This window comes from Pan troglodytes, chromosome 6 (genome assembly GCF_028858775.2).
Source record: "Pan troglodytes isolate AG18354 chromosome 6, NHGRI_mPanTro3-v2.0_pri, whole genome shotgun sequence".
NCBI classification, from domain to species: Eukaryota; Metazoa; Chordata; class Mammalia; order Primates; family Hominidae; genus Pan; species Pan troglodytes.
In genome coordinates this window covers 157,881,583-158,119,369 of record NC_072404.2, presented here as the reverse complement: position 1 = coordinate 158,119,369, position 237,787 = coordinate 157,881,583, and the positions used below count along the sequence as shown (strand labels likewise).

The 237,787-nt window shown below is 40.9% G+C and overlaps 1 protein-coding gene, 3 long non-coding RNA genes, 1 other non-coding gene, 2 pseudogenes and 8 gene segments (V, D, J or C); 2 read left to right on the top strand and 13 right to left on the bottom strand.

Moving 5' to 3' along the window:
- Positions 1–5,010: 5,010 nt before the first annotated feature.
- LOC104007460 (T cell receptor beta variable 29-1-like) lies at positions 5,011–5,843 on the bottom strand. The segment is given in 2 exon segments: positions 5,011–5,417; positions 5,705–5,843. Coding segments are annotated over 2 exon segments (435 nt in total).
- Positions 5,844–11,165: 5,322 nt separating this feature from the next.
- On the top strand, positions 11,166–19,352 carry LOC129135451 (uncharacterized). Of its 2 annotated transcripts, none has more exons than XR_008536288.2 (2): positions 11,166–13,243; positions 17,363–19,352. It is a non-coding gene; the product is annotated as an uncharacterized LOC129135451 (long non-coding RNA). The 2 variants fall into 2 exon arrangements; XR_008536287.2 differs by having other exon boundaries at positions 11,166–14,251.
- A 1,585-nt stretch (positions 19,353–20,937) lies between these two features.
- On the bottom strand, positions 20,938–24,487 carry LOC101059366 (T cell receptor beta variable 28-like). The segment is given in 2 exon segments: positions 20,938–24,198; positions 24,336–24,487. Coding segments are annotated over 2 exon segments (480 nt in total).
- A 4,599-nt stretch (positions 24,488–29,086) lies between these two features.
- LOC104007430 (T cell receptor beta variable 27-like) lies at positions 29,087–29,859 on the bottom strand (annotated as a pseudogene).
- A 6,310-nt stretch (positions 29,860–36,169) lies between these two features.
- LOC134810585 (uncharacterized) lies at positions 36,170–39,782 on the bottom strand. The gene is made up of 3 exons (XR_010159028.1): positions 39,573–39,782; positions 38,036–38,121; positions 36,170–36,846 (listed from the first exon to the last, which is right to left on the bottom strand). It is a non-coding gene; the product is annotated as an uncharacterized LOC134810585 (long non-coding RNA).
- A 31,106-nt stretch (positions 39,783–70,888) lies between these two features.
- LOC107966281 (T cell receptor beta variable 25-1-like) lies at positions 70,889–74,268 on the bottom strand. The segment is given in 2 exon segments: positions 70,889–74,076; positions 74,201–74,268. Coding segments are annotated over 2 exon segments (399 nt in total).
- MTRNR2L6 (MTRNR2-like 6) lies at positions 77,209–78,805 on the bottom strand (annotated as a pseudogene).
- LOC104007429 (probable non-functional T cell receptor beta variable 23-1) lies at positions 107,500–108,235 on the bottom strand. The segment is given in 2 exon segments: positions 107,500–107,901; positions 108,015–108,235. Coding segments are annotated over 2 exon segments (504 nt in total).
- Positions 108,236–117,445: 9,210 nt separating this feature from the next.
- Positions 117,446–119,180, bottom strand: LOC134810636 (T cell receptor beta variable 20-1-like). The segment is given in 2 exon segments: positions 117,446–117,870; positions 118,209–119,180. Coding segments are annotated over 2 exon segments (522 nt in total).
- A 6,730-nt stretch (positions 119,181–125,910) lies between these two features.
- Positions 125,911–129,417, bottom strand: LOC104007428 (T cell receptor beta variable 18-like). The segment is given in 3 exon segments: positions 125,911–127,683; positions 128,457–128,861; positions 129,134–129,417. Coding segments are annotated over 2 exon segments (549 nt in total).
- Positions 129,418–136,345: 6,928 nt separating this feature from the next.
- On the top strand, positions 136,346–227,410 carry LOC134810586 (uncharacterized). The gene is made up of 5 exons (XR_010159029.1): positions 136,346–136,619; positions 139,157–139,254; positions 184,522–184,560; positions 216,892–217,166; positions 220,977–227,410. It is a non-coding gene; the product is annotated as an uncharacterized LOC134810586 (long non-coding RNA).
- Positions 151,367–152,167, bottom strand: LOC100615873 (T cell receptor beta variable 7-9-like). The segment is given in 2 exon segments: positions 151,367–151,812; positions 151,938–152,167. Coding segments are annotated over 2 exon segments (495 nt in total).
- Positions 163,202–164,087, bottom strand: LOC104007458 (T cell receptor beta variable 12-5-like). The segment is given in 2 exon segments: positions 163,202–163,746; positions 163,847–164,087. Coding segments are annotated over 2 exon segments (513 nt in total).
- BV7-9 (T cell receptor beta variable 7-9) lies at positions 187,070–187,771 on the bottom strand. The gene is made up of 2 exons (XM_009454509.5): positions 187,637–187,771; positions 187,070–187,512 (listed from the first exon to the last, which is right to left on the bottom strand). The coding sequence occupies exons 1-2, from the start codon at positions 187,683–187,685 to the stop codon at positions 187,094–187,096; spliced, it is 468 nt and encodes a 155-aa protein (XP_009452784.2). The 5' UTR covers positions 187,686–187,771; the 3' UTR covers positions 187,070–187,093.
- Positions 204,744–205,145, bottom strand: BV7-8 (uncharacterized). The gene is made up of 3 exons (XR_010159031.1): positions 205,094–205,145; positions 204,913–204,946; positions 204,744–204,827 (listed from the first exon to the last, which is right to left on the bottom strand). It is a non-coding gene; the product is annotated as an uncharacterized BV7-8 (transcript).
- Positions 227,411–237,787: the final 10,377 nt, after the last annotated feature.

The following is a 237,787-nucleotide window of genomic DNA, read 5'->3' as shown; positions in this document are numbered from 1 at the left end:
TGCCTCCCGCCCCTCCTCTTGACTGCCTCTTGCCCCTCCTTCTGCCTGCCCAGCTGCTCCCCACCTTGAAGCCATGGAAGACATGCAAGTTTTATGCCCAGAGGGAAGTTTATAGTTCTGTTTATTCTTCAGGCTTCCATGTATGGGTAAATGGGGAAGCCTCTAGCACTTGACACTAAACCTACAGTATTTTAAGGATAGATTGATTGCTCTAATATAATGGTGAGTCTTTCTGTTCACATTTTAGCCACTCCTTGACCACTCTCTTGTTTGGCCTATTAGAGCTGCTTAAGTGAGTCCAGGCTCCCTTAGACAAGAAGCAGAAGAAAGCCAGGACAGAGTGCAGGAGAAACACCTGTGTAGGTTCTTATTATTGTAACATCTAGGATCTGTTGCATGATACTCAGAGTTTAATATATGATGTATGCATTTTTTTTTCTAAATTATGCTAGCTCTAGACTGAGGCTCACAAGCTAGGTTTGGTGATAAATCCAGTCAACTGGGTTCCTTCTACTTATGTAGTTTATAAAAGTCTAGATTGTGTCATCCATTTGGAAGGCAGCCAATGGGTCAGTCATTTCCTCAAGATCATCTTGGCCAGGAGGGCCTTCAAAAGGCTCCTAAGGCTCAGAACTGAATGCTCCATCCACACAGGCACCAACACAATTCCAATTGAGAACTTTCCACCCCAGGGCCACTGTGTTTGAGCAGGTTCTGCACTTTGCCTCTCTATAGAACCTATATCATCTGTTCCATTTCCCAGTCTTGGGTAAGGCAGCAGAACGGGGTTGGCACATGACATATGTACCTTTCTATTCAAATACAATGCTTGTTATCTGTAGTCCTCCTACAGTTCTGTAAAACACTGGAACTTATTCCTCCTATCTAGCTGTAATTTTGTGTCCTTTAATCTTTTTGTATCCTCCCCGCAACTAAAACATAAATTTAAAACAAGAATAAAAAATATAAAGTTTGAAGTGCTTATTCCTTTCCTGTTAGAATAATCTAGTTAATTTTCTTATGGGCTTAGATTATCTAAACTCAAATGCCTTTGTAGAGTTTTCCTCCAGGGAAATCCACTGCAGCTGTATAAATTTTCTTCTTATCTTTGAAATATATTTATTTACTCGCAAATATTTATTGAATTCCTGGAGTGATATTCCAAGAGTTCTTCTAGGCTATTTGGAAGCAGCAATGAAGAAGACAGAAAAGGTTCTTGTTTTCAGTGCATTCATGTGTGCATGTGCATGCATTTATGCACATATGAGGAGGTATAGAAATGGGATGCACATACATCACTTTCAGTAAATGATGAGTACATATTACTAAAATAGGATAAAGTGATAATATAATATGGCATGACTGCTGAAGTGCTGTTACGTAGAGTGGTCAGGAAAGGTCTCTTTGGGGAGATGGCATTTAAGTTAACACCTGAATAAAAAAGAACCAGCCATCTGCAGGTAGAGTTAGGGCTTTCATGATTTCCTTCTGAGTCTGCAACAGAAACAATTCAACACACACAAACAATTGCTATTTAAAATTAAATAACCCTGTCATCTAGCCTATGGATATATACCTTGTCATGGGTTTTGATTGTATGAAGGATGGTCATCAGTATATCGAACTATTGTTATTAAAGTTAATGTAAAATATTTTTGACATGAAATGATATTCATGAAATATTGTTGGGTTAAGGGAATAAATTCTAAAACTACATATTGTATGATCTAATTTTATTAAACTGAGTGATTTTGACTTTTTTATTTTGATAATATGCATATTTTATAATACCACAAATTTTTTATTTAATTAAAATAGCTAAAAGAGAAACAATTGTAATGATAAAATTTTCTGAGAGAGGGCCATACTTATTCTTGAGGAAGGAATTGCTAGTGGTAAAATATGTTTTTATAGTGAGAAATACGTTTAGGTAGCAACTACACTAATTGCATATTTTGTCTCTATGTGCTTTTTATACAGATAATTGTATCACTTTCTTATTTAAAAAAACCCTACATTTAAAAAACTCACTATTATTCTTATTTTCTATGGAGAAATTAAGGCATGGAGAAATTGTGTAACTTGTTAAGGTTACACCTAGTGTTAAAGCAGAAGAACCAAGTTTTAAACTTAGGTCTGTCACTTGACAAAGTTCAAGTTCCTAACCACAGTGCTTTACTGCTTTTAAAGAGGCAATTTTGTAATATAGGAAGGTGTTTCATAATCCAAGGCTTCACTGTAGGTAAATTTGTCAACTTCCTATGGTAATGGGAGCATGGGCCAGGAAGGTAAGCTAACAGTGAACCCATGAGATAAAACAGGTATACATGTGCATTCCTGTGACCTGGAGAATTAGTACACATGGAAACTGGAGAAGGCCCATGAGACCTTACATGGACCAAAACTAGACAGGAATCACTGCTTTATAAAGCGAGGTACACAAAGAGATACACAGTTAGTGAAAGGATGAGCTAGAAAACTAATCCTAGAAGCAATTAACAAAGAATATTATTTATCTTGGTCTTGGCTTTGGGTGAAGGATTTTAAAAAATTTCCTCCGAATATTCATGGTCGCTGAACAGTCAGCCCATTGGGGTTTGAGATAGACGTTCTATGACCAAGAAGATATATACTGAGAATTACAAAATAAAATGATATTAGGTCTGTAGTGCCCCAATTTCTTGACAGAGGCAAACATGAATTTTCCTAGAAAACCCACTTTTACTCCAGTATTTAAAGAATTCTGAAAGATGAATTCACATTAACTTACATAATGTACAAGGAAATAGGCTACCCTGAGTGAGAGCCAGCAGACCACTGAAAACCAGATGCAAAAAGGCATCAAATGCTGGCATTGTCAGATAATAATTCCCAGTAGATGCTTAATATACTTCTAAAAAGAAAATAATTTTAAAATACACAAGGAACAAGATGCTTCCAAAAATGTCCACTCATATTTGTAAATGACCCAAGTGGATTTTCTAGAAATAAAAATTAATATAATTTAAATGAACAAAGTCAGTTGAAAGATTAAATTAGAGGCTTACTGGAGCTGAGGTGTGAATTAGTAAACTAAACAGTAGTCTTAAAGAAATTACCCAGATTGTAGCATAGAGAAGCAAAAAGAAGAAAAATATGACTGAATAGGTAAGGAGACTAGATGATAGTATGAAAGAAAATTGAACATAAGATATAGCTATACTTCTGGCCATCTCTTCTTCAATAAAATTTGGACAACAATCAGGTATACCAATTTAAGTTTTGGCCCCGAGAAGATTTCCCTTCACCACTACCTTTCAGAACCATACTTGGTTAGACTGTAATGATCCTTCCAGAATAATGTGAAGACCCATCAGAAAAAATAAGCTCATGTTTCTCAACTGGAAATATGGAATTTCCATGAAACTTGGGTGTGGTTTGAAGGTAAGAGGAGAAAAGTATGAGTGGGTAGCATGAGACTCTGAGATGTGCTCTTGAAATTGAATCGTGCCTTTTTCCAGCTGTGCTTAAGTATGGTCTTGATTATGTATTTTCCATTTAATAACAGAATGCTCTGGGCACAGCCAAATTTACAGTTTTGCAGATCAGATAATACCTTGTTCTGAATGCCATTATGAGGCATCCATTACAGAGCCAGGAGCAACTTTTCAAAAGAAGAAGGGGGATCGTTGGCCGGTAAGAGTATGGCTTTACACCAAAACTCTGCACCTGTCTGCAGGGCAATTCTCCAGGTGGCCTTGGACAAACTCAGTACTCCCCTATTTCTTGCTTGTAGTTCTTAAAAATAACTGTACAATGTTCTGGGAATGTAACATCCTGAGATAAGGAGGAACTGGCCAGAACAGCCAGGGCTCTGTTCCAGTCCCTTCTAGAAATAGAATGTCCTTCAATGCTTTGCCAAGCATGTCAAGTTGCTCTAGGATATAAAACCCAGGGTGGCTGCTCTCTGAGGTCCCTCAGTGGCAGTGCAAGTAGGGAAGGCACAGACAAGATTTCATCCACCCTGGGCAGCTTTCCTGAGCCTAGTGGGACTGGCTTTCCCTGAATCTTAGGCCTCTGTTTTCCCTTGCTGCCTGTATGTAAGTAATAAACACTCCTCATGAAATTTGTGTGTGTGAGCATTCTTTCTCTCTGGGATCTGGAAAGCAACAAAAGTATAGCCCAAGATGCAATGGTCTGAAGTGCAAATCAGGGCACAGCAAACCTGTTCCACACTGCCTTGTGATTCTCATATTGGGGAATGTCAGGAGCTCCACAGAGCATCGGTATCTACCATAGGCTCTTCAAGAACAACTGGGTCTGCTTAGTCCATGGCCCAAGCAGCAGGAAGCTTTCATCATGGGCTTGTTCTGCCACAGAACCCTCTCTTGCACTGGCCCCAGCTTTACAGATTACATAGTAAATGGAATAGAGTAGCACAATCAAATGCAGTATATCCAAAGTTTAATTCAAAGTCCAAAGACTAAGCATTGCACCTCTTTCTCTGTGGTACATGATCTAAGGTGCAGCAGCTTACTTCTTACATCTGGACCATTCCAAAACTCACCAGTATAGAAGGTTCCTGAACTTTGCAGATTTTATATTGGCCTGGGATGCATGTGTCATATTCTCATATTGAAGCATCTAGAGGGCTTTATCATTCCTATTCACTGAGAACAACCAGATGTCATTAATATAATGTACCAGCTTTGTTTCAAGATGACTAAAGTTCTTCCAAAATATATTATGATAGAAAACCAGCTAAAAAGAGCCTTGAGATAAAACAGTTAAAGGCTATTACTGACCTCGCCACTTGAAGGAAACTGTATCTGATTGTTTTTGTTGGGTATTTCTGAGCACCCTTCTAGAAGAAATTTTACCCTCAGCTTTCCAGGAGCCACTCTTCCTGCCTGTGGATAGAACGCTCCAGCTAGTCCTGCAGATGCTCTCCTCATCCCCAGTCTATCCATTCATACCCATGCCCACCCACAAACACAGAAACAGCTGTGTCTGCCCAAAAGCTGCGGTTTCCTCCTTCTATCCCACCTTGGCAGGGCCTTCAGGCTCATGTGAGAGGAGCTGCGTAGGAGAGAGCTGAGGTTCTTGCTCAGATCTTTGATCTGTGCCCCGCACTGTGTCTTCAACGCTGCAGAGGTATATGCTGCTGTCTTCAGGGCTCATGTTGCTCACAGTCAGAGTTGAGAATGTTAGGTTTGGGCGGCTGATGGGAAACTTGTCAATGACAAATCCAGTCTCATATGTGGCCTCAGAGCCCTGATTTGCAGTTGCAATCAGTGTCGGGCTCTGTCCAGGTTGCTGACGGTACCAGAACATCATGGTGACTTGGCTATCGACTTGACACTGGATCGTCAGGGAGGTTCCATGTTGACAGATATCCCTGCTTGGCTTTTGAGAGATGACAGCACTGAACACAGAGCCTAGTTCCAGAGAGATATTCATGAGGACCGACAAGCTTGGGGTCAGACATCTCCCCAGGCAGGAAGATCTCTGCTTTATCTCTCCAATACCACCTCAGCTCCCAAAGGACCCCAGGGAACTGCCTCCTTTTTATTGTGCCAACAATTACTCTGTTATGGTCCTTTAATCTAACATATCCCCTTCATCTTCTGTCTGGTGGCTTCAGACTCTCTGGAGAGAAAGTCTTTCCACCTCTCCACCCAGTGTTAACATTAACCCCAGACTCCTCAAAAGACAAGGCTCATACCTAGTCCCAGGAGAAGGAGCAGAAGACTCAGCATCTTCAAGTGATGGCCTCTCCCCTGAGAAAAGGCACTAAGAAGTGAAACTCAAGTTCATCTTTCCTTCCTACAGCGTAGTTCCTTCCCACTCTGTTTCCCTCCTCTAACAGGTGGTTGAGTTTCTGCATGATATGCAAAAATCAGTCTTCCCCCTGGTGGAACTGTGTGCCTCTTCACTCAGGATGAGTCTTCATGCACAAGTCTCACAGCATGCACCAGCCACTCACCACCATTCTCCCATCACTTTTCCATCTGTCATTACTGAACACCAGTCTGTGCTACTGTCTGGGTGTAGAGCAAAAAGTGGGGTGCAGAATTGACTTCAAAGAACTAAAAGTAATATGTTAGAATATAAGGGAACTTCATTACAGTATTTCAGCTGTCTGCTGGGTCTTCATGGTTGTCCCAAACTGAACTCCTTCCTCCCCCAACACGTACACACACCAATAAATGGGCTCTTATTCCTCAATTCCCCTCTCCCAACAAATGGCATCCCTGCTCTTCTTGCATGTTAGGTTCAAGAATTCCATAAGCCTCTTTTTTCCTCACCTACCTTATTTGTCAATTCACAAATTAAATGCATTGTCTCTTATATCTCTTCCCTTGTTTCAGTTATCACAGTCATAACTATTTTTTTTGTCTTTGCTTAATTCCTGAATACTTGTAATATGGTTTCTTCTATTCTAATTCAACTCAGTCTAGGCCACGAAACAGATCATGTTTGTGTAAAACTTGTCCACAATGGTATGATCTTTTTCCATTATCAAGCTGATTTCTCGTATCATGTAACTGCTTAAAATAGTTCATTTTTACATAAAAGCAGAGCTAAGTTTTTGAGCACTTACTCTACTTTTCATACATTTATTTAAGTCTATTTTTTCAGCTAGGCTAATTATAACAGAGAACAAAAGGTAAGTTCCTTCTCCAGAGACAGTCTTGTAATTATTTTGCCACATGTTCTTAGAAATAATAGTTCTTTCTTGTTCAAGTTTATGTAAATCTGACTCCTCCTTCTTTTACACAGAAACACACAGCCCAAACCTTCCTGTACTTCACTTCTTTAATCAGCAATGTGGTTCTTATCAGCATATTTCAAAGTTGATTTTATTAAAAAATACACAGAATCATGCCATTATTTTCCATTTTATTATGAGAATTTTCAAACATCTATAGAAGCTGAAAGTATTATACAGTGAACATGCATGTACCCACCACCTAGGTTCTGGATAAAACTGTTACTGCTTTACCACATAACTATCCATCTATCCATCCTTCTATTTATCCATCAATCCATCTAATTTTTTAATTCATTGAAAAGTCAGTTGGAGGCATACTTCACTTCTAAGCAGTTCAGCACATGTATAATTAACTGGAGTTCAAGGTGTTTTTCAGGTAAAATTTGCATACAGCACCACACACAAATCTTGAATACCGTTAAACAAGTTTTGACAAATGCATACACTGTGTAACCTACCAAATTGTAGAATATTACCATTATCTCCAAAGTTTTCTCATGCCTTTAGTTTTCCCCACTGCTAACTCCTTAGAGGCAACTAGTGTTCTGATTTTTTCATTATAAATTATTCTTTTCTAGAATTTTATATAAATGGAATAACATCATACACTCTTCTGTGCAAAGTTTCTTTCACCCAGAATAATGGTTTTAAGATTTGTTTATTTCTTTCACCCAGAATAATGTTTTTAAGATTTGTTCAAGTTGTGTGTATTAGTACTTCATTCCTTTTTGTGGCAGTGGAATACGTAACCATATAGATATACTACCGTTTGTTTAGCCAGTCTCCTGTAGATGGACGTTCAAGATATCTCCAGGTTTTGGCAATGATGAATTCACTTTCTGTAAACATTCCAGTTTAAGTCTTTTTTTGTAGATTTATGCTTTTATTTCTCTTAATTAAATACTTAGGAGTATAATTGCTGGCTCATAGGGGTAGATGATCAGAGGGTTTTAGTTTTATAAGAAACTATTAGAACATTTTCCAAATTGGTTGTACTATTATCCACTTTCACCAACAATATATGTGAGTTCTGGGACTCCAAATTTTTGCCAGCATTTGGTGTTGCCAGGTGGTTTAACTTGAGTGGGTATGTGGATGGTTAGAGGTATCTCATTGTGGTTTTAATGTGTATCTTCTATTTGTCTGCCCTTTTGCCAGTACCACATTCCTTTGATTATTGTGGGTTTATAGTAAGTTTTGGTCAGACAGTGAAAGGACTCCAAATGTGTTCTTTCTAAATTTTGTTTTGAATATTCTAGAGTGTCAGGAGCTCAGCATAGCTGAAAAAGAGTGCTGAGGACTTAGGTACTCATTTTAACATATTTATTCTTTTTAAAATTTCAACTTTTATTTAGATACAGGGGGTGCACATGCAGGTTTGTTACATGGGTATATTGCACCCAGGTAGTGAGCCAATTGAAGCAACAAGCCCCAAAGGAAAGAGTTAAATCTTTAATTACCTCCTTCAATAGTGTAAGCAAGAGTCTAAAGCCAGAGAAAGTACTGACTCCCCCTGTTCGTTTTTCCCTGTGGAAATGGCACTGGTCAAGTGTTAGTTGGATTAGCACAGACATGGAGTTGTCTCACTGTTGGGGAGCCCTGCAAGGAGAAAGTGGAAACTCACTGGGTACTCAGAGTGGAGAAAAGTGTCTTTAAGGCTCTCTCTTCCTCTCCTATTAGGAGGCCTTGACAGAGGCACCTGAAGAAGACCTCTACATAGGCCTCAGAAAAAGAGACCTAAGAATGAAGGATCCTGAGCTGGCAATATAAATATGCACAAGGGCGTGACCAGCCAGGGGGTCCTTGACTGCAACTCTCTTCAAAGACTGCAATGCATTGGCTGTGCACCAAGTCTGGGGTGGGCAGAACAGCCTCTCTACACCCTGTAAACCAGCCAGGTAAAGCCTTTGTAATTAATTATCTATGGCCTGAAACATCATACATAGGCTTCTAACTAGGAGCGGGACTTCTCATAAATTCTTTGTGTGTTCATATACCTTCTAGAATCAGCTTCTCAGTTTCTTAGAAAACAAAAACAGTTGAGATAACAATTGAGATTTTAATGACTGTAGATAAAATTTAGAGAGTACTGGTTTTAACATATTTAGTCTTTTTAAAATTCTCACTTTTATTTTAGATACAGGGGGTACATATGAAGGTTTGTTACACGGGTATACTGCACCCAGATAGTGAATATAGTACCCAATAGGTAGTTTTTCAACCCATGTCAACCTCCCTCTCTCTTCCCCTTGAGTAGTGCTCAGTGTCAATCATTCCCATGTTTGTGTTCATGTGCGCTCAATGTTTAGTTCCCACTTGTAAGTGAGAACATGTAGTATTTGGTTTTCTGTTCCTGCATTAATTTACTTAGGACTATGGCCTTCAGCTCTATTTATGTTGCTGCAAACAACTTGATTTCATTCTTTTTTAGGCCTGTGTGGTATTCCATGGTGTATATGTTTTCTTCATCCAATCCGTCATTGATGGGAACCTCGGTTGATTCCATGTCTTTGCTATTGTGAATAGCATGGTGATGAACATATGAGTGCATTTTGGTATAATGATCTAGTTTCCTTTGGATATATCATCAATAATGGGATTGCTAGGTGGAATGGTAGCTCTGTTTTAAATTATTTGAGAAATCTCCAACTGCTTTCCTCAGTGCCTGAACTAATTTACGTTTCCACCAACAGTGTATAAGCATTCCTTTTGGGTGGAGTGTTCTGTATTTGTCTATTAGTTTCAACTGGTTAAATGTTGAGTTTAATCCCAGCATTTCTTTGTTAGTTTTCTGCCTCAATAATCTGTCTAACACTGTCAGTAGGGTGTTGAAGTTTCCTACTATTATTGTTTGGTTGTTTAAATCTTTTCATAGGCCAAGAAGAACTTGTTTTATGGATATGGGTGTTCTAATGTTGGATGCATATATATTTAGGATTGTTGGTTCTTCTTGTTGGATTGTACTCTTTATCATTATAGTAATGCCCTTCATTGTTTAATGTTTGTTTTATCTGATATAAGAATAGCAACTCCTGTCCTTTTTTGTTTTTCATTTGCATGATAGATATTTTCCCCTCTCTTTGTTTTGAGCCTGTGGGTGTTGTTACATGTGAGATGGATCTCTTGAAGGCAATGATGGCTGGCTCTTGTGTTTTTATCTAGTTTGCCACTCAATGTCTTTTAAGCAGGTGTTTAGCCCATTTATATTCAAGATCAGTATTGATGTGTGTGATTTTGATCTCATACCCATGTTGTTAGCTGGTTGTTATGTAAACTTGATAGTGTAGTTGCTTTGTGGTGCCTGTGGGCTATGTGCTCAAGTGTTTTATGGCAGCAGATTCTTTAGATTCCATATTTAGCACTACCTTAAGGACCTTTTGTAAGGATGGTCTACTTAAAACAAATTTCCTCTGATTTGCTTGTCTAAGAAGGATTTTATTTCTCCTTCATTTATGAAGCTTAGTTTGGCAGGATATAACATTTTTAGTTGAATTTTTTTCAGGATGCTGAAAATAGTCTCCCAATCTCTTCTGGCTTATAAGTTTTCTGCTGAGAAGTCTGTGGCTAGCCTGATGGGGTTTCCTCTGTATGTGACTTGACCCTTCACTCTAGCTGCCTTTAGAATTTTTTTTATTTTACCTTGACCTTGGTGAATCTGATGACTATGTGTCTTGGGGATAGTTGTCTCATATAGTAACTAGCCAGGGTTCTCTGTATTTCTTGGAATTGAATTTCAACCTCTCTAGCAAGATTAGGCAATTTTTGGGCATTATTTATATTTATATTAGGCATTATTTATATTTTTGAAAAATATATTTTTCAAATATATTTTTGAAATTGCTTACTCTTTCTCCTATTTTGGGAATGCCGATGAGGCATAGATTTGGTATCTTTACATAACCCTATATTTCTTATTTCCTTATTTTTTTTTTTTGAGATGGAGTCTCGCTCTGTCACCCAGGCTGGAGTGCAGTGGCACTATCTCGGCTCACTGCAAGCTCCGCCTCCCAGGTTCACGCCATTCTCCTGCCTCAGCCTCCTGAGTAGCTGGGACTATAGGCGCCCGCCACCATGCCCAGCTAATTTTTTTATATTCTTAATAGAGACGGGGTTTCACCGTGTTAGCCAGGATGGTCTCGATCTCCCGAACTCGTGATCCACCAGCCTTGGCCTCCCAAAGGGCTGGGATTACAGGTGTGAGCCACCGTGCCTGGCCAGTTTTGTTCATTTTTTAAAATTCTTTTTTCTTTATTTTCATCTAAGTTGATTCAAAGAACTGGTCTTCAAGCTCTGAGATTCTTTCCTCAGCTTGGTGTATTCTGCTGTTAATACTTCTTATTGCATTATTAAATTCTTGTAGTAAATTTTTGAGCTCTAGAAGTTTATTTTGATTCTTTCTCAAAATGGCTATTTCATCTTTCAGTTCTTGGATCATTTTACTGGGTTACTTGGATTCCTTGGATTGAGTTTCAACTTTCTTCTGAATCCCAATGAGCTTCCTTTCTATCCAGATTCTGAATTTTGTGTTTGTCATTTCAGCCATTTCAGACCGGTTAAGAACCATTTCTAGGGAGCTAGTGACCCATTTGGATGTAAGGAGATGCTGTGGTTTTTTTGAATTGCCAGAGATCTTGTGCTGATTCTTTCTCATCTGGTAGGGTTGGTGTTCCCTTAACTGTGGTGTAAGCTGAGTATGGTCAGTTGGCTTCATTTCTGGATGCTTTCGGAGGGCCAGGGCTCTGTACAGAATCCGCATATGTGGGTGAATTCTTGCACCTGGTTTCACATCCTGCATATATTAGCACGGTAATTTTAGTGTTGTAGTTTGTGCTGTGATCCAGTAGAAGGCGCTTAAGAGTAACGGCCGGTAGCTAGGCTAACACCCAGCTTGTGTGGCTCTCGTACTTTCTTGTTCACAGGCATGCTCTGAGGTGGGTCAGGGAGAGAGACGGCCCCCTCACAAGGTTTGCTTCTAGGACTTGTGGGGAGCCAGCTCCAATCCCTGGCACTGCACCTGCATTTCTTTTGTTAGGTGTTCCAAGCTGCAGGGGACTCCTGAGGCAGAGGCTGCAACAGGACATTATTTATATTTCTATATTTTAAAACTGTCTTTCATTTCCTTTAGCAACTGTTTTTAGTTTTCTGTACACAAGTCTTGCATGTCTTTTGCTAAATTTAAATATTTTATGTTTTTTAATATAAATTCAGGTTTTAAAATTCAATTATCCAATTGTTTATCATTAGTATACAAAATATAATTTTTATATGTTGTAATAATAAATTAATGTATGAACTTACTAATTTGAGTAGTTAATATATAGATTTCTTTTAATATTTGCATGTAAGTAGTCCTTTCATCTCTGAAAAAGGTTTTCTTTATCTTTTGATATTTAGCTTTTTAGTATTTTTCTTGTCTTTATGCATCAGTACAATATGGAATAGAAGTGGTAAGGGTGAACATTATTGACTTGTTTATGATCTTGAACATGTTTAATATTTAAGAAATAAAAATGGGAAGACGTTTAATATTTCTGTCATTAAAGTGTGACATAAGCTGTTGGTTTCTTTCAGGTGCCTTTATTAGATTGAAGAAGTCCCTTTTTAATCTAATTTTCTGAGGGTTTTTATTATAAATGAGTTTGGGATTTTACCAATTTTTTTCTGTCTGTACGTATAATCAAATAGATTTTTAAAAATGTGTTAACAAGATGAATTACATTGATTGATTTTTAAATATTATATCAAACTTTCTCCTAGAATAGACTCTATTTAAATATTTGAATAATATTTTTAGATTCTGTTTTGATTTTTATTTGTTGGCTTTTTGCTATACCTCTTTAATATTTTCAGGGCTATTCTGGAAAATAAAGAATGATACATTTAAAACTATTTGTCTACTTACTATATTGTAGAAGTTTACTTAAAATATAAGAAATTTGTATCTAATAGATCTGTTTTTCCTACTTCCATCCTTTAGATTTTAGTGTCATTCTGTATTATATATATTTTATATATCCTATAATACAATGATGAAATTTTTACTTTAGCTAGTCTTACATATGATATAGAATTTTTAAGACTCTTTAATATCTGACTGCATTTCACTACTTCTTGTGCTCTTCATTTCTTCCTCACAATCCAAGCTTCCAACTGGTATTATTTCTTTTTTACCTAAGAGAATTCCATTGCCATTTACTATCATGTAGTTCTACTGTCAATGAATATTTTAATTTTTATTTATATTCAGATAACTTTACTGTGGTATTTTAATTTTTAGCTGAATATTTTATATCAAATTCTGGGTTGACTTTTTGTATTTCTTGTAGCACTTTAAAGCTACAGTTCCCTTCTCTTCTGGTATTCACTTTTTTAAAATGAAAAATTATCATTATTCATGTCATTGTTCCTGGTATGTATGATTTTTCTCTGGCTGTTTGAAGATTTTGTCTTCTTTTCTAGTTTTGGACAATTTGACTGTGATGTGCCTAGGTAGGTGTTCTACAGATTATTTTTCTGAAATTCTTTTTATGTCTTTCAATATACTTTTTAATTAGGCTTTTAAAAAATATATTGTTTTTTATCCATGCTTTTTTATATCTCCTCTTCTTTCACTTTTACTCCAATTTCACACATTTTGTACCTTTTGATATTTTTCTAAAGATCACTGAGGCTATTTTTTCATATTTTTTCTCCTGTTTTCTAGATTTTGTAATTTCTATGGATATAACATCAAGTTTCTGAATCTTTCTTCTGTCATCTCTAATCTGCTAGAGATTTCATTTAGTGAGATTTTATTTAATTTTCAAATATTGCAGTTTAAATTTTAAAGTTTTCATTTATTTTTAATAGTTTTCATTATCGTTATAAACGTTCCTATTTTATTCATTATAAGAACATTTTCTTTTATATCCTTAAACATGATTATAATAGCTACTTTAAATTTCAGTCTAGTAATTCCAGCATCCAGGTAAACTCAAAGTTTGTATCCACTAATGGCCTCTTCATTCAAATTAGGTCATGTAATTTCTTTTCTTCATATGCCTAGTAATTTTTGCATTGTATCTTGGACACTGTCAACAATATATCTAGATTTTGTTTTATCCTTCTAAGGATGGTTGGATTTTTGTTTTAACAGGCATTTAACTTGGTTGTATTTGTACTTCAAATTCTGTTTCCTATAGCCAGCAACAGCTGAAATCTCTATCCAGTTATGTTAGGTTTAACACTGCTGATTCCAGTATTCCTCTCACATGCATAGTTTAGGCATCAACCAGAGATTCAAACAGAGTTTGTATGGAGAACATTGGGTTGTTCTTTTTTGGACTTTCCCTTCTTGGATGTCTTTCCTAACTCTACAGCTGGCTTTTTAATGGGTTTCTATTTGACTGGGAACTACTTTCCAGCAAAAAGCTACAAAAACAGAAAATTTACCTGTCATCCAAGTGTTGACTTCCCTGTAGTTTCTACTGGCTGTTGGTTGCTTTGCTGTCCCTTAAGGTAGGCTTTAAAAATGTTCGTCCTCAGTTTATATTTGTTATTTGTGGGAGCATGGGTCTTATAAGAATTATGATGCCATTACCAGAACTGCATCAATCTTTTTAATGGTTTGAAAAATCAGCAGATTTTTGTCTTTTGGTTTCTACCTATATTTGATATTGCTGAATAATCTGGATTCTTTTTAATGGGATCACCTTCTCCAGGATGGATCTGGATTTTTGACAGGCCATGCAAACTGATACTACAAAATTGTGGATGAGTTACTCAGATATATCATTTAATAGATCCATAGTCTACATTTTGGCACTATTTGAAAATGCAACCCTGGAGTCCCTCTGCTTTAGTCTGGGCTAGTTGCTAATTAGTTCCACTGCCCAGCTTTTATCCTGGCACTTTTCTTTCTTATTATTCTGAATGAGAATTTCTATTTCCTGGACCCCATTTTTTTTTTCTTTTTGGTTTGTTTTCTCAGTTTGCTGAGACATACTAGCCAGTAATTTCCTAAGAAAGCTTGAGATGGAGGTAAATGTTTTGGATCCTAACATAATTAAAAATGTCTTTTTATTTGCATTTTATTGATATATTGGGTTAGTAGAGAAATCTAAGATTAAAATGATTTTCTATCAGAATTTTATTGATATTTCTTGCACCATTTTTTTTGGAATTCAGTGTTGCTGTGTAGAAATGTGATGTCATTCCACTTTTGCATTTATTTATCACTTTTCTCTAAGTATAATTTTGATTTTTAACATTTTCTTTGTCTTTTGTGGTTTAGAATCATTTAATCCCCAGTGTTCTGAAATCATGAAGATATGCCTTCATTTCAGTTGTCTGACATTAATTAGCCAACAGCAGGCATTTTAAAATATGGAGGCTAATTTTTTTTCATTTCTGGGAATTAATTTTTAGGGTATAATTTCTCTGATAATTAAATTTTTTTTTCTTTTTTCTGGAGTTTCTCTTGGACAGTTGACTCTCCTTTGTTCACCCTTCAAGTCACTTATATTTTCTTTCATGTTTTCTGTTATTTAACTTCTTGAACATTTTGTTCTATTTTCTGGGATGTTATATCGAGTTTTCTTTTGACTCTTATTTTAAAAATTTATTTTGACTTTCTTAAAGTTTCTCCCCTTTATCTTATTCTGTTTTAAGGATGATGTGTTTCTTATATCTGTCTGGGATAGAAACAAGAATTTACATGATTACTACTTAGAAGTCCACTTTTTTTCTTTATTTTATATGCTTGAGTCAATTTTCTTTGTTTCCACTATTTAATTTCCTTTCCTTTTTCTATTTCTTGTTTTTTATTTTCTTTTTCTCTTCTTTCTTTTAATGTCTGTATCCTTTTCCTTTCTATCTATGTTAGAAACTTTGTATACTAGTGATCTTTGATTGTATATTGATTTTTAAGAGTAAAGCACTAAAACCTGACTGAAAGCCTGGTAATATGGATGGTACTTGTTTGCTAGGAGATTTACTTGAAGAGATTTGGCGGGGAACTGGTTGTTTCGTAAGGGACACTGAAATATCAGTATTTGTAAGTCTCTTTTCGGGGGCTGCTCAATTTCTTCAAATAAAAATATATTATTATGCTACTGTGGGTATAGTTACCTACTTGTTCTGTGCCAAAGGCAGTGGAGAGGTGTTGAGAGTTAATTCTTCATGGGTCTCTGACATTTCTGCACAACTTATATCAACTTTTCATTTGGACTATCTTGTCAAGAATGTTTATATAGCAATCAACCTGGAAGACAGAGATAACATCTCCCTCTGGATCTGTTTGCTATCCAGGATAATAAACACAATGTACCCCCAAGAGACAAAGATTGATGAGGTTTGGGAAAAGCCACAGCATCCAGAAACTGCTCTGTGTCACTGTTGGGGAACTGGGCAGAGGGGCAGGCACAGGTCACTTATAGACATATGAAGCTCATGCTGCCTGCTGTGTTGAGAGTATTAAAAATGCTTTGTCTGTAATCCAGCAGTCTCTTGTCTTCTGCTAGCATCCATGGAATGCTGTCAAGCTCTTAGCTTGCAAGTATGGTAAAATCTCATATCATTAACAGTTCTCAACAAGAGAAACTGGATAATTGACTATATGAGACTATATATTTATATATCAATTATTCTCTTTGTCTTTAGCCCTGCATCTCATATCACTCTTGATATGCCATGTAATTCCAAGGCTTGAGATCTTCTTATTTAGTTTCTTAGAATAAACTTTTAGTCTCCTGTCAAAAAGAAGAATGTTGGCTACTAGCATTTGATGTATTGCTTAGATGGTCTGTGAAGGGTTAGGGTAAGGGATTTCTGTTTAATTTATAAACTAGTCATCTATAACTTGATTTTCTGCTTTAGGTATCAACTACACACACTCTCTCTGGTCATAATTTTTAATAAATAAAATGGAAGAGACAGTATAATCAAAATTCGAAGAAGGACAAATATAGCTTTAATATTCAGATATGGGCAAGCAATAGTTCTACACCTAGAAATTATAAGTTAGTAAATTTAACATCATCCCTCTTCTTATCCTGCCACCCTACACATGCATAAAATATATTCATAACTGAATATTAAATATGCAGATTTTTGAGCATTTGTAAAGCAGAATGGCAATAATTAAGAAGTAATATGAGTTCATTGAGGGCAAGGTTTCAGAACACTTAGCTACTATTTTTAGACAAGAAAGTGATGTATGAGACCCATCACATGTCAGAGCATCTCAAACCATGGGCTCTGGCATTACCATGTAAGCGTTTGTCTGTCTAATGTTACCATTAATAGACTATAATTATTGGCTTATTTTCTTAGGCAGGTAACTGTATGGTATCTGGCAATGTGTATCTCATCCAAGATACTTGACAATACATTTTCAATATATACTATGTGATATGGTTTAGCTGTGTCCCCATCCAAATCTCTGTTTGAATTGTATCTCCTAGAATTCCCATGCATTGTGGGAGGGACCCACAGGGAGGTAATTGAATCATGGGGGCCGGTCTTTCCTGTGCTATTCCCATGATAGTAAGTCTCATAAGATCCGATGGTTTTATCAGGGGTTTCCACTTTTGCTTCTTTCTCTTTTTTCTCTTGCCGCCACCATGTAAGAAGTGCCTTTTGCCTCCCGCCATGATTCTGAGGCCTCCGCAGCCCTGTGGAACTGTAAGTCCAATTAAACTTTTTCTTCCTAGTCACAGGTATGTCTTTATCAGCAGCATAAAAATGGACTAATACAGAAAATTGTTATCAGTAGAGTGGGGTGTTGCTGAAAAGATACCGGAAAATGTGAAAGCAACTTTGCAAGTGGGTAACAGGCAGAGATTGGAACAGTTTGGAGGACTCAGAAGAAGACAGGAAAATGTGGGAAAGTTTGGAACTTCCTAGAGACTTGTTGAATGCCTTTGACAAAAATGCTGATAGTGATATGAACAATAAGGTCCAGGCTGAGGTGGTTTCAGATGGAGATGAGGAAATTGTTGGGAACTGGAGCAAAGGTGACTCTTGTTATGTTTTAGAAAAGAGACAGATGGCATTTTGTCCCCACCCTAGAGATTTACGGAACTTTGAACTTGAGAGAGATGATTTAGGGTATCTGGCAGAAGAAATTTCTAAGCAGCAAAGTGTTCAAAAGGTGACTAGGGTGCTATTAAAAGCATTCCATTTTAAAAAGGAAACAGAACATAAAAGTTTATAAAATTTGTAGCCTGACAATGCAGTGGAAAAAACCCATTTTCTGAGGAGAAATTCAACACAGCTGTAGAAATTTGCATAAGAAGCCTAATGTTAATCCCCAAAACCATGGGAAAATGTCTCCAGGCCATGTCAGAGACCTTCATGGCAGCCCCTCCCATTACAGGCCTGGAGGTCCAGGATGAAAAACTGGTTTAATGGGCCAGGCCCAGGGTCCCCATGCCATGTGCAGCCTAGGGACTTGGTGTCCTGTGTCCCAGCCACTCCAGCCATAGATGAAAGGGGCCAACATAGAGCTCAGGTTGTGTCTTCAGAGGGTGGAAGCCTTGGCACCTTTCATGTGATGTTGAGCCTGTAGGTGCACAGAAGTCAAGAATTGAGGTTTGGGAACCTCCACCTAGATTTTAGAAGATGTATGGGAAGGCCTGGATGCCCAGGCAAAATTTGCTGCAGGGGTGGGGCTCTCATGGAGAACCTCTGCTAGGGCAGCACAGAAGGGAAATGTGGGGTTGGAGCCCCCACACAAAGTCCCTACTTGGGTACGGCCTAGTGGAGCTGTGAGAAGAGGGCCACCGTCTTCCAGACCCCAGAATGGTAGATCCACCAACAACTTGTGCTGTGTACTTGGAAAAGCCACATGCACTCAATGCCAGCCTGTGAAAGCAGCCGGGAGGGAGACTGTACTCTGCAAAGCCACAGGAGTGGAGCTGCCCAAGACCATGGGAACCCACCGCTTGCCCCAGCGTGACCTGGATGTCAGACCTGGAGTCAAAGGAGATCGTTTTGGAGCTTCAAAATTTGGCTGCCCCACTGGATTTCAGACTTTCATGGGGACTTGTAACCCCTTTGTTTTGGCCAATTTCTCCCATTTGGAATGGCTGTATTTATCTAATCCCTGTACCCCTATTGTGTCTAGGAAGTAACTAGCTTATTTTGCAGGCTCATAGGTGGAAGGCACTTGCCTTGTCTCAGATGAGACTTTGGACTGTGGACTTTTGGGTAATTGCTGAAATGAATTAAGACTTCGGGGGACTGTTGGGAAGGCATGATTGGTTTTGAAATGTGAGGACATCAGATTTGGAGGGGCCTGAGGCAGAAGGATATGGTTTGGCTGTGTATCCACCCAAATCTCTACTTGAATTGTATCTCCCAGAATTCCATGTGTTGTGGGAGGGACCCAGGGGGAGGTAATTGAATCATGGGGGCCAGTCTTTCCTGAGCTATTCTCATGGTAGTGAATAAGTCTCGCGAGATATGATGGGTTTCTCAGGGGTTTCTGCTTTTGCTTCTTTCTGATTTTTCTCTTGCTGCCACCATGTAAGAAGTGCCTTTCACCTCCTGCCATGATTCTGAACCCTCCCCAGCCATGTGGAACTGTTAAGTCCAATTAAACCTCTTTTTCTTCCCAGTCTCGGGTGTGTCTTTATCATCAGTGTGAAAACAGACTGATACACTATGTAATGATTATACATTCTTCATTATGTTTTCTCTTTCTTTAAAATATCTTATGGTCTGCTTTTTAATGTTTTCATTAGTGAATAGTACCCCTTCGGTGTCCCAAGTTAAATAAGACATCATCCATTAGATAGAACAGGTACCAGTTTATTCTACTGAAGGCTTAAGCATAAAGGAAATCTCCCTCAACTTTCTGCCACCGATGTCTGAGTGAACTGAGCCAGTTCTGATGCCCTCAACAGAGGGCAGAAGAGATCTATGTTATATCTAGGTGCTTGTCACTGCCCTTTATAGGGAATGATGGGATGAAGAAACCCCATTGACTCTTAGTTTCTTGCTATTTCTGTTTTAATGAATTGAAATTAATTGAAGAAGATCTAGCACAGATGAGAAGACTTCCCAATTTTTCAAGCCATACAAAATTGGCTAGGTCAGTTAGGAGGATACTGGAAAATTGAGATAATTTAATTTTAGCAGCAAATTTTCAAAGTCATCAATGTTAATCTTATGATATGATGGTGACATGGGAGATAAATGATGATACAGTGTATCTACAGCTGGTTTAATAGTGATTATCAAAGAATGTTGTAAAACACACAATTAATATGACTATGTCCACTTGTCCATCACTAACAAGATCCAGTTTCTGCTCTCAAGCCTTCATCCTTCTACTTCAAAATGGAGGTGTTAGAAGTTTGTGCTAAGACATTAAAAATGTCTTTGGTGCTATGGCTATCTTGCTGTTACAAAGGTAGAAGGTAGAATTCCCTGGCTGTGTGGATTACATCTTTCCCCTAATGGTTGGTCTTGGGACCCATTCAGCTGAGGATGGAAATATACCTATCTTGGATTCAATTATCTTATTATTTAAAAAACAATATAGAAACATGCCTTTTCCACTAACTTTTCAGCTGTGTGGTTATAGGCAAGTCATTTAAATTTAGGTTTAATTACACTTCACTTATTTAAATTTATTTTTAATTAGGAGAAAATAATACCTGTATGTCAGGGCTGCTGTATTTTATATGTATAAACTACCTGTGATATCTCAGTGGACTCTAGAGAAAAAAAAATTGCCTCCTTCTCTAAATTTTCCTTGTTCCCTGCAGGAAGAGGCCAGACATCTTCACGGCCATGTCCCATCAAAAAGCCCTGTTAATACTCCCATTCAACAAAAAATAATTTATTTTATTATATTTTCCCAAATCACATAATTTAAAACATTGCTTAAAAGACATAGAACCAACCCAAATGCCTATCAATGATAGACTGGATGAAGAAAATGTGGCATGTATACCCCATGGAATACTATGCAGCCATAAAAAGGAATGAGATCACGTCCTTTCCAGGGACATGGATGAAGCTGGAAGCCATTATCCTCAGCAAACTAACATGGGAGCAGAAAACCAAATACCGCATGTTGTCACTCATAAATGGGAGTTTAACAGTGATAACATGTGGACACAGGGAGGGAAACAACACACACTAGGGCCTGTTGGGGGTCAGGGGGCGAGGGGAGGGAGAGCATCAGGACAAACAGCTAATGCTTATAGGGCTTAAAACCTAGATGACAGGTTGATAGATGCAGCAAACCACCATGGCACATGTATACCTATGTAACAAACCTGCGCATTCTGCACATCTGTCCCTGAACTTAGAGTAAAACAAAATAAATAAATGAATAAACAAATTTATTTATAGATTTATAGATTTAGAGTATCAATTTTTATGTTCTGTGAATTTGTTGGTCTCCTAATGTGATGTATGTTTATGTATGTTTAGTGAAATAATGGTTTACATTTTCTGAATTATTCTCTGTACCCTCATGGTAAACATCCACGATCTATTATGTGCCTTTAAAAGTCTATTATGTGGGTCAGGCGTGGTGGCTTATACCTGTAATCCCAGCACTTTGTGAGGCCAAGGTGGGCAGATCACGAGGTCAGGCATTCGAGACCGGCCTGACCAACATAATGAAAACTCATTTCTGCTAAAAATAACAAAAATTAGCCAGGCATGGTGGTGTGCGCCTGTAATCCCAGCTACTCGGGAGGCTGAGGCAGGAGAATCACTTGAACCTGGGAGGTGTAGGTTGCAATTAGCCAAGATTGTGCCACTGCACTCCAGCCTCAGCAACAGAGCGAGACTCCATTTCAAAAGAAGAAGAAGAAGAAGAAAAAAGTATATTCTGTAAACTGTGAACTCCCCCGTGAACACTTTTTCATTTTTTTTTCTAAATTCAAACCTCCTATCCCAATCTACAATCCTTTTGACCTCTTTAGATATCTTCTGTTACTCACTTTGATGTTTGATACTCCATCTCTGCCTATTTTCATTTTCATTTTTTTATGTGTTCTTCCTCTCTCCCTGGGCTGCATTTTCTTAGCAAGGCGAGGCTGTGTTGGAGGGAGCAGGTGGTAACCATGCCAGAAGGGAAGCTGAGTCTGGCATAGCACTCTTTCTACCAGGGACTCAATTGAGGTGATGACCCCTGTGTTGGAAATGGTCCCACATAGCCCTGGGAATGGACGCAAAGTGCTGGTACCTGTTCCCATCTCTTGCAATTGATCTTCTGAGTCTGGGCAATACTTGCTATAAGAAATAAATAATCTGTGGGAAAATGTAGGACTCTCAGAAAACCTGAAGTTTCACTGAATATGAAAATCTGTAGATACAGTGTTCTGTTATTTAACCCTTTTCCTGTTTAGTAAAAAAAGTGCAGCTCGCTGCCAGCATTCATTTAATTTGACATAAACATGCTCTTTGAGGCTGAGGCAAATTTGACTGATTATCAACAAGAAAATAAAATATAAAAACTGTTCTTGGAATTATTTCTAAACAGAGCTGGCCTCTAATCCTAACATCACAGAAATGTATATAATAATCACTATTAGATCATTTTTTCGTGTGGGAAAATTTCAAAGCACGGAACAACAGAAAGTGAAACATCACATTCCGCACAAAAATATTGCCGTTCTCTATAGATCTTGCCATCCTCGTCATTGTGTGAGCAGCAAAAGTTGCAGTGACCAGTTGGGTTTTGTTTCTTTGATGTTGGTGGTAATGCTGTTGGGAAAATGTCTTCCAGGTGGGCCAAGAGGTGTGATATCATCAGAGCGTGGACGACCCCAGAGACGTTGCTGCCCTGGCTCACGATGCTTTTTCAGCATCCTTTTAATCAATGTCAGTCTGAAGTTTCTATGGCTAACCGTGTGCTCAGAATTCTCCTTCTTGAACAGGATGTAGGAGTTAAGCACTGTAATGTTTAGAAGGTGGAGAAAGAATTTCTTGTATCAAACCTTGTGTGTTATCTCAGGGGAAACGCTGCAGCCGCAAGCACCGCTAGCATGTATTCTCGGGGCAAAAGGGAAAGGATTTTAATAATATTCTGGGAAGGTGTGCTTTCTCTGTTCTGGATGTTGACCTCAGCCGGGAGAATTGTGATTCCTGTCTTTCCTCAGGGAAAGAATCTTCCTCTTCCTTCTGGTAGACTCTCTCACAGAAACATTTGCAGGGTATTTCTTCCTTTTGATGGTTTCTCTTCCCTCATTTACTTGTATTCAAAATCAGCTCAAGTCCTATCTCACACAAACTTAATCTTGAATATTGTGATACACATTCATTTAATTTTTTTCTCTGACTTCATCCACACAAAAATTTAGCACTGAATCAAAATACGTTTTCAGATGCCTGTTTTGTCTTGCCAATAATAATTGTGCAAGTGCTCTGCAGTTTGGGATTTCTAATACCCTTTACATTTATTTGTATTTCCAAAGCACTGTTAATTTTTACTGACAGAAGAGCATATGTTTTATTCTTAAAGACAGACAAATACACACTTTTTCCAGAAGATTGTGAGTACAGTTATAACCAAATTCCTACCACCTTCTGCAGCATAGTTTACACCTTCTGTGATCAGAATTTTTTCCAGCAAAATATGATTGATCAGAGAACCTGGACGAAGATTTGTTTTAATCAGAGTTTTTCTCTTTCTAAATTGAATGAATAAAATTCAAATTCCACAAACTTTCTCTTGAATCAGCACATGGACAGTAAAAATCATCGAAAGAATTTAGAATATGTTAATGTCCTCTAGTGAAATGTCAACCAAGAGCAAAACACTAAGCAAAGTAGAAAATGCACAGTTAAGAGAGACAAGGATAGAAAAGGGAAGGTAAAATTAATTAACGAAATGGTAGAACAGGGTTACGGTGTGAATATGCGAGAGGACTTTTCCTCCTTGTTGGGACTCGTGAATTTACAACACACTGGATTGGGAGAATTAAATCCAGAACAGTCCCTGACTTGTAAAGGGGTGAAAAATAATACCTCATTCTCTCCTTGCAAAGAAGTGTGCTTATGGAGCTAGTTTCTCCTTAGTGGCCACTTTTTTTCTATTTAGCACGAATATGCCATTGGAGCCAGCACCAGCCCTGAGTTAGGGCCCCTTCTCTCTTACGTCCGCTCTTTTTGTGCAGAGAGGATTTGGCTGTGCTGCGCTGTGGATAAACTGCTGGCACAGAGGTACATAGATGTCTGGTTGGTGCTGGCGGACTCCAGAATCAGGGAGAAGCGCTCCTTCTTCTCTCTAGAGACACTGTACCCCTCAGGAATATCTCCTTTTTCTTTCATTTTAACATCATATGAGAAATAGATCAGCCGTAGCCCCAGACCTGGGTCTTGTCGATACCAGAACATATTTTCATGGTCCATATCCTGGACACATTCCAGAAACACTTTCTCTCCCATCCTTTTGACTAGATATCTCGAGCTCTGGGTTACTTTCACATCTACGAGGCCTGTGAGAGACAGAAAGCAAGGGTGAAAAACAGGCCATCAAGGAGGAGAGGAGAAAAGAGCTTTGTATAAAAGACCTCGAAATAGTAGGACAGGGGTTGCCACCAACTCCCCAGACCCAGGAACTCCCAGGACTCACCTACAGCCAGGAAACAAAAGGCCACACGACAGAGGAGCCTGATTCCCATGGCTGCTTTGAAGAAAGAATAGGTCTTCTCCCAGGACCAGGCTGTGGGTTGATGGTCTGTGATGTCATTGTCCCGGCCCACACTCATAATCCCTCAGCCATTGTCTAGAGGTGCTAGAGAGTGAAGGACATCCCTTGTGCTCATGGAAGTGTCACTGTGTGTATGTGCACGTATAGAAAAGAGTTGACCCAGTGGGCCTGAGACCGCTGGCCTTAGAAGGGCCTGCTTGCATGGTTGGCTCTTGATTGGCATCTGCGAACTTGAATTTTGGGAGTGTTCCCACTATAGTAACTGGTAAGCATGGCTTAGTGTGCCTAGACTGCTTGCACAAACCACGTGGGTTAGGCTGAACACTTGCTTTACGTCAAGTCTGGAATTATGCTGCATGATAGGCAGAGGGTGCCAATGTGATCAGCTGAATTATTTTGCGAGAGCTGCCATAAGTCACCACAGACTAGGTCATTTAAACAGCAGAAATGTATTTTCTCATACTTCTGGAGACTAGACATCCAAGATCGGGGCATCAGCATGGTTGGTTTCTCGTGGAGCCTCGCTCCTTGGCTTGTAGATGGCTTCCCCCGTGTCTGCACATTGTCTTCCCTCTATGCATGTTTGTGTCCTAATTTCCTCTTATAAGGATCCCAGTCATATTAGTGAGGACCTCATTTAACCCTAACCACCTCTTTAAAATCCTTATCTCCAAACATAGTCATATTCTTAAGTACTGGAGGCTGGGATTTCAACATATGAATGTTTAATGACACGATTCAGCACCTAACACCAGCCACTGAAAGTATTGGAGGTCCTGAGTCTCTAATGAGCTTCCCTGGGCAGAAAGGTTGTTCTCACGTTGCTGCATTTTCATTGTTGGGGTGAGAGTGTGCTCTCTCATGGAAGAGAACATAAGGAAGTCTCACATGGATTTCTCCAAAGTCCACCATGTCTTTGTTCCTTGTGATCATAGTATTCTTACTACATATTTGTGATACATCTTTGCTATGAGTCCAAGGACACGCCGAGTCCCATGAGTCCTTCTGGTGAGTCTCAGTCTTTGAAAGTGAAGGTAATTTTTTTCCTGACCAACTGTGATTAGGAAAACCTTACCATTTTCTCTCTCTCTCTCTCTCTCTCTCTCCTCACTCTCAACATATATTTTATTGAGAGCAGTCTTAGTTTCTCATACAATATACTTAATAATTACTACAAGTAGCATATTGGGTAATAGGGCAGGCTTTGGAACTATGCTGCCTGGGTTTGAATCTGGTTCAAATCCACATGTGTAGGTTCATGTGAGTGCTCACATGTGTAGGTTTACCTGATGGGGTTGGGGAGATGGTGGTATATCAATAATGGGGTGGTAGGTGTGTTCAGCCCCAGGTGCAAGCAATAAAGGGTGCAAAGCATTTTAAAACAATCATAAAACCCAAGTGAAATGGTTTTGCTTTTATTATCACCAAGTGCCAGGAATTCTAAATACTTTTGGTGATAAAAGACTCCTTCAATGAAACATTTGTCCTTGTGTGACTGGCTCATTTCACTTAGCATTATGTCAAACACAGAGAAGCAGAGAACAGAATGATAATTGCCAGGAAAATGGGAGAAGGAAGAACTGAGCTGCCATTCAATTGGTGTAAAGTTTCAATTATACAAGATAATTACATTCTAGAAATCTGCTATGCAACATTGTACCTAGAGTTAACAATATCATATTGCACATTAGTTTTGTTTAAAGGTTAGATTTCATGCTAAGTGTTATTCCCACAATAAAAAGAAATCTCACCAAGTAATTTTGGTACACATCGAGAACCACTGATCAAAACAAAAGGGTCAGCTACAACTGTCAGTGTGATGCTTATACTGACAGTTACATTTTCCGGTAACACTTTACTTGTGGTTATTTTGCTAACATTATTCATTAAAACTTTCTAATGGTCTAAACAGGTTTTGAAACTGTATCCATGCATAGTGTGAATCAATCAAGTCACAATAGTTTTTAAGTTGTTTGCAATAATATAAAGTAGTTATCATAATTATTCAGACTATATTCCTTAGTTTTGACATTACTGTGACTATCTAATATCTAATCCAACAGACTTGGCCTTACCATAAATCAAGCATAATGACACAGCTACCCAACACAAACACCTTTGAACTTCAGTTTCACCAGACTATTTGCTTACACAAAAAGCTTTACATCCATAAACAGTGTTATCTTTAGTACAATTTTTTTTTTTATTTTACAAGATGTGAAGTCTCAAAGCTTCTACTGGCAAAATCTGTAAGTGTATAGTGTAGCCTAACCTGCTTAAATGAAAAATATAAGACTAAGATTAAAATTGCCCTGAGACACAGGTAAACAAAAAGGGAAGCACGTGGGGCCCCAGAGAGGATCCCTGAAGACCGTAATGTAGAATGCAGCCTTCCCTAGTAGGTGGTATGAGGGGGGCACTGGATTGATGCAGGTCAATTCTAATAAAGAACCCAGGCTGATGAAGCCCAATTGAAACAGAAAATGAGAAGGAAGGGAAAGAGAACATTGACAGCTCCGTCTCACAGGCGCACCGTGATCTGGGGATAGATTTTTTTTTTTTTTTTTTTGAGACGGAGTCTCATCCTGTCACCCAGGATGCAGTACAATGGTGTGATCTCGGCTCACTGCAACCTCCATCTCCTGGGTTCAAGCAATTCTCCTGCCTCAGCCTCCCAAGTGGCTGGGATTATAGGTGTGCACCATCATGCCTGACTAATTTTTTGTACCTTTAGTAGAGATGGGGTTTCACCATGTTGGCCAGGCTGGTCTCGAACTCCTGACCTCATGATCCACCCACCTCAGCCTCCCAAAGTGCTGGAATTACAGGCGTGAGCAACCGCGCCAGGCCGGGGATGGACTTTTACAGACTAGGGCCCTCAAGAGTTCCATAAGTCTCAGTGCAAGGAGGTGGGAAAGGCTCCTAAGTGCTTCTGCGATGGCAGTGGCTTCCTCTGGTAAGGGCAGGCTCAGGAAGGTAAGACCGTCTCTCCCCTTGTGGCAGTCTTTTCTGTGCAGAGAGGAAGTGGCTGTGCAGGGCTTTGAGTTAACGGCTGGCAGTGTCTACGAAGGGCTGGATGTCTGGAGGTTGCAAGAAATAGAACTTAAAGTATATATATATTAAAAAAAAAAGAAATGCTCAGTCTTATCTCAAGAGACACAGGTCTATTAGAGACTCTCTATTTGTTTGTACTCTAAGCACCAACTGAGAAACAGATTAGTTGGAGCTTCATTCCTGCCTCTTGTCTGGCTCAGCACATATTGGTCATAAAACATATTCTGGTTGTAATATAGAACTTTATTTTCTGACTCTGAAAATTGGTAAACTGAAATTTCAGTGACACCAGCATTCATGGACATTGTGGCTAAAAAGAGAGAACTCAGGAAATATACTGATGTGTAACCACCAGAAAAAGGCTTAATGTAGGGTCTAGCAAACCAAGTTCAAGGACGTCATACCTGCACCCATGACATACCTGTTCCAAAGAGGCGAAAGCTATAGAACAGAGAAGTCAATGGCTGGTGAGTTCATGGTGGTGTCTCGGTGTTGGTGTTAGCTCTGTTCAGGCTGTTAGAAGAACACACAGTGGAGAAATAACCCAGTCAATGATTCAAGGAAATCACCTTGGAGGAAGTGACTTCTAAACTGGTCTATGAAGGAGAATCTCCCCCATTCCTGGAGTCGCCCAGTCCAGACCTCTCTGTACATTTGCACCAGCAGTTTATCCACAGTGCTGCACAGCCAGCTGTAGTCTGCACAAAAAGAGCAGCTGGAAGAACAGATGAATACCAGAGAGAGAAATGGTATTCTGGGTAGACTGACCATTGTAGATAAAGACCCAGGAGTGAGTCAGCAGTGGACATATTTGGGGACGTGCGAGAAGTGGGATGTTTCTGGAGTAGATGCAGGCAGTTGTGGTAATTGAAGGATAGGGGAAGTCAGTGTTAGAAAGGTGGGGGATATGCAAAGGTCACATCATGGAGGGGCTGAGAGACTTGCAAACTAACATAAACTTGAGACTTTAGCTAGTTAATAGAAATAAACCAAAGGGTTTTAAGCTTGAGGGAGTGGTTGTGGGTGGGGGCAGGTGCAGGCTTGCAGGTAGGGTGGCTACTTGGAAGGTGGCTAGAGTGATCCAGGTGAGATCAGTGAAGTTAGAAAAGTTAGTAAAATTTGTAAGGAATTTAGTACTTAGAAAAATGCGGGATAGGGTGGTGGATTCGGTGTGGAAGGAGAAAGTCAGAGAGAGAGTGAAGATCAGTCTTGCATCTCTGGCTTGGGCATTTGGACCATCTGCTGAGAGGAAGAAAATAGGAGGTGCTGGGTTTCATAAATAACTCCAAACATGGTGTTCCTCCAAGTGACAAAACCTCCAGAATAAATAGGACCTGGAATACAGAACCAAATATTGTTGAGACCCATTAGATTGTAAATGGAGGCTTCAGTTTGGGCAACAGTTTAGTTGAATTTAAAGATTTAAGCTCCACAAGAAGAAAGGATGGGAGAGTGTACCCTGGCACTAGACCTAGCTCAGTGAGCTTGTCCTGCCCAACTGTGAAACCTCATTGGTACAGCAGGTAGAGGATGGACCCCTGGTTCCGCAGAGTGGCTGCATTGCCGAGTCCCTGAGGCTGGCGTGTGGGGAAGGGCTTCTGTGGGATGATGGAGGAAGTTTATCCTGTTGGTCGGCGAGAGGTCTCCTGAAGGAGGAGTCTCCTTGTTCTTGCAGCTACCCTCTGTTTTTGTGCAGAGAGCAGCTGGCTGTGCAGCACTGTGGATAAACTGCTGGCACAGAAGTACAGAGAGGTCTGGTTGGGGCTGGGCGACTCCAAGATCAGGGGGAAATTCCTCTTCTCTTTTCGAGAGACGTTGTACCCTTCAGGAACATCTCCCTTATCAATCACCTCAACATTCACTGAATAGTAGATCTGCCTTAAGCCCAGCCCTGGGTCTTGTCAATACCAGGACATATAATCATGGTTCATATTCTGAGAACAAGTCACCGTTAACTTCTTTCCAGTCACTGTGATGAGGTATCTTGGGTTCTGGGTCACTTGGGCTTCCAGGGGGCCTGTAAAGGAAGGGGACAGAGTTAGAGGCAGCGCTGAAGGGGATCTCCAATGCTTAAGCCTTTAGGAGATGCCTTGGGCTGAGGCCTACAAAATAAGGCCAAAAGTTGCCTATGTGTTCTGGGACTCACCTGCTCCTAGAAGGCAAAGGACCACAAAGCCAAGGAGCTGGGGGCCCATGGCAGCATCAGGCAGGTGTCTGCCAGTTCTGGGGGCTCCAGGTGGTTTCTGTAATGTCTCCACCTCTTCAGCTATTTGGGCCTCAGAAACATTTTCAGGAGAGAAACCACTCCCACTTCAGCTCAGAGGGCTGAAGTGTACAAAGGCAACACAGCCAACTCAGGCTGAGGACATTTGTAATCAATGTCATTTTCCTTAATCTGTGTGAGGTTCCTTTCTTTATACATGTGCCACATTTTCTTATTGATACAGTCTTGTACATATTGTCAAATATTTATGTATTTTGGATCTCAGGGTATAAAGTTGTGTAACACATTTGATTATCACTTAGAAGTGTGAGAACATAAAGCTTATAATATTGAAAGCTGCATTATCTTTTTTTTTTTTTTTGAGACAGAGTATCACTCTGTCACCCAGGCTGGAGTGCAGTGGCATGATCTTGGCTCACTGCAACCTCCGCTTCCCGGGTTTAAGCAATACTCCTGCCTCAGCCTCCCCAGTAGCTGGGATTACATGAAAGCTGCATTATCATATATTTTGAAGTCATTTCTACTCTGGCAGAAAAAATTTCAAGTATATCCCTGACTTCATTTATCCACTGGTATATATTTTTAGTCACTACATTTTAAAAGAGTCTAAGGTGTAAAATCTCAGATTCACATCATAGATTATTTTGCTAGTCTATCGCTGTTTAAAATCCAAGACACACAGCTTCTTTGCTCTTTAGCAAAATTGACTTAGTCATCGTTGCTAGAGCTAGCAGCTGTTTCCACCAAAGATGGTATCTGGAGCATCTTTCTTCTTTTCCCCTTCTCTGTTCTTCTCCAGAAGAAGCTGGTGAAAGGCAGAGGCAACACCTGCTTCCTGCAATAACCTCAGAGTCTTACCAGCCAGCTCTGCTTCCTGCCTGCTTTTGGTATGTGCTTTGCTTTCTTGCCACTCCACAGCTTGCTGTACATGGAAGGTATCTGTCCCTGGATATCGTGTTGTAGCCAGGCAGTGTTTGGGGCCAGGAGTGTCAAGCTTCTCTTAGATCTTCCAGCAGCTGCTGGTACTGCTCTCTTTTCTGCCTGAATATGTTCTTCCTACATTGAGGTGACTTTCCTAGGATTCTCCAGAATGCCTTCCTCCTCGAACACCTTTGAACTTTTCTTAATTTTTTAAATTAAGGTATAGTTGATGAATAAAAATTGCATATATTTACAGTGCTCATTGTGATTTTTGACACATGTATACCTTTGAATCCTTCTTGTACTTTGTAGGAACGAATGTATTCCTGGATGGTGGAATAGAAGGAGGCTACCCCACTCTTCCCAAAAGCTTCCTACCACAAGTAGAGCCTCACAGAGCCCGTCATTGTTTTTGCCAAATCATTATCATCTCCAGACAAGAAGGGGCCCCCTTCCCGGTTTTCAGGCCTACTCTCAAACCTCAGAGATGAGTTCCTTGCCCCCAGACCCCTTCATGGTGAGAGGTGCAGCTCTAACAGTTTCCATTCCATGCATTGAGAAAGGAGTGATTGCTATCAGGACCTTAGCTCTGATCTAAGAGGAGTATTCTCTCTTTTTCTATTTCTTCACCACTGCTTTCTGGAAAAAAATGTAGGGAGAGAGCTTGGCTCTACTTCAGCCACAGGTGTTTGCATTTTCCTGGTAAATCCTCCATACCCTAGCTGTGAATTCGGGTGTTCTTAAGAGAGGGAAAACAACTTTCATTCTAAAAACCCACCGCAAGTAAATAATTTCATGTTACTTAGTAAACCTTGATACCCCAAATAGCAAAATCTTTCAGAATTTACTCGCGTCCACATAGCTCACTATTAGTGGATATTGGATTTCCCAACATTCCGTGGTGTTTCAAAGTTGAACAGGTACATAATTACATTTCAGAGTATTCTAATTTTTCCCAATCTCTTTTCATATTACATTAATTCAAGATTAGCTACCAAGGCTAATTCTATATTCTGTCCCTCTACCAGCTAATTCACTCTCCTCAGCAATGTGGTTTCTCCTTCTGTGTTCCTTTGACTATGAGGCTATTCTGCTCTCGTTTCCTTTTCTACCTCAATCAAGGTACTAAAATGATGCTGTTAGCCTGAGGCCCCAGTAGCCTTACAGTAGGAGCCAGTTGTTTGACTTTCCCACCCTTCCTTCCTACAACCTTTCCTCTGATCTTTTCTACCCAATTCCACCATATTTAGGAATTCTGGAAACTTATTCTATTCCATTTCCCTAATGTAGGTCAGACTCCTATGTCCGTAACAGCGGGAATGGAAAGTAAACAGAACCCTCTAGACGGCCGGGCACTCTGAAACATCTCCTTCATCTTTGCATTTTAAGGAAAAAGCATTTCACTCTACGCCATGCCATCCCTTCCTCTCCTTCAAACTTTTTCGGTCTTTGCTCTCTTCCTTCTCTTCTTAGGGACTGTTCATCCACCCAACCGGGGCAACAGTATCCCGATAAAAGTAATTAAGCTAACACCTACTAAACTGATGAACCATTATCCTAAAAACCCCTGTAAGAGAACCTATGCCTTGTCCCTTTAAATATAAAGCAACCTTTTTTTGTTTTTTTCTATGTGATTTTGAGCCCAGGAATAGACTGCAGAATTCTCACCTCACTTCAAATTCTATTTCACTTATGCTCAGGCCATTTTAGTTCTGAGAGTCACTCCAGTTTATGTATTTTCTTGTACTATATGATTAACTTTTGAAAGACCCCAATGAGACATATTTATATATCAAGTTTTTAAAATTGATAATACAGTATTCAATTTTATCAAACTTTCCCTCCCACCGTTATCTGAATTTTAATGTTTATATTACAGGAATATGTTAGTGCCCTCTAGTGGAACATCGGAGTGGTGGGCTGAATGGTTCCTTAAAGATGTCCAGGTGCTAATAATCCCTGCAACCCGTAACAGCTGCGGATGTTCAGTTAGATGGCAAATGGGAATTAAAGCTGCAGGTGCAATTAGGGCTGCTAATCAGCCGACCTTGAGATGGGAAGCAGTTCGTGGATTACCCAGGTGGGTCCAATGTAATCACGCAGGTCCTTAAACGTGGAGAGCCTTTCCCGGCAGTGTTTAGAGGGAGCTGTGAGTATGGAAGTAGGGTCAGAGCAACAGAACGTGCTGCCTTTGAAGATACAGGAAAACAACCCGTAAGGTAAGAAAATCGATTCTCCCCTGGAGCCTTCAGAAAGGAACCCAGATCTGCCGACACCTTGATTTTGGCTGGGTGATACCTATGTTGGTTTCTGAACTACGGAACTGTAAGGTGATACATTTGTATTGTTTTAAGCCACTAAATGGGTGGTAATTTGTATAGTAGCAACAGAAAACTAATACAACCACCAAGACCAAAAATGTGTGGTCAAATGTGTAAGAGGGCAATTAGGATGAAAACAGTAAAGGAACGAGTAAGATCGGAGTGCAGGGTGTCTGGGGCATCTTGAGTGTGTGTGGCGGCTCATAGGTTAGGTCACTTCACCCCTGGGGTTTGTCATATCCGCTCAGAGAGGATGTGGCTGCACTGATAGGCTGCTGCTGCAGAGGGTCTCAGAGTCTGGTTAGTGCTGGACGATTTAAGGGTTGGGAAAGATGATTATTTTTTCCCTTTTTTCTTTTTGGTTGGAATGACTATGCTGACTCAGGGCATCTTTTTCAAAGCTGCCAACTTCAGAAGAATAATTAATAGATTAAATTTATCCCCAGCCCTGGATCTTATGGATTCCAGAACGTTTGGTCTGGTTGATAGTCTGAAAACATTCGGATACAACTTTCCTGCCTCATCTCAGGGTCTGTGTTACTTTGACATTCATGAGCCTTTAAAAGAAGGATGCAGAAAAGTGACTACATAGCCCACCAGGAAACTCATGTGAAAGCCACGAGGAAGAGCCTGTTCCCAGAGCCTGGACACACCAGGACGGTGATTATCCCATGTGCGTTCTGAGAATACCTGCCCCTGTGAGCCACAGGCCACACACAGACGAGTGTCCCAGCAGCTTCTCTCCAGATTAGGTCATTTCCTCACAGAGCCTTACCAAGATATGCACTTTTAGACCAACTCAGTTCTAGAAGAAATGGTTTTTTTCTGTTCTAAATATTTTCTAACAGTTTTGTTCTCCAAAATATATCTTTTAAAATTTGTTGAGTTGGTTTCTTCTGAGGCCTCTCTCCTTGGCTTGTAGATAACAATTTTTTTTTTCTATACCTTCTTTCTGGTCTTCCCTCTTTGCATGTCTGTGTCCTAACCTCCTGATAAGGACACCAGTCATATTGAATTAGGGCCCACCCTAATGACCTAATTTTAACTTAATTATCGATGTAAAGACCCCATCTCCAAATATAGTCAGTCACATTATGGGGCACTGGGACTTAGGACATCAACATATGAAATGAAGAAGGTAGCACGACTCAGTCCATAACAATGGAAATAATAAAAGTACTTACCTTACATATTTGTTGTGGCAATTAAATGAGTTGCCATGAATAAAGAGGTTAAAGGATTGCCATGCATACAGCTATTCAAAATATTTTCTCCACTGCTGCTTTTATCACAATACTTTCTTAAGTCAGTGCCAGTCTCTGTGTTAAACTACTCACATATTGTTTCATTCAACCCTCACCCCACTTCTGAGAGGCTTATATTATTTACTTCATTTTATAGATGTGAAAACTGAGGGCTTAGAGGGCTTAAGTCACTTTCTAAAGCTACTAAGTGCCAGAAACTGTCTGACTGCAAATCCTGCACTCTCAACCATGATGTGTAAATATTTCCATTTCTCTACATGCTTTATGGTAAATGTGATGGTGAACTTACTGCTTGACAATTTGACTTTTCAATTTCTTTTAGGAATTATTTTCCAATCACTCCAGTTTCTACACCTAAAACAGAATTAATACACTTTCCTTTGCCTGTGTTGTCTCTTGGTGTCATCTCCAAGTTACTGGTGGAAGGTATCTTGAGTTATCAGCAGTGAATCCCTGCTGGTCTGCAGCAACCTCAGTTCTTGCCTCCTCAGAAGAAAATTCCACTGAGGGTCATACAGCAGAAAAAGAGACCAAGACAAGTTTTAGAGCAGGAGTGGAAGCTTATTAAAAAGGCTTTAGAACAGGAAAGAAAAGAAAGAACACTTGGAAGAGATCCAAGCAGGTGACTTGAAGAACAAGTGCGGCATTTAACCTTGATCCTGGGACTTCATAGGCGGCCATCTTGTGCCCCTTTCTCATGATTCTCCCCTTAGGATAGGCTGCCCGAATGCACAGTGCCCTCCTTACACTTCGGAAGTGAGCATGCGCAGTGTGTTTAGGAAGTTGTGTGCATGCCCATCTGACGCTTTCTTCCTGTTTCTGTTGGAGTGCTCCTGGAAGGTCGTACTCCACCCTTTTGTCTCTCAGTGCACATACCTGGGTTCACCTGCCCAATACCTGAGATTTTATTGGAAACCTTCTTTGCTTCTCCTTGGTGCCTGCATTCAATTGACACTTTAATGTTAACAGCTGTGGATCAGCAAGAGATTGTACCTCCCTATCTCAGGCTGCTGAATTATGCATTATTTTTAGAGAGGCAATGTTATAATCTCTGAACCAATACCAGATTCTCTGACATTCCCGGTCGGTGGGGGGAAGGGAGCCCTCTCCTGCCCCACTTATGCCTAACTAACTACCTGTAACATCCAGGCGCCCCATGCTGTCTCCCCACATTCCTTGCAGGCTCAGGGTGAACTTCCAAGCAGGATTGGCTTTGTTTACATGCTATGATTTCCATTATCAACGGCAGGAATCTGTTACCTTCCTTTTTCTACCCTTCTTTAGTTTTGCTTTTAGATTATTATTACAGCAATTTTAGTCAAACTGAATGTGTACTTATATCCAGGTTGGCATCTTAAATTGAAACAAATATCATTCTAAATGTGTTCACTTTCTAAACATTCATGTTTTATGTATAGATTTTTGTGAATGGTACATGGTTTTTAACTGTTTAGACACTCCTACAGAAACAAACATAGGATATAATTCTCTTGAGGGGCAACATGCTAATTTCTTGTGCAAAATGGGTTTCCATTTTTATGCTTCCATTGTGTGGGAGGGAAGCTGGACAGTGAGTGAGCTTCCTCTCTGAAATTTCTGATGACAAGAACGGTTTCTGCTCTCCTGCTGTTCAGAGGGTCACGTTCTGTGTTTTTTGTCATAACCTCCTTACCTTCCTCGGTGGCAGCACTTTCATGACTGGGTGCTGCTTAGCAGGGTCCATACACATTATGCTGACAGGACAAAGGAAGGAATTATTCCCCAGATGAGTAGTCTCCCTGAGGATTGAAACAGCTGTAGTGCTCCCTGCTGGAACATTCTGATCCTAAACCTGTAGAGATGAGGAATTTGTAGAAATGGAACCTGCCAAGAACAGAAACTGGCAGAATCTGTCACAAGAAAAAGTCCCAATCAGACTTCAAGAGAGGGTTCTTGGATCTTGTGCAAGAAAGAATTCATGGGGAGTCTGAGTAAAGTGAAAGCAAGTTTATTAAGAAAGGAATAAGAGAATGGCTACTCCAAAGACAGAGCAGCCCTGAGGGCTGCTGGTTGCCTATTTTTATGGTTATTTCTTGATTATATGCTAAGCAAGGGGTGCATTATTTAAGCCTCCCCTTTTTAGGCCATATGGGGTTATATCCTGATGTTACTATGGCATTTGTAAACTATTATGGTGCTGGTGGGAGTGTAGCAGTGAGGACGACCAGCAGTCACTCCCATGGCCATATTGGTTTTGGTGGGTTTTAGCCGGCTTCTTTCTGCAACCTGTTTTATCAGCAAGGTTTTAAGGACCTGTATCTTGTGCTGACCTCCTATCTCATCCTGTGACTTAGAATGCCTTAACTGTCTGAGGATACAGCCCAGTAGGTTTCAGCCCTTATTTTACTCAGCTCCTATTCAGGATGAAGTTGCTCTAGTTCATATGTCTTAGACATTTCCTCCTTCCCTTTTATAAGAGAACCCTTAATCCTAAGGTTGTAGAGGGACAAAGATTCATCTTCTGTAACTTCTTCAGGCTGAATAGGGGCAATGATATTTCTGCCTAACTATTATGGTCTCTTGTGTTCAGGGTAGAGAGGAGCTCAGTCAGAAAGCTTCAGTATGATGAAGGCCATTCAGAACTCTTGAGTCCTGATGAAAGGTGATATCTGAAAGATTAATAAGTATTCAGTTTAAGAAAACATTTAGTAAGCTTAGTCTGCATTCCTACACAAAGAGTAAAACAGCAATATAACAAAATAAGCAAAAGTATCCCAAGTAAACTAAATTAGAAGGCTCTTCATGAACTGGGCAACTACTGGAACCAAGCTGACATGAGGTGGCTAGGCAATTCCAGTACATGCCCAGAATTAGAATGAAATCCAGATTTTTACATTACCAAAATGCCTTGTTTTTTCAGAGTAGCAGGCAAAGATCACTGGTTGGTTCATAGGAATAAGCAGGGTTAGCCTAAACTGCATAAACAAACAACAACTGACGAGACTAGAATTTAATAACAAGTGTAACATAGGTCTTGAAACGTAATATTCTTTCTCCTGTTTTCCATTTTCACTAAAGGTAAGTCATGGTAAGACCAATTTGCTTTATTATACTTGGCCTGATTATTTATATAAAGTACAGCAAGAATAATTATTTTTCACATAGACTTTTAACACTGGTTTTGATGGAACTTTGTTTCTTAGAAGGAATCTTAGATAAGACTCTTTTTGAGCTGAGCCCTACCATGGGTTTGTATCCTCAAACACCTATGAGCTGAGTAAATTCCTCTCCTCTTGGGGTCCCAAGATAACTTGGGGCTCCTGGACCTGTTAGAAGGTGACATTGTTTACTTACCACAGGTCAGAAATCGTGTACATGGACTGTTGTATCAAAGGTCTGAGGTCAGTTCCCCAAGGGGCTTTTATTGACTTGGCAAGTCAAGTTTGATTCCTTAGAGTATACCATTCCATCAAAGTCTTGGTAAAATAACCAGTTTCTCCAATTGTGTCTTGTTACCAATAATAATAATAATAATAATAAAACAAAACAAAACAAAAACCCAACAGATTCTTATTACACTCATGCAAATAACTATATTGCCATAAATTGAGACTATTCACAATGAGTTTCCAAAATCTGGAGAAATCAAGTGAAGAGAAAAAAATATGCTCTCAATTTTGTTCACACAAGTATACTTTACTCAATTGCTAAAATCTGTAATAGCTCAAAAGTTTCCTTGACTCTGAAACACAAAACAAAAGATCAGCAACATTTTACACAAAAAGGTAATAGAGGAAAGCATTGCTTGAGGCAGGGTGGGGAAGGGGAGGCACTCGGAGACACCAGAGAAAGACCCACCCGTTGCAGTGACACTGAACAGTTCAGGTGGCCGCGTGATGTTTGTGAAGGATCTTTTCCAGCGGTCCCATCAGCTCTCAAGTTTTCTGTTTTAGGGAGAAAACATTTTACACGTTAGACTTTTGCTAGTTTAGTCCATGCAGTTAACTTCTGTTCTGCTTGATATTCATGAACATTTCAGCTCTCCCTGAGTCCTGAAAGGTTTTCCTCTGTTCTGATGTCACAATGTCCAAATTTATCAGAAAATCTGCATTTAAAAGCACAGTTTTCTAGAGTCCTACATTTAATTCTAAACCACCTTTTACAGAGAACCAAAATGAGACAATTGTCTGGATGACCAAAAGTCTTAGAACAGCCACAATTAAAGCCAAAATTGACTAGAAAAATGTGGTTGACTCTGTGGCATGCAATGATTTTAATTAACAATTATTAATAGCATACACTAAGTCATATCAGGGTTAAAGAAGTTTTTTTTAAAATAATTTTGGAACATGTACCAATGACACATTTATACAAATACAGCCCAAAAAACCAAATGCCATTTTGTATTTGATAATGCTTCTTGTATGACTGTAATATTAAATAAGCCAAATGTCACTGCTGTATTCATGCATTATTGATGTCAAACCCAATTCTTAGTAAAACCTTATAGACAAATGTATTCAATCTTAATCATGTTGACCATAAGGTAAGGTTTTTATAAACCTTTTATAACCCTTTACAAGTTTTTGTTAAAGAGTAGAATAGTGCTTTTATTCCAATGTTCAGTTTCTAGAATAACTGAATAACACCCCTTTAATTTTAGCCAAAGTTCGCACACAGAATCTCTTTTATGGTTATTTTTTTCATAAGCCTTCCACAGCTTTCTTGAACAGTCAGCTTCATCCTAACTTGAAACGATCCTTTAATGCTTTAATCTAGGCAAAAATCTAAATTCCCATGACTTTATATATATATATATATAATTTTAATGAAAAATGCATTTCACTTTCTTTACACAATTTGCATATAAAACTGTTTCTTCAGTAGTATCAATTACATGTTATAATGTTGACTCTTACCAAGGTTTTTCACCAAAAGTTGCTAAATTCAGGATTTTAATTATGTATTAGGTGTGGAGCCTAGCCTTGGACACACCAGGCAGAAGTGCAGATAAAGGCTGACTCCAGCATAGCTAGGGGGCGTGGCTAACTCCACATGTCCCCAGGTCTTATCTAGAATCTAATGGCTTCAAGGTAGGTTAATTGAAAATTTTTCAAAAGTTAAAGAAGCAGTTTATGACCTTCAAGCATTTAGCAGTCTTAATATGTGTCCTGCCTAATTTAAGCCAAATGTTTACATTTTTGAAGATATTTTTATTTTATCAATAATCTTCAAAACTGTCCTTATTTCTGGAAAATTAAAGTCACATGAACTAAAAGGCACTACACTTTTTACTTTTCTGACAAAATATTTGATTTAAGCTCTCATTAAACCCATTAATCAATGCTCTTTTAGAAATAAACATCACATACACATAATACATGTAAATACATACACAGAAGAATATAAAAAAACTCATCCCCTGAGGCAGGAATAGAACCCTGAACACAGGATGCCATTGTGAAAAGAGAAAACATGGCCACATGGTTACAGCTTCAAGCTCCCAAGGACATGCAAGACAAGAAAAAAATCTCATCCAATTTTTCTCAGGAACCTGCAGCAAAGTTTGTAACTGACCAGTTTGCTGGTCTGTCTTGAAAAGCAGTTTACAAGTGTCCTCAGCCAGTGTTCTATCATAAGGTACCCCTCTTTATGACAGAATAATACAGAAAAACACACAAAGCACATCAGATTTGCTACAGCTTAAGTCTAGCCTCAAAAACCCTTTCTTCCATTAATCAAAACTTTATAGGAGACAGTTACTTTTACCATTAATTCAACCAGTTTGCAAGGAGAAAAAGAGAGAGACAGAGAGAAAGACAGAAAGAAGAAAGCACTGCCTGAGTCAGGGTGGGGAAGGGGAGGCACTCGGAGACACCAGAGAAAGACCCACCCATTGCAGTGACACTGAACAGTTCAGGTGGCCGCATGATGGTTGTGAAGGATCTTTTCCAGCAGTCCCATCAGCTCTCAAGTTTTCTGTTTTAGGGAGAAAATAGTTCCCCATGTCCCATGATCCTGTACATGCCTAATCCTGTTACCCACAGCTGTCAGCAAGGAGTTGAAGGCAGATTAATCCAAAGAGAATAGCAGTTAACATCCTGTAGTGCAAAACCCGTTCTTAGCCCGAAGGGACTTTACCAAGACAGACTTTCTAAGAAGGGCCACTAACCCCCTAAATCTTAGAAAGGGATTCTAATCCTCCTAAATCGGGCCTCTAACCCAAGGTCATTCAAGTGTCCTTGCCTTTTATTAAGAGGGGCCTTTAACCCTCTCTGTCTTAGGAGAGACTCTAACTCCCCTAAGTTGAGCCTCTATCCCAATCCCATTCTTTACCTGGGTAGGTACTCCACCACTTACCCAAAGTTGTCCAATCGGTGCTGCAGTCTATTTCCTTGGGTTGGGGGGAGGTCTTCTTAGTATCATCCCTTCAGGGTTTGCCAGGAAGATGTTACAGGACCCCAACACTTACCCAAAGTTATCCTTTCGTTCCAGGGTTTCCTCACTACAGTCCCTTCATCATCACCAGAAAGCTGTTACAGGAAAGGCTCCTTATCCAGACCCCAAGAGAGGATTCTTGAATCTCAAGCAAGAAAGAATTCAGGGGGAGTCCATAGCATAAAGTGAAAGCAAGTTTATTAGGAAAATAAAGGAATAAAAGAATAGCTTCTCTATAGATACAGTAGCCCTGAGGGCTGCTTGTGGCCTATTTTTAGGGTTATATCCTTTTATATGCTAAACAAGGGATGGATTATTCATGCTTCCCCTTTTTAGAACATACAGGGTAACTTCCTGATGTCATGGCATTTGTGTCATAGCACTGGTGGGAGTGTAGCAGGGAGGACGACCAGAGGTCACTCTTGGGACTATTTTGGTTTCGGTGGGTTTTGGCCAGCTTCTTTACTACAACCTGTGTCATCAGCAAGGTCTTTATGACCTGTATCTTGTGCTGACCTCCTATCTCATCCTGTGACTTAGAATGCCTTAACCATCTGGGAATGCAGCCCAGTAGGTGTCAACCTTATTTTACCCAGCTCCTATTTAAGATGGAGTTGCTGCAGTTCACATGTCTCTGACAAATCCACCCTTAAAAGTGGCATCGTCTGATTCAAACTCCTGCCTTTGTACTTTTGCCTCTTAGGCTACTTCCCGGCACGACTTCTTTCATCAGCTGCCTTTTTTCAGCTGCTTGGAAATAGAGCCTTATAATAGTTTTCTCTTACTGCTGTATCCTATTACTGCAAATTAGTGGCTTAAAACAACACAAACTTATTATCTTATAATTCTTTTGGTTGGAAGTCCAGGGTTGGTCTCATTGGCACTTTGCTCTTTGGAGGCTCTAGGAGAGAATGTTTTCTTTTTTCTCTTCTAGCTTCTAGAGGCCTCCCACATTCCTTGACTTGTGGCCCCTTTCATTATCTTCAGCAGCAACAGCAGGTAAAGTTGTCACATCACTCTCACCATAGTCCATACACTTTTATGTACCTATGTGTTTATACTGAGCCCACCTGCATGAGTCAGGATAATCTCCCTGCCTCAAGGTTAGCTAATTAGCACACTAAACTATCTACAAACTTAATTATCTTTTATTATGTATGGTAACATATTTACAGGTTCTGAGGTTTAGGACATAGACACCTTTCGGAGTCATTATCCTACCTACCAGTAGCCCTTAGACAGAAAAGGAAGGCAAGGGTGGTTAAATTTAAGAAATATACTTTGGAGGAAGAAGGAGAGAAGAGGCAAACCCAGGATCAAATCATTGTAGACATTGCTGATTTTTTTTTTTAACAGCCACATAATGAACACCTGTTAAATATCAGGTGCTGTTTCAGACCCTGAGAATAGAGGCATAAACACAGAAGTCAGCATCCCTGTTCCCATATTAATTGTGTCTGATCATTCATTAAACATGGATGTCATGCATAGGAGAAGATTCTGGGGAAGGAATAATGGAAAGGCGTGGCATTTGACCACATGGATTTTGTAGGCCCATGGTAAGATCACTATACCAATAAACATGATAATTTGGTATTTGCAGAAAGGGAGAATTGTGTAAGCTATGGAGCATACAGGGGAAAGAGTCTACAATCTTCTTGGGAAAATGGCACATTTCATGTAGTGCTATTGTTTTAAGTTATATTTGAAAGGAATTCGCAGGTGTGCTGTGTAAGGGAACTACTAAGCACAGCATGTTTGGAGATAGAGTTCAGTGTGGCTTAGAGCAAAGTAAGTGGGACTGTGAGTGGTAGGTGTGACTGGATTTCATAGTAGGCTTGTAATCATAGAAACCTTTGTATATGTTACACAATTTTTTTCACCCACCCATCTCCTTCCTAGATGGATTTAATCCCTCCCCACTTTCCACTACACCCAGGGCTCTCCTGGCCCACAGCAATGTAGGAAAGTAGAAAATGATTTAGCAGATTGAAGAAGACAGAGTTTGTCAACATGCTATACACAGGTGTACTTGAAGAGTTGGTGAATACATAGAGACAAAGGGGTGACTATATTGTGTGCGTTTCAATCAGGCTGGGTATGATCTGCTCATTTGGTTTTCACCTCCTCCTGGACGTGTCTGGGATTCTGAAGCACTGACCCATTCTTCCTACTCATAAGAAGCAATTGTTTTAGAATATGAGTGCTATTATTATTCAAGTATGGTAGAGCTAATGGATGAGGAGACAGCTGCCACTGAAAATACAGTTTGTTACCTACGATTCCCAAGAAGAAAGGGGCATGACACACTATGCAGGGCAATACAGGCCCAGTTTTTTGTTTGTTTGTTTGTTTTTCTTGAAATGGAGTCTTGCTCTGTCACCCAGGCTGGAGTGTAGTGGCATGATCTTGGGTCACTGCAACCTCTGCCTCCCAGGTTCAAGTGATTGTCCTGCCTTGGCTTCCCAGGTAGTTGGGATTACAGGTGTGCACCACCATGCCTAGCTGATTTTTGTATTTTTAGTAGAGATGGGGTTTTGCCACATTGATCAGGCTGGTCTAGAACTCCTGACCTCAAACTGATCCACCTGCCTCAGCCTCCTAAAGTGCTAGGATTACAGATGTGAGCCACTGTGCCTGGCCCCAATTTTTTTTAAGGCCTGAAATAAATTAAATGAAACCCAGTCATACTCTGTCGTCTTTGCCCCAGTTAAAACTTCTCCCTATGTGGTTGTTGGCTATATGGTCTATTTCTCAGTCCCCTGACCCAAAACCCAGCACACTCCAGAGCTGCTGACCATGATAAAGCCTAATGGCCAATGCTAGAGTCCTGCAAGTAAGTTTTCTTCTTCTGAAATGTTTTCTTTAAAGTAGCTGACTCATAACCCCCATAGGAAAGCCTAAGGAATAGTTCCACTGGCCTCACCCACCCCCTCCTCCTGCCTTTGCCTGTACCCTCCCTTCCCTCCCAAACTGGATGAGCTCCTGCCATCTTCACACTTCTCTTAGGCCTCTCTAACCTCTTTGGGTTCTGTGAGTAATAAATTTCTTCCTTTCATGCATTTTGTTTTCACTTCCTCCACTGTGTCTCACCTGACACTCACACCTGAATTTAACTCCCCCTCCCCTGAGTCAGAGGTCTCCTAGAGAATGGCTATATTGGTTTATGGCTAGTCTAAAAAGAGAGACCTCAAGACCAAGTTAGAAAAAAATCATAGCAATAAGAATCACAACAGTGGGTCAGAAGATAGAAGGAGTGACAGGAAACATTGGCAAGAACCTTTATTGTGGTTTTCACTGAAGGAATGAGGGAGGCAGGGTACACAGGCTAAGTAGGCTTAGCATGGGCTAGTTTAAAAATTTGAGCAGGCTCCAAAGTGTAGGGATTATCTCAAGTTGTTTAGTACCTGGCCCTGTGGTAATTAGGGTAGGAGAATAGGGGCTTAGAGTATGAGAGCCCAATAAAGGAGGTGGTTTGGAGTAGAGGCTTTGGATTGGTTGATTTGGTATGAAAGGCATGCTCTAGGGAAAGTAGTTTGCTATCCCTAGGAATGAGTTAACCCTGAGAGGGTCAGTCCCTCCAAGATCAGCAAGTCCTTAGATGTCAAAACATCAGAAAATATGGATGTCAAAACATTAGAAAATACAGACAATAAGAAGGCATGATTAATACACTATGTCCTCCTCAGTACCCAACTGATATGGTTTGGCTCTGTGTCCCCATCTAAATTTTACCTTGAATTATAATCTCCATAATCCACAGGTGTCAAGTGTGGCACCAGGTGTAGGTAATTAAATCGTGGGACCAGTTTCCTCCATGCTGTTCTCATGATAATGAGTGAGTCTCAGGAGATCTGAAGGTTTTGTAAGCATCTGGCATTTCCCCTGCTGGCACTCACTCCATCCTGCCACCCTGTGAAGAAGGTGCCTGCCTCTTTTGCCCTCCACCATGATTGTAAGTTTTCTGATGCCTCCCCAGCAATGTGGAACTGTGAATCAATTAACCCTCTTTGCTTTATAAATTACACAGTCTTGGGTATTTCTTCATAGCAGTGTGAGAACAGACTAATACACCAATTATAGTGGTCTTACTGTGGGAGGATATCAAAGTGACTCAAGAAGAAAAATATAGAGCTCTTTGATACCATCCTAGACTCTAGTGTGAACTTGACATTATAATACAGTGCTATTTTTTTCTGGTAAAGGACTAATTTTCCTTTTTTTGAAATATTAAAGGGATAGTCATAATTTTTTTCATTTTAATAAACTTAGGTTGTATATATTGTAGACCATGGGGGAGCCACTGAAGGATGCTGCAGAAAGAGTGATAGAAACAGATCTTTGCAATTTGGAAGATTATACTTGGGTATACTAATAATACTAGATTAGATGAAATGAGGATTAATAAGGAACTAGAGAGATTAATGAGACCTTTTATATTTATTTGGTAAGCTAGTAAAATGGGCATAAACATGTCAGTGGTTGCAGTGATTGAGATAGCAAACAAAGAACTAAGATATTTAGGAATTAGAAATGAAAGTGCTTGCATAAAAATTGGATGTCCAGGGCAAAAGAGAAAGAAATGTGGCATGACTCTCAGTGTTCATATATTGTACAAACAAATGACTCTGTCAAGTCAGGAACTCAGAGGAAATGCATCTTGGGAGGGAAATATGATATGAGTTTTACCTTTAGGTAGAAGTGTTCAGTTGGTGTCCTGAATAAATTTAAGTTCAAATTTGGAATCAAAATGGAAAGTATAGATCTTGAATTCATTAATCCATGAGTGGTGATTCTTGTGTTCCCAGTCCCCATCATAAAGTAATGAATAGCAACTACCTCATGGAAAGAGAAAGGAGAAAGGACTGCTACCTTCTCAACAATTCTTCTTCTCTGAAGGTACATTTTCTTTGCTCATTTTCTTATCTTTCTCCATCAATGGAATTTGGTAGCAATTCATTTCTGTGAAGCTCATCAGTATTTGAGGTACCCTGAGTTATCTCTGCTTAATTGTGGAAGGTGAATTAATTCACAAGAGGAGAAACTATTTGCTGTTCCGAGACTTTAGTTGGTTTCTGTATCATCCCACATTTCTTCTTCAGGAAGTTTTCACCAACTTGCTGATAATAGTCACAGTAGGTGTTCTCCTGTTAACTGGATTCTAACAGACATTTCTTTTTCGAGGCTTCATCTTCAGGTCATTGAAATTCCAATAAGTAGTTTTCTACTTATTGGAATTTCAAAGGATTGTGCTACCTCTCCCCAAATTAATTAACTGATAAGAAAAAGTATTTCCATAGTAAGTTACCTCAAAATTTATAAGGACAAAGCTAATTATATATCTCTTTTCATCTGACAACTAAGTTTATTCTCTTCAGAAAAGTGCTCTCCACACTCACTCCATTCTGCTTTTCCACTTCACTGTTCCTTCATTGTCAACTGTTCTGGTTTCATCTTTCTTCTCTTTTGTTAACTCAGGGACTAAAACAATCCTGTTTCTCGTCTTGAATCTCCAGTGTTCTTCCAGTAAGAGCCAAATCTATTCTACCTTCTTGCCTTTCCTTCCTCGACCTGGTCTTTGTTCCATTTTAATAAAGACCAATTCATTCTACTTCTGCACTATGTCCTTGATTAAGCAGTAGTAAGAAAATTTGATGCACTGCATGGCCAAAACTCTGAACCATCTCTTGAATAGTTTTGAATTCTAATTTAATGTATTTGATTGTATGCTCTCTGAATTTCTATTCTTGACTTTCCTTGCATTTGACCTCCATTGATATGATAGGCAGAATTCCAAGAATGACCTCCAATGACTCATGCCCATGTATAATGTCCTTCACTTTGAGCATGAGTGGAACCTAAAAATGAGATATCACTCCAGCGATTATGTTACATTATTTGACAAAATAAATACTATTCAGGTTGACCTAATCTAATCACCAGAGCCCTTTAAATGCAGAGTTTTCTGTCTTGAAGCAGAAGTGGGTATCAGAGGGATTTTAAACATGAGACAGATTTGATGTGCATTTGAAGATCAAGAGGACCAGAAAGAAACTGCAAGGAGCTAATGACCAATCTCATTGGCTGTCTGTGACAGCCAATAAAAAATGAAGACCCTAGAACTGCTGTCACAAGGAACCAAATTCTACCAATACTAGGAATCATCTGGGAGGAGGAGCCAGTCTCCTGATGAGAATGCAGACAGCTGACCCCTTGATTTCCACCTTATGAGACCCTGAGAAAAATCCAGCCACTTTTCTTGGACTTCAGACATACAGGACTGTGAGATAAGACAATTGTTACTTTAACCTGCTGAATTTGCAGTAATTGGAAAACTAGTATAGGTGGTTATCACCCAACATGCATCTTTGGGGAACTACTCAGTAAATCTGTATCTCTAGCCTATCTATTCAAAGACATGGATATTGATCTTAAAAGTTATACCTGCATCTACCCAACTGAGGTTCTGCTCCTCAATAATCCCTGTAAATAAACATAGTTCATTTCTCTTAAACACACACAGTTACACACATACATACAAATAACGTTCTTCTCTGTGGGTGATCCTGAGCCCACACAAAGTCTGCATAATGTTTACTACCCTCTTTTACTGCTGCTGAGGCCATTGTACCACTGAGGAGGTCTTGCTGCCACTGTTCTTATTTTCCTAAACAACACGATTAACCATTGAGATCGCTTTGAAGAATCTTTGAAGGGTATTTGCAAATCTGGGTTATTTGTCTTTACTTGGTAAAATTCAATTTCATTAAAATTTCCCTATATCTGTGTCTGAAAGTTTGTCTAGAAATGTGCTGTGGTTTGAATGTGTTTCTTCTAAAATTCATTTGAAATGTAATCCCCATTGTGGCAGTATTAAGAGGTGAGAAGTGATTAGGTCATGAGGGTTCTGCTTTCATGAATGAATTAGTGACTCATAAAAGGGCTGGGGAACTAGCTTAGGCACTTTTCTCGTGTGATGACATAGCACTCAAGGTGCCGTCTTGGAAGCAGAGACCAAGGCCCTCACCAGACATTGAACTGAGGTGCTTTGTTCTTGGGCTTCCGAGCCTACAGAACTGTGACAAATTTATGTTTATAAATTATCCAATCTCAGTCATTTTGCTATAGTAGCACAAATAAACCAAGATAAGTGTTCATATCGTGTTGATGCCCTGTAGTCTAGTCGGATATTGACAAGAAACGAAGGGTTTAATAACAACCAAAAAGATGTCCTAGAAGGACAAAAATGGAAAGAGGGAAGCAGGGCATATCAAATTTAGGGAAGGGCTTTGGTATAATCTTGTGTAAACCAAAAATAAAATCCTAAGCCCCACAACCAACTGTGTGGACCCCTTCTCTTGGCCAAGAGCATTCCAAAGTTAACCTGAAAAACCAGTTCAGGTCTTAGTGGGAAGTGGGGTCAGACATGCCTCATTATACCCTCTTCACTTTAGAATTCAGGCACAACCAACCAGCGTTAACATTAGAATGGAGACCTTACAAGTGACAAAACAGACCCTTTGTAGCAATAAGACACCAACATGACTCACAGCAGGCCCTGAAAAAAATCAAAATATTTTACCCCAAAGTATATTTTTTGACATATTTTTAAATGGCCCTACAAAGCTGTCTATCATGAGGAAAATCTACATTCTGTAGATAATTCTTTCCTTTTCAGGTTTTCTCCCCTGATCCAGGAGAGAATTATGAGTCTGGCACCTTTTAAAAGTCTGATTAAGAAACACAATCTCTTCTCTCTGAAGCCTGCTCCCTGGAGGCTTCATCTGCATAATAAGAACCTTTGTCCCCACAACTCAGACACTCCTTTATATTGATTTCAAATCTTTAGATGGTAACTTAACTCTTTCAACCAACTGCCAGCCTGAAAAATCTTTGAATCCACCTATGACCTGGAAGCCCCCTCTTTGAGTTGTCCCACCTTTCCAAATTGAAACAATGTACAGCTTACATGTATTGACTGATGTCTGATGTCTCCAAAAAACCAAGCTGTAGCCTGAGCACCTTGGACACATGTTCTTACGCCCTCTTGAGCCTCTGCCTCTGGCCACACTCACTCATGTTTGGCTCAGAATAAATCTCTTCAAATATTTTACAGAGTTTGGCTCTTTTTGTCAATACTTGTGAGGAAACTTCTCTTATTCAGGGTGAGGAATTTTGAGGGCAGGCTTTTCCTCTTTGGTATGCACCTTTTTTTGTGTGGAGAGGATATGGCTATGCAGTGCTATGGATGAACTGCTGGCATAGAGATACACAGATGTCTGGTTGGTGCTGGCAGACTTCAGGGTCAGGGGAAAAGATGCTATAGTATTTCGAGAAACATGATACCCCTCAGAGATATCTCCTTTTTCAGTGCTCCCAGTGCCAGGTGAATAATAGACCAGCTTCAGTCCAAGTCCTGGGTCCTGTCGATACCAGTACATTGCAACATGATTCATATTCTGGGAACACTGTAGAATGAATTCCTTTCCTGTCCCAATGATTCTGTGTCTTGGGAATTGTGTAACTACAGCATCCTTGAGGCCTGTTGGGGGGAAAAATGGATGATCAAATAGAGACAGGGCCTGGGAAAGAGGAGACTAATGTGACTTTTATGAAGAAACATTTTATAGTTAGATCCTGTGAATTCAGTAATAGGGATTCCTTACCTGTGCCCAGGACTCACCTGCTCTTAGGAGACAAATGATCACACAGCAGAGAAGCCTGTTGCTCATGGCAGCACCAAAAGCAGGATGTTGCTTGGTGCTGTGATGAATTTAGTCCCTGATAACCAGCACTTTTCATTTATTTCCTGGCCAGAGAAACAACACTCATCTCCCACACTGCCAACAGCTACATAACTGCAAATCATGTAGCCCAGGCAAGTGCAGTAGTAAAAGCTTTGACCTCTAACAATACCCAGAACCAAAGATTCCTCCCCTTAGAAACAGGAAGACCAAGACATGACTGGAACCTGAAAGCCAGACCTCTTTCAGTAGTGAGCGGTCCACTGGCCCAGAAGATCCCGGGCTAAAATGTTTCTCAACATATCTTGCCATAGATAGTCATATTAGAAGCCTTCTAATCAGACCCTACCATATCAACATTCCTAAATCCTTTCCCTTGCTCTCTGATCCCTTAAAACCTGCCCTAGACCCCAAATCATGGAAACAGATTTGAACCCACTCCTTTCTTTTTGCTGACTGGTGTTTCAATAAAGCCTTTTCTTTTCTCAAAAGCTGGTGCCATAGTTATTGGCTTCTGTGTGCAAACCCGTTTGTTTGATAACAAATATAGGTGCCCAATGTGAGGCCAACACCTGCCAAGGCACTGTAGCCCCTCAGTGGGAATTAAAGTTTCTTCACTGACCCTGAGTGGTGCTACCTAGACCAGTTTATCCAGAGGCTTAGCTGTGAGGTCCTTACTCTCTGTCATGACATTTCAGGCCCTTTGAGTGCTACTTTCTCTTTTGAGGAAAGAAATTGCTTCTGGATAAGGTGTCTTTTGGAGTCAATACCTTGTTAATATGTGCTTACACCTTAAATTGTCTTTGGTCTAGGACTGTAGATTAGAGTCCTATTTTTGTGCAGCTTCATGGGTTTGAATCCTACCCTAGGGAGGTCCTGGTTAGATTATTTCAGTCCTGGCTTTGGGTTAGCATCCAAAAAAATAAGTACAATAGTAAGGTGCTGTAACTTTTTGAGTATTCAATTCGGCTTGGTTTTCCTTTGTGTTTCTGAGTTTTTGGTTTGCATAATTATTCATCCTAACAGAGGTTAAAATTTTTGATGGTTGTGACAAGAACCTCATTAGAAGTTTATTTAAATGAAAGTCCTTGGATTCCAAAGATGAAATACATTGCTTTCTCCTGCCCTTTTAGGGTATTCCTAGGTGACTAAGAGTCTGGCAGAGGTGTTGAGGCAATTGGCTTATGATGTAAAGTGATTTTATAGGCAACCCCACCAGAAAAACATACCCCATTCCTGGGTTATAACTTCAATAGCTCATCCAGGAGGAGCATACAAGGGGCCTTGGTAACCCCAACATCTCAAGCGGCCCAATACCATCTGGTGTTTAGGACCCTCTGAGACACATAAGAGGGAATATCTAGCCCATTGGTGATTCTCTGAAGAGGAATCCCCATAATCACAATACCACAGAACCAGAACACCTCCTTTTTACAGGATCTTATTCCAGTCATTTCAGGTAAAACTCTATACAAAATGGGAAACTTTAATAACATACTCGTCTATAGTCTTTTAAGATAAAACTCCCCACAAATCAACATACCACATGCCACAGCTTACTCATAGCAACCAGTAATGATGAGACCCAGGGACTTCTATACACTCTATTAGCTCTGTCAACATTTCCCACTAAGAAGTGCAGATGACAATTGGTGTGCAAAAGTGATGCATAGATTTTCTAGTTGACCATGGAGCTACATACTCTATCCCAAACACAAGACAAGTCCCTGTCTTCCCAAAGAACACTGCTATTACTGGTGCATCTGGGGAAACATCCTTGCAAACCTTTCTTTCAGCCACTCAAATGCCATAGAGGAAAAGCCTATTAAACCTATTTAAACATAGCTTCCTATATATGCCTGAATGTTCAATACCTTTGTTGGGATAAGACTTGCTAACAAAATTAAATGCACAGTAATTTTTCGCCAGAATGAGTAAACATTAAGGTGTCTCCTAAACAAGACTGCACCCTCCAAGTTGCCTTATTACAGGTAGAAGAAGGACCATTGCCTGAAATCCCTAAAGAGGATCTACAGAAACAGGCTGACTTGACAAATCAGTTTTTGAAATACCCAGGCCTGGGAATGTTTACCAGTGTGAACAGCTTCATGGATCAGGGTCTCTGAAAAGCCAGATATGCAGTAGTGACTTACCAGAGAATGTTAAAAGCTGAGACTTTCCCACCAGTTATCTCTGCCCAAAAGGCAGAACTTATTGCCCTCACACGAGCTTCACACCTCAGGACAAATGAAAAGGTAACCATTTATATAGACTCCAAATATATCTTTTTGGTAGTGCACGCAAATGGAGCCATATAAAAGACAGACTTATTAATCTCATAAAAAATAAAACACACAAGAGAGATATCAGACTTATTAGACTCAATTTTGCTGTTCAAAAAAAATGGCCATAATGCACTGCCCAGGACACCAGGAGACTGATAGCTAGATAACTAAATGCAATAATCTAGCTGATCAGGCAGAAAAACATACAGCCAGGACAAGAGAGCCTAAAACAAAGGCTCTGGTACTTATTCCAAGTATGAATCTGTCCTTATTTAAACCCAGTACTCAAAGGTAAATCTAGAAAGAGCAAACCAGTAGGGATTTCATACTTATACTCAAGACTTGGATAGGGAACAGTATAAAACAAGAAGTCGAGATTTACAATGAGCAAGGAATAGTTCTTGTCCCTGAGCATTGGATAAAGGATTATTTCCCAGTTACATCAAAGAACTCATTACAGAAGAAACACAACCTACCATTAGTTACCAAAGTTTGTTGTCAGGCTGCACGTACAAAAGACTATCCGGAAGGTTGCCCAAAATTGTCTTATTTCTGCTACAGAGAATCCAAAGACAGGACCACCTCCAGCAGGCAAAGGGGTCTAAACCTGAGGAACAGAAACAAGACAAGATTGTCAAATAGACTTTGTAGTTATGCCAGGAGCTGGAGGAAACTATAAATACCTGTTGGTACTTATAGACACCTTCACTAGATGGGTCAAGGTCTTTCCATGTCAAACAAAAAATGCATCTGAGGTAACTGAAGCTTTATTAAAAGACATAATTCCTTTGGATTGTCATTTTCAATTCAAAGTGACAACAGAGATATCAGACTTACCTAAGACATTTATGGAGCTCTTAGGATACAGTGGAAATTAAGCACCTCTTAGAGGCTCCAGTCTATTAGAAAGACTGAAAAGATAAACAATGTCTTAAAAAAATTACTGCCAAAATGTGTCAAAAACCCAATTTAACATAGGATAAGGTCTTGCCACTTGCCCTGCTTAGAGTAAGAATGACCCCTAAAAGTAAGCACCAGTTTAGCCCCTACAAAATTCTATGTGGGACAACACTTCTTAAGACTAAATACTGTTTTAATATTGAAAATGATCATGATGGGTAAATGCATCAGATGCTATAAAATGTGTACCGTCTCTGGGTATAACTTTGTCTGCTATACATAATTACGCTTCTAGATGTTTTAATGTTTCCTATAGATGTTCCTTTACATTGTCTAAGTCTAGGAAACTAAGTACAACTTAAGACCTAGAAAAACCACTACCCTGAAGACCAACTACAGTTCAAACAGATTAGGTCCTTATGAAGTTCCTTTAGTGATCCATTCAGCAATAAAGTTAAAGGGGTTGAGGCCCTAAATTCATCATTCATGAGTAAAAGTTATTCCCATTTTCAGAAGATTCCTCTTGGCCCCTGTAAAATTCCCAAACAGGTCACGCCCTTCACAGATAAGAAAAGCCAAAGGACCAGACTGACCGTATACCAGATGGCTGTGGAGGCCCACAACCAGCTTTTCCACCCAGGAACTCACTTGGAACCCCCTAACTGATCTTAAGTTACTTTTTAAAAAACCCAATAAGGCCAAAAGGGCTCCTAGCTCTCCAGATAAGTGGAAATCCATTTCTGTCTCTAAAACCAGCCTCCATCTGATGGAACTGTGAGGGCAGAAACAGGAGACAATTAAAGGAGACAGCTTGCCCAAGATATTGGGTGAGGCCTGTATTAATGCAACTTAATTTTTGCCTTGTTGTCATATATATTATTCTATGCTATTGAATTAATCATCTCTACCTCCTTGATTTAACCTCAAAAATATTATTTAGGACCTTATAGCCCTTCCTTGGGTAGAGTTTATTTTTTTCTGATCCTTTATTTTCTATCAGCCAAATATCTCCTCTCAGGGAAACAAAATGATTTCATCTGTTAAAAATGCCCACAATTTTCCTCTTTTATATCCTTTTGCTTGCCTTACCTCAACATAAAAGGATAATTTCTTTCCTTCTTTTTTTTTTTTTTTTTTCTTTTTCAGACAGAGTCTCACTCTGTCGTGCAGGCTGCAATGCAATGGCATGATCTCGCTCACTGCAACCTCTGCCTCCTGAGTTCAAGCGAACACACCTGGCTAAATTTTGTATTTTTAGTAGAGACAGGGTTTTACCATGTTGGCCAGGCTGGTCTTAAACTCCTGACCTCAAGTGATCCACCCACCTCAGCCTCCCAAAGTGCTGGGATTACAGGCATGAGCCACCATGACTGGCCAAAAAGATAATTTCTTGATAAAAATGTCCCAATCCCTACCTACCTCGCAAAATCTATCTAAATGTTAGAGATGTCATCAAAAACCCTCCTCTGCACTTGATCACACTGATCTGCTGCTTATCTCTGTGACCAGCTTCTCTAAAGTGCCTAATTTTCTGGTGACCTATGATAAAAAACCCACAGGTATAACCTGTAGGGTCAGATTTGCTGGGGGAGGATCATTAGTTCCCTGTTTTCCATTAACATCCTCTGCAAAGACACTTATGTTAACAGCTTTAAAACTGAGAATAAAGGGGCCCATGCCCACAGAAGCCAGACATTGACTAACGCAGAAACGAAAATCATCTGTTTACTTAACACATCTATTTTCTACTTCCTGTTTTCTATCCTCTGGTCCAGGAGATATACACTGATGTGTCCTCAAACTGTAGATCTATATGATTACATCAAGATTTAAATAAAAAGAACCTAGTATACCTTCAAGGACTGCCCTCTTCCCTACCAATTTGTAAGTTAGATAACTCCTTCTAGACTCCTCTATACTCTGACTCCTACTTTGACCAAGTCCTAAGTAAAATTCCTGAGACTGAGAACTTAGATGTTAACATATCTGGTATTCTTTTTTTTTTTTTTTTTTTTTGAGATGGAGTCTCGCTCTGTCATCCAGGCTGGAGTGCAGTGGCGCGATCTCAGCTTACTGCAAGCTCCATCTCCCGGGTTCACGCCATTCTCCTGCCTCAGCCTCCCGAGTGGCTAGGACTACAGGCGTCCGCCACCATGCCTGGCTAATTCTTTGTATTTTTAGTGGAGATGGGGTTTCACCGTGTTAGCCAGGATGGTCCCAATCTCCTGACCTCGTAATCTGCCCGCCTCGGCCTCCCAAAATGCTGGGATTACAGGCATGAGCCACCGCGCCCGGCAACATATCTGGTATTCTATGCGCCTCCTCAGGATATGTCTTTGTCTATGAAACAAACGACCAGCCCTCGGACTATGAATGCCTTGACAGCTGATGCCCCAAAGACATCTGTTTACTAGGGTACTTAGTCACTCCTTTCTCTGTCTGTGACATTAGTGATGCTGGTCATTAGACTAACACCATAAAACTGTTCACCTTGGCCAAAAGATCTCTGCTAAACCTCCTCCCAGTTAAATATTTACCAGGTGGCCCACCAGATGGTGTAGGATATTTCTTTAGACAAACTCTGTTGCCATGGTGGGGAGTTGCTTCTCATAAACATATGATTAAAAACCTTTCCATTGCCCTGAAAAAGCTTGCCAAGGAGACCACAATGGCCATGGCGGCTCAATAGAGAGAGCCAGGTGCTTTGGCTAAAGTAATACTAGATAATAAAATTACTCTAGATTATATACTGGCTAAACAAAGAGGTGTTTATGCTTTAATATGTCATGCTGTGTTTACATTAATACTTCTAAAAAAGTTGAGACCCACCCAAATAATAGACCAAAAGCCACTCGACGCCATCTAGTGTTCTCTAAAAAACCTGGATATAATATGTAAACAACGTGTTTTCATTAGGAATAAGATCTATTTTTTGAGGGTCTACTTAAACTCAAAATTATATTTCTGTATGTGTTAAGATTTCTCTTCCTTCTCTCAAGGTCTCTACCTGCTGTCTATTTTTTAAATTGATTGTTAAATCAATTCCCCCTGCTCATGAAATAATTATTAAATATCAAATTCCCTGACCCACCTGTTTGACCTCAACTCAGGACCCATGAATATTTGCAATTATTTATGAAACAATTTCATTCCTCAAACCCAGACCTATGTCCCTTGTCAACAAAAAGTAGCTAGAGTGGTAGACACTCAATTTCTTCAAGATTGAGAACTAAAGTAAACAAAAAGGGAGGGATTTGTAACTGCAGGATCAGCCCATACTGGGTCTGTTATGTGGATAACAAAATATGAGTTAGCTTGTAGGTACGACAGAGCCAAAAGCTTTGACCTCAAATAACACCTGGAACGAACGATTCCTCCCTTCGGAACCAAGAAGACAGGAAGATGCTTGGAATCTGGATGCTGAAAGTCTTTCAGAAGCAAGGGGTTCATTGACTGGAAAGATCCAAGCTCAAATCTACCTCAACCTACTTTACCATAAATGGTTAAATCTGAAACCCTCCAATCAGACCCTATCAACCCAGTATCACTAAATCCTTGCTCTCAGTCCCTTAAAACTTGTCCAAGACCCCGAATCAGGAAGACAGATTTGAGCCGGCTTATGTCTCCTTGCTGACCAGTTTTGCAGTAAAACCTTTTCTTTTCTCAAAAGCTGGTGCCATGGTTATTGGCTTCTGAGCATATCAGACAACAAACCCATATACTTGATTGCACTACCACAAGGTTAGTGGCTAATAAAGAAAGCTCTGGAGAGAGAGTGCCTAAGTTTAAATATGGGTTCTGCTACTTAAGCTCATTTTACACAAGTAAGTTAACTGTGAATGCTTCAGTTTTACTCTCTGTAAGTTGTACTAATAAAAGTATGAACCTTGTGGATTTGCTGTGAAGATTAAATGAATTAATGTGTTAAGAAGTTACTGCACAGTGTATAGTTATCACTCCCTCAGGCTCAACTTTCAGAATGGTCAGCTAGTAGTAGCACTCTTACTGCTACCGCCATTAGTTATTATTGAGTCTTATTCTTGTGCTAGGGATTGTGTCAGGCAATTTACATACATTTTCTCAACTAAATAAAACCTCTCAGAGCCAGGTGTGACTATTTCCATTTTATAGGCTAGGAAACTACCTTTAGAGAGGTTAAGTAACGTGGCAAAACTAGACAGTGACCAGATCAGTCCAGTTCTAAAATATGTACTTTCAACTATTCATAAGAAATTTTTCAAATATTCTATACCTTGCATTTTTTTCTTTTTCTTTTTAAAGTTTGGCTGGAGACTTCTTCAGAAATTATTTTCATTTTACTCTAATTCCCAAAACTAAAACCACACTTAGCATGCTACCCTCAATGGCCTGAAATTCAAAATATCTTTTATTACCAGGTATCATTGACTAGCTCTGTTTATTTTTTTCTGAAAACCTTGATCATGCTTATAACAAGTGGCTTACTCAAACCCAGTTCTTTTATCTCAGAATTGGTGGATCTCTTTTCATGAGCAGCTTCTGTAAAATCCTTTCTTTGTCTTCTAGGTTCTATCCTTTGGTTGTCCTACTTCTTATTTCTAACTGACTTCCTTCAGCATTTACTATATCTTGAATGTTTACAAACAGTTCATTATCATGCTGAATCATCCTTGAAACTTCATTGGTATCTTCTTAGAAGAATGATGATATAATCAATGTGCAAAAATCACAAGCATTCTTATACACCAATAATGGACAGAGAGCCAAATCATGAGTGAACTCCCATTCACAATTGCTTCAAAGAGAATAAAACACCTAGGAATCCAACTTACAAGGGACATTGAAGGACCTCTTCAAGGAGAACTACAAAACACTGCTCAATGAAATAAAGGAGGACACAAACAAATGGAAGAACATTCCATGCTCATGGATAGGAAGAATCAATATCGTGAAAATGGCCATACTGCCCAAGGTAATTTATAGATTCAATGCCATCCCTATCAAGCTACCAATGACTTTCTTCACAGAATTGGAAAAAACTACTTTAAAGTTCATATGGAACCAAAAAGAGCCCACATTGCCAAGTCAATCCTAAGCAAAAAGAACAAAGCTGGAGGCATCACACTACCTGACTTCAAACTATACTACAAGGCTACAGTAACCAAAAGAGCAGGTACTGGTACCAAAACAGAGATATAGACCAATGGAACAGAACAGAGCCCTCAGAAATAATACCACACATCTACAACTATCTGATCTTTGATACTGTCAATGGAAGAATGAGGAGGTTCAAATTTGGAAGGGAGAGCTTTATTTCTCATAAAGGGTTGCAGCCTGCAGTGTGGCCATTCTGACGGGCTGGGAAGCACAGCCTCTGGCCAGAAGCCAGAAACACACATCTAGGGAGAGGCAAAGGGAAAAGAAATACATGCTGAGTGGAATGGCCAAATACAGATATTCAATAACCTATAGGAGGAGTCATGAACATTAATAAAGGGAAAAACATGTACATCCACAATTGAGTTTCCTGCCCCTTCATGGGATTCCTGTAAAAAAAAAACTGGTCATGTTAGCATGATCTGGGGGTGGAGTTTTCAGCTCTCTGACATCAATAGGTGAAGCAAAGGACACCAAAAGCCTCACTACACGTCCTCCATAGACTGGCCAGAAACACTGTTTGGTTGGTGGCCTTTTACCAGGCAAAAAGGAGGGGCAGCATCAGACTTTCTGTTGCTTTTAGTGCTGGAGTCTTTTCAAAAGGCTGGTTTGTGTTTAGCCTTTAGGGAAGAAAACCTCATCATGGCTCCAAGGGAGAGGTATAATAAGGTGTGTCTGATCCCTCCATCCTGTCCTGGCCAAGAACTCAACATTCAAGGTTACTCTGGGGAGCCCTTGTCCCAGAGATGGTCCTTTCAGTCAGTTGGTGGGTATAGGATTTTATTTTTAGCTTATAATATAATTCTGAAGAATTATATCTTCATAAATACATTTCTGTTTTAAGTAAATACTTCATCCAACTGAACACATTTTTGTTTTAGCAATTTTTCTTCCTATTGGCTACTAGTCTGCTTCCAATGGAGGGAATAATTTTAGGGGATGTAATTCTTGGAGTGATCCTGTAGTTAAATATGTAATATAATATTCTCCCACCTGCTTCTTTTTGTTGCAGCTGCCTCCTTGCTGGGATGGTGCTGGTGCATATGTTTATGTGTGTGATTCTGGGAGTAAGTTCACTTGAGGTTAGGGTCTGAGATGGGGAAAATATATATGCTCCTCAAGAAATAGAATAAATTCCACATTGAAATTTCCTCAAGGGGTTTACTTCCTATGATCCTCTGTCTTTCCCTTCCTCTCAGGAGCAGGATGTGGTGTATTCCTGTGGCTTAGCAGAGGTGACGGCCCACCCTGATGGCTCATTGAGTGGCAGTGAGGAGATTCACCAAGGGAGTAGCTCCCCACTGAGCCCAGAGATTGTTGTGAAGCCCCTCACAGGAAGTCCCTGAAATTGAGAGGTGTGGCATTCATAGAAATGAGCCAATGTAGGAGTTTAAACCAACTGCATCTGTCCTTATATAAGGCATCATCAGAGTAAAGGTATTTTTATTCCTGTGTTCCTCTTCAGCATTTTCCACAGAGATTTTCTTCATCAGCCTCCTATTTTGACCTGCTTAGCAACAGGGCCCACTCTTAACTAGGGAAGGGAGATGAGACCTAAGACATGAGATAGTTAATAAATAATTCTGGGGTAAGTAGGAGATGGTGAGGCATAAGTGCAGGGTCAATTCCACAAAGGCATATTTGAGTCTTTCATATTATTGAACAAATATACATCTATGTGCACCATAGTACTAGACTCTGGGATACAAGCATGAACAACAAAAAGAAGGTCTCTTCTTCCATAGGGGCTTATGATTCTGTATTCTATATATCATTCCTAGTCCTACTACTGCAGTTACAGAGGTAAACAGATTTACAGTCCCATCTTTCAAAGACCATACTTGCCTAGAAGGACTCAAACATGACCAAAAAGCCATAATATAGTAACAGACTTTAAATTGTTGTAAGCACATAGGGAAAGAAACCTCCATATCTCCGTGGGAAGAAAGGACTTCACAGAGGTAGTGTGGGTTTAAGTAAGATTTGTAGGAAAACAATAATTTCCTGGTAGACCTAGGCTGGGGGACCAGCCTATGCAATATCTAAGAGAATATGGTATTTTTGGAGTTTGCAAAGAGTTCAGTAAAGCTGGAGACTATTGTTAAGAGACGTGAATGGCTGAAGGGGAGCGTAAATTTCCAGATAGGATTAGGATGTGTTCTCTCTCAATGCCTTTCTGAGACAGTATTTCCTACCCATCCCTTTCCCAGTGCTCAGGCCAAACCCATTGACTAATATAATGGATTTTAAGAGTAAGTTTACTAATATTGAAATACCCTTACCATCCTGGAGCAAACACCAATTTGTAGATTATTTTCTAGTGTCATTATTTGATTCTCTGTTATTGAATACTTTTTTATCAATACTAATCAGTGATGTAAGTCTATAGTTTTTTTGTTTTTGTTTTTGTTTTTTTTTGTTTTTGTTTTTAAGATGGAGTCTCGCTCTGTTGCCCAGGCTGGAGTGCAGTGGCATGATCTTGGCTCACTGAAACCTCCACCTCCCAGGTTCAAGCGATTCTCCTGCCTCAGCCTCCCGAGTAGCTGGGACTACAGGCACGTGCTGCCACAACCGGCTAATTTTTTGTATTTTTAGTAGAGACAGGGTTTCACTGTGTTAGCCGGGATGGTATTGATCTCCTGACCTCATGATCCGCCCCCACCCTCAGCCTCCCAAAGTGTTGGGATTACAGGCATGAGCCACCACGCCTGGCCAGTCTATAGATTGGTTTTTTTTTTTAAGGTGCAGTTTTGTTGCACCTTAATATTTAGCTCATGTCATGAAAATAATTTAGAAATTTCCCCTACTGTTCTATACTTTGCAATGTTTTAGGTATTCCCAAAGTCCCTGATTTTAAAAGGTGTGGAAAAATCCCTGTAAGAAACTATATGGGACTGGCACTTTTCTGTGATGAAATTCTATTACAAATTCATTTATTTCTTTCGTAGTCATTATTTTGTTTAGGCTTTTTTCCACATTAGGGTCAGTTTTGCTGAATTTATAATGTGAGCCATTTCATTTAGGCTTTTAGGTTGTTTGCAGAGAATTATACAAAATATTGTTTTTAAAAATAGATTTTATCACGATACTTCCCTTTGTCACTTCTGTTTTAGTATATTTGTCCTCTCTGTCTTTTGGCTGGCCAACAATTATCTCATTTGCTTATTTCTTAGTTCTATCATTAAAAAATTTTCTACCTTATTCACTTCTGCTTTTATGTTGACCGATTCCATTTTTTTGCTTCTGTCCTGTTCAGGATAAATGTCTGAAATGAGTCTTATGGGGCTAAAAATCAAGGTGTTGGCAGGTGGTGTTCCTTTTGTAGGCTTTATGGGGGAATCCATTTCTTTGCCTTTTCCAGCTTCTAGGTGCCATCTGCACTACTGGGCTCAGGGCCCTTCCTCCATCTTCAAAGTGTGTCTGTCATTCCGATCTCTACTTCCATTGTCACATAGCCTTTTTCTGACTTGCATCCTCTTGCCTCACTCTTACTACATGCACCAGACATAGTACTAGATTCTGGGATATAAGCATGAACAACAAATAAAGGTGTCTGCTCCCATCGGGCTTATAATTCTGTATCCAATATATTGTACCAAGTCCTACATACTGGATTTACAAAGGTAAGCGAATATATAGTCCAATCCCTCAAAAACCATACTAGTCTAGGAAGAGTCAGACATGACCATAAATATCATAACATAGTGATAGAAGTTGAAGTTTGTTTAATTTGTTATAAACACATAAAGAAAGAAACCTCCATATCTGTCTGGGAAAAGAAAGAGGGCTTCACAGAGGTGGTTTTAGGTAAGATATTTTAGGAAAGTATGTGATGATATTGAGCCCACTCAGCTAATCAAGGAAAACCTCCCCATTTCAAGATCCTTAACTTAATCACATCTGCAAAATCCTTTCAGCCATGTGAGAGAACATATTCACGATTTTCAAGGATTCAGATCTGAATATTTTGGGAGATTATTATTCAGCCTACCACAATGTGAAAATCTCTAAATAACTGCAGCAATACTTCTGAGAGAGAAATGTTTAGATGACTGAGATCATATCTTAGCTAGGGAAGCAAGAACTGATAAAACCCTGGTTTGTTCAATAAATATTTAAAGAGCACCTACTTTATTCAGAGCCTGTAATACTGTTGAAGATACAAAAATTAAAACCTTGGACATGGTCCTTGGCCTCATTGAGCATGTTTTGTATTAATAATTTTAAAAACTATCATAATAAGTTAAACAATGAAGTGTGTGATACTCTATGATTGTAGAAGCTCTGGGTACCATGGGGTATTTACCACGCATAGTCAGAGACTCAGGCATGATGATTACGCCATTTAAACATGAAGGATTAGGAGTACAGATAAATAGGGAGAGAAAGATTATTCTAGCTAGTGTGAACAGCATGTGTAAAGGCTCAGGAGTGAGTGAGAAAGTACATATGGAGCTTTGGGAGAGCTGAGGGATTATGAATATTATTAGAGCATAAGTATGCAAAAAGTGGGTAAAGAGTAGGGGAATTTCACAAGACTGGATAGGTATGCAAGGGCCAAATCATGGAGGGTTTTAAGAATTTGTAGTTTGGAAGTTTTTTTTTTTTTTTTTTTACAAAAAGAACTTATAGGCCAACATTTAGATATAAAGAAGACTGGTCATAACCCTAAAGTCAATGGAAAGGAAGTGTTTTCAGCTGCAGAGTTAAAACAGAGAGTAAGACATCAGGTAGGTGGATATTTGGTAGGTGTTGAAGTAATTCAGGTCAAAGAAGTAATTCAGGTCAAAGACAGTGGTTGCCTGAGCTAAGGCAGCATTCATTGGGATAGAAAATAGTGGTTGAATTTGAGAGGTTTTAATAAACAGAAATGTTAAAGATGTGTTTATGGACCAATGTGGAAGAAGAATGTGACAGAAGAGGTGAAGATATTCTGGGGACTCTAGCTAAAGCAAATGAGTGAATGCTTGTACCACTTAGGGATCCCAGTGACAGAAGATGCATGTCACAACATACCTTAGGGTGGGTTATTGTCTCAAGAAGCTAGAGAGCCAGGACTGGGACAAGGATGAGGAAAGGCATTGCAATGAATGTGTTTGTGACCTGAAGAGGGGATATCTTGTCTGAGGAGCAATAAACCTGAAAGGGCAGAGTAAGGATCTTAATAAATATAACTTAATCTCAGAAATAGAAAATGAGACTATTTGAACTGGCCATAGACTTAGGAATGTTTTCTCGACTTCTGTACTCACTAGTAGAGCACAAGGAGGTATGGGAAATATTGCCTTTTGAAGTCTGATGCAAGGTTGCTGCTTAGATCAGACTTCCTACACAAAAAAAATCTCATGTTAAAGGTTCTGGAAAGTTCTATTCTCTCCTCCTGTGAAAGAAGTTCTTTCTCAGAATAGGGTGGAGCCTCTTGTGGGTGGGCACTCCTCCCTTTGAGACTGCCAATTTGTGCGGTGAGCACATGCCTGTGCAGTGCTGTGGAGTGACGGCACAAGGACACAGGGACACCTGAAAGGGAGTTGCAGATTTCAGAGCCAAAGAGAACTTCTATTTTTTGCCGGGAAATATTTTCAATAGGGATATGTCTCTAATCAACAATGTCAATGTTAACTGAATAATGAGTCGGCTCTAATTCCAACCCTGATTCTTGTGAAAACCAGTATGAAATCTTGGCAGTTATCTTGAGAACTCCTTTCCTGTCTCTGCAATCAGGTGTCTTGGAGTCTAGGCGGCTTCAGCTTCTACGAGCTGGGGTTTATGAGCTGAGGGGACAGAAGACAGAAAGAGAGCCGAGGAGAGAGCCTGATGCTGCAGACTCCAGGAAGGAACCTGGGCTGTGGCCAGGCAAGCTCAGAATAAGAATTTCCCAAATGTTTCCAAGACTCACTGCCCCCAGGAAACAAAAGTACATGCAAGGGAGGAATATCCAGCTATGGTGGAATGAAGAGGTCAGCAAAGTTCCCCATAAAATAAGTATAAAACTCAAACAATTCTCATCAAAAGGCAGGAATTTTCTTTTTTCCTTAGGAGTAAAAGCTATTTGTTTCTGTACCAAGAGTAAGGCACACATGTTTTCGTGGCTGTGGGCTATGAATAGTAATTTGAATTATATTTTATGCAAACACTTGTTTAATGCACATTTCAGTATAAGCCAAAATTACTATAATTTTGTTACTACAAAAATTTTTATATTATACTGCTATATAAGCTTAGTTGAAAGCTATCTCATTTCTTTATTATTTATTTAAAATTGACAAATAGAAATTATATATATTTATTGTATACAATGTGATATTGTGACATTTTAATATATGTATACATTGTGGAATAATTAAATCAAGCTAACATATGCATAATCTCAATACTTATTTTGTTTTGACTTTTTTTTGGTAGGAACATTTAAAATCTACATTCTTAGCAATTTTCAAGAGTACATATATTATTAACTATAGTAATCATGCTGCATAATAGATCTCTAGAACTTCTTTCTGTCTGATTAAAACATGTACCTTTTGACCAACATTTCCCTATTTCCTATGCCTCCCTTCCTGAAACCCCATCCCAGTGCTTGGCAGTTACCCTTCTACTCTCTGCTTCTGTGGGTTTGACTTTGTTGGATTCCATGAATAAGTGAGACCATGCATTATTTGTCTTTCTGTGCCTGGATTATTTCACTTAGCATAATGTCTCCAGGTCCAAACATGTTGTTGCAAATTATATGATTTCCTTTTTCTGTAGGGTTGAGTATTATTCCATTGTGTGTGTGTGTGTGTGTATGTGTGTATGTATACACATATATGTATAAATAATATATATATTTATATATATATATACAGAATATATATCATATATTCTTCATCTAGCCATCCCTTGGTGGAAACCTAGGTTAATTCTGTATTTTGGCTATGTGAATAATGCTTCAAGGAACATAAGAGTACATATATTTATTCAACATACATATTTCATATCCTTTGGATTTATATCTAGAACTGGAATTGCTAGATTATATGATAGTTCTATTTTTAATTTTCTGAGGAACCTCCATACTGTTTGTCAAAATGGCTGTGCTAATTTACATTCTGTATTAGGTCAGGGTTCTCTAAAGGGGCAGAACTAATAGGATAGATGAAGAGGAGTTTATTAAAGAGTATTTACTCACACAAACATGAGGTAACGTCCCATAATAGGTCTTCTGCCATCCGAGGAGCCAGGAAGCCAGTCTGAGTCCCAAAACATCAAAAGTAGGGAAGTTGAGAGTGTAGCCTTCAGTCTGTGGCCGAAGGCCCAAGAGCCCCTGGCAAATCACTAGTTTAAGTCCAAGAGTCCAAAAACTGAAGAACTTGGAATCCGATGTTTGAGAGCAGGAAGCATCCAGCATGGGAGAAAGATGAAAGCCAGAAGATTTAGACAGTCTAGTCCTTCCACATTCTTCTGTCTGCTTTTATTCTATCCATGCTGGCAGCTGATTAGATTGTACCCACCCATATTGAGGGTGGTCTGCCTTTCCCAGTCCACTGATTCAAATGTTAATCTCCTTTGGCAACACCATCACAGACACACCCAGGAACAATACTTTGCATCCTTAATCCAACCGAGTTGACGCTCAATATTAACCATCACACATTTCTACCAACAATGTACATGATTCCCTTTTCTGCACATCCTTATCAATGCTTGTTATCTTTTGTCTTTGTAGTGTTAGCCAGTGTATCAGTTGTGAAGTGATATCTCATTGTGGCTTTAATTTATATTTCTCTGATAATTAGCAATGGTGAACATTTATTCATTTGTATGCTTTCTCTTGAGAAATGTCTATTCAGGTCATTTGGCCATATATTAATTGGGTTGTTTTCTTGCTAATGAGTGTGAGTTTCTTATATATTTTGGATATTAATCCTTTTTCAGACATGTGGTTTGCAAATATTTTCTCCCATTTTGTAGCTTGTCTTTTTATTCTGTTGATGATTTCCTTTCCTTTCCTTTCCTGTGCAGAAGCTTTTTAGTTTGATGTAATCCCACTTGTCTAATTTGGTTTTTGTTGCCTATGCTTTTGCAGTAATATTTAAAAATTATTTGCCAAGACCAGTATTAAGAAGCTTTCCCCCTATGTTTTCTAATAGTATTTTTGAAATTTCAGGTCTTATGCTTATGTCTTTAATTTATTTTGAGTTGATTTTATGTTGTAAAACAGAAAGACCAAAATCCAACTATTTTCTGACTATGGGAAATCACTTTAGTGTTAAAGACACAAATATATTGAAAGTAAAGTATGGAAAAGCATATGTCATATTAGTAACCATAAAAGCTTGAGTGGCTATATTAATATCAGAGAAATAAATTTTAAAGCAAAAAATATTATTAGAGAAAAACACTTCATAATGATTAAATTTTCAACCTATATATGTATATCAAATGATATAAAAAACATATACAAAATATATATTCCTTCTATGTGTGTTTGTGCATATGTATTTTTTATATTTATTCACACATATATTTATCCTTTAAGGTGCTTTTAATTCCTTACTATGGATTTTAGTTACTAACAATGTCATTTTCTCTCAGCCGGATGACTTCCTTTAATATTTCTTGTAAGACAGGTCTGCTAACCACACAATTCTGTAGCCTTTGTTTATCTGGGAATGTCTTTATTTCATTTTCATTTATAGAGGATAGTTTTGCTGGATATAGAATTTTTGGTGGAATTTTTTTTCTTTCAGTGCCTCTCCATTATCTTCTGATCTCCATTGTTTCTGATTTAAAGTCAGAAACAATGACTTCTGATTTAAAGTCAGATTAATTGTATTGCTCTTCTCTTTCAAATGATGAGTCATTTTTCTCTTGTTGAGAAAATATATTGATTTCAATACATTATTTGTGGATTTTGGCTTTCTGAAGTTTAACTATAATGTATCTAGACATAGATATCTTTGTGTTTACTGTGTTTGAGAGATGTTAAGCTTCTAGATTCTTTTGATTAGTGTTTTTCAACAAATTTGAGAAGTTTGTGGCCATTATTTTTTCTTTGTCCTTTTCTCACTTCTCTCTTTCTGAAACTCCAATTTTACATATATGGGTATGCTTGATGGTACTCACAAATCTCTAAGTTTAGTTACTTTTAGTATAGAAAGCATGTGCCTGTACAGCATTGTGGAGTAACTCCTGGGGCCTAACAACAGAGTCCCAAAGTACATAAAGTAAAAATGACAGAAATGAAACAAAAATAAACATACCAAAATTACAGTTGGTGACTTAAATCCTCCAGTCTGAAAAATTGATCACACCAGCTAGACAGAAAGTAAATAAGGGTAAAAAGACCTGAAAAACACTACTAAACTATTTGACCTAATTGACGATTTTAGAACACACTATTCAGCAACAGCAGAATGTACACTTTTTCAAGTGCTCATAGAGTATTTCCCCATATAGATTATATGTTATATAATAACATACAGATAGGAGGATTAAAATAATTCAAAGTATATTCTCTCATCACAGAGGGATTTAATTAGAAATAAACAACAGAAAGAAGCTGGAAAAATCACAAATATTTGGAAATTAAACATCACACTCCTAAATAACTCATGGGCTTCAAAAGGAATTTCTAGAGAAATTATGCTTTTAACTAAAAAACTAAAAATATATCAATGTACATGGAATGCAGCCATGATTAGAGGGAAATGTATAACTTTAAATAACTGCATTAGGAAAACAACTACAAAAGTTTCCATCATAATCTAAACTTCTACCTGAAGACACTGGAAAAATAAGAGAAAAGTCAACCAAAAGTAAACATAAGGAAGAAATAACAAAGATCAAATTAGGCCGGGCGTGGTGGCTTGTGCCTGTAATCCCAGCACTTTGGGAGGCCGAGGCAGGCGGATCACGAGGTCAGGAGATAGAGACCATCCTGGCTAACAGGGTGAAACCTCGTCTCTATTAAAAAAAAAAAAAAATACAAAAAATTAGCTGGGCGTGGTGGCGGGTGCCTGTAGTCCCAGCTACTCGGGAGGCTGAGGCAAGAGAATGGCGTGAACCTGGGAGACGGAGCTTGCAGTGAGCCGAGATAGCACCACTGCACTCCAGCTTGGGTGAAAGAGTAAGACTCCATCTCAAAAAAAAAAAAAAAAAAAAAAAAAAAAATCAAAAATCAGTTCAATAGATAATAGAAAAATAATAGAGAAAATCAATGGAACTACAACTGGGTACTTGAAATGCTATAAAATTGATAATGCTTTAGTCAGACTGAACAAGATAAAAAGCAAGAAAATACAAATTGCAAAGTCAGGAGTGAAAATGAAGAATACAATTACTAACCCTATAGAAATATATGGAAATGTTATGAACAACACTATGTCAATGAATTTGACAACTTGGGTGAAGCAGACATATTCCTAGAAAGACATAAGAGTAACTCGAGAAAAAAAGAAAGCCACATGTCTGGATAGACATATTACAAGTAAAGAAGTATTTTAGTAAATAACACCATATAGAGCAGAGGTCAGCAAAATTTTTCAGTAAGGAGCTAGATAGTAAATATTTTGGGCCATATGCAACCTCTGTCAGTTCTTTTTCTCCTATTCCTCCTCTTCCGTCTTCTAACACTTTAAAAGTATAAAATTTATTCTTAGTTTATGAGTAATACAAATATAGGCCATAGCTTGACTTCAACATGTGAGCAATAGTTTGTCACTCCATGTCACAGAGAAAAGCTCAGGACTAGCTGACTTTACTGGTAAATTCCATCAAATATTTAAATAATACCACTCCTACAAGAAAAAACTTCCACAAAATAAAGAATAAGAGATTATTCCTAAATTCATCCAAGTTCAGCCACAATTTCCTAATTCAGCCTAACAGGTCAGAATTACTTTGATACTGAATAAAAAGAAATCACAAGAAAACTACAAACTAGTATGTCTATGGTCTCCATAAAATATTAGCAAACCTCATTTAGCCATATATGGAAAGATTATATACCATGACCAAGTGGGATTTATCCCACCAATGCAAGATTGGCTTGACATCCAAAATCAACTAATGTAATATATCATATTAATAGAATAAAAACATACCAGATTATTATCTCAATGTGTGCAATAAAATAAATTTGACAAAATAACCTGTACCCAATCATAATAAAATCTCAACAAATTATGAACAGATTGAACTTTCTCATCCTGACTAACAGCATGAAAGAAATAAACACTCACCTTAAACATGAAAGCTTGAAGAGACTGAATGCTTTGCCTATAATATTGGTAGCAAAGTAACAATGTCTGTTTTCACTACTTTTATTCAACATTGCACTGGAGATGTCAGACAGTACAGTCAGATAAGAAATTGCAATAAAAGGCATCCAGGTTGGAAAGGAAAAAGTAAAATTCTTTTTAATCTCAGACTACATGATCCTGTATGTAAAAAAAAAAAAAAAAAAAAAAAAAAACTCCTATGAAATCTACAAAGAAACTTCTAGAACAAATCCATTTAGCAAGATTTCAGGATACAGTATGTATAGCAAAAATCATATGTGTTCTAATACTAGTAATAATCCAAAACTGAAATTAAGAAAAATAGTTTTATAGTTACATTATAGAAAATAGCACTTTGCAATATATTAAACAACAGAAATGTAAGACCTATACATGGAAAAAATATAAAGTGTTGAGATAAATTTTAAAAGATCTAGAAGAATGGAAAAAGCATTCCGTGATCATGGAGGACTCAGTATTGTTAAGATAGAAATTATCTCCAAATTTATCAATAAGTACACAGCAATCCTTCTCAAAATTCTAGTAGTACGTTTTGTAGAGATTGACTAGCTGATCCTAAACCTATATGGTGATACATAGGACTTGAATAGTCAAGGCAATTTTGAAAAAGAAAAACACAGTTAAAAGACTTACACTAGCCAATTTAAAAACATACGATAAAGCTGTAATAATCAACAGAGTGTGGTATTAACATAAAATCAACAAAGATCAGAAATAAACCCATCCACTATGGTTAACTCATTTTTGAATATGGTGTAAAGTCAGTTTAATGATGAAATAATATTTTCAACAAATAGTACAGAAATTACACTATGCAAAAATACTAATACTATTAATAATGATCTTGGATACCCCAAAATTAACTCAGAACATGGTGTACACCAAATATAAGAGCAAAAACTATGAAACTTCTTTTTTTTTTTTTTTTGAGACAGAGTCTTGCTCTGTCACCCAGGCTGGAGTGCAGTGGCACCATCTGGGCTCACTACAAGCTCCGCCTGCCGGGTTCACACCATTCTCCTGTCTCAGCCTCCCCAGTAGCTGGGACTACAGGCACCCGCCACCACGCCAGGCTAATTTTTGTTGTATCTTTAGTAGAGACAGGGTTTCACCATGTTAGCCAGGATGGTCTCGATCTCCTGACCTCATGATTCACCCTCCTCGGCCTCCCAAAGTGCTGGGATTACAGGCGTGAGCCACCACACCCAGCCAAAAGACTATGAAACTTCTAGAAGAAGACAGAAAAAAAATTATGACTTTGGCTTAGTTATTTCTTAGAAGTAACAGGAAAAGCCTAATTCATAAAAGATAAATTGAAAAATTGGACCTCATCAAAATAAAAAATGGTTTATCTTCAAAGTCACCTGTTAAGAAAATGAGAAGACAAATCATAGAGCAGGAAAAAAAGTTTTGAAAGTCATATGTCTGATAAGGGACAGTTAAAACTCAGTAAATAAAAAGACAAACCATCCAATTAAAATGAGTAAAGGATTTGAATAGGTACGTCATCAGAGGTCATATAGGAATAACCAATAAGCAAACAAAAAGATGCTCAATATCATTAGTTATTAGAGAAACAAAATTTAAAAACCACAGTGAGATGACACTACACATTTTCCAGAATGATGATTATTAAAAAAGACCAAGTGTTGGAGAGGATGTGAAAAAACTGGAACCTCACACATTGATGACAGAAATGTAAAATGAAATAGCCAATTCTGAAAACATTTTACATGTTTTGTTTTTGTTTTTAATTTATTATACCCTTACCCTATGACTCAGTAATTCCACTTCTAGATACTTTGCAAATAAAAGTTTATAACTTCACAAATATGTATTTATTTATTTTTTTATTATACTTTAAGTTCTAGGGTACATATGCACAACATGCAAGTTTATTACATATGTATACATGTGCCATGTTGGTTTGCTGCACCCATTAACTCATCATTTACATTAGGTATTTCTCTTAATGCTATCCCTCCCCACTCCCCCCACCCCATGACAGGCCCCAGTGTGTGATGTTCCCCGCCCTGTGTCCAAGTGTTCTCATTGTTCAGTTCCCACCTATGAGTGAGAACATACGGTGTTTGGTTTTCTGTCGTTGTGATAGTTTGCTCAGAATGATGGTTTCCAGCTACATCCATGTCCCTACAAAGGACATGAACTCATCCTTTTTTATTGCTGCATAGTATTCCATGGTGTATATGTGCCACATTTTCTTAATCCAGTCTATTATTGATGGACATTTGGGTTGGTTCCAAGTCTTTGCTATTGTGAATAGTGCTGCAATAAACATACGTGTGCATGTGTCTTTATAGTAGCATGATTTGTAATCCTTTGGGTATATACCCAGTAATGGGATCACTGGTTCAAATGGTATTTCCAGTTCTAGATCCTTAAGGAATCGCCACGCTGTCTTCCACAATTGTTGAACTAGTTTACATTCCCACCAACAGTGTAAAATTGTTCCTATTTCTCCACATCCTCTCCAACATCTGTTGTTTCCTGACTTTTTAATGATTGCCATTCTAACTGGTGTGAGATGATATCTCATTGTGGTTTTGATTTGCATTTCTCTGATGACCAGTGATGATGAGCATTTTTTCATGTGTCTGTTGGCTGCATAAATGTCTTCTTTTGAGAAGTGTCTGCTTTTCACTTCTTTTGAGAACTGAAGCAGATGAAGACTTCTTGTGTTAGCATAGTGATTAATGAGATGCTGGAGTAGGAGTCAGCCCTGTAGACAAGAAGTGCAGACTTCAGAGATAGAGGGACAGCGGGTACAGGGTCTCAGATGGGTAAGAGAACATGGACTATAGAAAATGGTCAGAAGTTCAGGATTGCCAGGATGAAAAATAGCTAGGATAAGGTGTTCAAGATAAGCTAATTTCTGGAGTCCAGATCACAAAATACCATTAAGCCAGGTGAAGAAATTTAAATTTTATCTTGAATATGAGGGAGAAACATGGAGAAATGATGGAGGGATCCAGTAGCATGATCATATTTGTCTACAGTTATCTCTCAGTGTCTTGGGGAATTGGTTCCAAGACCTCCCAAGGATAACAAAATCTACAAATGCCCAAGTCCCTGATAAAAAATGGTATAGTATTTACATATAATCTATGCATATACTCCCATATACTTTAAGTCATCTGTAAATAATTCATAGTACCAAATACAATGCAATGTTATGTAAATGGTTGTTATAGTGTATTGTTTAGAATGGTGACAATGAAAAAAGTCTGTATGTGTTCAGTATAGACACGATTTTTGAAAAAAATATTTTTGATCTGTGGTTGGTTGAATCCAGGGATGTGGAACTCATGAATACAGAGGGCCAACTCTCTGATGCATATCACTTTTGCAAGAAGGCCAGAAGGGTAAGGCACGAGGCTAAGAGTTCAGTAAGGAAGGGTTTTTAATCTTCTAGGTGTTTGCTAAGGACACCTGACCATTGGAGATGAGCCTCCCAAGATGATGGTGTCTCCAAAAGAGGATATGCTATTGGAAGGATGATTAACTCTGTTGGGGACAAGTTGAGTTGAGGAGCCTATGAAATATAGAGGTGGAAATATCTAGTAGGCAGCTAGAGAATAAGTTTGAAACTAATGAGACATATGCTTCAAGTAATAGATTGGATGATATTGTCTAAGATGTATGTATAGGTTAAGAGGAAAAGAACAAAAAGTCCAGAAATAAGGTCAAAATAAGGAAAATGAGAATAGAAAGAGCCCACAAAGAAGAGTGAGGAATGGCTAGTATTGTAGAAAACAAACAGAAAAGAAGAATGAACAAGAAATGACTTTTACAATAAAATATGTATGATGTTTTCTAGATTCTTTTCTAACATATTAAAGCTACTTTTTAAGGAGGCAAAACCAGGACAGAGACTCTGTGACTTTACTTTTTGGTAACCTCAAAACAGAGATTTCACATCTGAGCTCAGCATCCAGGGCCCCACAGCAGTCTATACTTCTGTGAAAAATAAATCTATTCAGGGTCCCAGGTGTGATCTCATGTGGATAGAGAACACTTCCCTGAGATTCAGCATATCCAAGACAGAAGAATCACCTAGCCGTGGGATAGTCTTCCAATGCTAAGGGTAGTCTCCAAAGAGATTTAGGGCTGAATCCAGGGACATTGTTAAAGACTATTCTTTGCCAAAGTTGGAGCCTTTTCTTTTCCTTAGGCCTCATGCAGATATAGCTAAAATTACATTTATTTAGAGGGATATTAGTGAAAATAATCATTAATCACTTATTTCAAGTGAAAATAAAATTTTATTCTAAGTTCAAAGTCATAGATTGAGGAACTGAAGCCGTCAGGTGCAGGACTGGGGTCAGGAAAGGGCAGGGACTTTGTGTGGCTGTGTATGAAGGAACAAGTTTAACATGAGGAAGGAACCATGAACCAGAGATAAAGACAGCCTGTGCAGAAAGTCAAAGGATCCTTTTCCTGTTTCTTAGCTGACAAAGACTTTCTTCAGCTAGCCATAAGGTAACTGTCAAATATTATCACATTTATCTTGAAGGATAAAATTTGTGCAAGCTCAATTGAACAACAACAACTAGAAGCAAGGAAGAAGTCAGCTAGGATAACTGTGGGGCTGGGTCATTTCTCAGCTTGTTAGAGACTGAGCCAGAGATAGTCTTTAGTCCAGACTGTTACTTAAAGCACACTGGTCCCTCAAGGCTGAGGAGTCTGGGAAGATTTGTAGGGGTTTCTGTAGTTTAAGATGAGGTTTCTGGAGGCAAGATGTCCTCACCTTAGAGGCGACCCTTTCTGTGCGGAGTGTTGGTATCCATGTAGCACTGTGTATTCACTGCTGGCACAGAGGTACTGAGAGGTATGTGAGGGCCTGGCAGACTCCAGGGTCAGGGGAAAATGCTCCGTCCTTATTCTGGAGACTGTTGACTCAGAGGAAAGATCTCCCTTCTCTGTGGAATTAACTCCATAGGAATAGTGGATGAGGTGTAGTTCCATTCCTGGGTCTTGTTGATACCAGTACATTTTGTCATGGCCCATGGTTTGAGAACATTCCAGAGCGATCTTCTTTCCTGTCCCTATAACAAGGTATCTTGGGGTCTGGTAGATGTCAGCTTCCATGAGGCCTACGGGAAGAGACAAAAATTGGTAACAGAGTTCACGATGGACTTTGATGCTGAGCCAGGCACAAACCCAACACAGAGGAAGTATTCCTTCTAGATTTTGGAATGAACTGTGTCTATGACTTACCTGCCCCAAGAAAATAAAAGCCCACGTAGCAGAGGAGCCTGATAGTCATGGCACAGTTGGGGCTAGAGAGGATGTCTCCCAGTAGTGGGGAAGCAGGATGGGCTCTTGATAATGTCACTGTGTGTGTGTGATGACACAGCCCCTGCAAACTTCCTGGGTCCCACAGCCATCCTGTTGAAACAGTTTCATCTATATCCTTTTAACCCATCAAATGAGTAATATTTTTGTTGACTTCCCTCATCCAAAGTAGGCTTGATGCTTTGCTTATCTTAACTCAAGTCTTTAATATTCTTACAAAACATTCCATTGCAACTGTTTTGTAAGCTATGAACATAAAAACTACATAGCTTTGAATGCCTGTAATAGCAAGATTTTACCTAATTAAAAAGGTTGGGAAAGGAAGTGGCATTTGAGTTGAGTTCTGAAGGATGAACAGGAATGAACTCTGCAAACCCAAGAGAGAAGAACATGCAGAAGAGGGAACCAGTGAACAGCGTGGCTTGATCAGACAAGGAGCAGGAGAACTTGTGAGCATTAAACGGGGCAATCTATTTATATAGACACATGTAAAGAGCTTGGAGCAGTAACTGGAATTCACTGAGTCCTCAGCATGGTGTTATTATTGTGTGATAATAACTTTCTCAGTCTCCTTTTTCACTGACTTGGTGTTCAGGCTTTATCAGCTTTATCAACTTAGCCTTTGCCTAGGATGATTTTAGTCCATCTGCCTTTAATTGCACTATCAATCATGACAGAACAGAAAATACAATCCAATACATGCTTTGGTGGGTGCTGCTGCAGTAAACAATGTCTAAACCAAGTGCCATTCTCCCTCCGCCCTTTCCCCCATTTCTTCTTAACAGAAAAGTCTTTGGTTTTGATTGTGAGATACAAAGATTAATCCCAGAATTTCTCCCAGTGTTGTCCACTTCCTTTGCCCTAGTTCACTAAGATCTACAGTTGGTATTTACTAAAATTTTTGTTCACATGATGCTGACATAGGCTTTGGGTTTTTACTATTATATCTCTACTATTTGAACACCATGTCTTCAAGTCTGTATGTATTTACATGTAACACATGTGGGCCCCTGCTTACTCTTCCTCTGTCATGTGTCACGAAGGAATATAACAGTTTTGATTTACCAAACCCTGAAATACTCTTGTCCTATCAGGGGCTCCTTTAAGACAAAAGTAACCATTAAAATCATTAATGAGATTTGGCCTTAGACTTTACTATGAAATCTGGTCTTAATAGTAAGTGCTGAGAACAGAAAAAATAAATCGAATTTTACTGCCCCCTGCTGAAAAAAAGGTGTTAGAGGTTTGGGGAGATTCTGACAAATTTTAAAGAAACAGGAAAACGGGAGGCTCCCAGTTGTTCTCAGTGTGAGATGACTGAAGGATGAGTGATGAGTTGATGAAAGTCTTCAGCAGTGACTGGATGTAAAATCTATACCTTACAGTAGAAGCAAAGAAGGAAAGAAAAGAAGTGCTCAACCTGGGCTTGGAAGTAGATATTAGAGAGTCTCAGGTCCTAGTCAAATGAAGGGGTACTCGAAGGCAGAGGTAACTACCCACTCCTTGCTGCCCAGTGCAGGAATAACTCACACATAGCTTGCCTTTTATTGATGAAAACACTTTCCCCAAAGACTACCTTTCTTGTTTAGTTAGGGAAGTCCTCTGGAGAAGGTGCTGGGAATTGCTAAGTGTGAATAATTACAGAGACAGACATTATTATATATAATTTTTGTATATATCTCTACACATTTTTGTTCTAGTAAAACCCCCTTTCTCAATGGAGGCTTCTTGATTTTCAGGATTTTGTAGTCCTTCCAGTGTCCATGAAGTTTGCATAGGGAAGAGATACCAAGAAAGACAAGAGACAAAATGCAATCTTAGTATTCAGCCAGGAGGGAAAGATATGGAACCAGAATGTGGCAGTGCTAAATTAAGACTTCATATTATGGCAAAGGACTCACCTGTCTTCAGGCGAGGCAGAAGGGAGAAAGGCTGAGGGTTCTGGTTTCCCAAATAGTGATAAACATCTCCTAGCTCAGGGCTCTGCACCACATGGAAGTAGGATTACCTCTGAGGTTTCATTTCCCATTGCCAAGAATAGCCTGTACCATCACGGTTCCTGTTTTCACAGAATAGAGTTTGATTCCAGAGAATCACAGACACTGACTATAGGGCATGTGTGTTGAGCTTTTATGCAGTGTCTTATGTCAGAATCCCACAGCAAGGGCTTTTTATGAGCTTCAGCACCATGTTCTTAACCCAGTGGTCCCTCGGTATTCATGGGGGATTAGTTTAAATCCACTGATGCTTAAATCTCTTATATAAAATGGCATAGTATTTGCATATAACCTAGGCACATCCTCCTGTATACTTTAAATCAACTCTAGATTACTTATAATAGCTAATACAATGTAAATGCCATGTAAATAGTTGGTATACCTCAGTGTTTTAGATTTTGTATTTTTTTGTTGTGTTGTTATTTTGTAATTTTTAAAATATATTTTTCATCTGAGGTTGACTAAATCTGCAAATGAGGACCCCATTGATACAGAGTGCCAACTGTGTACTCTACCAGCATTCGGAAGTTCCAAAGGCCCTCAAATACAGCATGCATAATTCATTCCCCTCCTTCCTTCTAACTCTGCTTCTTTGCCTGTAATACTAAAACTAGGACTCCAGGCATAAACTTAACTTATTAAATATTCTAATTAGACTCACTTAAATATATGAGTATATAAATTTGTGTTAACAATTAAAACAACAAATATTTCATATATTTTCATATATTTGCATCCTCCTTTGCATGTCTTCTTTCTCAGGACTCAGATTCCATGAAGAAAAACAGCTTTGATTTCCCCGAACATTCTCCCGTGTATGTTTGGGATTATGTCACTTCACCCTAGTTCTCAATCAATTATGTATTACCATCAGATATTAATATCAGATAATAATTGTTACATAAGTCTCTATACATTTTTTGTCCAGTAAAACTCCCTCTCTCATTTCCAGCCTTCTCTTAACCAAACATATTTTCTTTGTTTTAAAAAGACTTATAGATGGGAGGTGTGGAGGACTTAAATACACATGTACCAGACCTGGCTTGTTCCGGTCTGAACTCAGATCACGTAGGACTTTAATCATTGAATAAACGAACCCTTGATAGCAGCTACACCATTAGGATGTCCTGATCCAACATCGAGGTCGTAAACCCTATTGTCAATATGGACTCTAGAATAGGATTGCGCTGTTATCCCTAGGGTAACTTGTTCCGTTGATCAAATTATTGGGTCAATATATGTATAGTAATTCGCTTAAACTGGTTTAGTCTTAGCATAGGTTGCTCAGAGGTTGAATTATGCTCCGAGGTCACCCCAACCAAAATATTTAATGCAGGGACAGTAGTTTAAGGCCTGTGGGCTTATCTGAGCTTTGTTTGCATTAATAAATTAAAGCTCCATAGGATCTTCTTGTCTTATTTATTCATGTTCGCCTCTTCACAGGCAGGTCAGTTTCACTGGTGGGAAGTAAGAGACAGCTGAACCCTCATGGGGTCATTCATACAAGTCCCTATTTAAGGAACAAGTGATTATGCTACCTTTGCATAGTCAGGGTACTGTGGCCATTGAACATATGTCACTGGCAGGTGGTGCCTCTAATACTAATAATGCTAGAGGTGATGTTTTTGGTAAACAGGCAGGGTAAAATTTGCCGAGTTCCTTTTAATTTTTTTTAACCTTTCCTTAGAGCATGCCTGTGTTGGATTAACAGTATAGGTAATAATAAATTTGTTGAGTTGTTTATTAATATTAGGCTGTTAATTTGTCAGTGGGTTATTCTGGGCTGATGTAGGCTTAAGCAGTGGAGAATATTTCATGTTACTTATATTAATATTATTGCATCTATAAAGTAATAGATTAGTCCAATGTGGTGTTAGGAGTTCAGTGGTGTGATTAGAATTTAGAGTGGTCGGATGTTGAGCTTGAACGCTTTCTTCATTGACGGCCACTTTCAGGCCAACTGTGGGGATAATGTTTTTTACTCTCTACATGAAGGTTGTTTCCTAATGTCTAAAGAGCTGTCCCTCTTTAGACTAACAGTTAAATTTACAGGGGGATTAAGTGGCTCTGTAGGTAAATTTAAAGTTGAACTAAGATTCTATCTTGGACAACCAGCCATCACTAGGCTCAGTAGGCTTATCACCACTACTCATGAATCTCCCCACTATTTTACTACATAGATGGGTGTGTTCTTTTAGCTGTTCTTGGGTAGCTCGTCTGGTTTCGGGGGCCTTGGCTTTGGTTCTCTATGTAAAGTTATTTCTAGTTAATTCATTATGCAGAAGGTATAAGGGTCTATCCTTGCTATTTTATTCTTGGTTAACTTTTTCATCTTTACCTTGCAGTACTATGTCCACTGTGCCAGGGTAAAATTTCTTTCACCTATACTTTTGTTTGGGTAAATGGTTTGATTAAGGTTATTCAGTAGTACTATTAGTTAAGTTTAGGGCTAGAGTTGGCACAAGGTGGTCAAATTATGGTGAAATCTGGGTGTAAGCCAGGTGCTTTGTGTTAAGCTACACCTTGGTTCATCCAAGTGCACTTTCCAGTACACTTACCATGTTACGACTTGTCTCCTCTATATAAATATGTAGGGGTTTTAGTTAAACTAATCTCTAAAGTGATACTTGAGGAGGGTGATGGGCATTGTGTGCGTGCTTTATGGCCTCATCCAATTAAGCACTCTGCTCTTAGTATACTGCTGAATCCTCCTTGAGCCCTTAGATTTCATAAGGGTTGTGAGATTTTCTGGGTGTAGAAAATGTAGCCCATTTCTTACCACCTCATGGGCTACACCTTGACCTAATGTTTTTATGTAGATACTTGTGCTTACTTTGTGACTTTTACTAGGGTTTGCTGAAGATGATGGTATATAGGCTGAGCAAGAGGTGGTGAGGTAAATTGGGGTTTATCCATTATAGAACAGGCTCCTCTAGAGGGATATAAAGCACTGCCAAGTCCTTTGAGTTTTAAGCTATTGCTTGTAGTGTTCTGGGGAATAGTTTTGTTGATTTAACTATTGGAGTTTAGGGCTAAGCCTAGTGGGGTATCTAATCCCAGTTTGGGTCTTAGCTATTGTGTCTTCAGAAGTATTAAAGCCTCCTTCGTAGTTTGTTTTATTTCAGCTAGGGTTTTATACAACTGAGATGAAGCTTAGCTTTATTAAGGATAGACCTAAAACACTCTTTATGCTGAGTTCTATTAGCTCAGGTTAATTGTATGGCTGCGGTGGCTGGCATGAAATTAACCAACCCTGGATATTAGTATAGTTTAGTTAAACTTTTCTTTATTGCTAAAGGTCTATCACTGTTGTTTCCTGTGGAAGTTTGGCTGAGCAAAGTGTTTTGAGCTGCATTTGTGCGTGCTTGATACTTACTCCTTTTGATCAAGGTGATTTAGATGTACTTTCACTGGGATGGGGATGCTTGTATGTGTAATCTTACTAAGAGTTAATAGAAAGGCCAGGACCAAGCCTGTCTGTTTATGGGGCTGTATAAGCCCATCTAGACATTTTCAATGTCTTGCTTTAAATAATTAAGCTACATTAACTGTATATATGTTAAGTGCAAAATTGGAGTATAGAAGAAGATACAGGCAATATGCACAGTTGTAGGGTTCGGGGATTTAAAGTTGAGTTAGCAGGAATTGGTGGAGTAGATTTTAGTACTGGCGAGTGGTTGGTGTAGTACAAGGTGACAGATGATGCCTTTCGGGGTGTGTAAATTTAGGATATGGGCTTAACAATGGATGGGTGTGCGTATTAGATATAATTGTTGTAAAAAGTAGAATTAGATTGGCGGGGGGTTAGTTTCCTAAAAAAATTTACATTAGTTGAGGGGTAGCTGTTGGGTATACCCAAAGCTAAAATACAAATATTTTGGGCTCTGGCAGAGTTGAATTAAGGCTTACTTGTTTTTGAAGTTTGGCAAGGTGTCTTTTTTCCTGGGTTGATGAAGTCAGAGATTGGGGGGGGGGTTGCAGATTTTCATTTTAAAAGTCCAATAAGGGGAGCGGTTGTATGTGTTTGTCTGTTAATTACTGTTATGTCCTTCAAGCATGAACTAATTAGCACCTTAGGGTAGTTATGCCGTGTCGGAATATTGAATTTAGGCACAATTAATATAGGTGATTGGTAGGAATCAAAGACAGGTCCGGCTGCAGGTGATGGGGAGGGGACCAGGCCTTCTGTGATGTGATAGCATACCCGAAAGTTAAAATACCAAATGCATGGCAGTGCTCCCGTGACTGATTAATAGGGTGATAGTCACTGGTCCATTGAGATGTCTACTCTTAACTAAAGAATATATATAGCCTTGTGAAGAGCCAGTATAAAAAGAAAACCAGCACAAGACAAAGATACCCTCTTTTGCCACTCCTATTCAACATATTACTGGGAGTCCTGGTCAGGGCAATCAGGCAGAAGGAAGAAATAGACATCCAAATAGGAAGAGAGAAAGTCAAACTATCCCTATTTGCAGATGACATGATTCTATATCTAGAGAACCCCATAGTCTCTGCCCAAAAGCTGCTTGATCTGATAAACAACTTCAGCAGTTTTAAAATACAAAATCAGCATTAAAAAAGTGACATTCCAATACACTAAAAACATACAAGCTAAGAGCCAAATCAGGAATGTAATTCCATTCATAATTGCCACACACAACAAATATCTAGGAATACAGCTGACCAGAGAAGTGAAAGATCTCTACAACAGGAATTACAAAACACTGCTCAAAGAAATCAGAGATGACAAAAACAAATAGAAAAGCATTCTATGCACATGGGTAGGAAGAATCAATATCACTAAAATGGCCTTACTGGCCAAAGCAATGTAGATTCGATGGTATTAAGTTGGTGCAAAAGTAATTGCAGTTTTGGTGAATTTTAAATCATAACTAGGCTCAAGCACATCTTTATTAATCAAAATAGGAACCATTACAATCAACACATTTTTGCCAATGAGAAACAAGTTTGTTTATTCTTGTAGCATAAAAATCTATGCTTTGGAATTCAATGAACTCTTGGAAAGCATTTTCTGCATCTTGCTGGCTGTGGAAGCATTTTCCCTGCAAAAAGTTGACAAGATGCTTGAAGAAGTGGTGGTTGGTGAGAGGTCAGGTGAATATGGAAGATGATGCAAAAGTTTGTAGCCCAATTTATTCAACTTTTGAAGCATTGGTTGTGCAACCTGCGGTCAGATGTTGTTGTGGACAAGAATTGGGCCCTTTCTGTTGACCAATGCCAGGTGCAGGCATTGCAGTTTTTGGTGCATCTCATCAATTTGCTGAAGATACTTCTCAGATGTAATGGTTTTGCCAGGATTCAGAAAGCTGTGGTGGATCACACTGGCAGCAGACCACCAGACAGTGACCATGTGTAGGGTCCGGCCCCACAGGGTTGGCGGGTTTTCTCCTCGTGTGCAGAGATGAGAGAGCATAGAAATAAAGACACAACACAAAGAGATAAAAGAAAAGACAGCTGGGCCCGGGGGACCACTACCACCAAGACGCAGAGACCGGTAGTGGCCCCGAATGCCAGGCTGCACTGATATTTATTGGATACAAGACAAAGGGGCAGGATAGGGAGTGTGAGCCATCTCCAATGATAGGTAAGGCCACATGGGTCATATGTCCACTGGACAGGGGGCCCTTTCCTGCCTGGCAGCCGAGGCAGAGAGAGAGAGGAGAAAGAGAAACAGCTTACACTATTATTCTGCTTATCAGAGACTTTTAGTACTTTCACTAATTTGCTACTGCTAACTAAACGGCAGAGCCAGGTGTACAAGATGGAACATGAAGGTGGACTAGGAGCGTGACCACTGAAGCACAGCATCACAGGGAGACGGTTAGGCCTCCGGATAACCGCGGGCGGGCCTGAATGATGTCAGGCCTTCCGCAAGAGGTGGAGGAGTAGAGTCTTCTCTAAACTCCCCCAGGGAAAGGGAGACTCCCTTTCCTGGTCTGCTAAGTAGCGGGTGTTTTTCCTTGATGCTAACACTACCACTAGACCAAGGATCCCTGTGATGGCCCTGTCCGGGCATAACAGAAGGCTCGCACTCTCTTCTGGTCGCTTCTCACTATGTCTCCTCAGCTCCTATCTCTGTATAGCCTGGTTTTTCCTAGGTTATGATTATAGAGCGAGGATTATTATAATATGGGAATAAAGAATAATTGCTACAAACTAATGATTAATAATATTCATATATAATCATATCTAAGATCCATATCTGATATAACTATTCTTATTTTATATTTTATTATACTGGAGCAGCTCGTGTCCTCGGTCTCTTGCCTCGGCACCTGGGAGGCTTGCCGCCCACAACCATGACCTTTTTTTGGTGCGAGTTTGGCTTTGGAAAGTGCTTTGGAGTTTCTTGGGCCAACCATTGAGATGATTGTCGGCAGTTGTCATATAAAATCCACTTTCATTCCATGTCACAATCTGATCAAGAAATGGTTCGTTGTTATTGCATAGAATAAGAGATGACACTTTACAATGACAATTTAAAAAAAGTTTTGCTCACTTCATGAGGCACCCACTTATCGAGCTTTTTCACCGTTCCAATTTGTTTCAAATGCTGAACAACTGTAGAATGGTCAACCTTGAGTTCTTTGACAACTTCTCGCCTAGTTGTAAGAGGATCAGTTTCGATGATTGCTCTCAACTGGTGATTGTCAACTTCTGATCACCTGCCACTATACTCTGCATCTTCAGGGCTCTCGTCTCCTTTGAAAAACTTCTGGAACCAACACTGCACTGTATGTTCATTAGCAGTTCCTGGGCCAGATGCGTTGCTGATGTTGTGAGTTATCTCTGCCACTTCATAACTCAGTTTGAACTTGAATAAGAAAATCACTCAAATCTGCTTTTTGTCTGACACCATGTGGATAGTCTAAAATAAATACCAAATAAGTAGCAAGTAATAAGTAATTAGCAAAAAACATAAAGTGAAAATGTGCATTAAAACGATGTATAACATAACCACATTTACTTAAGGATGTATTGCAATACCAAGTGGCAAATTTCAACAATGCAAAAACTGCAAATACATTTGCACCAACCTAATATTCCTATCAAACTACTAATGATGTTTTTCACAGAATTAGAAAAAACAGTATTTTAAAATTCATGTGGAACCAAAAAGCCCGAATAGCCAAGGCAATCCTAAGCAAAAAGAACAAAGCTAGAGGCATCATGTTACCCAACTTTACCCTACACTGCAAGGGTACAGTAACTAAAACAGCATGGTGTACTGTACAAAAACAGATATAGACCAATGGGATAGAATAGACAGCCAGGAAATAATGCCACATACCTACAGCCATCTGGTCTTTGACAAAGCTGACAAGAACAAGCAATGGGGAAAGAAATCCTTATTCAACACATGGTGCTGGGGATAACTGGCTAGCCATATGCAAAAGATTGAACTAGATCCCTTCCTTATACCATATACAAAAATGAACCCAAGATGGATTAAAGACTTAAATATAAACCTAAAGCTATAAAGCCCCTGGAAGATAACCTAGGAAATATTATACCATCCTAATCATATGACTTGGCAAAGATTTCATGATGAAGATACCAAAAGCAATTTCAACAAAATCAAAAATTGACAAATGAGACCTAATTAAAGAGCTTCTGCACAGCAAATGAAACTATCAACAGAGTAAATAGACAAACTACAGAATGGGAGAAAATATTTGCAGACTATATATGCATCAAAGGTCTAATATCCAGAATCTATAAGGAACTTAAACTTACAAGCAGAAAACAGATAACCCCATTAAAAAGTGGGCAAAGGGCATGAACAGACACTTTTCAGCAAAAGGTATACATGTGATCAACACGCATATGAAAAAATGCTCAACATCACTAATCATTAGAGAAATGCAAATCAAAACTACAATGAGATACCATCTCACACCAGGCAGAATGGTTATTATCAGAAGTCAAAAAATAACAGATCCTTACAAGGCTGCTGAGAAAAGGGATTGCTTATATGCTGCTGGTGAGAGTGTAAATTAGTTCAGCCATCATGGAAAGCAGTATGGTGATTCCTCAAAGAACTGAAAACAGAACTTCCATTTGACCCAGCAATCCCATTATTGTGCATATACCCAAAAGAATAGAAATCATTCTATCATAAAGACACATGCACACAGATGTTCATTGCAGCACTATTCACAATAGCAAACACATGGAATCAACCTAAAAGGCTGCCAACAGTAAGCTGGATGAAGAAAATATAGTACATATACATCACGGAATACTATGCAGCCGTAAAAAGAATGAGATCAGCATCACAGTTTTGCATATAACTGTTTATTATAACAAACCTGTACATGTCCCCATGAACCCAAAATAAAGTTAAAGAAAAGAAATATGAAGGGACATAACAACTATGATAACTTTGAAATGCATAAACTATCACACACAAGAGAAAAGCTGAATCTTTGTCTACAGACGTTGGAAAAACTGTTATAGATAAGCTCATCTTTGATCTGAGAATTAAAGGATATGTGAGGATTAGCCAGGCACTCAAGATTTATTTCAAACAATAGATGTTGGTGAGGCTGCAGAAGAAAAGGAACACTTATACACTGTTAGTGGGAATGCAAACCAGTTCAGCCACTGTGTAAAGCAGTTTGGAGATTTCTCAAAGAACTTAAAATGGAGCTACCATTTGACCCAGCAATCCCACTACTGGATATATACCCAAAGGGAAATAATTTATTCTGTCATAAAGACACATGTACCCATTATGTTCATTGCAGCACTATACACAATAGCAAGGACATTGAATCAACGTAAGCACCCATTAACAGTGAACTGGATAAAGAAAATGTGGTACATATACACCATGGAATACCATGCAGCCATAAAAGAACAAAATCATTCCCTTTATGCAACATGGATGGAGCTGGAGGACATTATCTTAAGCAATTAATGCAAGAACAGAAAATCAAATACTGTATGTTCTTTTAAGTGGGAGCTAAACATTGAATACACATGATTGTAAAGATAGAAACCATAGACACTGGGGCTCACTAGATGGGGGAAGGAGGGAGCAGGGCATGGGCTGAACAATCACCTGTTGGATTCTATGCTTATGGCCTGGGTGATGGGTTTGTTGGGACCTGAAGTCTCAGCATCACGCAATTTACCCATGTAACAAACCTGCACAACATGTGCCCACTAATCTGTAATAAAAGTTGAAATAAAAAATTTAGTTTTGACAAAAAAGGAATAAAGAAGCTCATTTCAGATGAAGGAAAGAGCTCTGGCAAAGGTACACCTATGCAATTCAGCCTGGTATATTCAGGGAAATATAAAAAGTTCAGTTCAGCTACAGTCTAAAGTGCTGGAGTGAATTCGGCCAATTTGGCCAGATGTTTAGTTGGAGAACCGTTTCCGAAGGGCTTTGTGTGTTGTGTGAGGAATGTCATATGTGGTCATGCTGGTGGCAATGTGAGAAATAGGGTAAGGGAAAGGGGTAAGAAGCTAGTAAGCCAGGGAGAGGGCATTGCATTTATTTCTAGGCAATGAATGATGAGGGTCTGCACTGAGGTAGAAGCAATGAGGAGGGAGAGGGGTAACTGAATCAGATAAATATGTGTATATTAGAAACTGTGATGCCGACATCTCTCTGTGAATGGCCTTGTTCTAAACAGACACTTCCTCCCCATCAAATTCATGAGTGCTTCTCAGAGCAACTCACATATAATGACATGGTTACAAGGAAAGTGGGAATAAGACCTGCCATCTCACCTTGGGATGGCACTAAAGGACCATCCAGACTCAGAGCTCCCTGTGGGGTGAGTGAAGGACTTTGTTGAGGATACAGCAAAGCCCAACTTCTCCCTCTGCCCCATTTCCCTCTGCCCACGTGGACTGCAAGGGCAGTTTCCACAAACCTTCCCGCACACTAATTTCCCTCTCAAAATCTGCTTTTGGAGAACACAAACTATGACAATGTGTGATATACAAGTAATAGATTTAGAAACTGATTTAATATGAGGCATAGCAAAAATGAGGAACCTAGAATGGCTGTTCCAATCACTGAGATAGAAATACAGTGTGTGGCCAAAATGGGCAAGTGCAAGGATGGAGAGACAGTTCATTTCAGGGATAAACTGAGTTTGAATTGCCTAGGGAGCATCCAGCTTCAAGTGTCCAGTAGATAGTTGAATTTGCCAGGCAGGAACCTATGAAAGAAGTTGTCATGACAATGAATGGGAAGGTTGAGGAAAGACATGTGTACTGAGGAAAAAGGAGGGCAGAAGGAAAAATCCTGGGGAAATCTATCAGAAATGTCCAGGAGACAATTAACTGGGACAGTTAATAACTTGTAAGGGAAGAATTATTATTGCTGATAAGACTTGATGAGGTGTGCCTAGAAAGCAGGAAACAAAACTCTGGAGAAATCTGTTTTTTAAATGGAAAGCAAATGAGAAAGAATCCCTAAAAGTAACATGCTTTACACATGAGAACAGGTAGAAAAGGGAACAAGTTGGATTCTTCATTTCTGAACAGTCACCAAGTCCCGTGGATTCATTTGCTGAAATAATTGAGGCTTATGGGACAAGAAGACAAAATCCATGAGGAAGACATGAACTTGATTCTCAGGAAGACTTTTACATCAAGCTCTGGCAGTCCTAGATCAATTATTTTTGTGCCTGGGCCTCACTGGCTCCTAAAAGAATCCCCACAGCAGGGGAACCAGGGAATTGTTCTAGTGCCTGGAAACAAGGGGCACTTCCAAGCTCCTAGCTTTGACCTCATACTGGGGACAGGGAATTTTATTTTTTGAAATTCAGTACATCCAGATAATAATGCAAGTCTATCTGCACCTGCAGGTTAAAATGAATCTCAGCAGAGATCAAAGTGTGGGGTAGTAGATGAAAAATTACTTTTGTAAATCACAGTCTCTGTTACTTGAACTTTAACTTCTGAGTCAGATTTAATGACAATTAAATTTACTTACAGTGAAGTTTTAGAAAACAAGCTAGTTATTTTGTTTTTAGTAGAAAGGCAATCAATTATAGAGCTAAATGGTGGAGCTGAGCTTGGAAGAACTGGGGCAGAGAAAGGTTAGTCTCAGGATAAAGGAGCTGTCAGTGGGAACAGAACAAAGTGTGGGTTGTTGCAAAGTGGGTGGAGATAATGGCAAAAGGACTATAAAAACTGCATTGTATTCAGCTCATAAGAAATGCTCTTGTTGAAAATCATGAGCTTCTGTCAAATGCTCAAGTTCCTTCTCTTGAAAGGTCACCATTCGTCTAGCTCCCTAGGAAAAATAAATAGACAGGGGAGATTGATTCAGTGTAGCCTGTGCTTTCAGAGTCATCACATGGCTTGGGGACATTGATCCAAAGTGGCCCTTAGCTCACACTACCTAAGACCACTGAAAGCTCTAAACACCCCACATCCCACAACCCACATCCAGGTACCCTTCAGAGCAAACAACTCACCCATGTGTCTGTCTTTCTGTGTAGAGAGCAGGTGGCCAAGAAGCACTGTGCAAATCACTGGTGGCACAGAAGTAAAGAGCTGTCTGGTTGGGGATGGCAGACTCTAGGGACAGGGAGAATTTAGCCTGTGCCTGTCGAGAGACACTGTATCCATCAGAGATCTCTCCTTTGTTTATATCTTTGACATCAAAGGAGTAATAGATCAACCGTAGGCCCAGTCCTGGGTCTTGTCGATACCAGTACATTCTATCATGACCCTTAGTCTGAGAACATTCCAGCATAATCCTCTTTCCTGTCTTTGTGATCCTATTCCTTGGGGTCTGGGTAACATCAGCATCCATGGACCCTGTGGGAAATAAGACAGAAATTGAAGACAGAGACTGGTAAATATCCTCGTGCTGCAATCTGTGAGGATAGGCTTAATTCAGAACCTGGAAAATTTAAGGCAGTGATTTCCCCATCTGTGTTCCAAACTCACCTGTTCCCAGGAGACAAAAGGCCCCACAGAAGAAGAGCAGGGAGGCCATGGCATGAAGAGGCAGGATGGAGGTGTTTCCAGCTCTGGATGTTGAGGGAAGCAGGGCATGGAAATAGAAAACTGGGAGGATTCAGGAAGTGATGTCATTGTCCCTCCCAAGGTACTGGGTCTTAAAGAAAGATGCCATGTTGGCTTATGTATTATATGTTCTTAGCAGATGCTGAAATTCTTCTACTTGCTTCTGTTCTGTTTTTCTGGCGCTTTACTGACAGCCACCAGACAGTTGTATCTCTCCCCTTTCTCAGGGCATATCCATTCCAGTTGTTCAAGGAGACATCATCCTCCTGATAAAGCAGGCTGGAGAAAATTCAAAACCAAATTGAATTTCGAATAAAGGAAGTCTAGTCTCACTTGAATGACAGGACATTATAATTCTTCTCCTTTTTTTCTGCATTTAATCATTTATTCTAACTCAGTTCTTGGTAAACTATGCAACTTGAATACATTCTCTGTAAAGTTTGAGACCTTTTTGTTTTAAGAAGGACAGGATTCCTAACTTTGTTTCAAATTGCTCCTATTTTTTAGTGGCTCCTGCTTTTCTGGTCAATGTTTTCTGGGCACAGAGCTTTATCAAAAATATTGGTTTATTGTAGAAAGATGTTAGTTTAATGTGGGTATGTGCTTCAAAGAAGTACTTAACGCCTTCATTCCTATTTTGAATTAGCTGAAAATACAGTTGTTCATTAAAGAATTCATTTTATTCTAACACAAATTATTCCTGACTTTAGGAGGAAAGAGCTAATATTTAATGCAGCAGATTGCAAGTACAGAACAGTTATAGTGATAGTGTGAAACATTGTTCAATGTAATAAACAACTGGCTCTTTGCTGCTTCAGATCTGTGCTCGTCCTGGTGAAAAAGGAGAGTTCCCTGACCCCCCTGGAAGGACGTGCGACAGCAGTGTTGCTCACCTTTTCAGTTGCTGCAACTGCTCAAACCCCTGAGGGGAAAGGGAACACACAGAGGGACAGATGCAGGAGCCCAAGTGGGCAGATAGTTCTGCCATCTGCACACGGCTTGAGTGTTAACCAGCTCAGTGGACCCTCTGCCTTTCTGCAAGGGCAGAGGGCCAGTGTGACAGCTTTCTGTATCCCGAGCTCTTGCCCAGCGTCCTGGAAGAATTGGGTCACACATGGGCTTGAAGGATGAATGTGGGGTTTTATTGAGTGGTGGCAGTGGCTCTCAGTGGGATGGATGGGGAGCTGGAAGGGGGGATGAAGTGAGAAGATGATCTTCCCCTTGGAGTTTGGCCATCCAGGGACTGAACTCTTCTCTGACCACCTCCAGCTGAACTCCTCTCGGGGTTCACACGTTCCTCCTCTTTTTCTCTGCCATGTCGTTCTGCCCTCCCTCTGCTTGTCTCCTAGCCTGCTTGTCTGCCTCTGAAGCCTGGGGTTTGGGGTTTATATGGGTACAAGAAAGGGGGCATGGTGGGTCAAAAGACAACTTTTTGGGAATGAAAACAGGAATGCTTGTCCCCATTTACAGCTGCAGGTCTCCAGGCTTGAGGGTGGGGCCTTGCTGGGAAACCACCCTCTTCTACCCAGTATTTCCGTCTCCTGTCCATATCACTGACCCTCCCTCATGCATGGGTACACCATGGCATCCTACCCTAATCATTCCTGCTGCATGTCAAATTGGTAAAGTCTTATTTTTAGATATTTTTACTTTTAATTCTAAAAATTTCAAACATATACAAAGTAGGCTTAATAAACAATGAGCCTTCATGTCCTCACATGAGTCATCTTTGGTAATTACCAACTCCTCATGGCCTCTCTTGTTCATCTACCTCCTCCTTCACCACTTCTGCCTCTCCTGTGTAATTTTGAATAGTTGTTGCTTTATTTAGGAGTACCCAAGCACATTTTACAGCCTTTGCCTACACTCCAGATGACATATTCCAGTGTCCTCTCCCTTCTTCTCTTTTTGGTTAGAGTTCTCCATTAGTAATATGAATGAAAATATGGATTTGTTCCAGTAAATTCCTTAGCCAGGCATCTGATGAATATAAACAAGACAATGATCATAAGAACTTTTATTTTGGCTTTGTCTTCAATGTAAAAAAAAAAAAATCATTGCCCTTATTTGCAATTCTTAAAGTAAACATGCTGTTTTGGTGCCCCCTGCTGTGGGCAGTAATTTGAGTGGAATTAATATTTGCGAGCTGAATGTGAACTATTCTTGGTGATCACGTTAGTTGAGAGAAGAGAGGACTCATATCCAGTGGTTGAGAGACCGTTTTCCCGGGCATTTCTGATAGAAGTTTGTAGGTGCAGAGCAAGGAAAGGAGAAGCAGAAATCATTCTGGGAGCAGAATCTATGCCTGAGGAGGAGTGAGCATTATCAGAGGAATGAATGGAGGAGGCACACATTCGCATGGGAGTGAAATTGAAAAAGGCATCCCAATTTCTGGACAAATGAGAGGGTTCTTCATGGCACAGGCCAATATATTCTGTACTCTGGGCTGGCTCATGCACCTCTCAAATCGTATTTATAATCCACTTTTGCTCTGACCTATACTCTACCACAAGCAAAACACAGACTTCTTGGTCTTACCCACAGACCATGTCCATCTGTGTGCTGTGCGTATGTACGTGATTCTAAGGACTGTTGAACCCCTCATTCCATGTGTGAGCTGTTGATCTGTATAACACACACCCTCTGGCATAAAAGGCTGCCAAAGGATAAATAATTTTCTTTCTTTACTACTGCTTAGAGTTTTTGGTGTCCTAAGAGAATTTTGCCCACTCTCAACTCACAAAGATGTTTTTCTATGTTTTATTCTAGAATATTTGTGGTTTCAGCTTTTATAATTACCTCTATGAAACATCTCAATTTAACTTTCATTTATAGTGGTAGGTGACAGTAAAGGTTCATTTTTTCCATATGATTATCCAGTTTTTCCAACATACCTGTTGAAAATTACCATCTTAATGCATTGAAACTTCCAATCCATAAACATGATATATCTCTCCATTTAAAAATATTTTCTTAAATTTCCATTTGTGGAGTTTTGTAGTTTTTAATTGAACATCTATTCTAAATTGTTCTTAAGTAATTTGTGATTGGCACTATTGTAAATAGTATTATTTTCTGAAGTTTGTGTTTCAATTGTTTTCAACTAGTAAAAAAAACTTGATTTTTAAAATACTGATGTATCCTGTGATATTGGTAAATTCACTCTTTCTAGTTGTTGTTCCTTGATTTCTTATGATTTTCTATGTAAACAATCATGTAATCTACAAATAATTGTACTTCTTCCTTTTCAATGTTTAAAACTTTTATTTTTTTGCTTTATCATGCTGGTTAAGATCTCCAATATAATATTGAATAAAAATAGCGAGCAGCTTAGTGCAAGCATTTATTAAGCCCAAGAATTCAAGTCCCACCTGGGGAATATAGTAAGACCTCATCTATAATTAAAATAAAGTAAAAAGTAATGAGAAAACTTCATGGCTTGTGTCTTATTATAGGAGGAAAGTACTCAGCACCCTATTATATCGGATGTTATTTGTAAATTTTTCATTTATAACTTTAATCAGATTAAGATAACTGTCTTACCAGTTTACTGATAGTGTGTCTTTTGGATAAGTATTGATTTTGTCAAAGGTTTCTCTGCATCTATTGAGATGGTCAAGTGATTATTCTTCATTATTCTGCTAATATGGTGAAGTATATTGATTTTGGAATGCTAAACCACTGTTTCTCCTGCAATAAACTCCCTTGGACATGTTGTAGAATTGTCCACGTATACACATATGTATATGCACACAAATATATACATATATTCATACATATTTGGATTTATTTATTTATTTTTGATCCAAAAGTAAATGTTCTATTTTTTGAAGAAAATTAATTTTTGGAAGCTTTTGTTCATCAAAATTTGAGTGAATTATCTGGTTACCTCCCCCCCAGTAGATGTACTTTATAGCAACTCTACTGTCTTTTTTTTTTATTTCTGGGGTACATGTGCAGGATGTGCAGGTTTGTTACATAGGTAAATGTTTGCCATGGTGCTTTGCTACACCTATCAACCCATCACCTAGGTATTAAGTCCAGCATGCATTACCTATTTTTCCTAATGCTCTCCCTCCCCCCACTCCACCCCCCAACAGACCCCAGTGTGTGTTGTTCCTCTCCCTGTGTTCATGTGTTCTCATTGTTTAGCTCCCACTTATAAGTGAGAACATGCAACATTTGTTTTTCTGTTCCTGGGTTAGTTTGTTGAGGATAACAGCTTCCAGCTTCATCCATGTCCCTGCAAAGGTAATGATCTCATTCATTTTTATGGCTGCATAGTATTCCATGGTGTACATGTACCATTTTCTTTATCCAGTCTATCGTTGATGGGGATTTGGGTTGATTCCATGTCTTTGCTATTACGAATAGTACTGCAATGAACATATGCATGCATGTATCTTTGTAATAGAATGATTTATATTTCTCTGGATATATACCCAGTAATGGGATTGCTGGGTCAAATGGTATTTCCGGTTCTAGATCTTTGAGGAAGCACCACACTATCTTCCACAATGGTTAAACTAATTTATGTTGTAACTAACAGTGGAAAAGCATTCCTATTTCTCCACAACCTTGCCAGCATTTTCATAATGGCTGTTCTGACTAGTATGAGATGGTATCTCATTGTGGTTTTGATTTGCATTTCTCTAATGATCAGTGGTGTTGAGATTTTTTTTTTGGTATGTTTGTTGGCCTCATGAATGTCTTCTTTTGAGAAGTGTCTGTTCATGTCCTTTGCCCACTTTTTAATAGGATTGTTTGTTTTTTTCTTGTAAATTTGTTTGAATTTCTTGTAGATTCTGGGTATTAGATCTTTGTCAGATGGATAGACTACAAAATTTTCTCCCACTCTGTAGGTTTCCTGTTCACTATGATGATAATTTCTTTTGCTGTACAGAAGCTCTTTAGATCCCATTTGTCAATTTTTGCTTTTGTTGTAATTGCTTTTGATGGTTTCATCATGAAATCTATGTGCCTATATCTGAATGATATAGCCTAGATTTTATTCTAGGGTTTTTATAGTTTTGGGTTTTCCATGTAATCTTTAATCTATCTTGATTTAGTTTTTGTATAAGGTGTGAGGAAGAGGTCTAGTTTCAATTATCTGCAAATGGTTAACCAGTTCTCCCCACACCTTTTATTAAATAGGGAATCCTTTCCCCATTGCTTGTTTTTGTCAGGTTTGTCGAAGATCAGATGGTGTAGATGTGTGATCCATTTCTGAGTTCTCTACTCTGTTCCATTGGTCTATATGTCTGTTTTTGTACCAGTACTATGCTGTTTTGGTTATTGTAGCCTTATAGTTTGAAGTCCGGTAGCATGACGCCTCCAGCTTTGTTCTTTTTGCTTATGATTGTCTTAGCTATTTGGGCTCTTTTTTGGTTCCATATGAATTTTAAAATAGTTTTTCCTAATTCTGTGAAGAATGTCAATGGTAGTTTAATGGGAATAACATTGACTCTATAAATTACTATGTGCAATATGGCAGTTTTCATGATATTGAGTCTTCCTATCAATGAGGATTAAATCTTTTTCCATTTGTTTGTGTCCTCTCTGGTTTCCTTGAGCAGTGGTTTGTAATTATTCTTGAAGAAGTCCTTCACTTCCCTTGTTAGCTATGTTCCTAGGTATTTTATTATCTCTGTAGCAATTGTGAATGGGAGTTCATTCATGATTTTGTTCTCTGCTTGCCTGTCGTTGATGTATTGAAATGCTTGTGACTTCTGTACTTTGATTTTGTATCCTGAGATTTTGCTGAAGCTGCTTATCAGCTTAAGAAGCTTTTGAGGTGAGACAATGGGGTTTTCTAGATATAGGATTATGTCATCTGCAAACAAAGACAATCTGACTTTCTCCCTTCCTATTTGAATACCTTGTATTTCATTCTCTTGCATGATTGCTCTGGCCAGAACTCCCAATACTATGTTGAATAGGAGTGATGAGAGAGGGCATCCTTGTCTTGTGCTCGTTTTCAAGGGGAACGCTTCTAGCTTTTGCCCATTCAGTATGATATTGGCTGTGGGTTTGTCATAAATAGCTCTTATTATTTTGAGGTATGTTCCTCAATACCTAGTTTATTGAGATTTTAACATGATGTTGAATTTTATTGAAGGCCTTCTCTGCATCTATTGAGATAATCACGTGGTTTCTGTCTTTAGATCTGTTAATGTGATGAATAACGTTTATTGATTTGCGTATGTCGAACCACCCTTGCATCCCGGGAGTGAAGCCAACTTGATCGTGGTGGATAAGCTTTTTGATGTGCTGCTGGATTCAGTTTGCCAATATTTTATTGAGACATATTTGGATTTAATTTGTTAATATATTGTGAAAAGTGTTCTTTCATTTGCAGCCATAAAAGATACTGTTCTGTAATGCATTTGACAGATTTTGGCATTAGGTTTTTGCTGGGTTTATAAAAGTGTTGTGAAGTGTTTCTGCCTCTTCCATTTTCTGAAAAAGTTTATGTAAGATGGATAGTCTTTTTTCCTTAATTTTAGAATAGAATTCATGAAGAAATAATTCAGGTCTGGAGTTTCCTTTGAGGGAAGGTTTTTGATAAAAAATTTAACTTCCTTCATTTGAAGTTCTTTACATTTCTTATTTCATTTTGAATCATTTTGGTAAGTGGTGTTATTCAAGTAATTTCATTTCATCTAAGTTGAAGAATGTATTGCATATACTTATAAAATATGCTGTCACTATTTTAATGTCTTTTGTACCTATAGACATATGCTTTCCTTCATCATTGATATGGTAATTTGTGTCTTTCCCCTTTTTGTCTTGATTGCTATGGGTTAATCAATTTCATCTGTTGATTAAATCATGACCATATTTTCCTCCAAATTCTTGAACATATTTCTATAATAACTGCTTGAAAATTCTCATCTGAAATTTCCAACATTTGTATTATTTCAGGGTTGGTTTTTATTGTTTATTTTTTTCCCATGTGTAACAATTCCTAGTTCTTCCCACGTCTAATATTTTTTTCATGTCAAGGTCAAAATAGTAGATGCCACATTGTTGACACTCTAGAGATACATATCTCTCTACAGACTTATATATCCACAGATTATATATATGTATATATTTATATTTGCCTTTATTTAGAGAGTGCTGAGATATTTTTCTTCAAAAGGCAGTGAACTTACTGGCAGATCAGCGAGATCCTTTTGAGACTTGCTGAGCTTTGTTAGGGCAGTTCTGGAGTGGTTTACTCTAGGACTTTGGTAGTCCTTCTCTTGAGATGTGACCCTTATGTGGTGCCAGCTGCATTCCCAGGGGTTTCAGCAAGGCCTCTCAGCTCTGCCCGGTCAGGATTCATGTCTCCCATGCTCGTATGACTGTCAGAATCTCTATTCCTCTCACAACTACCCAGCCACTGTTCTCTGCCAGGTCTTATGGAGGCATTTCCCATGCATTTGCTGCTTAGTTTTTGACCAAAGACTTAAGGGGACCTCATAAAATATTTGGAGGTCTTATTCTGCATAGCTTCCTTCTCTGCAGTAGCTTATCCCTATCACTGTCAGCCATGTCCATACTTCTGAACTCAATCTCTGCCTCCCTATGCTGGGTAGACCACTGCCCACTGCTTGGGCTTCATATACTTGTGCTGCAGCCCAGAAGTCATACCAAGGCAGAGTCTTAGGACAATAGCGAAATTCCCCTTCTAGGTTTCCTCTTTCCCAGAGATGGCGACCGTGTACTGCCTGTTGTCTGATGTCTGAAAATAGTTGTCTTACAATTTTTGTCAAGTTTTATAGTGGCTTAAGGGAATAGAACAAGTACAGTGACAACTATCTATTTTGATTTAGAGCCAAATTCCCAAAAATAAGCATTTTAAAGGTTTTTGTTCCATATCGTCAAACTGACACTATTATAAGTAGTTTAAAAGAGTAACACTTTGACTAGACTCTTAATCAAATTGGACAACAAAATTCATTCATAAGTGTTCTCACATTTTTACTAATATTTCATTCCATATTCATATGAGTTTTCTATATTCATATTCTCATTCACTATTAAATTATTTGTTTTTTTTGATTGTTATCTTTATGGTAAACCCTGATGGTTTTCAGGATATCATTTAAAATTTGTTTTCCTAAATTTATTTTTTTCCCAAACTTCCTCAGGAATTTGTTTTAATTTATCCACTGATAAATCACTCCCAAAGAGAATATAATGTTCTAATGTTTTTCATGAAAGTAATCTATATTTTGTCATCCTTATACACATTATTTGAAATACATTTTTATGGTTCTTTTTACTCTTCTCCCTTTCCCCAGAGACCAAAATTCCATGTAGTGTAGCTGAAAGTTTCTGAATGCCTTTATGTCTCAGTGAATGGGAGTTGCTCTGCAAGCATTTGTGGAATCAAAATGGATCAGCTGTCATATCAAGAGCTCAAGGAGATAGGTGTTTGCAGTGGATGGAATTTGGCCCTAAAAGAGATAATGTGTGGGCAAGTATTAAGTCTTCCAAAAAGATGTGTGAAGTTTTTCTGTCCTTTGCTATAACCAGGCAGCATAATTCACTTAGAAAAGAGCAATAAGAATTAATTTGAATCAAATTTGCCCCATATTGTAAAAAAGCACAGCTAAATGGAGTGAAGCATTTTTTCAGCAGTTCTGGATGGAAAGGGTTGTCAGTGGGTGATAGTAGTTTGGGGACAGCCATGGCTGGTAACTTTTCTATGCTGCTTAAAGACATGAGTAATAATGGAAGAGACAGCAAGTTGAGCACTCAGCAGAGTGGAAGTGAAAGATAGAAGTCTCATTCACATAATGGAGATAACACGCATGCACCTGCTAAGGTAAGAGATCACCTGGTTCCTCCCACATCTACTGATTCTTTGAAGTCTGGGACAGGGGTGGTGCCATATTGGGTGGTGGTATTTCCAGTGCCTAAAGTTTCAAAAAGGAGACTAATATCTTGTATATCTCAGGACCTCCTACAAATCATTGAAGAAAATATAGAACTGTCAATAGAGAATTTGCCAGAGGATATGGATAGGCCATTTTGAGAACAGAAATCCAGGACCACTATCACATGAAGAAGTGCTCAAACTCATTAGTAATTAGAAAATTGCAAGGGAAAGAAAAGGAGGGAGAGAACATTATTCAGCCTTCTAGATTGCTGCCAGTTATTATTATAGTAGTATAACGTAATCTCTCAGTTCCTTTAAATTATTGGTTTTATTTAGTTTTAAAAAATTGTCACCTGTATCTTTATGGTAAACACTGATGATATTCTGGCAGTGGGTGAGAGGGTTGGGGGGGTGGGGGGTGGAGAGAAAGAGAGACAGAGATTGGAATCTCTTTACATTGCTAGACTGAGAACAATCTAGATCACTGGATAAGGATTAAAGGAGATATTAGGATGTAGGAAAACACTCTATTCACTTTTATGTGGGATTGCAGGTGTATACAGTGATCCTGAAGAACCCGTGGTGGTATTTAGATAGATAAAATATGCATAGAATTCCATGTCTCAGCAATCATGACTTGCTCTGGGTATATAATCCTATAAAGCAATCATACAAGTCTATGAAGGTATTTGTACAAGAATTTTCAATTCTGGCAGAAAACTGGAGAAAATCTGGCTATGTATTTCTGAAGAAATGGGTATGAGTATTCTCTATCACGTAGAAGCAACAAGACCGAATGTACATACAGAAAAACCGAGCACTTCCCTTGCTTGAGCTGAGTGGAAAAGTAATATTTATGTGATTTTAAATACATACATACATGCCTACTGCTGAGTGCTCTGTGAGAAGGTTCATGGCTGGATCATGACCGATCTGTTTTTTTCTCTTGGGATTTTGAACTGAGGCTTAGAAAGAGCCAGGCTGGTATTTATCAGTGTAGGGAAATGATGGCAACTGAATTTGTAATCTTTAGTGACCATCTCATTCTCACCACGAGGCCTGGAGAAAAAGAGATGGCGTACAGGGAGAGAAAAGCATGCAGCAGCCAAAACTGAATAAAAATCAGCGCTGGAGAGGTAGCCATTCTAGAGCCCAGCCCTAGTGGTGCCTTTTCAGAACTGTCTATCACCTCTTGACTTCTGCTAAACAACCTTTATCCTTGTGTTAAATTCCACTGTGGCTTAAGCTGGCTCCAGTTATTTTCTGTTACTCCCTTCCAGCCTAATACATCACCTGCTTCCTGAGCTGGGTCTGTGACAAGTTTGTGTGCTAAGAGGAGCTGACATTTCAGTGCTGTGGATTGACTGCTGGCACAGAGATACAGTGCCGTGTCTCCCGGTTCTGAGGACAGGATTGCCAGGCTGCAGGGTGTGTTCTTGGGGCATTGAGATGAGAATCGCTTCTTGTGCATCTCCGTTTCTTGAAGAACTTGTTCATTCTGAAAGGAAATCAAAAGCATAAACTCTTTATTCTGATTCTGTTGATACCAATAAACAAAAACATGTCCTTTTTCGGGGGTACAATCCATCTTTGTTTTCTGTCCTTTTCCTTTGACCAAATGTCCTGGAGTCTGTGTGACTTTGGCATGAAAAGAGCCTGTAAGAGAAAGAAACAGATGCTGTAGAAGGAGTCCAGGAAAGAGCTTAACAGACAAAACAAAACAAAACAAAACAAAGCTTGGATCTGCTGGTTGGCAAGCCCAGGACAAGGATTTTTCTTTTGTGCTCAGGGCGCACCTGCTGCCAGGAGACACAGGGCTGCACAGCCGAGGAGCCTGGTGCCCATGATCGCATTGACGTTGCAAAGGGATGAGGCTTTTTCATCCCCTTTCTGCACCTTCTTGTGACGTGATCCCTCCACAGACTTATAATCATCATGTTATTGCTTCATGTTCCTGAGCAAAGACACTTCATAGTATCAGGGAAAAAAAGCTTTTATCCTAACTCAGGAAATATAACTAAGTTATTTTGTATTCATTTAAAAATGTGTTATGTCTATTTTTGCTAATATAAGCAATGCACTGATATTTTAGAAAGTTAGAAAATAAAATAACAAAATAAAAATATGATACCACTGCCAGAAAGCAATTATCACTGTTAACACCTTAGTGAGTCTTTCTAGATCCTTCTCTGCCCCATATATAAATGTCTAGATATATAGACACTTTTTTTAGTAAACAATATTCTTGAAATTCTGTTTGATAAGCTTTTTTTCAGTTAATGATCATCCTTTCTCATCGACGCATTTTCATCTTATCTACTATTTAGTTTTTATGCAAAGTTTCACAGTTGTTTCAAAAATGTCCTTTGCCATTAATTTGAGCATCAGTTTCTAACTCAAGACTGGACATTCCTTCTGGCTATTAATTATCTAATTATCTTTTATATAATTCAGATCTCTGTTGTAATTGCTATCTTTATGATTCTGAAACTAGCGACTGCTTTGAAAAATACTTCCCTTCTAGCTCTTTCTGGTGTATTTTAGCTTGTTCATTTACTAGTGCTTCTTTTACGTAACCTCCCTTTTTTGCTTTTTCTCTCTAACTATTTACTTTAAATTGTGCATTTTTTGATGATTTTTTTTTTCGCTTACTTTTTTATTCCTCCATCTCATCCTCATTTCAGGAAAGTAATGTTAACAGCTTAATGTATATCTTTCCATAGATTTCTCCTTACTAATTTAATTGTTCAGTGAGGTTGTTTTCTCCACATTACAAAATGGACTTTGAATATATAGATAATAACTTGATAAAATACCAACAGAATGATCACTTAAAAAAACAACTTGGCACAGGAAATAAAAGATTACCAGAATATTTGAAAGCTCTTATTTCTTTTCCCAGATTCCATGCCTCTGTTCTCTAACTCTATTGAGGTGTTTGTTTTTGTAATTATTTGCTTCTCTTTTATATTTTAATGCATAGGCACAAAAGCAAACAAAATAGTGTTTAGTTTTAGATGCTTTCAAACTTTACACAAACAAGACAATACTGTACCTTTCTTCTGCAATGTAATTTTTCATTCAAATTTGTGAAATTCATTCATGTTTGTGTGTTTAGTTTTAGTTCATGAATTTTCACTGCTGTGTAATTTCTTTTTAATAACCAGGATTTATTCTTCTGTTAAGTTACATTTGGATATTTTATACGTTTTTGCTATTACAGATGTATTACAGTGAATAGTCTTGTCCTGATTTTCATTGAAGGGTTTCTCTAGAAAAGCCTTTCTCAAGGGTGGAATTGATGGATAGTGTGTACACACATCTTGAACTTTACTAGATAATACCAAATTGTTTTCCAAACTGGATCTACCGACATACACTCTAGCCAGTGATTCAGAGAGTTCTTGTTGACACTTTGCCTTGCCAACACTTGATAGTTACTATTTTTATCATCGTAGCCATTCTTGTGGGTATATATTTCTTTGGACTCAGTTTCTATTTCCCTGATTATTAAATATAGCCACATTTACATGTTTAATGACCAGTGAGATTTTGCTAGGTGCTTATGGTTTTCACTCACTTTTTCCATCGACAGTTACCTTGTTCTCATTGATCTGTAGAAAAATTAGTTTGTAGGTTTTTAAAAAATAAATTTATATACTAGCTTTTCTTGAATATATAAATACAAATAGGGATATTAATTTGGTATAAATATATAGATATTTAATGATATGTCACTATACAGTCAATCTTGTCACTGTTACATAATTAACATTGATAAATTCAATATGTTAATTTTGATATAGCCATTTTTTATCAATCTGTTCCCTACTAATTGAGGGAATAAGAACTCTTTCCCTGCTTTAAGGCCATGAAGATGTGCTCTTATACAGTATTCTAGAAGCCTTGTGATTTTATTACAATTATGCTTTTAATATAGCTGGGATTGATTTTGGCTGTATATTGAGATGTGTCCAATTGCACTTATTTTTCTTTATATAGATACCCAATTTTCCCATCACCATTTGTTGAAAAATATATTCTTTGACTGTTGCAGTACCATTGCTCTGTGTTTATGAACATGTGTTTTTTTCCTTGGATCTATTTATATATCAATGCCCCTATATTACACCACTTTTATTGTTGTGGTTTTATACTAGTTCTTCATGTTTGTTATATTTAGTCCTCTCACTTGGAGCTTCTACTTCAGTGCCTCAGCTATTCTTTTATCCTTTGCAGCTATTCTTTTATCCTATCCTATCCTTTATCCACTGGTAGGCAGACTCATGCAACTTCATTCATGGAGGCTTTTCATTTCCTACTTTGGTGATTTCTTGGAATCTTAGCTAAGTCTTGTGTCTTTCCAAAAGGAACCTCAGTGGTAAAAGTTCTGATCACCTCGGTAAACTAACATATGACATTTTACCAACTATTCCCTGTTACCCAAGAAGTGTTTGCGGCTTCTTCTGCCTGGGTTACCTTTATTTTTTTCCCGAATTTTCTTAGAAATATCAAATACTAGACAAAACAAAACTCTCACTCTCTCTCTTTCCCTCTTTTGTTTTTACATCCCATGTTCTAATCACTCCTCACTCTTAGGCTTCTTTAATCTCCATAAGGAACCAGAATACCACAGTCTTAACTTCCATGCCTTTTATCTCTGTGATCTAAATCTATATTTGGTTGGAATTTTCTGTCCCCATAGTTCAATTATTTACATGCTGAAATCTGCAGAATCTCAACCTCTAGTCCAGCCTTATGGCATCTCAATTTCACATCTTGTCTATGCAGTTGCCTGCTTCTAGTTTTTATCTCATTGTTCCATAGACAGTTGAACCCTATTATCCCAAATGGGAACTGCTACTGCTAACATGATTTCATATTGTTTGAAACTGTGCCCTTTGTTAAGGATCAAAGTTATATGAGGAAAATTGAAAAATAGTATCATTTCAAAGTTACATGAGGAAAATATATATATATTGAAAAATTGTATCGTTTGCTTGTCTGCTGATGACAATGAAGCTTCAGCTCTCTCTTTTGAGCAACAGCCTACAAAGGACTTTCATACTTATTGTATTCATGGAACCAAAAACTCAACTTTTTCAAAAACTCCTTTCTGTCTACTTCCTCAAATGTATTCCATTTCTTTTGATTCATATAAATTGATCATCTTCTTTCTCTTTGTAAACTGTTCCCCAAAGTGACACACTCTTTAATATGCCTTTGCAAAAGCTGTTCTCTTTGCCCAGAATGCCCTACTCAGAACCAGGTCTAGCTGGTGAAGTTCTAATGTGACTTCCTCTTTGCTTTCTCTGATTCAATCAGACAGAATTGGGCATGTCCCCCCTGAAGCTCCCAAATGACTTCTGATTATAGTATTATACATTATATTTTCCATTCTGTTATAACTACTTTCTTGCTAGACTCTTAGCTCCTTGGATAAAGGATCTATTTTCTTTTCAGTTTTGTATCTTTTGTGTTTGCAAAAGTAACAGGACATAGTAAAATCTCAAGAAAATATTAAAAATGAAAAAATTAAGCTAGAGGATGTGGTGGGGGCCATAGGGTGAGGACACATTTCCGCACAGAGAGACAATGGTTGTGCTTCCACTGTGGTGCGCTCCCAGGACAGAAGTACAAAGCTGTTTGGCTGGTGTGGGCCAACTTCACCCTGAGAAGAAATAGCCCCTTCTCCTCTTGGCAGACACTGTAGCCTTCAGTTAGGTCTCCTCTCTGAATATCCTTTTCAACCCTTGAGTAATAGATCAGTCTCAGATTTTGCTTTGGGTCCTGCCAGTACCAGTAGCAGTACATGTCATTGTGTCTCAAATTCTGTTTCCACTCCAGAGTCACATCCCATCCAGCCCCAGTGAGCTGGAATGGCATCTGATAGATGTCAGCATCCAAGGGTCCAAGAGACAAAGGCTGGAGATCATGCCTGGAAGGGAGGTGCTGGCCAGGGAGGGGCCTGGCAAGCCCAGAATAGGAATTGACCACCTGGATGTGTGCTGAGCTCACCTGCTCCCAGGAGACACAGGGTCACATAGCAGAGGACCCAGCTCCCCATGGCAGCGACAAAATCTCTCTGAAGTTACAGACACAGGCTCTGAGAGAGAGAGAGAGGCCAAGGGAAGGGGCTGAGATCTAGCCCCTCCCCGGGGCTTAATATAACGAATTTGTCATTGCTACGTGATGACTGATTTTCACAGCTGATTTTGCAGATGGTGAGACTAAGAATTAGAGCGATCAAGTAACATGCACCTCCTCTTCTGCTTATAGAAGCTTTTTATATCCCTTCTAAATGGACAAGTGCCTGCCTGCATGGTCAGAAGAGCCAATCCCTCATTTCCTGGTCAGAGTCATACACAGAGTGCCATGCACCTGTGCTCAACTCAACACAAGAAGGGGTTTGGAAGTTTAGTGGTTTTGTTTTTGTTTTTGTTTTTTAGAGAACCGATTATCTACACCCTCTGTATTCACTATAAATAATTAATACAGTAGAGATGGGGTGGGGGCTACTCCTGTAATTTTAGGAATAGCAAAGTGTCTGAAGCGCCCCTTCCCTTGTGACAATGGATTAGAGCAGGGACTTGGGACACGGCATGGGCTTTAGTCCTGTCTCTGCCATTTAGCAGCTATGTAACCTTGGAAAAGTTACAGAGCATCTCTTCAATTTCACTTTATCTGTAAAATTGAGATAGTAAGTAACTACCCCAAAACCTGTGATGAACATTACATAAATAAAGCATTTAGAGCAGTTCTTAGTACATAAGAAACACTAGATTTGCGTTTGCTCTTATTACTTTCTGGACCTGAAGTTCTAATTCACAGGAAGTTAGGAAGTCAATACTGTATCAAGTGAAATCAGACATTTATGGTCATAGGGTTGTACCAGCTGACTGAAGTATCATTTTCCAACTGAGTAGAAATTTGTATGAGTGTAAATTCATTGTATAACATGGGTTCTTCCCAGTAGTTTTAGTAAATAAAAATAGGATCCTAGATGATTTCTTAATGAATGCTTTTGTTTTGATAGACAAATGTTGTTCTATTTCTGAGGTTATCTGCAATTAAAAGATGCTTTCATGATGAAACTTTTGGTTGCAAGCTGGTGGGGTTTAGAAGCTGTTGCTGTTCCCTCCTAGAAGAAAAACAAGGCAGAGAGAGAGAGAGAGAGAGAGAGAAAAGAAAGAGCAGGAGAGAGACAGAAAGAGAATATAAAGTAATTATTTAGAGTGAGAAGCATTAAGAGGTGCAGCAGTGTGGATGAAGCTCTGAGAAAGAATGCTTGCAACATAGTTGTTTCCAATGCGTAGGTCTAGGCTTCAGGTTGTCAATCATGCCTGCGTTGAGGATCTAATTCTGTGTCCAAGAGTTCTTCACATTGTACCAGGGACCTCTTTGTCAGACTGGTAAATCCTAAGGACCCCATCTCAGAATAACATTTTAAATGCATAAACTAGAATATAGAAAATTATTTTGAAATGCAGATATCAATTTTTTAAATTCTCATATATTAATATAGGAACACATTTAAATTTCATTAAATGAAATATAACCTGCTGAATCTGAAAACTGTCATGATTTCAACATAGTGATGAAAGTATATTTACTGCATGTAACGTGGTATGAAAATATCTGACTTTTATATCAACTGTCATCTATGCAACATATAAGCAAATGTCTGTGATTTCTGTCATTGACTTTGTCACTGATATCACTAAAACTACTATGGTTTACTCACTATATCATAGAAGGAAAGGTATATTTCAGTTGGAGGTTAGTTAAAATAAAGATCTATTTTCCCATTCAAATTTATTGATTCCCTGAATTTTATCTGTGCACTCCTTGGAGGTCCACGGATCCCAGGTTAAAAACTTCTGCCTTAGAAGAGAATATGCATTATGCTGGAATCCACAGACAGGAAATGCTTTTTAGGACGTTCATATAGCCTCGGAAGTACTTAGCCTATATGTGTAGTTTGCAGATTTGTCAAGGTGTCAAGGGAAACAATTTAAACTACTTCTTTAGACTGTTTACAGACTTCAATTATAACAGGTATTATATTATACTTACCATGATTGTGTTCTAGTCCTGGAAACATGGTACAAATTCTATCATCTATCTTTCTACATACTGTCTGCATTATCAATTATATTCATCATTATCCATATCATCATCATGATTATCATGTATATTTTATTCCTGAGGAGCATTATTGGAATAGAAAACTACAGGGACATAGTATGATAGTATATACTCTCTTGCATGAAAGAGTAAGGCTTTATGCTAAGAAACCATGTAATCAGAAATAGTATTCCTAAAATGGAATCACAAAATTATCTCCACACTATGTTTTAAAATAATCTCTACAGTACTATGTGTTACTAATTCTGAGACACCTCAGATCCCAATATTGGTAATATATACATTATTCTTATTGATAGAATTTAGACAGTTCTACTGTATTTAAGATCCTCATTGTAGTCAGTGTTAAATAGTGTCCTATTTCCTAGATAAAGGAGTAAATAATGAAAAAGTTTATGTCATTAAACACTCTTCCTATATTGCAACAGATTCAACAGTATGTTCCCATTTCGTGCCTCCAATATGGTAATTCTCCATCTGAATACTTGGATCCATTTTTAAATTAGTGAATTGTATTTTTGGAGCAATTTTAAGTCCACAGCAAAGTTGAGCAGAAACTACAGAATCCCAAGTATTCCCTGCTCTCACATGAACAACCTTCCCTACTACTGACACTCTGTGTTGTAGAACTGTAGACCTGATGAAGGTGGCCTATGGGAGAAACAAGAATGGAATTCAGAGGCTTGACCAGCAGGGCTGCAACCCCTCATTCCAAATCATGTGCTTAACTGCAAAACATTCCCTTTAATTAATCTTACCTCATAGGTATGTTTTCATTAACAAAATGTATCTCTTCTTAAAGTACACCTTGCAGAAATTTCACAGCTTTTCCAATACATGTAAATGAGTATATTTTACCTGGAAACAGACCAGCACTAACACTTGATTGGTTCACATGGTAAATGAGGCTGACGCTGTGAGCTCACATATGGTTGCTCCAAACCATATGCAATTTCTGGGGAAGGTATTTGTATGTAATATGCTGAGGTAGAGATGTCAATTGAAAAATGTAAAGACGAAATTGAATTAGGCTGACGTGAAATCTTGGCAGAAAATATTTTTATTGAGTACATTTATAATCTTGTTAAAATAAAATTTAGGAAAATATGTATAAGATCTGTATAATAAAAAATACAAAGCGATGCTGAGAGAAATTAACAAGACCTCAATAAAGAGATGTGGGAGACTTTCTGAGACGATGAAAATGTTTTGTATCTTGATTGTCATCATGGTTACATCATGGGTATAAAAATGTGTTAAAATTTGTTGAAGTGTACACTTAAAATGCGGGTGTGTTTTATTGCAGCAGTTGCATTTGTTTATTGCATACATATTCCATATATATCTTATGTCTCAATAGAGTTGCTTTAAAAATGTTCGTAATTGTTGGCCAGGCGTGGTGGCTCATGCCTGTAATCCCAGCACTCTGGGAGGCCGAGGCAGGCGGATTACGAGGTCAGGAGATCGAGACCATCCTGGCTAACACGGTGAAACCCCGTCTCCACTAAAAGAAATACAAAAAATTAGCTGGGCGTGGTGGCGGGCGCCTGTAGTCCCAGCTACTCGGGAGGCTGAGGCAGGAGAATGGCGTGAACTCAGGAGGCGGAACTTGCAGTGAGCCGAGATCACGCCACTGCACTCCAGCCTGGATGACAGAGCGAGACTCCGTCTCAAAAAAAATTAAAATAAATATAAATAAATAAAAATAAAAAGTTGTGATTGTAACATTCCATAGGGCAGGAATTGCTAGTGGTTCCCACTAGGCTTCTATGGCAGGGAGAGCTGTGAGAAGCAGTCAAAAAGCCCTTTAGAGTCTGTCTCTAGTTCAAGGAAATGTGCTGGGTCAGAAGATCAGGGTCTACCTGAAAGACACAATTGATCCGCTTGTCATTCTTATTTGTGCACCCACAACTTTACCAAGTGAAAAGCACAGAATCCCATTCTTTAAATAAAGATTGTTAGAAATCCATAAAGCTCATGTAGAAAGAGAGAGAGAAGGTAACCTAGCATATCTTACCTAATATGCTGAACACTGAGGAATCCAAGCTTTTTATGCCTTCTGGCCCCTTCCCTGGGGTTTTGTCCCCATCAGTTGTTTTAAATTACCCCCCTTTGTTTTTTGCTCACTTAGAGCTGTTATTTACAAGTTTTTCCTTCTGATTTATTGTCTTTCAAGTTGGGTTTCTGTTATGTAGTGCCTACCAACCTGCTACACACTTATTTCCTGAGCTGGGTCCATAATGAGTTTGTGTTCTAAGAAGGGCTAACATTCGGCACTGTGGCTTTGCTGCTGGCACAGAAATACAGTGCTGTGTCCCCTGACTCCGTGGACTGGATCTCCAAGGTACAGGATGAGTTTTTGGGGCATTGGGCTAAAAATCGCTCATTGATTATTTCTGCTTTCTGAATAAGTTCTTCATTCTGAAAGTAAATCAAAAACTTGAGCTCTTCTTCCAGCTTCTTACGATACCAGTAAACATAACTATGTCCTTTTATAGGAACACAATCCATCTTTGCTTTCTGTTCACTTGCTTTGACCAGAAGTCTAGGTCTCTGGGTGACCTTGGTGTCCGTGGAGCCTGTGGAGGAAGGAGAGAGCAGCTGTAGAAAAAGCGCAGGAGGGAGCTTGATACTGCAGCCACAGGAGAGAGTCTTGGAACTGAAATTCAACCAGTTCAGAACAGGGCCTTACCTGCTCCCCAGAAAGAAAGGGCCACACAGCAGAGAAGTCTGAGGCACATGGTTGGCTCAGAAAGAAATCGTAGTGGTAGCTTTTTCTGTAAGGCTTCTTCAGCTGCTCCCCTAGCCCCCGTCAGCAACCTGCTTGTGACGTGATCACTTTCCATAGCCTTCGTAGATGCTCTGTACATGGGACAGAGTCATTTCAATTTCAAAGAATGTAGGAGGGCAGGCTTTGTTTTAGCTGTTAAAAATAGTGTAAGTTTCAGCCTGCTTTTAGTTTTTTTTTCTGTGACTCACTGTTTTGCTATTTTTTTAAGTAAAATCACTCATACATTTATTTACTTAAAAAATTATTATACTTTAAGTTCTGGGGTACATGTGCAGAATGTGCACTTTTGTTACATAGGTATACACATGCCATGGTGGTTTGCTGCACCTACCAACCCATCACCTACATTAGGTATTTCTCCTAATGCTATCCCTCCCCTAGCCCTCCATCCCCCGACAGGCCCCATGTGTGATGTTCCCCTCCCTGTGTCCATGTGTTTTCATTGTTCATCTCCCACTTATGAGGGAGAACATGCGGTGTTTGGTTTTCTGTTCTTGTGATAGATTGCTGAGAATGATGGTTTCCAGCTTCATCCATGTCCCTGCAAAGGACATGAACTCATCCTTTTTTATGGCTGCATAGTATTCCATGGAATATATGTGTCACATTTTCTTTATCCAGTCTATCATTGATGGGCATTTGGGCTGGTTCCAAGTCTTTGCTATTGTGAACAGTGGTGCAATAAACATGTATGAACATGTCTCTTTATAGCAGAATGATTTATAATCCCTTGGTTATATACCCAGTAATGGGATTGCTGGGTCAAATGGTATTTCTGGTTCTAGATCCTTGAGAAATCTCCACACTGTCTTCCACAATGGTTGAACTAATTTACACTCTATTTACTTTTTTAACTTGTCAATTTGCTTCTTCCCCTCCCTTCCATCTCAGGTAAGGAATCATACAACTCGGTCTTTACAAATAGTAGCTTTTGACACACTTATAAAATCACATAGCAGCTGCTTTACATTAAGTATTTATTTATTTATTTATTTACTTATTTATTTACTATTTTTGAGACGGATCTTGCTCTGTCTCCCAGGCTGGAGTGCAGTGGCATGATCTCAGCCCACTGCAGCCTTTGTCTCCCGGGTTCAAGCAGTCTCCTGCCTCAGCCTCCTGAGTAGCTGGGATTACAGGCCCCCACCACCGCACCTGGCAAATGTTTGTATTTTTAGTAGAGGCAGGCTTTCACCATGTCACTGGCTGGTCTTTAATTCCTGACCTCAAGTGATCTGCCCGCCTCAGCCTCCCAAACTGTTGGGATTACAGGCATGAGCCACTGTGCCTGGCTACATTAAGTAATGAAATGTTGAACTATACAGAACAATATTTATGACAAATATGCAATGCATATATAGAAGCAATAAAATGAATACCTTTGCCTGAACCAATCAGCTTAAGAGTTAGATTATTGCTGAAAATTTCTCAGTCCATGTTACTCTTTTAGATTTCCTCATTGTTTCTCCGTCATGCCCAGGTAGGTGTAATCTGAAGTTTAAATTTGTCATTCACTTGCTTTGCATTATAGTCTTTAGCATTTACACAAGAATCTGTAAATTATGTAGTATTTTTTGTGTGTCTTTGAAATGTATCTAAGAGGAATCAGCTAGTTTATATATTTTCTATAATGTTATTTTTTCATTCAACATTAGGTCTGTGATAATACGTTGACACACAATCTAGACAATTTACTTTCACTGCTATCTAGTATTACATTATATTCATTGGCTAGAATTTATTCATTCTTGAATTAATGCACACTAATTTTTCCCTGGGTGTTTGTGCTGCTACAAACAGTATTGTATTCTTGAACATGTCTCTGCTTTTCTAGGTGCAAGATTGTTGCCATACCTGGCAATGTAAAGACTGCGTCTTCAAGTCAACATGTCAACTTTACATAACATAACAAAATGCTTTCCAAAGTGATTAAGCCAAATAAATGACCCCACGAACAGCTCATGAGTGTGTTCAGATGTTCCACATCTAGGACTACACTTGCTATTTAATATACCTTTAATTTTGCCAGCCTAGTATATTAATATTATCTCATGGTGCAGTAGAGTTTTTGTTTGCTTCTTTCTGGTTGCTAAGGAGGTTGAATATATTTGATATATTATAGGCCACCAGTGTTGCCTGTAAACTGCCCTTTGTCCATATTTCTTTTTGGTTGATTAGCTATTATTTATTTGTAACAGTTCTTTCTAGACTCTGGATACCCAACCTTTGTCAGCTATGTGTGTTGCTAATATCTTTCCAATTTGTGATGTATGTCTTTATTCTGTTTGTGCTACTTTTTGTTGGATTTCTTTAGTAGAATGCATTATTCTTTTATTTGGGGTAAACATGTTTTTTAATTCTTTATTAAAAAAAATCTTCCATAGCCCAAGTTCATGAAGATATAATCCTTATTATTTACCAAAACTCCTAACATTTTGAATTTTGCATTTAAGCATTTAATTCACTTGTGATTTATTTTGACATATATTGTGAAGTAAGGTTTAAATTCATCTTTCCTTGTATGGATAACCACCTGTTCCAGAATAACTTGTATATTACATCATTCCTCCGTATATCTTCAATAACACCTCTATTATATATGAAATTCCTGTATATTCATGGGCCTATTTTTCATTTTCTGTTTTCCATTTGCCTATTTAATCAAGCTTCTTTCATTATCCTAAATGATAACATAATTTGATAATTGGTAGAGCAATTCACATCACTTTTTGTACTTCTTAAATATTGCTTATTTTTGTTCTTTTTCACTTAGTTGTAGATTATTTGCCAAATTTCATAAAGTAAATCTTTTGTAGTTTGATTACTGTGGTATTGAATATATAGATAATACTGCAGAAATTGAAATAATCTTACTATTGGATTCACTTTTTCATGATGATGTTGTATATCTTTACTTATTTCAAACTTTTTTTTTTTTGAGACGGAGTTTCGCTCTGTCGCCCAGCCGCCTGGAGTGCAATGGTGCAATCTCAGCTCACTGCAACCTCCGCCTCCCGGGTTCCAGCAATTCTCCTGCCTTAGCCTTCCGAGTAGCTGGGATTACAGGCATCCACCACCATGTCCAGCTAATTTTTTGTGTTTTTAGCAGAGACGGGGTTTCACCATGTTGGCCAGGCTGGTCTTGAACTCATGACCTCAGGTGATCCACCCACCTCGGCCTCCCAAAGTGCTGAGATTACAGGTGTGAGCCACCACGTCCGGCTTATTTCAAACTTTTAAAATAATCCCCTTAAATATTTATTTAGAGACAGAGGCTAGCTCTGTCACCCAGGCTGGAGTGCAGTGGCATGATCTCGGTTCACTGCAAGCTCCGCCTTCTGGGTTCAAGCCATTCTCCTGCCTCAGCTTCCGGACTAGCTGGGACTACAGGCGTGCGCCACCATGCCTGGCTAATTTTTTTGTACGTTTAGTAGAGATGAGTTTCACCCTATTGGCCAGGCTGGTCTTGAACTCCTGACCTCATGATCTGCCCGCCTCGGCCTCCCAAAGTGCTGAGATTACAGGCGTGAGCCACTGAGCGCGGCCCTGATTCCCCTAAAATTTTAATAGTTTTCTGCATGATAGTCTTGCTAATCTAATAGATTTGTTCTTAGGTGTTTATTTTCTATTTTATATCATTATTTGTAAATTGTCTCTCGTTAAAAAACATAACTGCTTGTAGTATGTGAAAATAAAATAATGTTTTATATTTATGTTAAATTCAGTAAACTTACTACATTTTGTTATTGATAATGCATTGCTTCTTTAGACCCTTTCGAATCTCTATAAATAAACTTGTCGTGCGCCAATACTTATTTTTCTTTCCTTTCTCATTTTCAACTTTTTCCCCTTGTTTCACTGGTTGCAAATTCAGCACAATGTTGAATAGAAATCACGGTATTATTCATTTATATATTTATCAATTGTGTAGAAATCACACAACTACAGGTGCCAGGTATGGGTAAACGCTAAGGGAATTACAAAATGTTAAGATTACATCCTGCCATTTTAAAGACCAATTTGGCCTCCCAGGATATCTGCAATTTTTTTGGTCAGTCAGTACCTAAACATCTCATCTGAAATATCCGGTGAAGCTGTGAGTCCCCACTTGATGAGCGGCAGATATTTTATAGAAAGATCCACATCACCCTCTAGCGGTCAAAGGAGCGAATTCATCCAATGCCCGCTGAGCTCTGCCTCGGCCTGCCTGAGTGGGGAGTGGCCCGCCCGGCAGCGAGGCAGCAAAAAGGCATTCCAGGTATCAGAGCGAAATTAAGAAAAAAGCAGCACTTGATGTGCTACCTGCCACATACTCCACAGCATTGTTACTAGCAATTACTTACACAATTATTCAGCCATTAGTCTAATGCCGATGGTGGTTTATCAGTGCATTTTGCCTCCCTCAACCTTTTATAGTCCCCCAAGGCAGGTGTGCTCCCTAAACCGCTATCCTATGTTATCTGATCTTTTCATCGTAAACTCTATATCAAGGGGTTGGAGGCACTTTCGTTCTTCCAGTGATGCTAAATGTCCCAAAGGTGTATTTCTTATCCAGATCCATTTTCTGAGTCCATGACTTGTACATCCAACTGCTCTCTGCATATTCCTGGTTAGATTACTGTCCCTAAGGCACTCCCAATCTCAGAGTAAATCTTGATCTTCTTCCCACTTGGTCCTTCTTATTTGTCTGTGTGTAGCAGTCTCTCTTAATCACCACCCCCCACCCCCTGCATATTGCTGCTCATGTCTAATCAATTGCCAAGTCCTTTGATTTACTTCCTTTTAAATGTCTCATTTTCCCCATATTTCTAACACCATCATCATTATCTGAGCTAAACTACTGCTTGCCTGAGCTAAGTTTTTCCTCCGCATCAACTCTGTTCACACTGCTGGAGGGTGGCAGCATAAGCCTCCCAACCCTCTGCCCAAAATATGCCACTTTGGCATAAGGATTATTTTGAGCTAGAGGCATTAAAGACAATAGCAAGTATAAGAGGAGTACTCTGACCCTTCCCCTTTTCTTCTTGAAAAATGGAATAAGCCTCCCATATAAAAGATGTTTTATGTATACCAGGAAAAAAGAATATTCTTAACATCCAAGATAGAATGGGGTGATATTGAGGCCAAGGAATCTGTAACAAAAAAAAAGCTTGTTAAACTAATCCTCACCTTCCTAGTCACTTTGCCATTCAACCAGCAACTCTAGCCTAAGCCCCTTTACTTTTTCACCTTTCCACAATGTATGACTCTTTGCCCAATTCAATATATGAATGTTCAACTCTAACTGCACATTCAGGTCTTCCTTTAATTATGGGGGCTTTCATGTGATGTAAAACTTGTATTAAATACATGTGTATGCTTTCCTTCCTGTTAATCTGTTCCATTCTCAGGACCAGCCGAAAAACTGCAAGAGGGTAGAGGTAACATTTTGCCTTCCCTGCATGGTCCATTATTTCTTCACTTTGTGACCAGGGTGATTAAATACACAGATACACACACAGCCACGAATCTGATTACTAAAGAAGTCAAATGTTGAAAACCTCAGTGTCTCCTATTAAGCTTTATGTTGGATTCTGTATCATTTACCTTGACCAGTAAGGTTCTGAGTGGCCTGGTGCCTTCCTGCCTTCTTCAATTTTGCCCTGTACTCAACCACCTCCTCCCCCTGCTCCTGTCACTCTGCTGACTTCTTTCCTGTCATTAAACACACTAATTTCTTTCCTGATTAAAACATTTTGCACTGGTTCTTTAATCTTTCTTAAATGCCCTTGAATTCATTATCCCTCGTCCCACTTAATTAACTCTAGCTCATCTTGATGTAAGGTATTTAGGAATAATATTTAAAATTTCTTCCTATACCTTTTATTAAAAGGAGGATAACCATTAAATATGCAATACCAGGGGCTTCAGACTCTCCAGGGAGTATTTCATCAATAATTACTTTCAAGAAATTAGACATAGTTCATTTTTTAGGATAAAAGAGTCTTAACTGGTTTTCAAAAATGGCACCAGATAGGAGATTACAGATAAAAGACACTCACATATTTATGGGTAGTTAAAATTGACTACTGGTCAGTTAATAGGAGTCACACTGCTTTCCACATTCCAGAATGGAAAAACAGCAGCAGAGGTATGAAGTTGTGAAGTAGCTTATCAAATATTCATCTTTGGACACCTGAGATGGTGCATGTACTATAGCAAATGGGTTGAGACTCTGGGAAACCAGTTCGAGAGATTATTTTTGACATTAAGAATGGGGATATCCAAGGATATAGAGGAATTAGATGACCCTAGCTCCCTTGAAACCTCTGAAATTCTTCCCATGGCTTCTCCATTACTGGGAAAAACAGTGCCTCCGTGTGTGTGTGTGTGTGTGTGTGTGTGTGTGTGTGTGTGTGTTGGGGAGGAGGATGTAAGAGTCTGTCTCTTACCTCACCCATCACTGCCTCTGAAAGGTGAACTTGATTTTAAATACAACAAAGCACAGAGAGTAGAATATAAAATCAGAACAGAAAGTTAAACACTTCAAAAAGAATTGCTCATCAAAAATTTATGTCATTCAAAATTTACAGGAAATGTGATAGGATTTTATTTTGTTGGTACTTGTCCAAGGAAGACAGAACACAAATACGGACTGAATGCTGTTCAACGCTGTTGTCTCCTTTCCTAAGGTAATATAGGTAGGCAGTAGGCTGTGTCCTTGACAGTCAGCTGGTTTGGGAATGGCAGGTCTGAACCCAGCAGCGTTCCATGCTAAATGTCACTGAAACACTACACTCCTCAGCTTAACGTAGTCGGAAATAGTGACTGCGTGAAATAGGAATGTAACCACTGTCTCCCTGTTTCATGCCAGAGCCTTAAAAGCTCTTGTCTTTTCCATGCCGTTAGTGAAGCAGTGGAATATTTTATAAGTATTTTACTAGCTCTGTTCTCCAGGCTGAAAACACTAACAGAGTAAAAGGCTACAATTAAAGTGGGCCCTGAGTTCAGTGGCAATGGCACAGTCTGAGGTGACTGAACCCAGGTGGGGTATTTAACCACCAGCAACACACGGTCATAGCGGAGACGAACAGCAGCAGCGTGTCCACTGCAGAATTGGCTCCCATCTTATTCCAGTCAGTTCCACCTTGGTCAGGGGCCAGGTGTCATCTCCACGCTTTCACGTTCACCCTTATTGTCTAAACCCCTGTTCTGTGTTGCAAAGGGGTTGACAAGCGTCCAGGTCTGTTGGGTGGTAGGTTGTCCGCTGTGATTAATTCAGCAGCCGATATCTATATGAGGATGGTAGCAGTTAAGCCACTGCTATTTCACTCCTGGTTTTGACTATAAAATGCCCTTGATCCTTTTCTTGTAAGAACGCCAATCTATTCATTTATTTGTTTTCTCTTCTTTTTGATGCTATATGCATACAATTTTATTTATCTTAACCTGTGGTTCATAACACACAGACATTGCTTGTCAATGAATATTTTTAAAAAACATAATAGGAACTTGTAAAACATCTCCTCCTCAACATTATGCAAGATAGACCTTGACAATATTTCAATGTATAGCTATGTAGTTCTCTCTCATTCTATCTCCTGCCATGCCCCAGCCTTATAAAAATCCTGAACTTGGGTCATTATTATTCCCTGCCAGTAGTGTGTTGGTAAAGGGTAAAGGGTTGACAACTAAGTCTGGAGGAAAATAAAGCAAACTGTAATTTGCTGTGTTTGCTAATTTCTGTAGTGTAAATACCCTCACTATGGCCAGTTTCAAGCTAACAAAATGATGTCACTAAAACTGGAGTTGGGAAAAATGTATACAGTCAGCTCCCATGAGCTGATAAAGTAGGCTCCAGCATACAACTCATCTTTGCTTTCCTTTCAATATAATTTGTTCTAATATGTTTTAGTCCTGAAAATTATTTTCTTGACTTGTTTTTAGCTTTATGAAAAGCACATTATGCTTTGCATAATCTCATTAGACTTAGTTTTTACATTTGCTATTATATTGCTAAGATTCACCTATAACCTTGCTCTTCACTATAGTTCATTCATTTTGACTCATATGAATATGTCACAGTTTATTCGTTCACTCTTCTCAGTGCATATGTGGCTTGGGGCCATGTTTTTCTACTGTTTGGTGCTGTTAAGAACACTTTTGTATTTATGTCTTCTGATATGTGTATGCAAGAGCTTCTCCTGATGTAAACCTAGGAGTGGAATTGCTGAGTCATGGGATATAGGAATCTTCAACTACGAGATAATGCTGAACTGTTTCCAAATGGTTGGTAGTACTTATGCTCCCATCAGTAATTTATAAGTAATCCTATGAATCCATACCCTCGCTAACATTTTATATTTCTAAACTTTTTATATTTTGCTAATCAAGTGGATATAAAACTATGTATCATTGTGTCTTGCTTCATATTATCCTGATCATCAATGAAGTGAAATATCTCTATGTGTTTATTAGTCATATATGTTTATTCTATTAAATGTATGGTCGTATGTTTTGCTCATTTTCTGTTGGTTCATACAGATTTGTGGTCAATATAAATGTTTGGTTTCTCCTAGGAAAGGATTTTCACTGTTCCACTTACTGTCTTCTAACTACTGGCAGAACTTTCCAACTCTGTAGACAAGCCATGTTGTCTGAGGTCTTCCTTCTAGGTACCTCTGCCCCCTCTTCCCCTTGACACCTTTCCCAGGAGCCAGCTCACCAGCACCTTCCCTAGCGATACATTCCGTATGGTGTGTACCTAGGCGTAGAGGGTGCTCCCCTCCCTTTGTACCGAGTCTTACTCTGTTCATTCATCAACCGAAACACCATGGAGAACATGATGGCGTTCAACATTTACAGGAAATGTGATAGGATTTTATTTTGGTGGCCTTGTCTAAGGAGGACAGAACACAAATTTGGAGTGAATGCTATTCAATGCTGTTGCTATCCTCCCCTAAGGTAACGTATTCATGCATAACTCTCTACTTGGCTGCCTCTTGGTTATCTTTGTCTTGAGAGCCCAGCATGATGACAAGAAAGCCAGTTGCTGAAGTTTATTATAGGAAATACACAGTGATTATACAACTGTCTTCATATCTACCTCTAGGATTATGTGTAGATCTATTCAAGAATACATGACTAATGTGGCAGAGTCAGGGCAAAATTCCAGGTTTTATAATTTTCAGGGAACTTTCCATGTCCGCCGACCACTTTAGGCCCAACTCTATTGCCATTTCGTGGGTCTCAAACACTACACCTCCTCCATACTCCACACTCACAGTGCTTCTTTTCTTTTTCTCCCCCTCCCCCCGCCCCACCCCCTGCACACACACTCCCAGATGTCTCAGTCAGGAAAGCTGTGGTTTTCCATTCTCCACGCTTCCCCTCTCAGCACTCAGGGGGCCCGCTGGGGCGGAGGGCAGCTGCAGGGGTTCTTGCCGCAGTCTCTGATCCCCTCCTGGCGCTGTGTCTCTAGCACTGCAGATGTAGAAGCTGCTGTCTTCAGGATGGGCACTGGTCACTGTCAGAGTGGACAAGGTCAGGCTTGCATGGTTGATGAGAAACTTGTCCTTCTCGACGCCTTGCTCGTATGTGGCCTTGGAGCCCTCATTGGAAGTTGCCATCAGCATGAGGCTCTGTTTCGGGAACTGACGATACCAAAACATAGTTGTGGCCTGAAAGTCCAGGCAACGGCACTCGATCTTCACAGAGGTTCCACTCTTACAGATAACCCTGCTCGGATGTTGAGAGACGACAGCACCAAGCCCGGAGCCTGCTGAGACAGAAGCCAGAGAGAGAGGAGTGCCCAGTGGGAGCCGAGTCAGACAGGATGCCAGGCAGAGCTGAGCCTCACTCCCTCCCTGTGCTCCCAGCTCCTGGAGAGTCCTGTTTGTTTTGTGCAATCTTCCCGTCATCTCCCTAGGGCCATAATCCCCCATCTCCTCTGACCGGCGGCTTTCACCTTACCCTTTACACCTCTAGAGAGCAGGGCCTCTCCCTCTCCCTTCGATGAGCATAAACAATCCACATTGCAACCCTGCTGGCCACCACTTGACCATGCCAACACACGCACATGCCCACCCAAGCTCCCAGGTAGAAGGAGGCTTATACCTGTCCCCAGAAGCAGCAGAAGCAGCAGAAGCAGCAGCATCTTCCGTGATGGCCTCACACCACCTTCTCTGGGTAGAGTTGTGACCACTGCCTCCATTCACCAGCGAGGAGGGATGACTGATCACAGAATCCCAAGGATGCCCTAGTCTGCCCCCTGGTGGTAATCTTTGCCCGTGACTGATGTTACGTCCATCTCTGCCTGTCAAAAAACCGTACAGGTCGGGTGAGGTGGCTCACGCCTGTAATTCCAGAACTCTGGGAGTCCGAGGCGGGTGGATCACAAGGTTAGGAGTTCAAGACCAATCTGGCCAACATGGTGAAAACCCATCTCTACTAAAAACACAAAAATTAGCCAGGCGTGGTGGTGGGCACCTGTAATCCCAGCTACTCAGGAGGCTGAGGCAGAGAATTGCTTGAACCCAGGAGGCGGAGGTTGCAATGAGCTGAAATCATGCCACTGCACTCCAGCCTGGGTGACAGAGTGAGACTCCATCTCAAAAGAAAACAAAAAACCCATACATTGCCTAAAGTGGCCTAAAGACTTCCCAATTCAGCTTCCAAATTTATTAAAGATACACTGAGACATAAAGCATTGTAATGACTTAAGTGAGTTTCCTATAAGGAAAGGAGTGTAGGTTTGGGTAATGAATGGCATTGGAGTCTGTTTGCTGCTTCTGTTTCATATCCTCAAAGTAATGACACCAAGACAACTCATGGTTGTTAATCACTAGACCTACAGGTTGGCACTACCATAAATATTGATAAAGCACAGGCCAGTGCCTCGGCTGGAAGTCCAATGTTTCTTCATAATCATGTTGAAGCCACTTCATCATTTTCTAAATGAGATAGTTACCTCATGAGTATCTCATGACAATTTCCCTCATATATAAAGGGACTTAATTCTAAACATTCTAATAATATTTCTCAATTTAGCTTGTATGTTTCTGTGTTAATCACTGTTGAGGTTGTGAGAATAATTAGTTAAATTTATTCTATTGTAATGGAGGTCATACTAAGTACCGGACAGTGAAAATAGTTTCTAGGAGGCATAAGAAATTCTTTGATTTGAACAGGCTGGGATACTTGTTTTAATGGATCGATGTTGGAAATGTGTAGCAATTACAAGGAGCTGGAAAGTTTTTTTGAAAGCCCTATGTTTTCATTTTTATAACAGCCTCCCAATTGTGCTTTCATTTAATATTTAGTTCTGCTTCTCTGGCACAGATAGCTAGAAAAGATAAGATTAAGACTTCGCCCATCATATTATGTTTGTGCAATGGTGAAATCGTTTTATAACAAATATAGCTATTGCATTATGTTAATATTGACATATCTATTAAAGGGCATCTGTATGCTCCTGTGGCTGCATTTTTTATTTCCTGGGTATGTTGGGCCTCATGAAAATGAGGCCACTTCATACTGTAACTTTACTTTTTCTGCAAAGAATAAGTAGGGACAGCTTGCTATGGGTGACCTCTGGTCCAATATTATGATATGTCTGGGAGGGAGTGGCTGGAAGACCTTCAGATCAGAAGAAAATCTTCCTATTTATTTTGAGAAACACTAATTGTCAGGTACAGATGGTCTCATGATGGTTCAATGACTTTTCAACTTTACAATGGTGCAAAAGCAATATGCATTTCAGTGTGCTCCTTGACTTATGATGGGGTTATGTACAGATAAGCTGGATATTGTAAGTTGAATTATGATGTTTTCAATTTGTGCTGGATTTATCAGGATATTACCCCACTGCAAGTCAAGGAGCATCTGGATATTCTTGTGGGGTTTTATCACCGTGTCAACTTAGCTAAGCAAGGAATATGTTTCAGATAACTTTTTTCCTAGTAAGGTTCCGGGTTAGAGTTGATCATGGGGTAAGAAATGCAGGAAGTTTGTAAGGGGAAAGTAAAACAGCTGCTACTGAGTTCTGAAGTCATTACTGGCTCCAGGCAGTGAGAAGTAGCATCAAAAGTGCCAGTGAGTTCCAATTTATGCTGACTTTCCCCTGCTTCACATCCAGCTCTTTATACCGACTGCCAGCCCTGCTGACCAGGAGGGACTGCAGTCCCACCACCAAATTTTCTGAGAACTCACAGGGATATTGGCCCATAGAGTCTGCCATCTTCAATAGATTCCTACACCAGCCCCTTCAGGGTTCCAAGTAGTGCATGGATATACCAGCTTAATGCAAAACTTAATGCAAAGTCCAGTTCATCCACCTTCACCAGAGCTGGTTAGAGTTGTTTTTTCTGACCCTTTTCAAACTTTCACTTATCCATCTTCTCCCCAAATTGTGTCAGGCCTCATTCCTATAATATATTCTTTTGTTCCTTAATGCTCATGGTGGTTTTTCTTCCCTGACACTTCCATTTGTGTTATGGGTTTGCCATAGTCAAAACCATACATTGTCAATAGCTAGTATGTGCTATGACTTTTCATTTTCTGAGACTACTTCAATGCCATCTCTTAAAATTAGTCAATGTGACCAGTTTTCTTCGTGTCTGGGGGACTTCAGTATCCATGAGAACTGTTGGAAAAAGAGATAGAAGTTAGAGTCAGAGGCCTGGCACCAAAGGGCTGTGGCACAAGAAATCCTTGGTGTTGAGATCTGATAGCCCATAATAGGGCTCTACGTCTTTGCCTGGGATAAATCTACTACTAGGAATCAAAGGCCATGCAGCAGAGAAGCATGCTTAATAGGGCAGACACAGAATATGATGGATCCTCTTTCTGCTCTGAGTTGGTATACTAAAGTTTTGTGCAAAAACAATGACGATTAAAGATGATGGTTAACACATAGGTAGGTAATTGTAATTAAGTATTGGTAAAATAAAACAATACTTCTAGTTATGATAGATCTAACATTCTGACTATCCAAAATATTGGAAATCATGAAGGGGAACCATAGGTGTTAATTGTTCTAAAGTTCACATAGGCTTCAGGAGAATGGTAAAGATAAGACTAATCTCAGATTTTCTTAATATAATTATATAATAAAATGTTACAGTTAACCATCAAAAAATAAAAATGAATTGCGGACTTCTGAAAGGCAAAATAATGAAATGAGAAAAATAGTCAACAAAAATAAGGTCATGCATAAGGGAAGAAGAAACCAAAATGTGAGAAAAATTAATGTACAAAACCAAGCAAGAAACATAACTCAAAACCCAGGAAATCACCTTCTATAGAAAACTATACAGAAATACATTTAAGACAATAGACTGAGGATTCTAGTTCTATAAATCATGGGCTGAAAAAATACACATTGCTTATGAAATACCCACCTGAAGAATAAAAACAACAAAAAGGCTGCATGTAGAAAGGTTGAAAAAGAAATACTAGACAAATACAATCTTAAAAACATGAAATAGTTTTATTGATGTCATCCCAAAAGGACTTCAATGCAAAAAGAGCAGCAGGGAAAAAATAAGAGTACCAAGTAATGACACAAATTCAAATGGCTGTGGTGTGGTATTTGGTCTTCAAAGACACCAGCCTGATGAAACACACTGGCCAGTGGTCACCTTCCCAGGGGTGCCCTTCTCTTGAATCCGAGCTGGCTGGATTGTGGTGGAGGTGTCACTGAATATTTCTCAGGCTGGGCTGTAAGGAGCCTAGTTGACCACATCTGGGTCTCTTGAATGCTCACAGTTAGGGTGGTCAAAGACCATGCCAAAACTTTAGCTGCCTAGAGGCCACCATGCTGTGAGACAGCTCATCTAATCACATCAAAAGGCTGTGTACAGAGAGAAATGCTCAGCGGGTCCACAGCTACTGCAGCCATCCCAGGTAACAAACCAACAGGGGCACAAAAAAGCCACCTTGGATATTCAGCCTAGTTGAGTCTTCAGATATCTTCAGCCTCAGTGACTATCTGACAGTGACCATGTGAGCAGCCCTAAGTGAGAACTGTCCAGCTGAGCCCTTCTACAGAATCACAAGAGATAATAATATGTTGTTCTTTTAAATCACTAACTTTTGGAGTGGTTTGTCACACAGCAATAGATCATTGGTCAAGATAATATATTTGCCATTTTAAGTTTTCTAAGTGAGGTATAAAATACATAGACTGCACAAATCTTAAGTGTTCAGCCCAATGAATTTTTGAAATGAATATACTCATGTAATCATCACCCAGATCAAGATATAGAATTTAGAATTCCAAAAGCCTTCCTCATGTCTCCCTCAGAATAAATACATAATGCTACCAAATTTAATCACTATTCTGACTACATACTGTATTATTTTGTGTCTACTATATTTTATTCAATGTTATATTTGAAATATCTGTGTTGGAAATTACATTTGATTTTTTTGTGCTATATTCTATTCTGTTACATAAATGTAACACAATCATTTCTCCATTGCATTGTCAGATGTTGAATATTTTCCAATTTGGAGCCATTGGGAATAAAGCTGCTATTGTGGTAGTACCTTTTTCTCACACGTTAAATATCCCTTTCTGCTTCCTAAGAATTCTGGACTATTTCTTCAATTTTTATACAGTTGACAAATTGGTTTTCTGACTTGTCTAATTTACTGTTTGTTATGTTCAATGTGATTTTAAATAGAGCAATTATGTTTATTATGTTAAAGAAATACAGTTCTAGATTAAAATTTTATATAAATTATCTTCCTGTTTAATAGATGCGATGGCCTCTCAAAACTTGCTAAGAAAACATTCAGTGATATTTTACATTTTAAAAATGTCCTGTCTTTCACTTCAGATGATATCTCTCTTACAACCTGGTTGTGGGAATGGAGATTATGATGAAACTTCATAGCTACAGTGTTCTTTTCAGTATTAAGATTACCCTGAAAGAAGCAAATGGTTAATAGTTTTACAGTAGAATTTTTGAAGTCTATTTAAGCTCTTATGCCCTGCTTTAATAAATTCCTCAACTGAAAGAAAGGAATTTGTGTCCATTCTAGTCACGGACAAGAAAAACAAGGAAAAGCAAGATTGTCTATCTCTTACTGTCTTCCCTTTCATTTTCTTCCTCTCATTGGACAGACGGGCTTTCCCAATCCCATCACCTCTGGAGAATGGCTAGTATACAGGGCATAGATAGCACTATGGGACTGTGTCTTTCCCACCGCCATGAAGGTCCCTGGCTCCATCCTCTGGCTCAGAGAATGACTGATGTGGAGGCATCTGTGAATATGGTCTGAACATTCAAAGTGAAGTAGCTTAGAGCCATCTCATTTCCAGTGTTTTACTTACTACCGTCAGAAAACATTAGTTTCAATGACTGGTTGTAGTTCTCATGATACCATGTTTTAATGTTCTTTAGATCCTATTCAGGGAGAACTGTCTTTTCCATCTCTATGTTTTAGTATTTTGGTTTCTGTGGGACTCTGTGTGAGTCAAACTCCCATAGGCTATGTAGAAGAAGAAATCCAAAGCTAAACACAGAATCCAGGAAATAATTCGAAGAAAATTCGTGGAGCCAAGGCTTGTGTATTCTGGACAGGGACTCATATTTTTCTAAAAATTTCTTATCCCTGGAAAAAGAGGACAATACAGCAGGACAGACTAAGGTTATTTGATGCTTCTGACAATATTTTACAAAAATTTTCAACCAGCAGTTTTAGTTGTATTTGAAGAATAACATAGAAACATCAATTTCCAGAAATGTAATTATATGATCAAATAGATATTTGTAAGTCAACATAAGAAATAACACCACTTACACCACTTACCTTCTAATTCAAGGCATAGGTGGCAGAGCATAAAGAGAGAAAGCATAGAAGACAAGATCACCTGGGAAGTTTTACTCACACCTATGTGCTTAACTATCACTCAAACATTTCTCTCAAGCCCGACCCTCCCTTCTAAGTGCCAGACCTGCACTTACGGAGCCTCTTGGATGTTTCTACACAGATATCCAATGAAGGACCACTAGAACAAGAAACTCAGTTTTGTTCAATAACTTGACTCCATTCATTTGTCCAAATTTTCTTCCATTGCCATATTCCGGTGGAGGAGGGAGTGTTGATAATTTTTTTCCTGGTATTATCTCATCACTCTTTCCTTTCATAGTTCCCTTAGCCTGCCTCCCTCTTTTGGTGCTTGCCCATCTGGTGAAATCCTGCTTGCCCATCTGGTGAAATTTGAATCATAACTTTCATCTCAAAATTTGCTTTCTGTTTGACGCCCTTCCTGATGTCACCAGACAGAATTGGCTGTGTTACTTCCTATACTACACTAATGTCTCTCATTAAAGCACACGTCATATGAAATTGTGATTACAGGGTTTGTCTTCTACATCTCTCTTTCCACAGGCTTTTTTATCTTCCCGAAAAAAGGGAAAATTTTCTATTCATTCATTCATTTCTATTCATTCGTTCATCTATTCATCTAGCATTCAGTAAAATAGAAAAAAGGTTGGGGTTGTAAGATTAACTTTTCCTTCTTCTCTGTGTCTCTATGACTCTATATGTATATATCTTATATACAACATATAACATATATATAACATATCTGTATCTATATCATATATAAACATATCTATATCTATATCATATATGACAGGAAACTTCACTCAGCCACTAAGTGGTTATACAAAAACTTTTATATAGTTTTTTAAAATAACTATATAAAACTATAAAACAGCCAGGCACGGTGACTCATGCCTGTAATCCCAGCACTTTGGGAGGCCGAGGTGGGTGGATCACCTGAGGTCAGGAGGTCAAGACCATCCTGGCCAACATGGTGAAATCCTGCCTCTACTAAAATACAAAAATTAGCCAGGTGTGGTGGTATGCACCTGTAATTCCAGCTACTTTGGAGGCTGAGGCAGGAAAATTGCTTGAACCTGGGAGGCAGAGATTGCAGTGAGCTGAGATCATGACACTGCACTGCAGCCTGGGCAACAGAGTGAGACTCCATCTCTAAAAAGTAAATAAATAAAACTACAAAACTATAGTTTAAAAAATGATATATATATAGTTATATATATATAAAACTATAGTTTAAAAAACTATATAAAACTATCATTTTAGTCTCATATAAAGTTTTAGTTATATATAAATGTATACATATATAGTTTTAGTTTTATATGCATAGTTTATATAGGGAGTTTTAGTTATATATAGCTTTTTAAACCTACTTAGTGGCTGAGTGGCATTTCCTGCCATCATAGAGTGCAGAGGAGCCCTGCCACCTGGTTGGGGAAGCAGGACTGGGCACATTTATGCACAGAGAGGTGACATCCGTGCTTCACTGTGTCTATACTACTGGCACAGAGATAGAAAGCTGTCGGGTTCTTTTGGGCCGATGTCACAGTGAGAGGAAAGGATTCCTTCTTCTCCCGAGAGACGCTGTACCCTTCAGCTATATCTCCTTTCTGAAAGTCATTTACTATCTGTGAGTAGTAGATCAATCTCAGCCCTTGCCCTGGGTCCTGTCGGTACCAGTACATGGCATCGTGGTTCAAATTCTGTTCACAATTCAGGGTCACATTCTGTCCTTCCTTTCTGAACAGGTACTTTGGGGACTGAGTGATTCCACCATCCACGGTGTCTGGAAAAGAAAGAGAGGCATGACTGAGTACAGCCCAGGGAGGCGCCTGATGCTGCTGTCCCTCGGGGAGGCCTTAGATTTGGAACTTGCAGCACTCCAGATAGGAATTTTCTCCCTGAACCCAGGACTCACTTGCTCCCAGGAGACAAAGGATCACACAGCAGAGCACCTGGTTGCTCATAGTGCAAAGGGGGCCTCCTTGCAGCTCCAAGCACTTGTTGGAAGAGAATGAGAAAAGAGGCTTGGCTCAGGGGCTTCTCCTGGCCTAATGTGCAGAGTTTGTCAGAGGCTGGAATGAAGAGGTGGGAGGTTCCTGGAGATATTCAAGACAGGCTTCCTAATTTTGCAGATGAGGAGACAGGACAGAGAGCAGAGTCATTCGCACCTCCCATAACTCTGCATTGCATCTGTGCTGAGGGGGCTGGCACCCCACGTTTCCGGGCCAGAGTTTCACCCCAATTGGCCCATTGGTTTTTATCTTTCCAGGAACCGTAAGGTTTGGGTTGCTCTAGGAGCGCTGTAGACACTCTGATTATACAAGAATGTGGAATTCATTTATTTTTCCTTTTTTTAAAAAAACATTGAAACATAATATGTGTACCTATTTGTGGGTGCCTGTGGTATTTTGCTACATGCATAGAATGTGTAATGATGAACTCAGAGTATTTAAGAAGTCCATCCCCTGGAGAACTTATCATTGTTTATGCCCTCAGCTCTCTCAGGGAAACTGTGACTCCTGGGGTCTGGCCAGTAGTGCTGTGGCCACTGTGACAACCTGCTGCTTAGCCGTCCTGCTGCACAGAGCCCAGCGCTGCTGTTCCAGGCCCCTCATGCAATCATACCAAGACCTCGCCTTCTTTGACCGCCTTCTAACTGGCTGGTTTCACTCATGTCCTTCTCATTCTGCTACTTGTTTCTTTGTCTTTGTTCAATGTCCTGACTAAATTTTCATTTGGGTTTATTTTCCCTTGGTCATCTTTTATTTTTCATGACTGGGATAACTTTGTCTTTTTCTTTCATGTCCTTCCTGAGTTCAATCAATTTGTTTTTTTTTTTTTTTGATGTCTTCCCATTTTGGCCATTTGTAGTCTGAGTTTTTAAAGTCCTGGTCTGGTTATGGTCACTTATATCCTCAGCTGCTTCCTTGAGTGTATTTATTTCTGTTTGGAGTGTAGACTTACATTTTCTTCTGACTCATGATTGCTTTTGAGGTGAGGGAACAGGGAACAGAGGTGAGATGTTTTCCTTTGTTGTACGGGTATTACTTTCATCTTGCTCATTTTCGTGTTATTGAGGTGTTTTACAAAATTCCTAGTCTAATGTTCCTTTGGCCATCATTCTAGCAAAATCCAGACTCCTTAGTGAGCTTTGTTTTCGTAGTGGGGCTGGTTGTGGGTCCTCTTGATTTGTGATTTCCTTTTGTTTTGCAGAATTCTCAGTTTTCCCCTTTTTCCTCTTTTTCTCCTCACTATTGAATTGCCAGAAGACCCTCTTTCTTCCTCTTTGCCTTTTTTTCCCCTCCCTGTAAAGCACTACCTTTGGAAGACTGTTTCTTTAAATTACATGTCTGGTGCTTTAAATGGCATGAAGTTTGGAATCCATCTTCTCTGCAGCCTTGCTGGGGTCTCAGGGTTGGTCTTTTTCTGGAAATCTCTCTGGATCTTTCTCAGGCTCCCCAGCCGGTGTCCCTCTTCTGTCTTCCTGGAAGATTTTCTGGGTTTTTCTCCTTTTGGGTAAAGTGAGGGAGGGGCAGGAGTACATTAAATGATTTTAGAAAATCAAAGGGCAAAAACTGCAGTGGAATCACAGGGTTTATACTCCAAGCTGGTGAGGCTGGACTTAGTCTGCGCATATATTTGAAATGACTTTGCTTTTGTCTGCCTTTTGATTTTATGAAATTGTTTCATCAAAGCAAATTATAACAAATCTTTTTCTGTAGGTGGCCTATATCTGTTGAGTGATGAGAATAAAAACAAACATTAAGACAAAAAGTTCAGGTGACACATTTCTAATGAACAACATCTGTGGGCCAGACCTTTTCCCTAAATTCTAGACAAATTTATCCAACTCTATTTCCATCATCTCTCAGATGTTCTATAATTTTATAGCAGGAATTCTTGAACCTAGCATCCATAAAAACCTGCACAGGTACTCGGCAAGGAACAGAACAAGGATTATGCGTAAAAGAATGCTAAGCAGCATGATATGAGATAAAAATCATAACGCTTTGAGCCAAATGCTTTTTGCCACCTACTAGGTTTCCTTCTCCCTTCCCTTCCCTTCCCTCCCTCCCCTCCCCTCCCCTCCCTTCCCCTCCCTTCCCTTCTCCTCCTCTCCCCTCCCTTCCCCTTTCTTCCCCCATCTCTCTGTCTCTTTCTTTCTAAAAATTAACTCCTAGAACCATAATTTCTCTTGGTGAAAATGAAGAAAGCACTTCCTTTGCTTGTGTGTCTTGGTGATTAAATAAAATTATTGATGTAAAGCATGAAATATAGAACTTGACATACAGTGTGGAGTAAAAAACAGAGTTACACTGCTAAGTGTTTTGAAACTGACAAATTAAGTCAATGTTGAAACTGAAAAATTATGTCTAGTTCTTAAAAATCTTTATGTTCTTTGGATGACAGAGTCTTAGTTTCTGAGCGTAGCCTGGGATGTTTCATGCTATTCCTACAATCCTCCCCTATTTCCACCCTCAACTTGCAGAATACCATAGAGCTGACCTGTTCACTGTACAGGTAACGTGTTTCCCTTCCTGGTCCACCGCTGTTTCCAAGGCAGGTCTGGAGGAGGTTTGTGGACTGAGAGGATGTGGCTCTGCATCAATGTGGGTGGTGAGCTGGCACAGAAATAAGCTGCCGAATCTCCTCGCACTGCCTGCTGGATCCTCAGGATGCTGGGGCCCTCTTTGGGAAATTCAGCAGAAAATCGTTCCTTTGGCATTCCTGACTCATCTATGATATTTTCTTTCTGGAGATAAACCATGAATTTCAGACCTTCCTCTGGGAGCTGCCGATACCAGTAAACATGATTGTGTCCTTTCACTGGGCTGCATCTCAGTCTTGCCTCCTGTCCCCTCCTCCTGACCAGGTGTCTTGGGTTCTGCATGACGCCGGCATTTGAGAGACCTCAGAGGAGAAGAGACTGCATGAGACAGAGTTGTAATGGCAGAAGGATGAATGTCTTACAGTGAAGGAGCCTGTTTGAAGTCTCCTGCGTTCATTTAAAAACTCACATGAATTTTGCTTTTTACTCCATAATGCAATTATTTGTTTTCATATAAATGTCAATATCTTTCACAAAATATTTGGTCAACACAGAGGTCCAGGGTATATTTGAGAATCTGCTGTAGAGCCCAAAACAAAGCCCAGTGATGGTGATCCTTTAGCTGAAAACTCACCTGCCCCCAGAAGACAGATGACCGCACAGCAGAGGACTCTGGTGTCCATAGCAGAGTTGGCCATGGAGGGAGCCCACAGGCAGGGCAAAGGCACTTGCTGCAGCACGTCGGGGAACCAGACCTCACAGCTGCCTCCTACAAGATGCATCTTCCTGTGAGGTCACCATTTCCAGTGGGTCCTATGGTTTCGAGAACCAATCTTATATGTCAGTTAAATGGTAGATCTTTTGTTCTGACCTATACACACAACCTAGCTTAGTGTGTGTTTGTGAGGTTAGTGTTGTGAAGTAAGCACCTCTATTACTCGTTCTTTTTTTTCCCTCTTCACTTTTTTTTTTTTTTTTTTTTTCAAGACTGGATCTAGCTCCGCTGCCCAGGCTGGAGTGCAGCAGTGCAATCATATCTCATTACAGCCTCAATCTCCTAGGATCAGTCAAGTGAGTCCTTCATCTCAGCCTCCTAAGTAGCTAGGACTACAGGCCACCATACCCAGATAATGTTATTCATTTTTTTCATAAATGGGGTCTTGCTGTTTGCCCAGGCTGGTCCCAAATTCCTGGGCTCAAGCAATCCTCCCCACCTCAGCCTCCCAAGTAGATGATCTCTCCACTATTCTTATTTTTTGTTCCTTTATTTTCCTTTTATTGGCTTATATAATCTTTCTATTTTCTGGCTGTTGCTGAGTAGAGGTATTGACAAGAGGTGATATATAGATGCACCCATTAAGAGACAGGGAAGTGGACACCAACATTGCTGGAGGGAAAATTCTAGATAGAAAATGATTTCACATTGTCTCAGTTTGCTTTTTCACTCCCACACCTCAGCTAAGGGATGGCTTCAAGCATTTTCAGGGAACTTTAAGATTTGTAATTCACTTTTGTCACCTTCACTTATTCCACTTGAATTTTCAATATAAGTGATTCAAAGAACAAACTCTAAAAAGACTTCCCCCTCTGACCTCAGGTCCCGTTATTCTGCATACCTATCTGTATCATTCTCTGTAGTCATGCATGGGATGCCTGTGTTTGAGAGATCTTCCTTCCTCCCTTTTTATTTTTTATTTATTTATTTGAGACAGAGTCTCACTCTGTCACCCAGGCTGGAGTGCAGTGGCGCGATCTCGGCTCACTGCCAGCTCCACCTCCGGGGTTCACGCCATTCTCCTACCTCAGCCTCCCGAGTAGCTGGGACTACAGGCGCCCGCCACCACGCCTGGCTAATTTTTTGTATTTTTAGTAGAGACGGGGTTTCATCGTGTTAGCCAGGATGGTCTCGATCTCCTGACCTCATGATCTGCCCGCCTTGGCCTCCCAAAGTGCTGGGATTACAGGCGTGAGCCACTGCGCCCAGCCCCTTCCTCCCATTTTTCTGTCCTTTCTCATCCTGCAGCATTGAATAAAAATTATGTGAAAGTCTACTTTGTTCCAGGAGTAGTGAAAGAAAGATACAGGAAACAAGGCACAATCTCACTCCATTGGATAGGCACCCCAGAGGAGTTAGGTGTATGACTTGCACCTCTAGGACCCTCCACACTTTGAATAATAAATAAGATCATGTTAACATTTAGTGTCCAAATAATAGTGACTCATGGTCTTACTCATATCAGGATCCTAGAGATCCAAAAATATAGTCTTTATTCTGATGTTGGAGCTGTAATTTTGAATATTTTCATGTTGAGTGTTGACATTTTCTTTAAAATTGAAATATAATTTACATACCATAATATCCACCCTTTCAAATATATAATTAAGTGGTTTTTAGTATATTCACAAAGCTGTAACCGTCACCATGAATTCCAGAATATTTCTATCACCCCAGAAAGAAATTCTTTATCATTAGATGTCATTTCACTTTTATTCCTTCCCACAGCCCATGGCAATCATTAATATATTTTCTGTCTTTAAGAATTTGCCTATTTTAGACTTTGTTTTTGTTGTTGGAGACTGAGTCTTGCTCTGTTGCCAGGCTGGAGTGCAGTGGTGCGATCTCGGCTCACTGCAACCTCTGCCTCCCGGGTTCAAGTGATTCTTCTGCCTCAGCCTCCTGAGTAGCTGGGACTACAAGCGCGCACCACTACAAGCTAATTTTTGTATTTTTAGTATAGACGGGGTTTCACCATGTTGGCCAGGATGGTCTCGATCTCTTGACCTCATGATCCGCCTGCCTCAGCCACCCAAAGTGCTGGGATTACAGGCGTGAGTCACTGCACCCGGTCTATTCTAGACATTTTATATAAATGAAGTCCAACAATATGTGCCCCTTTGTGCCTGCCTTCTTCACTTTATATAGCTTTTCAATGTTCATCCATGGTATAGCATGTATCAGTGCTTTGTTCCTTTTTATCACCAGTTTTATTTTATAAATAAAACCTATTTAGTTAATCCACTCATCAATTGATGGATATTTCCACTTTTTGAGTAATATGAATAATACTGTTTGAAGTGTGTGTATAAATTTTTTACGTGAACATATTTTTTATTGTCTGAGGGGTATACCTAGGAGAGGGATGGCTGGGTTACATGGTCATTCTATGTTTAACTTTTGAGTAACTGCTGGACTGTTTTACACAATGGCACCAGCAATTCTTGAGGGTCCCAATTTCCTCACATCTATGCCTACACCTGTTATTGTCTGAGTATCTTTATTACAGCCTACTGGGTGTGAAGTGGTATCTCATTGTGATTTTGATTTGCATTTCACTAATGACTAATGATGCTGAGCATCTTTCATGTATTTTTTGGCCATTTGCAGATCTTCTTTGGAGACATGTTTAGATCCTTTCTCATTTTTAAATTAGGTTATTTGTCTTTTTATTATTGAGTTGTAAGAGTTCTTTATATATCCTTGATGCAATTCCCTGTGAGATATATGATTTGCAAGTATATATCCATTTTGGGGTTGTCTTTCTTGAAAGTGTCCTTTGAAGCACAGACTTTAAAAAGTGTTATTAAGTCAAATTTATCTTTTTCTTTGGTTGCCTGTGTTTTGAGTTTCATATTTAAGAAGTCACTGCCTACTCTGAAGGATAAGTCCCTGGATGGCCTTGGCAATGCGGATCTCCCTTTTCTCTTTTATAGTTCTTAAGAATAACTGTAGGATGTGCTAGCAATACCACATCCTGTGATAATGAGGAACTGGCAGGAAAATCCTGGCCTCTGTTCTTGTCTCTCCTGGAACAGGATGTCCCGCAGTGCTTTAACCCATTAAATGTAGCCCCTGGGTTTAAAACCCAGGACAGAGTGCACTTTCAGAGCCACTCAGCTGCAATGCAACATGAGGCATATGCAGGCAAGATTCTATCCATCCTGGGTAGTTTTTCTGAGCCTTGAGAGACAAACTCGCCATGAATCCTAAGCTTCTACTGTCCTTTGCTGCCTGTCTGTGAGTAATAAAGTTGCTTTGCTCAACTTGTTATATGAATCAGGCAAGTGATGGAAATTGCAGTTCAAGATGCAGTGGGCTGAAGTGGTGGTTGGCATGGTGATGACCTCCACTATCCTTCATGCATTTCTCCCTGGAAAATTAACACAATCCCCTGGAATTAGTAACAGTGCACAGCGAATCTGCTTCACGTATACCTGTTAGAATAGGTAGGCAGATATGAAGAGGGCACGAGAGACCCCCTCTCCCCCCTCCCCCCGACCCCCACCACACACACTCCAGAATGTCAGGTGATCATCAGGTGATGGTCAGGTGGTTGTTAAACTGTCTCTCAAAGATGATAATTAGTCACAACCAGCATCCGGGAAAGACAGTTTCCACATAGATAAAAAAACATCTGGAGCTTGTGATCAGCAGCTTCCCGATAAGATCTCTGGAGTTGGGCGAGTGGGCTCAAGCATGTGCACAGAGGCTAAATGACGGAGTTTAACTAACATATGACTGTAGGAACACCCCACTGGTAAGGGAAAAATGCCTCAAGTGAGCATGGGCGCAACTCCAGTAAGAACACTACATGAGCAGCCCCTCCCAAGTGCTGGCAGGCCACTGAGCACACAGACAGCTTGCCCCAAGGTGAAAACATCAAGGGAGGAGAAACACAAACCCTAGAACCATGGTGATGTGTAAAACCCTAAGTCAAGGGCTGAACAGGGCCCTTAGGTCTCTCAGGTCGCCCGCTTGGCCCTCTTCCAAGTATACTTTGCTTCCTTTTACTACTACTCTAAAACTTGCCTGGGTCTTTTCCTCTGCCTTAAACTTCTTTCTGCCCCTTGGCCAAATTCTCTCCTCCTAGGAGCTAGAATTGAGTTTACTGCAGACCCATATGGATTTTGCTGCTGGTTACATACACACCAAGGTCACAAAGATGTATACCTATGCCTTCTTCCAAGAGTTTTAGCTTCTACATTTAGGTCTTTAATTCATTTTGAGTTATTTTTTGTTTATGGTATGAGACAAGATACAACTTCACTCTTTTACACATACATACACAGTTTTCCTGGTACCATTTACCATTCTTTCCTCATTGAATGGTCTTGGCTGGCACTCTTGTCTAAAATTAATTGCCCATAAATTTATGAATTTATTTGAGGGTTCTCAATTCTATTCCATTGATCTATATGTTTATCCTGTTCCAGAACCATACTGTTTTGAATAATGTAGTTTAGTAATAAGCTTTGAAATTGTGAAGTGTGAGTTGCCCAACATTTTTTCTACTTTTACAACATTGTTTTGGCTGATCTCGGTACTTGGGACTTCCATATGAATTTTTACTTTGGTTTATCAATTTCCAAAAAAAATACAACTAGAATTTTGAAATTTTGACAGAGATGAATCTATAAATCAATTTGGGGAGTGTTGCGACTTGACAATGTTAAGTCCTCCAATCCATGAACATGGAGTATCTTTCTATTAGGTCTTTAATTTCAACAATATTTTGCACCTTTCAGCCCACAAGTCTTTTCTGTTTTTTTTTGTTTAATTTATGCCAAGATATTTTATTATTTTGTTGGAAGTATACACATAATTCTGCTCTTAATTTCATTTTCATATCATTGCTAACATATAGACATACAATAGAACTTTTGGTATTAATCTTTTATTCTGCACCTTGCTGAACTTGCCTATTAAATCTAGTGGAGTTGTGTGTGTACATGTGTATGTGTGTGAGAATTCATATTTTCTATATACAAGATTATGTCAAGTGTCAACTGCAGTTAGAGATTGTTTTATATCTTCCTTTCTAGTCTGATTGTCTCTTATTTTCTTAAAATGACTAATTTCCCTGGCTAGAATGAGGTTGTTGCAGGTTGACTTTTTTTCTTTCAGTACTTTAAAAATGATGCTTTTCTATTTTTTTCCACTGGATATCCCAGAAAAAAAAATTGTGCATACTTTGCCTAGACTTACCTGCTCCCAAGAGACAAAAGCTTTATGGAAGAATTTCCAATCATCCATTACAGAGTGTGGCAGAGAATGCACACCTGCAACTTCAGGTACCAACTTTGAGAACGGTGAGAAACCATGCTGAACTTGGAGTTCTGCATGGATTCACATGCAGATTTTGTTTATTCTATTAAATGACAGAAGCCATAGATGAATGGAATGGTTCCAGGCTTAGATGAAGATCTGTTCTAAATTTTAAAATTTTAGATTCTCTACGGTCTAATTTTAAGCTACTTTTCTTAGTGTGTGTGTGTGTGTGTGTGTGCCTGTGTGTGTGTGTGTGTGTCTGCGTGTAAGCCCTGAAGTATAAGGCAGCAGTGAGTGAGGTCACTGGTCATAGAATGAGCAGATAGTGAGTTTGTTTTGATTATAAGGATAGATGTGAGGATATCTCAAATGTGCCACAATTTCAAAATGACCCCATTTGAATTTGTATGTCTTCTTTATTGAATATTCTCTTTCATCTGTGTTCCCTGGATTTGTTGGCCATATTTTTATTCTTGAAATCCAAGGGTCACCTTAATCCCTCTAATCTCCCTCACTTTTTACAGCAGACAGTGTTAAAATTTTGTTCATTCTATATCCCAAGGGTTTATTCTCCTCTTTCAAATTCTGTTCCTGTTGTTTCAGTTCAAAGCCTCATAATTTCTTGTCTAGGCTATTCCAATAGTTAACTTTTTCTTTAAGAAATTTATTTTATTGTTTGTGCTATGAGACTTACCCTGCTAACACATTTTTAAGTGTATAATACAGTATTGTTAGCTATAGGTTACATGTGCTAGCTTTTTTCTTTCCCATTTTAACATCCCTCCATTTAGTTGCTTTTGACAACTTTGTCTAATATATAGATGACTTAATTATTTTCTGGCTCAATAATATGAAAAGATCATTTTTGAAATCAAAAGAAAATTTAAAATCTTTGGATTCTCTATGGCTTAATTTTAAGCTACTTTTCTTGACTTCACCCCTAATGATATTACACTGTGCTCTGGTTTTGCTGAGCCCATGTGTGCCTTCCCACTTCAGTGACTGTCCTGCTCCCCACTCTGCCTAAACCTTCATTTTCTAATTCCAATATCATTGGAAGAATCATTCAAAGTTGCTTTAAAACATTCTTTTCTGCCAATATTCTTGGTTTTCACCTCTAACTCTGAGCAAATGGAGCACTTTCTTTATGTCTATCTTATGGGATTTCCCTCAGCCTCTACCACTTCTGTTTAAATGTATGTGCATGTGTGTGTGTGTATGTGTGTGAGTGTATCTGTCTGTCTTTCTTCCCACTAAATGGTATGTTCCTAGAAGGGAAAGTCTTATTCTTCTTTGTGTTGTTAATAACATTTATCATAGTCCCTGATGTGGAGGAGCTATTATTTAATAACTCTCTAAATTAATTAAATTTCCCATTAGTCAAGATTGAGTTTATCCTCCCTAAAATTTCTAAGCAAGTTAACCACAAAAAATACAAATCATTTTTCTCTCTTTCCTGCTTCATCATTCTTCCTTTAGCTGAGAAGTTACTTGAGTGCTTATAATATAATTGCACGCGTCTGGGGCTACTGGGTCTTCTCAAGAGCTCTAAGATTGATATGTACACCTGTTCTACTAGATAACTGAAGCCAGGATAATTTCCTATTGCAACCAGGTGATTGCATCACTCTGAGTAGCTGGTATTGTAGGGGTAACTTGCAGAGTCATTTTAGGCAGCAGATATTTTGCTGTGAATAAATGTATTAGCCTCAGGCAGACTGACTACAAATCCTTGGAAATTACTTTTTCTGATTAATCATTTTACTCTAAGCAGCTATAAGCAAGCTGTGGCCCCATCTCTAGATTTATCAATACCACAATATGAGACATTCCTCAATGTCTTCTCAAACTTGTCTCATTCTCAACTTCTGATTGGATATTGTCATTTCTAGGTGACTGAAAGTGAAAAAAAGACAGGAACTGAGGAAAGGGCAAAAGAACGAGCCTAATGATGCAGCCATCAGTGAAAAACTTCAAGCCAGGTCCCAGAACATCTGAAACTGGAATGCCCCACCTGCTCCCAGTAGAAAAGGCCGCGTAACAAAGAATCTGGGGCCTAGGGCAGGACCAGTAGGTATGTCCCATAAATAAGGGAGAGAGCTTATGTCTGTCTCTCTGTGGTTTCTCCACCCCAACCCAAATAGCCTGGCACATCACAGTCCCTACATTAGCTCCTCCCTGTCAAGAAACCCTACCTCCTGTGCAGCCTAAGTCAGATGTCAGAAATAGTCAGGCCGGGCGCGGTGGCTCACGCCTGTAATCCCAGCACTTTGGGAGGCCGAGGTGGGCGGATCACGAGGTCAGGAGATCGAGACCATCCTGGTTAACACGGTGAAACCCAGTCTCTACTAAAAGTACATAAAATTAGCCGGGCATGGTAGTGGGCGCCTGTAGTCCCAGCTACTCGGGAGGCTGAGGCAGGAGAATGGCGTAAACCCGGGAGGCGGAGCTTGCAGTGAGCCGAGATCGTGCCACTGCACTCCATCCAGCCTGGGAGACAGAGCGGCACTCCGTCTCAAAAGAAAAGAAAAGAAAAGAAAAGAAAAGAAAAGAAAAGAAAAGAAAAGAAAAGAAAAGAAAAGAAATAGTCAAAACAGCCTCTCCACTAAATCCTAAGTATCTGAAGCTAGGTCTTAAGCATTGGCACTTTGTGTCTACTCATCATCAATCAAAATATCTATGGCAGGTCACCATGGCAACTGTTCAATCTCATGCCAACCTTCCCAAGTGTCAAAATTTCTGCTTAGCCACAAGCAATGACACTAGCATTTGCCTACAGTATTGACAAGTTTGGTGGCCACTGTATAGCAAGAAGACATAATGTGCTGTGTTCAGACCTCTGGGAACTGTTCTTGTTCTTGTCTTTCTCCACATAATTTGTAGTTTGTCTTCCCGCAGTATTTCTGTACCTTTCAGCTTCCTATTTTCAACTTCCATTAGTCATCCTTTAGCTGTCGTGCCCCTGGGCTTTTTCTCTCTGCTTGTTCTAGTTCCTTTCTCATTCTTAAAAAAAAAAAAAAAAAAAAAAAGGATATATATGTATATATACACACACACACACATTTTTTTAAAAATTTTTGTTGTTGTTGTTGTTTTTGAGAGGGAGTCTCACTCTGTCGCCTAGGCTGGAGTGCAGTGGCATGATCCTCAGCTCACTGCAAGCTCCGCCTCCTGGGTTAATGCCATTCTCCTGCCTCAGCCTCCCGAGTAGCTGGGACTACCGGCGCCCGCCGCTACGCCCGACTAATTTTTTGTATTTTTTAGTAGAGATGGGGTTTCACCATGTTAGCCAGGATGGTCTTGATTTCCCGACCTCGTGATCCGCCCGCCTCAGCCTCCCAAAGTGCTGGGATTACAGGCGTGAGCCACCGCACCCAGCCTTAAAATATATATATATTTTAATTTTTATTCTTTTTTGAAAATTTCTTATTTCTTTTTTTAATTTTTAGAGACAGGGTCTCATTCTGTTACCCAGCCTGGAGTTCGGTGGCATGACCATATCTCACTACAGCCTCGAACTCCTGGGATCAAGCAACCCTCCTGCCTCAGTTTCCCAAGTAGCTAGAACTATAGGTGTCAGCCAGTGCACCCAGCCCTTTGCCATTCTTAATTCAACATGATGATAGTAGAGCAAATCGAATTAAATAAAATCCCTGATTACAAAAGCCAGCTCTACAATCGGCTTAGTGTACATCCTGCACTTACCCTCCTTAAACTTCAATTTCTTTGTTAGTAAAACAGGGATAAATAACATAATTTTGGGTTGCTGGTATGGATGAAATGAAATACCATATGTGAAATATCTAGCATGGTACTTCACGTATAGCAATATCCTGCCTAGTTTTTTCTCCCTCTTAAAGCCCATACCACCTCTAATGAATATTACAATATGTTCTTCTAGATTATTGAGCTGATTTAACATAACTGTTGTGATGATACGCTACGTTTGCTTAGAACGAAATTAAGGTCATTCTTGTAATTTTACTAGAAAAAAAGTTATTGCTTCATTTCCAATCTTTGCCATGAAACATACTCACAGTTGTGAGACATTGGACAAATTATTACTCTTTCTGAGCCTATAAAATTGGGGATAATAACACCTACACGAATAGTTCTCTTATTCACAATTAAGGGAACAAGTCCCATGTAGCATATGGTCACAGTATCAGCATATGTTGACCACATATGGTAATTTTGACATTTATGCTGATATTGTCTGGCACGGCTGGGTTGACTGAAGCAGAATGACATCTCTGGACAGATCTCTTTCCTCTTGGATGGAACAAGCAAGAGAAATGCACACTCGTTGTTTGTAGGAGATTTGGAAGGTATCGCACAGTATCTGGGGGTAATGACAGAATAACCAGTCATGGAGTTGCTTCTGTCAGTGGTCCAGTAAGAGCCAAACCGTGAAACTCAACAAAAAGCTGAAGCACAGCAATCCTAAATAATAACACCTCATAATAGTAGGCCAAACCTATGTATACTAGCGTTTGAGTTTTAGGCACCACACTAGGGATTTTCATGAATTATCTTATTTAACCCAATACTATCAGGTAGGTATTATTATTATTATTATTATTGAGACAGAATTTCACTCTTGTCATCCAGGATGGAGTGCAATGGTGCAATCTTGGCTCACCACAACCTCCGCTTCCCGAGTTCAAGAGATTCTCCTGTCTCAGCCTCCTGAGTAGCTGGGATTACAGGTATGTGCCACCACTCCCAGCTAATTTTGTATTTTTAGTCGAGACAGGGTTTCTCCATGTTGGTCAGGCTGGTCTCGAACTCCCAACCTGGGATGATCCACCCACCTTGGCCTCCCAAAATGCTGGGATTTACAGGCATGAGCCACTGTGCTCAGCCTCAGGTAGGTACTATTATCTTCATTTTAGAGGTGAGGAAGTGAGGCATAGAGAGGTTCACAGTCTTGCTCATGTTCACGTAGCATTTGAGCAGAGGAGCCAGAATTGTGGTCTGCATTGTTTGATTCCAGAGCCTACACTTTTAACTATCACCTTCTAGTGACCCATGGCAGGCAGCATCACATACCTGGGTGGGCAGTGGACATTTGAACGTCTTCTTGCGGCATCCAGGATGAGACTTAATGCTGTGAACACAGATAGTTCCTTTGAGAGAAAGGTATTTCTTTAATCATGAGTAAGTAGGGGTCAAAGACTATACCTATCAGACAGAAGTCACATTGTCCAAGACATTAGGTGGAAGATCACTAATCTTGTTATATATTATGCATGTTGAAGGGACATTTTTATTATGTATGGAAAATATATAACATTTTTTATTATTTATGAAAATATATGTGAAACATATAAAACATGCCAAGGTGGACACGAAAGATGTTTCTATAATTCTGAGGATTTCCAAGGCAGTCAATAAAGATGCCTTCATTAAGGGAGTTATCACTGAATAGGGAAATATTTTAAGAGACCAAACAGAAGGCACAAGTTGGGAAAGAATCAAGTAAGAGAGACAGAAAGAAAATTTGGTTCAAATGATGGGCACTGGCGGAAGGGGAGAGAGAAAGGGGCTGGCCTTGTTATGAAAGCCCATCTGGGAAGAGCAGGAGCTCAAATGCTCAGAGAACCTGGAAACATACAATTAAAGCATGAAAATAAAACAACAAATTACTCAGTAAACTGTAGAGTGTTAAATGAACATGAGGTATTTTTACAGCCAATGACATTGTTGGCAGGGTGCGCAGGAGACTAGAGAGAAGAGGGTGGATTTCTCCGGAAGGCCAATAAATGTATAACAATTCTTTTATCCTATTTCACTTTTATTACTTATTTTACCCCCTTGTCACTGGCATGTGGTGACATTTATGTATTAGTAGATGAATGAGGAAAAGTCAATGTCGCTTGGTTTTCTTCACAGAGAAAATAGGTCTGGAAATATCCTGGTAGGTTTATTAGCAGGTAGGAATTGGGAAACGTTGGAACACATTGAGAGGCAGTGGGTGCTGGGCAGACAGTGACAGAAGCACTACGAAGACCAAGCTGAGTTTTTAAGTTGAGGCTTCATACACCACATATCGCTAATACAAACTGTAAGTAGGGCTGAGATATATTTAAATAGTAAAATGACAAAAAGCAGACCAACGCTATAGCTTCGTGTTTATTTATTCTATAATTTAAAAAATCTATTTCATTAAACCGAAACAAAGAAATGAATGTACTGCAACATTAATAAACAATTTACTTTCAACAGAGATGCTATCATTTGTGTCATTATCTACAATGACCGTATAGTTTAATGTTCAAATTGAGACACTTTTGTATGTGAAAGAGGATACTATTAATTATGACAGAACAACAAGACTAATCCGGGATTGTGTGGTAAACCATGACTGCGCGGTAAATAAATCATGACGTCCTCTCCCCAGACTTTCTAACACGTTCCTTTACTGCCATCTAGCAGCAGTGGAGGGGATTGCAGGAAATGTATAATACTTTCACAAACCACATTTCACATTAGCTTCAAAGTTATGGTATATAGGGGTGATCCATAATGTCCCTTGCAATCAGATGGTCTCTGGATCTGTGTTATCTGCATATGTAATTATGTTCATATTTTCCAGCTGGTAGTGATGTCTTCCATCGCAACCCTGATTGTCACATGTGTAAAATAGCTGTAGATAGATAAATAGATAAATATTATAAATACATATATTTATATATTATTTATATATAATAATATATAAATACATATATTTATATATAATAATATATAAATACATATATTTATATATTAATACTTATATAAGTATTAATACTTATATAAGTATATAATACTTATATAAGTATATAATACTTATAATAAATATATAAGTATTAATATATATGTATTTATATTTTTATATGTAAATATAAAAATGTATAAAATACATTTATATATAAGTATTTATATATACTTATGTATAAAATGTATTTTTATATTTGTATTAAAATTTACATAAAATATATTTGCATATATTTATATATAACTCATGTGATATAAGTATTTATATCAATAAATATATTATTGATATAAATTTATATAAAATGTTATAAATTTTATGTTTATATTAAATATAAATATATTTATGTTAAATATATATAAATATTCTAATATTTGTATAAATAAATAAATAGCAAGTCAAATAATCATATTTGTATCAGATCTTAGAGACTAAGTGGAGCAAGTCCCTAATTTTGAAGAGGAGGACACTGAGTCCCAGAGAAGTAAGAGCATTTGCCAAGATTTCACAGCTGAAGGGGAGTAAACAAAACCAGTTTTGGGATTAGAAAGCAATTTTTCTGACTCTAATTCCAGTGTCTGTGAGTCTAGGGCCTGCAAGAGAGAGAGAGGAACAGTTGAGTGTTTGAAGTAACAGAATAAAACGTCGCGCTCCCCTGGGCAGCTGTGTAAGGAACTGAATGTGCTAGGACAGTCCCCGAGTGGGGATTTTAGTCAGTGTTTCTCTGGCATCCATCCCCTAAGAGGGTCATGTTGCCGTCTGCCTTGCGGTTTGGTTTAGTCACTGCCCTCCAGGGAAAGTTGGTCTTATTGAAGAGATGGATCTGCAGTAGTCAGCAGGCTGTTCCATAAATGTACATGTCATTGCCTCTGCTGGGGTACGTTGGTGGGGGAAGAGTTTGCAGGAGAACTGTGTTTGAGATAAAATCAGTAGGAATGTTTTTGTGTTTTGGTAAGTAATATCAACGTCAGATAGCTGGTCTCTGAACTTGGAAATTGGTCTGGGGCCCTTCCTTCTAAACATGTGGATTCCTCCTGATCCACAGAATGTCTCATTTTGTATTTGGGTAGTTTCAGGAGCCCATTGTCCAGTGTGCCCATCATGACCATTTAAGACCTTAATTCATGGTCTTGTACTCTCCTGGTAGCAGCTGCAGCCACAACAATCAACTCGCTTCTTTCTTCTGGGGTAGGAAGATAAGGAAGAGGCTTTTTCAAATGTTTTCTTGGAGTTCAACTGGGAGAAGAGCAGCCAGAGGGTTTGCACCCTGGAGGGAACTGACTCAGCCATGCTGTGCCACTGCTGCTGTAGAGATACACGGCTGAGTCCCTCGGCTCTGCGGGATGGATCTTCAGCGTGGAAGATGTTCCATTAGGTCTTTCAGCTGTGAATCGTTCCTTGGGCATCCCTGAATCAACTGCAATGTTTTGGTACTGGAAGGAAATCAGCAACTTCATTTCTTGCCTCAGATTCTGTCGGTACCAGTGAACAAACATGTGACCAGAAGATGGATCACACCTCAGAATCACCTCCTGTCCCATCTTGGTGACCTTGTGTCTGGGCGTCTGGCTGACTCCAGGCTCCGAGTGTCCTGTGGAAGAAGACAGAAGCCATAGAAGGTGAAGGGAAGCCCAAAGAAAACATCTTTTTTTTTTTTTTTTTTTTTTTTTTTTTTTTTTGAGACACGGTCTCTCTCTGTTGCCCAGGCTGGAGTGAAATGTCATGATCTCTTCTCACTGCAGCCTCTACCTCCCAGATTCAAGTGATCCTCCCACCTCAGCCTCCCAAGTAGTTGGGACTACAGGAGCACGCTACCACGCCTGGCTAATTTTTGGTAGAGAACGGGTTTCACCACGTTGACCAGGCTGGTCTCGAACTCTTAACCTCTGGTGATCTACTCACCTCAACCCCCCAAAGAGGTGGGATTATGGCCGTGAGCCACCAAGCCCAGCCAAAAACATCTTTATGCAGATGTTTAAGTATACCTGGACCCACCTGCCGCCAAGAGACACAGGGTCACCCAGCAGAGGAGCCAGATATCCATGGTGAGGTCAGGCAGTGCAAGACACTCCCAGCGATGGGTTCTGATGTGCAGTAGCAAAGAGCAGTGAAAGTTCTGGGTTCCCTTGGCCGCATGAGGTAGGATCTGGCCATGACATCATGTTCCCAGCAACACCCACAACCTCAGGGCACCTTCCATAGGAGATGGGGATCCTTGGTTCAAATATTTGGCCTCATCCTTATTTTGCTACATGGATGATGTTAAACAAGGCTCCAATCCCACTTGCAGGTGCTTAGGAAAGTTGAAGATTAAGGAAAACATAAGAGGAAGTGGAAAAGGAAAGAGAAGAAAGTGAGAATAAAAAAATGAAGAACAAAATTTTAAAGCACTACAAAAGATTTGTGATGTTATTAATCTTATGAAGTCCTTGGGGCAGAACTTCAGCACTAACAGAAATACTCAGGAGCAATGATATGTATTCCTAAAGTCCACCAACAAGAAATTTCGACTCTGAAATTCTGAACCTGTCCTAGAATATACCTGTTTAACCCATCCCTCAGGTGACACTGAGAAAAGTTGTCTCAGACCACACTTCACAATTTTTTCTTTTCTTTTCTTTTCTTTTCTTTTTTTTTTTTTTTTTGAGATGGAGTCTCTCTCCATTGCCCAGGCTGGAGCACAGTGGTGCAGTCTCAGCTCACTGCAACCTCCGCCTCCAAGTTTCAAGCGATTCTCCTGCCTCAGCCTCCTGAGTAGCTGGGATTACAGGCTCCCGCCACCATGCCTGGCTAATTTTCATATCCAAAATTTTTTCAGTAGAGATTTTTAAAAGGCTAAACCACAACAACAAAAAACTTTCCCATTCAACTAGAATATTACACTTTAAATAGAATGAGAAGAATTTTCCTGGGAAAAAGAATATTAAATGGATAGATTTAGTTTCTGGGAACAGCATTGAAAACAAAAAGAATAGAGAGAAAATGAGAAACTAGTTGAAAATGATGTAAATGAAACTGAGCAAAAATTAATGCTCAGGACTTAGGGCATGGTCAGTATTGTCAAGAGCTTCAAAGAGATCAAGCAGGCAAAGAAACACACATGCGTCTTTTGGTCTGGGAAATATGTAATTTTAATCTTTAGGAGAACAGTTTTGGTAGAATGGAAATATTTCAAGAAAAAGCTGAAGATAGCATCTAGAGGAGTGACTTCCCTGTGACAAAAGCAAAGATGTAGACCACCAACAGCAAGACTGGGCTTGAGGGGGACCGAGAACAGAACGCTAAGGAACACTCACTTCTGGAGAGCGGGAAAAGGAACTTAAAATGAGAAGGTATAATGTTAAATAGATCAGAAAAATGATAAAGTGAGAACTTCTGTTTCCAGGAGTCAGAGTAAATTTTTTTCCCAAGAAAAGAAGTAACTTTGGACTTCTGGAAGTAAGACAACTGGGTTCAACTTATACTGAAATAAGAGCAGATGTAACTGGAGAGAATAAAGGAACTTCTCTCAAAGCAAATGCTAGGTGGTGACCAGATCTGCGAACAGAATGGATTATCAAATTTTAACAGAGTTATTTTGAATTCTATAATTGCTCAACATAAGTGTAGTCTCCTACCTAGGTACAGTTGATACCATAATGCCTCATTAGGAATATTGATGTTGAGTACATTGCCCCTCATTACAATTTGAATCATATACCTGAAGATCTTTTAATTCTCTGTGCATTAATATGTTTTACACCAAGAGCACATTAATCTGTTCTCCTTCAGTGCCATAGAGGCCAATTAGTGAATTTGTAGGATCTGAAGTTGTCACACTTAAAATGAACAGCTTTTTGTGTTATCTAGGTTTAATTTCTTTTTATTCCTTCTATTTTATTTATTTATTTTTTTGAGACGGAGTTTCGCTCTTGTTGCCCAGGCTAGAGTGCGGTGGTGCGATCTCGGCTCACCACAACCTCCCCCTCCCAGGTTCAAGCAATTCTTCAGCCTCAGCCTCCTAAGTAGCTGGGATTACAGGCATGTGCCACCACACCTGGCTAATTTTGTATTTTTAGTAGGGATGGGGTTTCTTCATGTTGGTCAGGCTGATCTTGAGCTCCCAACCTCAGGTGATCTGCTTGCTTTGGCCTTCCAAAGTGCTGGGATTATAGCCGTGAGCCACCACACCTGGCCGGTTTAATTTCTTAAAGAGAGATTAACCAGACTCTTTATGTGGTCTGATATTGTTCTAAATAATAAGGTTTTGATCCCCTCTCCAAACTCTTCTCTTTTCCCAAGGTCTCTATATTCCAGAAAATGTATTATACCCAACTTCTCACTTGTGATGGGTGCCTATTGGATGTTCTGACTGGATTCCACCCCTTGAAATCCTTGGTCCACAAGGTCAGAGGGACAGACTCCCAGATACTATCTTGTTCAAAATAATTCAATTCCCTTGGATTTCCACGAGCCCATTCTTGAGTAAAGCAGGATCACATTTTTTCCCCCTGCACCCTGGATTTGTAATCTAGCATGAGAGAAAGTCACGTTGGTCTCAATTGACTGGAGGGCTAACACCTGAATCTGCAATTTTCTAATCACTGTAAGACCTAAGAAACAGAAAAGACAACTTATAATAAAAGAGAATAATGAGGCCGACAAGGTATATAAAAAATGAGTTGTCAATCGGCCATGCCATGGTTCTAAGGTTTTTTTTTGTTTTTTGTTTTTTTGAGATGGAGTCTTGTTCTGTCGCCCAGGCTGGAGCGCAGTGGCACGATCTCGGCTCACTGCAAGCTCCGCCTCCCGGGTTCAGGCCATTCTCCTGCCTCAGCCTCCCAAGTAGCGAGTAGCTGGGACTACAGGCGCCCGCCACTAGGCCCGGCTGTTTTTTTTTTTTTTTTTTTTTTAGTAGAGACAGGGTTTCACCGTGTTAGTCAGGATGGTCTTGATCTCCTGACTTTGTGATCCTCCCGCCTCGGCCTCCCAAAGCGCTGGGATTACAGGCGCGAGCCACCGGTTCTAAGGTTTCATTGCAGTTTATTTCTGGGAAGTTCCTGTGTTCTTGCTTTGTGGTTCTACGGGACATACATTTAGCCTTATAATACATTCCCCTTTGGCTTAAGCTAGCTCTAGTTTCTGTTATTTCCTTCCAACCTAGTACACCACCTGCTTCCTGAGCTGAGTCCGTGATGAGTTTGTGTCCTAAGGTTAGCTAATATTTAACACTGTGGATTGGCTGCTGGCACAAAAATACACTGCTGAATCCTCCAGCTTCGTAGCCTGGATCTCAAGGCTACAGGGTGAATTTGAGAGGCACTTAGCTGAAAATCTTTCCTTGGGCATACCTGTTTTATCAAAGACATTTTCATTCTGGAAGGAAATCAAGAACTTGAACTCTTTTTTCAGGACCTGTTGGTACCAAAAAACATAACTGTGTCCTTTTATTGGTGCACAATATAATTTTGCTTTCTGTCCTTCCCCTCTGACAAGATGTTTTGGAGTCTGGGTGACTTCTTCACCAGGAGAACCTGTAAAGAAAGCAGACAGGAGTTGGAGACTGAGCCCATGAGGGAGTTCGATGACATGGATGAAAGGCTTAGAGCAGGGAGCTGACAACTGCAGAACAGGGACTTACCTGCAGTCAGCAGACAAAGGATTGTGATGCAGGTGAATATTGGGCTCATGGCAGAATTAGGGGAAGAGCAGGCAGCACAGGCAGCTGGCTATCTGTGTGGCTCTCTCCACCTCTGTCGGCGGCTTCTCTGTGACGTGATCACTTTGTAGAATCCAATTGCCTTTAGCATCCTGCTCTATACAAGTAACACAAATTAAGAGAATATGTGAAACAATTGTATTCAGCCACTGGAAAGCAGACAGCACAGGACTGGGATTCTGCCAAAACACCAAAACATGGGGGCAATTTCTGCACATACACAGTGGGGAAGAGAGCAACAGAGCATGGCAAATTTTGAGTTGCAGAAACAGGTTACAAAATCAGCGGGGGCTGAGGCAGCTAGAATTTTTAAGGAAAGACCACCAGAGAGGAGGAAGCTGCACAAGAACTCCAGATGTCTGGAGGAATTATCTTAATTTTTTGGCTAAACAGTAAACTGTGTCTGTGTAGGAAAAAGCTTTAAAAGGCATTGGAGAGAAACCCCAGAAAGGCTTCACTGGCATCCACAGAATGGCCATGCTCTAGTAATGAGACAAAATTAGGCTAGAGCAGGAGTTGGTGAACTGCAGCCCACGGTCTGGACACCTATTTCTGTAAACTGTTTTATGGGCAGGGGGCAGGAGGGGAGAAGTAGTCCAGAATGGCCTCATGAGGAGCTTTGAATACCCTCTCCCCAGAGAAAAAGACATAACTGCTGAAAATTTAAAAACAACCATTGTGGATCTCTGAAAATTCATGAGTCACGATCAATTACCTGAATCTGACCTTGGGTTAATACTTCTTGGCCTCTTAGGGAGCTGGAAACATCTAGTGTTGTTAATCTCTATAGGTGGTGATGTAAAAAATGATTCCATAGTAGGGATATCTGCATTGTCTTTCAAAATTAAAATGAGGATGAGGACACATTCATTCTCATCCTCTGAAACTGATAATCTGTAGTTAGGAGGTACCAATTGTTTCTTCTACTCGTGAACCGTATGCACTCAAACATCCATTTTTCCAATCCATCATTATAAGTATTTCAGCCCACTAAAGGCCATAAGATACTGGCTTTTAGAAAGCTATTCTGGTGGATTTCAGAAATCCTGTTTCTTCTGAACAAGGCTGTGGTACTTTATATTTTGTATTACTATTAAAAATTTAAGTCAGACTCTAATAATTTTAATATATCTTCTAAAGCACCGCATCTAACTTTTAATAAGTCCTATTTATATGCCACATAAGTGGTTCATCAACAGATTTATATTAGGGAAAATATAATCTGTATATAATTGTAAATATAATTGTAAATAATGCATGATCCAGGCAATTTATTTGTCTTAAATTCTGGCACAAAGTTTTAGCAGTTCTAATTTTCCTACTTGATAAGAAAACTGCGAGACTGCACCAATGTTCCTATGAGGGAAGTTTCTTCTCTTTCTTAGGGCATGGATTCATGAGAGTGAGGTTCTGTCTTGTCTAGTTTTGCCCTTAAATGCAAAGAGCTATACAGCTATAAGATTCCTTACAAGTCTAGAGGATCACAGATGTCTGCCAGACTGGGTTTGCACTGGCCAGTGTTAAGGTAACGGGTTCCTTCTTATCCAGAGTCGTACTGTTCTCATCACATACATCTCTTTGGTTTATAAATTCCAGGAGTTTAAAACAAGTCTCTCTGGTTTGTTTATTACCTTATTTCCAGAACCGGAAACAAGTTCTGTTATACAGGAGTTCCTGAATACATATTTGCTGAACAAATGGCACAAGAATGAACATCAGTAGGCAGTCTAAGTCCTGAGTCTTGTTTACAGCATTGTAAGTTTCATCACTCACATCTGAGTGTCACCTCTGTTTCTGTCTCTGTGATTAGGATATCCACAGAGTCTGTGGGACTAGAGTGTAGGAGCAGGGGCTAGAGAGGAAAATGGGGGTGAATATTGGACTACCAGAGGAAGGTGTGGAAACAGACTACAGTGTGAGTGCCCAAGGCAGACAGACTATCTATGCCCAGGACTCACTGCCCTCAGGAGGCAGAGGGACTCATAGCAGAGGAACCTGGTGCCATAGGCAGGCTTGGAGCAGCAGTGGGGCCTCAAGCTTCAGAGATCTAAAGGCTTTGCCTCCAAATTCTGTGTGTTGTTTCTATTTTGTCTCTGTTACGTACAGCTCTCTAAAACGCTGCACATATTTGCTTGGCAAGAAATTGGCAAGTTTTTAAGGATCAAAGAGGGGTCGCAGACTCTCAGATAAGATAAAATAAAACAGGGTTAGTTTTTCTAGGTTGAACTAATGTGTTGTCAGCACTAACAGCATACCTCAGAGAGTATACAGGTGACTAGTTCATGTTTATTCTTAATGAGGAAGGCAGGCAGGCAGGAAGAAAGGAAAGAAGGAAGGAGGGAAGATTGAGAAGGACAAGAGAGAAATCAATTTTTTTTTTTAACCTGAGCTTCTTCTGGAAAGACAGGCTTTATGCAGGTCGTATAAACTGATCATCTCTAAATAGTATGGTTCTAAATTGTGTGGTTCATACAGAAGAACCATGAAAAAGTCTAAGCCAGCCTCTAGCTAAATCCAGGGTTCTAGTCCCAGTGGTGAAAGTGCTAAACCTGTAAGTCTCTTATCTCCCAGTTGGGCGGGGATGGGGTGGGCATATATCTGTGATACCACCACACGTACCCACTCTCGGATTCCAAGTGTCATTTTTGACATAGTCAGGTTGCAGTTTATGGTGACCCTTTCCTCGTATCTCACAGCCTTCTGGACTGCATGTTGCGCTAGTCTGGATAAAGGATGCTCTACTGCTTCTCTCACCACTCTTGGAGGCAGCTGATTTTCGCCCGCACCTGCCCCCTGAACATCCTGTTACTTTTTCATCCATGTTCCATCCCCACAGGCTCCCTCCCATGCATATAACCATGATTCAAAGTTTACTACTTGAGGAAAACATCTCAGCATTTCTGCAAGTTAAAGAGTTTATGTTTAATTTCTCATCTTCTAAGGGAGACTCATTCATCTTTAAATGATCCCTTGGGATCAAGATTTAAGTTCTGCATTTTTTACCCTTCATTCTCCCAGGTTTATCCCAAAGACTGTCTTTCTCTATGTTGGTCCTCAGTGCAACTCAGAGCTAGTCAACCAGTGAAGCATAGTCACAAGGGCTCACCCTCTGGCCAAGACCCAAAGAAAAGCCAGTGCAATGTTGGTGAGAGTGTGGAAATCTTCTGGCTTATAACCATTTACCTTCCTATCTGAAGGTCTGACTTAGAATCCATGTGAACTCCGAAGACAGAATGAGCTCCAGCAGTAAATTGTCTACATTTTGATCCTGGCTCCACCACAAACGAGATACGTGATAAAGGGCTAGTTACTTGTCTGTGTCTCAGTTTCCTCATGGATAAATGAGTGAGGTTACTATAGTATTAACTTTCTGAGGTTGTTATAAAACTAACATGAACTATAAATATATGTGAAGAAGACTTAAGGTCTAGCATGTAATATGTGCTTAGTAAATGTTAGCTATCATTATGTTATTAATATCATTAAAGCAAACAATTTGTAAAAGCTCTTTGTAATAGGTCTTGTCATATTTTTCCTAGATTATCTTAATTTAATGTGCAAAATTTTACATTTTTAGATAGCCATATAACTATATTTTCTGCTTTTTTTCTCAGAATATCGTTCTTATTGAGGGATGTTAATTATAAGGTAATTTGTAAATACATACTTCCATGTGACAATTTATGAGGTTGCAATATTTCTCACTCAGCATTTTGTTTATCTTTGTTAAGGGGAGCAGGATCTCCCATCTTCTTCCCTCCTGTAGTTTTTCTTATTGACATTTGCTGGCACTCTTATGCACCTTAATGGCATTATTACTCTCTTCTATACAGATGGCTCCATGATCTTCATCTCCAAATGTGCTCTATTTTCAATATCATTTCTTTATGTATTTATGGTTTCCATTTTGTCATCTCAATAGTACCTCCAACTCCAGATATGAGCAGATTAATGTATGGTCTTCCCTTTTTTTCTCTCCAATGTGGTTTTTCCTCTGAGAAATTTTTATCTTGGGATACTTGTGCTTTCATTCTCCCATTAATGAGGTAGTTGCTCCAGGTCTAGGCTAAAAACATGTGGATTCTCCAGGAGGATTAAATCCTATAAGAGTTCATCGAATGCCAGAGACTTGACTTTATAGACATTGGGTGTCCATAATTCTTCACATATCACCTCTTATATTTCTAAGCCTCTGACTTAGATAAAACAATGAAAAAAAGAAAGAAAAAGTTCTTATTTGTCTTCTGAAAAGGACAGCATGGGTTCTAAATGTGATCCTGGGAAAATACCACCAACTGAATGCCAGGCATGTGTAACCACTTTTCCACGCTTGGCATAACTGTCAATGGTTTTTATTGGTTTGTGCTCAACTTCTGTCTACAGATGAGATATTGACAGCCACCAACCCACTTCCTATTGTTGTAAGAGGTGGTGAGGGAGAAGTCCTAGAGAAAGCACCTGGATCTGGGAAACAATGAGGTTTATGAACAGAGAGCAGGAAGCACTGCAGCTCTGTGTCTCTGCTGGTGGCACACAGGTACATGGCTGCATCCCCCAGGCCTGGTGAGCGGATGTCAAGAAAGCAGAAAGAAGTGTTCGGCCTCCTGGATTGGAAGTTATCAGGGGTGTCTGCTTCATTGTTAAAATCTTTGTCATAGTAGTGGAACAGCAGCTTTGGGGCCTGACTTGACTTCTGCTGGTACCAGTACATGACATTATGGTTCAGATTCTGAGAACAACCCAGGGTCACTGGCTTTTCAAACTGGGTAACCTGGTATCTTGGGTTCTGGATGACCTTGGCATCCCCATGACCTGTAGAGAAAGAAGATAAATTTGGAGTCAGAGTTAAGGAGAACAGTGTTACTGCTGTGAATGAAAGGTGCAGACTGAGGACAAGATAGCTTTGCTCAAAAATTTCCTTTCTGCCCGGTACTCACCTGTTCCAAGGAGACAAAGGGCCATCCAGTGGAGAAGCCCAGGACCCATGGCAGGAATACCACCCCATACAGGAATGAAGCATCTGTCTGTCTCAGGCTCTGATTCCTGGATTGAGAGGTGGGAGTTTAGAGAGTCTCCAGTCCCTGATAGGCAGATTTGCCTGTGATGACTGTTGCTGTTGACTTTACCAGGGCCGGGGTCATTCCTTGTTGCAATGTGATACACAGCTTCCTACTTGGCAGGTACATGGGCTTGTCTGGAACAGGGATGGAACAGATATTTATTTTCTATATCATTTGCTGCTTCCTTGAGACAGGTGTCCCCATATTTGCCCCTGTCCCTGTCTCTGTCCCGTGTTCATCCAGTTCTCCTCACTTTACCCCACTTTTCTCACATCCTAAAAAGCAGCCCAGAGGTTTCTCCATAAAGATAGTATTTGCTAAAGTCTCACTCAATAACCATTAAGATAGTGCCTTGGCTTTTTGCTACTCACATTAAAGATGCATGAATGTGATTAGGTATTAGTGTATTTACTATAGAAAATTAATTTCTATTTATACCATGAAAATATATGTTAAAATATTGGTGCCTAGATTTAGGAAAACTGATGATTACATAATACTTGGAATACAGAGATACATATGGTAAGTAGGGTCTGTATCTGACCTAGTCCAGGAACTGTGCAAAATGATACTTGAGAAGAGGGGCCTTACACCTGTAATTATTGTAGGTGTCATCTAGAGCTTGGCTGCTCATTGTGGTCCATGGACTGGCAGCTTTGGCATCACTTGGACGGACTTTTGTTCAAAATACAGCTCCAACCCTGACTGATTGGATTAGAATCTGCATTTTAACAAGGTCATAATTTACATGCACATTAAAGTTCGAGGAGGCCTGGGCTAAGAGGATTTTTAGAGATGGTGGAGAAATATATGCAGAGCACGATGTTGAGGACATATTATAAGAAATGATATTATGTAAGGATGGTTCAGATAGAATGAATTCCATGGTGGCCTTCCTAAGGATATTATTTCTTTTTTGTCCTAAAGTAGACAATTAGAAGTTGACTTTTAGAAGCTGGACTAGCTGCCATGAATCTGTACCTTTCACTGTTCTGACTGAGAGAAGAATAAGGATCACCCATTTCAAGTCTGAGATAGCAATCCATGATTTTTTAGTGGTCTAGGAAACTGTAGAAGACTCACTATTATGAAGATGCCAGTTCTTAAATTAATATATGGTTTTAATGTGATTTCATTCAAAATATCAGATTGGATAAGGTTGATAATAATTTTCATAAACATGAAAATTTTAAGCTGTATCATAAATGATATTTGTAGGCACAGTGTGGCAAACAGTAGGAAATACTTGAGGCTAGAGGTGACTGTTTTCAATGTTCCCATGGCCTGGGTCTTGCCTGACTTCCATCATGGTCAAAGGGATTATTACAGCAGCATGCCTGTTGTCCATTCATGGAACCCCATTGGTAAGCTCTGTCTACCATCACAGGGTGAGTTCAGACCATCTGTGTAGCCAGCTTGGTCAGCATCGTATGTGTGTAGCCTCACCATCCTCACGGCACCCTGCTGAGTCCACTGCCAACACCACTTCAGGACAATGAGAGTGATGGGCACCGTGAAGCACTGAAAGTCTTTCAGTTCCATCTGATCCAATCATATGCTGTGTATTTATGACTGTAGACACTTAAATGCAGACAGACATGTTCTCTTAGGGATTCTGTAAGAAATACCTTGTTATTTCTTGCAATTTGTTCTGGGTGTGGCCTCATTTGGTGTCATGCCCAGGGGGCTGCTTCAGAGTTACCATCTCTCACGTGTCGAGGCTTAGGATGAATTTCCTGTCATAGGGTGATAATTAAGGGAGAAGCTTTACTAATGAAAGGCAAAACATAAAGGCCAAGGGCAGCATGGGAGGAGAAGACCTGGATCCCTCATCCTCCTATCATGCCAAAGAGAGGTGTGCTGGGTGCAGGGGTCTGGGCTGCTTAGCACTAGACATTCCAGGTTTGAAGTATCAGCTGTTTATAGGAGTTGCCATCCTTGACTTCTTCATGTATAATTTAAATTGCAGCTTTTATCACTTCCTGGAAAGTGTAAAGACCTTAGAGCCCTTATCTGCATTTATTCTTTCCATCTTTTATGCTAGTATTTTTCATTATTTATAGCTAATCTAAAAATAGCTATTATTTGCAACAAGAAGACATATTTGAGGCTTAATCAGAATAAAAGTTGATGTTTTGGAGTGTGCTCGAAAGTTCTGGAGACCTAATGGACAGCATGGTGACTATAGTTAATGATTATTGTACACTCAAAATTTTCTGAGAGTAGATCATTCTCACCATACATACACATACAAAGGTAACTTTGTGAGGTGATGGATATGTTAATTAACTTGAGTGTGGTAATCATTTTGCAATGTATATGTATATCAAAACATCGCCTTGTATACCTTAAATACCTACAATTTTTTTCTGTCAATCATACCTTAAGAAAGATTAACAAATAAAAAAATTCTAAAAATTGTACATAAAGATACCACTTGAGCTAACAGAACTATAAAGAGAACCACTGTGTGCCCCTTATAGGATAGAACATTCGGTGTCTATAGTATGAAATGGCAAAGCACTGAATTAAACTTCTGCTTGTTAGATTTTGGAGTTGAGGCAATGTACCCACGAGGAACTTGTTTTGCTTCATAGCTGCTATTTTTAAATATAATGGAGAGATTACAGAGTGGAAAAATAAATCAATAATTTAGTTACTTATTATGACCTTGGATTACATAACACAATAAAAGGAAAGGCACCAGTTAGGGTTCTGCAGCTGAAATTTTGAATAAAAACTCATGTCCAATATGTGGCTATGCTTTAAAAATCTATTTCTCTTTGTTCTTGTCATACTAAAGGAGTTCATCGACAAGTTTCAAGCAAGATATGAGTTTGCGATGCCTGTGACAGAAACAATATACCTATTCATATTACATGTCCACATAGAAAGAGAGAGTACTGATTATCTAAAAATTGGATCTTGATCATTAGAAAAGGAAAATGGGTTTTAAATCGTTTGAAAAAATTAAAATCCAAGCCCACTTGTAATATTTTCTCACTATCCATTTGCCTAATCAGGATTAGGATATGAGTTCAATAATAATTTGAGGTGCTAAATAACAATCAGACTGGGAAAATGAAACTTATTATTAGAGTGAATTTCAGGACTATTTGCAAAAACATGGCTGAAACATGAGCAGAATATTGGAATCCAGATATTAAAAGAAGGCAGTTGAACCAGGTAGAATGTATTATACCATTAGGTCTCATTAAAAATTACATATTCCAGGCCAGGCATGGTGTCTTATGCCTATAATCCCAGCATTTTGGGAGGCCAAGGCAGGAAGATCACTTGAGCCAAGAAGTTTAGGACCAGCCTGGGCAACATAGTGAGACCTGTCCCTACAAAAAATGCAAAAATTAGCTGGGTGTGGTCATGCACACCTATAGTCCCATCTACTAGGGAGCCTGAGGCAGGAGGACTGCTTGAGCCCAGGAAGTCGAGGCTGTAGTGAGCCGTGATCACACTGCCATGGCACTCCAGCCGGGGTGACAGAATGAAACCCTGTCTCAAAAAGAAAAAAAGGCCGGGCACAGTAGCTCACACCTGTAATCCCAGCACTTTGGGAGGCTGAGGCAGGCAGATCACTTGAGGTCAGGAGTTCAAGACCAGCCTGGCCAACATGGTGAAATCCCGTCTCTACTAAAAATACAACAAATAGCCAGGCATGGTGGCAGGCACCTGTAATCCCAGCTACTTGGGAGGCTGAGGCAGGAGAATCACTTAAACCCGGGAGGCAGAAGTTGCAGTGAGCTGAGATTTTGCCACTGCACTCCAGCCTGGGCGACAGAGCAAGACTTCATCTCAAAAAAAGAAAAAAAAAAAAAGAAAAAAGAAAAAATAGGAATACATATTCCTATTGCAGCAACTGGAAGTGATCTTAAAAAATGTTCTGTATCGGCTGACAGATATCTATTTATAGTGCTAACTATATTTTTTACATTAAAAACTCAGACCCTATGTGGACAGAAAATTAGCATTAACCTCTGAAAATGGACTTGGCTATTCCACTCTAAAATGAGATTGTTTTAAAGTGTTTGGAAATTTATAAATGCTAGACAAAAGCAACCTAAACTCATCACCACCATTACCAACGTCACCACTACCACCATTGCTAGCATCATCATTGAGCATCCTAAAAGCCAGTAGTAAATGCATTTTTATTCACTATTTTAATTTTCATCAGAAAGACTTGTTTCTCTTACTATAAGAAGGGATATAAAGATGTGGCCTCACAGTCAGAGTCACAAACCTTTCAGAGCAGCAAGATAGGCAAGAAGTCTGCTTTATAACCAGGGCAACATACACTTTAAAAAATAAAAATAAATATGAGAAACACATAGTTTGAGTTCTGTTTAAAAAACTTCAGAGATCCCCCAAACCACAAGTATTTTCACCCAAATCTTCTTGGAATACTCTTGTATTTCATGAGTTAATTCTGGTTCTTTATCTCCCCTCCCTTGGAGGAGGAGGCACAGGGAAAGCCTTCCTTTTGGGCAGCTGTGAGTTGAGAGGAGAAGGCTATGGTTTTGCACAGCAAGGGCACGACTGTGAAGCACTGTGTCTTGGCTGCTGGCACAGAAATAAACTCCAGAATCCTCCAGTTCTGCAGGCTGCACCTTCAGAGTAGAATACGTCCCTCCAGTCCTTTCAGCTAAGAATCGATTGTTGGGCATACCGGACTCATCCTGTTTAGACTCTTTCACAAAATGTAACAGAAATTTTATTTCGTTTCCCATAACACGCCGATACCAATAAAGATTATCATGTCCAGAAACTGGGTCACATCTCAGAGTCACAGTCTGGCCCTTCTCTATTACGCTGTGGCTGGGGAACTGAGTAACTCCAGCTTCTATGTGCTCTGTGGGAAGAGACAAAAACAGAATACATGACATGAATAGACTGGGATAGGGTACAGCACAGATATTTAAGTACCTGAAGACTCACTTGCTCCCAGGAGACAAAGGGACACTAAACTGAGAAGCCTGGAAACCATGGCAGGACCCAGGTAAATCACGTTTCCAGATGAAGGAGCTTACAAGGATGAGAAAAAGGAAAGCAAATCTGTCTCTTGGCCCTGTAAGATGTGGCCTCCAGTGACATCAGCATATTAGCCAATGTCCACAGTCTCAGGAGCTCCCTCTAGGGACATGAAACATAGAAGACCTAGCCAGGGTTCTCTGAAGAAGATTGCCTCTAGAGGGGGCAATGGAGAAAAACTGACATCAATTAAAATCAACCTGTTTATGCATTTGACTAGGTGTTAACCTTATATATACCACTCATAGCTCCTGAGTCTGATGTCTGGATCCTACCTCATCCCATCTGGCCCTGTCTTCCCTCATGTATCACATCCCCATAGACTGTGGGGCATTTTAATCTACGGTAGCTATTGTTGCTATTGCTAATGATCAATACTTACCTCCAAATTCTCTTTTCCCATTATCTCTCTAATGCACTCCAATCAACTTTTTCCCCCACCACTCTCAAACAGCATGCTCAAAACATGAAAGATTATCTTCAACTTTACTCCACCAACAGCCTTCCAGCTGAAAACCTTAGAGTGGTTCCCAAATCCTCTTTTTCTATCCCACCCTATAGCCAATCCATTAGCAAATTCAACTGGCTCTATCATGAAAATACACTCAGAATCCATTCATTTTTTCATCACCTTTGCTAACCCTCAGGACAAAGCCACCATCATCTTTTTCCTGGATTACTGCAATAGATTCCTAACTGATCTCCCTGCTTTCACCTACTTCTGAACTAGCTCTCAAACTCAGCCCTCTAGAACATGCTAGATCATGTCACTCATCTCCAAATCATCTACTAGCTCCCAGTTTTATTTGGAATAAGAAAACAAAACAACAAAGCACTTAAGGCCATCAAGGTCTTAAATGATCCATCCTGCCCCATTACCTCTTGGAAGTAAAGTCTACCACTCCCTTCCTTAATTTTTCAGTCATATGGGCCTCCTCATTGGTCCTAAAATATTTTTTTAGGGCATTTGTACTGGCTCCTCCCTCTGCCTGGAATTCTTTTCCCCCAGATACCTACATGTCTCTTTCCTTCATCTCCTTGAAATCATTGCTCAAAGGTCACTTCCTCATTGGGCCCTACTCTGAACAATGTATTGTCATTTCAACGCTCCTTACTCTGACAGTCCTGGTCTCCCTCACCCTAGTCTGCCTTTTCTTTTCTGCATTGCAGGTATCACCTGCTAACACACTATATGCCTTACTTATTTGTTTATCTCTGTCTCTCCTTCCCCGCAAAAATGTAAACATCAAGTAGACATGAGTCTTTGTCTTTTTCTTTTTAGTATGTGCACTGAGAACATAAAACAATGCCTAAAACTCTTTCAAGAGGAGGTACTGCTGGAATAAAATCTTGAAAGGAGACTAGACTTTTCCAACGAACTATGGAAGGCACACCCCAGACAGGGGGACATTGAAGTCTCAAAATTATTTTCTTTCATTATAGTTTGAGATGGGTGTCAGATAAAAACATGACAGCAAGGTTTGCAGAAAATATTATGAGAACATGAGTTTCTTGGCCTAGTCTCAGGTTAACTGGACATATTGGAGTGTGTTAATTTTGAGTGGCTGCTATAAAAATTACCACAAAGTTGCTGGTTTACGATGACAGAGATTTATTCTCACAGTTCTGGAAAAGTCCAAAATCAGTATCAATGGACCAAAATCCAGGTGTCATCAGGACCATATTCCCCCTGGAGGCTATAGGAGAGGATTCGTTCCTTGCCTCTGTTTCTAGTGGCTGCCTCACTCCTTGGCTTGTGGTCACCTCACTCTAATCTCTTCTCCTGTGGTCACATTGCCTTCTCTTCTCCATTTGTGTCTGATCTCCCCCTGGCTATCTCTTATAAGGACACATGTAATTGCATTGAGGGCCACCAGGCTAATCCAAAATAATCTCCTTATCTCCAGATCCTTAACTTCATCACATCTGTAAAGTCTACTCTCACCATCTAAGGTAACACAGGCAGATCCCAGGGATTAGGATGTGAATGTCTTTGTGGGGAGGGGTATTACTCAGCCAGCCACACAATACAAAATCTGGCTTTTGGAAATTCTCACAGGTATCATTTTCCTGCAATAGTAATGCATCAACTTTAATCTTTTGTACTTAAATCTGACATGGACCTTCTCTTCACAATGGAGCCTCAATATTTGCCTCCTCACAAAACTAGCTTTGGTGGAGTCTGTGTGGCCCAGCATGCTTGGGATTGTGCACAAAGGAGACTACAGAGGGAGCCCCTGTCTCAGAGAACCATCAGAGAAGCTCTAGTGATGGGCTTCTGAATGATGGGCTTCTGCTCAGCCTCCCTCACCACCCCTCCACCTCACCACGTTTAGGATGCAGTGAAGCAGAGGTCAAGAGGAAGAAGAGGTTGATTCTAGGTCTAACTGAGAGCTCCAAGACTGGGGAGTAAGGACAACTTACGGCAGCTTCACAAGTTGGCTTGATAGGGACTCAGGTGACCCAAAGCTGGAGAATTGATGTCCTGTAGCTATAACAATACTACCAAGTGACTTTATATCCTTCATCCAACACCCACTAGTGCTAACATCACACAAACTAAGAATTTGACATTGGCACAACTAAGCTAAAGACTGTACTCAGATTTCCCCAGTTTTTCTAATAATGACCTTTTCCTGCCCTAGCACCTAATCCAGGATCCCATTCTGAATTTAAGTGTCATATCTTCTTAGTGTTCTTCAATTTGTGACAGCCTCTTTCCTTGTTTTTAATGATATTGACATTTGAAGATTACTGGTCAGGTGTTTTGTAGAATCTCTTTCAATTTGGATTTGTCTGATGCTTTCTCATTATTAGACAGGAATTATAGATTTGGGGGAGGAATATTACAGATATGTAGTCACATGATAACATCACAACATTGCATCATAAGAGAATGCACATGAGGTTAACAAGACTTATTATGGGTCATGTTTATTAACTTTGGTCACTCGGTTACCATTTTTCTATTTCCCGTGTCTATTCATTAGAGGCAGGCCACTGAATCCAGGAGAGGGGAATCTAGAGGGATGAGTATAAAAGAATGTGTGGGCATATGTTAAAACCACCATATTAATTAATATTTTGGGGATGACACTTTGTGACTGTACAAATGACCCATTTCTTCTTAATTAGTTATTAAAGTTATTAGTTATTAATTCGTAATTAAAATTAGTTACACCCACTAATTTTAGCACTCACTATTGGGTTTTATGTGCGGCAATTACTCACAGTGGTGTTGTCACAGTGACTTTTCTATTTCCCTCTGTTTCTTCTACATATGCAATTTGGAATTCTTCAGTAAGAGATTGTCCTTTCTCACATTTTTTATTATTTATTTATTTATTTAATCATTTCATTCTCAGTGTGAACTTGTGAATTTTCTTTTACAAATTGTTCCAGCCTTAGTCATTGGGGAAGCTCTTTCAGAATGATTCCTCTGTCCTTTTGAGATATGTCCCATCCTTTTTTTTTTTTTTTTGCACACCTCGTTACAACATTCTTGTATTTTTTACCTCAGGGTCCTAGAACCAACCCATTATTCACACAGGTATGTATTCATTTCCTTACCATTGTATCTATACATTTAAAAACAATAAATTCATACTGATATCTCCAAACAGGTATTCTTGTACGTTAGAAATATTCTTTAGTTTTGCTCTGAGACTTAAGTTACTCGGAAACAGTTTGATATTTTGAAGTCTCACCCACATAGGCCAGGAGCCAAATGTGGCTTATTTAGTGAAGGGCTTATTTTGCTTTTATACTGAGGCATAAGTCATCTGAAACCTCTACTGATTGACCCATGAATTATTAAGTTTCCCATTCTCACTGCAAAAATATACATATACATATATATATGAGAGTAATATATGTATATATTACTGTCAGCCCTTTGTGAGCTCCAGGCATTGTTTCCTCTAATCTTGTTGAGTGGCTCTTTCTCCAACCTTAGGGAGTTTCCTCACACATGTACTGCTTACAGCACAGCTGAAGGGTTAAGGGAGACCCTAGGAAGGTCTCCAGGATTCTCTCTGTGCAGCAATCGCCTTTTCAATGCCCTGTCATGTGAAATCTAGCTGCTTTGATCTTGTATTTACAACTCTGACTCAGCTCAGTGAGATCACCCAGCTCTGCTTGGATTCCTCTTTCTGGCCCAGGGCCTGGAAACTCCCTCCAGGTATTAAGACAGTCATAGTTCTCAGCTTGGTTGTTTCCATCTCTCAGAGATCACTGTCTTCTGTTGCCTACTTCCAATGTCTTGACAACCGTTATTCCAAATGTTGTGTGAATGTGTGTGTGCAGGGGGACAGGGTGGGGGTTGGGGTGTTAGCTGTTTCAAGCAAGAAGTTAAATCTAATTCCCGTTAATCTATCTTGGTTGGAAGCAGAAGTTTACTCCAGAACCGTATTGAATCTCTTAATGCCAGGGTCTCCAAGAGTTTTAATGGTTATGGACCTTTTTGTCAGTTTTTGGGTATATGGTGTACATTCCATGCAGAGTATATTTCATTCCAAACACATGTGAGACACAGTCTGAAGATTCAATTTTTCTCTCCTAACTTTTCCTTTTTATCTATCACCCAAAGGCCTGACCAAACATCCAGTTTCCAATTATGTTTCTGGGTCTTTGAGGTGTAATACTTTTACTTTATAAAGCCTGGGAGCATTTTGAAGCTCCAGGATTAAGGCAAGCAATGTAATTCTGGCTGTTTTCTGTCATCTCTTTCATATGGACATTAAAATCCCAGCTCCAGCTGTGAGGCCTATACTGCTCTGAAAACTTACAGGTCTTTATAATTTTAAATTCCCCTTAATACTCTGCCTATAAGCTCTTGCTTTTTTTTTTTTTTACATAGTAAATTCCTTTTTCTTTTTAGTTTGTCTGTATATTGTTTTATAGCAGTGGTGTTGTTTTAAATTTTGATGGTAAATAGTGTATCAAATTTAAAAAGCAAAAATTTTAAACAAAGACAAAGCTAATCATGTTCTTTCTGGTCTTTCTATATTTTCTCTCTCCAAATAACCAGCAAAATATATCACAACTTTTTTTCTTCCTTACCCAAGCATATAAAACTATATATAAACTTAACAGGGATATTTATTGATTTATTTTTTTCTTAAATAATTTTATGTGCCATGGATTATTTTGAAAATATTTTCCCCTTGGAAGTTCATCTTTATCATTCCTACAAGAGAATGGATAAATATGCCTATTCAGCATTCTTTTAACTTTTTTTGTACGTATGAAGTGAAGTGCACACACACATAAAAGTGATAGAATCATACATTCTGGGTGCATAACTTTTTTTAGTGCTTCTATAATTGTCAAAAGTATAACTATAATTGAAAGATGAAACTGATGAACTCATTAAAAGGTAACAAATTCTTTTAATAGAAGAAAAGTATATAATTTTATATGCATAGAGGGACTTACAGACCTCAAGACACACTCTATCATTATAATACTGCTTGACAAGGGTAAGGGACATTTTATGTTCTCTGTGTCATTGAAAGGGGCACAGAGTAGACTCCATTTTATTTTCCAGGTAAGAAACAGAAAAAGAAAAGAGCTGAAGACATATGCAAAATTTCACAATCACCTTAGAACACATAGTCTAAGTCGGATAAGGAATATAGTACATGAGGAGATGATATATAGTGCAATATTTGCAGGAGAAGTCAATTAGTGGTCCTGATGGGGTTGAAGAATTGCTGCAGAACTAGTACCAGAGATGAAAAGAGAAGCCCGCATGAGACAATGGGATGCTTGAGGAAACTATTTGGGGGTAATTCAAATAATTTGTCATTGGAATCTAGAAAAAGAAAGTGGAAATGAATATCTGACACAAGGTGAAGGAAATGATCATTTGAAGTGAGCAAGTGAAAAAACTGGGAAGCCAATATTGATGTTGGAAGTCATCAAAGATGTTGAAAGTTTTAAGGTAGAAGAGAAAAGAAATGGCAAAGAAGCCATAACGGAAAGCAGCAAAGGAGATAAGCATCCATGTGCAATGGCTGCACAGTTTTAAGCTCACTCAGTCACTTGAAAGCTCCAGTCTGTGACACTCGCCCTCAAACTTGGACTCAGGCACCCTTGTGAGAAGTATGTGTGGAATCCCAGGAACCATCACACCCACTGACTTCCTACCAAAAGTTTCCTAACATGATGTGTCCTTATGACCTGTTCTTGCCTTGCCTAGGGACATGTGGAACACGAAACCTATGTACTTCCTGTGCTAGGGGAGGAGCAAGAAAGGCTGCTGAGAGCTGCTGGGTACTGGAGGAGAAGAGGAAGCACCAGGGTTTCTGCACAGGGAGCAGGTGATTCTGCAGCGCTGTGACCAAACCACTAGCACAAAAATACACAGCTGAGTCCCTGGGTTCTGAGGGCTGGATCTTCAGAGTGGCTAAAGTTGCATCAAGCATCTCTGCTGAGAATCGATCCTTCGGCATCCCTGAATCATCTAGAGGAGCCCGGTTGCGGAAGTAAGCCAGCAACTCCAGTCCTTGCATCATGGTCTGTCTGTACCAGAAAACAGTATTGTGGCCTAAAATTGGCTGACATCTCATAGTTACTTCTTGTCCCATCTCTGTCACCTTGTGCCTTGGTGTCTGGGTGACTCCAGCATCTATAAGCTCTGTGAAAAGAGATAGAATTTGGGGACAGAATAAGAAACATAATTGGAATCATAACTGGCAATATCCAAAAATGCAGGTGCTTTATTTGTGGGGACTCACCTTCTCCCAGGAGACAAAGAACCACACAGCAGAGGAGCCTGGTGGCCATGGCAGGGTGGGACAGGTGGAGCCTTCACCTAGATGAGGCCCTTGTGGGCACGAATACAGGAGCTGAGGATTCTAGACCTCTCACCCAGAGTAAAAGGGGGACTGTCAGTGACATCACCATCTCTGTCCCTGCTCAAAGGACCTTCCTCCAAAGGTGAATGCTAAGTCTCTACAGAAGATTGACTGAAATAAATTACAATTACTCTGGGATGTGTTTGGTTCACTCAAAGACTCCAAACATCCCCATTAGCTGTCACCTCTCCTATCTGCAGTGCTTCCGCGGCATTGCACATCACATCACCCATTCTGCTTTCTCTGATGCGTCACATATTGATCTGCCTGGTGCATATTGCCACTTAGGTGTACCATCAGCACCTCAAATTCTGGACATCAATAAATTACTTGTGAAATCTCAAGAACTTTATTGTTCCCCTTACTGGCCATCCTTATATCCCAGACACACAAAATCAAAATAATGTGTTGCTTAGTTAGAGCTTTGCCCCAGATCCCTCCTGGAAGCATCTGGACCTCCATGCTCCTCATGCAGAGAACAAGGTGGCTGCCCTGGAAAGAGATAGAACTGTGCAGATTTTATTTCCAGTGAGGGCTGGAGATGGATACTCTCGTGCTCCGTGACTCCCCCAGCCCACAGCACAGTGTCTTCTGCATTTCTGGAGGACAAGGTCCCATTTCGCTTCTCCAGGGTAAGGTTCAAAATTATGTTAATTATTTGGGCATGGGTGAAGATTGAGCAGTGATAAGTAAGAGCTTTGACCTTCCTTGAAAACCACAATAAGGCACTCTCCAGTTAAATGTGATCTTCCTCTTACTTCTAAGAAAGCACTAACAGGTTCCTTTAATGATTAACACTTGAGTCTCTTGTTATAGTAAGTCAACCAATACTCACAAATAAATTCTTTCTGGTGAGGGGGTGAAACTCTAGAAAATGGCCTGCTTTTTAGGGTATAAATAGTAGTAAGAATTCTGTTCATAGAGTGGATGTGACACACTAGTTCCATGTCTGTGCTGTTGGCACAGAGATTTTTCCTCCAACACCCCAAAGAGGGGAGTATGTCAAGTGACGGAGAAACATATGACTGGCAGGGTGAGAAGTTACAACTGTGATATTTTTGTAATGTTAGAGAATCAGCAGTAACCACTCCTTTCTGGTCCTGTATTTGTTTGTGTATGTGTGTGTGCTGGTGCGGGGTCTTGTGCTTTCTGCAATCAGGTGTCTTCAGACTCCATAGCATCCTGAGATTTGTGGATGGAGAAGGCAAAACCTAGATATAGGGCTTAGGAAGGAAGATGAAAACACAAACATAGAAAACACTTTGATTCAAGGCCACAATATTCTAGGATAGGGATTAAAAAAATTTTTTTTAGCATATCCAGGTCTAACCTCTTCCAGGGTACAGAGTCATGAAACAAAGAAACTGTGAGCATATAACAAGAAGAGCACATGAGTGAGGTATCTCCTTCCTCTGTGCTCTGATCTTCAATGGAAAATGAAATCAGAATTTGGGACACCATAGGCCCTGGTAATTTTTCTGATGATATTAATGTATTTGTCAGCTTATGAGGAATGAGGAGCCCTCTGACTTATACCACAGTTAGGCTGTCCTTCTCAGGCCCTGACTTAAAGCCCCCACCACATCAGCATAATGGAACCAGGCTAGGTTTAAAGGAAAGCCCATTCCAACAGCTTCCCTCATGTTCCTGAAACCGTTGCTGTCTCAGTGATTGGCATTAGCTTATGAAACAAGATTCTTATGTGTTTCTTTTAATGAAGGCCACTTATTTGAGCAGGAAGAGGCTTCTGTGACTATACTGTCACAGAGATGACCCTGTCCCACTCTCACGTAACATAAGTATGTTGAGCATTACAGGGCAGGGTCCTTCTCTACCACAATATTGGCCACAATTGTTGCAGCCTACCTCTGTGCCACCTATGAAAACATTTCTGTGGGTTAGTGAGAGTTAGTTTGGAGGATAAAAGGAGATAGGAATCATGTGTGCTCTTTTACTTCTTCTCTTTCTGACCCAAAAAAACCCCTATAACTTTTTATTGTAATTTGAACTGCATTCTACTAGTGGTATATCAGTGGCTTCTTTGTCTGACAACCATCCCAAACTTGCCTAAAATCCCAACCTCACTATTGGTCTTAGCCCATTCGCACAGGTTTAGAAGTTTTTGGGTCCTCCCTTCTCTTTCCAGTGCTTTCTCAGTGCTCAACAGGTAGGACTCATGATTCAGGTACCAAGCCTGAGCTGCTTCTTAGTTTCCCACGGCCTGACAGTCCTCTTAGCAACTCTAAAGTGTCAGTGAGTGGTTGTGGCACTGAAGGCACTGAAGGTGGCCAGAAGGACTCAGTCACTAAAAATGAGCCCTTTGTCAAGACCCAAAGTAATATATGCTGTGTTACATTGGCACAGTGGTCATGCGCAGGGGTAACCACTCTTTCTGACCTAAGATTCAAAACACCTGAGAGAAAAATACTCATGTCAGATCAACTGAAGTGGAAATGTGAGCTTTGATTCTGGTAAAGAAGGGGCTGAGCTTTGCAGCTTGTTGGGCTACCTAGCATTCTCCTGAATCGAATATGCCCTTCCATTACCTTTTCCTTAGTGGACAGGATCCCCTACTGAATAAAGAGTTGGCTCACTAATTTTTTTTTTTTTCTTTTTGAGATGGAATTTTGCTTTTGTTGCCTAGGCTGGAGTGCAGTGGCGTGGTCTCGGCTCAATGCAACTTCCACCTCCTGGGTTCAAGTGATTCCCCTGCCTCAGCCTCCCATGTAGCTGGGATTACAGGCTTGTGCCACCATGCCCAGCTAATTTCTGTATTTTTCGTAGAGACGAGGTTTCACTATGTTAGCCAGGCTGGTCTCTAACTCCTGACCTCAGGTAATCCACCCGCCTCGGCCTCCCAAAGTGCTGGGATTACAAGCGTGAGCCACTGGGCCTGGCCTAGCTTAAGCTGAATTTCTAGAAGTTTGAAAGGCTTTGTAAATTTGTCCTGTTCTTTCTCAAGCACATGTAGTATTAGCAATATTCACTAGAATTAAATTCCTTCTTAAATTTTATGTTTGTACTTGTCACTAGTCTTTTCAAAATATTCTAGATTTGATCTCTGTGATCTTCTCTATTGAGAGATGTGCAATGAACAATGTCTGGATCCTCTAAAGCAAGCACTATTAAGATAAATATTGAATATCTTTAATTTCCTTGGTTGAGCAATTGTATCTAAAAGGTATTCTCATTTTTTGTTTGCCTGCTTTTCCTTTAATATATTCCATCTTTCTTACACTTTCCTAAGAATCATAATTTTAAAAATAATTAGGCAGGCTCCTTTCAAGCACAGGCTAGAGCTGAACATCAAATAATTTGAGAGTCTTCAATTGATGTCTCAGGGCATCTCTTCTCAAGAATGTCCAAATTGCATATAACCCTTTATATAGTGTTGATTTTAAGTCATTCCTTAACAAATCCCCAAATCCTGTCTTCCTCTGAAAAGTTTATCTAGTCTCCCCTCTGAGATCCTGCATCTTTGTTTTTCCTCCATGAAGATTCTTTACATCCAGTTATCCTGCCTGCCTTAGTAACAACCAAAATAAATCTCTTCTAATAACTCCTTGAGAGCAGTTGACCCTGAGTGCATTTCCTCTTCCCTCTAAAATTGATCTTTCCTGGATATGAGAGCCTCTTCTTTCTTTCTTTTCTTTTCTTTCTTTTTTTTTTAATTGGGGGTGAGGTCTCACTCTGTCACCTAGGCTGGAATACAGTAGCATGCTCTTGGCTCACTGCAACTCCTACTCCCTAGGCTCAAGTGATTTTCCCACCTCAGCCTCCCGAGGAGCTGGGACCACAGGCATGCACCACCAATCCCCAGATACTTTTTTTTAATTTTTAGTAGTGATGGAATCTCACTATGTTGCCGAGGCTTGTCTCAAACTCCTGAGCTCAAGTGATCTGCCTGCCTCAAATTCCCAGAGTGCTGAGATTACAGGTGTGAGCCACCACACCCGGCCGAGAACCTCCTCTTCCTTTCATACGAGAAATATGTCTTCTAAGAAGTTAGAACTATTCCTAAGGAAGTCTTTTTCCTCTTCCATTTTAATGAACCTATATTTTTAATTTTGGTTATAATAGTTTATATATGGTTAAAAGGAATCCAGTCCCCAAATTCTTGTGTTTGAATCCCTCTTTCCTCCATTTACTAGCCATGTGACATGAAGAAAATTATGTATCTTCTCTCTGCTTCAGTTTACTCTTCCATAAAATAAGGCATTCTAAGTAGATGCTGAATATTTTCTACTTGGAAAATGAACCCACTTGAAATGCCCAAAACACAGTAAGAATTATATAAGAGCTTTCAATTTTAAATATTCTTCCTTTGCTCCTGTTCTGATGATCAGAAGGAAGTATCACTTCAAAATACTGTAGTGTCTCATCCATTTTCTTAGCAAATTAAAATTCTCTGTGACAAGTATTCCAAGCACAGGCATTCTTTTAATTCTACTCTCAGCTTTTGTAATAATAATGTTGATTGATTTTGAATCTTTGTGCGTACATGCTCTAATTTCTTTCAGAGTCCTCCTCATTACATTTTCTTCAAAGGAGAGAGCCTTGACAGGTGTGCTTACTATCACATACTCTAAATTATTTCTGTCTAGGAGCTCACTGTTTATGATAGCTCACTCTCTTTAATTTCAAGAGTCTTGGAAATATACATTCTCCCATAACAATCCACCAGATGAGGCAATTCGAATGGTTATCTTTTTTTTCTTCGACTTTTTTTTTTCTTTGATTCAACTTAATTTTTTTTATTTTTTATTTTTTTTATAGTATTTATTGATCATTCTTGGGTGTTTCTCAGAGAGGGGGATTTAGCAGGGTCATAGGACAATAGTGGAGGGAAGGTCAGCAGATAAACATGTGAACAAGGGTCTCTGGTTTTCCTAGGCAGAGGACCCTGCGGCCTTCCGCAGTGTTTGTGTCCCTGGGTACTTGAGATTAGGGAGTGGTGATGACTCTTTTTTTTTTTTTTTTTTTGAGACGGAGTCTCGCTGTGTCTCCCAGGTTGGAGTGCAGTGGCGCGATCTCGGCTCACTGCAAGCTCCGCCTCCCAGGTTCATGCCATTCTCCTGCCTCAGCCTCCCAAGTAGCTGGGACTACAGGCGCCCGCCAACACGCCCGGCTAATTTTTTGTATTTTTAGTAGAAACGGGGTTTCACCGTGTTAGCCAAGATGGTCTCGATCTCCTGACCTCGTGATCCGCCCGTCTTGGCCTCCCAAAGTGCTAGGATTACAGGCGTGAGCCACCAAGCCCGGCCGGGAGTGGTGATGACTCTTAACGAGCATGCTGCCTTCAAGCATCTGTTTAACAAAGCACATCTTGCACCGCCCTTAATCCATTTAACCCTTAGTGGACACAGCATATGTTTCAGAGAGCAGGGGTTTGAGGGTAAGGTTATAGATTAACAGCATCCCAAGGCAGAAGAATTTTTCTTAGTACAGAACAAAATGGAGTCTCCCATGTCTACTTCTTTCCACACAGACACAGTAACAATCTGATCTCTTTCTTTTCCCCACATTTCCCCCTTTTCTATTCGACAAAACCGCCATCTTCATCATGGCCCGTTCTCAATGAGCTGTTGGGTTACACCTCCCAGACGGGGTGGCGGCCGGGCAGAGGGGCTCCTCACTTCCCAGATGGGGCAGCCGGGCAGAGGCGCCCCCCACCTCCTGGACGGGGCGGCTGGCCGGGCGGGGCTGCCCCCCACCTCCCGGACGGGAAGGCTGCCGGGCGGAGACGCTCCTCACTTCCCAGATGGGGTGGCTGCCGGGCAGAGGGGCTCCTCACTTCTCAGACGCGGCGGCCGGCCGGGCAGAGACGCTCCTCACCTCCCAGACGGGGTGGCAGTCGGGCATAGACACTCCTCAGTTCCCAGACGGGGTCGCGGCCCGGCAGAGGCGCTCCCCACATCCCAGACGGGGCGGCAGGGCAGAGGCGCTCCCCACATCTCAGAGGATGGGCAGGGGGCAGAGACGCTCCTCACTTCCCAGACGGGGTGGCGGCCGGGCAGAGGCTGCAATCTCGGCACTTTGGGAGGCCAAGGCACGCGGCTGGGAGGTGGAGGTTGTAGCGAGCCGAGATCATGCCACTGCACTCCAGCCTGGGCAAGATTGAGCACTGAGTGAGCGAGACTCCGTCTGCAATCCCGGCACCTTGGGAGGCCGAGGCGGGCAGATCACTCACGGTCAGGAGCTGGAGACCAGCCCAGCCAACACAGCGAAACCCCGTCTCCACCAAAAAATACAAAAACCAGTCAGGCGTGGTGGCGCGCGCCTGCAATCCCAGGCACTCGGCAGGCTGAGGCAGGAGAATCAGGCAGGGAGGTTGCAGTGAGCCGAGATGGCGGCAGTACAGTCCAGCCTCAGCTCCGCATCAGAGGGAGACCATGGAAAGGGGAGACAGAGAGGCAGAGGCGGGGGAGGGGGAGGGGGAGGGAGAGGGAGAGGGAGCTCTTCGACTTTTATTTTAAGTCCTAGGGTACCTGTGCAGGAAGTGCAGGTTTGTTACATAGGTAAACATGTGCTATGGTGGTTTGCTGCACAGATCATCCCATCACCCAGGTATTAAGCCAGTATTCGTTAGCTTTTCTTGCCTCATGCTCTCCCTCCCACTAACCCTCTTCTGACAGGCCCTAGTGTGTCTTGTTCCCTGTGATGTGTCCATGTGTTTGGGTTTCTGTTCCCATTAGTTTGCTGAGGATAATGGCTTCCAACTCTATCCATTTCCCTGCAAAGGACATGATCTCATTTCTTTTTATTATTTATTTATTTATTTATTTATTTTTTGAGATGGAGTCTTGCTCTGTCACCCAGGCTGGAGTGCAGTGGCACGATCTCAGCTCACTGCAAGCTTCGCTTCCTGGGTTCATGCCATTCTCCTGCCTCAGCCTCCCGAGTAGCTGGGACTACAGGCACACACCACCACATCCAGCTAATTTTTGTATTTTTAGCAGAGACGGGATTTTACCATGTTGGCCAGGATAGTCTCAATCTCCTGACCTTGTGATCCACCCATCTCAGCCTCCCAAAGTACTGGGATTACAGGCATGAGCCACCGCGCGTGGCTGCCACAAGTTATTTCTAAGGGCCAGACTTGGGATTGCCCACATCAGTTCTGTACACATCCAGTTATTCAGAACCTCTTCATATGTTCCCAGCACTTTAACTGCATGTGAAGCCTGGAACTGTAGGGGAGCCAAGGGACTTTTGTGAACATAAATGGTGTCATGCTGATTCTTCCTCATTTGCACGCATTCCTTATGCCTTTTCCAGGCTGTGGCTTGACTTCTCATTTTTTATCATGTGTTTTGATACATGATTAATACAACTAATGTCAGTTTGTTGTTGTTGTTGTTGTTTTATTTTTTGAGACGGAGTTTTGCTCTGTCACCCAGGCTGAAGTGCAGTGGTGCCATCTCGGCTCACTGCACCCTCCGCCTCCGAAGTTCAAGTGATTCTCGTGCCTCAGCTTCCAGAGTAGCTGAGATTACAGGCATACGCCACCACCCCCGGCTAATTTGTGTGTTTTTAGTAGAGACGAGGTTTTGCCGTTTTGCCCAGGCTGGTCTTGAACTCCTGGGCTCAAGTGATCCACCCGCCTAGGCCTCCCAAAGTGCTGGAATTAAAGGTGTGAGCCACCATGCCCATCCAGTATTATTTTTTATGGCATGTGTTCTTTTGTGTTTCCACGAAAAAAGTCTTCACTCAAAGGATAAAAATATTTTCCTTAATTTCTTTTAGTGAAATTTAAGTTTTTCTGTTTATAGTTAAGAGTAAATGTACCTGAAATATACTTTCATGTAAGAAATGAAGTAGAGACTTAGGAATAAGAGGGAGGAACATATGTTCAGTGTAGAAGAAATAATCTGTAAAAACACACGTCCCCAGGGTGGGAAACAGCATAACACATATGAGGAAATAACTGAACATAAAGGAGCATGGCTGGAGCAGAGAGAGCCAGGGGAGACTTGTGCAAAATGATGATGGAGATGTAGGTGAAGGGCAAATGATAGAGGGCCCCATGAGGCTATTGCCCCATAGAAGAAAGGTAGCCAGGAACAGAGGTCAGGAGTGAAGGTTCGTGACTATGAGTGGAAGGATAGTGGAGCATGGGGAAAGGGGCAGATGAAGAAGTCACTGAAGCCCACAGGGGAGAGAAGGAGTCCAGGCTTTGGGGTTAAGAGAATCGTCACTAACCTCAACTAATGATGCCTTTTCCTTTCTGCAAGCAGCAAAAGAGAGCTGCAGAAGAGAGACTTGGCAAGCTAAGTGTGTTGGGGTGACCTCCAGTTGGTCTGAGACTGGGGTAGGAATGGACGTCAGCACTGAGGGTCATAAGGCCCCTGCTCTATGGCTTCCAGGCTGGCCAGGGCCCTCTGACTTCTATGGAGGCCTGGACTTCCCAGGGTGGGGATAGACACAGAGCAACCTCAGTCTTTCTAACTGCTGTTTACGTGCAGAGAGGAGGCAGCCATGCAGCACTGTGGACTCACTGATGGCACAGAAGTACACAGATGTCTGGGAGCTGGTAGTGGACTCCAGAGTGAGGAGGAAATCCTCTGTCTTTGATCTAGAGACACTATAGCCATCTGAGACTTCTCCTTTGTCAGTATCTTTAACATCATATGAGTAATGGATCAGCCTCAGCCCATGCCCCGGGTCTTGTCGATACCAGTACATATAGCGGTGGTTCTCAGTCTGGTGACATCTCAGAGTCACTGGTGTTCCTGTCTCTGTGACCTTGTGTCTTGGGCTCTGGGTGATTCCAGCATCCATGTGTCCTGTAATAGAAAACAACAGACCCTGATGTTGCAATCCCAAGAAAAAGACTTGTATTGAGGCCTTGGGAATTCTAGGGAAGGAAGCCCACCTGTGACCAGCCCTCACCTGTCCACAGGAGACAAAGGGCCACATAGAAGAAGAACCTTGTGCCCATTTCAGGTCCAGGCCAGGATCTCATCTCTCCCAGCCCTGCCTGGGGAAATAGAACTTAGGTTCTCAGTGACTCGATGACATCAGTGCCCCTGACAAATAGTTGAGCTGGAAATTTAACCTGCCACACCCCTTCCATTCTCCAAAAAAATAAATCAAATACATACATATAAGTAATTTATGGTATATACAACAATATTTTATAGGACATATATACAATTTAACAGCTCAGAATGGGAATAATTTGTAGACTATTTTTAAAGACATAAGTGCATATGCTCTTTGCAGGTTATTAGAAAGAAAATGCATTCCTCTCTGCATATTTTATTCCCATTAGGATACAATTCCTCATTTATATGCTGTTTTAATTGTTTCTAATATTTATGTAGTCCAAGGGACATTCTCGTGGCAGTCTGGTGTCCGTTATAACTCATCTCCTCAAATTTGCCTCTAAGTACCTTTTACTAGATTTTGTCTTTTCTCAAACTCTGGATAACTGAATGTCAGCCTACAGTGATGGCCTCTGTTAAAAGAGCCACCTGACATCTGGGAAGGTTTCAAAAAGTCTTAAGGTCAGGATCAATACTATTTGTATATTGTTTTATGCTCTGTCACATTAGTTCACCTCACAGGAGCCTCATCATCAGAGCTCAGACCTCTGTGTGTTCCCGCTGGTAGTGTGATGGTTAATTTTAGGTGTTAATCTGACTAGATTAAGGCATACCTGGATGGCTGGTACAGCAACACTTCTTGGTATGTCTGTGAGGGTATTTCTGGAGGAGATTGGCTTGTAAATTGATGAACTGTGTGGGAAAGATCTACTCTCAATGTGTATGGGCAATATCCAGTCAGCTGGGGGCCTGGATAAAACAAAAAGGCACAGAAAGGGTGAATTTGCATTCTCTCTCAGAGATGAGACATGTGTCTTCTACTGCCCTTGGATATCAGAATTCTAGATTCTCCTACCTTTGGATTCCGGGACTTGCACTAGCAATCCCCTGGGTTGTCAGGCTTTTGGTCTCAGACTGAGAGACACAACATTGGCTTCTCTGGTCTGAGGCCTTCAAACTTGGACTGAGTCATGCTACTGGCTTTGCTTCATCTCCAGTTGCAGATGGCTGGCATACTGGGGGACTTTTCAGCCTTCATAATCACGTGAGCCAATTTCCCTAATCTCTTCCCTTCTCTTCTCTTCTCTTCCCTTCTCTTCTCTTCTCTTCTCTTCTCTTCTTTCTTTCTCTCTCTCTCTCTTCCTATATATATATATAGTATATATATATAGAATATATATATAGAATATATATAGAGAATATATAGGAGAGTATATATATATAGAGAGAGTATATATATACACTATATATATAGAGAGAGTATATATATACTATATATAGAGAGAGTATATATATACTATATATATAGAGTATATATATATACTATATATAGAGAGAGTATATATATATACTATATATATAGAGAGAATATATATATATACCATTTCTCCAGAGAAACAGAACCAATAGAATATATATATGCATATGTATACATACATAAATTTTTTTGCTATGAGAATGCTCTGCTAGGCAACACCACATACTATGAAAATGCTTTAAAATGCAACAGGAAGAGATGTGAAGACACAAAGAACAAGTACATAGTGACACATGGCTATCAGAACACACTAAGTAATGATCCACACTGCTTCCACCCTTTACCCAGAAAGGGAAGGATCTAGGCCACCTTGTCCTCAGAGAGAAACAGAACCAACAGAATACATACATGTATGTACATATACACATATGTATGACTAATACAGATATGACTTCTCCCTTTGTTTTAGGGGAGGCCACCTGAGTCTCCATCACCTAATAGGAGTCTCATCATCAGAACTCAGACCTCTGTGTTCTCATGAGTTTTGTGATGGTTAATTTTAGGTGCCAACCTGACCAGGCTAGGGCATACCTACGTAGCTGGTACAACAGCATTTCTTGGTCTATCTGTGAGGGTATTTCTGCAGGAGATTGGCTTGTGAGTTGATGGACTATGTGGGGAAAACCCACCCTCCTTTTTTTCTTTTGTGTAAAAATAAGAGGAAGCTCATTAGGGATGTATATGAGATATTTGCCCAGAAGTACACTAGTCTGGTGCCTTTAGGGTCATAGGGAAATGCCCTGTGTCCATTCAGAAGGTCTTATAAACACAAATGGGAGGATATTGGTTGAACCATAAATGTGCTGTGGTGCAAAATTTACATCTAGTCAATAGTGGTACTACTGTTATTTCAGATACAGGACACATCTCAGTGTGAGGATCCCTTTTTGTGACTGCACATCTTGATGTAACCTGGGTGGGTAATTCCTACACTCATGCTCCAGTGAGAATGGATACGGAATCTGAAGTGGAGACAGGGAGGGGACCCATGAACACCCCGATGGGGAGGCTGTGGCTGGGGCCTGGCAAGCCCAGGAAGAGCTTTCCCATCTATGCCCAGAACTCCCCTGGTCCTGGGAGACCAAAAGGCACACGGAAAAAGAGATCATTGCCCATGGTTGAGTCAGGACAGGAAAGGAGAGCTTTCCATCTCAGGGCTCAGATTCTTTAGAGTAGGGCACATGGAATCCAAGAGCTCTGAGAATTGTTATCAAAATAAGGTGTGATCCATCAATAAATAAGGTGTGATCCACCAATAGAATTCTCAACAATACTCTGACTTCTTTGGGGAGATAAACATCTACCAGGAATATTTTCCTTGTATTTACATTTGTATTACTTGATCATTATTGATTTACAAATTTTCTTTTGTTGAAAACATACACCTTATTTTGCAGCTTTGCCTGTTTTCTGTGCTGATGTTTCTCAAGCACTTACATGGTGCCTACACACGGTAACTAGCTAGAAGTGGATTTGCCATGATGTCAATGAAGAATAACTTCAGGCCTTCTCACTTGCACAGAATTTATTTATTTATTTTAATTTGAGATAGAGTCTCACTCTGTCACCCAGGCTGGAGTACAATGGCGTGATCTCTGCTCACTGCAACCTCCACTTCCTGGGCTTAAGTGGTTCTCCTGCCTCAGTCTCCCAAGTAGCTGGGATTACAGGTGCCCACCACCATGCCTGGCTAATTTTTGTATTTTTAGTAGAGACAGGGTTTCACCATGTTGGCTAGGCTGATTTCGAACTCCTGACTTCAAATGATCCAACCACCTCGGCCTCCCAAAGTGCTGGGATTACAGGCATAAGCCACTGTGCCTGGCCTTGCACAGAATTTTTTCAAGACATTCTCATTTTGTATTCTCTTTTTCAAAGCGATCCCTAAAATTTTATAAGCCTCATGTTCTGCAAAACTTGGATCTACTCCGCACATACGCTCGTTAAATTTTTGTTGAATGACTGAAGAAAGAAATGAGTGGTTCTCTCAGTCCAGGCAGACCCTGAAGCTGTGAAACATAAACTTAGTCTATTCAGTTACAAATAAGCTCAGAGCCTTAACTGAGCAGAGACCCATGTGAGTCTGTTGGAAACTCAGACTGAGTCAAAATGAACTTGGAAGAGATAGTTCACATATCATTATAGGACTTCTGAATGAATGCATGGCAGTGTAACTAAAAGAAAACCATGGCCTTTTTCAAAGAGAAGTGTCTTAGAGGGTCATCTCATTCTATCACTGTCAAAGTTTTAAGCTGCCCCTGAAGGCAAAGTTTGAGACATGGACTTTGGTGAAAGTAGTTTATTTTGGAAAGGATCTCAGGAATTAGGAATAAGAGAGATGGGAGAATAAAATAGGGAGAGAGGAAACCAGGATAAAGGTACAATATTGAGTTTGTGCTGGAGCAACAGGAGATGGAATCCATCAGGATTGCTCTGAATTCACAACTTTCTGGGAGCATCACACCTTGCATATCAGACTCAGTATCAAGCAGGAAATGCTGTAAGGTACAACATTTTCACTTTCTCTTAAGACACAACTGTTTGCATTAGTTTTGCCAATGAATTATCAGACTACTAGATTTGCATTTTAGATGACTTTGTGTCTGAATCATAGGTGAATCAGACAAAAGTAATTCGTGTATGCCTTTGTTACCAGATTGCCAAAGTAAATAACTGCTTGACTAGAGATTTGTCAGAAAATTCATAGGGACCTAAGACTTATTGAGCCTATACTATGTATTAGACTCTGTTTTATTTACATATATAAAATCCCTGTAAGACATATATGATTGGCCTCAGTTTAGCCAAATGTTTTCAAAGTCACTGACCCAAGGGATCAGAAGATGAACTACTGAGGTCTCCTCATCTCTGAGGATCTTCCTCTTTAGCATGTAGCCTCCCACGTGAAAGATGTTATTCAAATGGTTTGTGTCAGATGCATTGTTTCTAAAAGAGACATTTAGATTTCCAATGTTGAAGGTATCTTCCTCTACCAAAATGTATAGGGTGGAGTAACTTCAAGCATAGGTTGAAAGTCAGTATGGCCTAGGTGTGAGTCCAAGTTCTATATTTGTTAGCTGTACCTCCTTTAGAAAATCTAAATTCTCTAACAGTTTTTTACCTGTAATATGGGAGTAAATTGTTCTCCCTTTTGAAGTTCTTAAGAAATTAATTGAAATAATGTACTTGGTATACGGCCCAGAGAAAATGGGATTAACGATGTTGCTTGTTATTAGCAATCAACAAGGGAATTTTCTCTAAGTTCACATAAAAGATGTAGAATTAAGTTGGTCTCTGTCCACCGTGTACTTGCACATGCATCTGCAAATGGCACATCATACACTTGGTAGCTGCTGTGCTGGCTGTTGTACATGCACACCCAATGCTCCGCACAACCGACTCTCACCTCCCTGCCCCTTACTGCCCTGGACTGTGCCCCTGAAGACTGATGTCAGCAAACGGTGCTATCCAGGCTTTCAGCTGGGCTTTCCAATGGAAGACACCAGCTGGACATTGAAGGGTAGTGAAGAGAAAGTTCAGCATATCTGGGCTTCCCCTTCCTAGCTCTGGTCCTGAATTCCTCCCTTTGGTAAACTTTTCTCATTACTTGCATGCACCTCCAGTAACACAGAATTTCCCTCCCACCCCTTTTTCCATAGGCCCCACAGTTAGTTGTACTGGCTTCCCAGTGTGCTGGAAACCCCTGGTCCCTCAAACACTTCTTGGTGTCCCTAAGTCTGTTTACCCCTCTAAACATAGTCCTTCGATTAAATTGTTTTCACTTCAGCCTTTTTGATTGTGTCATCTATTCCTTGCCAGAAAACTGACTGATTGAAATGACTTTCATACATTGTAAATGCATGTGTGAATAATTAGGGATATATTATCTTGCCAGACTTTAGATGTCTTAGACAGAATGTGTAATTTGAAAAATTACATCTCATTTTCTGTATTCCAAGGAAATTTTTAACATAATAGGTATTCCAGGAATATCTACTGAATAAATTAACAAGTAAACAACAACTAAATGACAACAGCAAAGCTATATATATAAAATAAATTTTCATGAACAATTTGACAGAAAATATAAAATTTATTCTCTTGCTTTCCATTTCTCTGCTACATAGCTGGGTGTGCTGATGATTGTCTTTTGGCACTGATTACCATTAAATGTCCTCAAACAATCTCTCTCTCTCTCTAATTGCAAGAGCTAGAAGACTTGAAAATACATTTCCCAGGCCGGGCATGGTGACTCACGCCTGTAATCCCAGCACTTTGGGAGGCTGAGATGGGTGGATCATGAGGTCAGGAGATCGAGACCATCCTGGCTAACATGGTGAAATCCCGTCTCTACTAAAAATACAAAAAAAATTAGCTGGGCATAGTGGCGGGTGCCTGTAGTCCCAGCTACTAGGGAGGCTGAGGCAGGAGAATGGTGTGAACCCAGGAGGTGGAGCTTGCAGTGAGCCAAGATCGCGCCACTGCAATCCAGCCTGGGCGACTGAGCGAGACTCCATCTCAAAAAAAAAAAGACATTTCCTAGATTCTCCTGAGAGCAAGTTTCTGAAAACAGTTTTGCTTCCCCCAGTAAGCTATACTTGTGGAAAAGTTAGAAGCAGAATAAAGACTTTTATCTGACAGCAACAGACAGGTGGATTTGCAATGACCTCTGGATACTTTCCTGTGAATCACCCTCTTGGTCACTACAAGATCACTATGACTCTCAGCTATTTCCAGTAGTCCCTGACCTGGGCAAAAGTAGCAACTTCAGCCTTTGTGATCACTAGTGGCGGACCTGAGTGCAAGCTTCGACCTTCTGAGACCCTCCCACTTCTCAGCCTTCCAGTGGTTTATAACCACTAATTCCCTGTATTAACTCCTATTCTCCTTGGAATTCCTAGAGGATTCTGTTTCCTTGACTGAACCCTCTGATGTATTAGAAATGCCCCTTGTCACTATATGTCTATATTAGGACATATTGTGGCCCCATTCTATATGGAACTAAAACAGGACAAATATTCTCTGGCTGGAAGTTATATGTCCTGGAGGTCGGCAGGCCATAAGCCATAGTAACCACATTCCATAATATGTGACCTTCTTCTACTGCTTGGCTAGTCTTGAGATGGAAGAATAGTGCTCTGCTGTAGCTCATTGACCAAGGCCCAGGAAACACTATAGAATTTTAGAAATTTTATTTTGGAGGCATGGAGTCATAGGTTTGGATCCTGCCTTTGATCCTTGGAAATATGAAATGCTGGAGAAGTTCATGAGCCACAGCTTCCTATCTATAAAATGGTACACTGAAATCTACATGTATAAAGTGGATATGCTAATGTCTATCTTTGCATTAAAACACATAAACTCAGAAGGATCATTTGAGGAGTTTGAGACTAATCTGGACAACATGACAAGGCCTCATCTCTACAAAAATAAAAATTAAAAAAAATAAGCCAGGCAAGGGGACACATCACCTTGTAGGAACTGAGGAACTGGGGACACACCTTGTAGTGATGTGTCCCTGTAGTCATAGCTACTCAGGCCGCTGAGGCAGGAAGATTGCTTGAACCCAGGCGCTCAAGGTTGCAATGAGCCATGATCACAACACCACTGCACTTCAGCCTGGGTGACAGAGTGAGACCCTGTCTCAAAAAAGAAAAAAAAAAACCCGCAATGTGTACTGCTATGATTTGACTGTGTTCCTAAATAATTTATATATTGAAAACTTGGTTCCCAATGCAGCAGCATTGAGAGGTAGGACCTTTGGAAGGTGACTGGGTCTTAAGGACTCTGCCCTCATAAAGGTTAATCCATTCATGGATTAATGGGTTATAGAAGGAATTAGTTATGAGATTGGGTCTGTTATAAAAGCCAGTTTGACCATCTTTGATGAGCCCCCTTATATGTAATGCCCTGTGCCACCTGGGGACTCTGCAGAGTCCTCACCAGCAAGAAGGTCCTCACTAGATGTGGGTCCTTGACCTTGGACTTCCCAGCCTCCAGAACTGTAAGAAACAAATTTCATTTCTTTATAAAACACCCAGTCTCAGGTATTCTGTATGGCAACAGGAAACACGCTAAAACATATACCCCTATGTTGGCACAGAGTAGAAGCTCCCGCCACTTGCTAGGAATTAAAAAGTACTGGCTAAGATGTGAGAACTTCCAGTGGGTCTGGAGCCCACAAGTGCAGGAGCTCTCACTGAGCTCAGCAGGGCAGGGGAAAATGTTAGAAAAGAATAGAAGCATCTCTGGGGCTTGGCTAAAGCTGTGTGGCAGCCCCCACCTCCTTCTCCCTATTACATCCTCAAGTGAGATAGGAGGGTTTGGGTACAGAAAGCCAGTAATTCTCCAAGGCTGTGCCTGAGCTGCTGGCACAGAAGTACAGGGCTGAGTCCCCCAGCTCCAAGGAGCTCATGTTCAGTTCAGAATGATAGTCACTGAACTGTTGAGCTGAGAATCGATCAGGGATGCTTCCTTTATCGCTCTGCATCTTTTCATAAAATGAAATGAGGAACTGGGGGTCCTGACCTGGACCCTGCTGGTACCAGTAGACAGTGTCATGTCTAGGGATAGGATAGCATTTCAGAGTGGCTGTTTCCCTCTTTTCTTTGATCAGATATCTTGGGGACTGGATGACTCCAGCAGCCACTGAACCTGTGGAGGAAGGAGACAGAAGCTGAAGACTCAGCTCAGGAGAGTTTGACACTTCAGCAACAATTGAACGCTGTGGATGCAGGGATGTCCCACCTGTACTCAGGACTCACCTGCTCCCAGGAGACAAAGCATGACACGGCAGAGGAGCCTGGTGTTCCAGGCAGAGTCAGGCAGGTCAGGACTAAGCATCTCCCTGCTCAGCGTGCTGGTCTCCTGGGGTGAGAAAGCAGGGCTTTTGCTCCTCCTCACCGTTTTTGGAGGTTTTTACTGTGATGTCACTGTTCTGATGTCATCGTCCTGTAGGCTCCCATAGGCACCCTGTACTCCAGGACTAGCTCAGCTAACTCAGGCTTTCCTCCATCCTGTCCAGCTTCCTGCAGGGCAGGGGAAGCTAGCTGTGCTGAGCGAGAGGGGGCAGGCTTCCGGGCAGACAGCCATCCGCACAGCTTCTGAGATTTTCATCTGAGGCAGATGCTCATTTGTCTCCACCTGGCTTGGGTTATCCAGGCTGCCCTGCTGAAACCCTCATCACACTCCCCATCAAACCTAGGTTGCTAGAGAGGCCACACAAGGCTGCAGTTCATGGCTTCCTGTCATGACAAATACACGTTGCATATCGGTTGATCTGATAAGACTATGATTAACTCTTCCTGTGCCAGCAGTGCCTCTGGTTCATCTGGTAATATCCCTGATACAGAGACGAAATCAAGACTGTCTCCCTTAACCCTCTCTCTCTCTCAGACAGCGCTATCAGTGACCCACTCAGTGGATCCACAGTGCCCTCAAGTGGCCAGTGTGTAGTCACTATGATGAAGCTCTAAGGACCCTGACTAGGGAGACTGGGTGCTTCCTAAATTAGACCATCGGGATCTCTCAGGACACAGCACAGCTCTTGCTGATTTCAGGTTTACCTGCCTCAAACTCAAATTTTGCACAGGGTGGTGAGGGAGACATAAAGCAAATGTCTTTCTAAACAAGAAAGAAAAATTTTTCATTTTAATTTAAATTTTAAATTTCATCAAATAATGGTGTAGGAAGGGAGATATCAGCCAGTCATTAAATGCCAGCTGCCATAGGAATGGGGTGAGACCTGGGCAAAACATTCCCTTTAACCAAAGATAATTCCTGGAGGCAGCTGACAGTGACATGCTATCAGTGAAACAATATCTAAGCTGGAGAAATAAACACATTAGTCTCATGAAAAGAAACTGCCTACTTATATATCTTTTTTTTTTTAATTCTCTAGTCAACTTTTTGTTTTTAGTGAATTGCCTTCTTTATGATTGAGGTGTAGGAATTCTTTATAATATGAATCCAGCCCTTTCTCAGATATACATTTATTTTTTCTTAATGTATTTTGAAGAACTTTTTGGGATTTGCATAAAGAACAGTTTGCTTTTTTTATGGTTAGAACATTCTTTTGTCCTTAAGAAATCCTTGCCTACCCCGTGATCATGAAGAGAGCTTGCTATGTTTTCTTCCAGAAGCTTTCAGGTTCTAGTTTTTCGATTATCTGGGATTTTTTTGTGTCTCTACTAAATTTTGTTTTTGGGAAGGGTCAGCAGTTTTCCTGTAAAGGGTGAAATAATAAATTTTTTAGTTTTGTGCATCATGCAGTATTTGTCTCGACTACTCAATTCTGTCATTGTAGTGCAAAAGCAACCATTGACAATATATACACGAATGACTGTGGCCATGATCCAACAGAACTTCATTTATGTTTACTGAAATTTGAATATCTTAGATTTTTATATGTAACAAAATACTTTTTACTTTTTTTCAATCATTTAAACATGTAAAATTTTTGTTAGTTTCTGGGCTGTATGAAAACAGACAAAGGCCAAATTTGGCCCGGAGGGCATAGTTTGCCCACATCTGGTTATGGAGTGAGATAAGGCTAGAGATTCATTATTTTTCCATATTATCCCATTTTTCTAGAACTATTTGCTGAAAAGACTATTTTATCCTCTTTTTGCTGTTTTTAGTATTTGATCTGGGAATTACATATGCATCTTTGACTTATCAGTTTGCTTGCAAAAATATTCTATTTAACCATAGGATGTCATAAATGTCCTTTTTTAGGTGAAGAAAATTTCTTGTTACTCTGAGTTTGATAACAGTTTTCTTCAAGAAAGGATATGGAATTTTATCAAATGTTTAAGTTATCTATAGATATGATCGTATACTTTTCATATTTTTCATACAGATCAGGTAAATGACATAGTCTGTTTTTTGAATGTCAGACCAACAATGCATTACTGAGATAAACCCTACTTGACCATGTTGTACTATCCCTCTTACATATTGTCAGATTCTCTAGGCTGTAATGGTAAAAGGATCATTGAATCTGTGTTCCTGAGAGATATTAGTCAGCAGCTTTCTTGGAATCTCTTAGTCTCGTTTTGGTATCAGAGTAGTTCTGGCCTCAGAATGAATAGAAAATTATCCCCTGTTCTTCAGTTTCCCCTCAGTCCTGCTTTGGCAGCATCATACCAACTTTGATATATTTTTATATTTGTTCAGTTTAAAATAATTTCTTTTCTGTTGAACATTCTCAAACATTTTATGCATATATAGCAATTTCCTTGAAATAAATTCATTAAATAAAAAACACTCTGGGTCAAGGAGTGTTAGCAGTATTAACTCTTTTGATGTATGCTGCTCAATTACTCATCAAAAACGGTTTTACAATTTACTCTCCCCCCAAAAAAGAAAGAGTTGGGCCAGGCGCGGTGGCTCATGCCTCTAACCCCAGCACTTTGGGAGGCCGAGGCAGGTGGATCACCTGAGGTCAGGAGTTCAAGACCAGCCTGCCCAACATGATGAAACCCCGTCACTGCTAAAAATATAAAAACTAGCTGAGCATGGTGGTGGGCACCTGTAATCCTAGCTATTTGGGAGGCTGAAGCAGGAGAATTGCTTGAACCCAGGAGACGGAGGTTGCAGTGAGCTAACACCATGCCACTGCACTCCAGCCTCAGTGACAGAGTGAGACTCCGTCTTAGAAAAAAAAATAAAAAAGAAAGGTCTTATTTATCTTCATTCTCACCAGTATTTGGTCAAAAAGAAAAAAAAATGACCAAAATATACTATTAAAATAATTGTAAATTATCTTTTATCTTTTGATTTATTTTTTGCTTTACGAGTTATTTAGACAACTATTATCTAATTTTGAAATATTGGGGACTTTTCCAGAAATCTTTCTCTTATTGATTTCTAATGAAGTTTCAGTGTGACCAGCGAGTGCACTTGGTTTGACTTGAATACTTTTAATGTATGGATGCTTGTTTTATGGCCCAGTGTGCATAGTCCATGCTGGCACACAATCAGTGCGCACTCCAAGAGAACATGTATTCTGCTGCTGCTGGATGAAGTGTTCTGTAAACGTCAATTAAGTCAAGTTGGTTGTTGGTGTAGTTCATGTCTTCTGTATCCTTAGTTGTCTTTTGTTTTTGTCAACTTGTTAAACCAATTACTAAAAGAGGGCTATTGAAATCTCTGATTATAATTGTGGATTTGTCTGTTTCTCCTTGCAGTTCTGTTTTTGCCTTGGGATTTTGAAGATCCATTTTCAGGTATGTAAATATTTGATTGTTACAACCTCTTGATAGACCAATACTTTTGTCATTAGGATATGACTTTCATTATCTCAGATGATATTCTCTGCTTGAAATTTATTTTGTTTGATATTAACGTTACTAGTCTGGCTTTCCTTTAATTGGTGTTGGCACAGTACATCTTTTTCCATACTTTTATATTTTTTTACATTCTGAGTCTTCATAGTATTCTGATAAGCAGCATATAGTTGTTTTTTTGATATGATTCGATAATATTCAATAGTACAATCTGTGCTTTTAGACTATTTAGATTTGATGTGATTGTTGTTGTGGTTACTTTTGGGTCTATCATCTTCTATTTGTTTTCTATCAATCCCATCTCTTCTATATTCCTTTTTTCTTTTTATGTTGTTTTTATGGATTATTTGAGCATTTTTATAACTCTGTATTGTGTTGGCCTATTAACTATAATGCTGTGTTTTGTCATCTTAGTGGTTGCTCTATGATTTTCAGTATGCATCTCTACTTTAACGCAGTCTGCCTTCAAGTGACTTCACTCAGATTATGGAAACCTTCCAATGATATATGTGTTCATTTATTCCTCACCTGTCTTTATGCTAGTCTTGTTATAGATTTATGTTTGCATATATTAGAATCCCTGCACTGTGTTGGAATTATTTCAGTGTAAATAGCCAATTATCCTTTAAAGAAATTCAAGTTTAAAAATTTGCTTTTGGGACTCTAATTACATATTAAGCTACTTTAAGTTGTCCCCCAGTTTACTGATGACCCCCACTTATTCTCTGTATTTCATTAAGAATTGTTTGTGTTATTTCTTCAAGTTTATTAATATTTTATCCTGTAATGTCTAATCTGATGCTAACTTCATCCAGTGTATTTTTCATCACAGACATTGTAATTTTATCTCTAGAAGCTTTGTTTGGATCTCATTATGCCTTTCCCCATCTCAACAAAACTTTGAACTTACAGACCAGAGTTATAGTAACTGTTTGACTGTCTTTGTCTGCCAATTTGTCATTTCTGAGTTGGTTCCTATTAATTAATCCTTCTCTTCATTATAGATCCTATTTTCATGCTTCTTTGCAGGTCTGTAATTTTTGATTGATGCCAGATATTTTGTATTTTATATTTTTGGGTGGTAGATATTTTTATATTTCTATTAATATTTTTATCTTTGTTCTGTGATGCACTTAAGTCAGTTGGAAACAAACAAAAACAAAAAAAATCCCAGCAGTTGTTATCTTTTTCCTGAATAATTTAGCAAGCTGATTCTAAAATGTATATGGAAAAAAAGTGTCAAGAGTGCTCAAGAACACTTGATAAAAAGGAGCAAAGCTTGAGAAATTATTCTACCAGATATTAAGAATAAGGATGAAGCTGTAGTAAGACAGCATATTATCAGTGCGAGAACTGACAGAACAGACCAATGTAACAGAATAGAGATCCGAGAAAAAAGGCCACACATGTATAATGATGGATTTATGACAAAAGTGATATTATCGAGTGATGGCGAAACTATTACCACTTAAATAGTATTGGGTAAATTGAATAATCATTTGGAAAAATAGAACTTGACCTCTTCCTCATATCACCTACAAAGAACTAATTCCAGTTCGATTGTGAGTCTAAGTATGAAAAGTGGAAAATATAAAGATTTTAGAAGGAAATGTAAGAAAACATGATCATTTTGAAGTAAGCAAGGATTTCCTAAAGTGGACACCAAAATACAAAACACTAACTGAAATGGGAGAAACATGGAATGATTGTCACTTAAGAACTTCTGTTTGTCAAGAGAAACTATTAGTAGAGGGAAAAACTAATCTACAGAGAGAGAGAGAGAAAAAAAAATTCCATCCAAAACTCATATACCTCTCGTGGGAATGTAAACTGGTACATCTTCTTTGGAAACCTCAAAGAATCCTACGTGGTTGATATAATTTTATTCAGGTTTTCTTTGAATTGTGTCCTTTTAACACCTTCCCAGGTGGGGTTTATCTTATGAAACAATCTCAATTTTTATTTCTATTTTTTTAAGTTAGACTGGAGAAGAAGGAAATTAAACATAGAATGACTACAAGATTTTCAGAAGGAAAAAAAGCAATGTATGAACATGAGTTAATGTGCATTATTATGGGTAATAGTTATTTCTAAAAAATTGATTTTGATGAAAATTCTTACTAAAGATTCCAATTTTCTTCCAAGGGTGGTAGCTGTAAATGGCCTTAGCAGTGTTTGCTTTTGGCTTCCCCACTCCTTGGTAGATTATAGGTCTGAGTTGGTGACACGTGGTAACAGTAGTTTAATATAAATGTGCTGAAACTTCATAGTTCTATAAGAGAATATTTACTTAGTCACTATCCCTGAGACTAAGCTCTGTTATATCCTAATTATGGAAATTTGAACTATATATAAGGAATCCCAGAAATCCATAAGTCAAAATTATTACTACCCAGTATTCCCTGTTCCTGTATTTCAGAGGTTATTTTCTGACCTCCTAGTATCAGAAGAACACCTGCAGTTCCAAATGCATTCATTCTCCTTGCTGAGGAAAGAGCAGGGCAGCTCCTTTGTTCAGGGCTTCTGAGAGCTGGAAGGAGAAGTAAGTGCCTGAGGGTTTGTGAGCAGGAAGGAGGCGACTGTGCCATGCTGTGGCTAAGCTGCTGGCACAGAGATAGATGGCCGAGTCCCCCTGCTCTGTGTGCTGGATCTCCAAGGTGGAGAAAGATCCCTTAGGCCTCTCTGCAGAGAACCGATCACTGAGCAGCCTTGATTTTTCTAGTTGAGCTTCATTCTGGAAGTAAGTGAGAAACTCTGGGCACTGCCCCAGGGTCTGTCGGTACCAATAAAGGCGGTTGTGTTCAGAAATTGGATCACACCTGAAAGTTACATTCTGTCCCCTCTTTGTGATCTTGTGACTGGGGTCCTGGGAGACTCCAGTATCTGCGTGATCTGTGGAGATACAAGTTGGGAACAGGAGGAAAACAATTGTAGTCATCACACACACACACACACACACGCACACACACAGACATACACAGACACAATGAGATTGCTTGGTGTTCTGAGGACTCACCTGCCCCCAGGAGACACAGGGCCATCCAGCAGAGGAGGCTGGTGCCCATGGCAGGGTCAGGGCAGGATGGGAGCTTTACCAGATCAGGGTCACTGTGAGCAGGAGCAGAGGATGAGGGACGTCCTTGTCGCCACAGAGCAGTTCCCACAGTGACATCACTGAGCCTCAGGATCACCTGATACTGATGAGTTAAGTCTAAGATGGCAGCAACTCTGATGTGCACCACTTTATTATGTACCAGCAAGAAAGAAAATAATTACTGTCACTCATCAGAAACAATAAACGGTGTAACACCATGAAGCATAGAATTCATGAAAAGTGATAAGTCAGAAGTGGGTTTCCACACACACAGCTTCTGTGAGGTCCATTTTGTTTTCCCCGCTCAGCCCTCCAGGGGGCTGCTGCCCGCATTCCACCCTCCGCCTTCGGGAAGTCTTCTCACTTTTTCCTTTCGCATTGTCGGCTGGACATGCCACCTGGCTGCTTCAGCAGCACTTTACACAGACGATCCCAGTGCTGACTGTCAACCTTCCTTGGAGATCTCCTGTTTCTGGCTCTGTTCCTGCATTTCCTGCCCATCCACGGTCTGGGTAGGAGTGGGAGGTGTTTGGGAAGTGAAGGAGAGAATTGCCACGTCTTTTTCCCGAAAGAGTTTCAATTCACAGCTCAGAGGGGCAAGGGAAGAAACGTTGCCTCCAGCAGGCACCAAGCTAAGTTGGGATCTTCAACTCATTCTAAAGGTTAAAAAAAGAACAATTAAACAATTCCCCATATGAATTTATTAATCTCAATACTTTTTCTTTTTTGTCTCTACTACTTATCACGACACCTCCTGTGTTTCTAAGTCACCTCTGAAATCAATAAATGTTCCATAGCCTTTAGAAAGAGTCAGAACTGTTTTACCCTTGACATTGTGATGGGAGTAGTACAATTAAAAAATAGGGAGTTGAATTAATCCTTGGGGTTCCTAACAGTCTGCATTATGAGCAATTAATTTCTCATTTTCATTCCTAACTTAACTCTTAAAACTTCATGGGCACCCTCTTTCATATGAGGGACAATAGTCACAATTCCTCTCACTGCAGGCAAGTTAGACCCAGATTTGAGAAGATCCTGCAAAGTGGAGGAAAAGTTTGAAGCAAAGCAGAGGAGATGGTTCAGCAAAGTCTTTGCTGCTGGCAAAAGGAGACCCACAGAATCCCACCCCACTAGGGGACGTGTGTCCAGCTGACGGAGTGAGATGTTTTGTTGACCAGCTTGGAATATGCCATTGTACCTTCAATCTCAGAAGTGCTACATCACAATAGTATAAAATTCATGCTGGTGCATTTCCAGCTGACATTGCTTCCCATAGATGATGCCATAAAGTAGGATGTATTCACACCTATTGCTGCTCCATCCCCATTACCTGCTTTCAAGAGGTCTGTGTGAGCACAGTTTCATGAATGGAGATAGAACCTGGAGCTAGGACCTAGGAGACTGCATGGGGAATGTTTGGAACTGAGGCACAGCAGTTGCAGGGACAGGGATTTCCCTCAGAGGTTTCCAGAGCCATCTGCTCCCACGAGACAAAGCACAACTGAGCAGAGGAACATGGAATCCCATCATGCTCTGAGAGGGAAATTGTTGTTTTTAACACAGACCCCGTGGATTTTCAAAATACATGGTTCCTCTGGCAAGGCTTGGCATACTCAGAGCTGAGATTCCCCCAGATGCATCCAGGACACACCTGGTTTTGAGAAACCAAGGCATGTCCAGCGCCCAGGAGAAGAGCCTGGATCCCATGGGAGACAGAGCAGGTAGAGGGCGTTCAGAGCTCTGGTGCCACAAGAGGCCAGGATCTGTCCTCTCCCTGTGCCTGGTGAGTGTGTGTCTGTGGTGGTGCTGTTGCTGCTCATTTCCCAGTTCACAGGTCTCCCCTGGCATGGTTCAGGGTCCCTTCTCTTCTCACCCAGTCAGCTTTCTCCTGCACTGACTCCTACACAGCAAGGGGTGCAGAGCTGAGAGAAGCTGGATTCAGATTAGAGTACTATTCTCACAGCTTTTCTGGTGGTTCTCTGAATTGTGCTGCCTGACATTCCTCTAGGTGTGGATCTGGGAAGGGGATGGGAAGACCCCCAGACCCCCTAGGTGTCCATCATAGCACATCTTCTTCTGTAGCTAACAAAGAATCAGAGACCTCTGCCTACTGGATTTTAATCCTGTTTGAGGGTCTTCACAGGATCCAAACCACCTGCACATCCTGTAATAGTGAGGGTTTATGTTTTCAGGGTTTGTAAGGTAGACTTCTTATTTTAGATATATAAGTGGATATATGAATATATATTGACATCTCACGTTCAATACCGATTCACAGTGTGGGTCATTACCTGTCATTTGTCTAGAAAGCTTTCTCAGTCCTTGATCAAGCTGCAAGGTGTAATCATGCCTCTCCTAGTTGTCAAATCTTGATCTTCCTTCTATGGGAGCTGGGGGCTAGCTGGGCTTTCATCCCTCTATGTACTCATATGTCTAAAATACTCTTCACTCAACCCTACTGCTTCACTTAACAGTTCTCCCTCTCCCTACCCCTTCTACTCCTGATAATCCTGCTCATTCTATGACCAATAATACCTCATGGGTACTCAAGTAATGGAGCAACTCTAACTCTAACCCCCATAAGAACGGACCCACACATCAGGCCAATGTTGGAAGTAAAACTTCACTTTAAAAAGTCACTGAAGAAAATGACCAAATGGCCCAGATTTTGCAAACTGCCAACACACTAAGTCCATCTTAGCTCTGTAGCACCAGCCAATTGTACCTGAAGGTGAGTCACTGCCACCATCTTCTGGGAGAAATTTGACTTGTGATTCCTCCAGGGTTTCAGAAGCTTTCGCCTGGGATTTCTCTTTGTCTATTTTCTGAGCTCATCATCTTCTCCTAGACCCAGCCAACACCCTTCCACCAGGTCCTTCTGTCTACTGAACCAAGCAGCAGGGTTTGATTCCTTCTGGCTCCCCTCATTTCCATGGCTGCTTAATTATGGGTGAGGTGGGTTTGGGACAGCAGAGGGCAAAACAACGTAAAGGGCATTATTCTTAGGGCTCTGATTCACACTCAGAAATATATTCTTCGTGGTAGAGCCTCACGGTACTCATCGCATGTGGATCAACACCATCCCCACCCCCCACCTCTCACCTTGCCACCAAGTTAAAGACTCTTAGAGTAGAAAAGGCCTTAGAAATAATCTTGTTTCCATTTCCAGTTGTGCTTTGTAAGGTGGACTTGTTATTAAGATTTAACACAGCTATTTGTTCTTCATTTCCAAAGAAATTACTCAGGTGTGCATCTGTGCTGAGACCTAAAAAAACCATTAGGAGAAGGAGGAGGGTTGCATCACAGCTTCACAGCTTAGAATTTGGTATTACATGTCCTTTTTCTTCGACATTCTGTGGCCACTCTGCCGTATTCCCAACTGTCCCTCCCCACTGTCTGTGCTTCCTTCTCTGCTGATTCAAAGAAAATAAGATTCCCCTAATTTTAGAATGCGGGAACATTTACCAATTTCTGGCCCATGAGAGTCTCCATTTGAACTCTGAGTTATTTATTAAACTGTGACTCTATTGGCCTTGCCATTCTTCCCTTCGCCACCAGTCTTCACAAGGTAAAGGAGATGTATAGATGCTTACTTAAACTTGAAAATAAATTATCCCACCTTCCAACTACTTAAACGAAAAACTGACTAAAATCAGATGGGATTCTAGTTAACATTGTTTTCCTCTACATTTAATGTATAGGAAGTGACCACTTAGTTGCTTCTCCCTCCCTCATTTTAACAACAGCTCTTCACAGAGCTGCCTGGCCTAGTTTATCCACATTGATGTCTCTGCTACATCTTGTGCTGGGAATAATTTTTTTCAAAGCTATGATCTTCTGGTTCCAGGCCAGTAGCCACTTACCTCTCTAGGACCTCCCCACTGCCAACACCATGATGCTTGTATCTACAGTGCTGTAGGGTACACAGATCGTACTACCCCTGGTGTCTGATCTGAAAACAACCCCAGATGGTTCTAGACTTCCCCTCTGTCAAACTCCAGTGACCCCTCTATCAATTCCACATGGAAGCAAGCTGACTGTCCTTCATCTGCCTCCAACATTTATTAGCTCTGAGACCATGGGCAAGGCCATTCATTAACCTTCCTGGACTCTAGCTGCATCTAGACTCATCTATAAAACAAGACTAACATTCCCCTCAGTGCTTTAGGAGGACGAACTGAGATACTGTGTAGTGTCTGGTAGGTTTGATAAAGGTCTATCCTTTTATCCCTCCCTGTCTCCTCATGGAGGAGAAACCAATGGAGCTCTCATAACTGCCAGGACTATGAGTGATGGAAATGCTGGAATCATCAACTGGGTGCTGGGGTGAGGAGAACCTGGAAGCCTAAAGGGGCCATTCAGTCTCTTTAGAAAAGATCTGGCAGAATTCAGGAATTAGACAATAGAGCACAATTGTACCTGTCTACCCTCATTATGCAATATGAAGCACCTAATAGGAGCAAGTTAGATCTATATTGACCAATCTGGAACAATAAGACCAGGGTATATTAACAGAAAAGAGTATGCATGTGACAGGTAAAGTGTACAGGTGAACCCATTTTCTGTAGGTGTACTTGGGTAGAAAGGTGTGCATGAACACAGAAAAGAGAGGTGAAAAGAAGCACACCAGAGTGTTAATATTGGTGACCAGTGGAAGGTGGGATTGGATTTGAGAGCGTTATTGACATTTTCATTATATATTATTTGTTAAAAAATCTTCACCACATACAAGCTTTAAGTTACACCTTTCAGCTGGTGTCTGACTTTATAGTGTCTAAATGGGCAAAGTACAGAAAGATTCTGTTTATGGAACCCCTTATAGACGCCCATTTTTTGGAATAAACCGAGGATAAAGTGTACTATGTAAAAGTGTATAAGCTCCTGGTGAACACAGTCTCTGACTGCTGAGGAGGGTGAGTATCAAGGTCGATACATTTGATGGTGAGGTCAGTTCAGCTGATTATGAACCAATAAGGCTTCTACCTCTGAAAGCCTGATCACCACGGAGAAGTGGAGGATCTCACCCCTTGTTCTAGAACAGGCTTTGAATAGCCCCCGATTGGAAAAGGAAGAGAAATGAGCACCCTCTAATGCCTACATTTCCAAACTCAGTGAGAGCTCATTTCCAGTTTTACGTTGTTCAAGCTTTAGAAATGCTCTTTGTTTCTGATCCAAGTAGCAGTATTATTACGATGTCAATTGTAATGATATTCCAGTGTTTATCAACAGCACACAGCTTTCTCAAATACAGCTTTAGTGAGTGGGTGGAAGAAAATGCTGTCCCTAGGGAAGATGTTCTGACTTTGGTTTGTTTAAGGTTCAATTATTTAAAATAGCTAGTCTATTTTTGGTCTTTATTGCCTAAAGAGGTAAAACTTCATTCGTATTTAAAGCATAGATGCAAATCATTCCAGCAAAATTGGGGCTTCGGTCTGTCCGTGGGCCATCCTTGGTGATTGTATATTTGATTATTTTCACCCAGAATGGCTCTCACAATTCTTCAGGGACTAACACATAGCCCTGCTCTGTAAATGGAGCCTCTGCCTCACAATCAGCCTTTCCTAACTGGCAAAGGAGGGGAATAAGCAAAGGTCTCTGTTCAGTGCCCTGCACCAAAATCAGGTGTGGGCTGGAGGAAGCTGGTGACCATCAGGTCTGTGTCTCTAGCATTGCCCACCAATTCATGGAAATGAACACCCATAATATAGCTCAGTGTGTCAGGTACCATGGCCTCAAAGCCACCCAAAGAGATATTTGTGCCTTGGGAAAACTCTGCCTGAGAGAATGGGGAAGGCATTTGTTTTCTTCTCCATCACCTTTTAATGCCAGTGTTTGACATTATGTTTCTGATCACTCTCTCAGAGTGATTAGGTGCCCTGTGTCTGTGAGACTCTCAAATCCAGGACACCTGTGAGGGAAGGAGATTGAAGGAGGAGACAAGCCAGGAGGGCAATGGGCAGTGAGGAAGTTCAGTCATGCAGAAAGGCTTGGGATCCAGTTACTCATCCATGACAGGGATTTCTCATCTGTTTCCAGGACTCATTTGATCCTAGGATATGAAGGGATAGAAGTTCCCATTTAATGTGTCCAGACTTCTGGAACAGTCTATGTGGGAACTCAGAGGGCCTTTCAATATCTGTTCTTTATTCTTTCAAGATTGGTCAGTGGCACCTGGAACCGCTGTTGGTACTGACAATAAAATGGGGAACAAAACATCCACAATTTCTAGAATGATGCCTTTTACAGTGGAGAATGCAAGAGAAGTGTCAAATAGTCACACAAAGTCAGGGAAATGACTATGGTGCTAAGTCTATGAATATTAATGCGTATTATAAGCTGTGAGCGTTTACAATAAGGAGGTGCAGCCTAGGAAAACTGTTGAAGGAGTGTCTCCCTAGAGATGGTGGTAGTTAAACTGAGATTTGGAGAAAGAACAAAAGAGAAGAGACTTCTGATGAGCCAGAGGATACAGCATGGAGTGGAAAGGGCTTTGGTGGGAGGAGCATGACCCATAAGGAATGGCCTGAATTGAGGCATCTGTGGTTGACATGAAGGTGAGGGTGCAGAGGAAGGGAGAAGACAGCTGGGAGCAAACATCACGTGGAGGAGGCTGAGGACTGACGTGAGTGTGCTGTGGGGAAGATGGACTTGTGAAAGCTGACAGGGAAAAGAACATAGAACTGTACTGTCAATGCTGTCTGCAAATATACAATTTCAAATGAACTTTCCTTTCTGAGAGCAGCTGAGGAAGAGGACTTCTGAGGTCAGAGCTGCAGGAGGGGCCTGGAGGAGAGGCTGCATCCACGCACAGCATGGTAATGTGCGTTCCATTGTCCAGCTGAGACTGGCCTGGAAGAGAAGCTCAGTACAGGGCAGAGTTTCCCATGCACAGAGCTGCTCAGAAATCTGAGGGCCCCAGCCTGGGCAGTGTTGGGAGACTCCTATGGGACAACGTTTTCCACTGCCTGGATCACGGTCTCGTGAAGACGAGGCCACCTATATCTACCACTGAGCATTGTGTGCAGAGGAAGGTGGCTGTGGGGTGACTGCTGGTGCAAGAGGGCACAGAGGTCTGGGAGAGGCTGTCTGACACCAAGGCCACATATTTGGCTTTGAGAAAAAGTCACAGACCCTCAGGGATTTCTCTATAGTGTGGGCTGGGACAGATCAGCTGTGCACCAGCCTTGGCTCCTATTAACACCTACACATGTAGTCATGGATGGCAGTCTCAGGCATCTTCATGTCACTTCACGTCCTGCCTTTGTTCTCTGGTATCTTGGGATCTGTTGTCCCAGCTTCTGTGAAATCTATGATAGAAGGAAGTTGAGTGCCCAAGGAGGGACCCCAATAATGTAGACCTGAGGTAAAGGCTTAGGCTAGGATGTGGTAAGCCAAGGAAAAGGCTTTAGGGGACTCACCTGCCCCCAGGAGGCAAAAGGCCACACCACTGAGGAGTCTGGTGGCCATGGCAGGGTCAGGGAAAAATAGGCAAATTGTGGGAGGTTTTTCAGCTTGTGCGTTAGGGACATAATTCCTGGATGTCAGTAAAGTCAACTGATGATGCCACTGCCCCTGCCCTACAGTGACTCTGCCCTCTGCCTGCAATTCCTCCCTCTACCTGCTGCAAATTTCAACCTACAGACCAGCCATAAACCTTTGCCCATGTGGTCTCTACTCCTGGCTGTCTTTCTGATACAAGATAACAAACTGACAAGGTTCATGATTATTTGCCCTCCACCTACCTCTCCACCATCAGCTCCGGGTGTCTACTTTCCAGCTCTTTTTGACACACTATTTCATCTTCACTGAACATATGTCCTTCCCTCCCATTCCTAGGTTTCCACCTTATTTTTTACATGAGATATATTTCAGATACATTTATTCTTAGTGGTGAAAATCCAAACTTAAATTTTACTAGAATAAATTGAGAAAAATATATTTAGACACTTATATGGGAAAGCGGTTTTTGTCTACACACAAACAAAATTGTTTTTAGTTTTTGTTGCATTAAATTAAACTCTTGTGCATCAAAAAACACAATTAAATGAAAATATAAGCTTCAGACTGGGGAAAGACACAGGGAATGCATATAAATGATTTTTAGAAAGTGTGAAATTTAACATTCCTCAAAGTTGCTAATGAGGAGGCCATAGTAATGACCCCTGAAGGCATCTGAACCTCTGCTGCGGCCCTGCTGGTCACTAGAGGGCAGTGTGAGGGTTCTGCCTTACTCTGACCAGGATGCAGAAGGTGATGATGGAGCAGGGGGGTAGGTGGAAAATGGATGGACTACTTTGTTTCCTACTTCTGATCCTTACAAGCCAGGAGACAACGGGGAAAATGACTCAATGTCCCTGAGCATCCCATCTGTCAAGGAAGAATAAGAATGCTTGATGTACAAGATTGTTGAAAGGCTTTAAGCTCCATAACAAATACAGAGAATCTAGCACACATCTGGGGCTCAGCAGTCACTCTTCTACTGAAGTTACCCAGGAAGTGACAAGCTGCAAGAAGATGCAGCAGAGAAGTGGGCACACTCAGGGCACAGGAAACCTGAGCTCTGTTGGTCGGGAGAGCTGTGCCCTCAGTAGGACACAAGACATGCCTTCCAAACAACTAAAAGCTTCCCTTGAAGGAGTGAAGCCTGGGTGGGGCCTGCAGCTCTCAAGTCAAAGCTAAGGCAGGAGGTTTATATACAGAATGTCAGTGATTCTGCTGGGCTGTGCCAAGCTGCTGGCACAGAGATACAGGGCCGAGTCCTCCAGCTCCAAGGCGTTCACATTCAGCTCAGAGCTATAATTAGGGAACTGGCGACCTGAAAATCTACGAGGGAAGTTTCCTCTGTTTCTCTCTTCACCCTCGTCATACCAAAGGAGGAACTGGAGGCCCAGACCCAGGGCCTGTTGGTACCAGTACACACTGGTGTGCCCAGAGATAGGAGAGCATCTCAGAGTCACTTGCTGTCCTCTCGTTTTGATCAGGTGTGTGGGACTTTGTGTGACTCCAGCCTCCACTGGGCCTGCAGGAAAAGCAGATGGAGGATGAGCTCAGGAGACAGCCCAGAGGTCCTCCCCAAGGTAAAGTGGAGGACACTGGGATGGGAAAGCTGAGAATGGGGCTGCTGTCCTGTGCCCAGGACTCACCTGTTCCGAGGAGACAAAGCAGTGCCCAGAAGAGGAGCCTGGGTCCCATGGCACAGTGGGGCAGGCAGCACTGCACCTGATTCAGGGCTTGGTCCTCCTGGGGAAGAGCTGAGTGAGTTCTGGGCCTTGATTTTCCTGATGGGAGGGGTATCCTGTGATGTCGCTGTCCTGTGTCCTCCCCAGGAAGCCTTCCTTAGGTCTAGTGCTCCACAGACCCTGGACTCTCTACCTGTCTTGCAGAGCTGGAGGGCTGGTTGAAGGCAGAAGCTTCTGTGATGATACAGTTGCTCCTCTGCCTACACTGCCCCAGCTCACAGGCTGCCCCATCGCCCTCTTACTCTCCTCTGACCTAGTGCTGTGGTGCTCCATGCTGGAGCTCACACACATGCCCATCAGCAGAGGGCGAGGAGCCTGATTAAACTTCAGGTTCCTGCTCTTCCTTGCTGTCCTCACATCATCTTTCTGATGCTAGATTCACACCAATGTTTCTTACTATATTTTCCTGTCCCAGGCAACATTCTCATTCCCTTTCCTCAGTGGCCAGTGGTGCAGAGTCCCCAAGATTTAGTCCATCTGATCAGATCCAAAGCAGAGCTGGGTTGTCTGTAAATTATGAAGAGTACAGATTCCTCAGAAATAATTCTAGGGCTTTAACAGCTAACAGCACAGAATTTGTCTTATTGGAGACAGGACAGCAGAGGGAGGTAGGGTCACCATCTGTGCTGGTTTGCAAAATCTATTCCCTTGGCTCCCTTCTTGCTTGGTTAAATTTCCTGGTGCCTGAAAGTAGTCACACGTTAGCCTGAATGCTTAGCCACTTAGATATTTCTTTCAGCAGATATCCTAGCGAATGACTCATAATTTTTATATTCCATTAATTCCTAGAACAGAACACAGTTTTGCCAAGGATTTTGCTACTTACCACAAGGATGGCATTTACTTCAATTTCCGATACCTTTTTCCTCATTTCCCCCTGAGCCTTCACCAGAATTGCCCTTAATGCTCTGTTTTCAGGAGTCTAGGCTTTTGCTAGTCTGCTCCTCCCAGTTCTTTCAACCTCTATCCATTAGCCGCTTCCCATTAACCAAAGCTGCTTCTACATTTGCAGGTATTATAGCAACAGCCTCACTCTTGGTACCGTTTTTTCTTTCAATGTCTTTCCTGCTGACATAGAGAAATATCACGGACTGGGCAATTTATAAAGACAAGAGGTTTATTTGGCTTACAGATCTGGAGACTGGGAAGTCCAAGATCAAGGGTCCATAACTGATGAGGGCCTCCTGCTGTTATCCAAGGCAGAAGGAAGGGGAAGCAAGCACCCAAGACAGAGAAAACAGCTGATTTCATCCTTTTTATCAGAAGACCATTCCCAAGACATAATTCATCCCTCCAATAAGGGCATTGATCTCTTTCTGAGGGCAGATCCCTCATGACCTAGTCATAACTGTCCCACCTCCCAATACCATTACACTGACAAATTTCAACATGAGCTTTTGTGGGGACACGCAAGCATAGCACACGTGTCTACACTATGAGTATTTCCACTCTTAAGTCTATATCAAAAAAAAAAAAGAAGAATGCATATGTTCGCAAGAAAGAATTCCACAAGAATGTTCACAACAACTTTATTCATAATAGTTGAAGACAGGCATAACGTGGATATCCATCAACAGGAGCTTGGATAAACAAGTTGTGGTATATTTATGCAATGGAATATTAGTCATAAGAAAGAATGACCTACTGATACAACAATATGAATACACTTCAAAACTACTAATTTTGAAGAAAAATAATAAAAATATGTTTCCATTTATATGAAACTGAAGAATAGACAAAGCTAGTCAATGGTGATAAAAATAGAAAAGTTTTTATCTCTGGGATAGAAATTGATTGGAAAGGAGCATAAGGACACTTTCTTGAGTGATGGAAAGTTTTTTAATAATCATTTAGTTACTATTGCACTGGCGCGTGCAATTGTCAAAATGTACCAGGATGTCCTTGTATTAATATTTGTGTTTTTCTGTGTATTAATTACACCTTAAATAAAAAGTATTATTAAAATTAAACAGCTAAATTGCATAAAAGATGGGAGTCATTTACAAATGTATGCTTGTATTCTGTACAGCCCAATTTAAAAATGAATCACACAAAAATAAGAAAGAGAGGAACACACATATCTGTGTAAGATTTGGAGAATGAGAAGTGCTCAGTGACTGAAATAGGCAACATTGAAATTTGGCATCAAAATAAGGTCAAGTGATGAGTGGGCTGAAAAAAACCTGAGGATCAATATCAAGGAAAGCTGTAGACAAACAAAAACTTTCTAAAAATATCTTCATAGGCTGTTGAAACCATTCTGAGAACCATGAGCTGCTACAAATTTCATAACTTGGGAAATTGGGTGTTCGTCAGTCTCACAATTGAGCCTTTCCTTTCTTTTTGGTTTTCAACATATTGGCCAATTGGTGAACTGATTTTTTTGCCCAGCAAGCAGCCTGCTCCCCTCTTTGTGAGTGGGGTCCTGGGACACCCGGACCTCCCCGTTTGGCAGCCTCACAGAAGGGAGTTGGGCACAGCACAGACACACGGGGTTCCTTGCACGTGGGGTTTGCACTCCCTGTGAAGCCCAGCTATGGACCTCCGAGTCCTGCAGTTAATGGATTCCAACTAAAGAAACCGTGCCTCTAGGTGTCCGCTTTACCTGTTAGTGCCAAAGAGGGATACAGGCTGGAGAAAAATAAAATGTTTGCTCAATATTATTCTGTAACATTTTACAAGAAAATCAGTTGAGGAGGTCATGGATTTTCATCCAAGCCAAAGTCATGATAATAGCTGAATTCCTTCCTTAATCTACCCTGAGATGACTCAAACACTGCTCGATGCCCACAAATACTTAGTAAAGATTTATTTGTAGTTTCTTTTTGATAATTCTACTAGTTGATTATTTTCAAGTCTAACAGTACAGTTTGGTGCATCCATTAACATTTTCCTTCAGTAGTTTGTTTACTTGAGTGTTTTAGAACTGTTATCAATATTTTTTGTCCTCCAGAGTACACGTGCTTGGTGCCCAATGGAATCTCAGCCAAGGTGATGTTATCAGTACGACTTACAAACTTATAGAATCCCAGATCACTTGAGCAGGTTAAAGCTGTTGCCTGGCAAGACCTGCAGGGAAGATGAGGTGCAGTGCAGATGCACTGGGCTCAGGGCACATCCCGCCCCTAGCTTTCTCTGAGGCAGTTGCTCCTCTGCACCTGTCCCTGACACCAAAGCTGCCCAGCCAAAATTATTCAACTGTAGATCTCATCAAAGTTTAGAGGGACTTCCCAACTCTTGCATAGCTGTAGGTAGTCTGGCAAAACTGAAAACTGCTGCAACATCTGCATGATACTGGATCCAAGCCCTAATTTTTCTTAACCATTTCCCTCCTAGGCTGCTCTCCCAGACTCCCCAGAGCCCTTTAGATCCTAGTGGACCACAGTGCCATCTTATGGCCAGTAAGTGATGTTTCATCATTGTTCCTTCTGCAATGGCCCAAGGAATGCTGGGAAGTGTCTGCAGAGTGAGCTGAGAGAATATTCCAGAAGTACCATTCTGCAGGTTTTATGAGCAGCTTCCCTAAACCCTCATCCCAACACTAGTTCTAATGCTGACTGTTGCTTTGAGTTAACAATGTTAATATCCCAGCCTCATTCTGAATAACTCTTATCACGTAGCTCCAGTTATAGTCTAAATTTTTCTCCCTTAAAACTACCATCTAAAGAAAGAGGAAGAGAAGGAGAGGAATGAAAGAAAATAATATTTGGTTTTAAATAGAAATAAAAGACAGAAGTTGAAGTATAAAGAGATTATTTAATCTGAATCACAAAAGATAAACAAAAATGTCCTCCAAAAATAACAATGTTACCCCAAAAGTATAGATAAGCAAAAGATGAAGTCAAATGTGTAATAATAAAAAGTAAAACTGAAATACACAAAATGAGATGTATTACAAGGCAATAAGCAGTGGTGTCGGGAGCAGTACCTAATGCACAAAATGAGGATGGATATAATTAAGACCAGCAATGGGCTTGGTACAGGAAATGATCAACTTGTACAATGCACATCCACTGATCTGAGCACCAAAGAGCCAAAACATGATTCTGGAAGAGGCAGAGGGGCAGCGGGAGTTGAGGAAACACGGATGCAAAATAGGATCATAAGGAAGCAAATCAGCCAGGGGACTGTGGATTACATGACTTTGCGTTCTCCTATCTCCTGTGACAGCTGAACTGGACCATTTTCCTCTCCAGGGATTTGCTCCTGCACCCTGAGTTAGATGCCCCTGGGATTTGCTCCCCCTCAGATTCCCATGGATGAACTCTCACTCCCTCCTTGTTCAGAACAGTCTGAAGGAGAGGTCATCTCTCCCTCCCCTTCAATCCCACAGTACTGGGGATTGGCACAGACTTCTCAATTGGCATCGACCTCTCTCATGGCATGCTCACATGCCCCCTAACTGTGCCTTTTCATTTCCACTAGACTGAAAGTTAGATGAGGGCAATGAAACTTAACACCTTTATCATAGGATGCATAACTAACTGTTTTCAAAATTATTGCTGTTTCTTTCACTGCCTTGGGTTATATCTGAACAGGGAAAAAAAGGCACAATTTCTTAATGTGACTTAACCACAAAAACTTTCCCAAGAGCCGAAAACAATATAACTACCAAGAGATTGCGCTCCTCATTTGTGAGATGGCAAAATAGAACAAAAATCAAAGAAAATTTTGTCAATTTTTTTTTTTTTTTTTTTTGAGATGGAGACTCGCCGTCGCCCAGGCTGGAGTGCAGTGGCGCGATCTCAGCTCACTGCAGGCTCTGCCCCCTGGGGTTCACGCCATTCTCCTGCCTCAGCCTCTCGAGTAGCTGGGACTACAGGCGCCCACCACCTCGCCCGGCTAATTTTTTGTATTTTTAGTAGAGACGGGGTTTCACCATGTTAGCCAGGATGGTCTCGATCTCCTGACCTCATGATCCACCCACCTCGGCCTCCCAAAGTGCTGAGATTACAGGCGTGAGCCACCCCGCCCAGCCTGTCAAATACTTTAAAGGAGACCCAGAATCCCAGTCCCTCTTATACAAACATCATTGTATGGCCTCCCTCTACCTAAGAGACAGGCAGAGCCATTCCTGTGCCCTGCACCTGGCAGGAAAGCCCTGCTGGAGCCTGTGGGGAGCTGGTGAGGATGAGCCTTGGTGATTCTGCCCCAGAGCAGGGATTCTCAGGGAGCCCTGGGCAACTTCCAGGGACTGAGATGGAGAGTGGCCACACTCCGCCTTGGAGAGGAGAATACTGAGGGCATGATCCTTCTGACCTCTCAGCCTAAAGTAAAAGCAGAGTCATTCCTGACTGGTGTGGAGCTGCTTAGTCTCCAAAGCAAAATAGTCCTTGTTTCAGGGTCTGTCAGTGCCGCAAGAATAGCGGGGCTGTAAGTGTTTCACAACTTGCATGTTGCTGCATTCTCATCTCTGTTCCCAATGACTCCAGCATCTGAATATTCCATGCTAGGAAAGATAATTCATAAAAAATTAACTGGTTCAGTGATACCTTTAGTGACAATCAAAATAATTGTCATGTTCCAAAGTGGCATGCTTGTAGGAGACAACCACAAGGCAAGATAATTTGGAGGTAGAATAGAAATAGGAACAATAGAGGCCCCCTTAGATGATGGCTTCTAGGAGCAAGACTAGAGGGGAGGTGAATTCTGAGCCCTTTTGGCCCCACAAGACATGGCATAACGGACATCAGAAAATACTCCAGGGATATGCTGATAAACTGGGTGTCTGTGAAGGTGGGGGCATGGCTGGTAGCATTTGCTAATTTCGGTTGTACCAGCATACTCACCATGGTAGATTTCATGCCACCAACATGGCTTCACTAAATAGGGAACTGGGAAGAGTAGTATGCCTATTTGGCTCTTCTGAATGATACAAGCCGGCTCCAGCACATCCCTAGACTCAAGAGCAAAGCTTTCAAAGTTCTTCAATGCTTCCTGCTCAACACACTAAAAATGAGGCCACAGCAACTATAGCACAACTCATTGTTTTCATGATAGGATCAGTGTGTGATCCCAGATTTTGGAATGGACAAAGGGAAGTTTGTGCAGAGAAAGGATTTCTGAGTCCTCTGAAGCTGCCGAGATCACAGAGCAAAGAGTTATCCTGGTTGGTTGGGAGCTGCTAGCCTTTGACTTGAAGTAATTGCAATGGAAAGTTTCTCCTGCTTAACTTAAGACAACAGAATGATTTCATTAGAGCAGAAAACCTATTTGTTCATTAGTAATGTCTGCCCTTTGCTCCTCTTGCATGTTCATTCTCAGTATAAATTGGAAGCCCTGCTCACTTTATTACATGTCCTTGCAGCACCATTTACACCTGTGGACTGTGTTCTGTTCAGCCTCAGTGTCAGAGCTTATCCACTGTTAGAACCAGATGTCTCAGGATTCAAGTGGAGGAAGGTGGCAGCCATTAGAGAGAAGGTCTAGGAAGACAGGGAATTCCCATCTGTGCCCTGGCCTTACTCAGTCCCAGGAGACACAGGGCACCTGAGCAAGGAGGGATTTCATGATGGCACAATAAAAAATGGGTCCAGAGCAAGTGCCTGCCAGAGACCGTCATTCTCTGAGGAAAGAAATTTGGTATCTGTACAACCACAGTTTCTGATCAGTGAATTGGGAAGGGCTATGATGCCCCTCCTACCTATGAAAGACTCAGGGCACCTCTATCATGGCTGCGTCTGGGACACAGAGTCCAAGACTTGGAGAAGTGGTCTGTCGCCGAGGACTCTCAGAAACCCATGATTCATAATCACATCAGCTCTGACCAGTGCATTCACTTTCATAGATACAAACTGCAGCAGCACCCACAGACAGGTGGAAGATTCTATTGCAATATAATCATTGTACTTCTATCTATAACGAGTACTATATAACAATATATAATATGAAAAATAAACAGCAATAGAATCAATATTATAAATATAACACTTCTTAAAGGCCTCAGAGAAATTATTTCAAATCAAATGAGTTGGACAGCAATGAAAACCCTCAGAGTCTAGAAATGAGATTTCCTGAGAGAATCAAGGTGAACTGGCAGTGGTGGTGAATGCATACTTCTGTCTATCAGGACAGCAGCAATAGCAAATGGAAATAAAATAAAGGATACACCTGGCTTAAAGTAGGCAGAAGAAATGAAGTCTTATTGTTATCATGACTGTATTTATCAAGTAAGGATTTCAAAAGTTGCAAAGACCTTTACTTCAAACAGGAAGAGAGGTTCGATATTTTGTTGCAGAAAACCTCTAATGTGACACGGATAGAAGAGGCTTCAGAAGAAAGATGTTCCTGGGGATGTAACCTCAGACCTTCCAGATGCCCCAACATATGCAGGAGAAGAGCGTGTTTCCTGCCCATGACAACCTCATGGATGTGGGCAGCACAGCAGCCTCCAAGACCTATAGAAGATGCATGTCTGCCCTGAAGGCCAAGGCTAAGACACCCACTCCTTGCTTGGAGCAGTGAGCTGGCTCCGAGGACTCCCATGATTGTTTTCACCACCTACATTTGCAGTCACTGTGTTTCAGGAATGTATCTGTGGTCTCTTTCTACCCAAAGAACGGCTGAAGTCCAGATGTAATTTTCCCATGAAAAGTGAGGAGCAAAGAGAGGCCTCTGTTAAGGGTCTCTAGGAGCTGCAAGGAGAGAGAAGGATGAGGTTTGTGAACAGGAAGGAGGCGACTGTGCCACGCTGTGGCTAAGCTGCTGGCACAGAGATACACGGCGGAGTCCTCCTGCTGTGTGCGCTGGATCTTCAGAGTGGAGACGGATCCCTCAGGCCTTTCTGCAAAGAAGCGATCACTGGGCAGCCCTGATTTGTCTAGTTGAGCTTCATTCCGGAAATAAGTCAGAAACTCTGGCCCCTGCCCCAGAGCCTGTTGGTACCAAAAAAGGGATACATGACCTGAAATTGGATCACACCTGAGAGCTACATCTTGTCCCCTCTTTGTGACTTTGTACCTTGGGGACTGGGAGACTCCAGCACCTGTGTGATCTGTGGAAATAGAATTTGGCAACAGAATAAGGAAAATATTTGTAGTCATCGCACACACACACACACACACACACACACAACCACTCTCACACACACACACACCTACAAACAGAAAAAATGAAACTACTTGGTGTTCTGAGGACTCACCTGTCTCTAGGAAACCCAGGACTACCCAGCAGAGGAGCCTGGTGCCCATGGCAGGGTCAGGCCAGGATGGGGGCTTTACCAGATCAGTGTCACTGTGAGCAGAAGCAGAGGATAAGGGCCGTCCTTGTCTCCACAGGGCAGTTCCCACAGTGACATCACTTCCTCTCTCAATCCCCAGGACCTCAGGGTCACAGCATTTCTATTAGAACACACTTGGGTGCTGCTTTAAATATGTATCAGCTTTTTACGAATATCAATGCATGGTTCATTTTTTGGGCTCCCATGCTGTCTGGACCCGTGGGCCTCACACTGCATCTCTGAGTTCACCTTCTCATCCTACAGCCACTCCTCTGTCTGCTGGGCATGTCCTGTCGATGCACTAACAGCAACCCCAACACAAGGCACCAAGGCATGAGCTCATTGTCTATCCTGCAATTCAGGGTCCCCTCTGCCATCCTCACTGATGCCCCAGCCTCCTCCATTCCCACAGTCACAAGTGTCCAATGGGACTGCCCCATCACATGGGTTCCCTCACGAACTGCCCTCATGCCTTTCTTCTGGGATCATTTCCCACCTTTCTTAACTGTAATCCAGAAAAGAGACCTTGGTAGCAAACTCACAGCAGTCATTTTTCATATTCCCCTTCTAAAAGTTTTTTTAATCAATCTCACCTTAAATGAAGGAGAATGATAATTGAGCTAATGGTTATTTTTAATCACTATCTTGAGTTACTGTTGTTCTCCATCTATTCTATGGGAGGTATTTCTCTTTCCTTTCTGACTGCTTTCAAAATCTTCTCTTTAACCCTCATGTTCTACAATTTCCCTATGACTTGACTGTCTTATTTGAGATTCATTTTGATTCTGGAAACTCTGAACTTAGGTCCTGAAACACCTCTAAAAATTCTCAGCTAACATCTCATAAATATCACCTCATAACATTCTTCCTATTTATCTGTTTGAAACATCAATCATATGCAAGAAAAGAATGAGAAATTATGAAAAATATGCATATTCTAATATATGGGAAACATCCATTTTTTTTCCTTGTTCTTTAACTTCTTTCATATTTCACTTTTTATTTTCTGTGCTGCATTCTAGATCTTTCCTGCAGATCCATCTTTGACATCACTAAAAATCTCTATAGGAGGAGCTTATCAACTGCTTGCCTTTCCATTTTGTTTTCAGTGATTGTATGAGGCATTCCTAGATATACTATTTGACAATTTTTATGGAAGTTGATGGTTTCAGGCATTGTCTTTTTCCTTGTTTCAGTTCCCCGTCATGTTCATTTAAATGTAGCTCACCAAACTTTCATATCTTATAATGCCAAAATTTCGAGTCTTCAGGTTTACACTTCAAACGTTTGTTGCTTGTGCTCATGTTTCCTCGTTGCTATGTCCTAATATTCTTCTTACTGGGAATCTATTTGTTCGATGGTAGTCTGTGACATTCCAGTGAGGCCCAGAGTGAGAGTGAATAACACTAAGAGTCAGTCATTTTTACAGCCATCTCCAGTCTAACTCGCAAATATGTGGGGCCAATAACTCTCTGCTGCACTCTAGGCTGCCAAATACACACACGACAAAGGTTGGTCATGTCAAAAATGCTCTCAGGACAGTCCCAAGGAAAGATTCAGAAAAGAATTCAAATTTTCTAATTCTTTTTAATAAAATCCTTTTCATAAATAAATCCCAGTTACATATAGTCATCATGACATTTTCTTCCAAGGGGAAATTACAGAGAGAGAAAGATAGAGATAGAGATAGATAAACAGACAGATATCCACATATAGACTCTCTGGGTGGAGGGAGACTTCAGGCACAGGATTAAAAGAAAAGTTAGTCACCAGCGTCTGGAACATCTACACACAAATTGTGTCCACATTCACCTGGGCAGCACAGGTGTCCCCGGGATAGAAGACCAGGGATTGTGGCGGGTTGGGGCAGTTGTGTGATCCAATGCCTTAATCTGGGAGAATCCATCCTGTGCTGGATTGTGTTAGGTCCAATGCCTTAATCTGGGAGAATCCATCCTGTGCTGGATTGTGTTAGGTCAACTCTACAATGGCAAGAGCCTGTATTTACCAGAATGCCATTTCTTTTATCATTCTGGGTTACAGATGGTCAAGGATACATTTGGTAAGATTTAGAAGACAGATATAAAACAGTCACTATGACAATTGGCAGGTTATCGTGGTTGGACAGTGAGAGTCAGTGACCAGCAGATATAGAGGCATCCAACAGACCTGGGAAGTCCTGTTCTTTCTGCACCCTGTGTCCAGTTCATCTTCCCAAATGCTGGCCAACAGCAGCCAGGCTGCCCACAGTGTTTGGTAGTGCATCTGCAGGGGTGGCCCCCATAGAGAGGGAACAGCTTTCCCAGAAACGGATTTCCTTGGCATTTTCCTGTGCTCCCAGCTCAAGATCCCACTGCATGGCCTGATATGCTCTGATCCTCTCATGTCCCTGCCACTCCAGCAGGTCCTGCCTAGAGCTCCAGGAGCCCTGGCTACTGACTGGCTCCTTTACCTTCTGACTTCTCTCCTCCAGACCTTCTCTTTCTCAGCTCCTCTCACATCTGCATAAAGTCTAATTCTGATCATAAATCTGTTACTCAAACTTGTAGTGGCCCTGTTTTATTGATGCAAACCTAATGGAGATTTTCTTACCAGAAGTGGTTTCAAGGAACAACCTTTAAGGATGGAATTCTTGAAGCAAATCTCTAATCTGTCTAGATTTGTTGTGGGGAAAGACCCTGAAGGAGAGCACAGAGACCTGGAGGAGGTCAGGTGCTGCAGCCACAAGAGGAAGCCTTGACACAGGTGTGGTTGCCATGATAGTGATTCCCCATCAATTTCCAAGACCGACCTGAGCCCAGCAGTCAAAGGGGTGGGCTTTCTTGTACTTAATGCTAGATCTCTGCCAGTTTACAGTAGATATAGCTTGTTCCTACTATTGGTTCGTCCACCCACTCATCACTCACTCAGCCTCTCATTCACTCATCCATTCTCTGTGAAATGGGTCTCCCCACATGCCAGGCACCAATATTGGTAAATGCAGCCGGCACAGTCTTAGCTCCCATGGGCTTAAAAATTGGGTGGAGAGGCCGGGCACGGTGGTTCAAGCCTGTAATCCCAGCACTTTGGGAGCCCGAGGCAGGCAGATCATGAGGTCAGGAGATCGAGACCAGCCTGGCCAAAGTGGTGAAACCGCATCTCTACTAAAAATACAAACAAGAATTAGCTGGGTGTGGTGCTGCATGCCTGTAATCCCAGCTGCTCGGGAGTCTGAGGTAGGAGAATTGCTTGAACCAAAGAGTCAGAGGTTGCAGTGAACCGAGATGGCGCCACTGCATTCCAGCTTGGTGACAGAGCAAGACTCTGTCTAAAAAAAAAAAAAAAAAAAAAAAATTGCGTGGAGCACAAAAATAATCAGACAAGTACCTGAGAAAGTCCAACTGTGCTAAAGGTTACCAACAGACATATGATTCTGTGAGAGCTTATGAGAGGACAGTTGATCTCAGCAGGGAGGTGAGGGTGTGCTTCCCGCAGGAGGGGCGGATCATGCTGAGATCTGAAGCACAGGTAGGAGCTGGCCATTAGAGGAAGGAAGGCTCCAGCCCAGGGCAGAGGAAATGAACTTTGAAGTCTCTATGATGGGAAGGAAGGAGGCACAGAACAGGGGCTCCCCTCATGGCTGCAGTAGAAAGGGGCGGGGAGGTGAGGGGAGGAGAGACCCAGCAAGGCCTTGGAGGGTGACTACCCAGATGGGAAAGGTGGGCCACAGGAGAGATCACGTGAGGATGGGGGCTGGGGGAATCCCTAGAGAGAGGAAGCAACAGGGTCACCAGGGAGAGATGGGAGTATAGATGAATCTGAAATACAAATCCAGTTTCATCCTGGGCACCTCGGATTCAGGATAATGAGTAGAAAAGTAGGAGCTGGGGAAGCCCTGGCCCTACACGAAAAGGACAGCTTGGAGGATATACCAGAGAGAGCAACAAAGGAGACATCTGAGAACCTGGGATGAGTCCAGGCCTGGCTGAGACTGCCTGAAGTGGCACCTGGCATAGAGCGAGACTCATACTGTCCTGGCCACTTGGGGCCACTCTGGGTTCCAAGGTTCCTGGTGCAGAGAACTCTGCCCAGGGCATCCTTGAGTCTTGGGTGGGAGGAGGGCAGAGGCTCTGTGCCTTTATGTGCAGAGAGGAGACAGCCTTGCAGCGCTGTGGAGTAACTGCTGGCACAGAAGTACACAGATGTCTGGGAGGGAGCAGCTGACTCCAGCCTGAGCGGGAGATCCTCTTTGTTTGATCTGGATACATTGTAGCCATCAGGGACTTCTCCTTTGTCAGTGATACCAGCAGCAACTGAGTAATGAATGCGCCTCAGCCCCATGCCTGGGTCTTGTCGATACCAGGACATGCAGTCATGGTTCATATCCTGGGCACACTGCAGTGTCATGCTCTGTCCTGTCTTCAGGACCTGGAATTTTGGGGTCTGAGTGACAACAGCATTCACTGGACCTGCAGAGAAGAACAAAGCTGATGCTGCAGCCACAATGGGAAGATGCTGGGCCTTGAAATCCACGCAAGGGGCTCTGCCCAGGACCCACCTGCCCACAGGAGAGAAAAGGCTGCACAGCACAGGAGGCCGATGCTCATTGCAGGTGCTGCAGGACGGAGGGGTCGCCCAGTGCTCATCAATGGTGCTGCAGGACGGAGGGATCTTCTGGGTCTGTGCATTGATGAAAGGGGAGCTGGACTCTCAAGGGAGTCATTCTGAGACCTCATTCTCCCTGCCTGGCCCCAGAGCCGTCCTTTCAGGAGAGGCCACGCCTCTTCCCCAGATGATCAAATCCAAAATAAATGCACCAGTGAAGAGCTGAGAATGAGAAGAACACATTTGTGTGATTTGAAACAAGTCTACAAGATTTTCATGACCTTTTGGAAACAGTTTGTAATTCAATGTAAATTTTATTTCTTCAATGATATAATTAATAGTTAAGTGTTAGTTATCTACATAGTGCTGTAGTCTAGAGTCTTAGGGACACACCTCATGTCTTCCTAGTGTTTTTGACTTCTGTGTCCCAAATATTCCTTCAAGTATCCGTTTCTAATTTGCTTAATTGACCATAATCCTGTTTAAAATCCTTTGTCTATATTGGTTTTCTCTGTTATCAAGTTTCCAAATCCCAGGGGCAGGCTCATCAACATTGGAGGAGTTGTTTTGCTCTGTTTCTTGTCAATTCACTGACAGATGAGACTCCTGAGAAACCCAGCTGTGCACCTTCCGCTGCTCCCAGGGCTCTTGCTTTCCATGCCTGGGGTGAGACCACAGCAGGCAGAACCACCTCACTTTGCTGACTGTCCTCTAGGTGTGGATGATGTTGACCACACAGTGCTGCCCATAACCTATAGGCACAAAGGTGACCTGATGCATGAGGGACTTGGGGAGAGAGGGCAGACTTTAGGGTAAGGAAGAATGCTCTGTTTTTATCTGAGATGACATGTTTCATAGGGAATATCCATTTGTGCAGGATTCCTGCCATTAATTTAGTATTAAATAAAATTTAAAAGGAGCTCAAATAACATATCTTGTGATTCCTCCGGGGTTTCACAAGTTTTCCCCTGGGGTTTCTCCTTGTCTATTTTCTGAGCTCATCATCTTCTCCTAGACCCAGCCAACACCCTTCCTCCAGGTCCTTCTGTCTACTGAACCAAGCAGCAGGGTTTGATTCCTTCTGGCTCCCCTCATTTTCGTGGCTGCTTAATTATGGGCGGGGTGGGTTTGGGATGGCAGAGGGCACAACAACGTAAAGGGAGTTATTCTTAGGGCTCTGATTCACACTCAACACTATATGCTTCATGGTAGAGCTTCATGGTACTCATCACGTGTGGATCAAAACACCCCCATCCTCACCTCTCACCTTGCCACCAAGTTAGAGACTCTTAGAGTAGAAAAGGCCTTAGGAATAATCTTGTTTCCATTTCCAGGTGTGCTTTGTAAGGTGGACTTGTTATTAACCGAGCTATTTGTCCTTTATTTCCAAAGAAATTACTCCCTCAGGTGTGCATCTGTGCTGAGACCTAAAAAATCCATTAGGAGAAGGAGGAGGGTTGCATCACAGCTTCACAGCTTAGAATTTGATATTACATGTCCTTTGTCTTCGACATCCTGTGGCCACTCTGCCGTGTTCCCAACTGTCCCTCCCCATTGCCTGTGCTTCCTTCTCTGCCGATTCAAAGAAAATAAGATCCTCCTAATTTTAGAATGCAGGAACATTTACCAATTTCTGGCCCATAAGAGTCTCCCTTTGAACTCTGAGTTATTTATTAAACTGTGACTCCATTGGCTGTACCATTTTTCGCTTCGCCACCAGACTTCACAAGGTAAAGGAGATGTATAGATGCTTACTTAACCTTGAAAATAAATTATCCCACCTTTCAACTACTTACAAAGGAAAACTGACTAAAATCAGATAGAACTCTAGTTAATATTGTTTTCCTCTACATTTCACATATAGGAAGTGACCAATTAGTTGGTTCTCCTCCCTCCCTCATTTTAACAACAGCTCCTCACACAGCTCCCTGGCCTAGTGTATCCACATCAGTATCTCTGCTACATCTTGTGATGGGAATTATCTTCTCAAAGCTCAGATCTTCTGGTTCCAGGCCTCTAAACACTTACCCCCTGTACCTCCCCACTGCCAACACCATGATGCTTGTACCTACACTGCTGTAGGGTACACAGACTCTCCTGCACCCTGGCATCTGATCTGAAGACAACCCCAGATGGTTCTGGACTTCACCTCCCTCAAAATCCAGTGACCCTTCTATCAATTCCACACAGAAGCAAGCAAACTGTCATTCATCTGCCTCCACCATTTATTAGCTCTGAGACCATGGGCAAGGCCATTCATTAACTTTCCTGGACTCTAACCTCATCTAGACTCATCTATAAAACAAGACAAACATTCCCCTTAATGCTTTATGAGGATGAACTGAGATACTGTGTAGTTTCTGGTAGGTTTGATAAAGGTCTGTCCTTTTATCCTTCCCTGCCTCCTCATGCAGGAGAAACTGATAGAGCTCTCAGACCTGCTAGGACCATGAGTGATGGAAAAGCTGGAATCATCAACTGGGTGCTGGGGTGAGGAGAACTTGGAAGCATAAATAGACCATTCAGTCACTTTAGAAAAGATATGGCAGAATTTGGGAATCAGATGACAGCACGAATGTACCTGTCTACCCTCATTATGCAATATGAAGCAGCAAATAGAGCAAGTTAGATGTGTACGGATCAATCTGGAACAATAAAGACCAGGGTATATTAACAGAAAAGAGTATGCATGCGGCAGGTAAAGTGTACAGGTGAACCCATTTTCTGTAGGTGTACTCGGGTAGAAAGGTGTGCATGAACACAGAAAAGAGAGGTGCAAAGCACACCAGAGCTTTAGTATTGGTTACCGATGGAAGTTGGGATTGGATTTGAGAGCATTATTGACATTTTCTTTATATATTATTTGTTAAAAAATCTTCACCACATACAAGCTTTAAGCAACACCTCTCATCTGGTGTCAGACTTTATAGTGTCTAAATGGACAAAATATAGAAAGCGTCTGTTTATGGAACCCCCTATAAAGGCCCATGTTTCAGAATAAACCGAGGAGAAAGTGTGCTCCGTAAAAGCGCACAAGCTCGTGGTGAACACGGTCTCTGACTGCTGAGGAGGGTGAGCGTCCAGGTCGATACATTTGATGGTGAGGTCAGTTCGGCTGATTATGAACTAATAAGGCTTCTACCTCTGAAAGCCTGATCACCACGGAGAAGTGGAGGATCTCACCCCTTGTTCTAGAACAGCCTTTGAATAGCCCCCTGATTGGAAAAGGAAGAGAAATGAGCACCCTCTAGTGCCTGCATTTCCAAACTCAGTGAGAGCTCGTTTCCAGTTTTACATTGTTCAAGCTTTAGAAATGGTCTTTGTTTCTGATCCAAGTAGCAGTATTATTATGATGTCGATTGTAACGATATTCCAGTGTTTATCAACAGCACACAGCTTTCTCAAATACAGCTTTAGTGAGTGGGTGGAAGAAAATGCTGTCCCTAGGGAAGATGTTCTGACTTTGGTCTGTTTAAGGTTCAGTTATTTAAAATAGCTAGTCTATTTTTGGTCTTTATTGCCTAAAGAGATAAAACTGCATTTGTCTTTAAAGCATAGATGCAAATCATTCTGGCAAAATTGGGACTTCTGTCTATCCGTGGGCCATCCTTGGTGATTGTATATTTGATTATTTCCACCCAGAATGGCTCTCACAATTCTTCAAGGACTAACACATAGCCCTGCTCTGTAAATGAAGCCTCTGCCTCACAACCAGCCTTTCCTAACTGGCAAAGGAGGGTAACAAGCAAAGGTCTCTGTTCAGCGCCCTGCACCAAAATCAGGTGTGGGCTGGAGGAAGCTGGTGACCATCAGGTCTGTGTCTCTGGCATTGCCCACCAATTCATGGAAATGGACACCCATAGTATCACTCGGTATATCAGGCACCATGGCCTCAAAGCCACCCAAAAAGATATTTGTGCCTTGGGAAAACTCTGCCTAAGAGAATGGGGAAGGCATTTGTTTTCTTCTCCATCACCTTTTAATGCCAGTGTTTGACATTATGTTTCTGATCACTCTCTCAGAGTGATTAGGTGCCCTGTGTCTGTGAGACTCCCAAATCCAGGACACCTGTGAGGGAAGGAGATTGAAGGAGGAGACAAACCAGGAGGGCGATGGGCAGATAGGAAGTTCAGTCGTGCAGAAAGGCTTGGATCCAGTTACTCATGCATGACAGGGATTTCTCATCTGTTTCCAGGACTCATTTGATCCTAGGAGATGAAGGGATAGAGGTTCCCATTTAATGCATCCAGACTTCTGGAATAGTCTGTGGGAACTCAGAGGGCCTTTCAATATCTCTTCTTTATTCTTTCAAGATTGGTCACTGGCACCTGGAACCGCTGTTGTTACTGACAATAAAATGGGGAACAAAACATCTACAATTTCTACAATGATGCATTTTACAGTCTAGAATGCAAGAGAAGTGTGAAATAGTCACACAAAGTCTGGGAAATGACTATGGTGCTAAAACTATGAATATCAATGCATATTATAAGCTGTGAGCATTTACAATAAGGAGGTGCAGCCTAGGAAAACTGTGGCAGGAGTGTCTCCCTAGAGATGGTGGTAGTTAAACTGAGATTTGGAGAAAGAACAAAAAGAAGAGACTTGTGTTGATACAGCGAATACAGTGTGGAGTGCAAAGGCCTTTGGTGGGAGGAGCATGATGCATGAGGAATGGCCTGAACTCAGGCATCTGTGGTTGACATGGAGGTGAGGGTGCAGAGTGACGAGAGGATAGTTAGGAGCAGACATCACTTGGAGGAGGCTGAGGACTGACATGAGCATGGTGTGGGGAAGATAGAGTTGTGAAGGCTGACAGGGAAAAGAACATAGACCTGTGTTGTCAGTGCTGTCTGCAAATATACAATTTTGAAATCAACTTTCCTTTCTGAGAGCAACTGAGGAAGAGGACTTCTGAGGCCAGAGCTGGAGGAGGAGCCTGGAAGAGAGGCTGCATCTGCTCACATCACCGTGATGTGCATTCCCTCGTCCAGCTGAGACTGGCCTGGGAGAGAAGCTCAGCACAGGGCAGAGTTTCCCATGCACAGGGCTGCTCAGAAATCTGAGAGTTCCAGCCTGGGCAGTGTTGGGGAGACTTCTATGGGACAACGTCTTCCACTGCCTGGATCACAGTCTCGTGAAGACGAGGCCACCTATGTCTTCCACTGAGCATTGTGTGCAGAGGAAGGTGGCTGTGGGGTGACTGCTGGTGCAAGAGGGCACAGAGGTCTGGGAGAGGCTGTCTGACACCAAGGCCACATATTTGGCTTTGAGAGAAAGTCACAGACCCTCAGGGATTCTCTATAGTGTGTGCTGGGACAGATCAGCTGTGCACCAGCTTCGGCTCCTATTAACACCTACACATGTAGTCATGGATGGCAGTCTCAGGCATCTCCATGTCACTTCACATCCTGCCTTTGTTCTCTGGTATCTTGGGATCTGGTTGTCCCAGCTTCTGTGAAGTCTATGATAGAAGGAAGTTGAGTGCCCAAAGAGGGACCTCAATAATGTAGACCTGAGGTAAAGGCTTAGGCTGGGATGTGGTGAGCCAAGGAAAAGCCTTTAGAGGACTCACCTGCCCTCAGGGGGCAGACGGCCAAACCATTGAGGAGTCTGGTGGTCATGGCAGGGTCAGGGAATAATAGGCAAATTGTGGGGAGTTTTTCAACTTGCGCATTGGGGACATAATTCCTGGATGTCAGTAGAGTCAACTGATGATGCCACTGCCCCTGCCAGCCAGTGACTCTGCCCTCTGCCTGCTATTCCTCCCTCTACCTGCTGCAACCTTCAACCTACAGTCAAGTCATAAACTTTCACCCATGTGGTCTCCACTCCTGGCTGCCTTTCTTCTACAAGGTAACAAACGGACAAGGTTCATGATCATTTGCCCTCCACTTACCTCTCCACCATCAGCTCTGGGGGTCTACTTTAGGGGTCTGTTTGACAGGCTATTACTTCTTCACTGAACATATGTCCTTCCCTCCCATTCCTAGGTCTCTATCTTATTTATTACATAAGATATATTTCAGGTACATTTATTCTTAGTGGTGAAGATCCAAGCTTAAATTTTACTAGAATAAATTGATAAAACTATGCTTAGACATTTATATAAGAAAGCGGTTTTTGTCTACACACAAACAAAATTGATTTTAGTTTTTGTTGCGTTAAATTAAACTCTTGTGCATCAAAAAACACCATAAAAGTGAAAACATAATCTGCAGACTGGGGAAAGACAAAGGGAATGCATATAAATGATTTTTTAAAAGTGTGAAATTTAACATTCCTCAAAGTTACTAATGAAGAGGCCATAATAATGACCCCTGAAGGCATCTGAGCTTCTACTGCAGCCCTGCTGGTCACTAGAGGGCAGTGCGAGGGCTCTGACTTACTGACCAGGATGCAGAAGGTGATGATGGAGTAGGGGGTAGGTGGAAAATGGATGGACTAGTTTGTTTCCTACTTCTGATCCTTACAAGCCAAGAGACACTGGGGAAAATGACTCAATGTCCCTGAGCCTTCCATCTGTAAAGGAAGAATAGAAATGTTTGATGTGCAAGATTGTGGAAAGCTCTTAAGCTATGTAACAAATACGAAGAATCTAGCACATATCTGGGGCTCAACAGTCACTCTTCTACTGAAGTTATCCAGGAAGTGACAAACTGCAAGAAGATGCAGCACAGAAGCGGGCACACTCAGGGCACAGGAAACCTGGGCTCTGTTGGTTGGGAAAGGTCTGCCCTCAGTAGGACACAAGACATGCCTTCCAAACAACTAAAAGCTTCCCTTGAAGGAGTGAAACCTGGGTGGGGCCTGCAGCTCTCAAGTCAAAGCTAAGGCAGGAAGTTTATATACAGAATGTCAGTGACTCTGCTGGGCTGTGCCAAGCTGCTGGCACAGAGATAGAGGGCTGAGTCCCCCAGCAACAAGGCGTTCACATTCAGCTCAGAGCTATAGTTAGGGAACTGGCGAGCTGAGAATCGATCAGGGAAGTTTCCTCTTCCTCTCTCTTCTTTCTCATAATACTCAAAGATAAACTGGGGCCCCTGACCCAGGGCCTGTTGGTACCAGGACACACTGGTGTGCCCAGAGATAGGAGAGCATCTCAGAGTCACGTGCTGTCCTCTCGTTTTGATCAGGTGTGTGGGACTTTGGGTGACTCCAGCGTCCACTGGGCCTGTGGGAAAAGCAGATGGAGGATGAGCACTGGAGACAGCCTGGAGGTCCTCCCCAAGGTAAAGTGGAGGACACAGGGCGGGGGAAAGCTGAGAATGGAGCAGCTGTCCTGTGCCCAGGACTCACCTTCTCCTAGGAGACAAAGCAGCACCCAGCAGAGGAGCCCGGGGCCCATGGCACAGAGGGGCAGGCAGCACTGCACCTGATTCAGGGCTTGGTCCTCCTGGGGAAGAGCCGAGTGAGTTCTGGGCCTTGATTTTCCTGATGGGAGGGGTATGCTGTGATGTCACTCTCTTGTGTCTTCCCTATGCAGCCTTCCTTAGGTCTAGTGCTCCACGGACACTGGACTCTCTACCTGTCCTGCAGAGCTGGAGGGATGGGTGAAGGCAGAAGCTTCTGTGGTGATACAGTTGCTCCTCTGCCTAACTGCCCCAGCTCACAGGCTGCCCCATCACCCTATCACCCTTCTCCCACCTAGTGCTGTGGTGCTCCATGCTGGAGCTCGCACACCTGCCTATCAGCAGATGGTGAGGAGCCTGTGATTAAACCATCAGTTTCCAGCTCTTCCTTGCTGTCCTCACATCATCTTTCTGATGCTAGATTCACACCAAGGTTTCTTACTATATTTTCCTGTCCCAGGCAACATTCCCAACCCATTTCCTGAGTGGCCAGTGGTACAGAGGCCCCAAGATTTAGTCCATCTGATCAGCTCCAAAGCAGACCTGTGTTGTCTGTAAATTATTAAGAGTGCAGATTCCCCAGAAATAAATCTAGGGCCTTATCAGCTCACACCACAGACCTAGCCAGCTTTGGACTCAACACCCTCAAGGCCATCCTATATGTAGTGCTCTGGACGGTTTATGTTAATCCCTCCAGATCCACCCTGCCTTCACAGGCTGACCCCAGTGTATTATGTTAACTGTCTCCTCTTTTCTCTAACTTCAGAGTGAGTTTGGCTTATGGGAGACAGGACAGTGGAGGGAGGTAGTGTCATTATCTGTGCTGGTTTGCAAAATCTATTCCCTTGGCTGCCTTCTTGCTGGGTTAAATTGTCTGGTGCCTAAAAGTAGTCACACAGTGGCCTGAATGCTTTGCAGCTTAGAAATTTCTTTCAGCAGATATCCTAGCTAATGGCTCATAATTTTATATTCCATAAAGTCCTAGAACAGGACACAATGTTGCCAAGGTTTTTGCTACTTACGAGAAGGATGGCATTTACTTCAATTTCTGATACCTTGTTCCTCATTTCCCCCTGAGCTTTCACCAGAAATGCCCTTAATGCTCTGTTTTCAGCAATCTAGGCTTTTGCTAGTCTGCTTCTCCGAATTCTTCCAACCTCTATCCATTAGCTGTTTCCCATTAACTAAAGCTGCTTCTACATTTTCAGTTACTTGTTACAGCAACAGCGTCACTCAGCACCATGTTTTCTTTCCATTTATTTCCTACTGCTATAGAGAAATACCACAGACTGGGTAATTTATAAAGACAAGGGATTTATTTGGCTTATAGATCTGGAGACTGGGAAGTCCAAGATCAAAGGGCCGTAACTGCTGAGGGCCTCCTGCTGTTATCCAAGGCAGAAGGAAGGGGAAGCAAGCACCCAAGACAGAGAAAGTGGCTGAATTCATACTTTTTATCAGAAGACCATTCCCAAGACAACTCATTCAGTCCCCCAATAAGGGCATTGATTTCTTTCTGAGGGCAGATCTCTCATGACCTAGTCATAGATGTCCCACCCATAATACCATTACAATGACAAATTTCAACATGAGCTTTTGTGGGGACACGCAAGCATAGCACACACATCTACACTGTAAGTCAGCATTTCCACCCTTAAGTCTATACCTAAAAGAAAATTAAAAAAAAGAATGTATATGTCCACAAGAAAGAATTCTACAAGAATGTTCACAACAACTGTATTCATAATAGTTGAAGACAGGAGTAACATGGATATCCATCAACGGGAGCATGGATAAACAAGTTGTGGTATAGTTACGCAATGGAATATTAGTCATAGGAAAGAATGACCTACTGATACAACAATATGAATAAACTTCAGAAATACTAATTTTGGAGGAAAATAACTCAATAAAATGTTATATGATTCCATTTATATGGAGTACAAGAATAGACCAAGCTAGTCAGTGGTGATAAAAATAAGAAAAGTTTTGGCCAGGCGCAGTGGCTCATGCCTGTAATCCCAAAAATTTGGGAGGCTGAGGCGGGCAGATTTCGAGGTCAGCAGATCGAGACCATCCTGACTAACACGGTGAAACCCCGTCTCTACTAAAAATACAAAAAATTAGCCGGGTGTGGTGGCAAGTATCTATAGTCCCATCTACTCCGAAGGCTGAGGCAGGAGAGTGGCGTGAACCCGGGAGGCAGAGCTTGCAGTGAGCTGAGATCACACCACTGCACTCCAGCCTGGGCGACAGAGTGAGACTCTTGTCTCTAAATAAATAAATAAATACAATTTTTATCTCTGGGATAGAAATTGATTGGAAAGGAGCATGACGACACTTTCCTGCATGACAGAATTTTTTTTGTAATCATTTCAGTTACTATTGCACTGGCATATGCATTTGTCAAAATGTACCAGGATGTCCTTGTATTAATATTTCTGTTTTACTCTCTATTATACTTTAATAAAAAGTATTACTAAAAAGTAAACAGCTGAATCATAAAAATATGGGATTCACTTACAAATGTATGCTTGTATTCTGCACAGCCCAATTTAAAAATGAATCACACAAAAATAAGAAAAGACAGGAACACACATATCTGTGTAAGTTATGGAGAATGTGAGAAGTGCTTGGTGACTGAAGTGGCAACATTGAAATTTGGCTTCAAAATAAGCTCAACTGATGAGTGGGCCGAAAAACAACTAGGATCAAAATCAAGGAAAGCTGTAGACAAACAAAAGCTTTTTACAATATCTTCATATGCTGTTGAAATCATTCTGAGAACCATGAGCTGCTACAAATTTCATAACTTGGGAAATTGGGCATTCATCAGTCTCACAATTCAGACTTTCCTTTCATTTTGGCTTTGAACAGATTGGCCAATTTTTGAATTGATTTTTTTGCCCAGCAAGCAGCCTGCTCCCCTCTTTGTGAGTGGGGTACTGGGAGACCTGGCACTTCCCCTTTTCAGCCTCACAGACGGGAGTTGGGCACAGCACAGACACACGGAGTTCCCTGCATGTGGGGTTTGAACTCCCTGTGAAGTCCAGCTACGGACCTCCCAGTCCTACAGTTAATGGATTCCAACTAAGGAAACCTTGCCTCTAGGTGTCTGCTTTACCTGTTAGTGCTAAAGAGGGATACAGGCTGGAGAAAAATAAAATGTTTGTTCAATATTATTCTGTAATATTTTACAAGAAAATCAGTTGAGGACTTCATGGATTTTCATCCAAGCCAAAGTCATGATAATAGCTGAATTCCTTCCTTAATCTACCCTGAGAGGACTCAGACACTGCTTGATGCCCACAAATACTTAGTGGAGACTTATTTATAGTCTCCTTTGTAAAATTCTACTAGTCTATTATCTTCATCTCTAACGGCACAGTTTGGTGCATCTACTAATATTTTCCTTCAGTAGTTTGTTTACTGAGATGTTTCAGAAATTGTTATCAATACTTTTGGTCCTCCAGAGAACATGTGCTTGATTTCCAGTGGAACCTCAGCCAAGGTGATGTTATCAGTAAGACTTATGAACTTGGAGAATCCCAGATCACTCAAGCAGGTTAAAGCTGTTGCCTGGCCAGACCTGCAGGGAAGATGAGGTGCAGCAGAGACCCACTGGGCTCAGGGCACAGCCCGCCTCTCACTTTTGCCTTTTCCTCTGAGGCAGTTGCTCCTCTGTCTGCACCTGCCCTGACACCAAGGCTGCCTGGCCAAAATTCTTCAACTGTAGATCTGATTAAAGATTAGAGGGACTTCCTGCCTCTTGCATAGCTGTAGGTGGCGTAGCAATAACTGAAAACTCCTGCAACATCTGCATAATATTGAATCCAAACCCTAATTTTTCTTAACCTTTTCCCTCCTAGGCTGCTCCCCCAGACTGCCCAGAGCCCTTTACATCGCAGTGGAACACACAGCCATCCTGTGGCCAATAAGTGAAGCTTCATCATTGTTTAATTCTGTAATGGCCCAAGGAATGCTGGGAAGTGTCTGCAGAGTGAGCTGCCAGAATATTCCAAAAGTGCCATCCCACAGGTTTTATGAGCAGCTTCCCTAAACCCTAAGTCCTACATTAGTTCTAACCCTAACTATTGCTTTGAGTTACCAATCTTGATATCCCACCCTCATTCTGAATAACTCTTATCACATAGCTTCAGTTATAGCCAAACTCTTTCTCCCTTAAAACTACCATCTAAAGAAAGAGGAACAGAATGAGAGGAATGAAAGGAAATAATATTTGGTTTTAAATAGTAAGAAGACACAGACGTTGAAGTATAAAGAGATTATTTAATCTGAATCACTAAAGATAAACAAAAACATCCTCCAAAAATGACAATGTTACCCCAAAAGTATAGATCAGCAAAAGATGAAGTCAAATGTCTATTAATAAAAAGTAAAATTGAAATATATAAAACGAGACCTGTTACAAGACAATAAGCAATGGTGGAGGGAGCAGTACCTAATGCAGAAAATAAGGATGGATATAACTAAGAGTAGCAAAGGGGCTGCTATAGGAAATGATCAGCTTGTACAATGCATATCCACTGATCTGAGCAGCAAACAGGGAAGAGATGATTCTGGAAGAGGCAGAGGAGCAGCGGGAGATGAGGACACGCTGATGCAAAATAGTATCATAAGGAAGCAAATCAGCCAGAGGACTGTGGATTAGATGACTTTGCTTTCTCCTGTCTCCTGTGACAGCTGAACTGGACCATTTTCCTCTCCAAGGATTTGTTCCTGCACCTGGAGTTAGATGCCCCTGGTATTTGCTTCTCCTCAGGTTCCCATGGATGAACTCCCACTCCTTCCTTGTTGACCATGGTCTGAAGGAGAGGTCATCTCTCCCTCCCCTTTAATCTCACAGTACTGGGGATTGGCACAGACTTCTCAATTGGCATCGACCTCTCTCATGGCATGCTCACATGCCCCCTAACTGTGCCTTTTCATTTCCACTAGACTGAAAGTTAGATGTGGGCAATGGAACTTAACACCTTTATCATAAGATACACAAGTAACTGCTTTCAAAATTATTGCTGTTTCTTTCACTGCCTTGGGTTACAGCTGAACAGGAAAAAAAGGCACAATTTCTTAATGTGACTTAACCACAAAAACCTTCCCAAGTGCCAAAAACAATATAACTACCAAGGGATTGCTCTCCTCATTGGCGAGATGGCAAAATAAACCAAAAAAAAAAACAAAGAAAATATTGTCAAATACTTTAATGGAGACACAGAAAGCCAGTCCCTCTTATACAAACATCACTGTTTGGCCTCCCTCTACCTGAGAGACAGACAGAGCCATTCCTGTGCCCTACACCTGTCAGGAAAGCCCTGCTGGAGCCTGTGGGGAGCTGGTGAGGATGAGCCTTGGTGATTCTGCCCCAGAGCAGGGATTCTCAGGGAACTCTGGACAACTTCCAGGGACTGAGATGGAGAGTGGCCACACTCCGTCTAGGAGAGGAGAATACTGAGGATGTGACCCTTCTGACCTCTCAGCCTAAAGTAAAAGCAGAGTCATTCCTGACTGGTGTGGAGCTGCTTAGTTTCTAAAGCAAAATAGTCCTTGTTTCAGGGTCTGTCAGTGACATAGAAGAATAACGGGGCTCTATGTGGTTCACAACCCAGAGTTGCTGCTTGGCCATCTCTGTTCCCAATGACTCCAGCATCTGAATATTCCATGCGAGGAAAGATAATTTGTAAATAATGAACTGGTTCAGTGATACCTTTAGGTACATTCAAAATAGTTGTCATGTTCCAGACTGGCATTCTTGAAGGAAACACAGAGCTACAGAGCAAGAGAATTTGGGAGTTGAATGGAAATAGGAACAATTGACGGCCCCTTAGGTGATGGGTTCTAAGAACAAGAGTAGTGGGGAAATAAATTCTGAGCTATATTGGCCCCACAAGAAATGGCATAACAGGGACATCAGAAAATACCCCAGTAATGTGCTGCTAAACTGTGTGTCTGTGAAGGTGGGGGCATGGCTGGTAGCATTTCCTAATTTCTGTTGTACCAACATACCCACCATGGCAGATTTCAAGCTCCCAGCATGGCTTCACTGAACAGGGAGCTGGGAAAAGTATGCCTATTTACTTCTTTTGAGTCATACAAGCCATAGACTAAAGAGAAAAGCTTCAAACTTCTTCAATGCTTCCTACTCAACATACTAAAATGAGGCCACAGCAACTATAGCACACCTCATTGTTTTCATGATAGGATCAGTGTGTGATCCTGGGTCTTGGAATGGACAAAGGGATGTTTGTGCAGAGAAAGGATTTCTGAGTCCTCTGAAGCTGTCAAGATCACAGAGCAAAGAGTTATGCTGGTTGGTTGGGGAGCTGCTAGCCTTTGACTTAGAGTAATTGCAATGAAATGTTTCTCCTGCTTTACTTAAGACAACAGAATGATTTCAATAAAGCAGAAACCCTATGCCTTCCTGAAGGCCAAGGCTAAGACACCCACTCCTTGCTTGGAGCAGTGAGCTGGCTCCGAGCCCTCCTACAGTGCAGTGGGACGTGATTGTTTTCACCACCTACATTTGCAGTCACTGTGTTTCAGGAATGAATCTGTGGTCTCTTTCCACCCAAAGGACAACCGAGGTCCAAATCTACCTCTTTCCCAGGAAAAGTGAGGAGCAAAGAGAGGCCTCTGTTAAGGATCTCTGGGAGCTGCAAAGAGAGAGAAGTATGAGGTTTGTGAACAGGAAGGAGGCGACTGTGCCACGCTGTGGCTAAGCTGCTGGCACAGAGATACATGGCCGAGTCCCGCTGCTCTGTGCGCTGAATCGTCTGAGTGGAGTTGGATCCCTCAGGCCTCTCTGCAGAGAACCGATCATTGGGCAGCCCTGATTTGTCTGGTTGAGCTTCATAATTGAAGTAAGTCAGAAACTCTGGGCCCTGCCCCAGGGCCTGTTGATACCAATAAAGGGTTGCATGACTCGAAATTGGATCACACCTGAGAGTTACATCCTGTCCCCTCTTTGTGACTTTGTACCTGGGCGACTGGGAGACTCCAGCACCTGTGTGATCTGTGGAAATAGAATCTGGCAACAGAATAAGGAAAACATTTGTAGTCATCTCACACACACACACACAGACACACAGACACACATGCATACACACACACGCCTACATACAGAAAAAATATGAAACTACTTTGTGTTCTGAGGACTCACCTGTCCCTAGGAAACCCAAGACCACCCAGCAGAAGAGCCTGGTACCCATGACAGTGTCAGACCAGGATGGGGGCTTTACCAGATCAGTGTCACTGTGAGCAGGAGCAGAGGATGAGGGATGTCCTTGTCTCCACAGGGCAGTTCCCACAGTGACATCACTTCCTCTCTCAATCCTCAGGACCTCAGGGTCATATCATTTATATTAGAACACACTTGGGTGACACTTTAAATATTTATAACCTCCGTTTTAACAACATCAATTCATGGCTCATTTTTTGTGCTCCAGAGCTGTCTGTGCCTGGAGACCTCACACTGCATCTCTGAGTTCATCTTCTCATCCTACAGCCGCTCCCCTGCCTGCTGGGCATGTCCTGTAGGATGCAACAACAGCGCCCCTAACATAGGGCACAAAGGGTTGAGCTCATTGTCTTTCCCGCAAGTCAGGGTCCCCTGTGCCATCCCAATCATGCCCCAGCTTCCTCCATTCCCCCAGTCACACGTGCCCAATGAGACTGTCCCATCACATGGGTTCCCTCAAGAACTGCCCTCATGCCTTTCTTCTGGGATCATTTCCCACCCTTGTTAACTGTAATTCAGAAAAGATACCCATAGAAAACCATCTCAGGCATAGAGTGACTTATTAATGCTCATCTATTCCATGCCCTAGACTGGGTAACTGGGAACTTCCATGTGAAAAACACTAGGACCTAAAGTTCTAGCATCAAAGATTTGTTTTACCGTTGTCTAATTTAAGACGCTGATGGAAGAAAAGTACTCAGTTTACTGTTTAGGTCCAACTTATAAAAATAAAATGAATATTCTTTACCCTGAAATCATACATTCTCCTTTGAGTAAATCAAAAGGTCACATAAATCATGAATTAAACCTACCAGGCTAGACTGGGCCAAGAGAAGACAGAGCTTTTTCCTGGAAAGGCTATGTTTCCAGGGTTAGTCAATGTGGTGCAGGAAGGAGGCTGGTATGTGAAGTATTTTTCCTCGTTAGAAGATGCTGGGATGTGTGATATCCTGGGTACTCAGCTGATCTGGGGGGAAGGGTGGCCAAGTGTATAATACAAGGGATGAAATGTCATCAGTAGGATTGTCCTGGGAAATTGCCTTTCAACAATCTGAGACATGTTTTGGGCTCTTTGGCCCTCTCTGCTCCATCCTGTTTGGGGGCCAGGTCTCTACATGGAGAGAAGGCAACTCTAGCACACAGTATTCTTGCCATCTTCACAGCATTGCAGGGCAATTTCTGCAGATCTGAGGATTTCACTTTAGGTTTGCCATCAAATCATTGAGCTGATCAGCTACAAATTCATGAAGCACATTTCTCATACTGCACAGTCAAAAGAGAGACCAGAGCACTTGCTTTGGTTATAAAATAACTGGATGGAGGAAGGCAGCAAGATGTGAGCTTCCCTCCTACTGTCTCCACAGGTCACTGCACTCTGACCAGGGGTCTGATGTCCATCCAACTCCATCAGGGTGGAAGCTCAGGAAGGAGACAGAAGCAGGAGGCAGAGCCCTGCCTCTGGGTGGAGCGAGATTTCAGGCACAGGATTAAAAGAAAAGTTAGTAGCTGTCTGGAACATCTACATACAAATTGTGTACACATTCACTTGGGCAGCACAGGTGTCCCCCGGAGAGGAGTCCACGGACCGTGGCAGGTTGAGTCAGTTGTGTGATCTGATGCCTTAATCTGGGAGAATCCATACTGTGCTGGATTGTGTTAAGTCAACTTTGCAAATGTAAGAGTCTGACTTTCCCAGAATGCCATTTATCATTCTGGGTTAGAGATGGTCAAGGATACATTTGGTAACATTTAGAAGACAGATATAAAACAGTCACTATAACAACTGGCAGGTCATTGTGGTGAGAGAGTGAGAGTCAGTGACCAGCAGATACAGAGGCATCCAACAGACCTAGGAAGTCCTGTTCCTTCTGCACCCTGTGTCCAGTTCATCTTGCCAAATGCTGCCCAACAGCAGCCAGGCTGCCCCCAGTGTTTGGCACTATACCCGCAGGCATGGCCCCCACACAGAGGGAACAGCTTCCCCAGAAGCAGGTTTCCTCGGCCTTTTCCTGTGCTCCCGGCTCAAGGTCCCACTGCATGGCCTGGCATGCTCTGATCCTCTCATGTTCCTGCCACTCCAGCCTGTCCTGCCAGAGCTCCAGGAGCCCTGACTACTGACTGGCTCCCTCACCTTCTGACTTCTCCCCTTAAGACCTTGTCTTCCTCAGCTCCTCCCACATATGCATAAAGTCTAATTCTGATCATAAATCTGTTACACTCACAAACCTGTAGTGGCTCTGTTTTATTGATGCAAACCTAATGGAGATTTTCTTACCAGAAGTGGTTTCAAGGAACAACCTTTAAGGATGGAATTCTTGAAGTGGATCTCTGATTTGTCTAGATCTGTTGTGGGGAAAGACCCTGAAGGAGAGCACAGAGACCTGGAGGAGGTCAGGTGCTGCAGCCACAAGAGGAAGCCTTGAGCCGGGTGTGGCCGCCATGATAGTGATTCCCCATCAATTTCCAAGACCGACCTGAGCCCAGCAATCAAAGGGGTGGGCTTTCTTGTACTTAATGCTAGATCTCTGCCAGGTTACAGTAGATGTAGCGTGTTCCTGCTATTTGTTCGTCCACCCACTCATCACTCACTCAGCCTGTCATTCACTCATCTATTCTCTGTGAAATGGGTCTCCCCACATGCCAGGCACCGATGTTGGTAAATACAGCAGGCACAGTCTTAGCTCTCATGGGCTTAAAAATTGGGTGGAGAGGCCAGGCGTGGTGGCTAACGCCTTTATCCCCACACTTTGGGAGGCCGAGAAGGGCAGATCATGAGGCCAGGAGATCGAGACCATCCTGGCCAACATGGTGAAACCCCATCTCTACTAAAAATACAAACAAGAATTAGCTGGGCGTGGTGGCACATGTCTGTAATCCCAGCTACTCAGGAGGCTGAGGCAGGAGAATCACTTGAATCAGAGTATCAGAGGTTGCAGTGAGCAGAGATCATGCCACTGCACTCCAGCCTGGTGACAGAGTGAGACTGTGTCTTAAAAAAAAAAAAAAAAAAAAAAAAAAAAAAAAAAAAAAAAAAAAAAAAAAAAAATGGGTGGAGCACAAAAATAATCAGACAAGCATCTGAGAAAGCCCAACTGTGCTAAAGGTTACTAACAAACATATGATTCATTGAGAGCTTATGAGAGGAAAGTTGATCTTACCTGGGAGGGGAGGGAGTGCTTCCCGCAGGAGGGGCTGATCATACTGAGATCTGAAGCACAGGTAGGAGCTGGCCACTAGAGAAAGGAAGGCTCTGGCCCAGGGCAAAGAAAATGGCCTTTGAAGTCTCTGTGACGGGAAGGAAGGAGTCACAGAGAGGCGCTCCCCTCATGGCTGCAGTAGAGAGGGGCGGGGAAGTGGGGGGTGGAGGATGACTGCGGAGGTGGGAAAGGTGGGCCACAGGAGGGTGGGGGCTGGGGGAAACCCTAGAGAGGAAGCAACGTGGTCACCAGGGAGAGACGGGAGTCTAGATGGATCTGAAATACAAATCCTGTTTCATCCTGGGGGCCTTGGACTCAGGATGATGAGTAGAAAAGTAGGAGCTGGGGAAGCCCTGGCCCCAACCCCAAAAGTAGAGCTTGTAGGAGAGAGCAACAAAGGAGACATATGAGGACCTGGGACCAGTCCAGGCCTGGGTGAGATGCCTGCAGAGGCACCTGGCACAGAGCGAGGCTCATACTGTCTGGGCCACTTGGGGCCACTTTGGGTTCCAAGCTTCCCGTTGCAGAATACTCTGCCCAGGTCATCCCTGAGTCTCAGGTGGGGGTGGAGGGCAGAGCCTCCCTGCCTTTATGTGCAGAGAGGAGACAACCTTGTAGCGCTGTGGAGTAACTGCTGGCACAGAAGTACACAGATGTCTGGGAGGGAGCAGCCGACACCAGCCTGAGCGGGAAATCCTCTGTGTTTAATCTAGAGACATTGTAGCCATTGGGGACTTCTCCTTTGTCAGTAGTACCAGCAGCAGCTGAGTAGTAAATCAGTCTCAGCCCCATGCCTGGGTCTTGTCGATACCAGGACATGTATCCATGGTTCATATCCTGGGCACACTGCAGTGTCATGCTCTGTCCTGTCTTCAGGATGTGGAATTTTGGGGTCTGAGTGACACCAGCATTCATTGGACCTGCAGAGAACAAAGCTGATGCTGCAGCCCCAGTGGAAAGGGGATGGGCCTTGAAATCCACGCAAGGGGCCCTGCCTAGGACCCACCTGCCCACAGGAGAGAAAAGGCCACACAGCACAGGAGCCCGAGGCTCATGGCAGGGGCTGCAGGACGGAGGGGTCTTCTGGGTCTGTGCATTGATAAAAGGGGAACAGGACTCTCAAGGGAGTCATTCTGAGACGTCATTCTCCGTGCCTGGGCCCCAGAGCCTTCCAGTCAGGAGAGGCCACGCCCATTCCCCAGTTGGTCAAATTCAAGATAAATGCACCAGTGAACAGCTGAGAATGAGAAGAACACATTTGTCTGAATTAAAACAAGTCTACAAGATTTTCATGACCTTTTGTAAACAGTTTGGAATTCAATGTAAATGTTAATTCTTCAATAATATAATTAATATTCTGATGTTAGTTATCTACACAGTGCTGTAGTCTAGAGTCTTAGGGAAACTTCTCATGTCTTCCTGGTGTTTTTGATTCCTGTATCCCAAATACTCCTTCAAGTATCCTTTTCTAATTTGCTTAATTGACCATAATCCTGTTTAAAATCCTTTGTCTATATTGGTTTTCTCTGTTATCAAGTTTCCAGATCCTAGGTGCAGGCTTCTCAACATTGGAGGAGTCGTTTTGCTCTGTTTCTTGTCAATTCACTGACAGATGGGACTCCTGACAAACCCAGCTGAGCACCTTCAGCTCAACCCAGGTCTCTTGCTTTCCATGCCTAGGGTGAGACCACATCAGGCAGAACCAGCTCATGCTGCTGACTGCCCTCTCTGTGTGGATGATGATGGCCACCCAGCGCTACCCATGATCTGTGGGCACAAAGGTGGCCTGATGCGTGAGGGACCTGGGGAGAAAGGGCAGACTTTAGGGTAAGGAAGAGTGCTCTGTTTTTATTTGAGATGCCATCTTTCATAGGGAATATCCCTTTGTGCAGGGTTCCTGCCATTAATTTAGTAATAAATAAAATTTAGTAATAAAAAGGAGCTCTAATAACATATCTTGTGATTCATCCAGAGTTTTACAAGCTTTCCACTGGGGTTTCTCCTTGTCTATTTTCTGAGCTCATCATCTTCTCCTTGACCCAGCCAACACCCTCCTCCTCCCAGGTCCCTGTGTCTACTGAACCAAGCAGCAGGGTTTGATTCCTTCTGGCTACCCTCATTTCCATGGCTGCTTAATTATGGGTGGAGTGGGTTTGGGATGGCACAGGGCAAAACAAAGTAAAGGGCATTATTCTTCTTAGGGCTCTGATTCACACTGAGAACTACATGCTTCATGGTAGAGCCTCATGGTACTCATCGCGTGTGGATCAACAACCCCCCCAACCTCACCTCTCACATTGCCACCAAGTTAGAGACTCTTAGAGTAGAAAAGGCCTTAGAAATAATCTTGTTTCCATTTCCAGATGTGCTTTGTAATGTGGACTTGTTATTAATATTTAACACAGCTATTTGTCCTTCATTTCCAAAGAAATTACTCCCTCAGCTGTGCATCTGTGCTGAGACCTAAAAAATCCATTAGGAGAAGGTGGAGGGTTGCATCACAGCTTCACAGCTTAGAATTTGATATTACATGTCCTTTGTCTTTGACATCCTGCGGCCACTCTGCCGTGTTCCCAACTGTTCCCCCCCACTGCCTGTGCTTCCTTCTCTGCTGATTCAAAGAAAATAAGATCCTCCTAATTTTAGAATGCAGGAACATTTACCAATTTCTGGCCCATGAGAGTCTCTCTTTGAACTCTGAGATATTTATTAAACAAACTCTGACTCCATTGGCCGTGCCATTTTTCGCTTCGCCACCAGTCTTCAAAAGGTAAAGGAGATGTATAGATGTTTACTTAACCTTGAAAATAAATTATCCCACCTTCCAAATACTTACAAAGGAAAACTGACTAAAATCAGATGGATTCTAGTTAATATTGGTTTCCTCTACATTTCATGTTAGGAAGTGACCACTTAGTTGCTTCTCCCTCCCTCATTTTAACAACAGCTCCTCACACAGCTCCCTGACCTAGTTTATCCACATCAGTGTCTCTGCTACATGTTGTGATGGGAATAATTTTCTCAAAGCTCAGATCTTCCAGTTCCAGGCCACTAGTCACTTACCCATTCTAGTATCTCCCTACTGCCAACACCATGATGCTTGTACCTGCGGTGCTTTAGGGTACACAGACTGTCTTAACCCTGGTGTCCGATCTGAAGACAACGCCAGATGGTTCTAGACTTCCCCTCCCTCAAACTCCAGTGACCCCTCTATCAATTCCACATGGAAGCAAGCCGACTGCCCTTCATCTGCCTCCACCATTTATTAGCTCTGAGACCAAGGGCAAGGCTATTTATTGATTTCCTGGACTCTAGCCTCATCTAGACTCATCTATAAAACAAGACTAACATTCCCCTCAATGCTTTAGGAGGATGAACTGAGATACTGTGTAGTCTCTGGTAGGTTTGATAAAGGTCTATCCTTTTATCCCTCCCTGTCTCCTCATGCAGGAGAAACCAAATGGAGCTCTCAGACCTGCCAGGACTATGAGTGATGGAAAAGCTGGAATCATCAACTGGGTGCTGGGGTGAGGAGAACCTGGAAGCGTAAAGATGCCATTTGGTCACTTTAGAAAAGATCTGGCAGAATTCAGAAATCAGACAATACAGCATGAATGTACCTGTCTACCCTCATTATGCAATATGAAGCAGATAATAGAAGCAAGTTAGATCTATATCAACCAATGTGGAACAATAAAGACCAAGATATATAAACAGAAAAGAGTACACATTTGGCAGTTAAAGTGTACAGGTGAACCCATTTTCTGTAGGTGTACTTGGGTAGAAAGGTGTGCATGAACACAGAAAAGAGGGGTGAAAAGAAGCAAACCAGAGCATTAATATTGATTACCAATGGAACATGGGATTGGATTCGAGAGCATTATTGACATTTTCATTATATATATTATTTAAATTGGTTATTAAAAAATCTTAACGACATGCAAGCTTTAAGTTTACACTTTTCATCAGGCATCAGAATTTGTAGTGTCTAAATGGGCAAAGTACAGAAAGCTTCTGTTTATGGAACCCCGTATAAAGGCTCATTTGTTTTTAATAAACCGAGGAGAAAGTGTGCTCCGTAAAAGCACACGAGCTCCTGGTGAACACAGCCAGTCTCTGACTGCTGAGGAGGGTGAGCATCGAGGTCGATACATTTGATGGTGAGGTCAGCTTGGCTGATTATGAACTAATAAGGCTTCTACCTGTGAAAGCCTGATCACCACGGGGAAGTGGAGGATCTCACCCCTTGTTCTAGAACAGCCTTTGAATAGCCCCTGATTGGAAAAGGAAGAGAAATGAGCACCCTCTGGTGCCTGCATTTCCAAACTCAGTGAGAGCTCATTTCCAGTTTTACATTGTTCAAGCTTTAGAAATGCTCTTTGTTTCTGATCCAAGTAGCAGTATTATTACAATGTCGATTGTAACGATATTCCAGCATTTATCAACAGCACACAGCTTTCTCAAATACAGCTTCAGTGAGTGGGTGGAAGAAAATGCTGTCCCTAGGGAAGATGTTCTGACTTTGGTCTGTTTAAGGTTCAATTATTTAAAATAGCTAGTCTATTTTTGGTCTTTATTGCCTAAAGAGATAAAACTGCATTTGTCTTTAAAGCATAGATGCAAATCATTCTGGCAAAATTGGGGCTTCTGTCTATCTGTGGGCCATTCTTGGTGATTGTATATTTGATTATTTCCACCCAGAATGGCTCTCACAATTCTTCAGGGACTAACACATAGCCCTGGTCTGTAAATGGAGCCTCTGCCTCTCAATCAGCCTTTCCAAACTGGCAAAGGAGGGTAACAAGCAAAGGTCTCTGCTCAGCGCCCTGCACCAAAATCAGGTGTGGGCTGGAGGAAGCTGGTGACCATGAACTCTGTGTCTCTGACATTGCCCACCAATTCATGGAAATGGACACCCATAATATCGCTCAGTGTGTCAGGCACCATGACCTCAAAGCCACCCAAAGAGATATTTGTGCCTTGGGAAAACTCTCCATAAGAGCATGGGGAAGCCATTTGTTTTCTTCTCCATGACCTTTTAATGTCAGTGTTTGATATTATGTTTCTGATCACTCTCTCAGAGTGATTAGGTGTGCTGTGTCTGTGAGACTCCCAAATCCAGGACACCTGTGAGGGAAGGAGATTGAAGGAGGAGACTAGGCAGGAAGGCGATGGGCAGATAGGAAATTCAGTCGTGCAGAAAGGCTTGGATCCAGTTACTTATCCATGACAGGGATTTCTCATCTGTTTCCAGGACTCATTTGATCCTAGGAGATGAAGGGATAGAGGTTCCCATTTAATGCGTCCAGACATCTAAGTGGGTACTCAGACGGCCTTTCAATATCTGTTCTTCATTTTTCAAGATTGGTCAGTTTCAAGATTGGAACTGCTGTTGGTCCTGACAATAAAATGGGGAACAAAACATCCACAATTTGTAAAATGATGCATGTTACAGTCTAGAATGCAAGAGTAGTGTCAATTAAATAGTCACACAAAGTCATGGAAAATGACTATGGTGCTAAATCTATGAATTTTAATGCATATTATAAGCTGTGAGCATTTACAATAAGGAGGTGCAGCCTAGGAAAACTGTTGAAGGAGTGTCTCCCTAGAGATGGTTGTAGATAAACTGACAGTTGGAGCAAGAACAAAGAAGGAGAGACTTGTGTTGACACACAGAATACAGCATGGAGTGGAAAGGCCTTTGGTGGGAGGAGCATGATGCATGAGGAATGTCCTGAACTGAGGCATCTGTGGTTGACGTGGAGGTGAAGGTGCAGAGGGAGAGGACAGCTGGGAGCAGACATCATGTGGAGGAGGCTGAGGACTGACATGAGCATGGTCTGGGGAAGATGGAGTTGTGAAGGCCGACAGGGAAAAGTTGTCAATGCTGTCTGCAAATATACAATTTCAAATGAACTTTCCTTTCTGAGAGCAAGTGAGGAAGAGGACTTCTGAGGCCAGAGCTGGAGGAGGGGCCTGGGAGAGAGGCGGCAACTGCTCACATCACTGTGATGTGCGTTCCCTCGTCCAGCTGAGACTGGCCTGGGAGAGAAGCTCAACACAGGGCAGAGTTTCCCATGCACAGGGCTGCTCAGAAATCTGAGGGCCCCAGCCTGGGCAGTGTTGGGGAGACTCCTATGGGAAAACGTCTTCCACTGCCTAGAACATGGTCTCGTGAAGACGAGGCCACCTATGTCTTCCACTGAGCATTGTGTGCAGAGGAAGGTGGCTGTGGGGTGACTGCTGGTGCAAGAGGGCACAGATGTCTGGGAGAGGCTGACACAAAGGCCACATATTTGGCTTTGAGAGAAAGTCACAGACCCTCAGGGATTTCTCTGTATTGCGGGCTGGGACAGATCAGCTGTGCACCAGGTTCAGCTCCTATTAACACCTACACATGTAGTCATGGATGACAGTCTCAGGCATCTCCGTGCCACTTCATGTACTGCCTTTGTTCTCTGGTATCTTAAGGATTTGATTGTCCGAGCTTCTGTGAGGTTTATGATAGTAGGAAGATGAGTGCCCAAGGAGGGACCCCAATAATGGAGACCTGAGGTAAAGGCTTAGGCTGGGATGTGGTGAGCCAAGGAAAAGGCTTTAAAGATCTCACCTGCCCCCAGTAGGAATAAGGCCACACCACTGAGGAGTCTGGTGGTCATGGTAGGGTCAGGGAAAAATGGGGAAATTGTGAGGAGGTTTTTCAGCTTGTGTGTTGGGGACATAAATCCTAGATGTCAGTAGAGTCAACTGATGATGCCACTGCCCCTGCCAGCCAGTGACTCTGCCCTCTGCCTGCAATTCTCCCTCTACCTGCTGCAACCTTCAACCTACAGTCAAGTCATAAACCTTCACCCATATGGTCTCTGCTCCTGGCTGTCTTTCTTCTACAAGACAATAGACTGACAAAGTTCATGCTCATTTGCCCTCCACCTACCTCTCCACTGTCAGCTCCAGGTGTCCACTTTAAGGCTCTTTTTGACAAGCTATTGTTTCTTCACTGAACATATGTCCTTCCCTCCCATTCCTAGGTCTGTATCTTATTTCTTACATGAGATGTATTTCAGGTACATTTATTCTTAGTGGTGAAAATCCAAACTTAAATTTTAGTAGAAGAAGTTGAGAAAAATATGCTTAGACATTTATATGAAAAAGTGGTTTTTGTCTACACACAAACAAAATTGTTTTTAGTTTTTGTTTCATTAAATTAAGCTCTTGTGCACCAAAAACTCCATAAAAATGAAAATATAAGCTGCAGACTGGGGAAAGACAAAGGGAATGCATATAAATGATTGTTAAAATGTGTGAAATCTAACATTCCTCAAAGTTGCTAATGAAGAGGCCATAGTAATGACCCCTGAAGACATCTGAGCCTCTACTGCGGCCCTGCTGGTCACTAGACGGCAGTGTGAGGGCTCTGATTTACTGACCAGGATGCAGAAGATGATGATGGAGCAGGGGGGTAGGTGGAAAATGGATGGACTAGTTTGTTTCCTACTTCTGATCCTTACAAGCCAAGAGACATTGGGGAAAATGACTCAATGTCCCTGAGCCTTCTATCTGTAAAGGAAGAATGAGAATGTTTGATGTACAAGATTGTTGAAAGGCATTACGCTATGTAACAAATGCAAATAATCAAGCACACATCTGGGGCTCAGCAGTCACTCTTGTACTGAGGTGACAAGCTGCAAGAAGATGCAGCACAGAAGTGGGCACACTCAGGACACAGGAAACCTGGGCTCTATTGGTTGGGAGAGCTCTGCCCTCAGTAGGACACAAGACATGCCTTCCAAACAACTAAAAGCTTCCCTTGAAGGAGTGAAATCTGGGTGGGGCCTGCAGCTCTCAAGGCAAAGCTAAGGCAGGAAGTTTATATACAGAACATCAGTGACTCTGCTGGGCTGTGCCAAGCTGCTGGCACAGAGATAGAGGGCCGAGTCCCCCAGCAACAAGGCGTTCACATTCAGCCCAGAGCTATAGTTAGGGAACTGGTGACCTGAGAATCGATCAGGGAAGTTGCCTCTCTGTCTCTCTTCCTCCTCATAATACTGAAAGATAAACTGGGGCCCCTGACCCAGGGCCTGTTGGTACCAGGACACAGTGTCATGCCCAGACTTAGGAGAGCATCTCAGAGTCACTTGCTGTCCTCTCGTTTTGATCAGGTGTGTGGGACTTTGGGTGACTCCAGCGTCCACTAAGCCTGTGGGAAAAGCAGATGGAGGATGAGCACAGGGACAGCCTGGAGATCCTCCCCAAGGTAAAGTGGAGGACACAGGGGTGGGAAAGCTGAGAATGGAGCAGCTGTCCTGTGCCCAGGACTCACCTGCTCCCAGGAGACAAAGCAGCACCCAGCAGAGGAGCCCGGGGCCCATGGCACAGAGGGGCAGGCAGCACTGCACCTGATTCAGGGCTTGGTCCTCCTGGGGAAGAGCCGAGTGAGTTCTGGGCCGTGATTTTCCTGATGGGAGGGGTATCCTGTGATGTCACTGTCCTTTGTCCTCCCCATGCAGCCTTCCTTAGGTCTAGTGCTCCAGGACACTGGACTCTCTACCTGTCCTGCCGAGCTGGAGGGATGGGTGAAGGCAGAAGTTTCTGTGGTGATACAGTTCCTCCTCTGCCTACACTGCCGCAGCTCACAGGCTGCCCCATCACCCTATCACCCTTCTCCCACCTAGTGCTGTGGTGCTCCATGCTGGAGCTCACACACCTGCCCGTCAGCGGAGGGTGAGGAGCCTGTGAGTAAACCTCAGTTTCCAGCTCTTCCTTGCTGTCCTCACATCATCTTTCTGAGGCTAGATTCACACCAATGTTTCTTATTATATTTTTCTATCCAAGACAACATTCCGAGCCCCTTTTCTCAGTGGCCACTGGTACAGTCCCCAAGATTTAGTCTGTCTGATCAGATCCAAAGCAGACCTGTGTTGTCTGTAAATTATTAAGAGTACAGATTCCCCAGAAATAATTATTGGACTTTAACAGCTCACAGCACAGAGTTTGGCTTATGGGAGACAGGACAGCAGAGGGAGGTAGTGTCACCATCTGTGCTGGTTTGCAAAATCTATTCCCATGGCTCCCTTCTTGCTGGGTTAAATTTCCTGGTGGCTAAAAGTAGTCACACAGTAGCCTGAATGCTTTGCCTCTTAGATATCTCTTTCAGCAGATATACTAGCAAATGGCTCATAATTTTTATATTCCATAAAGTTCTAGAACAGGACACAATTTTGCCAAGGTTTTTGCTACTTACAACAAGGATGGCATTTACTTCGATTTTCAATACCTTGTTCCTCATTTCCCCCTGAGCCTTCACCAGAATTGCCCTTTATGCTCTGTTTTCAGGAATCTAGACTTTTGCTAGTCTGCTTCTCCCATTTCTTTCAGCCTCTATCCATTAGCCACTTCCCATTAACCAAAGCTGCTTCTACATTTTCAGGTATTATAGCAACAGCCTCACTCTCAGGTACCATATTTTCTTTCAATTTCTTTCCTACTGCTATAGAGAAATACCATGGAATGGGCAATTTATAAAGACAATAGTTTTATTTGGCTTATAGATCTGGAGACTGAGAAGTCCAAGATAGAAGGGCGATAACTGCTGAGGGCCTCCTGCTGTTATCCAAGGCAGAAGGAAGGGGAAGCAAGCACCGAAGTCAGAGAAAATGACTGAATTCATCCTTTTCATCAGAAGACCATTCCCAAGATAACTAATTCACTCCCACGATAAAGGGCATTGATCTGTTTCTGAGGGCAGATCCCTCATGACCCTAGTCATAGCTGTCCCACCTCCCAATACCGTTACCTTGACAAGTTTCAACATGAGCTTTTGTGAGGTCAGGCAAGCATAGCACACATCTACACTATGAGTCAGTATTTCCACTCTTAAGTCTATATCTTAAAAAAAAATGCATATGTCCACAGGAAGAATTCCACAAAAATGTTCACAACAAGTTTATTCATAATAGTTGAAGACAGGAGTAACATGGATATCCATCAACAGGAGCATGGATAAACAAGTTGTAGTATATTTATGCAATGGAATATTAGTCATAAGAATGACCTACTGATACAACGATATGAATACACTTCAGAAATACTAATTTTGGAGAAAAACAATTCAATAAAAATATGATTCCATTATATGAAGCTCAAGAATAGACAAAGCTACTCAACGGTGATACACATAGAAAAGTTTTTATCCCTGGGATAGAAATTGATTAGAAAGGAGCATGAT

Coding starts and splice junctions, on each gene's coding strand:
- BV7-9 (XM_009454509.5), bottom strand. CDS start 187,685: ATGGGCACCAGCCTCCTCTGCTGGATGGCCCTGTGTCTCCTGGGGGCA. Junction 187,513..187,636: donor CCTGTGTCTCCTGGGGGCAG/GTGAGTCCTCAG, acceptor GTATCTCCACAG/ATCACGCAGATACTGGAGTC.